Genomic DNA, 244,278 nt, shown 5'->3' on the forward strand with positions numbered 1-244,278 from the left:
GGGGAAAGGCTTACACTGCCCCTTGGTGGCTGAAGGAAAGCCTTGCAACATTTAGGAAACACACAGGATTTTGCAGAGGGGAACCCCAAGCTGTAGGCCCTGCTCATTTTCCCTGCAAGGCACATCAGCACAGGTTCCCCTTCCCTTGAGGTTTCTATTTTTAAAGCTGAAATAGCACAGGCACCCATGGCAAATGGAAAGGGCTGTAGTGTTGCTGCCTGCAAGCTAAAGTTCCCAGGTTCAATTCCTGGACAGATTTTCACCCACATTTGTGGGAACCTCTAGATCAGTGTTTCCCAAACTTGCGTCTCCAGCTGCTTTGGAACTAAAACTCCCATAATCCCCAGCCAGCAGGACCGGTGGTCAGGGATGGTGGTAACTGCAGTCTTCACAACATAGTTGCTCCATCCCCATGATCATTTTGGTTGCTCTTTTCTGAAACTTTCTCAACTGGTGAGGCAACCAGAACTGAGCAGTGGCGTAGCGTGGGGGGTGCAGGGGAGGCCGGCCGCACCGGGCGCAACATCTGGGGGGGGGGGGCGCTCGCACTCGCAGCTCTCTGCCCCTACCTGGCTCACTCACTCTCTCTCACTGCAGTGCTGGCTGTGCGAATCTGATCCGAGCCGCCGGGTCGCCGCCCACTGTGGAGGGGAGGGTGCCAGGCGTGCGGTGCGGTGCAGAGAGACAGCGAGGGACTACCTGGAGGAGGGACAGTGCAGCAGGGGGGGGGGCGCAAATTACTTGCCTTGCCCTGGGTTAGGGGGTGCAAATTACTTGCCTTGCCCCGGGTGCTGACAACCCACGCTACGCCACTGGAAATGAGCACAGCATTCCAAATGAGGCTGCACCACTGATTCGTATAATGGCATTATGATGTCAAGAGTTTTATTTTCAACTCCTTTCCTAAGGATCCCTAGCATGGAATTTGCCTTTTTCATGGCTGCCGAACACTGGGTCGACACCTTCATTGAGGTATTATGCACCTAGGTCTCATTCCTGGTCTGTCACTGCCAGTTCAGAGCCCATGGAAGTATATGTGAATTTCAGGAGTGGTGCCCCAAAATTCATCACTTTACCCTTGTTTACACTGAACTGCATTTGTCATTTTACCACTCATTCACTCAGTGTGAGGAAGTCCTTTTGGAGCTCTGAAATCTCTTTAACAACTCTGAACAAGTTAGTGTCATTAGCAAAGTTGACCACCTCACTGCTCACTCCTAACTTTAGATCGTTTATGAACAAGTTTAAAAAAGGACAGGGCCCAATACTAATCCTTGGGGGGACTCCACTTTCTGGTCCTTTTCAACTCTACAATTCCGATTCAATACTTCTCTCCATTTGGAGAACTGCTCATTTATTTCTACCCTTTTGCTTCCTGAAACTTAACACCTCGCCACTTCCCTAATCGCATCAAAACCCAGAAAAATCCCAGAGTGCCAGATGATTGTTGGACAGAGAAACCGGAGAGTGCTTTCTGTGTAAAAATGATTTATTCGCTAATACTTATTACAATACCTTAAAATAAAACAAAAAAGGTAAAACACACTTTAGCTTCAGCTGCAGTTAAAAAAAATAAATGTGGGGGGCGGTGAAGAGCCTCGGCATACCACAACCAATTCCAAACCTAAAAAATAAAATTATCTGCAAAATTAATTGCCTGGGGAGAGGGAGAAACATAGCCACCAATTCATTGTAAAACTGGTAACGGCTGGGCAGGGCGTTCAGGTGCAAGGAGCTGCAGAATCAACTTGTGGCAAAAAGGGGGGGGGGGAGAGATGAGGTATTCTGATCAGCTTCTGAGTGCTCAAGGAATAGAAGGGATGTGGGTTTGAAAACCAAAGGCCCACCCCTCCCCAAGATGAAGAGAGCACTGAAGCAAAGCCCACTTTTAAAAAGAAGAACATGGACCATGTTCTTATATACCCTTCCCAATTCCCCTTCCCTCAAACCAACAGATCTAACCTGAGCATAAAATCTCCATAATGCAACACTGCTTTAAAAAAAAAATCCCCCGCAAAAAAAGCTACTTTGAACCCACCCCAACAGACAAAAGACTGCAATAAAAAATAATTAGTCCAAACAAGCCATTTTGGTGTTTATTCGGGTTGTGAGTTTTAAGACACGGGTGTGATGCTTTGAACGAGGACATGCCCCCATCTGGGGTCGGGACAGCAACTCCCCCCAACGCAAGGTTTGCCCACCCCACCCCCCTTCATCAACAGGCCGCCTCTACCTGTTCCCTCCTACCCAATCCCAACCAGCTATGGGAGAGAAATCAAGTGCAAGGTTAAAGAAACCAAAATGGCTTCCCTGTGTGGGGTTGCGGCCCCCAAGGGGATCCAGGGCTGTAAGTGCACAATGACTCCACCTCTCTTGACATCCCTTATAGACTCAATGGGGAGTCTGTGGACCTTTTTAATCCTGAAAGCCTCTAGTCCACAGGGCATAGCGAATGAGGGCAGGGGTGGGTGGGTGAAAGCTTCCATTTTGGTTCCCAAAGTGCCTCTTTCCCCTTCCAAATACAGCCCCACTAAGACCCACCTTAGCTAGCGGGGTAGTGAGAACAAAGGCAAGGATGGCACCCTTGCTGCGGTTTGGCTGGGAGTGTGGAGTCCGACTCCCAGCAGCTCCGGCAGCCGGCAAGGCCAGCGGGTCAAGAGATGATGATGGGTGCCATAGCCTTAGGGAAAGGTGAGGCAAGAGGCTGCAGTGCCCAGTCACAGGGTGGATGTTAACTCGGTGAGGCAAGCTATTCTAAAAAGAAGCAGCCCCCTCTGCTTTGCCAGCCCCCCTGAGACTTCATGTATTGCCTCTGCAAAGATGTGGGCAGAGAAGGGCTGGATGCATTTTGGGGGAGTGCAAGAGGATGTATGACTGGGGCAAGGGGCTTTGGAGGTAGGTATGAAGTCAATTTTTAGAAAAAACAGGCACATCATTAGTATATTACACAGAACCCTATTCCAGAGAAAAACACCTCTCCTCCCCAAATGGGGTGCCATACAAAGGGGGTTAGGGGGAAGACAGGTGGAAATTTCCAAGGAAGGTTTTCAAAATGTCACTTCTTATTAAGGACCGGTTCCTCCAGAGAGTGGGGGTGGGGAGGTGAAGAAGGCAACCGAGGGGGAAGGCAGGATGGATGCAGAAGAGAGCTTCCGTTCTTGGAAAGGGAGGAGGCTTCTGCATGCCAGCTTGTTCTCCTTGGAGAGCAGCCCAAAGGTATAAGGGCTCGCCCTCCACCTGCAGACACGCACACAGAGAATGTGGGAAATCAGGACTCAGCAAATAGGCATCAAGTGAGGCTAGGGAAAGAAAAAAAAGAAGTGGCCCGCACAGGCAACCCCAGAGATCTGTGGCCAACGTCCCCAGAGAGGCACGCAGCACAGCGGGGAGACCAGGGTCAACTCCTGCCAACAAGCCCTGCTCCAGGGAAGAAAGGGCTGCCCGCCCTCCATTCATCCACCTCCGAGCAACTCGCATATTTCTGTAGAGGGCCATATAGTGGGAGGATGATACAAGGGGAAATGTAAAATGGTGCCAGGACTGGAAACATTCCCTCGAGAATTAAAAACATATTAAAACCCACCATGGGACAGAAATGCTGCTTGGGGGGGGGGGCTGTAGTCAACATCCCATGTGTTAAGGGCTTGCTAAAGAGAGGTGGGGGAAAGTGCTGGAACCCTCTCTCTGCTCCCCCAATTCCCCCAGCCCAACACAACCCCCCGTTAAAAGTATATATATATAGCCTTGTGTGTGTGAAAACAAGGAAGGAGGCAATGGTGCTTTGTGTTAACAACGGGAGGGTTCTTTGGGTCAGGATCCAGCCTCCATCAGGACAAGGGGAAGCCTCAAAAGATCTTCCCTGACTGAGGTAAACGAAGTCACTTTGTTTTCACACCTGCCTAAGCCAAGTCCTGGTCCACTGTTGAAGGCCAAAGGTAGGTTTTCCACTGGACAATGCCTTCCCAGAGTTCTCTCGGGTCTAGGAGGCTGCTCCAGACCAGAACCGGATCCATTTGTAATTATATAAGGGACAAAACCACTTTCTTATGGAGAGGGAGGAACAGGTGGTCAAGGGCTGGAAGGGAGCCTATAAGCCCTGTGGGTAGTATCAAGAGTGCTCGTGGTGGTTTTGTGTTTTAAAAAAAAGTTTTTAAAATTGCTGGCTCTGCTTTTGGAGACATAGAAGCCTGCAGATCAGCTGTTGATTCAATAGCACAATGTTAGTGAGATGAGAAGGAGTCGCCTCCTCCCAGCAAGCCCAGTTCGGTCGGAATATATTTCTATATATATATATATATTTGTCCTTGAGTATTAAGGCCGTAGATATGATGATCTGTTTGGTGCTTCTCAGCCAGCCTGGAGGCAAGTGAGGAAAGGGCATGGAGAATCCTCCCTCCCAGGAGAGCAGGGAGAGAGAGAAAGAAGGAGAAGTTCTAAACCCAAAAACCGCTGCGCAGAGGACAACGGAGAGAGCTGGCAGGGGCTGGATCCGACTGGTGAAGGAGACACTGACCAAGAGTGGGAGGCAGCATAGGAAAAAGACTAAACCAAGAAAGGGAAAAAGAGCCCTGCAAGGTAGTGGACAGCTGGCGGTTCCTCTTTCAAGCTCCCTTTCTTCTCTGCTGCCCCAGCGCCCATCAGGAGGAGTTCTGGTTCTGATAGATGGAGGCTTTCTCCTTCAGCAAATCCAGACACAGGTGACAGCTCCAGCTTCCTGTAACAGAAAAGAGGGCAGGGGGAGGGATAAGACACCTATTGCAGCAGTGGCAGAACCAGTGGCTCTCTGGGGGACGTTGGACATGAACTCCCAACAACCCCAACCAGCATGGCCAATAATTATGATGAACTGCAGTTGTAGCCCAGCAACATCTGGGAGGTGCCAGGTTACCCATCTTTGAGCTGCTGTTAAATTTGGGTGAGGGATGCTGCACAAGCAAGTCTTGTTCACTCCAAAAGTGATACCCTTTCTTCAAAAGTTCACTCAATGATACTCTGAGAAGGGCCCCTCTCCCTGATCGTAAACTACGGGACATACTGAGAAAGGGTCTCCATTAAGTACTTGGTTATTTTAGCGTAATATCGAATTTATTCTATGCTTATTGAATTGCTGGTTTTGTCCTTTTTGAATTTAATATAAACATAATGGTATGTTTTGAAACACAAAGTTGTTTCAAATGTTGCATGTTCTGATAATAAGTTAATGTTTATTGTGAGCCACCAAGGTCAAAGTGGAAAAGCGACTTATAAGCAAACTAAATTTAAGCACAGCAGACAGCGGTGCACACAGAGTGTCATTTTGTCCACCTCCTTGTTTACAGGTATGTGACTTGTCTTCTATGGAGTGTGTGGGATGCATTATAGCTACACTAGACACACACTGTACACCAGCAGAACTTGACGCCACAGCAGGGGTGTCAGGGATGAGAACCAGAATCTACCATGTGTGAAATGTTTGCTCCGTCCCAAACCTACAGCCCCTTCTACTGGTCTTACAGTAGACAGGCAGTCTGTGGGCCTTGACTGGAAGCCCTTTCCAACTAGGCCTCGGAAAAGCCTGAGCTGTGACCTGTGACTCAAAAGAAGTGGTGTAAAGATTAAACAGGTGATTTAAGATTAACACAGGCTACCTTTGGCTGTGGGCCTGTTGCTGGAAGCGTCTTTTCAAAATACCAAGTAAGCGCCTGCTCAGGAAATGAGTCAGCAAACTGCCTGCTACAAGTCACCAGCGTTTTGCCATGTCATGCTACATGCAAACTTTCTTCTTTTATATAATTGGCACGCTAAGGCAGGTTTAAAATCCCAAAGCATTTAAAAAAGAAAAAGAAAAATCCTATTTGATTTGTTAAGTAGAATGAGGCCCAGAAGGAACTTCTTTTCTTCTTCTTTTACTCAATTTAAATTGCAGGCCAGTTAATTACAAAACAGGTGAGCAAGCTGTGCAGAGCAGCCTTTTATTCTATGCCCCCAAATAGGATGCCGCCTTATACAGAGTCGGAACCTTGGTCCACCGAGCTCAGCAATGTCTACACTGATCGGCGGCAGCTTTCCAGGGTTTCAGGCAGGGGTCTCTCTCTCCCAGCCCTACCTGGAGACACCAGAAATTGAACCAGGGCTTTTTGTCTACAAAGCAGTCACTCTTTATCACTGAACTATGGCTTCCGGAATTCCCTATGCAAAAACCAGGAGAAACCCAAAATCGCACAAAGGTGGGAAGATGCAAACGGGGAAGCAGAGAAGCACTCACCTTCCGGTGGTTCTGACATGGGAGGAGTGAGGCAGTACATATGGTAGCCACGGTCACAATCGTCACAGAAGAGCAGCTGGTCCTAAGCAGGATGGGGAGGGAGGAAAAGCCAGAACAAAGGAGAATGCAAATTATTCCACTTCTTTTCAGAAAGGGAGAAAATCTGTCCTCTGCACCCCTAAAAATCAAGGTGTTGCAGTTTAATCTATCCAACTTATATCCCACCTTTGCTTCAAGGAGCTTAGAGAGGAATGCAAGCTGCTGCCCCCCTTCAGCCTCACAAAAACCAGTGGGAACTAGAGATGGGGAACTATAGGCCTGGGGAATGGATGTGGCCCTCCAGATCGTACTATCTGGCCCTCAGAACTCCCCCCCAGACCAAGCCCCTAATTGACTTTGCTTTGCACTATCCTTGCGATCTTTTTCCTGGCTGGGAGGTAGCCTTGACCTCTGATAAACACTTGTCACTTGCCTAGAAGGAGGATGGAATGAGGGGTGCGTGAGGAAAGCGGTCTACTGTAAAAAAAAAAAAAAATGGGTTGAAATTTACATTGTTTGCTCCAACCACTTTGGCCTATGACCCTGCCTGCCACCAGGCTTTTAATGAGTGGATTTTGTTCTACTGGAAGTGTGCTTCCTGGGGCTGTAACTGGGGGCAGTGGGGGGTGTCGATGAGAATGTTACAGTTTTGCATGAATTGGTGTAATGCATTTAAATTTCCAGATGCAAATTGTTGAGACCTTTTAGGCATATAATATAAAGAGGGACATTCATGATGAAAGGACACAGGGAGAAGGGATTCAGTCATGCAAAGGGCAGGGACAGGGGAGAGAAAGGGTACTCACATCGTTCTCAGAGGTGCCACAGATGTTACAGCACTTGCACTCAATACACTGCCAGCGGTAGGTCTTCACCGCCGCCATCATAACTGGTGTGAACTGCAGGCATGAAGGGTGCCCTGGTGGGGAGAGACAGTGGGGCAGGCATTAAGACAGGAAGGTTGTGTGGGCACCTCAGCAAGCGGATAAACAAACAAAGACGTTGCACCTCTTCGTCACATTTGCTGCTCATCTTTTCTCCAAGGAAAACCAGGTTGGCAAGCATTTTGACAGGAAGAGGGAAAGCGCTACTGAATTTTATTCTCACAATGTTCACATAAGAACAAACAACAGAATATTGTAATTACTTTTGGAATGGCATACAAAGGGTGAAGAGGTTAAGGCAGTTATTATGATACACTGGGCTAGAGACTTTGGATATAATATTCAAATGTCATATTGGGGAAAATTATGGAAGGAAGAAATTAAATTTACTGCATGCTACTTGTTAAAAGAAAATATTATGAAAATGATGTATCGCTGGTATTTGACGCCAAGTAAAATTGCAAAAATGTATAAAACTAGCTCAAATTTATGTTGGAAATGTAAGGGAATAGAGGGTACCTTTTACCATATGTGGTGGTTATGTGATAAAGTAAAAGACTTATGGGATATGATTTACAATGAGTTAAAGAAAATATTTAAGAATTAAAAAAACAACAACCAGAAGCCTTTTTATTAGGTATTATGGGTAAAGAGATACTGAGAGAAGATAAGCGATTATTTCTGTATGCAACAACAGCAGTGAGAGTACTACTAGCCCAGAAATGGAAGCAAAAGGAAGTGCCGGAATGGCAGGCAAAACTGATGGACTATGTGGAGATGGCAAAATTGACAGGAAATTTCCAAAACCAGGAAGAATAAGTATTTGAAAAGGACTGGAATAAATTCTTACTTTATTTAAAAGATCACTGTAAAATTTTAAAGTCACTGACAGGAATGTGAAGATACTTTAATGTGAAATTTTACTGCATTTTACTTGTGATTTATGTAATTATTTGGAAAACATAAAAGATGCAGTTAATTATGGGACAAGGAGAGAACCCATTGAGGGAAGTCAGAGAGGTCAAAAGAACCTAATAAATAGAGATGAAAAATGATTATTGTAAAGACGTTAAAAATGTGGAAAATCAGTAAAAAAAATTATTATAAAAAAAACCCCAAAACCAACAGAATATCCCACCCCATGCCACTATCCGTGTATCGGACAACCCCAGTTTTTTAACGTGATTTTTGAGACAAAAAAACCTCATCCAATACATTGAAAAATGCTGTAGTTCTGGTTTTGGTCCAACACAAAAAGGCTAATGGCCACTGGCAGGTCTCTCCAGCTTCATGACTGTGCCCAACCCCCTTTTAACAAGGGGATTCAGGAGTGGCTAAGCCAAGCTTCCAACACTTCAGTCTATGTTAGTCTTATATGTCTGTGTGCAACTCAAGAGTTAACCCATGGAAATGATTACTTTTAGTCATAACTCATGATCATTGATTCCAAGGGCTCTACCCTGCATAGGACTTAGCTGGATACAACCCTTGGTAGCTGTCTTAATCCAGGAAGAAGATGTACTCCCCCTAGCAGCAGAAGGGGGCCAAAGGAGCCAACGAGGGGCAGCCAAAGCCAACTTCTACCACCACAGGCCTCTGTTGGGGCACTGACACATGGGAAACGCACAAGCTCCTTGACAAAGATGCCAGTCTTGAAGCTTCAGAAACTGGTGTTAGGCTTAACATTGATTGGTACACCATTGGTACACCAATGTGGTCAATAGCGTTGGCTGAGAAATTAACATGCCAAAGGGCTAACACAATCCCTATTTATTTTATAACGTATGGCAAATGTTCATTGAATACATAAACTGTTCAGATTGCAGCAGGAATCAGTTCCAACACTCATGGGAAAATGTGGTTTGAGCTTTAGAGTAATCAAATGAAACTTCATTACACAGCATGACAAAAGTCTGTAATTTTATCTGGACAAGTTGTTTGTTTACTGTTGCAACAACTGTTTTCTCAAAATATATCTTCTGTACCATTAAAAAAAAATTAAATTGTTTTGTTTTTTTCAAAAAAATATTGCAGCTTCAGGAGGCAGCTGTAAGAACATGCCTCCTGAGCCTACTTCATTTCACTTGTTTAGATTCTTTTTGAAAAAGGTTGTTCTTAGGACCAAAACCAACAAGCATGGGAAGGTGCGGGTGGGAAGGATCAGGAGTGGGATGCCAAGAAAACCCATAAAACTTACGTAGGATACCCAAGCTCTTGGCAGGATCTGGCCCCACTGCTCCCCACAGTTCATATACCTGATCGTCCACAGTCAGAACATGAAACCAGCTCTTCAGGTTGCCCTGTTTTCTTATTGATCTTGGAGTCTCCAAGGCAGAAGTCGCAGTAATTGTTGGGCAAGGCCAAGCCATCCGGACCTTTCTTGGCTATTGGAAAAAGGTGTTTCAATCAATGACAAGACAGAGTCAAAACAGAGCCTCATCCCACCCCACATACTCCACCTAGACCTAGGGGGAGTTTATTATTTTTAAACTGCAGCCGAGCTTCTCTCAAAGGGAAGGGGTGACCACAAAAGAAAAGCTTATTGTGTGCATTCTCAGCAGCACTGTCCCATTGCCACTACAGGATCCTGGCTATAGCATCTCATCCTGCTGATCATTTTATGCTCACCCTGTATTCACAGCCTACTTAAAGAGAACAGCTGGCTCTGACCTATGGCTCGGACATACGTAGGTCCAGCCCAGGGGTAGGCAACCGAAGGCCCGTGGGCCAGATGCGGCCCAATCACCTTCTCAATCCAGCCCACATCCGGGAATCCGCATGTTTTTACATGAGTAGAATGTGTGCTTTTATTTAAAATGCATCTCTGGGTTATTTGTGGGGCATAGGAATTTGTTCATTTTTTTCTTCAAAATATAGTCCTGCCCACCACATGATCTGAGGGATGGTGGACCGGACCATGACTGAAAAAGGTTGCTGACCCCTGGCCCAGCCCTTCAGTCCTGGTTGTGATGGTTCTAAATGCAGCTGCTCAAAGCACGGTAGGCTTGGTCACTTGCTAGCACATGCCACCATTCTTGCTGAAATTGACTCCCTTAGTCCTTCAATTGGCTCATAGAAATCCCGACATCACAACACGACATTTAAGTGTGGGACTCGCACTAGGTCTATCCCTTTTTCCAGGACAAATCTTGAGATCCAATTTAAGCTGGGGTAGAGGAGAACTTACATAAAGAGATCTTAAAGTTTAGAAAAGCCCCAGAAGGAGGAGGAAGACACTTACATTTCTGCTCCTCAGATCTCTGTGATACAGGCGTGGGGGGCTGCGAGTCTTCCTTGTCTTCCCCCTCTTCCTCAGCCAGGTGGGAGTGCGCATAGTGGTAACTCAGCCCAGGACGGTTCTTGTAACGCTTCCCACAGACTGAACAGGAAGAAAATTTTAAGGCAGACAAGACACAGGTTTGAGCTTCCCATCCCCAGAGGAGCTGCTTTCCTCCCCCTTCCCTTCGCAATGAAATGATCCCATTCTCAGCCAATCTTTATCCCCTTCTCCCCCCACTCCAAAAAGCACACACTGCCCATCCCCTCAATGTGCTACTGCATCAACCTGTTACAAAAACAGAAACTGCACAAATCTCAAAACAAGGGTGGGGAAAATATTTCCTGCTGCTCAGCACCAGAACCAGATTTCTAAACACAGTGGTAAGTTCATGTCGTAGCACCCTTTGCGACCTGCACTCAGAATGCTCTCAAAGCATCTCCACACACACACACACACCAACCAAACAGTAATGAACGAAGGGGATAGTACACAATTGTGTATGTCTGGCACTCCAAGTAATCGAAGACTCTTAACACGCACAGCACATGTTTCTGGGCCTCGTGAAAGAACGACCTGAAACCTTGTTTGTCTGGTTTCAGAAAGGGAAAAGCTAAGAGCAGATTTCTAGTGGCCAGCTTTTAGTTGCCCTGCACAGCTCTTCAGCCTTGCTGCAAGTCCACTCTTCCCCAATTGCCACCCCACCATTCCTCTACCTTCCATCCTCAAGTCCTTGGCAAAGAGAAAAGAGCAATTTGTATGAAGATCTGGCTCTGATTCAGAATTGCATTATGGATATCTAAAGGAGAGCAGGGATTAATACCCACAGCTCAACAGGCCTAGGCTGAACCACCGAAACAGCATTCTCCAGATTTGGAAGTAGCTAAGACACAGAAACAAGGAAGTGAGCCATATCTAGCGAGGAACACTGCTTGGGGAAAAAACCCCGCTGGGGCTGGAGAACATACACAAACACACAATCTCCCATAAACACTCCAGGTCTAATCAAGTTCTGATTTCGGGGAGGGAGACAAATGTTTTCTAAAGCACATTAAGTCCAGCAAGTCTTTTGCACAGCGACTGGAAAGCCAATTTGCAGGGGGAAAGTAATGGCTCTCTTAAGGGCTGTGTAAACACAGCTGATTAAGTAGGGAGCCTATGCTGGCAGGCTCCCTCCAAAGAGGCAGTGGTTGCTACAAGCTGCTTCCAAGGAGGCTCAACATAGCTTACAAAAAAAAAAGCCCACTTTGGAGCAGATGCAGGAGGAGAAAAAACAACCTCCGTCCTCTTTCCTTGGGCTGTGGTTCCAAAGCAGCTCTCTCTCCCCCCACCCCTCTCTCTCTCTCTCTCACACACAGTGCAATGGGACCTTGTTCATGAAATACTGAGTTGTATCCAGTATCAGTCATGCTCAACAGTAGCTGAGCCATTAATTTCCAATTGCGTCTACTCCAAGGAGAACTTAGACGGATACAATCCATTGCGTGCTACTGGGCAGAAGAAGAGCGCTTTTCTCTCACCAACAGTCCAGAGCCACGTATCTGGGATTAAGGGTCAGGATACTTGAGACAATTCTCAGTTAAAAATAAATAAGTCCTATGTTCATTCCTGCAGCCCACTTGCTCATGGCACCAGAAAATGGAGGCAAAGCTGAATATACTCTGCAAATTTGCTTCATTCTGATGTTTTCCTTTGCAGAACCAACTCCCGGTTTTCGTTAATAAAAACAATAAAATTAAAATAAATTAGTTCTTCAGACTTGCATAGATGTAAGAAGGTAAGAACCTGGCGAGAGGCCAAAGGCCCATTCAGGCCAACAGGGACCAGCCAGATCCCTAGGGGAAGCCTTTAAGCAGGGCCTGACTGCACCCGTGTTCTCCTCGCGATTCCCAGCAAATGGGATTTAAAGGCATACACTGCCTCTAACAGAGGAGGGATAACATATTCATGTTGAGAATTTCCATTCCACCTTAAGGAGCAGACACGGGATTGTTACGTGTCACATGTCTGTTTACGTTCCAGCACAGTATGCTGGGAACTTCCATTTGTATATAGCTTTTGCTTTTCACTGTCTCTCTGAGGAGAAGAAAGGGAGACGACATGTTTTCTTTGTCCTGATTTATGCTTAATAAATCTTTAGCTGTTAGTATGTTTCCAAAAGCCTCACGCCTGTTCTGTTTGCACAGTATGCTCTGCTAATATAGCGTGCTCAGGCTTTTGAAGTCTGAGTCGCTGATTTACGTCGCACCAGAGATCAGGGGATCGTCACGGCTGGAAGGGCATGATCCAGCTAGGGGCTAGCCAGCTTGCATCTCGACCCCCGAAGGATGCTGACAATTCATTGTGGCTAATAGCCACTAGTAGTCTGACCTTCCATGAATTTCTCTAATCCTCTCATAATGTCATATAAGTTGGTGGCCCTCACTGCCTCTGGTGGGAGCAAATTCTGTAGTTCAACTATGTGTGTGAAGGACTTCCTTTGTCTGGCCTTAAACTTCAAATATTCGGCTTCATTGGATGCTCCTGAGTTTCAGCACGTTTAAGAAAAAGAAATGTCTCTCTATAGGATTCAAATGAAGGGCTGGGCAGGATTGCCAGGGGACAGGGGTTACCCTTGTGGGTTTCTTTTCTGCTCAGAGTTGTGAGCAAACATTCCCAGAATAGCACAATCCTGCCATTCCACAACTTCTTCAGCAAGCTCAGAAGGCTTTGCCACATGAGGGCTGTGCCTGAGGTTAGCAGTTTGAGCTGCCGCCCTGCCTTTGCCCAGCACCCTTTCCTCCTCTAGTTGGCTAATTCCACGGGATGGGAGGGGTAAAATCAGGCTGCTCTGCTTGACAAATCAAAGGCAAGCAAATGTAAGAGCTTTCCCATCAGCCCCAGCAAGGATGACCTATGACCATGGATGATGGGGGGGGGGGCGTAGTTCAGGAACATCAAACCAATGGATTTAAATGACAAGGAGATTCTGACTAAAAATTAGGAAGAACTTTCTGGCAATAAAAGCTGTTTGAGAGGGGAACAGACTCCCTTGGAAGGTGGTGAAAACCCCTTGGGGTCCCTTCCCACTCTACAATTCTATGAGAACAGTTACAGGTCCCAGTATTATTATTATTAATGATGATGATGATGATGGTGATTTCTATACTGCCCTTAATCTAAGGATCACAGGGATGGAAGGAGTAATAGTCAAACAGCACCTAGAGACCCAAAGCTGAAGAAGAATGACATAGAAGATCATGCAAGTTTTTGTGTATTTGCACTGTGTCAAAATACAACTAGAGGAAAAATGATGGCATGAAGCTGATTATTGGGTACAGGCTTCTTTAATACCACAAAAATTACTCTAGATTTATTTTGGGAGCTAAAAAAGCAATAAATCAAGGCAAAATATAAATATAAATTCATTCTCAGAAGCCTGCAACAATACTCGAGGTACCTTTCCCCATGATGCTTAAATACTTTTAAAACCAGAATGAAACATTAAACTGAAACATAACTGGTTGAGGTTGTGGCCAAAGGTGGCATTGGCCCTTGGTTCAGGTGGCTATAAGAAGGAGCAAGAGTCCAAAGGGCAGAGAAAACTGAAGACTCAGGGCTTAGCCTATCATTAACAGAGCTTATAAAATTCCAAGGCCTTTTGGACCCTGGGACTGTGTTAATACATTATCTAGCTCTGGAAGGAACAACTTGGCTGCCTAGCACATCTAGTTAGGTAGGGTGGGGGATAATAGTCAACAGCTATCCAGGATGGGAAGAATTCAGCCTATGTGCCAGGGATAGGGGAACCTGACAGGGCTTCCAGATGTTGCTGGACTCCAACTCCCATCATCCCTGACCACTGACCATGCTGGCTGGGGCAGATGGGAGCTGGAGTCCAGCACATATTGAGGACCAGAGGTTCCTCATCCCTGCTATACACCAAAGCCCTTGCAGATCAACCAAAGAGTGCTGCAAGCAAAGACCACAAAAAGGTGGTCTGCAGTTCCAAAATCACCAAGTGACTCATGCAAGCGAGTCAAACTAGAAGTCACAGGAGAAAGCAAAAATACACAACAGTTTCACTAGCTACCATCCATTCCCCCAAGCAAAATCCAGCATCTTCTCAAGGAAACTAGATATTAGACACAACTCTGCAGCACTCAACATCCTGCAGTGCAAAGTTGTAAATAGCCTGGTCACCCAGGGCAAATTAGAACATGCCAAGTTTACAAAAAAGGCTCTTATTTCTACCCACCTACCCTTTCAGGCCAGAAATAACAGCCATGGGCATGTGTGGGGATGTGGAAGTATTTGTGAGCTACTAATTTTTGTGGCCTTTAAGGCTATACTCCTGGTGTGGCAGATCCTGTTGCCCTGGGAGTAACAGGAAGCAAGCACTCAAAGTCACATAATCAAAGTGGGGGGACGGACACCTCTCTTTCTGACCTCAGTGGGTCAGAACCAAAGGACAAATTTCTGTGACTGCAGGAGTGAAGAGGAGGCCACTCTAGCCTCTGTCACTAGCCAGAGATCAAGGCCATGTGGAAGTCTCCCCCCACTTTTCCAAGGGGATCAGACAAAGAGAAGATCCACCAGAGAAGCAGCAGTTTCAAGACACTTGCTTCCCTCCTCCAAACATCTGGAATGACTACAAGGGCCAAGACGAAGGACATCCTGGCCCATCACCAGCCTAAGGGCTACTAGATAACTGCATCACTTCCTTTTCAGTAAAAATACCAGGCAGGGAACATCATCCCAGTCCCACAAGAATTTAAATGCCTGGTAGCAACTCACCACTTCATTCTGGGTCAGGCAAATCCATTTCCCTTCTACCCATTTCCCCCTGTGTCTCTTGTCCTTTCAGGCACAATCCTAACCCTACTTCTCTAAGAGGAAGTCGTAATGAATTCAACTGGTCTTGCTTCTAAGTAGACATAGATAGGATTGTGCTATTAAATAAGCCTGACTGCAAAGACAGATTTATTTTTGTTCATGTATGCCAGGGGTGAGCAGACAGGCTTGAGGAATATACTTGGTGATGGTTGTGGTGGTTTTACTAGGTCCACCAATCAAGAGTACCTGCACAGTAGCTGGGCAGGCACTCTCTCAAGATTTAAAGAACAGGGTGCCGCTTATGAGCACATGATGAGTCCAGGAATGTGTGGTCAGTAGCACAGCAAAGCTCACAAGACCATTGATATAAAAATCTGCTCCCCATTTCTTTTTCAGCAACCTAATTTGGGGCTGGAGGGGAGGGGAAAGCTTTTCCATTTGTTACTGCTAGACAATAGGGAGTCAGAATCCCTTGCCAATCTACAGCAAAACATCCTGATGTACTTTCTTCCCAACTCAATGCTCAGCACCTTACAATAACAATGCTTATTGAATTTTAATTGCTAGGAGCCACTGAGGGAGATATGTATTTATCCAAATTTCCAGACAAAAATTTATCACCTTTCCCACAGCAACTTGGAGAGAATTGGGCCAAAAAGCTGGGTGCTAACCCTATTAGGCCACACACACTAAATAAAAACCTGAACTGCATTATCATATGAGGGAAGGGGTTTTTTTGTGCCCTGCATCAAAAGACCTGCTTTTTAAAAAAGAAGAGTTTTTAAAACTAACATTTCAGAAGAACAAAGTCAGGAGGAAATAAATAGCAAGACAGAGAGAATGGACTACCTCGGTCAGGAGGTTTCGAGGTATGCTTTTGTTTGTAACTATCTGAAATACAGAAAGAGAATAATGAGAGAAAAGGTGAAAACACTCTATAGGTCACACACATAGCATGCACACAGTAAAGCTATATACAACGATTAAAAGGGAGAAAAGAAAAATGCTTACTGGTGTTATTTTAAAGTAAAAAGGGGGAGTATAAAATTCTTACAGGACAGTAAAAGGAGAAGAGAAAGAAAAGTAATTTCAAAAACTCATTGCTTGCAATTTTGAAAATTCTGGCCAATTGCCCCCCACCTTTTACGTTAATAACCAGGTTTGCATGGGCGTTCATTTCCAGATTGGCACACAGGGAGCAGCTCTAAAGAACAGAAAAGTCATGCAATATGGAACTGGCAAAGGCAGCCACACGCAGCAGGGCTGGTCACATAGCTTGGGTGTCTGCACACAAACACAGCCCCCAATGGACTGGTAAAGCGATACCAAGATACACGTCTTGGGATCTGCCAGAGGAAGGCAGGGCTGGAGCACTGTGGCTGAGCACCTGCTTTGCATCCATGAAGCCCTGGCTCAATCCCCAATGTCTCCATTTTAGAGGACCAATGGTGGCAGGGCTAAGACCCTGCATGGACAAGACTGGGTTAGTCTGCCAAGTCTGCCCCAAAGGAGATGAGAACATTAGTAAAGTTATCTCCTATTGGGCCGACTTGAGCTGGTGCAGAAGTATGTAATTTTGTGCACTTTCACAGAACTCTTCACCAGCCAGAATAAACGGCTCTGTGAAACAGGAAAATTGGCACACCGGGCAAATAAAAGGCACCATTTTATCAGCCTAAGATCTCATCGAAGCAACTGCCCATACCCACAGGAGACTCCAGATAGTGCCAGACCTCCAATGCTCCCAAACTAGACAAGTAATGTTATAGCCTCCAAGAAGCTCAATTTAAAAAGCAAGGGACCAAGGACAAGTAGCTCACGCAGCCCTTCTTTCAAAGAAGTTTTGACCTCTGCATCCTCCGTTCCCCCACCCTCCCCACCACACCGTCCTCCTAGCTAGGAAAAGCAAAGGTGTTCTGCTCACGACAGCTGTGTCCCACAGCACGGCTCGCCTTCTTACTCACTGTCACAGGCATACGGTTTGTCTCGGTCTTCCAAAATGGCTGCATCCAGCTTTTTCCGGGCGCTCCCAACTCCTTTGCCCTAGGAGGCCAGAGAGGAGGATGTCATGAGCAAGGGGAAAAATGCCTCACCCAACAACCCCTCACCGAAAGAACCTTGAGGTGACATAACGTGGGAGCCGAAACAAATAAAGTAGCTGTTAAGGAGGCCTGCAGGAAAGTTAAGCAGATTCAGTGCCACAGGGTGAGGCAAGGGGAATAAACAAATTCATGGCAAATGAGCTGCTATTCATAAAAGGATCTGAGTAATGCCAGTTGCTGGGGTTGGAGGAGAGAGAGAGAGAGAGAGAGAGAGAGATGCCTGGCCACACTGGGAGACATGATACAGGCTAGGTAGTCTATGCCAGACTTTCCCAACCTAGCACCCTTCAGACCACATATCCTGGACTGAAACTCCCAATGGGTGTTAGGAGTTGTAGTCTACAACATCTAGAGAGTGTACGTTGGGGGAATGCTGGGTGTGATAGAAAATATAGTCCAGAATATCTGGAGGGCACCACGCTGCAGGAAGACCAATGAACATATAATCTAGCAAGGAATAATAACAACTACTAATACTCCTGCTGGACAGTTCTTGTGGGTCCAAGGAATTCAAAAACACTTTCAAGCCCTTTACGAGACTATTAAATTAGCTGATTTATCCATGGCTAAGAACAGTATTATAGTATGATCTGAAGACAGTGACCCCACCATTATTTAGATCTATGAGACAGGAGATAATCACAGGTGCCACACTGAACTCTTCCCCCACCCCCAACAGCGCAACTGTTAGATCCGTCATAAGGAAAACTTATGTGGTTCCCACCACGATGGCTAAATGTTTTCTCTAGACTGCAGCCATGATGTGCACCATGCATTTATGTGATGCACCATTATTTACATATAATGACCTTCAGAGGAGAAAAAAAATCACACCTATTCTCTTTCTCAAGTAACACAGCCATCACCAAGATGCTTTAAGGGAACATTTGCAATTGTCATTTTCAGGGCTGAAGTCTTAACTTTTAAAACTGTTTTGTTTGTCTTTCAGTATGTTTTCACCACTAGAATAGGGTAGGACAGTTACTTCAGTAAATCAAAAGCCAAGCAGAGGGAGTCATACTAATGAAGTGCTGCAGAGTCGATGAGCTCAGCTGGCAATATTTTAAAAGGCAATCCACTACTGCCCCACAGTGGCACATGCTTTGAATGATTTTTTTCAAATTTCTTCTTCCATTTCATTATTATTCATATGACAACCAATATTGTGCCAAGCAATTATAGCCCCAGAATCCCTCCCCCATCCCCCGCAAGGATAAATAATCCCTTTCCTTTAGTACTTACAATTACCTTGTGTTTATGGTGTTATATCAATTTCAACCTTTTAGCCTTGGGGCATGGGGGCAGGAGAGAGTGTCCATGCATGTTTTCCCCAGGGACAACAAGGTTTTTAAAACTACAGAAAGGCAGACTGAGAAATACTTGGACAGGGAAGCCTCCCAGATGTTGCTGGATTTCAGTTTCCATCAGCCACAGAAAGGCTGGGATGATGGATACCGTAGTACAAAGACAACTGGAAGACCACATGTTTTCCCCATCCCATTCTCACTAGTCTCTACAACCATAGAGTGTTCATTCCTTTCCAGCACCCAACATATTTTGGGACCTCCATAGAATTTCCTTGCCTGCCACTGCCATAGAGCCCCAGTGCTCCTTTCCACTCCATGAGGACTCAAAGAGCACACTGACTCAAGACTGAGCAAGCGTTACTGAGCCCCAATATGTGAGCTATACCTTGGCCTTGCCTTTGCCTCGGCGTTTTGGCGTGTCTTCTTCATAGTCCTCATCATCTAGATCATCCAAGAAATCGTCAGGTTCCAGGATCCGCTAGAACAGAGAAGCAAGACTACTGTAGATTCAAAAAGACAAGGAGGAGGACAGAAGACTTGGAAGTCTGGCTAAGAAGCACCCCCTCAAATGCATTCTAGTTAGACCAATGGCAATGACCACCTAATAGTTTCATTTTCACTGCAGAGCTTTCAGGTAACATTAAAAACTGTTGTAAGGACATAAGAGAAGCCCTGTTGGATCAGAGCAAAAGTCTATTCCCACATGTGAGGATCCTCTGGCCCTCCAGATGTTGCTGAACTACAGCTCTCATCATCCCCGCAATTTCAGCAACATCTGGAGGGCCAAAGGTTCACCTGTGCCCTATGTAGTCCAGCACATTGTTTCAACCAGATACCTATGGGGAACTGAGAAGCTGGGCATGGACTCTTACTGTTGTTCCCACACACGATACTCAAGAGGCATGGTACCTCTGAGCCTAACCAGTGACTGAAAACCTGTGGTCCTTCAAATGTCACTGGACTCCAACTCAGATGAGCCTCGAACAAGAAGGATTATGGGAGCTGTAGTCCAACAACAGCTGTAGGGCCACAGCTTCTCCCTTCATCATCTAGACATACCACCATCGTGACAAGTAGTTACTGACAGCCTCATCTTTTAGTAATTTGTTGAATCGCCTAAACTATCCATTTAGGGCCACCTACGCATCTTGCAGAGGCAGATTTCATAGGCTTTCTGTAAAGAAATACTTCCTGCTCTCTGTCCTGAATCTTCCAGTTGGTTAGAGCATGGAGCTGATAACACCAAGATTGCAGGTTCGATCCCCGTATGCAGCTGCTGTATGCTCCTGCACTGCAGGGGGTTGGACTAGATGATCCATCAGGGTCCCTTCCAACTCTATAGTTCTACCTTTAAGCTTTATCAGATGACCCTGGGTCATGGTATTAACAAGAGAAAGTCTTCTATATCTTCACGTCATATATAATTTCATGCTTTCTTCACATCATATATAATTTTATTTGTCGCTACATTTATATCCTACCTCTCTATCAGAGATTCTTTAGCTGTGATTCCTGCACTGCATGGGGTTGGACTAGATGATCCTTGGGGGTCCCTTCCAATTCTACAGTTCTTTGATTCTATGAAAACGCATGGGCTCAAAAAAGCGCATTTCATGCCCACATTTCAAAATCAGCAAGTGCTCTTTCTCTCTTTTCTCTATTGCTCTCTCTCACACACACATCCTGTCTTCCTGGATGCTGGAAGACAAGCTACAGCATTCCGTCTTCGGCTGCCTTACTAGGCTATTAGAGTTGATCCTGGGAAGCAGCCAGTGTGTATTATGACATTCAGTATCTCACCAAGCCAAAAAACTTGATGAAAACCAGAAAGTGTCATTGCACCACCACCTCCTCCCTGTTCGCTTCACCCCCACCCCCATCCCAGCAGGGCTTTTGCAAAATAGACTGGCTTTCATTTCACACTAAATTCCACTCTGGTTCATTTAAAAAAAAAAAATTAAAGGAAGCTCTTGCAATCCAAACCAATAGTTTGTAGTAAAAGGGTGGAATTGGGAACAAATAAAGCTAAAGAAACTGGAGCAGGGGAACCACAGAAGAGACCTTGGGCTGGGCTGAGAGAAGCATGCCTAGCACCACAGTGGAACAAAACACTGGTCCGTGAAATGATTTTTCTGGCAACAAGGATCTTTGAGACAGAAGCAGTCTGACAAGCTGAAAGGACACTACCAGCAGGGGTGCGGCTGTGCACTCCTCAGCTACTACACAGATGCAAAAAAAAGAGGCTCTCAGCTCTCTCCCTCTTCTGCATTTGAAGCAGGTTTTGAGCCTTTATGTCTGAGGGGAGAAGCTGGTGAAACAGCAAGGGGTGGTGGGATCAGCAGTACTTCCAGAAGTCATGGGCTAGGAGCCTAAAGCTCCACACAGCTCCTTATTCTGGTGTAAACTGGATTTAAGTGCTCAAACCTCGGCTACCGTTTGTGCACTTGTTAAAAATCTGAACAATTTATTCATGTAGCAAACTTCTGTTTTTGTGGGTACAAAAACTAGGTCTCCGTGGTGCAAGATTTCTATCCATCCTGTAGTTAAAGGCAAGGACAGCAGAGGAGAGGTAGGAAGAAGCTGCGAGGAGCCATTCATATGTTACCATGGAGCCCCCTTTCGAAACAGAGTCAATGCTACCCTCTGCCTGCCATTACCTTCCGCGCGCGACTATTGGCAACAGGAAACTCGCCGAGGCTGTCTTCGTCAGTACGAGGATCGGGCAGACTGCGCTTCTCAAGAGAGTCCGTCCTCAAAAGGGCCTCCAGGCTGCTGCCATCCTGAGAGATCAAACCCTCTTTCTTTAGGGTCTGCTCAGTGTCTACAGAAGTAACATCCAGAGGGTTGGCTGTGTAATTTTTTGGTTATGTACTTAAATTTGTATCCTGCCCCTCCTCCCAGAAAAGCCCAGGGTGATAAACACCAAATGTTTAAACTATACTATTTAAAATAAAAGAACATGTTTAAAACAATTTTAAAACATCTAAAAACATTTTAAAGCAATCACCATATGCTCACAGTCACTAATTTCAAGGTTGCCATGGTCAGTATCTGTCAGCCATCAAATGCTTGGGTAAACAGGAACGACTTTAAATTTCTCCGGGAAGTCAGACACTCTCGATCTCACCAGGTAGGGAATTCTCCAAACCAAGAGCCAACCAAGGGCCTCTGCTGGCCGTTGCTAAAACTGCCACCCACATCACCAAAGAAAAGGACTGGAGGCTCCAATACATGGTGGAAGGAAAGAACGCACTGGAGGAAGGATTGTGAACCTCAGTTAAGGAAGCAGAGCCCATTGCGGAACAAAGCCTTTCAAACACCTCCCCTGTGAGGAAAGCTTGCAACATTTCCGGCTCTTTAGTTGACCAACAAGGTGAATAAGAAGCAACATGGTAGAAAAATATAAAATTATGCATGGCAGGGAGAAAGTGGATACAGAGGGGTTTTTTAAGGCAACTAAGAGAAAGAATAACAAGCAAAAGGCAGAGAGATGAAAGAACACATTTGGGTGAAGGCAGGGCCTGAAACTGAAAGAGAAATCCAAAGGGAGGATGCTACAGCAAACAATATAGTCACATGCCGTTGCTATCACCACCCCTTAGGCAAATGAGAGGACACAACTCACTATGTGGATGGCTCACATAGAATCAGGCTATGTGATTGGTGTGTCTTTTCATAAAGATCAAAGGGTATAGTATTAAGGTTGTTACCAAGTGATCCCATTGGGGCAGGGTGTGTTGGGAGTGTTGGGCTCTGCTGCTCAAAGGCACTCTGTGCACTTTTGAAAAGTGGCCGCCAAATGCTCAGTCTCTCATCCCATCCCCAACAACCTCAGACCAGCTTTTGGTGGGGTGGGCAGGGGTAGCAGCAACTACAATTTCTGGCTCGGCCAGCAAGGCCAGACAAAAACCATGATTCATGCATGTAAAGGCCCTCCTATTTCATCTATCCCTGGCTACAAGATACTTGGCCCAAGCAGAACCCTTAACAGCCAATACAAACAACTGTTATCACCTGTGGCCCTCCAGATGTGGAATCTTGGAACCAGCCACAGCAGAAGAAAGGAAAGGGGGGAAATTCCCAAGCTGGAGGGGCTCCATTGCTCTGCCTTCCAGCTTAGGAAAAATTCCTCTTCCCCTGTGTTTTGCCAAAATGTAAGCATTCCTGGAGAAACCTAAAATCCAATGTAAATGTGCTACAACGTGTGAATCTCATGAAAAGTCAGCATGTCAGGTGTGTAATTGCAATTCTTATTTCTGACCCATTAAAAAAACTTTAAGGTTTCCCTTGATTTGGGATGTGGAACTTGTGGCCCTTCAGGTGTTCCCGAACTGTAATTCCCATCACCCCTGACCACTGGCTATGCTGAATGCAGCTGAGAAATGTTGGAGTCCAACAACAGAATGCAAGTCAAACAGTTCATCAAACTAGTATATCAAGACTTTAATAAGTTCTCATGCGGTAATAGAACAGCGATGGGTACCCTGTGGTCCCCCAGATGTCACTGAACTACAGCTTCCATCATCTGTGGCCACTGGCCATGCTGACTGGGACTGATAAAAGGTTTAGTTCCACAAGCTCTGGTGGGCCACTCGTTAGCCACCCCTGCATTAGAGATGTGATGAGATAAATGGGGAAAGGGGTAGCCTTTGAATAATATAGGGCTCAAAGACTTCCAAGGGTTACTAAAATCAAAACAGGAATTTACCTGGAAGGTTAGAGATGCTGATAATGATGCTCCTGAAAGCACAGTTGTGTCGGTGATGCAACTCACCCTGGCAGAAGAGGTCCTCTCTAATCAATTTGCTATGATGTACAAACCCATCCCCAATCCCTAGGAAAAACTAATTTGATCCCAAGTGAAGTCCCAGCAGCAGCTCAGAGAGAAAGGAAAATATGTACCTGGTTTAATGGAAGGGAAGGAAAGCCTTGGATCCTCAGGAGGGTGAGCGCGACGTTTTTTCCGCCAGCGCCGAGCCGGGTAGGAATAGAGCTGGCCAGATGCCAAACCTTCCAATAAAAAAAGCAAACCAGGACAGAAAAGGAAGAAAAAGAGTAAGATTATCAGGTCAATGCAGCCTTTTCAGAGCTCTAGCCTTGAGCACTTCCCCAACAACTCTCACTTCAGGAATTAACACATCCACTCCTTACAATCCATCCTAGGTAAAGGGACCCCTGACCTTTAGGTCTAGCCACGGACGACTCTGGGGTTGCGATGCTCATCTCGCTTTATTGGCCGAAGGAGCCGGCGTACAGCTTCCGGGTCATGTGGCTAGCATGACTAAGCTGCTTCTAGCGAATCAGAGCAGCGCACGGAAACGCCATTTATTTTCCCGCTGGAGCGGTACCTATTTATCTACTTGCACTTTGACGTGCTTTCGAACTGCTAGGTTGGCAGGAGTAGGGACCAAGCAACGGGAGCTCACCCCGTCGCAGGGATTCAAACCGCTGACCTTCTGATCGGCAAGCCCTAGGCTCTGTGGTTTAGCCCACAGCGCCACCCACGTCCATCCTAATTTGCCACTAATCCGCACAGTTGATATGGACCAATAAATAAAGGACAATAAATGCAGTGTATGCAGATAGGCTCCCTAAAATGAGTAAAGAAATTTCCATGAAGGAAAAAGAAGAGACCTACCTCTCCTCACCCACCCACTTCTCAGGTGAGCTGTCAAAGAACAGGTGCAGTGCCTTATCAAAAACAAGCAAATCTGCTGCCAGACCCCAAAGTGTTACAAACTACAGCCCAAATAAGAAAACCACAGTGCCCCTAAACTTCAAGTTTTCACAACATCCTATGTGTATCCAACCTGGTCCCCTGTGCCGCTTCTCCATCCAGATGTAGCAGTTACTCTGCGCCACTCCAGTCTGCGAGTCCAGAAATGGCAATCGGACACTTCTCTCAGCACACAGTCGGGCATTGTAGTTGTGGCACTGCTCCATCGCGTCCTTATAATATTGTTCGCCAAGGCTGGTGGGAGGCAAAAGCAAGCATGCGTTAGAACATAGGTGTGTCAACTTGATAAATCCACTTTGCTCTTAAAGGACCTCAGGATGCACAAACCAGCCATTTGCAATTAAGAAGCAAGGTGCCTCTTGAACATAATATGCTCAGCCCATAAATTTGCTTTCAGGACCAGAACTGATCCACTCCTGGGCGAATTTAAAAGAGGATAAAACTGGTAAGAGGAACATAAGTAAAAACACTGTTTTCCAATGAAGCTGAATGTGGTAAGACTCAAGACAGATGCAAGGCAGTACTTCTTTGCACAGCACTTAGCTAACCTATGGAATTTGGTGACTGCTACTAATATGAATGACTTTACAAAATTAGACCAATTTATGGAATATAAGGCTATCAGCAGTAACTAACCATGATGGCTATGTTCTTCTTCCACTGTCAGAGGCGTTCTACCTCTGAATACTCAGCTTGCCGGCTTCCCATATGCATCTGGTTTGCAGCTGTGAGAAGACGATGCTGGACTAGATGGGCCTTTAGTGTGATCCAGCATCCAAGCTACTTTTATGTTGTTATGGTTTTCACTCAAGCTTTCTTCATGTCCTCAATCTAATTGTGGGGAAACTTTTTTGCATTGCTATTGCTAAATCATTGGGCGTCAGAAACACTTGCCTCAAGATCTACCAGTGCAGATCACCTCAAGATCTACCAGTGCATCAAACTATACCTTCTGCCTACTCCTGTTTTAGAAGAAGTTTTTCCCAACTACAGTAGATAGTTCACCAAGAGTCTAGGTTCACAGAACTATAGAATTGTAGAATTGGAAGCAACCCCAGGGGTCATCTAGCCCAGCCCCTTGCAATGCAGGAATCTTTTGCCCAAGGTGGGGCTCGGACGCACAACCCTGAGATTAAGAGTCTCATGCTCTACCAACTGATTGACCACACCACACAAATAGAAATCTAGAAAGCTGGACCTTCCCACAGCTAATATTTGCAACAATGTTGAACTGGGGTGCAGAAAGTACAGTGGTACCTCGGGTTAAGAACTTAATTCGTTCCGGAGGTTCGTTCTTAACCTGAAACTGTTCTTAACCTGAAGCACCACTTTAGCTGATGGGACCTCCCGCCGCCACCGTGCGATTTCTGTTCTCATCCTGAAGCAAAGTTCTTAACCCGAGGTACTATTTCTGGGTTTGCGGAGTCTGTAACCTGAAGCATATGTAACCCGAGGTACCACTGCACTTTAATTTTAAGGTGTCAGGATCAAAATTCTGATTACAAAGCTGGTTTTAAGCTTCCCTTCTTGGAACAAAAAAGAGAGGCATCTGTAGAGCTAGCTTTTTATATTACCACATATCATTTTCAATCTATTACAATTACAGAAGAAGGAAAATGCCCAATTCTATTCAATAATCCCATTAGTGAAGACTCAGATGGAGAGTTCTCAGAGCGAAGCGGAAAGGGAGGGAAAAAATACATCGCTTGCATTTATATTCTTGTTCTTTAAAAATCTGTGGTGTGGCAGCAATGAAGTTTCCTTAATTGAGCAGCCTATAATTACAGTAATTTTAGTGTTTCAATCTCGCCACATAAAGTAGCTGAGGGAAGGGAATAGAAACTGGTGGGCATCAGCTTGCTTTGGGGGAAAAGAATTTAATATCTTTGCTGCCGGAGGAAAAAAAGCTTGTTGGGGGGAGTGGAGGGATGAAAGAGAAAATTAGGTAATTAAATTGCAAGTCCACCTTGTTTACAATGTTTTATAATCCTCTTGGCGCTCTATCATCAGTTGAAGCAGCTATGTGAAATTTAGAGGATGCAAATCAGGACAGAAAATTGCCACAACCCGAGAAACAGCTTCGACTGACCAGCTGAACTATGTGAGGGTAGCCGATGGGAACGTCCCCTGCATGCGAAGACAGGCTCTGGCGGATTGAGTCAACAAGACCAATAGTGGGCCCAATGGTCAAGAAGGTGGTTTCTGCAGGAGCTGTAGAGGTAAGTGAGGAGCAGTTGTTGCTCATCAACCTGGAAAGGTAGCCCACCTAGGAGAAGGACAACTCTGATCCAAAACCACCACTGCCTTGCGGGATATCTTCAGGAGAAGAAAAGGCTAAGGAGTAAACCCTACACAAATCCAGAGTGGAGTCCCTAAGACTGTTGGAGGGCACTTTCTATGCCTCCTTCCAGCAGCTCCTGCAGCCAAGCTGGTGCCAAAAAAATTGCTCTGCTTTCCTTTGGACCACATCAGTGAGGCCAAGGAGGAGGGAGGATTGTCATCTGGGCAGCCCAGGACCTCCATACACACTGCCCAGGATAGTGCCGAGAGAGATAACTTTGGTGCTGCCAATGCAGCAGTCTGACTTTACTCTCAGAGGCGCACTCCTTTGTTTCTCAAGATAGATGGATGCCAACAACAACATAATCGCAAGAATGTATCATATAGGACCTTCAGGTACCAACATACCATATGCCAGGGGTTGCCAACATGGTGCCCCTCTGGGGACAATTCCTACCATCCCTGACCATTGGCTATGCTGGCTGGGGCTGGTGAGAGCTGGAGTCCAGAGCAACATCCAGAAGGCACCACACCTGGAACCTGGGTCCACCCTACATCCATTACTTCTTGATATCCAATACCAGCCACGTACTGTATAGCCAAAGTTGCCATCTTAAAATTCTACACCAGCTCAGAAGCTTAGCTTTTCTTATGCGGAAAGCAGGCCCATCACTTTTTCTCCATTCGAGAGCAATGGAGCAATGACCCATCGATTTGCACTTCTGCCCACCTCCCATTAGCAGTCCTGACCATTATGGGTCATGGTTCCTCTTTCCATCCTGCCTCTTTGGGGCAGGAATTCAAATCATTTTCTCCCCTACCTGAAAACTTATTTTAAACTCTTGCAAGAAGGTGAGTCTTTGTGCTCTTCACTCCAGCCTCTCCTCCTACTGGGCAAGCAACTTTCATCTCTTCACTTGTTATTCCAACCCCTGGAACTTGCCCCTGACATTGCGAGGGGGTGGAATCTGTTTTTCTCTAGCACAAGGACACAGTACCTTTTGCCCTCCAAGCATGGTCCAGCCAAGCATGGTCAGGGATGATGGGAGTCGTCGTCCATCAGGGTCACAGGTTGCCCATCCCTGCCCTAGCTTCTCTAGCCACCCTACCTCTTTGCTAGCCAGAATCTCTTGCCACCCTTCATCTCCCATATAAAGAAGAGGAAGAGAAGGTGGCTGTGTTGTTTTAACTGTGCCCCCATCACATTTTTTTTCTGGAGATCTGAATTGAGTGGGTGGTAGATCTATATATTATGTTCTCGTCTGAAATCCATTTCACTCCCCCGCCTCAATTTTCTTCTGGGTTCTGATAGAAAGTGGGGAGAAACTCATTCTTACCCCCATGACTGGAATCCTACTTTTCAAGAGTGATTTTTTTTCCTGCCCCCCCCCCACTCCATTTAAAAGGCTTTTTTTTAAGGGTATGAGATAGTCTCTTTTGACACACACTCCTCTTAAAAATCCACTCCACCTCCACCCTACACACACTTTTTTGAGGAACCACCTGGTGTATTCCCCTCTCAAGACACAAATTGTATCTCTGTTTCCCTGAATGGGTATTCCCCCCCCCCCTTTCCCCACACCCCGTTTATCTTTCACAATTACTGTTTCAAGGGAAGGAGGCTGTCTTCCTCCCGGCCTCTTTCAGAGCTCCACGGCGGGGCATGAGGTAGAAGGACCATTTTTCTCATCATTCCCCATTTTCTTTTGGGACTTTATGGAAAGTGGGGGGGGGGTCCTGTTCTTTTCTCCTCCCCCCTGGGGGCTCTACTTCGCCGCCCTCTGTTTTTTTTTATTTTTTGAGCAGCCTTTTATTTTTCTCATTCCAATCCCCCGTCTCAAAATTTGGGATATTTCAAGGCGAGATGTCCTCTTTTCCATCCACTTTTAAAACTCTGAGACGAAGGCACTCTCCCCTCTCCTCATCCGGCCTCCACCCATAGAAAGGGAGTTTAATTTTTTATTTATAAAAACTTCAGCCCTGAACAATAAAAAGAGCCAACAGCTGCCCCCTCGCCTCCTATTCCGCCCCCAAGTCCACCCCGATAACAGAATGGTCTCTCCTACGACCCTCCTGCGAGCATTTATCGGAGATTCGGGCTGTACCATTAGAACCAAACAGGGGAGGGGAAGGGGGGGGAAGAACGAGAGTTGCACTCACAGCTTCACCACATTCTGTACCACCGCCGCCATCTTCCCCTCTGCCGCCTGGGGCCGCGGAGTACTTAAGTGCGCATGCACCACCGGCCGTTCGAGCTCACCAGGGCGACTTCCATAAGCATCTCACTCAGTTCCACGGCATGGCGCATGCGCCCCGCTACCACAATCCTTAGCGCATGCGTAATTTAAAAAAAACCTGAATCCTCCCACGCTCTTCCCGCCGGCCCTGCTGTCAAATATCATGAAGGCGCACGCGTAGAGAAGACAAGAAAGACTTGCTAGTGACGCCACCAACGGTGACTATTTATCTATATTGCGCAGGCGCAACGGGAAAATCCTCCCTCATAGGGGAAATAAATTTCGCGGTCAAAGAGTCAGCCGCCGAGGACGCATGCGTGAATCTGGAAATATTTGGCGGGAAAACCATGTTGGTTGATGAGGGAACTAAAATAAACAATTCAACTAAAATGCAAGATAGTAGCTGTCTTGGGCCAAATATTAATCTGTACAATTATATTTAATGATTTGTTCATATCATATTTATCAAATTTCTTTACGGCCTTTCATCAGAGGATTACAGCGTGATATACTGTATTTAAAATATATAAACTCATAAATGCATAACATAGCAACAAACGAAAACAATAAATCCCACCTTGGCATAAGGGTCAATTTGTTAAAATTATGTGTTGATGCATTAACACTTGTTAATAATATTTTAAAAGAGAGAGAGACATGTTGACCAGGATTCCTTTATTAATAAGGTATTTATTTAATAATATTTCAGTCTGCAAAACAGTCCCCTACAACATCATAAATACGTAACAAAACAGCAAAAAAAATGGGTTGGATCAAGCTCAAGTTCACATCCACACAATACAGGGCTTATTACAAAGGACCCCATGAACTTGAAGCTGCTAAGGGACTGGGAAGTGTGGTTCTATGAAGGGGAAACTATGGTTCCCATATTTTTTAGAGGAAACTGGGGGCTTTGAATGTGCCTGCAACATTGCAATATGTGAGGCAATCCTACCACAGCTTGCAGAAGCCTTCTTTGCAGAAACTAGAGGGAAGGGTCTTTTTGGTGATGGCACCCATGCTATGGAATCACCTCACTGAAAACAGGCAAGTGCCAATGGTGATGTGCTTCCTCCGCTTGCTGAAAACTTTTTTAGTCATGAAGGCCTTTGAGGCCTATTAGTACCCATTGTTGCATGTTTAGTTGCATTATTAGTTTACTTCAGGGATAGCCAACATGGTGCCCTCCATATATTTTTGGACTACACCTCCCAGAACCCCAGCAACCATGGATGGTGGTCAGGGATGGTGGGAGCTGTTGTCCATCAATATTTGGGAGCACCATGTCGGCTACCCCCCATTTTACTGCATTGATTTTAATGAATGTATTTTAGATAGCTGTAAGTTGTCTTGATATTTTGGAATGTTTACCCTTTTCCCAGGCTTTGGAATGACTAGGATGAAAACAGACGCTTTTTGTTGCTGTTATTGAGGGTTGCAGTTTTTATGAACGACATGTGTTTTTGTGTAAATGTGATTTTATTATGATGCATTTTTACGTATACTTCTGCTGTTAAATATGTTGCAAGTCTCCGAGAGATCTTGGGTTGTATTCAATGTTAGTCATACTTGGAGTAGATCCACGGCAATCAAGGGATTTCAGTTAGTCATGCCCCTTAATTTCAAAAGGATACAATCCCTTTAATGTAACAAGCAACTAATAATAATAATAATAATAATAATAATAATAATAAATTAATAAATAATATTGTTTATCTGCTAACTAAAGGAAAGGAAACAAAGTGCATAATCAGTGCATAATCAGTGCATAATTCAGAAAGGAAACAAAGTGCATAATCTAGCACTTAATGTTTCCTGAGACATGTCTGTTGGGTAAAAACAACATTCTTTTGGTACGAGTGGATTCCTCCAGTAGGGATATATTTCGTGCCATGGGCTTTCTGCTGGCCAGCTGCATGTAGACACTTTCTTGGCATATTTCATAGGAAAAGAATGAGAAATCAACATTCCCCCCTCCTCTGACATTCTGCTTTGTTTTTCTTATAAACTTCCTTTAGACATAATCAAGCCGTTGTCACTGCAAATAACTTAAGAGCCCTGCTAGGAAAGCTTCATCTAGTTTAGTCCCAGCCCCTTGTCTCCAGTTCAAATTTGGAGGTAGACTGGTTCTGAACTGGAAGTTGCATTCAGCTATTAGGATCAACCATTGCTGCCAAATCTACTATTAATTTATCTATATGGGTGGGGAATCTCAGGCCTGGGGGCCAAATGTGACTGTCCAGGTCTCTATATCTGGTTCTCAAAACTCTCCCCAGAGTTGGGCCCTGCCCAACACCCTTATTTATTGTTTTTGATGGCTGGAATGAGCCCTTGGACTCTGATAATGCTTCTTGCTTGACTGGATAGAGGACAGAGAGGGGTGTGTGGGTGTAGAAACTAGCCTACTGCACTAAGGTGGACGTTAACATTCATTGCTCTGCCCTCTTTTGCCAGCATGTGGCTGCCAGGAAGTTACCCGGAAAGAAATGCAGCCCTCAAGACTGAAAAAGAAAACTTCCCCCATATGCTTCCAATATGCATTTTCAATTAATGCACATGAGCCCAGTTGCCAGCAAGTAAAAGGTCTTGATAGGCACAGTGGTCTGGCACTTTCGTCTTGAGCAGACACATCTGGGATCAAGCTGTAGAAAAACAAACATCTAGAGATGAGTGAAGAAATGAAGGAAGTTGCCAGTGATGAAACAGATGCAGCTGGGACATCTCGGCTGTGGAACTCTCCTTGTAACTGCCCCTTTCCAGCAATAATTCTTGCAAAACTTTAGCGGGTCAAAATGCGAGGGAGAAGATTCAAAAGGGACTAGACCCCAGCTGATGGGAGTTGTAGTCCAACAACATCAGGAGGGAGCCGGGCTGGCGAATGCTGCTCTGGAGCTTACTGGATAAAGTCACATCGCTTCCAAGTGATCCCAAGAGAGGCTTGACAGGTCCCACAGCTTAATCTGAAGTTTCAGGATTTTAGCATCAGGGTCTTAAGGAAAAGGAGTGACATCTCAGGATATGGCCTAGAATAGGAATGGGGAACCTGATTTCTGTCCCTCCAGATGTGGTCAGACTCCAACTCCCATCATCCCTGATTCTGACCCAGGAGAAAACGTATTAGTTGTTCCAACCCCATGGGCTGTAAAAGTTTCCACGGCCCTGGACTGGATGACCTCCCTTCCAACTTTCTGTCGTCCCCCACAACTCACCCGTTGCTGCTGACCCTTGCTCCACCCCATGAAGCAATGTCTCTCGCCACCACCCCCATTGTGTGTGTATGGACACAGTTCCTTCTTTCGCAACAGCTTGGAGGGTTGGAAATCGTGCTTTTGCATTTTGAGAAAGTTTAAGGACACCGCAGGCAGACACTGCTGATTTTGCAAGGGAATGCAGAGAGAGAGAGGAGTAAGGGCCGGAAGGGAGGGGCTCTGAGACAGGGCCATGGGGTTGTCAAGGAGTCAGAACCAAACAAAGGAAGCCCTAGCAAGCTGCTGGGAGAACATCTGAACCCGGGACAAGGGCCTGGTCCACAACTCTGCCAATGAGTCACTCCTGCCCCTGGACAATGGGGAAAGAGGAAGGAAGAGGGTGAGAAGATGCAAAGGAAAGAAGAGTCACTTGCAAACTAGACTTCTTCCAAAGGAGATTCTTCTAGTACTGAAAGGCTCAGGAGGACGGCTTCAACCCAAGTCTTTCCATCTTGTAGCAGAACCCTTTCCACAAGGACTTTCCCTTTCCCAGATGGGACCATATACACATATATGTGTCTGGGGAGGGGAACACTTTGCATATTGCAAATGACTTGGGGGCACCCTTGGGTGCAGTGTTGAAGAGCAAGGGTGGGGAACCTAAGGCGTGGGAGCTGGATGTGGTGCCCCAGGCTTGCCTGTATGCATAGGAGAAATCTCCTAGGGGGATGAGGTCCCTTTGCACCCCCAAAATAAAGTATTTCAGGGGGCCGGGGGGGCAAAATTAATGGGCATTGCCATTCAAATAGTGTGTGTGCACCACATCAAGTGATCGATTGTGTGGGGCGGGGCTTACCTGCCACCCAATATTGTTTTCCAAGTTGGCACCCCTGTCTGTATGGAAGATAGTGAGGGGCATGTAAAAACTAGCCTACCATACGAGAGGTAAAATAGGTACATTTGCTCCACCCCCATTTGCCTCTGCCTTGTTGTTGTTGTTTAGTCGTTTAGTCGTGTCCGACTCTTCGTGACCCCCTGGACCAGAGCACGCCAGGCACTTCTGTCTTCCACTGCCTCCCGCAGTTTGGTCAAACTCATGTTTGTAGCTTCAAAAACACTGTCCAACCATCTCGTCCTCTGTCGTCCCCTTCTCCTTGTGCCCTCCATCTTTCCCAACATCAGGGTGTTTTCCAGTGAGTCTTCTCTTCTCATGTGGTGGCCAAAGTATTAGAGCCTCAGCTTCACGATCTGTCCTTCCAGTGAGCACTCAGGGCTGATTTCCTTCAGAATGGAGAGGTTTGATCTTCTTGCAGTCCATGGGACTCTCAAGAGTCTCCTCCAGCACCATAATTCAAAAGCATCAATTCTTCGGTGATCAGGCTTCTTTATGGTCCAGCTCTCACTTCCATACATCACTACTGGGAAAACCATAGCTTTTACTACACAGACCTTTGTTGGCAAGGTGATGTCTCTACTTTGCCTCTGCCTTAGATTAGGGCAAATGATTTGTCCACCTAGCCCTGTATTGTGTGAGGTGGAGAGATGGTTTTCAGCTCATGTGCCAGTGGTGGGTGTGGCCTGACATGCCCCGCCTCCAACCCATGCAGGCAAGCAAGAGATATCAGCACACTTCAAGAACATGTCAGCCTGGATAGCGCAGTTGGTTAGAGTGTGATGCTGTTAATGCCAGGGTTCTAGGTTTGATCCCTGTATGGGACAGCTGCATATTCCTGCATTGCAGGGGGTTGGACTTAGGAGATCCTCAGGGTCCCTTCCAACTCTTACGTTTCTATCCCAGGCAGGTTAGAGCTGGTGAGGGGTGTGTGGCTTGGATAGTCCTGAGGTCTGGATAGAGATATCTGGAGGACCACATTCCCACCTACTGTACTGCCTTGTCTACCTGATTCTTGCTTAAATCAGGATGCTTAACAAGCATCTGGCTGACAGCTGTGAGAGCAAGATGCTGGACCACATGGACTGTTGGCTTGGACCAGCTGGGCTTTTCTAATGGTCTTATTCCTGGGATTGAAGTTGGGGCCTTCTGCATGCAAGGTAGGTGTTCTGCCACAGTGATCCACTGATCTACTAGAGAAGTGGTAGAAGATGAACACAAGCTGTTGTTTTAGACTAGGTTGAACAATTGGTCCATTGCAATCCAGTTTTTGGCTGCCCTAGTTGCTCTTCAGGATAAGGTAAAGGTACCCCTGCCCGTACAGGCTAGTCTTGACAGACTCTAGGGTTGTGCACTCATCTCACTCTATAGGCCAGGAGCCAGCACTGTCCGAAGACACTTCCAGGTCATGTGGCCAGCGTGACAAGCTGCATCTGGCGAACCAGCGCAGCACACGGAACGCCGTTTACCTTCCCGCTGGTAAGCGGTCCCTATTTATCTACTTGCACCCGGGGGTGCTTTCGAACTGCTAGGTTGGCAGGCACTGGGACCAAACGACGGGAGCGCACCCTGCCGCGGGGATTCGAACCGCCGACCATGTGATCGGCAAGTCCTAGGCGCTGAGGTTTTACCCACAGCGCCACCCGCGTCCCTCGCTCTTCAGGATATTAGAGACAAAAGGGGCCTTTCAAGAAACTTCATTCACCATTAGGGATGGGCAAACCTACCAATTTCAGTTGCATTTGTTTCTCATTTTTCCAACCTTAACTTTAGTTCTCCACATCCATTTGCGATTCCCCCCCCCCCAAGTCGTCATGAAATTTCATCAGCACTGTTGCACAAATTTCTGCTTACATGAATTTTTGTTTGCAATTTTGAGCAATAAACACATTTTTGCAAAGCAATTTCCCCACGCACAATACATTATTATGCCGTTTTCACTGAGATATGCATTTATGTGCACACTTTAGGATATGCATTTGTGCACACGTTACTGGGGCTGAAGAATCGCATTGCAAAATTCAGAACTGTGCAAATTTTGAAGGATGGCTTCATTTCTGACCAAGTTAGGTAGATCGACCATCAAAAGCAAAATGAACCAAATTTCTCTGCCATATTCCTTCATCATCAGTGCTAAAGAGTCCCCTGTCTGTGCCCACTCTCCTGCTACTGCAAAAACCCTCAATTTACTGCATTCAGATAATATACTGAGAAACTGGAGGAGGCGAGGAGAATGGCAGGTCCGGGGTTCACCTCGGGTTCAAATCCATTTGTGCGCTTGACTGTGGTGAGGGGGGAACCCATGGCAACGAGGCACTGGTCCGTCATGACTGCTTTGCCATCTCCATGGCCACGGAGACCATAGAAGGGTTACGGAAAGGGAAAGAGGGAGAAAGCAACAGATGCTGCCTGGTTGTAACAGGCTGGCTTTTGCACACAAGGCAGTCTTGCTGGTTCCAGAAATTTACCTCCCATTTGTTCTCGCGAACAATCGGCTTGCAGGCCGTTTGGGGGGGGGGGTGGCAAACAAAAAGCTTGCAAAAAGGGAATCGGAAAGCGTGAGAGGCAGTAATTTTGCAAAAAGAAAAAGAGAAAAGGTGGGGGCTTCACTCTGGGAGCTGGAGAGAGGGGTGTGGATATAATGAATAGAATCAAAGCTGCAAAGAACTGCTGTCTCCAGTCTCCCCAGTTAGAGAATGTTCTGCTTTCAGGGTAGAAAACAAAACACTACACTTGGGTTATATTTGGCAAACAAGCCATGTTTGCAATGTTTCCATCACCACCAAGGCATACACATTACTTCACTTCTTCAAAGCCCAATTTTTCTGTGAACCCCACCCCCTCAACACACACACACACACACACACACACACAGAGAGAGAGAGAGAGAGAGAGAGAGAGAGAGAGAGAGTCAAATAATCCACAATGGGCTTTCATGCTATTTTTAAATAAGTTTAATACCTGTTGCAGGGGAGCCCAAATATGATCAGGACTGCAGTGATGGCAGAGGAGGCGTTAACTCTCATCCCTGTGGCGATTTTCTCCCACATATTGGTACCTATGCTTTTTCATTAAAGCTGCAAAGAGCTACTTCAAGAGAGCCATTTGCAATGGGAAATGGAAGCTCCCCAAACCCCAGAATTGTGCTTCCCAAGGGTTTCTCCCTCCCACTGTAAAACTCAAAAAAACCCCAAAAAAACAAAAAAACCCAACCTGGATCTCCCATAGCACATCCTAAAGCATAAGAGCAGCCTTATAGATCAGTCCAAAGGCCCGTCTAGTCCAGCATCCTGCTCTCACAGAAGCCAGCCAGATACTGGTGGGAAGCTGCCAAACAGGACCCGAGTGCAGTAGCACTCTCCCTACCTGTGATTCATAGAATTGTAGAGTTGGAAGGGACCACAGGGGTCATCTAGTCCAACCACCTGCTATGCAAGAATCTTTTGCCCAATTCCCGACAACTAGAAATTCAGAAGCACACTGCCTCTAACAGTGGAGGCGGAACACAGCCATTGTGGCTAGAAGCCATTGATCTCATGATGAATTGGTCCAGTCCTCCTAAGTTACTCGTGATGGTCACCATCACTGTCTCCTGTGGGAGTGAGTTCCATAGTTTAACTATGCACTGCATAAAGAAGTAACATCTTTTGTCTGTCCTGAATCCTCCAATATTCATTGGAAAGTAGCCACTAAGCACACATGTGCTTGCCCATCAGCCTTGCCTCTCCCCTGTGGATAGCTCAGTTGTCATCGGTAAAATCAGGGTCATGGTTTCAAGCTCCACATTGGGTGAAAGATTGCAAGGGGTTGGTCTGGATGACCCTTGTGGTCCCTTCCAACTCTACAGTTCTAGGATTCACTCCTCCTTTCATGCTGTTTGTCTCCCCACCACCAACATCCACCTGCTTCCTTCTTTTTAACAGTTCATACACAGCACAGATGGGGAAACTTATTTCAGCCTGAGGGCCAAATTCCCTTCTGGGCAGCCTTCCAGGGGCCACGTGCGTGAGGTGTGCAGGGCCAGAAGCAAAAGTGGCCAGAGCAACTAATTGAAATGTTACCTTTGCAGTTTCTACACCACGTTCTCTGGCTAGGCAAGCAGGAAGCATCAACAGTGTTCGAAGACACACTTCAGTCAAGCAAAAACAGAGGAAATGTGCGAAGCAGCACCAGTCCTGGGAAGGCCCTGAGGGCCAGACAGAGAACTCTGAGGGCCACATTTGGCCCCTGGGCCCAAGGCTCCCCACCCCTCCCTGATATAAGTTGCTGGTGCTGTATCATAAATAGCTTGGGGGGGACATAAAAATAAAGATTTGCAATATTCGAATTCAGGGCCCCTTTTGAATTTGTCTAAATCCAACATAGCTTTCTAGTGAATTTTGGAGAACCCACAGTGAAACACCACAGATTGGAGTATCCAATTCTTGGAACAAACCCAGTACACATCTGGCAAGGAGTCAGTCCTCGAGGAAGCCATGCTATCAAGGAGAGATTTTTAAACTTGGCTTAAGGCCAAAGATGCTCCAAAGAAGCTGCAGCAGCCGTCTCTGCCCAAAAGTCGCTTGGGACGCTGAAAATGGCTTTCTTGGCGAAGCCTGCCCCTATTCGAGAGTCACCTTTCGTCATGTGCCGTGGGACTGACAGCATCCTAGCATCCTGATGGGGTCCCCTTGCGAAGCGGCCTTTGCAGCGACAGATGGGCCGGATGAGAAACGGCTGCCAAACAGCCAGTTGCCTGGGGACAATGCCAGGCCACGGTTTGTTAGTTTAACAAGCCTCTATTTATTCTTCCCCTGAAGATGCTGAAATGGGGCTTTGTCTGTTATGCTGGACAGCCGACTACAGATGCGGCCAGGATGGTGCAGGAAAAACCAAGCACAGGAACGGCCAAAAGAGGAGAGCTGCAGCCACGAGAGCAACCCTCTCTTCTGAACAATATAACCATATACTGTAACAGGAATTCAGGAAGCTGCCTTATACCATTGGTCCATCTCACTATTATCCACATTGACAAGCAGTAACTTTCTTGAAATTCAGGCAATGGTCTCTCTCCTGTGCTACCCAGAGATGCCAGGGATTGATTGAACCAAGGATCTTTTGCTTGCAGAGTATGTGCTCTGCCACTGACCTGCAGCTCTTCTGCTAAAAAGAAAGTAAGATTCCAGTCCTCATGGTTCTGAATAAAGAGTGGATTCCAAAAGGGACACAGGGAGCTGTCTTCTCCTAAATCAAAACATGGGTTTAACTAGCTCACTGATGGGCAGTTTCAAACAGAGGTCCTTCCCATGCCTACCTGGAGATGCCAGGTGTTGAACCTGGGACTTCTGCATGCAAAACAGGTGCTCCACAGCTAAACCACAGTCCTCTCTATGCTATTGGCTGCTAGGTCACCAATGAGGAGTGTTGGCCGGTAAATAAACCAATTTAACATCCCATCTTTCTTCCATCAGAGAAGGAGAAACACACACAGGGGAAATGGAAATAGTATTAACTATGGACTAAGGTTCAGATCTTGGTGTTTCTAGTTAAAAGGATCAGGTAGCAAGTGATGGGAAAGGCACCTTCTCTGCTTAGGACCCTGCCATCAGTCAGAGCAGATGATCCTGATCTAGATAAATAAACAGTGTGATGTGTTATAAGGCAGCTCCCTAAACTGCGCCAGCCACAGCCAACCTGTATGACTCAGAATCTTTTCCCATGAAATTCCAGCACAGGAATGCCTCCCTATTCATTAGCATGACCATATTACCAGCTTAAGAACTTAAATGAGACATCCTGACTCGTTTGCATTCCAAGGCTAGAAACACGGCTTCCTCCTCCCTCCAGCACGGGACAATCTCTGACAACTGCTCAGAGCGCCGTGCCGCCCTTCCCATCAATGAGCAGCGCAACATCGTCCCCGCCACTCCCGCTACAAAGAATGTACAACAACACACACCTCTTCACTGTTGAGGTTTTCTTCCCCAACCATCAATTAACCATCAGCTTTTCAGGATCCACACCCATAACATTTCTTCACGAGGGTAACTTAACAGATGCTTATTAATTTATTGCTTTGCTTCCAATACAGGTTTCAGTAGAAGGGTGTGTTTTTATGTGTGTAGAGCCTGCCAAGAGCACACAAGACAGGGACCCATCTCAGCTTTTGTCGAAACGGAGTGCTGCATTGTAAGGAGGAAAGCCTGCATTCTGCAAGATGCTCTTTGAAAGCTGGGAGGAATTATATTACTAGTGAAGCTGCACCAAAGGATCTCACACAGGTGTGCACAGACATCCATGCCTGCACACGCACCCCCAGTCACCCAATTTAACAGCAAAACACTCTCTTATGTACAAAAAGGCTGCGCTTTCAAAGTCACAGGTCCCCCTCCGCCGGCCGCCTTTCTCATTACGTCAGGATTTCCTGTCTGCCGGAATCCTGCAATGGAGCACCCACATCTGCCGTTTGGTGCTTCTCCATCACCTGCAGGACGTCATCCAAAATGGACGGCCCCAAGTCCACGTGAAGGGAGAGCAGGGAGCCTGCGTGGGACATGAAAGCCTTGTCTTTGTTTTCTTCCCCTGAGAACCCATTCACAGAGGCCGGGCACTTGCCGTTGGCGGTGCCAAGGGGTTCCGAAGTCCTAGCAGACACAGTGCAGGGAGGACTCAGCGAAAGGTCATTCGTCTGGGGAGCGGCTTGGGCTTTGTCGTCGAGGTGCAGGCGCGGCGGTTTGGGCGGGGCTTGAGCAGAAGGCAAGGTCAGCGCCTGCAAGCCACCGATGACCGGCAGGGAGATGGCGTTTTTGAGGAGTGGGGAGGGGATGTCCAAAGGCGGCGGCTCATAACCGGAGATGGTAGCGGTCCTCGAGAACTCGAAGGGCACCATGTACTGGCTGGTGCCCCCTGGACTCACGTTGCCCTCTGTCCTGGGCAGGAGGTGGAACTTCCCTTGGAGAAATGAGATGTCACCAAACATGTCGTTCTCCCCACCGCTGCCGATATGAATCGTGTGCCGGAAGTCCCCTAGCGGTGGGCTGATCATGTCTGAAGAGAGGATATCTCGCAGTTTCTCCTTCTTGCCCCTCCTGCTTCCTCTTTTCAGGTAGATGGGCACTTTGGTGGTGGACATCTTTCTCGACTGCTGTAAAGGAGGGGAGGGGGGAAGAAGAAGGGCCGTTCAGTGCTGGCGCTTCAGATTCAAAACAATCATCATCAAGTCAAAACCAGGCCGGTTAAAAGGTGAAGAGTCCTTGCAAGACAGGAGGTTATCAGCCACAACGGGATCGGCTTTCAGTTGGGCATGAGCCACTAACAAATTACCTAGAGGTAAGTTGATTCTGCTGGTAGGACGTGATCTAACGAAGGATTCCCCGGCAGCTGTGCACCTGAGAAGTTCTCCAACGCAGAGGCCAAGCCACGGGAGATTCCAGCAGAACTTCAAGAAGTCAATACAAGAGGGAAACCCCAGAGCCACCTCAGGCTGGATAAATTCCTTCCTTCATAACCAGAATCTGTGTGCAGTTCTGCTAAGGAAGAAGAAAAGAGTGATTGAAATTAAGTTAAGAATTCTGTTTTAACAATCGTCCAGTTGTAATTTAAGCCCAACCATAGAGGGATGGACTACATCTCAAGGGTAGAGCATCTGCTTTGCATGCAGAAGGTCCTAGGTTCAATCCCTGATGGGGAATCCTATTCACCCAGAGGACCACATTCCCTTCTGAGAACCCTATTTCTGTGGTGGGCGGGGCCAGAAGCAAAAGTGGGCGGAGCAATGAGCACACATTTTACCTTTGTGCAGCAGGCTAGTTTCTACACCAGGTGTTGGGAATCTTTGGCCCTCCAGGTATTGCTGAGCTGCTATTCCCATCAGCCATCGCAAGCATGGCCAATGGCCAAGGATGATGGGAGTTGTAGTTTAGGAGTTTCTGTAGGGCTGAAGGTTCCCCCCACATATTCTACACTCAACCCCTCTCTATCCTCCCTCCAGGCAAGCATTATCAGACTACACTCAGCCCAAGCAAAAACACGGCTGGTGAGGAGCATGGCCGGGGGAGAGTCCCGAGGACCACATAGGGAGGCTTGGAGGGCCACATCCATTCTCTAGGCCTGTGGTTCCTCGTCCCTGAACTAAGAGCTCTCTTTGCTCACCTCATAAGGGCCAAATCTGAAACCTGTGTTGTTTGGGATTGGAAGTACCGTATTTTTCGCTCTATAAGACGCACCAGACCACAAGACGCACCTAGTTTTTGGAGGAGGAAAACAAGAAAAAAAATATTCTGAATCTCAGAAGCCAGAACAGCAAGAGGGATCGCTGCGCAGTGAAAGCAGCAATCCCTCTTGCTGTTCTGGCTTCTACGATAGCTGCGCAGCCTGCATTTGCTCCATAAGATGCACACACATTTCCCCTTACTTTTCAGGAGGGAAAAAGTGAGTCTTATAGAGCAAAAAATACGGTACTTCTTGCTGCCTTGGGCCCGTCCAAGTCATCTCCCTCTCCCTCCCAGAATGCCTTCAGTAAGGGCTGGAGTGACCAGGCAGGAGACACTTCCTATTCATCTGACCCCCTCCCCAGGCATAGAGTGAGGAAAAGGAGCAGCAATGTCCCCATGAAGAGCCTGTCTGCTGGATCAGACCAAAGGCCAACAACAACAACAATATACACCATTAGGCACCAGGCCTTTGCCTGATTAACACATTATACCCCTTTTAGATGTTTGTGGAAGGGGGTCCATCATCCCATTCTTACAGTGGCCAGCCAGCTGCCCATTGAGAGCCCCACTACACAGGACCTGAGGGCCAACAGCACTCTCCCAGTTTTGAATTCCCAGTAACTGATATTCAGAGCAATACTTTTGCTGCTCATTTTAAAACAGATTTTCTCTTCACTGTGTTTGTTCAGTTTTTCGAGCACCACTTAGAGGCAGAGGTGGCAATTAAGCAGCATACAGTGGTACCTCGGGTTAAGTACTTAATTCGTTCCGGAGGTCCGTTCTTAACCTGAAACTGTTCTTAACCTGAAGCACCACTTTAACTAACCTCCTGCTGCCGCCGCGATGCTGAAGCACGATTTCTGTTCTCATCCTGAAGCAAAGTTCTTAACCTGAAGCACTATTTCTGGGTTAGTGGAGTCTGTAACCTGAAGCGTATGTAACCTGAGGTACCACTGTACCTGTTTTTGAAATAAATAACTACTAAAACGGCTGATCGCAGCGCCATTTGGCAGGAGCTCTGCTCCCTGAGGCATTAAAAAGCAAGGACACCCCAGTCCATGTGGCCTGGCCGGGTCTGAACAAGCGAGAGCATTCTGCGGCCGACTCGAAACAGGTGGCTGCTCTGTCAGGGGTGGGCTGATGGATAAAGCGGCCTTTTGTCTGAGCGCCTGGCAGGGCGCTGGTGCACACCAAAGCCTCAAGAGCATTGGCTCGGCGCACTGCTGACAGAGCAGGTTATCACGAGCAACTGTTTAACGGACGAGCCAGGAAGGGAAGGATTTAAAAGGGGAAACGGGCCTCATTTGCAACAACCGCAGAAAAGCAATCCAGGCAGCTTTCTCTCTCTCTCTCTTTGCAAGCGGAGGGTACACAACAGAGAACAATACGCCAGCGGCTGAAAGAAGCTGGGCCCACAGCTCCGATGCGCTGCTTTGGACAATCGCCACTTGTTCTCTTGCCCCGCCAAATGCCACACACAAACAGCCATGTCTCTGGGCTCAAAAGCACCTCCGCCGAGGTCACCAACCCAGAAAAAGCAGCACAACTTGAAGCAACAGCAGCGGCAGATTTGAGGTTTTCCTCCAGACTTCCTCCAAAGAGGTTAGACGGATCAGAGTTCATTGGTTAGAGCACCTGCTTTGCAGGCAGAAGGTATCGGGTTCAATTCCTGGTATCTCCAGGTAAGGTAAAGGTAAAGGGACCCCTGACTATTAGGTCCAATCGTGGTCGACTCTGGGGTTGCGGTGCTGATCTCGCTTTATTGGCCGAGGGAGCCGGCGTACAGCTTCCGGGTCATGTGGCCAGCATGACGAAGCCGCTTCTGGCGAACCAGAGCAGCGCACGGAAACGCCATTTACCTTCCCGCCAGAGCGGTACCTATTTATCTAATTGCACTTTGACGTGCTTTCGAACTGCTAGGTTGGCAGGAGCAGTCCCGACTCAAATCCAGGAGAGCTGCTGGCAGTTGGCATGGACCAGGCTTCTCCAACCAGAAGCCCACTGGGCGCTTTGGACTACAAGGCCTACCAGCCCCAATCAGCGACTGTCAAGAATGATGGGAGATGTAGACCAACATTATCTGAGGAGCACCAGGTTGGGAAAGGCCAGTGCAGGGCTTGGTATCAAGCGATTTTCTACATACCTAGGGCTTCATCTGCATCATAGATTTAAAGTGTACGATACCACTTGAAACAGCCATGGCTTCTGCAAAAGAACCTTGGGAACTGTAGTTTCTTGAAGATGCCGAAAGTTGGTAGGAGACTCTCCACACAGAGCTATAATTCCCAGAGTCCCCTGTGAAGAGGGATTAATTGTTAAACCACTCTAGGAATTGTAGCTCTGTGAGGGGAATAGCGGGCCTCATACGGCAGCTCCCTTGACAAACTGCAACTCCCAGGATTCTCTGAGGGGAAAGTCCTGGCTGGTTTTTTTGGGGGGGACGCCATGATTCATCCTTAAATGTATAGTGCAGATGGGGCCTAGGTCAGGCAGAGGATGTGAACATCCACCTTTAAAAAGCCAAAAATTGCCCAACTGAAAAACAACAAAGCCCCGGGCATAGACTACATTCCAGCAGAGCTCATGAAGAACAATACCAGTTGGTGGGCTCCTATAATGGCGTCAATATTTACATACATCGATTCAACAGGCATAATCTCTGGTTGCTGGACAGTGGCAGTAATCATCCCAATCTATAAAAAGGGTCCTATGGCAGACCCAGCAAGCTATAGACCCATTAGCCTCCTTCCTATCCCCAGCAAATTGTATGCCAAACACCTCCACATCAAACTAATTGACTGGATGGAAACTGAGGCAGTTCTGGCAGAGGAGCAAGCCGGCTTCAGACAGGGCAGAACAACAATAGACCATTGCTATCCAGGGACTAACAAGGTTTCCCATTTATCCTGCCCCCCCCCTCCCGCCCCCCACTCGATTTAAATTTTGCAAACCCACAAAAAGAGTGTATGGGGAATTTGCAAGACATTTCTAAAGGGTTCTCTGCCTGTGCAACCGACCCCACGTTCTTCCAAGATTCCACTAGGTGGCTGTGTAAGTCCAGGTAAGTCACATTTCTCAAAGGAGCAACTCTGGCTCCTCTCAAGAGCAACCACAAACCGCCAACCAATTCTTTAAACCAGAGATAAGGAACCTGTGGCTCTCCCAATGCTGTTGGGCTTCCAATTTCCTTGATCTTTGCCCATGTTGTCTAGGGCAGAGACCATGAGACAAGGAACAAATTCCAGTTCACATTTGTCCCTTTAGAAAACGGACCATTTCAGGTTTACAGTTCAATTCAAGTTCGTCCCAATCATCCTCGGCAATTTTCTCCATGGCATTCATAATGCTACAAGTTGCTGAGCTAAAGTGCAAAAAGGACTAAGGAAACGTCTGTGTAGCGGAAATGTGAATCGTTTCACTTATTTTATTTATTTATTTATTGCTAGCAGTTATGCCCTTTCAGCTTAAAGGCTGAAGAGACTAAAACCTGAAAAAACACAATAAGAGAATGAGCTTGAACTAGAAATTGCCCCAAGTTCTACTGCAAAAAGAAGAACTTAATTCATGCTTAGTTCACCTGGCAATTGTGGGAACTTTCAGGTGTATTTCAGAGATTTTAAAAAAAACAACAGCAAACTTCGTTAGACCAAACTAGTTCATCCCAAGCACCGAGTACACCTATATCCCACCCTCGTCTCCAAAGATATCAGGGCAGGGTACTGGCTAACTTATCTGCCTCTTATCTTTGCAACAACCATAGGTGAGGATGAAAGAGACAGGTCAATTTGAACCTGGGTCTTCCAAATCCTATTCAGACACACTCTAACCCCCAGGCCACACTGGTTTGCAATCAGCTTAGCTGGCACTGCTTCCTAAGGTTCTCTGTGCAAACTGAATCGCTATCAAGTTGCAGTTCTCTGACCAAAGACTAACTTCTGATTAGACATGCACAAGACTGGGACACTGAACCGCTATTAAGACAGTGGTGCAGTCGTGGCTTCCCATTCCAAGCTACTTGGGCACTGCACTCACCAAGGATGCTGCTTCCAGGTGGCTTTCAATTGTATACTGCCAAATTCAGGTTGCACAAGTCGATTTGGAGCTCTTGCACAACCAACACAGTGGCCATCCCCATGCCACAGAAATCCAACTTTTTGCAGAGAAAATGCATCAACCCTTGCTTGATGAAACGTCATCTAAACTCCCCCAAAATCTGAACGAATGCTCAGGAAACAGGTCGCACGCCATATAACCACCCTGCAAACAGATTGGGATGAACGTTCCACATTTTCACCAAAAAGGACATGCACTTTCATCCCTTGTAACCTTTGGCCTCCCCCATCCTTCCCTCCTTTGGTTCTCTCCCCATCAATGAATTTTAGATTGTGATATCAGCCAATCTAAAATTGCCCATGGGGTATCACCTCCAGCCAAGGCACAACAGATAACAGCAACAATCAGGGGAAAGAAAGACACAACATCTTGCAAGGACAGGAAGAAATACCAAGGACAATATAATTGCCACCCACAAGAAGAACAAGGATATAGTTTGAGTTCCTCACTTGAAGTTTTATAAATCATTTAATGTGTCGACATAAATAGAAGTTATTAATATTGCAGTGGTTGAATAAGGGATTATTATTATGACCGGAATGTAATGAAATCTAATAAGATTTTGGAATGCAGAAATAAAGAAAACCATCAAATCTAGAATGTGGGGGCCCTCACTCTAACTAAATTATATAATTCGCTAATTGAATGATTGGTATTAATGATTGTAGTATAAATTTGTATTGTTATAATGAGGCTACTATTGGACTGTAATTGAAAACTAATAAAAATTTATTACAAAAAATTATAATATTGGAACGGGGTGCCAGATTGAATAAAATATGGGGGGAGGAGGTAAACTGCACGCTACATAATCAACCGCATGACGCAGTGCACAGACACCTTTTTAATGGCAACACTCATCAACTTATGGGGAGGGCGAAGGGACCTCAAGCCCTAGGAGTCAGCTCCTATGGATTGGAAACAGCTCAGGGCAGGGACCCGGCCTTTGCTGCTTATGTTACAGTGAGCTGTGCACCAATTAATGGTGCTGAATAAATGCAGTACAAAGGAAGCGAGAGCAGGTGGCAACAGCAGCAGCAACAAAGCCTTGCAAGTGATCATGAAAGCACTTTTCGAGCAGTTTGAAGATGCACCTCGAGGTGTCAGAGCAGCTGCACAGAGGAAGAACAAGAATGAGATGGGCAGACACTTGCTACAGGGTTGTTTTAGCCTGGAGAAACGCCAGCCTGACGTTCTTCAAAGACCAGAAAGGCTGCCATATAAAAAGAAGGCAAAGACTTCTTCCCCAGGGTGCAGCAGGACTAGATTTAAAATGGACTGAAGTTAGAAAGGAGATTTTGGTTGAACTTTGGGGGCAGGGCTCTGCTTTTTACTGTGCATTAGTGATTGTTTGCGCTCACGATGGAAGTTACCTGCGATTTCACTTTCAGGACAATTTGCACCCGCCAAAGTTGCAGAGCAGCTTTCCAACGGGGGAATGTCCCATAACTTCCTGCTGAAATTCTGCAACTTTTAGTACCGCAAATTGGTACAGGGGGCCCATTGTCCCGCTTTGGGGCTGGTCCACACTTCTGCTCGGTCCATGACTAGAAAGCACAAGTCCAAGCTGTTTCATGCTTGACCCACCCTTTCTAGTCATAGGTCTGAATGGTTTTCCCCCTGCCCCACTCCTTAGGGAAAACCTGCTCTTCAGTGCTAAACCAGAGCAAACTCGAATTGCTGTTTGCTCTGACTGAGCACTAAAGAGCACTTTCCCCCAGGATGAAAACAGCAGGACGAGAGGCAGTGTGGATGAGCCCCTTGCTGCACTATAGCTCAAAGTGCGCCCTTGCAGACAACAGTGGAATGATGTGGCCTGTATAAATCCACTATCATTGCACCAATGAAATGTTGCACAATGCACTCGTAAAGGGCGGTCAGAATACTCTTTATTACTGATCCTTTATTACTATGTTATTGAATTAGCATTTTAGATATTTTTAATTATACAGTATTTTTTAAAAATTCTGGTTTTAGTTTTTTCATTTGCTGTATCAAGATGTCATCAGATGTCAAGGAGATAAAGAACTACACAGCTTCTAGAAGACATCTAAAGGCAGCCCTGTATCGGGAAGTTTTTAATGTTTGACACTTTACTATGTTTTTATATGTGCTGTAAACTGCCTAGAGTGGCTGGGGAAACCCAGCCAGATGGGCAGGGTATAAATAATAAAATTATATTAGGTTTTTTTGAAGGTAAAAAGCCACTGACAAATAAATAATAATAATAATAATAATAATAATATGGTAGCTTCCTAGTCCTACCACTAACTGCCTAGAAATCTGCCAGGAAATCCATATCTACTTTCTGTGTGCTATGTCTTCCAGCAGAGGCTTGACCATGCTCTCATGGGGTGACCTTCGCCTGGATTTCCTGCCTCAAGCAGCGGAATGGGCTGTATGAGGCCTCCTTCAACTTTAGGGTCCTGTGAATCAGTGTTAGAAACTCAGATACATGGCTCCTTAAACCGGGGTTTAAGGCTACATCCACCAAAACGGAATGTCTAGTTGCCATTTTGGGACCAGACAGCTCAAAAGTCATATTTTTTAATACGACTTTTTGATTTCTGAAATTCGCTCCGATAAAATATCACGGGTAGAATTTTACAGGTTGTGTTGTTAGTGTGTGAAAACAGGCAAGAACCAAGGACCCCCAGGCATGATGGTGAAGACATCAGGCGCCATCCTGGCACCCAGGTATTTTCACTTGGATGCTGCTGTCTGTGAAAAGCAATATTGGGAGGCTGTGAAACTGCAGCAAAATGTGCTCAACTCCTTCCCTGCAGACTGTATCTTTCTGATCCAAGCCGCCTTTCCGCTTGCTAGCACTCATGACAGTTAAATAAACCCCCACATGGTCAGAGGCTTTATACTGCTGACCAACAGAGGATGAGGGACACATGAACGGCAGAAGGCTACTGTCTCCATGCTCTGCTTAGATGGATTTCCTGGAGGCATTTGGCCAACCAGGGGTTAGAAACAGGATACTGGACATCTAAGAGAATTGGGTGACCTATTCCAATAGGAATTATCAAAGAGAACCTCCATACTCAGATGCAGTCCATCTCCAAGAACCCAGGTGTTAGGGAGATGAACAACAGAGGGTGGCTAAAGCAGTCTGAACACTTGCAAGCAGAACACAAATGTTAAAAACCACCATCAAATCACAGCTCACCTCCATTTGCACAGGTGTGTTCTCCTGCAATTTGTTTTCCTTCCCCCCATGAAAAAAACAACCCTGAAGTTTCATGAGGACCAGCACCTTAAACCAACCTGGTCTGTGATTTTTACTGTGCAGCAAAAACTTTGTTTTTTTTAGGAGATCCCAAGTAAAAATTCTAGAGACTCCGTTTTCATTTTACCACATCTGATGTTTATCCAGCTCCCTTGGGAAAGTGACGGGGGTGGGGGGTGTTTGTCTGTCAGCAGGTAAGGAGATGGGGAGAGCAGGGCGCACTGCCTCCAAATGTGCCCACAGGTCCAAACATGCCAACCACCCATGTTTCCTGCTTTTACCACTGTCCCCATTCGAAGCACAGGAGGACTCCCATATGAGTACATAAAGACATATGCACAGGGAGAGAAGCATGGAAACCCATGGGAATTTTCCCCTGGCAAGCATGCAGGCAGAGCAAAACACTGAATGAAGAGAGCGGGCTAACACCTCACAAAACCAACGAGAATTGTTCCCGGACATTTGCCTAGCGACTGAAAACGCTTACGAAGAGAAGGCTTCCATCCAGCCCCCCTCCCCCGGCACTATGTCATTTATGTGCCGTGCCCAGTTAGCCTACCCACCGACCCCTCTGTATCCATTTCAGACTTCCCACAGCCCAAGTAGCATCCAAAGATAGCTCCAGCAGAGGGGAGCGGGTTTCTAAAGTTACAAAGCAGCTCCCCGCCCTCCGCCAAGGTATTGTCCAATCTAAGACCCTGATGCAAGTTTCACGTGTGCTCACCTGTTCTGTGAAATCAATGCCATTCAATTTGGATGGGTCTTTAATAGCTGGGCAGCAAGGGAAAGGGCTATATATTGGGGGCAACTTGGGGAGGGAGGTGAAAGAAGGGTGGACACTTGCAGAGGGCTTTATATAGCCCAGAAGATGAATCTCTGGGGGGGGTCTGGTGGTGGGGAGAGAGAAAGAGAGAAAGCACTACAATGACGCCAGCTTCTAAACCCGAGAGTTTATAGTTACTCTGCCAGGCCTGGAAGCTCAGAGACGCCCTCCTGACCACCACACCCCTGTTGTAAAAGGTCCAAGATTTATTTCACACACAGACACACACACACACACAAATGTAGCTGCCAGGTTCCATTCCTTAAATACAGAGAGGTGTGGAAAGCCGGGCCAAGATAGATGGGAACAGACATGTCTGCTTGCCATCTGGCCAGTTTTTAATTTATATTTAAGAGAGAGAGAGAGACTGGTTGTTGTTTTTCACTTTTTTTTTTTTTAAAGAGATCTGTCTTCTGCCCCTGTATTATTCCAGAATTATCACAGTTAAAACAAAACAGCTGTCATTACATGATCAAGTGTTCCTTTCTAAAACGCAAAGTGCCAGGGTTTCCAACGTACCCAGCAAAGCCCAGCCTGAGCTGTTCTTATGCCTTCTACTTACTTCATTTGCTTCCCAGAATAAATATCCCCTGGGCTACTTGCAAACAAGGCAATGGGCTGCATCCAATGCTATTCCTACTCAGAGGAGACCCACTGAAGTTAATGGGGATGAGTAACTTAGGCCCATTCGATTCTCTGGGAAGACCTTAGCTGAACACAACCCAAAATTAAAAACAGTACACTATTGTAAAAAAACAATAAAAGAAAGCAAGCAGTCAAGGATAGGAAGAAGAGGAGGGGAAATTGTTCACATGAGCTGGATGAGCATCTAAGTGCAGGTAAGGGTGAACAAGATGAAAAAATGGGGTTGGCACACTAGGGATACAAGGAACAGCTAAAGCAGCTTTTGTCAGCCTGATGCCACCCAGATGGTTTGGACCAGTAAAAAACATCTGGAGGGCACACAGTTGACAAAGGTTGGACTAAAGCATTTTTGACAGAGGCAGAGAAACTTTTTTTCTAATGAGGGCAACGTTCTGGGCAAGGAGAAAACTTGACAGGGGCACATGAGGGTGGAGTTGGCAGCAAGAAAAATGGGAAGGATAGCCCATTCTCTCTTTTTCCACCATCTCTTTTCCTCTCTCCCTTTTACCATCCCATCCATCCAATTTCCCCCCACTGCCACCTGCATGAAATTAGACCGAGGGCCAAATGTGGCCCTCAGGCTGCCTCCACCCTCAATTTAGTGCTGTGTAGCTTAGAAAGAGACAACAGGAAGAGGGGAGAGATATATCTTGGGTCACCTAATAAAGTTTGACAGGCAGCACATTGAGAATGAGACACTTCTTTGCACAGCATGTTTAACTTAGGAGAAACTCTGGCCACAAGATGTTGCAATGGCAGGGACCACTGCCCAAAATGGCTGGGGTGTGGGGAAGAGGCAATAAATTCCGGGTTGGGGGGGGGGTTATCAGAGGCTATGAGTCAGGATTGTTAAATAGAACCTCCCCGTCTGCTAAAAGAGAACTAGCAAAAAATAAATAAAGCGGGAAAGGGCTGTTGAATTTGCATCCTGTTATCAGGATTACCAGGGAGATCTGAGCAGCATCTGTCAGAAATAAGACTGGGGTCGTCCTCACGTAAAAATAAGGCCCACTGGACTCAAAGGGTCTTCCTTCCGGATAGATATGTACAGGATTGTATCACTGGTGGACCTTTTTACAGACCTTTTTCTGTGACCCTCCTTAGATCCAGTTGCTTCTGCTGCTGCGGCTATAGACACAGGAGCAGAGGCTGGTAAAGGTTGTTGGCAAAAAGTTGCCGGATGCGAAGTGAAGTTCTCTGCCTCGCACCCCCACCCCTGGTTGCTCAGGGAGGGGCTACGAAGTAAGCAAACCCCACCAGCCGCTCTCCGCACTCCTTCCAGTAAACTCTCGTTATTATGGCACACGCTGAATGTTGGATCCCCGGAGGGGAAGCTGGGAGAACCCGGAGCCAAGCTCTGTACCCCGCGGCCGCCCCGCCGCGTGGCTCCCTAACCATTGCGCGCAGCGCCCGCCGCAAAACACACACACAAACACATCCCGTTCTAATTAATCTAGAATGATCTCAAACCCGCCAACTCTTGACATCTCCAAGGGGTAAGAAGCAGGGAAGTTGAAGGCACCTCTAACGACTCAGGAGCAGCTAACCCAAAACAGCACCCCACCCCAAAAAACTTTCCACCCCGCCCAGTATATATCTTTTAAAAAACGGTGCTCATACTTCGCGACTGGGTCTGTGCTGTAGAATGTGGAACGATCAACGCGGAAGAAGGGTCGGGGGTGAACAGAGTCGGGTAGAAGGAAAAGAGAGATCCCCCGGTTAGATTTTTACCAGGTAGGAACTGCAACCCTTGAGCCTCTGAACATGTGCAGAGTGCCTTCCCCAAACACTGCAAATCCCCCTCTCCCTACAACACCAGCAGCATAAGTTGGGCAAACCCTGAAGCCCGGCATCTCTTCAGGGCGTTGTCAATGGGATGGATCCCTACCCAAGAGCCCACAATGATCTGGATCCCCACAATAAATACAGAGCCCCCCTAAAGATGTTGCGGGTCAGGGACGCAGCTTTTAACCAGGTCTCCCTTCCACCCTCAACACTCCGTATTTTTGAAGGCAGTTTCCTCGTTCTCCTCTCCCAATGCGAAGCCGTTTACTCACCCCGGGCTCGCAGCTGGGCGGCGCCGGCTGCTCCTTTTCCTGCGGCAACTGACGAGCAAAGAAAGAGCGAGCTCCACTACCCTGCAATTGCCACCCACCACAAAGCCCCGCCTCCCCGAGGCCACCAGCCAATCCAAGGCGGCTGCTCTGAGCCGCAAGCCCCGCCCTTCTCTCAGACTCCTCCCCTCGTCGCTTTTCTGCTTTTTTGCTTTTTTAAATTGCATATTGCAACAGTTTTAAGCAAGCGAAACCCTTGGGCTTGTTGTGACTCAAGAGCCCCTGAGCGTGTGCAGAGGAACTCTGATTTTCACTGCAGCCGAAGAAAGGCTACTTACAATCCCAGACTTTCCTCCAGGGGAAAGGACGATAGTTCAGCGCTGACGGCAGGGGCTTTTTGGGTTGCAGAAAAACCCAAATTCAATCTCAGGAATCTCATATAGAAAATTATCAAGCAGCCTGTGATGGGAAAGACCCGTCTCTGTGATCCTGGATAGCTGCAGCCAGAAAGAGTGGAAAATCCTGAGCTATATAGCTTCCTGTGTGTCCTGTAGAAATACCAGCAGCATGGAAATTCAAGAGGAGGTATTTATTTTCCTGCTTTCCTGGGGTTTTAAGTTGCCTTCTTCAGCTGTAGTCAAAGTTCCTCTGCACATGCTCAGGGGCTGTGATATGTTAAGCAGTAACAACCAAAACCAGATCCTTGAAAAAGCGTGGCACACCCCCAAGTAATCACATCCTGGGTTGTTGGTTTGAGCTCCACGTTGGGCAAAAGATTCCTGCATTGTAGGGGGTTGAACCCTCGCGGTCCCTTCCAACTCTACAATTCTATGAACTCCCACAAACATGAAATTCGGAGTCCGATCAGAATTCTGGGTAGATGACATCCCTGATACTGCTCTTTCTAATTGTTCCCTTAACACAGGTGCCCTGCACCAGACACCTACTGCCTGTCCAGGAAAGAAAGAGAGCTCTGAAAACCCAAAAGCAGATACAGTGGTACCTTGGCTTACATACGCTTCAGGTTACAGGCGCTTCAGGCCTGTACAGACTCGGCTAACCCAGAAATAGTACCTCGGGTTAAGAACTTTGCTTCAGGATGAGAACAGAAATTGTGCTCCAGCAGCGTGGCAGCAGCAGGAGGTCCCATTAGCTAAAGTGGTGCTTCAGGCTAAGAACAGTTTCAGGTTAAGAACGGACCTCCAGAACGAATTAAGTACTTAACCTGAGGTACCACTGTACAAGGAGGCAGCCTCACCCATGTTAAGTCAGGTTCAGACCATGGGCCCTTCTCCACTTCTCCTATGATTTCACGTGATGTCAAGTTACAGGTCTGTCCTAGAGGGTTTGGGGATTTTTTGTTTGTTTTGTCCCATTGCTTTTGCCAGGAAAACCCGTTGTTTACTGCTGAATTGGAACAAATGCCAATCTGCAGAAAACCCGATGTACATTTGTTCCAATTCGGCAGTAAACAGCGGGCTTTCCTGGGGAAAGTGGTGGGACCAAAAAAAATAACCCTCTCAGACCCATGACTTGAAATCATGCTGGGGTAGCTCAATTGGTAGAGCATGAGAGTCTTAATCTCAGAGTTGTCGGTTTGAGTCCCACGTTGGGCGAAAGATTCCTGCATTGCAGAGGGTTGGACTAGATGACCCTCAGGATCCCTTCCAACTCTACAATTCTATGATTCTATGACAAATGGATGCGTAGATGGGCCCTGAGTCATGCAACCTGTGCTCTAGCCGCTGACCCTGTTTCATCACACGGCAGGTTACTGGAACACCAAGGTGATCTGCATCAACGGCTCACAGCTCACCATTCATTCGACAGTGACACAAGTGCCTCGGCAGAAGTGCCAGCTATGTCTGCCGGAAAATCCCCCGGAGCATTCAGGAATCCATCAGGTTCCATCAGTCAATGGGTCCCCTTGTCCTTGCAGAATTGGAGTAGCTACATTCAGCACAAATGTCCTCAACAGGGAACGGCGACAGACTCACAGGAGCCTCCTGATCAGCAGAGTATTACCATTCCACTCAAGAGTTAAGAATATGCCCAGCTAGGTTTGTTGGACCACTGATGTACTGAGAGAGCCCCATGGTTGACATGGAAGCCAGGAAGTCCCACTCTAGCCCGCTTGAGGCAGCCTTGGGGCACCCATTAACTACGAACCCCTAAATCTGGGATCTGCTCTAAACCTGTGCCAGAGTTTTGCAAGCGTTTTGCAGCAAAAACCCCCCACATTTTGCTGGGTCACCCCAAAACAGCTGGGTCACCATAAAGCCACCCAACCCACCTGCCCAGGTATATCCTCCTCCCATTGTCAGAGGCACAGGTACAGAAGCACCTTGAACTTTTGCAGAAGGGGGGGAATTAAACTGGAGTTCCTGGATTCAGTACAGTACTGTGTTATTATCAGTTTAAGCCCCAATGCTATAGAACTGTATTGGATTCAGAAGTGGTAAACTCACATTCAGATCCTCATAGTTATGCAACTCAATGGGTGGCCTTTGGGGGAAAGTCCGTTTCTGGGCTAGACCACCCTCACAGGGCTGTTGTGAAGATAAAATGCAATTAAGGGATATGTTTTTAAAGCCCTCAGGATATTGGGTGTGGAAAGATTGTCTCCGTAAATAATATTTGGGTGTGCCTGAAGTTGCAGCTTTGTGGATCTAGAGTTGGTAACTTATAATCTTTCAAGTTAAGAATGGACAGGGTGGAAAATTACTGCATAGTGGAATCTAAGAGGCCGAGTCTGCAATTCTACACACACTTACATGGGAGTAAATCCCATTGAACGCCACGGGACTCACGTCTAAGTAAACATGCAAAGCACACAACAGTGGTGCTTTTTCAACCTCTATTTATTCATATGTAGTTAAAAGCATTCATAAACCATTTAATATTTTTTAGAATCCAAACCTCTCCACTTTCATTTTTAAAATTGTTTTTACTAACAACTTCTAATAATATATATATATATATATACATACATATATAAAGAAGGGATATAATAATAATACAATCTATTGCTTAAATTCACAATCAGTGCTTATGAACAAAAAAAAAATAAACATTGAGTAATTACTAATAATTAATTTGCAAACTTATTATAATACTATCTCTACAAAATTCCTAATAGACTATTTGGTTCAACGTCTTGTATTTTGTTCCACTAGTACATAATAAAGATATTCCATTTTTAAATGTTTTTATCATGTTGTCTTCCTTTTCTCTGATTAAATTTGTCAGCTTTATAATTTGAACAACCTCCCATGCCCCAGCTGTTGGGGGGGACTGGGTCCCCCCCCCAGTTATAACTAATTACCATGTTAATAGATGTGAAACCAGTCTTACAATAAAAACAAATCCTTAACAACAAAAAGGAAAGCTAATGGGTTAACTACACAGGAGGATGCTTGAAACTAAATATGGAATAGGCATTCCCATAAAACTGTATCTACCAATGTCAGGGAGCTAACTTTAAAACTATTGCACAAGTGATACAACACCACCCTGAGGAAACTGTTCTTTATGTGTCTTAGAACATTTTCTTCTTTTTTGGAGGGGGTGCCAACTTACTGGTACATATGTGGTGGGAATGCTCTTGTGTACCAACATCTGGGGTGAGAGTGGTCCAGGAAATATGCTCCATCACTCTTCACAGGGAGCACTGGAAAGATTTTCATAGGGTGGCATAAGATCCATAGCATCAGAGAATAGGGCAAGCTGCTGTTTTGGGGGGCATGGGGTGGGGAATAATGCCAAAGTTGAGGGTGGCCTGTAGGCAGAAAAGGACACTTTCGAATCAGTTTGGTTTCTGTTTATTAACTTTGGTAATGTAGTGGAACACAGTTGCTGTCAAAAGCATATGCTACCCTATTTTTCCTCCCTTACCCTAAAAACACAAGAGCTCTGCTGGATGAGGCCAAAGGCCCATCTAGTCCATCACCGTGTTCTCACCAAATGCCAGCCAGATGCCCCTGGGAAGCCTGCAAGCTGGAGATGGGGAAACACCTGTGATTCGCCCACCTGCAATTCCCAACAACCAGCATTCAGAAGCCTCTGATAGTAGAGGTAGAGCATTGCTGTCATGGCTAGTAGCCATGCATGGACCTCTGAGACTTCTAGACTAAACCTCTGAACCTCTAAGCCACCAGAAAGCTACCTCATCTCAGATCAGATCGCTGGTTCATCTACTATAATTTTGCCTGCTCCAGGGGTAGCCAACATGGTCTCTTCCAGATATTGTGGGCTATAACTCTCATCAGCTCCAGCCAGCATGGCTAATGGCCAGGGATGAGATCTCTATGCACGCAAAAGGGAGAAAAACAGAAATGGTCCAATAATGTGTGTGTGTGTGTATGTGTGTACATAGCTGTACATAGTCTTAAGTTGACTGTGCTCCTACTTTTCACCTCCAGACAACTTACTTGCATTGTCTGTATGCTTTTGTACACAGATATAGTAAAGCAGTGATGTCTGGTTTTGTTTTGTTTTTGGTTAACCAGGGGAGCAGAATTTAGTTTTCTTTCTTGTTTTCGTTCTGCTTGAGTTTGTAAAGGTAAAGGTACCCCTGCCCGTACTCTAGGGTTGTGCGCTCATCTCACTCTATAGGCCGGGAGCCAGCGCTGTCCGCAGACACTTCCGGGTCACTTGGCCAGCGTGACAAGCTGCATCTGGCGAGCCAGCACAGCACACGGAAACGCCGTTTACCTTCCCGCTAGTAAGTGGTCCCTATTTATCTACTTGCACCCGGGAGTGCTTTCGAACTGCTAGGTTGGCAGGCGCTGGGACCGAACAACGGGATTCGAACCGCCAACCTGACGAACGGCAAGTCCTAGGCTCTGTGGTTTAACCCACAGTGCCACCCGCGTCCACTGCTTGAGTTTAGTCATACAATATTTATTTAAAAATCCAATTAAAAATTTAAAATCGGCAGAATATATACCCTGTAACCCTCCTCCATTTCTCAAACGACTGTCATTCAGATGGTTCTTATTTTTAGGCAGAACCAAAATACATGTTCAGCATCCCAGTGCAGATCCCTGAGCACCTCATTCATGTCAATGGGGCAACTGCTCAGTGGATTGGGCCCCTAATCTTTGCATATTTCCCACACTGTTTACCCAGATGGTGGGAGGAGGGAAGGTGGAATTAAAATTGCTTTTTGCCTGCTTAATCAGCCACCTGAAACCGATTAAGAGGCTGTTAATGCACATATTCACAGGGAGTAAAGGAGAAAGTGAGAGAGTTGTAATTAAAATGCCTCACGTTTTAAACCTGTGGTTAATGCATTGACCTGCTGCTGGTTCGCTGCCATCTCCTCTTCTTGGTGTGTCAGTACAATAGAGGGAGTCAATGTGAATGTTGACAAACAGGCCCGGCCATGAGCAATAGGTGGATTTCCACTAGATTGCCTGCTCTCTGTGGTTTCTCCTGCTGTCTTCCTTTTCAGCAGGGAGGGTCAATGTTTAATTGCATTTCAAAATTTCCCTTCCTCATTACAATTTCCTAAACTACCTAAAATGACCCCGTTGGGTCAGGCTCACGCTCCGTCTAGCTCAGCAACTACACACACTGGATGAGACGTAGCAGGGCAGGATGGCGATATCCTATTGACTAACTCAGTCCTCTAAGCATGGGTCCTTCTGCAGAATCAGGACAGACAAAAGAAAGTTATTCTTCACACAACTGTGGAATTTGCTCCCACGGTTAAAGAGAGGCTCTGTCTAACAGGGAGGTGTGGTTTGCTAATCATGTTTGTGTTTTTCCTTCTATTTATGATGGAACTTGGGAATCTGCTCCCACCAGAGGCAGTGATGGCCATCAATTGAGTGGCTTTAAAAGATGATTAGACAAATTCAAGGTGGATATTAGGCGATCAGTGGCTATTAGCCCCAATGGTTATGTTTTCCCTCCACTGTAAGAATGGGGATCATAAGTGGGAAGAGTGCCGCTTCTGGGCTTCCTATATGGGGCATCTAATTGGCCACTATGAGAACAGGATGCTGGAGTAGATGGGCCTTTGGCATGATCCAGCAACACCCTTTTTATGTAGCCAAAATGGAAGTTCCCATTCATAAGAGGAAAGTAACAGCAGGCTAGGGGAAATCCCACAGTTGTAGTACATTTTTTGTTAAAGGAGGGGAGGGGAACCACCCTAAAGTGGGGCAGGGGACCCCAAATGATGACTAAGCATGCTCAGTGAGAGCATATTTGGGGGGGGGGTGCATGGATAGAATACAGGAGAGGAGAGGGGATGGAATGGAGCAGCATGTAAAGAGGCATGGGAAACTGGCTGGCTGCAACTCTGAACAAAGGGACTCCACTCTGCAACATTTTGTTGCAGTTCCGAAATGTCCATCTTTGATTATTAATCCCCAGGGGCAGGAGTATGAACACTATCTATCATGGTCACTGAAAGACCCAGCGCACAATCAAATTCCATTTCATTTCAATGTTTGCACTCAAGCTTAACCTTCCAAAAGGGAGCCCAGACCAGCGAACAATAACAGACGAAAACACAGAGAATATCGTGAGTCACCAGACAATATGATACTATTTAAGTTTTAATTCAGTACCTACGGGGAAGGAGGAAATATCAATTTGCAATTAAATCCTTTGCATGCTTACTCAGAACGTCTCCTTGTCTTAAATGGAGCCTGCACTCGTGTAAGTGTGTATATTAATTGAAGCCACTGCTTAAATTAATTTCTGTCCCTGCATAATTCTTCTGACTGATCCAGATAATGAGCTTCTCCTCTTCTCTGTATCTTTTTCCCCCAAGGGAAAAGAGAAAAATTATATTGGTGCTTCTGCCCAAACCACCTGAAGAGGAAACTTAAGCAACCTGGATGGAAGCTGGCTGAAATAGCTTAGCAGCATGAACTAGCATAATAAAATACTGGCATTTTGGACAACGCACTTTAAACCTCTGCTCTTTGAGTCGGGATGGGCAAATATGTCAGTTTCGGTTTCCACTCTTAAGTTCAATACTCCACAATTCCACAACATATACAGTATATGTTTTTTAAGCTCTCATAAAAAATCCTCAGCAGCTGGGTTCAAATTTCTCCTAATATACACATTTTTTGTATGCAGTGTTGCGTAATGCACACATTTCTGCAAAGCAGTTTATCCCAATATGATACGTTTTTGTACATTATCTTCACTTATATGTGCAATGTCAACTCATAGAAAACCTGTCTGATGTTTGCTCCGATTCAGCTGTAAAGAGCAGGTTTTTTGTGGGTGAAAGCAGCTGGACAAGCGGAAGCATGCGTGAGCCCTGAGTCCAGCCATTGGTCCATTTAGCTCAGTGCTGTATACACCAGGGGTCAGCAAACTTTTTCAGCAAGGGGCCAGTCCACTGTCCCTCAGAGCTTGTTGGGGGCTGACTATATGGGGGGGGGGAGGAATGAACGAATTCTTATGCCCCACAAACAACCCAGAGATGCATCTTAAATAAAAGGGCACATTCTACTCATGTAAAAACACCCTGATTCCCAGACTGTCCACGGGCCAGACTGAGAAGGCGATTGGGCCAGATCTGGCCCCCAGGCCTTAGTTTGCCTACCCATGGTCTACACTGACCGGTAGTGTAGAGACTCTGTAAGTTTACAGAGAGAGTGTCTTTCCCAGCTCTACCAAAAGATGCTAGTGACTCACCCTGGGATCTTCCACAAGCTGGTGGCTTTGCATCTGTGTTACACCCTTCCCCTATGTTACCCCTCCCCCTCATTTTGCAATCTCAGATAAGTGTAGGAAAACAAGTTTATAGAGGCACTGGCAGGACACCATACATAGCTAGTAGGCTGCACTTAGCTTAGTGTTTTGCAGGACTGTTCAATATGAAACGTTGCCTGCTTTTCCATGCCTGCTGTTGAGGAAATCTGCCGTCTGATAGCTTCCACGCTCTTGCATCAAACCCTAAACTGTTCAAGTGAAATATGTAATTTCACCATCTGTTCCGTTTATTTCATGGATCATTTATAATTTGCTTTCTGCTTTTACCCAGGAGGACTTTAAATAACAAACCATTTATCCTGAGCAGAGATGGAGAGCTTAGTTGCAATTTAAGGGTGCAACAAGGGGAGCCCCCGGCCTCCATTTCCGCTTCCACAGGATAGGCCATCAGAACTTGCAAACTGAATCCATACTTGCTCTGAACTTTCCTCTCCCTAAAAGCAAGCCAAGCCTATAATTTTTAATAATCTGTCAACGTGGAATCCTTCAGACTCGGGAGAAGATTAACGTCTTCTGCAAAGCACTGCATCTCAAGGCGAAACAGACTGTTATTCGGAGCTGGAGGAATGTGACAAAGATTCCTTTTCTGACACAAGTCAGATGCAACATGCCTCGAGGTGGGGCAGATTTTTATCAGTTCTGCTTGGGAAGGGTGGGAAATGAAAGGCCAATTAGAAAGCAAAGGTGGCCTTTGGTTTTTCTCTTTTTCTCGAGGAGAGCAAGACAGCGGTAAGAAAAGTTACTAGGCTTAGGCAAGAAAACTCATCCAGGTGTAGACAGAGGCAGGAAAAGTAAAATATTTGTGCCACTCAGCTGCAGGGAGTTGCAGACACTTCGGGATCAGAGCACTGGGGGACCATGGGCTGGTCACTCTCTCTTAGCCTAACCTACCTCACAGGGTTGCTGAGAGGATAAAATGGTTTTGGGGGGAAGAGAACCACGTAGATCACCTTGAGATCCTTGGAGAATAAAGGCGACATATAAATATAATAAATGAATAAATAATAAAACCGATAGAGCAACAATACTTGATGTGACGGCCATACACTAGCCACTTAGATGGCTTTAGAAGGGTATAAGACAAATTCAGGAAGGATGAGCCTAATGATAGAATATATGCAACTATCTTAACCACTGAGTCAGGCGATTGGTCTATCTAGATCAGTTTTGTCTACTTTGACTGGAAGTAGCTCTCTGGGGTTTCAGGCATGGGGCATTCTCAGGGGTGACAAGGATGGAGCCTGTGTCCTTAGAATCACAGAATTGTAGAGTTGGGGGAACCATGGGTCATCTAGTCCAACCCCCGGCAATGCAGGAATCATTTGCCCTGCATGGGGCACAAACCCATGACTCTGAGATTAAAAGTCTCATGCTCTACTAACTTTCTGCGTGCGTAGCTAATGCTTTCTACCACTGAGCTGAGGTCCTTTCTCCATAGGTGGGGCGGGGATTGGGGAATCAACAGAACAGAAACAAGGAAGCGACGGAACGGAAAGAAGCAGCTTAAGTGAACTAGAAATAAAGTGACAAAAAAAGAGAGGAGTAAATCTTCCCTTGAACGTTGTCCAAATCTTGGATTTTCAGACCACCTGACGAGAAACAACAAACTGGATTAGAGGAAAGTTGCAAAACAAAGAGGTGGTGTGGCCAGTCTTGGGAGGTAAGAGGCACGGCGAGGCCTTGTGGATTAGCCCAGGAAGAGAAGGGAGCGCCTTCCAAGATCCATTGCACTTCCGTATGCATTTGGCGTTGGCAAGTACCTTTTCCACCAAGGACACACCCTGTGACTGTGGGGAAGCTGTTCCAGGGCCTGCATGGTGGGTGCTGCGAGAAAGGGAGCTCACTTTGGCCTGTAAAGTTTAGGGGCTGGAATGAGAGGCTTGGGATAAACCGCCTGACGTGAAGGAACGAGAGGCAGTTCAAGCTCATGGCGGCTGCTCGTCCATTAGGGCAAAGCAGGCCCTGCCCCAACAATCTCTGTTCACGCCTGCCTGTCTCATTCATACCCTCCAACATTTCTCCGATGAAAATAGGGACGTCCTATTCCATGATGATGATGATAATATTTTTATTATTTACACCCCGCCCATCTGACTGGGTTGCCCCAGCCACTATGGGCAGCTTTCAACATATCTGAAACATAATAAAAAATTATATATTAAAAAACTTCCCTATACAGGGCTGCCTTCAGATGCAACTGCCTTCACTTACTTATCTCGTTGGCTTGGGAATCATATAACTCCATACCCTCCAACATTTCTCTGATGAAAATAAGAACGTCCTAAGGAAAAGCAGGACAATCTGGGATCAAATCAGACCCATAGGAGCCAACTGCTAGGGGCTGAGGCCCCTTCGTGCCCCCCACAACCTGGGATGTCCTGTTTTTTCTGCAATACTTGGGGTATGATAGGATAGCAGGCCGCTTTATATTGAGTGACCATTTGGTCCATTTAGCTCAGTATTGTCTACAGCTGCTCTTCAGGCTCCTCAAGTGCTGGGGCTCAAAGATTATAATATCCCTCTACTTTTCCCTACAACAGCTGGTTTGAATTTCCAGCCATTGGGGGGGGGGGGACATACATACAGGTGCGCACTTGCACAGGAGTAACAATAGGTTGCAGCCCATGTTAATCCTACTCAGAACAGACTAACTCAGGTGAGGGAATCTATTTTGAGTACAATTTAGCTGGAAAGAACCCATTGTCCAAAGATGGAAACTCAACACCAAAGGAACAATGTGTTTATTTTATATTTATTATTTAAAAGTATAAAATTGTGGAGTTGGAAAGGATCACAAGGGTCATCTAGTCCAACCCCCTGCAATGCAGGAATGTGGGGCTCAAACCCACGACCCTGAGATTAAGAGTCTTATGCTTTACTGACTGAGCTATCGCACTTACGGTATTTGTATTCCCTCTGCTTTCCTCCAAGGCGGTGTGCAAGGTTCTCTCCCCACCTCACTCCATTTTATCCTCACAACAACCCTGTGAGGCAGATTAGGCTGAGGTCACAGGCTTGAAAAACTTTATGGTTTAGTGGGGATTTGAACCCCAGTCTCCCTGGCCCTAGTCCTACAGCCTTTCCAAGAAACCACCCACCCACTTCCAGAAAAAGGACCCAGGAAATCTAAGTATTTTCTGGTTGATGGGGAACGTCACACAGGAAGAGGGAGGGCCTACTCCGTATCTTTACACACATAAACTCTCTTTTCCCATGCGTGATTCATTCCGCGAAGAAATAAATAAATGTCATCAGCTCTGCTATCTGGCGGGCGGCCAGAGGCTGAGTTTTCCCTATTGTGAAATGCATTTCAGCTGAAATCTAAAGCAAATATCCCCGTAACAAAGGACAGCCTGCCCCCCCCCCCCGCAACCCGACCCCCACACCCTGCAGCAACATTTCTGGAGAAATGCAATCAGTTTTGTTTTGCTTTTAAAAAAACCAAACACAATTGGCAGCAAAAATGTGGAGAATATTTCCTCCTTTCCCTTTACTAGCTGTGGCTGGGACTGGAAATTTTATCCCAGGGATTGCTAGGGAGTGAGGGGTGAAGCATTCAGATTGGCCTAGGCCAAAGGTCAGCTCTAACAGATTAAGTCTGGGCTGAGCTTCTGCCATTGCTGATATTACCTCAGGTTATCAGCATTTATGACAGGGAAATGTTCCCTTTGGAGGCACGTCTTCAGTGACAGTCACAAACTGTATTGCATGCATATCAACGCACACGTCAACAGAGAGGCCAAATGCTCAGTGAGATGAGCTATCGCTGACTGAACTTTTTCTTGCCTCAAGCGGAAAATCCACAATGGCCCTCTCAATTTCCCTCTTATAAATGTATTTATTCCATTTGTGTCCCGCCTTTTCTCCAAGGAACTCAAGTTGCCATACAAGATTCTCTCCCTCTACAAGAGGAGTGGAGACCCCCCAGCCCACAGGCTAAGTTTGACCCTCCAGTCCTCCGCATTTGGGCCACAAAGCCAATTTGGGAAAGCCACAAACACCCATCTTCAATGCATCCAACACAACGTCGCACAGGGTGCTGATGGAATTTGAGACCCCAATATCTGCCAATATCACCATCAAAGGAAGAGTCCACCTTCTGAGGGAGTCCATTCTACTGCGGAATGGCTCTTACCCATCAGAAAAGCTCTTCCAAAGGTTTAGACGGAATATCCTTTCTTGTAATTTGAAGCCCTCTGGAGCCGCAGAAAATGAGTTTGCTCCCTCTTCCATGTGACAGCCCATCAGGGATTTGAAGATGGTTACCATATCGCCTCCAAGTCTCTCCTCTTCTCTGGGCTAAACATCCCCAACTCCCTCAACTGTTCCTCATAAGACTTGGTATCCAGGCTATTGAGCATCTTGGTTGCCCTTTTCTGCACATGTTCCAACTTGCCAATGGGCCGGTCCACAGTTAACTTCCCCCCACCAATGCTTTCTAGGCACGGATCTGCACTTTAAAGTGCCATATCTAAGCTTTTTTTCATTTTCACCGCCCCACCCCCCCATGCTGAATCGGAACAGCAGTTTCTGAGCAATGCCTTGAAAGTATGTTGTAGAACATGAGTGTTTTTTTAACCTTATTTTGTCTGTATAGTTTTATCTCAAAGCATCTTCTTCTGTGAACAGATGCCAATTTTGTGTTTTGATTCATATATTCCTGTCTTCTCTGTATGCCAATAAAGGTTGATTGAATTGAAACAGCAATTCAGGTTTTCTGCAGATTGCTGTTTCTTGTGATTCAGCAGTAAAACATCGGGTATGGGGGGAGCACTCGGATAAGGCACGCGAAAGTGCAGACCTGGATGAATCCAATACCCTTCTTAAAGTGTGGTGCCCAGAACTGGACACAGGACTCCAGGTGGGGTCTGACGAAGTCAGCAGTTCTATTACTTTACTTGATCTGAAACACTAGACTTCAGTTGACGCAGTCTAGAATTGAATTAGCTCTTTTTACTGCTGCATCACAGTTGAATCATATTAAGCTTGCGGTCTCCCCCATTTTTTTAGCTGGAGAAACAACCTGGGTTGACGCTGAGAACTTTTGCATGCAAAATGGATGGCTTGGCCATGAGACCTGTTCCTCACAAGCACCCCACACAAAACTGAGATTTGTCTGGGGGGGAGGGCGTTTTCCCTGACCAGAAAACATGCAGATCTTTCCGCTTCGGCAATAGAGCTCCTACTTTCAGAACTCAATCCTATTTCCCAAAACTCGGAAGTAAAATAATGCAAAGCAGCCCTGGCTTAAAAGGGGAGAATGACTTTCTTAGAAAGGAATTCAAGGCGGTTGGCTTCAGAGACAGCAGGCAAGAGAATCCCCAGAAGGGAGGGAGGGGAAGGAAGAGGAGGAAAGGTGAGGATCTTGAGGAAACGGGGGCAGCACAGTATTGTCTCTTTGGGTGCAAGACTTCTTGTACACTCAAAATGCTGGCTCCTTAGCTGAACCTCTCCCCCTTCCACAAAAGACTCCAGATTTCTAGCTTTGGGGTTTTTTGGGGGGGGGGCACAGAAAAGGAGAAAGAAAAGAGCAGCTAAGTGAGGAAAGCAGTTGTACACCCCAGTGGAAACTTTCAGAGGAAGCCACCTATTGCTTTCAGTCAAGGATGGTCACATCTGTCAATTCTGGTCTAAGTTTCTCAGTCTTAAGGTCAATTCTCCACATTCTCACATCAGCTTGAGAATTTTTTAAAGGAAAGGTTCACATGGAAATCCACCAGCATTTTAATGCAAATGTAAACTGCCCCGTGATCCTCGGATGAAAGGAGGTATCTTGAGGCACTGAATTCCACCCATCCATTGGGGGGGGGGGGGAGGCTCGTCATGTGACATCACACGGGCAACATACACATGATGTCACACATGTTGGGAGGAAGCCGCAACGCCCGGCGAGGCCCTCCACCACCGCGAGGCCAGGTGGGGCCTGACCCCTCAAGACTGGGGGAGGGCTCAATCCCATCCCCTCATACTTGTGGTGGGCTTATTTCAAAAAGTCTGAATGGGTTGGGCATAGGCGCCAACTCCATGGGGCCCTGGCACCCACAAGATATCTGCTGTCGCTGCCCGGCCTCCACCACTGCTGCTGCTCACCACCACATCTGTCAATTTGGGATGTGCCGGTTAAATTGGGACACTTGAGGAGTATGCAGTCACTCAACAATCCAAATGTTCCCACAGGCCTAAAAAAGGTTGGCAGCCCTTGACATGGATATTTCTGAGCTAGAAGGGTCAATGGTACAGCTGAGTATAAGGCAGCTTCCTAGGAGCATAATTTTATCACAAGGCGATTTGTGGGGTCATTTAAAGCACTGGTAACAATTGGGGGTGCACTGCCAGCAGAGGAGGGCAGACAAAATGCTGCTGAGAACCAGCCATGGCGCTGGGGGGTGGGTGGCAGCAGGTGGTCATTCCTGAACGAAGCGATCATGATAGGCTTGGGGTGGGGGGGAAGCGGAGCCAGCCTCAAGTCTGAGGTATGCATGACTGAAGGCATGGGGAGTATCATATGTTATATACAGCATTTTGGACTGAACCTCGAGCGGCTAAATAAGAATAGATTGCGGTGGCCTTCCCCAACCTGGGGCCTTAGGCTGCAACTCGTCCCATCAGCTCCCAGGACAGGACAGTCAATGATCGGGGAGGATTCGAACTGACAGCAAGTCAGATGTTCTGAGCGACACATGGTGTCACAGTGGAGGGGTTTCTACCGCCTGAGGCAGCGGCCTCACCCCACCTAATGGCTGTGCTAGGACAGCACAGGAGTGTTTGGAGGATTCAAATGGGGAGAGAACCATGCACACCACCTTAATATCCTTGAAGGAAAAGGTGATATGCAAATAAAAAGAAAGAAATAGAAGTCATCATCCCCCCGCCAACAACCTATTCATATAGAAACACCTTGAATTATCGCCTTCCAATCTCTTCCTTCAAATGCCTTCTCAGAATCATTGCCCTCCTTACCCCAGAAAGTATTGGCTTGACCCTCTCCCCACAAATGGAACAAAACCAACTTTAAAGCCTTCATGAAAGTTGTTGCGGGTGCTATTTCTAGTTACTGCAGTAGCCTAACCAGCTAACCTAGCAAGTGAATTAGAAGAGACACTCAGCTACAAACACACTCCACGCCCTTCGGCAGGTTCAGTCGCTCACACCAAGACGTAGGATGGGCAAGAGAGAATAATTACAGGGTTGTCTCAATGAGAAGCCCTTAAAACACTGTCAAGACCAGGAATGGGCGACCTGCGACCCTCCAGAACTGGGGTGGGGAACCCTTTTCAGCCTGAGGGCTGCACACCCAATGAGGCAACCTTCCGGGTGCCACATGCCGGGGGTGGGTGGGCCAGAGGCAAATAATGTCAATTTCATCTTTGCACGGTGAGGTGGATTCTGTACATTACCCCTATCTATCCTGCACCCAGGCAAGCAAAGAGGCAGCCTCAACGGTTAAGAGCACATTTCAGCCAGGAGGGTATAAAGCAGGTTCGCCAAGGGGGCTGTGGCCTGGGGAAAGGTCCCTCCATTCTCCCCCCAACCCACTCGCTGCCCAATAATGCAAAGCGAACTACATAGAACCAACCAACACACATAGCAAGAGCCAAAAGGCAAAGTTTACTTCCAGAAGAAGCACTGATCTATGGCTGGGGGCGGGAGGAGGAGGCTGGGTTGCCAAGACCAAGTGCTCTAAGCTCTAGATCTAAGTATTATCACATTTCTTTTATTAGCTGCTCTGCACTTTGCTTTTATGGAGCAGTGTGGTTTTATAGGCGGCTGATACTGGGTCATTAGCACAGAAGGCAGTGTTCCTCCCCCCCCCTCCCGTTTTCCCAAGAATGTGTGTGTTAATAGGTTTAACGAAACACATCACAGGTTCAGTGCAAAGCAGGAGGAATACTTAGCTTATATCTTTCTTAAGCTCTTTGTCGGTCTGCCTTATTGCAAAAACGAAAACACCATAGTTCAATTGGTTAGAACAGGCTTCCTCAACCTCGGCCCTCCAGATGTTCTGAGACTACAATTCCCAGCATCCCTGACCACTGGTCCTGCTAGCTAGGGATCATGGGAGTTGTAGGCCAAAAAAACATCTGGAGGGCCGAGGTTGAGGAAGCCTGGGTTGGAGCGTAGTGCTGAGAACACCAAGGTTGCAGGTTCGATCCCCTTATAGGACAGCTGCATATTCCTGCATTGAGGGGTTAGACTAGATGATTCTCAGGGTCCCTTCCAACGCTGCAATTCTACGATTCTTTGATCTCCTTAATGGACACAGAAGCATAGAATTATAGAGTTGGAAGGGACCACTAGGGTCATCTAGTCTAATCCCCTGCAATGTAGGAATATTTTGCCCTGTGTGGGACTTGAACCCACAACCCTGAAATTCAGAATCTCATGCTCTACCGACTGAGCTATCTCCTAGGTGCCACAGCCACCCATCAATCAGGGCCCACCTGCGTCAGGAACACCAAAGCATCCATTTATAAATACTGTTTGAAGAACAATGGAGCTACGTTATGAAAATATTGTCATGGGAACATAAGAGCACTGTTGGAATCCAGAGATATACTGCCTCCGACATAGTGGCTAGTAGCCACTTCATACGCTTATCCTCCAGAACTCCTTTCAAAGCTATCACAAGCTGATGGCCATCACTTCATCAAGGGGGAGCAACTTCCACAATCCAACTCAGCACTGTGTGAAGATGCATTTTATTTTGTCTGTCAAAAATCTTCTAACATTCAGCTACATTGGAAGGCACCCGCTGGGTCCCTGTGTTATGAGAGATGGCATCCGTAGTGTGCTCTGGAGCTCAAGTTCATAACACCCTATATGCATATCGCACTCAGGAACCCTTTCAAAATAAGCCTCTGAAGTAGATCACTTATGACCCCTCACACATTGCAGGCAGGGCCAAAGCTAAGCCTAAGGCAACCTGAGAGGAACCAGGGACTCATAATTCAATCTCTTTGCCCCACCTCTCAGGCTGGTGCACCTTGTACAACTCAGCAAAGAAGAATGGGGACAAAAGCAGTGCTAGATGGTTCAGCCTGTCCCTGGCCTCTCTACTTTCCACCACACTGGTCCCAATGGGCAAAAGCAACCACTGAATATATCCAAGGCTAGATAATAAGAAACTGCAGGAGAATTGTGTTTTTTTGTTTTAAATGTCTGCACCCCAGCTGCACGCAAGACCTGAACTTTCAGTTTTCCAAACTAGAGGTCAGTTTCCCCACCGACTTTGCAGGATTGGAGTGTTTGAGAGGAGTGGGGGAGGGAGTTAAGACACCTCAAAGGATATCAACTTTGAAGCACAGAGGGAGACATGTTGCTCCCCCCACCACCCAAAAAAATGCTACACACCAATGAATATAGCTAACTTTTTATCTGTCTTCTCAAAGTAGAAAGTGTTTTGTCAAAAGGACATTAGCGTAGGCAAATCCATTCTTCCCCGCCCAAACTTGGGGAAATTGCAACAGAAGAGATGCTCTCCAGCTGTGTTGGCAGCAAAGGTGGAAGGCAGATTCCCAAACAGCTGCAGCCCTGAGAGACTCCTAGACATTGGAGGAGAAACCCGCTCTGTCTCTTCAGTCTCGTCCCTAAACTGTGTTTTGGTCCCGTTCCAGCAAAACCTCTGCAGTCCTCTCTGCTGGTGGGTTGAGGAGATGGATGCAAGTTAGATTCTCACGACCTGAGCAGCGATGCAAGGGCTCTTCCGCTCCTCCTGGTCCTTGGAGACCTTCTGCTGGATGCACAAACGCCCATAGGTGCCCCCTACCTGGCCTTTTGTTAGCCGGCCTGGGTTCACACAGACACACCCAAGGACATCCTAGGGATGGGCAGGAAACAAAGGGAGGGGGGAAGAGACATTAAAAACAAGAAACAGGCTCTCTAGTCAGATGGGAAGGTATCATTAGGACATACTGATTTTAATCTCCCTAATATGGGTGTAGGAACTGTCTTGCCAGATCAGAAAAATCTGTCTAGTGCAGCATCCCAGTTCCAAAAAATGGGGGCAGCCAGATGTTTCTCAGCACTCACTAGCTGGGTATGGCAGCAATGACCACCCTTTATTGATCTTAAAGGGCGTCTCTCTCAGTATCAACCATTCTGGGACCTACGATCAGCAAAGGAGGCCATGTTGGTGGTGCCTGATTAGTGGCAACCCGAACAGGGCCTTTTTGGTGGTGGTTCTGTTTGTGGGGTGCCCTCCTTGCTGAAGCGGGACTGCTCCACTCATTAATGTTGCTATCCAACTGAGAGTATGTGGCTGAAAGGTTTTCAGTGTTTTTCTTAATGTAATTGCCCCCCACCCAACATTTTGTTGTTTGCTGTCCATGGGAGGGCAGGATAAGTAAGCAGTTTGCCCTCTAAAATAGACTGCCTCTGAACATGAATGGTATAATAGTGTTTTATCAATGGGTCTTCAGTGAACTCATCTGTATTTCTCCCCCTCTAAGCCTTACTCTGCCATCTATTCTCCACCCCAACTCCTGCTCAACAGGGCAGCAAGCAGAGATCCTTGCAGTGAAGTGGTGTGGCTGTGTTCAAGAACCTGTGGACCGGAGGTCGAATCCCAATGCCGGAATTAGAGGGAAGGGCGGTGGCAGAGCATTCGCTTTGATTGCAGGTTCTGGCATTTCCAAGGAAGACTCGGAATATCGCCTGAGTAAAATCCTAAGGAGCTGTTGCCAATCAGTGCAGGCAATAATGAGCTAGACCCAGTCCCCTATGTTTCTATATAAATCAGTCTTTTATTGAGTTCCATGAGGACTGGAATCTTACTTTATTTTTAGAGCTGTAGCTCAGTGGTTAGATCAATTGCTTGGCATGAAGATCCCTGGCAGAGCTGGGGAATACTCTCTTGCTCAAAACTCCTGGACAGCCACTGCCAATTTGTGTGGACAACACTGAGCTAATGTGCGTAAGACAGCTTGGAATGTGTCCCCTCCCTCCATCGCCCTGCGCCCAGACAGCTTCATTTCCCCCCAACCTTGATAAAGTATCTCAGTTCCGACGGAGTAATCAGTACGTCCGGCGTGACAGGCAGGGCTGCGTATTGGTAGAAATGTTCATAATCAATGTTCATCTCTTCCGCGGGAGGGTAGAGTGGATAGTAACTGCTCAGGAATTAAAGAGAGAAGGAAAGATCGCGTTACCCCTCCCATTCCGCAACTCGCTCCCTCGCATACATTGACACGGCCAGCAGCTGTTCCTCTCCCCCTTGGGTACCAACAGGATGCCAAGCTGCGCTTTTCAACACTGCTGCCAATTTCAGTTTGCATGTGTGTGTTTCTGCAGTCTCTAAATTCAGCACCTTAAAGGCACCGTGTTCCAAGGGGTGTTATCTCCATGTTTCCAAAGTGTTGCGAAGGGGAGGAAAATAAAGGGAGTTTGCCAAATATCATAGAATCACAGAGCTGTAGAGTTGAAAACCACCAAGGAAGGAGAGTCCACCACCTCTCGTGGGAGTCTCTTCCCCTGTTGAACAGCTCTTACTGCCAGAAAGTTCTTCCTGATGTTTAGTCCTGACCTTTGGACTTGGCGTGCATGGCTTGACCCCCCAGACTCTGGACTTGCCGCCAAGTAGGCCAGGGGTTCAGGACACATACAGCTTGGAAGGACAAAATACAAATGGCAATAATGTCGAGCCTGGAAGGATCCCAGCCAACTCGCTACCCCAGCCTCTGGTTTTTCCCTTCCTCTCATCTCCACGGCTACAGATGTTGCGCTTCTTTACAATACTACACGTAATCATGCAATGCACCAACTTTATTTTAAAGGGCAAGGCCATAGCTCAGTGGCAGAGGCCCTGCTTTGCAAGCAGAAAGTCCCGGGTTCAATCCCCACCAGCTTTTCCTGGTAGGGCTGGGAAAGACTCTGCCTGAAACCCTGGAGAGCGGCTGCCAATCGGTGCAGACAATACTGAACTAGATAATAATAATAATAATAATAATAATAATAATAATATCTTTATTGTCATTGCCCCCTTCGGGGACAACGAAATTACTTGGCTGCTCCTTAAAAACACTAATTAAAAAAATATAGTAAAATACAGCAAAGGAGATTTGATGACCTGGGAGTGGGGAGGGTTTGTTTTGCTGCAACAAAAGAAGCTTACCTCCTCTGAGTCAGGATGTGCTTCAGAGTTCGGGAAAAACGGTCCAAGACACTGGAAGAACTGGGACAGAAAGAAAAGAGAGAGGAAGGTGGCAAAATTAAAAAGAGGGTGTGAAAATATTTATTAAAAATAGAACCAGTACCGAGCCCCCCTCCCAGATCTGCTTCTCTAAAACAGACTCCCTTTCAGCCTAAAATAAGTCCTGAGTTGTCATGAGGATAAAATGGGTGGGGGAGATGGAAGATTTAATAATAGGACTGCTTAGTTGCATACCTTAATTATTTGTATTTTAATTTCTGTGTTGATGGGTTTTCATATTTTGTAAAACTGCTTAGAAGCCTATTTTGCCAGGTGGGATTAATTATCATCATCTTCTTAGAAATGACTGGCTGATGTAAAGATTTCATCCTTAAATGGCTTCAACACATTAAACCTTAATTAAAACTAAAAGGTTTAAACCTGACCCTCTTAAATCCAACCCAGACACGTACGCATACCAGGCAGCATCAAGTCAGCCACCCGCAGGAAATTCAGGCTGCTACATACAACAGCAAGGGTGTGGAACCTTTGCCCCCCCGCCCATGTTGCTGAACTACAACTCCCATCAGCCCCAGCAAGCATGGCCAATGGACCAGGGATGATGGGAGTTGTAGTTTGGCAGCATCTGGAAGCCAAAGACTCCCTTTGCACCCGATGTACAGGATAATAAATCTCAGTCATTACACACACACACACACACACACACACACTCTCACTCACTCCCCAAAATACAACACAAGTCAGTTCCCTGGCATTTTAGAAACATCGGCAGGCTTGTTCCCAATAGAAGCTGCTTCTGTTCAGGAATATTCCCACCCGTCCCCTCTTGGGAAAATACTTACTTGTTCCATAAAATTCATATACTGCATGAGTGTAAAAACAAAAAACAGACAGACAGACAGACAGACAGACAAACAAACAAACAAAAACAACATCTGCAGAATTTAACAAAGATGTATTATTATTTATCTGCAGTGTTAGGCACCCCAGCCTTTTCACCAAAAAGTGTTTCAGAGTAGCTTGTAAGAAAATCCCTGCCTTCAGGATAACAAACAAGATACGGCATATGAGGAAAAAGGAACAGGAGGGAGGAGGGACGCTCAAGCGAAACATGCCCAGTAAGGGATGTGGCTTTGGGAAGAGGGGCTGCAGCTTGGAGGGTCTGTTGTCCGAGGGTCAGCTAGAGGCTGCTCTCCCTAGCTCTGCCCCAGCCTGAATATGCAAAGGCTCCAGGCTTCCTATTCTCAGGAGACAGATTCAAGGATCTTGAGATTAAGCCAGAGAAGGGAAGGTCTACATTCTTTTTTGCTATTTTTTTGGCGTGTTTATCTGCCAGTTCAGCTATTCCAAGCAGGATTTTTAAACAGTTTTTTAAAAAATCAGCTAAAATAGGCTTTAGCAAATTTTCTATAAGCCGCCATTAGTATTTATATAGCTAAAAGGTGGGCTATAAAAATGCTTTCATAAATACATCAGGCACTGCCCTATGGACTCCCGCCACAATTTATCAGGGAAAGAAACTTGAGATTGGTTTAGGCTTGTGGTTCTGAACAGAAGCATTTTTAAAGATGCCAAATCAATCTTTCAATTGACTGGCCAGCCACATAAACAAACAAACAAACCCTTCCCCAGCCACTCTGGGCAGCTTCCAACAAAAGATTAAAAATACATTAAAATGTGTATTCTGCTCTCTGTTGTCATCATCATCATTATAATATTTCTACCTCACCCATCTGAGTGGGTTGCCCCAGGCACTCTGGGCAATTTCCAACATAATAAAAAAAACCAGCAAAACATCAAACATTAAAAGCTGAAGAGTTCAAGGAGCTGTATGTGGAGGTTCCCTACCCCCCAGTTATTTTTACAAACACCCCGTGAGGTAGGCCAAGCTGAAGAAAAGGTGGCTGGCTGGCTGGCTGGCTCAAGATCACCCAGTGGAGCTTCATGGCTGAGCAAGCCCAACTCTCCTAAGATACTGCAGGGATAGGAAGGATGGGGAAACACATGAGGCCCTCCAGAGGTTATTGGACTACAATTCCCATCAGCTACACTGGCTGGGGCTGATGGGATTTAGAGTCCAACAACATCTGGAGGTTCCCCCTCTCCCTGAGATGAAGGACACACATACGGCGAGTGGATTTTATAACTGGCAAAGCAGGAAAAAAACAACAGAAAAGAGGCCTCTGCGTTCAAATTTTACCCTGCTGGTGTGGTCCATGTATGTGTGCAAGGGAAAGACTCATGTGCTTTCATTACATTATGTCAGAGCTGGCCCTCTGCCAGCCTATTGTAATATTCGAAACTCTGCTGCAGTTGAGAGGGTTTTTTGGCAGTCGCTGTTAAATCACCCACAAAACCAGCTTAACGCATCATGTTTTTGTACCCTCCCCCCCTCCTCCCATGGAGTCTCAGCTAATACTCATAAATTAAAAGCTCTCTGTTGTCTGAAGGCACGGCGACTCACCAAAACACAGAAACCTTGACATAAGGGAGTGTGAAAGTCAGGCATGAAACACACACACAGAGACACAAACAACAACACGTCATCCGTGTTTTGTATGCAACGGGCAAAAGAAAAACAAAGGCAATCCAACAAGTCCCTCCCCGATATAATAAGGGAGAGAGCTGGGTGGAAGAACAACAGGACAGGAGCAAACGCCTTCCTTGGCAGGTGAGAGATTGCTCACGGCACCTTTCATTTTGCTGGTTTCTAGTCCACGTGATCCCAAAAATACAGGGCAAGGTGAAAAGGCAATAAAGTATGACCTTATATTAATAGCTTTTCATCCAACTCCCATAATTTCTGACCACTGCCCATGTGAGCTGTGTCTTCATCTGCCCCACAGCTGACGCCAGGTGTAGGGAAGGTGGGTGTGGTATGGGAGAAAATGCACTAGTGGGCCAAATTAGGGACCATTTGGCAGGCCCAGCTAAGGGTCCAGAGGTCCTCCACCTTTTCTCTAATAGTTGTGCAGAAGTGGGGGGGTATTTCAGCAGCATGACATGTCATAAATCTGTGGGGGCAGAGAGGAACTTGCTCCAGCCACAAAATCACTCTTCTGTGCAGTAGCTGAGAAGCCCCCCTGCCCTTCTCTGTACCAACTCACTGTGAGAATATAGATATTACTTTCATTTCACAAGATTTATATACCGCCTAATTAAACAAGAAAAAAGACCTCTAAGGGACTTACAAAAGACAATCTAAAGTTTTCTTCAAAATATACCAATGAAAGCAAACATTACAAATTTTAAACTTCTTTAAAAATCAGCAATTTAAAAATTATACTTATCAAAACCACATATTGAAATTGCATGACAAAATTACACATCTGGGTAGGCTTGCCTAAACAATTTTTTGGGGGGCAGGCACTGAAAACAATACAGCAAAGATAACTGCTAATATCAAGGGGCAGGGAGTTCCAGAGATTAGGTGCTGCCACACTGAAGGATTGATTTCTTGCAGATGTGGAACGAACACAATGTGGCACTTGTAAAAGTGCTATTTCAGCAGACGGAAGCAGGTTGGGTGGGCACAGATGAGGTGAGGCGATCCTTCAATATTATTGAATTGTTAGATCCTAATATTCATCAGGGGAAGGGGAGGCATGGGGTGGAAAGAGAGAGGAGAGAAATGCAGCCCCCCCCCCTAGAGATACAACATTGCTTTCCTGCCTTTATTCTGGAGAAGAGCAATCCTCTTTCCCCCAAAATGAACAGTCCCTGGAGATCTAAAAATAATAAAGTCAGCCCTGAGAAGACAGTTATAAGAGCCAACTGCCGGTTTTCCTGGTATTTCAGGGCAAGTTTAAGGAATTGGTTTCCCTGTTATGGGAAGTGGAGGGAAGGCAGCAGAATTGGAAGCTCCCAAGAGACAGTCTAACTGGACTAATTCAATTAAGATATTTTTGGCATGTTTTGGCCTTCCTCCTCCAGTGAGGGAAGTGTTTGAGGTAGTTTCCTTTGAAGGAGGAAGTGTGAGGTGGTGTCTATTTGCCCCTTCCCTCTCTACAACATGGGACAGGGAGACAAACTCCTACAAACTCCCCCACCCCAATCTCCACTCTGCATTTAAAGTGGTGTGACATCACTTTAAAGAGTTACGGTTTCCACACACCCCACCCAAAGAATCCTGGGAACTGTAGTTTATTAAAGCAGCTGAGAATCGCCAGGAGACCCTTATTCCCCTCACAGAGCTACAGTTCTGAGAGTGGCTTCACAATCACCCTCTCTTTCCCAGGATATTATTATTATTAATTCAATTTATATAGCGCCCTTTATCAAAGAGATCCCTGGGTGGTGTACAATGTTTAAAGCAAATTACAGAACACCAGCGATAAAAATAATAATAAAAAGCATACAGACCGACAGCCTAATAAAATAGTCATCAAAATAACAGTCCTCTCTTCCACAGGTCATATATTATTTAATAGCCATAAAGAGGAATGTAATAGCCTGGGTAAAGAGGAATGTTATGGCCTGACGCCTAAAGATATTGCAATGGTGGCGCCAGGGGGAGAGCGTTCCACACTAGGGGAACCACCACAGAAAAGGCCTCTCCTCTTGTTATAAAGTAACATGACAGAAGATGACACTGTGAAGGAGAGAAGGCCTGGGCTGCAGAAAGAGAGAGATTAAAAAATTTTAACCCACTATACTTCCAGAGGACATCTAACTAGTGTACAGAAATAGAATATTAGAAAATACAGGTCATGAACAGTATTGAAGCATAAAAACCCAGAAGTTAAAAACTTCAGGAAACAAAAGAACAGGCCACTTTGGGAGAAATGAATGGAAGGATCCTAGCTGCAGGATCAGGCCCACCTGGTGCCTTATCCTGTTCTCATAGTGACAAACCAGAAATCCCAGTGGGAAGACCAAAAACAGGGCATGAGTACACCATGCTCTCCCCGCTTGTGATTCCTTACAACTAGTGTTCAGAGGCATATCAAGGTAGAACATAAACTTATCCACCATTAATTTGTCTAATCCTCTTTTAAATTCCAAGTGCAGTTGCACCGCAGGTTTGCATTAATCGCGTGATATAGAGGGTTTTAGTTTCAGCCCCTTTCTTAATTATCCCTAGCATGGAATCTGCTTCTTTCACACCGGAAAGACACCTTTGTCGAGTTATCCACTACACCTGAAGGTCTCCTTCCTGGTCAGTCACCACCGGTTCAGACCTCATATGAAATAAAGATTTTCAGTGACCGTCAGAATCATAATGTCGGGGCTTGTTTCCCTCCTGAGGGAAGAGAATTCCGGAGAACTGGTGCCACAAGGCTAAAAACATGACTTCGAGTCGCAGCACGCTTTTTGCTCAGATGTGTGACGCCATCAACAGATGACGATGGCGCTGAGAAACGGGGAGCTGTCTCCCCATAAAAGAGGAAGAAAAGAAGAAAAACACATGGTGAAGGGAAAAGAGAGGATGTGACACAAACCCTCAAGGCAGAGGATGACTGCGATGCTTGATTTACTTAATGACAGGCCATGGGCTGCTGGCACCAGCCGACATCTGAGGCACGCCACTTGTCAAGAGATTTTCTCAGGAACTTCACTTTGAAGTGAGACTTTCTTTCTTTCTTTCTTTCTTTCTTTCTTTCTTTCTTTCTGATCTTATCTGGAGATCAACCCATCCAGATGATTGATTCATTGGCTAAGACAGAAGGAACTCTGCATACACTCAGGAGCACCATATTTGGGATGTAGGGAGCCAGACCATTGCTCCCTCGGTATTGCCTATACAGTGGTACCTCGGGTTACATACGCTTCAGGTTACAGACTCCGCTAACCCAGAAATAGTACCTCGGGTTAAGAACTTTGCTTCAGGATGAGAACAGAAATTGTGCTCCGGCGGTGCGGCAGCAGCAGGAGGCTCCATTAGTTAAAGTGGTGCTTCAGGTTAAGAACAGTTTCAGGTTAAAAACAGACCTCCGGAACGAATTAAGTACTTAACCCGAGGTACCACTGTACTGCTCTCCAGATTTTCAGGCAGGGGACCTCTCCAGCTCTTCACCTGCCACCTAAAAGGTTTGCCAGCCAAACCTCCCTGGGGAGAGCATTCCACAAATGGGGAGCCACTGCAGAGAAGGCCTGTTCTTGCGTTGCCTCCCTCCAAACTGCTCCTGGAGGAGGCACATGAAGAAGGGCCTCACAGAATGATCTCAGGATCTGAGTAGGTTCATATGGGGAGAGGCAGTCCTTGAGGTATTGTGGTCCTCAACCGTTTAAGGTTTTATAGGTCAAAACCAGCAGCAATTTGAAGTGGACCCGGAAACTAATTAGCAGCCAGTGCATTTGGGCCAGAATTGGTGAAATGTGCTCAAATTGTCTTGTCCCAGCGAGCAGCCTGGCTGCCAAATTCCATGCCAGCTGAATTTTCCAGACTGTCTTCAGGGGCAGCCCTACATGTAACGCACTGCAATAATCTCACCTTGAGGTTACCAGAACATAAACAGCAGCAGTTATCTGGACAGGGGCAGCCTAAGGGCCGTGGCTGGACCACCAGCCACAACTGATGGAAGGCACTCTGTGCCACTGAGGCCACCTGAGCCTCAAGTGGCTTACAGAAAATAGTACTATATTTAGAGGACAGAGAACTCAATGTCTGTCTGTCTGTTTCTTTCTTTGTTTTCTTGTTTTCTCTTTTTTCTTCTGCTTCTTTTTAGATTATATTTTTAAAGCATTTCTTTTACAGTGGTACCTCGGGTTACATACACTTCAGGTTACATATGCTTCGGGTTACAGATTCCGCTAACCCAGAAATAGTGCTTCAGATTAAGAACTTTGCTTCAGGATGAGAACAGAAATCGTGCTCCGGCAGCACAGCAGCAGCAGGAGGCCCCATTAGCTAAAGTGGTGCTTCAAGTTAAGAACAGTTTCAGGTTAAGAACGGACCTCTGGAACGAATTACGTACTTAACCCGAGGTACCACTGTATTTTGATGTATTATATTTATCTTTTGATAAGTATCCATAAATATATTTAATGTAAATACAAAAAGCTCATCCCGTACAGAAGTTACACGCAGCCTGTAGCGCTATCAAAATAACACAGTTTCACTGTAATGTAAGCATGTGCATGCGCGTGCACACACACACACACACACACACACACACACACACACACACACACTCCAAAGGGTTTACAGCAGAAATGTGGACTGCACTTTGAAAGGCATTAGCAACTTAAGAGGGAATTTTGTGTGACATCAAGCCATGTGATTCCACAGCTCAGGGCTGACATTTCTTTCGCTCACAGACCGATGACACTTTTTGGATTCTGAATCACGCCTGATTCATGCTGTGTCATTTCCCCCAACCCCCCTTCCATTATCACATCTTCCACGCTCACAGCTGTCTGAAGATCAGCAGATATCCTTTTAAAAAGCCGAAAATTGCTCAAGGAACAATGACCACACCAAGGAGCTAAATCCAGCACCAAACCACAGTACCTCCCAGAATGAACGCAATCTCAGCCAGCAAATGGATGTGTTTTTGGGGGTGATTAATAATCCTTTCACTTTAATGTTGGAGATTTAAGGTTTTAGAACGGGGGTGGGAAGACTTATGCCTGGGGGGTGACTGCGGGCCTCTCTCAGTCCCCTTAGGACTCTCCCCACGGCCTCACTGGGCCTGCTCCACACCCTCCTTGAGGGTTTTGGCCTCGCTGGAATGTGTCCATGAGCTATGGCAGTGCCTTTTATCTGTACAGATGGGGGATAGAAAAGGGAGTGTAAAATTCACATTTTTTTTGCTCAATCCACTTTTGCCTCTGGCACCACCCAGCACTGTCGTGTGGCCCCCTGGAAGGTTGGCCAAGATGCAATGCGGCCCTCAGGCTGGGGGGGGGGAATACACCCACCTCATGGTTTTAGAGTTTAAGAGCATCCTGCATTGCAAGGGGTTGGACTAGATGTCCCCTGGTGTCCCCTACTACTCTACAGTTCTGCGAATCTACACCCCTGCTTTGAACATACCTGCTAATTTCTTCGGAGCCCATGTGAAAGACCAGGTCCACAGAAGTCAAGCCAAAAACCACACCGTTGACCTCCAAGGTGCAGGGGTCAGAAACGAAGAGGACTCTCTAGAATTGGAGAAAAGGGAAGAGAGGGTTTGTGCGGGTTGACCAAACAGCTCCCCAATTGGGCATTCAAGTAGAAAGCACGGCAGATTTTATTTTTATTTTTAAAGCAGGATAAGAGTCAGGGCCTAAAGATATGAGGCAGTTACAAAGCTCTTTCCTCACTACTTTGAGGGGGGCACAGAGAGAAGAGACTCAGCACAGCCCAGGGATTCTCAGAGTTTGAATACCAGGCCAGAATCATACATTTTCAGGTAGCCTCAAGAGAATTGTTTTCATGGCTTTGGTCCACTTCCCACCCACCCCCCACACACTAAAAATCTGTAAAATGGGACCAACGTAGACTCTACCTTATAGATCGCTACAAGTGTTTTGCTATTGACTCCCCTCAGTTACCATATTTACTCGAATGTAATGCGGCATCGAATCTAACACGCACCTCAATTTTCAAAATCTTGAAAAAGTATTTGTTGGTGTAAATGCACCATCAAACCTTATGCGTGCCCTAATTTTCACGCATACATTCACACATTACATTTGGGTAAATACAGTATTTCTTCATCTGCCACATCAGTATCCAGTACCACCAAGGGGGAAGAAATGGGGATAATCCTGGGTTATCCACTGTGGTGTAGTGGTTATAATGTCAGACAAAGGCTGGGGAAGACCTGGGTAGAAATTCCCATTAGGTCATGAAATTTCCTTGTTGGACTTGGGCCAACAACGTTCTCTCTGCCTAGTCTCACAAGGCTGTTTTGAAAATAGTGTGTGTTAGAAGCCTACACACACTGCCCTATGTGTGTGACAAGGGTTAAGATACAACTCTCATAGAGGGCTTATTTTCTTCTTCCTCCTCCCCCTTTTCTAATTTTTCTCTTTGCTTCCCACCCTTCCTTCCTTTTCCGCTTTGTTTCCTGCTTTCTCTTTTATTTTTATTTAGATTAGTTTGGTTTTTATTGTATCCTAGATTGAAAAGTTTCAGTTTTAAAAATGTATTTTATTTTTTTAAAGGAGGATTCATGGAGGATAAGGCTCTCTGTGGCAATGTTCAACTTCCACTGCTGGCGACAGCATGCCCTGAAGTATCTGACTGCTGAGAATCACAAGCGGGCAGTTCCTGCTTGGGCGCTTTTTCCAGAGGCATCTGATAGGCTGCTATAAGAACAGGATGCTGGGACTATAGTGGGCCTTTGGCCTCATCCTGCTGCAGCGCACTTCAGACGCTCTTATGCCAAGAGTAGGGGGGGAAATCCTTCAATAAGCAAATAAGGCAAGTAAGGAGGTGTGTAAGGAAGGGACGCGGGTGGCGCTGTGGGTTAAAGCCTCAGCGCCTAGGGCTTGCCGATCGAAAGGTCGGCGGTTCGAATCCCCGTGGCGGGGTGCGCTCCCTTTGCTCGGTCCCAGCGCCTGCCAACCTAGCAGTTCGAAAGCACCCTCGGGTGCAAGTAGATAAATAGGGACCGCTTATTAGCGGGAAGGTAAACGGCGTTTCCGTGTGCGGCTCTGGCTCGCCAGAGCAGCGATGTCACGCTGGCCACGTGACCCGGAAGTGTCTCCGGACAGCGCTGGCCCCCGGCCACTTGAGTGAGATGGGCGCACAACCCTAGAGTCTGTCAAGACTGGCCTGTACGGGCAGGGGTACCTTTACCTTTACCTTTAAGGAAGGGACACATTCAGAAAGCCCACAGACAAATTTGGTTCCTGGTGGAAAAAGCTTAAGCTGCTCCAGGGAAACCCCCCATATTTCTGCTGCAGAGTAAATGACGCAGGACTTCCTGCCAAGGGGCTCCAATTGGGAATGCACTCTATGCTTCCTCGGAAAGCGCTATAACCAAAACACACACGCAGCTGGACTCTGGGATAGCTGAGAAGCCCTTTGCTGCAAAGATTCTCCATCTCTATCCAGAGCCTTAGAACATAAGCCTATTCTCACAGTGGCCAACCAGGTGCCTGAACACAGGAGCTGAGTGCAGCACAACTCTCAACACACACACACACCCCGCTTGCAATTCTCAGCAGCTGGATTTTCAGAGGCAACCTGCCTCCATGAGAGAAGGGAGAACCACAGCCTTGCCTCGCCCTTCAGCTACACCCTGTTTCTCTTCTTTCTCCAAGCTCAGGGAAGGAGTCCGAGGGCCCTTGTGGGAGGGAAGAGTAAGGCCCTTAGATTCTGGTTTGAGTACACAATACTGGGCTGGATGGGCAAAGATTGGGAAGGGCGGTAGATCAGTGGCAGAGCATCTGCCTTGCATTCAGAGGGTCCCAGGTTCAATCCCTAGCATCTCCCCAGTTAGTACAGGGAATGCCCCCTGTCTGAAACCCCAGAGAAGGCCAATCATACTGCAATGAATGGACCCGTGTCAATTGATCTCAGTGGGTCAGCATAAAACTACATAATTACATGGTAGAGCATAAAACTACATAATTGATTGCAAATCACCTTTACCTATCATTGCCAGGTAGGTGATGGTGGGAATCGTAGACCAAAAACAGCTGGAGACCCAAGAACTGGTCTAAACAGAAGACTTTTTAGAGCACAGCAAAGAGCTCATCAGCTCCGATGAACACACTTTTTTCTTTGTGGCGAAAAGCCGTACGGGCTTCCAGGTCTCCCCACTACCCCATACCAAACCTGAGAGTTCACTAAAAGCACCTCCAAACTCCCTTCAGAAGCAAGAGGAAAACACCAGGCTTTGCCCAGAAGAGCACAGCAAACAGCAGTGCAAACACGGTGCCTTTTCTTCAGCTGGGAGCTCCCCCTTCTGGAAGATGGAGCTTTTACACGGGATCCAGCTAAATGCTGCACATGCAGAATGCACCCACACAAGGAGCGTTAAAAGGAGGGGAAAAAATCCCTCATGTGTTTAGTGAAGGGAGGGGCGTGGTCAGCAGGAACACCCTTGCTAGCCCCCCCCCCCATTAACTGAACATACGAGGGGACTCATTTGAAGCGGGAAAGTTCTTAGTTTAGTGCCAGAGCATCAGCTTTGCCTAGCTTCTCCAGGTAAGGCTGGGGAAGATTCGCTGCCTGAAACTCTGGAGCGCTGCTGCCAGTCAGTGTAGAAAATATGGAGCTAGACTAAGTACCAGGTTCCTATGTAGACCTCTCAGGTAAAGGTGTAAGGCAGGCTTCCTCAACCTCAGCCCTCCAGATGTTTTTGGCCTACAACTCCCATGATCCCTAGCTAGCAGGACCAGTGGTCAGGGATGCTGGGAATTGTAGTCTCAAAACATCTGGAGGGCCAAGGTTGAGGAAGCCTGGTGTAAGGTATACCCTACTGCCTTAAGCACATGTAACTGAGTTAATCACAGGTTCTTCCCCTGTTTGTCTCTGTTTCATTCTCCTTCCTCTGTGCTATGTTTATTTTCAGACTGAGTCCCTTGGGGCAGAGACCTGCAGCATCACCATCATCAAAATCAAAATACAGAACAAAATCAAAATATAAAAACCACAAAATCCATTAATAAAAATAAAAACAACAACCCAATAACCCCCCCAACCCCACATTTTAAACGGGCATAGGATGCCAATCAAATCAACCAAAGGCCTGGTTAAGAAGGAACGTTTTCACCTGGCGCCTAAAGGTGTATAATGAAGGTGCCAGGCGAATTTCCCTGAGGAGAGGATTCCATTGACAGGGAGCCACTGCAGAGAAGGCCCGTTCTTGTGCTGCCACCCTTTGGACCTCTCAAGGAGGAGGCACACGAAGGGCCTCAGAAGATGATCTCAGGGTCCGGGTAGGTTCATATGTAAGAGGTGGTCCTTGAGGCATTGTGGTCCTGAGCCGTTTAAGGCTTTATAGGCCAAAACCAGCACTTTGAATTGGGCCCAGAAGCTAACTGGTAGCCAGTGCAGTCATACCAGGATCAGTGTAATATGCTCAAACTGTCTTGCTCCGGTGAGCAACCTGGCCGCTGAATTCTGCACCAGCTGAAGTTTCTGAACCATCTTCAGAGGCAGCTCTACATATAATGCATTGCAGTACTCTACCATTGAGGTGACCAGAGCACAGACAACAGTAGTTAAGCTATCCCTGTCCAGAGAGGGGCGTAGCTGAGCCACCAGCTGATGGAAGGCACTCCGGCTAAAGTTGATGTCTTCAGATGGACAAGGCTGATTTCTGGCCTCACAGAGCATCTGAGAAACTTCAGGGTTCCTACCAGGCTTTGAAAGCCACCAACCTCCACCCGACAAGCCAAAATACAGATATTCCAGCTGTGCACACACAGACACAAAAACTTGAAACAAAGGCACTGCCTTTGGATTGTAGGAAGCACCTGTTTGTCTTCTTTCGAGAGCTCGCAAGTCAAAGGCGGCTGGGGATAGATGCAGTGATGGTGGACGTCTCTCAGCGAAGGAACGATGACAAGGTGCGATCCAGCACTGTCGGGAAACAGAAGAGCTAAGGCCCCCTCTGCTTTACACTTAAAATGCTCTTATACAGTGGTACCTTGGGTTAAGTACTTAATTCATTCCGGAGGTCTGCTCTTAACCTGAAACTGTTCTTAACCTGAAGCACCACTTTACCACTAATGGGGCCTCCTGCTGCTGCCACGCTGCTGGAGCACAATTTCTGATGACAGCAACGGAGTTCAAATTGCAAACATCGAAGGAACGATAATAAACATTAGTGACATTTGAACTGAATCCTTAAAACCTTAAAAGTCGAAACCTGGTCATAAACATAAGTACCAATTTTGTGATTCGGCCATATCTCCACTATTATCTGTAGTACAATAGTACTTATATTGCCATATTTTATTTTATAAATCGCTTGCTGGTCATTGACCGTATTAAAGATATTTGATTCCTTTGATTTGTTCTTAACCTGAAGCACCACTTTAGCTAATGGGGCCTCCTGCTGCCACCAGAGCACGATTTCTGTTCTCATCCTGAAGCAAAGTTCTTAACCCAAGGTACTATTTCTGGGTTAGCGGAGTCTGTAACCTGAAGCGTATGTAACCTGAAGCGTATGTAACCCCAGGTACCACTGTACTGCTTTAACGGCTTCCCCCAAAGACTCCTGGGAGCTGTCAGCTGACAAGTTGCTTCAGGGAAGCCCGCAAGGGACGCCCGAAGGCAACAGCTCTCACTGCCTCCGAACCACTTGGTTTCTGTGGCCAAGAGATGGCGATGGGTCCCTGGTGCCACCATTCTTCCAGGTCTTACCCCTCTACTGAAGCTAGGGGCCATCTTAAATCTAGTGGCAGTGAGTTCCAGAAGATAATTATTTACAGTGTGAACCATTCCTTTCCCACCGGACCCTGCTTCTTACTATTAGCCATGGGGGCTATGTCCCATAACCGCTGTCGGAGGCAGTCTCTCGCAGCATGCCAGCTGCTTTGAGCCACAAGTGAGGAGAGCGCTATTGCGTTTTGTCCTGCATCTGATGAGCCCCTGCAAGATACAGGAGGCTGAGCCACATGGGCTACGGGCTCTTCTCATGTTCTTGTTCTCACCTCCTTGTCCCTTCGACTATCATCTTCATGCACCTCTTGAAGATGTCTTCAAACGAGGCAGTGAGCTGAGAGTCCTTGGGAGAGAAGAAAAAGCAGAGGAAGAACAGAAACTCAGTGGCAGAGCATTCGCTTCACATGCAGAACGTCCCAAGTTCAATCCCCGGTGTTACCAGTTAAGGAGGATCCAACCACAGACGGGAAGAACTTTTCATGCCAGAGACCCCAGATCGGCAAGATCCACAGAGGAGAACGAGTTCACGGTTAGACCTCAAATATCTGAAAGACCACCGCTATCCTTACAGTCTCCCATTTTGGGTGATCAGAGGGATGGGCCCTCTTGTTAGTTTCCAACACCCTCAGAAGTGCAGAGAATGGAGGCTCAAGACAGGGCTTTCTCTGTGGCAGCCCCCAATGGTGGGACTCCCTGTCTACAGAGGTGTGTCTGGCACCTTCATTGCATAGTTTCTTACCCTGGCCCTGGACAGTTAAGAGATTTCCCACCCCCACCTCTCCTTAGAACCCTGCTTCATTTGTTTAATCTACACTATTCTGTTTGGAACTGCTTTACTTGGCATATATATATACAGTGGTGCCCCGCAAGACGAATGCCTCGCAAGACGGAAAACCCGCAAGACGAAAGGGTTTTCCGTTTGCAGAGGCGCTTCGCAAGACGAATTTCCCTATGGGCTTGCTTCGAAAATTGACGAAAATTGACGAAAATTTTTGAGGGGTTTTTTCGCTCCAAAACCCCTTTTTCTGAAGCGCTAAGCTGCTAAAAGCCTTTTAGCAGCAAAACCGCTAATCCCTTAAGCCTTAAAAAGCCTTTTTTAGCCCTTAAACTGCCAATAGTGCTAATAGCGCTAATACGCTAATGGGCTTGCTTCGCAAGACGAAAAAACCGCAAGACGAAAAGACTCGCGGAACGGATTCTTTTCGTCTTGCGAGGCACCACTGTGTACATATATATATATATATATATATATATATATAGTATGATGATCCCATTGTTATAAAGCTTGCCAGAGACCTTATGGCAAAAGGTGGCTAAGAAATTAATTAAATGTTAGTAGGGAAGATCAAATTAATTCTAAAAATACAGTGGTATTTTGGTTCTCAAACTTAATCCATTCCAGGAGTCCGTTCGACTTCCAAAACTTCGAAAATCAAGGCATGGCTTCCAATTGGCTGCAGGAACATCCTGCACTCAAGCAGAAGCCGCGTCAGACGTTCGGCTTCCAAAAAAGTTTGCAAACCGGAACACTCACTTCTGGGTTTGCGGCGTTTGGGAGCCAAAACATTCTTCGGGAACCAAGGTACCACTGTACAATTAACCTTGCATTTCTTTGTTTTCTTTTATTGGTTTTCACAATATTATAAACAAACGAACAAACACGCAAGACAAACAAACATAAATCATAGCCTTATTGAAAATTACACTTATTAACTTTGTTAAGTGACTTCCTCGCTTCCCCTTAGTTGAATTTCATTGCATGTCCTATTAACGGTTTTCCAAATCCCAATTCTTATGAAATTTCTTTGTTTTCTAGAGACTTGGGAAAGAGTACTGGCTGCATATTTTTATTATTATTACCACTGCTACCTTTAAAATCCACCTTCCCTCCAAGGAGCCTCAGGAAAGTGGACATGGTTTTCCCTGTCTACATCTTATCCTCACAAGAACCTTGTGAGGTAGACCAGGCTGAGAGACAGAGATTGGCCAAGCAGGCTTTTGTGGCTGAGTGGGAAATCTGAACCCTGGTGTCTCTCCCAGGCCCTAGTGTGGCGCTCTAACCACTACACCACAGCTGACCTCTTTTATGCCCCTGCGAATTCTAGATTTCTAGAATTCTAGATTGCTGCTTTTTAAATGAAATCTGAAAATTAAATGAGAAGCTGGGAAGTTCCTCAAGAGAAACCTTTCTCCTGCAAGTCCTGTTTTCCAAACTGTGGCCCTGGATGTCTCCCAAATAAATGAAAAAACTCTCCCTTGGATATCTCTGGAGTAGATCCATGCAGTTTGTGAACAAAATGTGCATCCAATTTTAATCTAAGGAAAAGGTAATGTGTACACACACGCACGCACGCACGCACACGCGCGCACACACACACAAATACTATTTGTCATGTTAGGAAAATACTGTGTTAAGGACTAGATGTTTGCTTTAAGAATCAGGGACCCCCCCATACACAACTGCTTTCCAAAAAGGAAAGTGTGGGACGCACAGTCAGCAGGGTTTCTAAAGAAAAAGGAAAAAGAAGGGGGGGGGGAGAAGACATGAACTTTCAAATCCATTCCCCATTTACTGAACTTACCTCAACTTGCTTGTGTTTTGCATCAAGGAAAGGCCCGAGCTGCAAAACAATCAAAGGAAATGAAGGTCATCAAAGAGCGGACGACAAAGCCCTAATTAAGCGCCACCAACATTTCTGAAAAACCTATCAAGGTCCCTTAAGAGCCCCGTCAATTAATAAAAAGGTAGCAGGACAAGGATGGAGTCACAGGAAAACTTCCTTCCTCCCCCCCCAAAATTCTAACATTTACCAGATGCGATAAGCATGACATTGGCTTCCCATGCATCAATGACTTTCATTATTCTGCCTTCCCCCTCCATCATTAGAACAGTATCACAACCAGCAACCATTGTTTCTTGCTATTTCATTTATTTCAACCACTCATCCTTGGCTACTGAGGACGACACAGACAGGCAACTAGCCACTTACTGATAACCTATATATAGTAGAGGTTAGGGCCCAGGAGCCAACCCCCCCCCGCCTCTTCATTTGGCCCTCAGGACGCTTCTCGAGGCCACATCCTCCTCGAGTGTTTTGCTTGGCTGAAATGTAACCTTAAGAGCTTCACCCACTGCTCTGCCCAATTTTTGCCACCAGATTCTCAAACCCTTATTGGCATATTTACAAGATTCCAGTAGGGTTTAATACAAAAAAGAAAGAAAAATAAAACCCTGCATCTAACACTTAAGTTAGTGTCGTATAGCATTCATGAATCCTCATTGCATGTTGCAGAAACCTAGCTACTATCTCCATCTTAGCCCCATCCTGAGTAAACATAAGGAAGGCTAACTTGCGTTCGCTTGAATGCCTCTCCCTGCTAACAACCGATTAATGAACTTAGATCAAATTGTCTGATACCAGGGGCAGTTCGAAAGAACATGTGCAACTGATTCTACAGTGGTGCCTCGCAAGACGAAAATAATTCGTTCTGCGAGTTTTTTCGTCTTGTGAATTTTTCGTCTTGCGAAGCACGGTTTCCCATAGGAATGCATTGACGGTTTTAAGAAAAAGGCGCAATACGTTTTCGTCTTGCGAAGCAAGCCCATAGGGAAATTCGTCTTGCGAAGCAACTCAAAAAACACAAAACTCTTTCGTCTTGCGAGGCATTCGTCTTGCAAGGTACCACTGTATTTGTGTCTGTCCATAGGGGCAGAGTCTCTCTACGAGTGGAGTTTTCTAGAATCTCCCCTATAGCACTGCCAAGGGCAAAACATTTCGTCTCGCCAGCATGTAGGCCCTATGTTGATTCAGGCTGGTCAAATGGGAGAGAAACGACGCCATTGGCTGTCCACCTTGCCCACCCCTTGGCTACTATTGGTATGTGGCTCCTGGAAGTTTGCCCACAAGCGAATCAAACCCTCAGGCTGAAAATGGGTCCCCCGCCCTTCTATAAAGCAACCACAGACGCTCCGCCCTTACCAGAATGCAAACATCTGGCTTGTCTCTATTAATAACGTCTATCAGGTCCAACATGGGGTCGTAGGTGATGCTGTCTGAGGTGGTATAAGGACCACAAGCAACGAGGACCATCTGCAGCTCTGGACCTGAAAGGGTTAATGGGCTTTGAAAACAGGAACTTCGCTTCCATTACGAACCAACCAAGTACCTACAGTGAACAGATCCTGAGCTATGAATTCCACACAAGAGCAGAACCAGGTACTGGGTACAAAGTTTTATCTTCCATTTGTGGGAGAGGGGGGCAAATTAAATTGCAAGTTTCTAGTCCTTAGGGTTGCGTGCAAGAAGGTGGGCGGGAGGGAGGATGAAAGGCTGGTTATAATCTCAGGAGTCAAATGCAATAAGCCAACGAGAATTTCAGCGAGGTACTCTAACTGGATAGGCATATACCTATCCAGTTCATAAAGAGAAGTGAAACTGTTCCCCTAGCCTTTTTGGGGATGCTGTGCACTTGAAGCCGAATGTTGGAGGATACAGGACTGTCGTGGAGGTGTCAGAGAAAGGGAACAGACCCTGAGGCGGAGTGGCATTTTTCCACCTGGCCCAGGAGGGCGGGGCCCAGACTGACTCCAGCTACAGAAGCTGAGGTTGCTGAACAGACTCTCAGGCTGGCGTATCATTAGGAGATTTTTTTGGTATATTTTTAGATCTTATTGTTGTGTACTTTTTGGTGTGTTTTATTCTTGGTTTATGACATTTTCATGCTGTAAACTGCCTTGCGCATGGTTTTAACTATGGAAAGGCCGCATACAAATAAAATGGTGAGGGTGATGAATTTGGGGAGTTAGAGCTGGAGGACTGTGACGAGGGTCTCCGTGGGAAGGGGATAGCAGATTCTGAACCCCAAGAGATCCCTGATCCCTGGGAGGGTCCCAGCAGGCTAGAGGGCAGAGACCTGCCCTCTGAAGGAGGCTCAAGGTAGCTCTCAGATACACCTCCTGTTACTTCCCTGCCTCTTCAACTTTTCCAGTTGAGAAGCTGCTTCTGGAGCCTGCTTCTGGTTGTAAGTATCACGTGGGGACTGGCTGCTGGCATGACCATGAGGCAATGTGGCCCTCAGGTTGAAAAGCTTTCCCACCCCTGTTTTGGGCAAGGTTGAGGGCAAGGCCCTCTCTTTGAAGCACTGGGTCTAACTCACCTTCCACTTGATCCACAGGCTGATAAAAAGGAAGCGGTATGCCCTGGGGGGGGGGGAGAGGGAAAAAGGGGGCGTTAAATGTGCTTCCATCTTCCTTTAAAAAGAGAGAAAAGATCCATATCTCCATGATGCTTGCAACTCTCCCCCCCCCCCCCCGTACCAAGCCTCTGCAAATAATGTGGTTGTGAGAACAGAATAACCTGACTTCAGGGTCATGAAATGTGGTAGGGAAATGCACTGAAAAATAAAAAATACAATTATCACCTCATACAGCTTGGACGCAACCAGCCTCTCCCCAGTACTGTTCATGCCTTCCATAACCACAACCTGGAAGATGTAAGGGGGAAATAAGACAGGCAATCAATGGCAACTTTTGCTTATTTTCACAGCAAGAAATGCGTTCACAATTTATTTACTTTTCTCAAGGCAGGCAAGTCTTCCGAAAGACAAATTGATGGGCGATAAGGCTTTGAATGGCTACTAGCCACAATGGCTACATTTCAGCTCCACTGTCATCTTGGCTGTGAGTCCTGGAAAATCTGCTCCCTGCCTTGCAGGCCTGTTCCCACCTAGCCTGGCAGGGAAGGGCCCTGACTGACTCCAGCTACAAAAACTGAGGCGGCTGAACAAACTCTTGTGCTGGGTATTGTTTAGGGTGTTTTGTTGGCTGGGGTGGGGGGTTAGTTGCTGTTATTGACATAGATATTTGGTATCTTTGTTTCAGATCGAATTATAATTTGGGTGGAAATTGTTCAGCTTGGCTGTGTACTTTTTCTGTTTTACTTATTATGACTGCTTTTGTTCTCTGTGGAAAGGTGGTTCATAAATTAATAAATTATCATGAACACCCCCCGCTTCCCAAATGCCTCACCTGTCCTGGGAAGAGCGAGTACTCCTGGAGTTCAGATACATCCACAGGTACCAGGCCTCCGGAGGAGTGCTCCTGATCCCCTTCCAAGATGACGGACTTGGCGTTCAGCTTCCCGTTGGAATCGCAGCCGATTTGGCCCAGGACAGTGACTGGCTCCTTTCCCAGCATCATTCAAAAACAAACAAATGAAGGAACATTTTTTTTAAAGCACTAAAATCCTGAGCACAGCATATCTCTATGCTACCAAGCGGTTGCCTTAGAGTCCATCAGATCTAGCCAACACTATACAGTGGTGCCCCGCAAGACGAATGCCTCGCAAGATGGAAAACCCGCTAGACAAAAGGGGTTTCCGTTTTTCAATGCGCTTCGCAGGACGAATTTCCCTATGGGCTTGCTTCGCAAGACGAAAATGTCTTGCGAGTCTTGATATTTTTTTTCGCTCCCCACCCCCTTTTTCTAAGCCGCTAAACCGCTAATAGCCTTTTAGTAGCTAATCCGCTAATCCGCTAAGCCTTTAATAGCCGCTAATAGCCGCTAAACCGCTAATAGCACTAATCCGCTAATAGGGTTGCTTCGCAAGACGAAAAAACCGCTAGACGAAGAGACTCACGGAATGAATTAATTTCGTCTTGCGAGGCACCACTGTAGGGCTGTTGTGAATGGAGAGGGGGAAAGTGGGGTACCTTATGGGCCTACATCATGCATAGGCAAACTAAGTCCTGGGGGCCGGATCCAGCCCAATTGCCTTCTCAATCCAGCCCACGGATAGTCCGGGAATCAGCGTGCTTTTACATGAGTAGAATGTGTCCTTTTATTTAAAATGCATCTCTGGGTTATTTGTGGGGCTTGCCTGATGTTTTTACATGCGTAGAACGTGTGCTTTTATTTAAAATGCATCTCTGGGTTATTTGTAGGGCACAGGAATTCGTTCATTTTTATTTTATTTTTTCAAAATACATTCCGGGCCCCCACAATGTCTGAGGGACAGTGGACAGGCCCCCTGCTGAAAAAGTTTGCTGGCCCCTGGGCTACATTAAGGAGAAATTAGTTTGATATAACCCAGTAAAGTCTAATCTGATTCACAAATTGGAAGGATTGCAATCCTTTCCTCCCCAAACAGGACCAGCATGGTAACGATAAGCTAACTGATGGCACTTTTGCAAAGCACTGAGTGGGGCTTGGAAGGGGCCAGCGATCAGGAAAGCCACGGTGTTCACAAACTCCCGTTCGGCCCAGCCACATCTTTACCTGCCCCACAACAGACATCAAATGTAGAGTGTTAAGGGCATGGGCTTGGCAGAAATAGCCTCACTAGTCAAGTGGAGAGGCCTGGCAGTGACATGGAGGCTTGGAAACCTGAGATTCTCATCTGCTAATTTAAAGCAACTGTTTCTCTGAGCATGTGCAGAATGCTCAGAAACCCCACTGGATAACTTTAGATATACTCACCCGTGTAAATAATTAAGTTCTAGCACCCGTAAGATATTAGCACAGGTTACCTGCACAGGGATGATCAAAGAAGAAAATTCTTCTATTTTGTAGTGTTCCTTCAGTGCCGCACCAAGGTCTTCCATCTTGCAGGAAAGCACTTATTTCATTTTTAGAGGGAAAGAGGCAGATAAATATTGATTGAGGGCAGGATATAAATAAAATTTTATTTTTTATTATCTTTTATTATTTGTATTATTATTATTGAAACATTTTTATTACTATTTCACTTTATATTGTATATAAAACAGAGAGAACAATTGTAACAACACGCAAAAATTAAAAGATGAAAACAAAAATAAATAGAACAACAAAAGAGATCTATTCCAAAAGGGAAAGTATTTTGTTTGAGAAAATAATTAAAAGATGAAAACTGTAAAGTAGGCATGCAGAAGGAGTAGCTCAACATGAATTAAAATAACAAAGTCCAAGTAAAAACTATCAACATTATTAGATCATCAAGTCTAGTTCCAGACTACACCTTAAACTGGCCTGGTGACATGCAGGCAGTTAGCACAGATCCTAAAAAAAACAGGAGTTCTGCAAATACCTGTCAGTGCACCAGCAATCACATTCTGTACTAGCTGGATCATGTCCAGTGGATTTTCCATATACAGGTAGAAACAGATAGAGGGTTTTCTAAAAATTACCTTCACGGTTATCCACAAGTTCCTGGAACATGAATTTGTAGGGCTTGGTGAGGGAATCTTGGGGGGAATGAAAGAGGTTCACAGAGGTGGCCAAGCCGCCATTTCCCCTCCAGGAGGTTCCCTGCACAGAGCCGAAGGAGGTGACAACCTCTCCGCGGTTGCTTCGAGAACCATACTTCTGTGAAGGGGTGGCCCTTGAGGGGAGGCAAGCAAGGGGAAGAAGAGAAACAATTTTTAAAAATTCAGGAAAACCTGGTCACTTCCTTGATTTCAACATCAATATTTTACAAGTATTGCCCAGTGTTAAATAGTTTTATCCAATTGCAACTGGGTCTTTAATCTGGTAAAAGGTAAAGGGACCCCTGACCATTAGGTCCAGTCGTGGTCGACTCTGGGGTTGCGGCGCTCATCTCGCTTTATTGGCCGAGGGAGCCGGCATACAGCTTCCGGGTCATGACTAAGCTGCTTCTGGCGAACCAGAGCAGCGCACGGAAACGTCGTTTACCTTCCCGCTGGAGCGGTACCTATTTATCTACTTGCACTTTGACGTGCTTTCAAACTGCTAGGTTGGCAGGAGCAGGGACCGAGCAACGGGATTCAAACCGCCGCCCTTCTGATCGGCAAGTGCTAGGCTCTGTTGTTTAACCCACAGTGCCACCCACGTCCCCCTGAGTAATCAACAAAAACCTTAGTAGGGGTATGAGATGTGAGGCATTTTTTTCCTCTGGTAGGTTACTGCAGAAAAGGAATGGAACAAAAAGTAGAAGGGGAAATCTGTCTTTAACAGCAGCTAAACAGTATTTAAGTGTCTAAATAGATGCACCATGGTTTGTGATTGACGAACAGGCCAAGACCAGGAGCTATGGTTTGAGTTTGTGCCAACTAGAACTTAGTCTGAAGGGACAAACCACTGTTCTGTCTCTGAAGGCCGCAGCACCTGAAGCGTTAAAGTAGGTGGCAAATAACACACAGAAAAGCAGACAAGCTCAAAGCCATTGTTTCCTCAGTCTGTTGTTGGAAGCTCTGAGCCATGGTTTGGGGCAAGCTCTCTGAAATGAGCAGAGGAGTAATAAGCAATACGGTTGCGGCCAATTAAGTCATGCTCAGAGTGGTCCTATTGAAATCGATGGACTTTAAAATTATTCAGGTTTTATCTTCATTTAAGAGAAGCACTGTTCAGGTGCCCAGCCTAATCAAAATGTGACTGGAAGTGCGCGAACCAACTCCCCCTGCACGCTAGACACAGCCACTCCAACTTTTAAACGTTTTCGGAATGAAAGTCAAGGCGCAACCAGTACAGAGAAGATATTGGGGGTGTGGCTCCCATGCATGCACCCTGCCCCCCTACACACATTAAGCCTCCACCCAGCGACATTTCCCAGTGATTTTTGCAGCAGAGATATGGGCTCTTAATCCTGTTTAATGCCTGTGATGCAGATATGCTGCTAGGGTTTTACGGCTGCAGCTAGGATTAGGGTTAAGATTGCCCTTTTATTCACACGCAATACTAAAAACTAGTTTAGAAAACACAGATTTTTTTTCTAGGCTTTCCCTGTACAGTGGTACTTCAGGTTAAATACTTAATTCATTCCGGAGGTCCGTTCTTAACCTGAAACTGTTCTTAACCTGAAGCACCACTTTAGCTAATGGGGCCTCCTGCTGCCGGAGCACGATTTCTGTTCTCATCCTGAAGCAAAGTTCTTAACCTGAGGTAGTATTTCTCGGTTAGCGGAGTCTGTAACCTGAAGCGTATGTAACCTGAAGTGTATGTAACCTGAGGTACCACTGTAATAAATCCAGCATCTAAAACAAAAACAAAAAAACCCAATTCACCCAACCAAGTTGGCACACCAAGAAGACCTCTGACAAATTCAGCGCCACCACAGCTATACATGCATCATGCTCAACTGGCAAAGTGAAAGCAGCAGTTACTGAGCTACTGTACCAAGACTTGGTTTGCTGCACCTCAAAGCTCCACGAGAAATGGGTCCATTTTCAGCTACAATGCATTTGTGCAGCAGCCGGAATGGGCTCTCTTCTTTAAGGACACTTTGACATCTCTGAACAAGAGGCAGGTTCCGAGTCCTTCGGAGAAGCAACACTGGCTAATCAAAGAAAGAGGTGGGCCACACATTTACGGGCTGCGTCAAGGCATACCTGGGCGAGAAGCTGCTGGGGGAGAAGGCCAGGCGGGGACTGCAATTGGAGAGAGTCCGCTTGGAACGCGGGTTTTCCGGTGTGGTTATCACCCGCTTCTGAGATCCCTGCAAGACAGTAAAGGGTAGAGCAGCTCAGCCTCACAGAGAGCCTTGTTGGAAGCACAGGAGTTAGAACATTGGTCCATGTAGCCTAGTACTGTCTACACTGGCTGGCAGAAGCACTGCAGTGTTTTAGATGGGGGATAATTTACAAGTCTACCTGCTTTCTGTCCTGAATCTCCCATCATCCAGCATCATTGGGTTCTAGTGTTATATGAGAGAGGGAGAAAAACTGGCTCTACACTGTACATCGTTTGTGTTTTCTCACCTTCCTTGCCTTTATTTTTTTTAAAAAAGACTAAACTAAAAACATCTGGACGGCTGTTTTCTGCTCTGATTGGCAGTGGCTCACCAGGATCTCAGACGGAGGTGTCTCCCAGTCCCAGATAAAGAAAATTCAGGACACACAACAGAAGTCCTTTGCACAGCACACAAACTAGGAAATTTGCTCCAGTGAAAGGCAGCAAGGGCCAAAAGAGGGGTATACAAATTATTGAGTCGGTATAGCTCAGGTTGGTAAAGCATGAGACTCTTAATTTCAGGGTTGTGGGTTCAAGCCCCACGTTGGGCAAAAGATTCCTGCACTGCAGAAGTTGATCCCTTCCAACTCTGCAATTTTGTGATTCTATGCAGCTAATCAGTGGCTACTAGTCACAATAGCTAATCCAAGTTCTCCTTCCACAGTCAGAGGCAGTATGTCTTTTGCTACCAATTGTTGGTGCTGTTGCACTCAGGTCCTGCTTGCTATAGATATCCAGTTGGCCACTGTGAGAGAAGTTTGCACCCCATGTTAGCTCTACTCAGAGGACACCCAATGAAATTAATGAGCACAACAAACTTGAGCCCATTAATTTCATTGGGTCTACTCTAAGTAGAAATTAGTTGGATACAGCCCTGGGTGCTGGATTTCTAGATGTGCCCTTGCCTTGCCCCAATAGTGCTCTTATTGATACAAATCAATATAAAATGCAAATACAAATATACCATACAAAAATTGCCCCAGCACAAAAGCAGGTCTCTGCCTGACAGCTTAGAGAGTTGACACAAGCCAGAGAGGATAAACATTGGACTAGATAGATAAATACAGTGGTGCCCCGCAAGACGAATGCCTCGCAAGACGGAAAACCCGCTAGACGAAAGGGTTTTCCGTTTTGGAGGTGCTTCGCAAAACGAATTTGCTATGGGCTTGCTTCGCAAGACGAAAATGTATTGCGAGTTCCTGCGGGGGTTTTCTCCTCCCCCCTTTTTCCCAAGCCGCTAAGCTGCTTAACAGCTGATCGCTAAGCCGCTTATCAGCTGATCCATTAAGCCCGCTAAACCGCTAATAGCCTTTTAGCAGCTAATCCGCTAATCCCTTAAGCCTTTAATAGCCGCTAATAGCCGCTAAACCGCTAATCCACTAATGGGCTTGCTTCGCAAGACGAAAAAAACCGCAAGACGAAGAGACTCGCGGAATGGATTCTTTTCGTCTTGCGAGGCACCACTGTAGTCTGATGTGATTTAAAGGTAGCACAGAGGCAAGGCACCTTCTTTGAATGCAGGAGGTCACAGGTACACGCAGCTTTCTAAGTTGCAATGTTCCTGCATCAGCCTACGTGTGCAAGATGCGTTGTGAGCTCGTTCCTATGCATGTTCTTCAGAACTTACTTCCTTCCACATACTTACTTTTGATGGCGACGTGTAGGTATCGAGAAGGTTTTCTTCCTCCTCCTCTACATCGAGACTAAGAAGAGTCAAGGGAGCCAAACACACACAGAAAATGCACGAGCTAAAATTACATGAGCCATCGTCGCTCACTGGTTGTCCGACCCCCATTGGTCCCACCCAGGAACAGCCAGTGGCAAAGCATGATGGCAGATGTGGTCCACGACCCATGGGGTGCTATTGCACAAGGTGGAGAAGACTACATGGGTGTGGAACATAGGTTATGCTGGTGAAATGCACTTTGCACATGTTTAGATGCTTCTCCTCTTCAGTATTAGTGTGGCTATTTCAAGGCAGAGCACAGAAATCAGTCAAGGGCTGAACCCCATAATAGCAGCCACCACAAAAAGGGAAAATTGCTCCAATTCACCCCATTTTTAAAATTAGATTTTTTCCTCTCACCCAAACATTAGAAGACAACAGTGGGGTAACAGAGATACAAAGCTTGCATTTGATTAGTTTTACCACTAGGGCGGTTTGCTGCCATGTTCAAAAGGGCCTCTCCATTTGAGTCACGCTCAGCTGTTTGGGAGGATACAGTTCTTGGATGCTGTTGACATCTCTGATTTTAGGGTAATGGCTCTCCTTCCTCTTCTGAGGTTTCGTGGCTCGCTTGTGCAGCACCTGAAAGAAGAGCACGAGCAGTCGAAACCCCAGGGAAGCCAACACCTCCCAGCATCACAATACTTTTGGCTTAGCCGGCACCAACAGGGCAGACATGGGCACTGCTATGTGCATCAGTACCTGCTATGGCACCCGTAAATATCAGCAATGAAGAAAAGGCTGCTTGCTCCTCCTGCAAGTCCCATTAAACATGCCCACATTTCATTGGATGACACCCTCCCTTCTGTTCTGAACAGAGAAGAAATGGAAAGAGCATCTCTCTATGAGCAAGCACCTTTTCCCCATGCACCTGGACCTGGCAAATTTCGAACGCTGACCCTGACTCAAGGGACTGGATCCATAGGCTGGCTAGCACTGCTACTGGTCATTCCCCGCCCCCCCCCCCGGCCAGCTTAAGGATCCACTGCTTTTGCCACTGCTTCCTAGCAGATCCTGGCTCCCTTCATCCTTCCTGTGCTGTGATGACTCTTCTTCCTAATCAACCATGGGGCAGTGACAGCATGAGATGGTCCAAGCCTTTTGTAGTCTTACCTGCCTTTCTGCTCTGCAGTAAGGGGGGTGGGTAGGCGAGCAAAGTGGGCAGGGGCGGGTGGGTAGGTGGGGGTGGGTAGGCGAGCAAAGTGGGCAGGGGCGGGTGGGTAGGTGGGGGTGGGTAGGCGAGCAAAGTGGGCAGGGGCGGCAACCTCTAGCAAAACAGTCATAACATGAAACGTTAAAAACAAATTGGCATGAAATGTATCAAAATGTAAGTAAAATCTGCTGTTTTAAAATGAACATACACGGTTCAATTGCATGCAAGATGGCATTCTAAAAGTTTTTAGCCAGTGCCAAAAAACAGTACAGCCCAGGAGACTGCCTAACATCATTAGGCAGGGAGTTCCAGAGGCTAGGGGCTGCTGCCTATGCTCCATATAACGTTATGCTCCACTGAATGCACCATAGCGGAACTGCCTTTATAGTGGATCTACCTCAAATAGGCAAATCAAAACATCTATCTCCCGCAATTCCTTCCAAAAGGTCACTTACTTCATGTTCAAAGATGTGCAGGGACTCTGCCGTAAGCTTAATGAATTGCTTCGTTATAGCAAAAGCAATTATTTCATCTGCAATCTCATTTTCTTTCAACCTGTACAATGTGCAAAGTTCCACCACTACAAGAGAGAAAGAGAGAGAGGAGTTATTAAACAGCGGTAGTTTATCAGTTCCTCAAGGACATCCCTCTAACAGACGGCGAGATCCACCTCAGTGAAGTGCGATGAAAAATTTTCACCATTAGATTTTTCTGCAGAAAACTTTCCAGTTTTTGAAATTGTCTCATGTAATCAATGAACAGAATACACACAATCCAGTCCAAAATGGGCAACAGAAACCATACTAGTGAAATCTAAAATCAAAGTTTTAAAATGTATTTATAACTTTTAGCACCTTTGTTGATTTTCTTAAAATGTAAATAATTGAAGTCTTTTACATTGTATTCCGTTGAAATGTCAAAAAAACAGTTACAAGTATTACAATAAAAATAATTTCCTGGCAAATTTCCTGGATTTGTTTGAATGTAAGATTTAAAGCACATTAACAGTTCAACCCTAATTCCCCTCGTCTGATTCAGAAAGGCAACCCTTCACCATAAGACCCCAGGGCTGGGTTACAACGATGTTAAAGTCAGCCAAAAACAATTTATTAAGGGGCAGCATTTCAAACAGGCAAAGCTCACAGCTACATTCTCCTATAAACAGCAGCTACGAGTCACACTGAGCCTCCACATTCAGGGACAGTCTACCTTTGAAGACCAGGTAGAGGGAACAACCAACCGTTTCCTTTAGACGGATCTTCTGGCTCGATCCAGACAAGTCTCATTTTTAAAACTGCCCATCTCTCTGAATCCGCCTCCCTCTTTTCCCCATATCTTCTTTCCCCACTTTCTCTCCACGCTTCTTCCATCCCCCAGAAATCCCAAGTCCACCGCTCTTCCCGACATAGGCAACCGCCTGCTTATCCCAAATTAAGCCTCCTCCAAATAAAAACCTCAATGAGAACTAGCGCCCTTCCTAGTAAATACCACGCGCCCCCCCCCCCCAATTTATCGCCTTCGCCGTTCTATACGCGGCTCACATTTGTCGGTAAGGGCAGCCCCGTCTTCACCCTCCTCCAAGTCCAGCCCGAAGAGCCTCAGCTCAGCCAACACGTCCTCAACTACCAGCGCCGCCATCGCAGACCTCCTTTCCCGCCACTTTTCTTGGCGGGGTAGGCGGGGAGCGCGCAGCTCTTCGGTTATTTACGGCGCCACTTTCCTCGCCTGCAAGAAGAGGGAAAGAGCAGGAAAGAGCGGGAGGGGGCGGAGCTTCAATTCCTGAATGGGCGCATGCCTGTTCTACATTAATGGGAGGAGGTTGCAGAGGAGCATAGAGATGTGTCGTTGCCGCTGCTGTTGCTTGAAACTCCTAGAGTGGCTAAGAACGCCGGGATACCCTTCTACGCTTTGCGGAGTGAAAAAAGGACGGCTGCTTTATAAAGAAGGGTTCTTTTGCATGGCTTTGATTGGCCTGCGCCGTGTAATTCCCTCCCTCGCCCCGCCCCTTCTGCGCCAGGATAAACAGATCTCCTGCTCTTTATAAACGCAAGTATTTTTATTCCCCGCCAAATTAAATAACAGGTCATCATCGGTATCATTCTGATACCTCCCATTACTTTGAGATGGTAAAGCCTTCTCTGTCTTTAATGCTATATTTTGACTTAATCAATTAATGAATGGTGGCTGATGAGGGACGTTGCCGATTGGGCTGAGGCTGTGAGTGTGGTCCACAACAACCCTGAAATGTAGTACGGTGGGATTAGTGGTGCAGTTGGGTAATTAAGAATCTTGTCCTTAATGGACTTCTAGACTGCGGAGAGTGCTATTTAGATGGTCATGTGTATTATTTCATTTACTTCTGAATGAGGTGAATTGCCCACTCTCCTTTTTGGAGCCCTCCTGCTCAGTCTGTTATGGGGGCCGTGGACCTCTTTCCCAAAGTCTGACCTGCATGGCACCACAGGGCTTTATTTTTGACACAGTGTTTCTTCTTAAAGTGTTTGGGTACAACAATTCCAACACATCACACACTTTTTGTTGGTTAGGAAAGTGTTGAGGGAGATGCACTAAAAAGTTTGGGCTAAAGCTGTATAGTCTCCACCCCAAACAAATCAATAAAGAGTGCGGGTCATATAACCTTTCTGCAGGTTTTTAAATCTAATTTGATGTCTGCGTTTACAAACAAAAAAGTTCTTGAGTCTCACACGGGGGAAGCTCCCAGCTAAGGAACATTTCAATGAACAAGTGAATCCCACAAATTAAGTGGAGTATAAAGAAGTCATTTAATTTTGGATTAACTGAATCTTACACCAGACTTTCCCATCATCATCATTACATTTATATCCCACCAGAGGGGGTGGTCCCAAGCTTTCACTCAAAAATCTAACTGTGCCCACAGTTCTAAAAAAGTTGGCGATCCCTGAACTACGTAAGTATCAGCCTCCCGTTTCTCCAGTCTTCTCTCAAAGGAAGATGCTTGGTTTTAATGCTACCCTTTTCCAGTTCTTGAGTCACTTTTTCCAGAAATGTGTGGTTTGTCAAGGGCTTCTTTCTCAGAGAGAGAGAGAGAGAGAGAGAGAGAGAGAGAGCGCTATTGCTGTGCTAAACAGATTCTTTGAAAAGAGATCTCTCTGCTTGCTGGAGGCAAATTTCTTCTACTGTTTCCATCGAGGATACATTTCTAGACCTAAAGGAACACAAACACCAGAATACTGATTAGCGCCATGATAATTTTCATGCTATGGACAGTGTGCTATTAATTAATTCATTAATTAATTATCTGTCCTTCACCACAACAGCAGGTTACTGAAACCACCCTACTGTATAAAGGTGAAATTTGCATCCATTGCTCTGCTCACTTTTTCCTTTGGCCTTGCCAACTGCTGACAGGTGCCCCCCCCCCAAAAAAAATAGGTTGATCATAGAAGAATGTGGTGCTCAAACTGAAAATGGTCTCCCCCTCCTCCATACATGCTAAATAGCATGAAAATACTCTTTGGGTCAGAGTCTCATCCTAATCGTTTTTCAACTCCTATTAGGGATGGGAAAGAAAACTTACCTGCGTTCCATCTCTGCGATGGTTTCCAGGAGGGGTAAATGTCTCGTCTCCATCAGGAAGCAGGCAGAGACCCCCGCAAGGAGGGGAGCAGCTCCAAATATAATTGGTGGCAGGACAGGAAAGGAATCCCTAAGCACGTAGACCAGGGGCGCAACCATGGCTCCGAGACGAGCTTGCATGGACACAAATCCCATGCCTGTTTGCCTGGCAAGAAGAAACGCTGGTGTTTATAAGACTCTAAACACCAGCTGCTTGAACCCTGTGGCTGTTTATCTGGCAGAAATCATAGAATCATAGAGTTGGAAGAGACCACAAGGGCCATCGAGTCCAACCCCCTGCCAAGCAGGAAACACCATCAGAGCACTCCTGACATATGGTTGTCAAGCCTCTGCTTAAAGACCTCCAAAGAAGGAGACTCCACCACACTCCTTGGCAGCAAATCATCCCTGACCACTGGTTCTGCAGATGATGGGAGTTGTAGTCCAAAAACAGCTGGAGACCCAAGTTTGGGAAACCCTGGTTTAGATGATACTAACTGCTCACCTGATCTCTGTTGGGTAGAGCTCCCCAGAATACAGATATGCACCAATAAAGGAACTGGCGAGGCACCCTTTCCCTAGTGCTGCCTGCACTGTACGCAACGTTTGCAGTTCTGCAGGAAGGAGAAATATATAGAATGAACGAAACCTTGTTGTTTACAGCCATAGGCCGTCACAATATAAATACAACAGTCCTTTTGACCTATCGAACAGGCACTCACACACACACACCCCTCATGTACTCACACAAAAGAAAACAGAAAAATAATACTCCCCCCCCCACCAGTGTAAATCACATATTGCTCCTTTACAACAAACTATAAAGCTATTAAAATTCATTCGGCTAGTCCTGTTCAGAGCAGACCCACTAATGTTAGTGAACCTGACTACCTTAGCGGCATTCATTTCAGTAGGTCTGCTCTGAGTAAAACTAGCACTGGAAGGACACACAACCACCTCCCTTTGCCTGGCTGGGATGTGACCTTGGGCTCTGATAATGCTTCTTATTTTCCTGGATGGAGAGAGAGGTGTGTGGTTGAAGAAGCTAGCAAACCTACTGTACAAGGGCAAATTTCTCAGTGACTGCTCCAACCACTTTGGGCTCTGGCCCTGTCCATCACTAGTACAGTGGTGCCCCGCAAGACGAATGCCTCGCAAGACGGAAAACCCGCTAGACGAAAGGGTTTTCCGTTTTGGAGGTGCTTCGCAGGACGAATTTCTCTATGGGCTTGCTTCGCAAGACGAAAATGTCTTGCGATTCCTGGGGGGTTTTTTTTCGCTCCCCACCCCCTTTTTCTAAGGCACTAAGCTGCTAATAGCCTTTTAGCAGCTAATCCGCTAATCCCTTAAGCCTTTAATAGCCGCTAATAGCCGCTAAACCGCTAATAGCGCTAATCCGCTAATGGGCTTGCTTTGCAAGACGAAAAAACCGCAAGACGAAGAGACTCACGGAACGGAATCTTTTCGTCTTGCGAGGCACCACTGTATATAGCTCCACAAGAGGATGCTCAGAAGAGACTGTGTTCCTACGTCTGAAAATGTTTCTGTACCCCTGAGCTAGATGGACCAATGGCCTGGGCTCAGTCTGAGGAATCTTCCTATCTTACTACAGTATATGCTGCCTTTCCTCCAAGGAACTCAATTAAAGCCCCCCACCCCCACCCATTTTAACTTCACAATAGCCATGTCGGGTAGGTTAGATTGAGGGTGTGTAGCCTGAGGTCACACAGTAAGCGAGAGGGGTGGTCTAGGACTGAAAAGAGCTTGGTTCCCCCTTCAGCCGCGGTGCACCCTGGGAGTCTGTGGGCATATTTGCCACCCTGAGAGACTACTCTGGGCACCACAAGCACACCCACACACCCACAAACAAGCAGACACTGCAACCTGTTTTATAGGCTACCATGGAAGGGTCTTTCAAGCCTAATTTCAGCAGGGGGCAGGGACCCTATGGGACCAAGGAAGAGCTCTACAGATGCATGTGTGCCTAATGAAACTGGGTTGGCGGCCCCTGCTCAAGCCGCAACACTGCATGGCTGATACCAAGGGTGACAGCAGTACAGCTCACAGGTTGATAGGATGGACTGAGCACAATATTCATGCAAAAACAGATTAGACAAATTCCTGGAGGCTATCGGTGGCTACTAGCCATAGCTGTGTTTTACCTCCAGCGTTGGAGGCTGTGTGCATCAGAATGTGGATCACATGTAGAAGAGAAAAAGAGTTTGGATTTGATATCCGCTTTATCACTACCCGAAGGAGTCTCAAAGCAGCTAACAATCTTCTTTCCCTTCCTCTCCCACAACAAACACTCTGTGAGGTGAGTGAGGCTGAAAGACTTCAGAGAAGTGTGACTAATCCAAGGTCACCCAGCAGTTGCATGTGGAGGAGCGGGGAATTTAACCTGGTTCACCAGATTACGAGTCTACCACTCTTAACGACTACACCACACTGGCTCTCGGTGAGGTTTTGCTACTTTGGGGCTTCCCTTAGGCATCTGGTTGGCTACTGTGAGAACAGGAGGTTGGCTTTGATAAGCCACTGGCCTGACCCAGCAGCCAGACTCTTTCTGATGTTTTGATGAGAACTCATAGCATGGAACATCAGTGACCCAAGCAGATGCAGGTCAAAAACCCATAAAGCAACTTGCCGTCTGGCACAAACATGTTGACAAACACCAGGAGCCCAGCAAGGGATAGGAAGCCGGCCATGGTAAGGCGGCGCCCGATGAAGACCATGGCAAGGGTGGACAGCAGCACAACGGGAAGGTCGATTGCCCCAAACAACACCTGCACCACAAAGATGTTCAGGCCAAATTTTTGCACGTCCATCGCCAAGCCGTAATAAGAAAAGGAACTGGAAAACCTAGGAAGAGTGGGAAGCAAGCCTGAGTTGCAAATTTAAAGGCTGGATTTCTGCAATGATGAATAATAACTTCTTCTTCTTCCTCTTCTTCTTCTTCTTCTTCTTCTTCTTCTTCTTCTTCTTCTTCTTCTTTATATCCCACCCATCTGGCTGGGTGTCGGCAATGTATATTATGCACAAACTATTATCATTACTACTGCTACTAATGAGTGATCATTGCTGCTGCTGCTACAACTCCACTTAAAAAGCACCTAAGCTGTTCTAAATGTGGCCCTTTAAAAAACAACAACTCCACAGCCTCTGCCTGCTTATTACAATGTAATAGGCACAATACAAAATTACTATGATTAGTAGTATTTAACGCATAAACCACCTCATATGTTCTTGAGTTGCCATCATACTTCCGTGTTCTGAGAAGAGGCTCAAAGCATAAGAGGAAAGAAAGGGCAATCCTTGACTTGTCTCCCCTATTCAATTACCGTTTCCCTCTTCAGATAAAAACAACAGAGGTCCTCTTGCACTCACCAAACAACCATGAGGCAGCAGGTGACCCTCCGCAAGACTGGACTGCGAAACAGGTCGAAGACAGTGCGCCGGGATTTCAGACTTGCAGCTTCCATCTGCATGTGGGAATGCAATACCTGTGCAAGAGAAGGGGAAATGAGTAGAAGGAATGTGGCAGGCTTGGGGAGGGGCCTTAATCCAGAAGAAAGAGTGCAGATTGAGGTTTGGTGGTCTCAAGTTGAACCCCAGCATACCTGTCACCTTCTGTCCTAGCCTAATACTACTACAATAATAACAACAACAACACCCTGTCCATCTGGCTGGGTTTTCCCAGCCACTCTGGGCAGCTTCCAGCAAAATATAAAAACATAATGAAATGTCAGACATTAAGAACTTCCCTCTAAGCAATGCCAGGCCTCCATTTTAATTTCCCAGAATGCTCTGGCTTGTGACCCTCTGTGGCACTGTGGGGGGAAATAGCTAAACCCAGCTGTCTAGAGCCTCTACGGCTCCCTCTTGCCCAGGGGGCGTTGCTAAGGGTCGGTCTATGAGAAGTGAGCCTCAGTTTGCTACACTCGCACAGTGGCGTAGCGTGGGTTGTCAGCACCCAGGGCAAGGCAAGTAATTTGCGCCCCCCCCCCCGCTGCACTGTCCCTCCCCCAGATAGTCCCTCGCTCTCTCTCCGCACTGCACCGCACGCCTGGCACCCTCCCCTCCACAGTGGGCGGCGACCCGGCGGCTCGGATCGGATTCCCACAGCCAGCACTGCAGTGAGAGAGAGTGAGTGAGCCAGGTAGGGGCAGAGAGCTGCGAGTGCGAGCGCCCCCCCCCCAGATGTTGCGCCCGGTGCGGCCGGCCCCCCTGCACCCCCCACGCTACACCACTGCACTGGCAACTGCCACTTTACATCAAATTACACTGATTATATAAAACACCTGAGTCACCCTTCAGGGAAAGCCCTCTGAAAAAGATACGTTTTCAACATCTGCCTTAAAGCAAAAATACCAGGTGCCTGTTGCTGGGACCTTCCCCTGAGTTGGACCCCTGCAACTCTCCAATCTGCCCCCACTCTTCCTCATTTGACCAGCCTCTCCACAAAGTCTTCATGGGACTTGTGGCACCTAGGGCTTTAAATACTAACAGCAAAACTATTATTACATTATTATATCATATTTGCTAATCTCCTATTATAGAAATTATTATTATTACAAAAAAAACCAAAGCATTGGTCGATCTCATGGCTAACCTCTTTGTTAATTTTCTCCCCCTCCTTGCTTTTGCTGTTTATTGCTGCAACTTTCCTCAGGTTCTGGACTGCTACCTGTGCCTTGTTATGAAGCAGGAGCCAGCGTGGTGATTCTGGAAGTTTCCTGACAAGAGATAGATGTTATTAACAAGGGGGATGATTAAAAGAAAAAGAAAAAATGTTTGTGTAATGGAGTGTTGTTCACATTTCTAGCCACTCCGTTCCATCCTTTTCCTAGGTGAAACATCTATTTCCTCTCTTCCAAAATGCACTCTGCATTCCATGGCCTCACTGGCCTGTTTTGGTGGTTCTCCCCCTGCTTCCCAGCACACATACATACACACACTGTATTCTTTGTTTTGTTTTTCTGCTGTCATAAGAGAATCAGGGTCAGACAGGGGAATAAAGGAAGAAGAAGAAGAGTTTGGATTTGATATCCCGCCTTTCACTCCCTTTAAGGAGTCTCAAAGCGGCTAACATTCTCCTTTCCCTTCCTCCCCCACAACAAACACTCTGTGAGGTGAGTGGGGCTGAGAGACTTCAGAGAAGTGTGACTGGCCCAAGGTCACCCAGCAGCTGCATGTGGAGGAGCAGAGACGCGAACCCGGTTCACCAGATTACGAGTCCACTGCTCTTAACCACTACACCACACTGGCTCTCCCAGTGTGGAAAAATGATCCTAATGATATAATCCTACCCCAAAGTCCCACAACAATAATAAACTGTGCCTTAAAGAACGCATTGTTGGGAATATGCCATCTTACTGTGTCTTTTCACGTATCATTGAATGTAATATAATGTGTGCCTTTTTAATGCATCATCTTAACGTAACGTGCCTGTTGCCATTCCCGTGTACCTCTTTCTCCATGAAGCTATCCTTTTAAAATGTATTCGTGGATGTATCTTTAATGAAATGCCATACTATGCTGTACTTTTCTGAATGTATCCAAAATGTAGTTTTTAAAGAATGTAACAATCTAAATATTTCAAAATGTATATACTTGACTCCATATTGTATCCAAAAGGCTGCCAAAACTCAATCCACCACACCGCCTCCTACTGGGTCTGCAAACCATACCATTAATACACACAGATATGAGCTCAAAATAAAGCAGTCTTATTTTCCAAAAAGTATGCAAACATCAGGCTATCACACCCGAATTGATAGCAATGCAGAATAGGATTTCACATTAACATTTAAGTCATTTCCTGAGCATCTTCTCAAACATCCACCCTCACATCTGCATGCTGTTTATCAGCAGTTGCGGAGGTTTTCCTGTAGATAAAGGAAAAGCCATTTTACTGCCAACCAAGTCTGTTGACACATCCTCCTAGGTGTGGATGGTGCCATTTTCTCTACATAAGGCACAGCACACACTGCCTGAACATCAGACATGGCAGCCATAGGGTCTTGGCCTAACACAAAATGGCTGCCACATCTACAAGAGTGGAAAAGAGAGACACACCGAAGCCATACCACAGTCGTATTTGGCGCTATCACCCCCTACCATGAACAGACAAAAATGATGAAAAATGGTGCCGAGACGGAGAGTTGGAGCCAGCGCCAGTTTCTGACTCCGTATGCAACTCCTGCCAAGACGATCTGCCCAAAGGTGACAAAATAACCTAAGAGGGCACCTGCCACTGTCCGGCCCTTGTTGGGCATCCACTCCAGAACTAGGAGAGAAGCAAGAGAAACTGTTAAAAGGACTTGCAGTAAAAACCAGGATGAACAATTTTTTAAATGGGCAACACATCACATGCAACCGTTTGGCTTCCATGCAGAAAACCCCAGGCACCATAGACTGACTGCTGATATAAAGCTGAAAGGACATTCATATTTATAGTGCCTTGTATGAGGCTTATCCACACTTCTCTACACATTCCAAGCATAGGCCTAGTGGCGCAGCAAGGTCAGGTGGTACCCAGTGTGGAAAATTTATTGTCAGCCCCCCCCCACACACATTGAAATCTAGTTGGTCTCCCCAGAAGACGGCGATCTACTCACAGTATAAAAAGACTGCCTGTGATCTACCCATTGTCATTGCCAAGAGTTGTTGAGCTTTCCCTGCAAAATCCACTCTTTAAAGTTGAATTGGAGCAAACCAAACTACTTACTCAAGGACAGAGAATTTAGCATGATTCCTGAAAACGTCATGCCAGCCAGGAAGCGGAAGGCGCAGTAGCTGCTGAAGCTGGGCAGGAATGCTGTGATGGTGCCAGCGATGGCGATTTGCAGATATGACCAGATCAGAGGTTTGCGCCGGCCAAACCTGAGTCCCCACCCCCAAAAAAGGAGAAGTAGGATGCATGAATTAATATATTGGCTGGTGGTGAGTTATGGGGACAGGCTCTAGCTGGGTCTTCGTTTCCTTGGGCCTCCAGCTGTTTTTGGACTACAATCCCCATCCCCTCATCCGGAGACTTCAGGTCAAACCTGGAGGTCTGGCAACCCTACTCTCCTAACACTCATCGCAACAACCACCCACCTGTCCGATAAGACTCCAAACACACCAGCCCCAACCAGCACACCAGCCATGTAGAGTGACTGGGCTACATCTCTCAGGTTCTGTAAGTCACACACCAAATTCCACTGGAAGGGAGAGAGAGGATAACTGTGTAAATTTTCTCTCTGTGGCTGCAATACACACACAAACATTTGACTTAGCATCATGTGAGTCTTATTCCTTTAATCTTCCTTCTGCAAAGGAATAATCAATGCTAGCTGCATAAAATCTGTATTTTTAAAGATTGATATCTTTTAATATTAAAAACTCAAAGCACAAGGCTGCATGCATGCCATCTTGTACCTATTCATTCCACAATACAGTATAACAAACTCCATTTTAAAATAAATCAGTTATCTTCCTGATGACCCTTCTCAACAGCCATGTGTTAATTTCACCATCCAAACCACATCCCAAGCTATCCATTGCAAAACAGAGACTGTGTAGGTTAGAGTAATGGAGCAGGATCTGGGAGACCAGGGTTCAAATCCTGACTCCATCCAATATCACTCAGCATAATTTACCCCACAGGATTATTGTGGGAATTAAACAGAGCAGAGAATTCTGACCAGTTGCCATCTCTCAGCCTAACCTACCTCACAGGGTTGTTGTGAAGATAAAACGGGACCCCCATTGCCTTGAGCCCCTTTGAGGAAAAGCAGAATGCGAACATAACAAACGCATTAGAAACAAGAGGCCCTTTCCAGATCTTATTGTAAAATGGCAGGGTTTACCGTAAATAGCCAAAAGGTACTACTGCAGGGTCTAATACTAATTCTTCCCCATTTAGACATAATCTTAATATGATAAGGTAAGGTAAAGGTACCCCTGCCCGTACGGGCCAGTCTTGACAGACACTAGGGTTGTGCGCCCATCTCACTCAAGAGGCCGGGGGCCAGCGCTGTCCGGAAACACTTCCGGGTCACATGGCCAGCGTGACAAAGCCGCATCTGGCGAGCCAGCGCAGCACACGGAAACGCCGTTTACCTTCCCAACAGTAAGCGGTCCCTATTTATCTACTTGCACCCGGGGGTGCTTTCGAACTGCTAGGTTGGCAGGCACTGGGACCGAGCAACGGGAGCGCACCCCGCCGTAGGGATTTGAACCGCCGACCTTTTGATCGGCAAGCCCTAGGTGCTGAGGCTTTTACCCACAGTGCCACCCGCGTCCCTCTTAATATGATAAATACTGTATATTCTCTTTTAAAAATTAAATCTAAGCCAAACAACCCCAAACGAGTTACTTCACTTGTTATTGGAATGTTTAATTTATATCCCTGCCACTCTGTGTTTTAAAACTGCCTTCCCATCTTTCATTTCTTGTTGATGATGAAGAAAGCTCACCTCCGTCACAATGGTAGACTCGAACACACTCACATCATAGACCCATCCACCTGTGCAGAGTTCGGTGTGCACCTGTGTGGGAGAGTCCCCAACCTCCACAGTCGCATTTGGGCTCAATAGACGCCACCAACTCATGGCAAACTGGAGACACTTCTCCGGCTTCCAATTCTGGTCTATGGGAACAGGTGCCTTCAGCAAGACCCCTTCTGCTGTGCTTTGGGTGTAGCTAGAGGGCAAGGTCTGGTTGGTGGGCAGCACAGGCTTGCAATGGTGGTCTGGAATGGCAGCAGTGAAGTTCTGCAGGAAGTTGTGGCAACCAATGAGGCAGACGGAGATCAGCAAGAAGGTGATTTGCAAGAGCTGGAAGCGGCCAACTCCTCCGATAGACTCCAAGACATCATTGAATGCCATAACAAAAGTTGAGGATCACTGTGCAATTGGATACAACAGGCGAAGTTACCTACTTTTCTGGATTTCTCTCCACATAGGCCAACTTATGGGAAAGCCCTTTGGAGTCAAAGCTTACCCAAGACAAGCAGTTAGCTGTTTTGAAGTTTCCAAGCAGTTTTGAACGCTAAAGCCTTGTAATTGAATCTGAAACAAAACAATAATCTCAATATTTAAAAAACCCAACCTATTATTTTTTTCCCAGAAATCTAAACACTGAATAACCCAACAACTCCCGCTTGTTTTTTCAGACAGAGGAAAACAACCTGCCACTTCTAGTGGTCATTTTAGTCTCCCCTCCCATTACTATTTCTTGCATATTCATCCAGATATGCCTGCACAAAGCTTGTGTTAAGGTCCAATAAGATCCTGTCTTTATCAAGTTCTGATTTTGTTCTGATTTGATTGCAGGGAGGTTCTATTTGTGCAGAAGTTATATGTCTTTTTCTGAATTCCACACTTTTTAGTGTATTTTCCCATCAGATTCCTAACTCCCCTTCCCAAAAATTGTTGTTTATTAAAAAAATTTATCCACTTGAGTTGCATAAACTAAGGGCTCATTCACACTTTTGCTTGCTCTGTATTTTGATGGGATTTTATGCCACTAAATTCCCCAGGTGTATGAGAGCTCCTTTTGTTGTTCCATGGCTATGCCTTTGGAAAATCTGATCTTACCCACTGAATCAGAAGCTTGCTAAGCAAAATCTCTCTTTGGATTTTCCGTACATCTGATAAGATCCAATTCAGCAAGAAAGAGTGGATTTTTGCCGCAGAACAAGGAGAAAAGCTTTCAGATCCAAGGGAATTAATCGGTGCACGATATGATCAAAATTTCCCTTCTGGGCAGGTAAAAGCAGTGCTGGTATAGGGGGCAACTGGGGGAAAAAAAGACTTACCAGGCAAAGATGGGACAGGCTTTCTAATAAGAAAGAGGCTTTCTGGATTGCAGGAATCCTTTAATTCATCCCTGTGATGCCCTAAGATGCAACAGATTTTGAGGGAGCTTGAAGAAATTGCAGCATCCCAAATTGCAAAAGAGGCCTGAATCTGTTTATTGTGTGTTGACTGACTATATATGCATCTACACACACACACAATGTCTACGCACAAAAACATCCACACAGCTACTCTTTAATTTCTCCTGGGCCTCTGCTCTTTTCACAGGCTCCTAAAAAGAGCAAGGGATTACGTAAGGGGCAGGTGTTTGGCTACCGTGGGAAAGCTTTATTTACATGGTTGTTATTGGAAAAGAAACCACTAATTAAAAAGACAATTACTTCGGGATTGGTGTTTTGGTTGACAATAAGAATCGATTACAATCAAAGGGCCAATGCAGTGTATGCAAAGGAAAGCACCCATGGGGGCAGAAACATATTAATTACACAGATACTTCTACATCCCCTCCAACATTTCTCCGATGAAAATAGGGACATCCCATTCCATTATGATAATTTTACTATTCATAGCCCACACATCTTATGGGGTCACTCCAGCACTGTGGGCAGCTTCCAACATATATAAAAACATAACTAAACATTAAACATTAAAAAAACTTCCCTATACAGGATTGCCTTCTGACGGCTCAGGGGGTTGGATAACTCCATACCCTCCAATATTTATTCAGTGAAAATAGGGGCATCCTAAACTAAGGAAAAGCAGGACATTCTGGGATCAAATCAGAAATGTCCCGCTTTTCCTTAGGACTTCCCTATTTTCATTGGAGACGTGTTGGAGGATAACATCTGAAGGTGGCCCTGTACAAGGAAGTTTTTTTTAAGTAGTTAAAATGTTTTATTATGTTTTTATATATGTTGGAAGCCACCCAGAATGGCTGGGGCAAACCAGTCAGATCGGCGAGGTATGAATAATAAAGTTTATGTTTATTAAATAATATTTCCCTATTTTTATTAGAGAAATGTTGGAGGGTATGCTCATGGGCAGTGCTTTCTTTCTAGAAAAATAGGTGCCGGTACTCAGTAACTGCCACACTTTTTAACAACAGAAAAGAGGTGCCCTTGAGGACCTCCTGAAAAAAGGCACAGCTCATGGGTGAGGCTGGTCTGCAAACTGATTCAAATCTCTCCCCCATTCCTGGCCAGGCTAAAGGGTACTCTTGGGAAAGGGCTCTTTCTGTTGACTTCGCCAGGACTACACCCAGAGGACTGCACACAAGAGCAGCCTGAGCCTTTCCAGTTGTGAGGATTCACTTCCGCCTCTGGTGCCTCTCGCAAGATGGCGTCTTTAGTGCCCTCGGCGCCGGCGCCCGCTGCAGCTTCAAGATGGCGCACTTCCGCCCGACCTTATCCCGCAGCGCCTTTCTCAAGAGGGCAGCGCTCCCGGAGGAGCAGCTGCAAGCGGGCGCCGTCGCGGAGCTCCGGTTCCTTAGGTACCGTAGAGCATGTGCAGAGGGCGCCACACACACACCAACGGGGGAATCTCCTAAGCAGCACACTCCAAACCGGCCACCCCCTCCCTCTCCCAGAGTCTCTCTTTTGGAAGGGCTGCTTGGAGCCTCCATGGCTCAGCGCAGTCTGCCTGCAGGCGATGGCAGGACTTCAAGAGCGGGCGGACCCAAATCTCCCTAAGTCTCCCGCTCCATGAGCACACTGCATCTGACCAGAGGCAGCCCCCATGTGCTGCAGCAGTCTACCCCACCGCCTCCATTGAGTGAGACAGGGGAGTGGGATATTTTTATTTTTAAGGCAGAATCGGCGCCTGTTTCTTATTACACCTCGAGCGCCCTTCTCGGGAGATCTCAGTGAGTGCCCTCGGGGACGTCGTAAACCCCCGAGTGAGAGGAGAGGACTCGAGGAGGGCTCGGGTGAGACAACTCTGTTCCCGGAGAATGAGGTGGGCACCCTTGCCAGAGGTGGGAAGAGGGATGGGAGACACCGACATCCTTCTTCACCGCCTCTATCCTATTCTTGGAGGGCAGGGGAAGAACCAGGTGAGGAACAACTCGTTTACTGAGAGGTAGAAAGCCTCTGGATGTGGAGGCTCCACTAAGCTTGTGTAGCTTATGCCTGTGGACAAACTTTGCTGTGCTTAGGGATACGAGTGGCATCCTCTGGCTTCTAGCACCGTGAAGGCTTGCTATAATAAACAATAAAACATGACACTATGTTCAGAAGGCATATATTTCTCTCTCTCTCCAGTATATTAATTAAAAACCCAGCCTTTAACTGATTTTGATTTAATTTTAATATGCTTGTGTTGATAAATTTATTTACATTAAAGTCAGATTTCCTTTCCAAACAATTATGTATATTTACGAGAAGCACAGCAGAAAAGAAACAAAAGCAATCTTAAGTGCTCCACACATGCTTATCAGATTGCTGCCCAGTATTGTTTTTCGTCGCATAGTTTGCCGGTTCTGTGCACATCTGAGGGATGAAAATAAAAGAAAAATACTCCACCAAGATTTCCACAATAGAAAATTAAAATTAAGTTGTCACTTAATTTTAGTTTAAATCCTGTTATCCCGAATTGTACCTTCCCCAAGAAGGCATTATTTTGAGCCATCATTCTTTTGATCAAAGAGGTGGGAAAATGTTGAAGATGAATGGTAAACCCATATGACCTGTTTAGAATTCTAGTTGCTTATACATTTTCTAGTTCATAGGCTTCAAAAGCTAACAACCACCCAGCGAAAACCCACAAGAACAGTGCTGGCCTGATACAATGCTTACAGGTAAAAGCCTGGTTAGAAAATTAGATCACTCTTTGCCATACTAAGCCCTTACGGCAGAGCTTTCTAAACTGTGTGTAGTGACATATAAGCATTTCAGCTGCAGTGTGTAGATGTGTCACATGAATGCGTTCATTTAACCTCCAGTTTGCTAGTACAGTGGTAGCTCAGATTACAAACATTTCGGGTTACAAACTCCGCTAACTCGAAAGTAGTACCTTGGGTTGAGAACTTTGCCCCAGGATGAGAATGGAAATTGCACGCCAGTGGTGTGGCAGTGGGAAGCCCCGTGAGGTTAAGAACAGTTTCAGGTTAAGAACAGACCTCTGGAATGAATTAAGTTCGTTACCCGAGGTATCATTGTAAAGCTGAATTACTGTGTCGCGAAATGATGCATGTCTAAAAAGAGTGTCACCAACATGAAAAGTTTGGAAAGCTCTGCCTTCCGGGAATTATCTTTAAACAAAAACAACACACACTTCTGAATGCAAATAGTGAATTGTCCTTTAGGTGACTGCTTCTCATGTGTCTGAACTTCAGTGTGACGTGCTTCACGCTGTAAATAAAGTTGCGCCCCATTTGTTACGAAAGAAGAAGCACATCATCAGATTTCCTCTTCACTAAAATAAAACTTTCCAAACTACAAGACAGAGATTTAATATAAGCTAGCTGCTGCTGATGCTTTTTAAATCAAAACGGGGATTGAATTACAACCAAAAGTTACACCTGGAGGAGAGGTGGGAAAGGGGCTGGCCAAGGTTCCCATGGGGTCCAGGAGCTTAGCTCAGGCCCTGGTTCAGGCCCTGATTCATATGAAGATAAGCCTAAAGGAGAAAGTTCATCTGAGTCACGTGCAGAGTGCTTTTTCTTCACCACTGAGTAAGGAAAGACAGTCCCGTGGATTGCAGGGGGTGGGAAGTATGGCATGGCTAAGGGAGCAGCTTCTTTTCATCCCATCTCAGAGGGATGTAGAATCTTGCGCAGCATCGCTGCCCTCTAGCCCCACCACTGCCCCCTTGGTGCCCAGGGGGCATGGGTAGCTCTTTCCCTCCTCAGGACTCGGGAACTCTTGGTAGTAACGGATCCTATGTTGCTGGTGCTGCTGCTGGTAGTAGTGAGGGAGGCCCCGGCCTGCTCCGTTCCCCTCTGTGGCACCAGCTAAGCGGAAGCCTTCCAACCTGCCCGCTTTGGGTGGTTCATTCCCCCGGCGGCTCTTCTGCAGCAACCCGTCAAGCATTTTTTGGGCCGACTGGTAATCCAGGTGGGGTCCTCCTGATGTCTTCTCCACCAAGCCAGGGCTCCAGGAGACCTCGCCATCCTCAGAGCTCTCAGAGCTGCTCATTTCTGGCACCATCTCCTCAAGCTTCCCACTGGGCGGCGGGTTGGTGGGGGAAGGCAGGTGGGCTGCTTCAAAGACCTCTGGCTGCAGTGTGGGCAAGGCTGGGAAATGGCTGCTGGGCCCCGGCGGGGCCACCAGGGCCTCCTGCCTCAAATATAGGAAGCGCGGGGCTGGGAGGGGGCAAAGCGGGGCTGCTTCCTCCTCCCCGCTGCACTCGCTTTCTGTCGAATTCGTGTCTTGCGTTGAGAACGTGGTGGACTTCTGCTTCCAGGGGATGAAGGCTGTGGCCCGGGTATGGCTCTTGCTGTGTCTCTTTAGCCCTTCTGGGGACGGTGCCACCAGGGCCGCCTCGTACTTCAGCAGGAGGCTCCTCTCCTCGCTAGGCCCGGCTGCTGTGTCCGATTCGGAGCTGCAGCCCAGCTTGCTGGTTTCAGTGGCTGAGTCGGACTGGTTCGGGGTGGTTTGCGTATCAGAGGCGCCATCCATGAAAGCAGGAGGGGGCGCGACATCCAGAATGTGCAGAGAGCAGAGGCTGTCGGAGGGAGACTCATCCTTCCCACTGCGCCGCTGCTTTTCCAGGCTGGGCTTTGCCAGCAGCCCTGAGATCTGTGAGTGGAGAGAGAGCAAAGACCATTCGGACCATTTAGGACCCAAAAAAACCCCAGCAGCTCTTGTAGCTTGAGGATATGCTATAAATATGTTTGCCCCTGTAAAGTGGAACAGATTTGGAGGAGAGCGGTTTATGCACATTCAAGATGTGTACAACCGTGTATAAACGCATCACGCTGAATCCTGAAGTCACTGAAATATCACTAAAAGGGTGGGATAGGGATGGAGTGGTTTGTTTGTGGGGTTTTTCAATGGGTTTCAATTATATGTGATTTCACAGATGTGTGTAGTGCCTTGGAACGTAAGGCCTGCATAAACAGGGAGCTGCCTGTATGGAAAATGAGGAAAAGTTGAAGCAACTGGATAAGAGAAGACTGGGGCAACAATAGCAATGGCAAATATTGGAAGGGCTCTTGCCAGCAGCGCCATCACACACAGCAGTGGGGAAAGGCTGCTTCTTTTCTCCGCTGCCCCAGAGAGAGGGCAGGACTAGATCTAAGGAGGTTTCAAAAGAGGAGCAAGAGGGCAGTAGGAGAAACCTCTTGATGGATAAGTGAGATCAACCTAACCTGGGGGGTGCTGGGCTCTCCTCCTTTAGAGGTCTTGAAGTAGAATTTCAAGAGCCTTTTGCTAGGAATGGTCTTGCACTCTGAATTTCCCCCCTTGAGTAGTGGGGCAGAGGAAATTGGAGCTCCCGTGATTCAAGTTCTCCTCCATTATTCTGTTGTTATACCTTTCTCTCCTCACCCCCCCCCCCAAAAAAAGTATGTTGATCAAAGTACTCACGTTAATTTTCTCCAAGGTGCAAATTGTGTTTTGGGCACTGATCAGCCTCTCCAGCAACTCATTGATCCTCTGGTTCAAAGTTTGCTTTTCTTCAGCCATGCTCTGAGCCTGTTGTGAGGAAAGCATGGGGCGGGGAGGCAAGTCAGCAAAGGAGGCCAGAAAGAGAGAGAGACAGAGAGAGCAGCAGGGCATAATAATACAAGTAGAATACACTCTAACTGGTGTTGCAAAGTGTAACTTAATTAAATAAGTACGGTAATTTAAGTACGTTTCTTGCGACAAGCCTAGGGGCCAGTTACTGTATGCAGAGGGATGCAGAGGGAATAAAATATAATAATAAAAAAGCAAAAACAGCTATGTATTTAAACATATTGGGGTGGATCCATCTAGAATAGACCCACAAAGATAAATGGGCCTAAGTGAGTCTTGCTGTGCATCTACTTCAGTGGGGCTCAATGTTGTCTTCTCTTTTTACAACCTTATTCATAGGGCACCGGGTTGTGCTCTGAACTTACTGGTTCCAGAATAAGAAGAAAAAAAGCTCCGCTTTTCAGATCCATTAGTTTGACCATATAACTCGTCTCCCATACTTTTAGGAGCTGCTACTCTAAAGAGGCAGGGTGGTGAGAATCTTTTTCTCACTAACAGCTGGACGTGTGGCTGCTAAAAAAGGACCATCATCTTGATAACTTCATGCATGTTTTGACATAGCACAGCGGTATAGTTCCCAGCGGCGATGTATTTTTGCTTTTTGCCAGTATGTATAATATAATGGCGAGAACCAAATTTATTCATTCGGTTTTTTAACGTTTCCCTTACAATAATCTGAAGTCTGTCTTCCAGCAGCTGGTTCGTGAGGCGTGTGTTGGAATAGTCTTCCTGAAGCCTGAAAGGAAGGAAATACAGTCATGACAGCAAAAACTCTGAGCCAAAGTCCTGCACAAAATTACTCTACATATTAATATATCAATTGGTTGCATTAATCCAATTGAAGCATCTTTTGCTCCTCCCCCAAAGGGCGGGGCTTTGAGAGCAAACTCCTCCCCGCCACATGCAGGTTGGCCTGGAAAAAGCTCTTCCACAAATCCTGAATACAGGATGAGCCCTGACCGCCGTGCTTTTGACACGTCACCTGCTGAATTTTTCTTTTAGAGCGTCCAGCTCGTCCCAGGTTTTCTGCAGGTCTCGCTGAGCTGTTCTGGGTTTGGCATCTGCTTCCTCCTTCTGCGCTGGGGATGCTGGCTCCTGCTCCTGTGAGGGCCTGTAATGACAGTAGGGAGTGTGTACATGAGATGGAGAAGCAATTCTAGCAAACAGCAGCAGAGGATCAAAATCTCTGCAGGTGGTAGGTGGTTTGTTACCTGTAGCTGCAGTGTCTTAGGCAAGCAGCAGCAGCAGCAGCAGCAGCAAGAAAGGGAGCAGCAGCCAGGGCAACCGCAAAGCAGGTAGAACTTTTACCACTGGCTCCCTGCTTTGCTACTGCTGCCCCATGAAGGGAGAGGATAGGTGCTGGAAGATGGTCCCTGGAGGAAGACCCTGGGTCAACTAACTGCTGATTTGCATACTCACACAGGTTGTTCTGCCTCTGCCAGCAGCTCCTGGAGATAAAAAAATAAATAAAATTAATCTCCATACTTTCATTTTTAAATTATTCTTTAAAGCAAAGATACTACCACTTAAGATTGTGACAACAGGTTTAAACACACACACCTACCAACTCCAGAAACATTTTCCTATGCATTAGAGGAGAAATAGGATTGCATCTTCCCAACTTGGACAAGCCCTGCCCCAAATCTGGGAACTCTGGGACCAATGAGCCAACGTTATAGAGTGGTTATCCAATACAGCTACATGCAGAATACTGATTGCTTCACATCAAAAAGGATATTGCAGAGACCTTTATGATTTTTAAAGTCTCCATCATGTTCCCCTATCTGTAGTCTTCTCTTCCTCATCCCCCACCCAAAAAATTAGCCTTTCACAAATGGGTCTTCCTGAAACCCCCTAATCATTTTAGTCACCCATTTCTGCACCTTCCCAAGTATTCATTTTGGGATGCGATGGCTAGACCTGGGCACCATATTCCAAGTGCGGCCTCCCCATAGGTTTATGAAAAGGGATCAGAACATAGCCGGGTAAGGCCACGTGCCATTAAAGGTTTGTGCTCTCTAGTTAGCCAAATGAAAAACATAGTGTGTGGCCTTTGAAAATGCACAGGAAATACAAGTTCAAGTCCCTCCTAAATTGTGCGGCTCGACCTCAGGTTATCAGACCCTGTGGCCTGACTGAACATGTACAGAGTGCTTTTCCATCATTGAGATTTAATGGGCCGCCTAGAAGGTGTGAGCCTTTGGCATCTCACCTGGGTTTTATTAATGGTGTGGGGCAGCAGGTTGGCAGGGAAAGGCACTCCGAAGAGGAAACCCCACAGGCCCCTGCCAGGCCCCCATACCTTGCTGTTGTGCATCCTCTTCTTCGCGGCTACCCCCTCGTGCTCTTCCAGGAGGTTGGCTTTCTCGGCTGTCCCTCCTCCGGTGGGAAGGCCCTTCTCTGCTTTCTTGAGGGGCTGTTCCAGCCTCTTGGCCTCCTGCCCGTGTCCACCTTTGGCCTCGCTGGGCTTCTTCGGCCGCTTGGCTGCCTCTCCTGGCAGCTTAGGCAAACTCCCCAGCTTAGCTGGCAAGTGAGCGAAGGGCGCCAGTTCCGGACTGGTACTGGCCTCATCTGTGGCCCTGCCAAAGGCCAGGCTGGCTTGGGGTCGGCTGTGGGGGCTGGGAAGGGCGTCCGCCTTGGCCTCGGCCTGCCCCGTCCTCCTCCTTGCCGCTGCCTCTGCTTTCGCCTCAGCCATCTCCAGCAAGGACCCTGGGGAGCTGCCTTTGCTGCTGGAGCCTTTCGAGTCTGACCCGTCGGTGCTGGGGGCCTTGCTGGCCAGGGAGGGCTCTGGGGGCTTCCAGCCCAGCGAACTGAGGCTGGAGGGGCTCATCACCTGCTGGGTGATCTCGTTCAGGAACTCTGAGAAGCGGAGCTTCTCCTCCACCAGCTTCATCCTTTCCGTGACGGGGGGCTTTTTGGGGGCGCTCAGATCCAAGCTGTTTGGGGGCTGCTTCTCCCTCTGGAGAGGCCTAGCAGGCCCGGGGGCAGACGGAGGCTCCTTCCCTACGGACCGCACAGTGATGGTTTCAATGGACTTGGCCTTCCGCAGCCAGTCACCACCAGCCACCGCCCCGTTTTTCAAGATGCCTTTGCTTGGCGCTGCAGCCCCGGTGTAGTGGGGCTGTCGCGGGGCCAGGATTTCCGCCTGCTCGCTGAAGGCGAGGCTGCGCTCCAGGCTGGCGGCCTTGTAGAGGTGTCTGTCCACTCCGTCGGGTTGGCCAGGCTGCGACTGCAGGCCGTGGCGGTTGCCCAGCCAGTCAGCACTCTTGCTCTGTCCTTTCCTCAAGCGGCTGAAGGAGCCGGGAGCTTCCTCCTCCTCGAACTCCGCCATTTCTTCTTCCCGACTGCGGCGGAAGGCCCTGGCTTCTCCTGAAAGGTCCACGCAGGACTGCGAGTGCTGGGGGTGGTAGCGTGAGCTGGTCAGCAAGAAGGCCTCTTTGTCCAGGCTGGCTTCAGAGGACCACGAGGCCGAGCTGGAGGCTGAGGAGGAGGCCGAGGTGGAAGAGGCCGAGGATGACGAGAGCGTGGAGAAGTGGCCGCTCCGGCTCTCGGCCCACTGCTGGTGGCAGCTGCTGCAGTCCCTGAGCCCCAAGTCGGTGGAGGAAGAGGAGGAGGCCCTCTTGTTCTCCTTGGTCTGCTGGACAGGTGTGAAGAACTTTTCCATGACCTGCAGCTTCCCAGCCGGAACGTCTCCGTTGCTGCCCTTGTCGCCCTCCCAGTGGACTGGGGAGAACAGCCCGGCTTCCTCTTGGGCTCTCTTGTAGGACTTTCGGCGGATGGCTGAGGCGCTCATCCTGGAGAACTGGGCTCCGCTGGGCTCACTCTGTTGCACCAACTGCCAAGTCTCTCCCTGCCTGATATGATTATTTAACCACCCTGCCTAGCTCAGTGGAGCAGAAGTGGGAAATGTCAATATGATGGGCACTGGAGCATCTCATCAAGCAGAGAAGCAGGCTGAGCTGTTGTGACATATGCTTTGCCTCACCCCTCTCCCGCCCTGCTCATAGATTCATGGAATCATAGCTAAACAAGATTATTACCTACCACATAAGACAGACCTTCCAAATGTCCCTATTTTCCAGGGACAGTCCCAGATTTACAGAAGCTGTCCGTTTCTGATTTGATCCCAGAATGTCCCACTTTGCCTTTGAGAAATATTGGAGGGTATAAGGGGCCTTGGGTGGGTACAGGGCCTGCCAGAAATGCACGTGCTGGGGTGGCCTTTCTCTGTTGGCCAGCTATGGTAACTACTTCCAGTTCCTATCCACTGGCCTGGGAGAACGAGACATTGGCCAGCACTCTGGCTGCCCCACAGCAGGATCCTGGGCCCCATATGCCACCCCAACATTATGTCTGTAAATAACCTTATGGTCTTGTTTTACTAATCTCTGCTTCTGTGTGTCATCTTTGGCACTTGGTCGCTGAGGAATAGATTTTGGAGCCAATGCCTTAAGTCCAGCTCATCATAGGCAAGGATGAGCAACAAGGATGTTCAGCTGCTGTGAAACCACTGCGCCGGCTTTCTGTATCTCAGCTGAAGTTTGCACAAGGCTTAGCCTGTAACAGCACACACCAGCACACAGACTGGCCATTTAGACACAGAAAATCAACAGTGATTATTTATTTTTTTTAAAGCAACCAGTGGCACCCATTCCTGCACACTATTGTTGTGAGAGGGGATTATGGTACACGTGAGAGACTGCCGGAGGAACGATCTAGGCTCAGCCAAGCCAACGAAGCACCCAAAAGCACCAGTACATAAATATGTGTATACCCGAGAGCGCTTTTCCTGGCCTCTAAGCTACTGTATTAATACAATATTGATGCATTGCGGCATGTGAGGAGGGAGTACAATCCCGTAATTAAATGTTGGAGTTATTTGATGCCACATTTATGTATCACCCTTAGACATTTACAGAGCAAACTTTCTGCAGTCTTGGTTGAGACATTTGCCATCAGCATGACTTTCAGGTCTTCTCCAAGGGTTAAGACTGCCTCCTGCAATAACCCCCTGGAGGCAACTCGGAAAGCTTTAAGCCAAGCAGGAGCTCCCCCCCGCCTCTTGTCGCCAGCAATAAGCAAAGATCGATAGTGCGGCTCTTCTGCCCTCGAGCAGTGACACTGGCAAGGTCACACGTGGCCTTGCTATGTGGTTGCTCCTCTGTGACTGGCAGGAACTCAATGGGTAGCAAAGACGCAGAGCAGGTTAAAGCCAAAGAGAAATTACTGTAATCTGTACGGCAGCACCCAATGGCCAGAGCTCTCCCTTTCCCCTAACTGCTCCATCCATTGAAACAGCACCGTTTGCAGGATTTATCAATTAGTATGACAAATCCAACATCCAGGAGAGGAAGCTCTCTCAGGTCCTGTTTGGCAATTTTAGACATTTCACAAAAATGCTTCTCACAACTTAGTCAACAGCTAAGCCCACCCTATGTAGATGCCAGGATCTTGATCCACCCCTTGTCTATTGGTGGGGCAACAGGGGAAGCATTTATAGGTAGCTGCTCTCCAGTATCTCAGATTTATCATGATTTAAAAGTCATTTATTATGGACACATCAATATAAACACTCTGGACAAGACCAGCCAGCAGAACTACAAAGGAAAACCAGGAAAGGATGAACATGAAAGTATTTTTTTTTTATTAAACATATTATTGCTATAAAATGTTTTGAACCCAAACACGGCACGCTTCCCTCACTGCCCAACCCTCCCAGTAATTTGTGCTTTCTTTCTGCTAGCTTATACAACACACTGCGTCACCATGAAGAAACTCTCCAAACCAACCAATGGAGCAGGTGTACATGGGGGAGTTCTTTTTCCAACAGGGAAATGTCAGCATGAAGTGAGGGGATGCCCATTAATCCTTCTGTACTTACTCTTGAACAAGTGCACTGAGAAACAGAAACACAGCCAGAGAAAACCAGTGAAAGAGCCTCAGGCAACCACCCCGCCTCACCATTAACAAGTACATGATAAGAATTACCAACCATGGATTAATGTCACTTTGTTGGTGACATTTCACTGCAAAAAAAATAGTAATAAAATGTATCGCCCCTAAAAATCAAGAAGAGTTGGTATTTCACTCTATGCTCCAAAGTAGGAATTACAAATATCTAGAGTCTAGAAAGCCAACACAGAATATATATGTTTTTTAGAAAAACCCACTGAATTTAAAAATACAGCAATGTTCTGGTGGTGCAATGATACCTTAGCACATTTTGAATAGTCCAAGTAATTATTATTTACCTGCCAACCTATGAAGAAAAGGATAAACAGCCTTTTAAAATACAGAATGAAAACAGAATGAACATAGGCAGATCATGCAGATGTGATGTTTCAAATGCACAAGACAGGCTATTTTGCAAGCATTACATGGGATGCAGCCAAAAGCTGTCGCCCTTGCCTCTGCCAGTGTCAGAACTCAAGGGAAAGCCATCACCCAGCAGCTGGACCTGTACAACATCATTATCCAGTTTGCAATTTGCCACCAAGTCCACCTGGCAGCAAAGAGATGTACTGCTTTCTGGGTTTGGAGAACCGGAAGAGCTCCACAGGACAAGCCCAAAATCTGTGAACAAAGAGCACTCAAGGAGCAGACAGGCAGCGCTCCAGTGAAAGAGGAGCCTTTATTCCACAAGGAGGTCGAATCTCTCTGCTTCTTCAAACTCCGCGTTCATCTGGGCTGCCCATTCATCCAGCTGTGATACCTGAAAAGGAACAGAGAGGCTTCAGCTAAAAGGGTGGCTCCACTTTGGTGATCCTACAAAATAAGAGTCAGTGGTGTCCAAACTTTTTTCAAAGAGGGCCAGATTTGATGAAGTGAAGGGCCGTGAGGGCTTGAAGTTGTTGAGCTTTTTTTAGGGTTGGAATTGTTGATCCTTTTTTTTATGATTGAAGCTGTTGAGATTTTTAAAGGATTTTACCCCAGGAAATAAACTGCCACACGGGCCGGATATTAGGTCCCTGAAACAGACTTTGGACATGCCTGGTCTTGGGGCAGCAAAATGCCAGAAAGGCCAACAGTTTAGCAGCACAAAAGCGCTAAAGGGAGAAATGAGATTCTGCGCTCTAGAGAGTTAAGCGTATTTGAAATGTATCCCTTAATGTATGAACTGTGTGTGGTTAAAAAAAAGATTCAAATATTATAAAAATTAAGCAAACCTATGTTATTGTTTATGCATATTATAGGGCCCTGTGGAACTGTGCTTGTCACCCTTTTTTGAAAATAGGAAGCTGTACTTGTTAAAATCCCAAAATTCCCTGCCAAGGTGACCCAAGTTCTGAGACAAGTAAGACTGAACTCTACCACTGGAAGGGCTCTGCAAATTAAGAACATGAGCCTACAATTATTCTGTTAGATATGGGGATGGGAAAACATCTAAGCAGGGTGCTAACCATTGGGCAATGCTGCTCAGTAGAAGCAGCTTTCAAGGCCTTAGCAAATATGGCCAACCGTTTCCTGTCTCCACACACGTGCCCTTCAGGCAATGTTTGAAATTCCCCAGGTGTTTTGCGACTGGCATGTGTCCAATTGCAACGGTGGAAATCTCAGGATGCCAGGTTGGCGACTGACATCTCCCATCAGGATGGCTCTTCAGCTTTCTTAAGCAGGTAAGCAGAAGAGCTTTTTTTATTGCATTTACACTCCACCTTTCCCCCTGAAGGAGTACAAGGTTCACCCACCCCTAGTGAATTCCTACAATGACCTTGTGATGTAGATTAAGAAGCTATGACTGGTCCAAGGTCACCTAGTGAGCTTCATGACTGAGTGGGGATTTGAACCCTGACCTCCCAGGTCCTAGTCTGACACTCTAACCACTACACTACCATGGCTTCCTACAGCACTTTTGCTCTGGGGCAGCTATATAAATTAAGTCAGTGAATAAATATGGGGAAAACAAAATGTCACTCAGAGAAGGATCTGAAATATTTTCCTTGAAACTTGAATTTGTTTTATTCTTGATTTTTTATTTGGTATTTTAGTGCGTTGTAAACTGCTGAGGTTTTTTCTTTGAAATATAAAGCAGTATAGAAATGAATAATAACAAATTTCACTGGGGTGGGAGGGAAAGATGCCTAGACATTCCACTGTGGCAACTATAACCTAGATTTAAGGTGCCATTTAGGGATTAGCTTATATATCTGAGTTTCTAACATTGCTTCCTGGATTGTCAGGATGTGGCCATTTCTAGCCCTCCATGGTGCAACTTCAATAGCAAATAACTAGATATAGCACTTTAAAGTGCTCGATAAGGCTTCCTGTGCATTATTTAGTTGAGATCCTTACAACAAGACCATGTTACACTTTTCACAGGTGTAGGGAAATATTTTTCAGCCACAGGGCCAGATCTTTATCTCTCCAATCCTTGGGAAGCCCAATTTGACAGATGGTTGGGGACCCCCACATGTCCATCACTTGACACTGCAGTGATGTTAGGTGACTCTTTTCTTTTCAGCAGTGGAGCCCCAGGAACCCAGTTGGTGCAGACTTTAATGTCCATGTTTATGTCCCCCTTTCATGCTTCCCACACTCCGTCTGAAATGTTATACTTACATCAAATTGTGGCATCTTCTTCTTCCTTCGTTTTTCCCTGACAAATGAGATACCTGGGATGTCTGTGTCTCTCTCATTGATGGCTCCAGGTTCTGCCACTGTTGACTTCTGGGGAACAGCTGTGTTCACAGGAGAGATGTTGGCGAGCTCACCTGGAACCAGAAGCTTATCAAAGCCAAAAAGTGTTTGCCGCTTGAATGGGCCATGGGTAGGTGTGGAAGTGTCCGACAGGCCGGAGCTGGGAGACTCTTGTCGCCTCCCCAGGAAACTGTGGCTTAAGGGGTTCTCCAGGCGGCTGTAAGACCGGCGTACTCTTTTTGGCCTGGCCAGTTCTTGCTCGTCATCAGCACTGACTGGGGGCAGGAGGTCAGTCCCTGCCGGTAAGGCCTTGGCCTCAGGATGCAAAGAGCTGTGCAGGGGAGAAGGCTTCAGTTCCACCTTGGCATTACTTTCAACCTCTGTAGTTCTCAGAGGAATGTTTTCAACCTCTGTGGCTCTCAGAGGAATGTTTTCCTTGTCTTCTTTTAAGGAATTCTGTAAGAGACGATGCAAGCTTAACCTTCAATAGGAAAGGCTTCTGCAGGTGACAGACTTAGCACTCTATTCTGAATAATGCTGGAAAGAGTACTCCAGCAAGAATGCCAAATGATTCACTAATTTCAGCTGATTAACTACCTGCCTTGGAACAAATTAAGGCTATTTGCATATAGCCAAAGTAACAATGTTATGCACCTTTCAGATATCAAATACAGTATATCCATATTCATTTGTAAATTAACAACCCATCACATTGCAAGTTGGGATCATCTTTAAATAGCTCTTTTTTCATTTCCTTGTGCAGCGACACACCAGAATCAAAGAGGCTTAAAATAATAATTATAATAGGAACAAGTGTGTCCGTCATTTACAGCATCCCTGCTCCAACATTGGCAAGTTAAAGTTCACAGCCCTGATGGAAAGGCATGGCCTTTCTGTTAACCACAGAACCTGGTGCTTGAGACTTACCCTTGGACTCCGACGAGGAATTAAGGCTGTTTCTTTTATCTGGTTTGGAAAAAGGAAAAGAAAACCCAAATGAAAATGCATTCTGCTGCCAGAACTGCTGCTCCTGTGGATCATGCCGTCTGAAGTGGTTGCCTCCCTGCTTCAGAGGGAGAGCAATCTCATCCAGAACAGGTAACAGAACTATTTCTTAGACATGGAACCATTCCTCCACGGTGCATCTTTCTTGCCAGGATTCAGATTCAGTTAACTGGCCCAGACCAACACTGCATTCAGGGTTTGATCCAGGGTCTGTATGACCCCTCCTGATCTTCAAATTAAGGTGGATGCACTATAGCATTAAAATTTTGCCAGTATTTGGATTTACTTGTTCTTTAAGAGCAAAGTGTAGATGAAAAGAAGAAGTGGTGAGCAGGTGTGAAGGGCAGAGTATCACACAACTACAAGCAGCAGGGAAATTTTTTGGTGGTAGCAGCTTTTCCAACCTCCATCAGAAGCTCCAGATGTCTTCTTTCAGTACAATTCTTCAAAAGATGTTGAGTTAGAGTCCAATTCTTAGAGCAACCAGTTAACTACTAAGAAAATTTGTGAATTTCAAAACAGGAAACTTGATTTAACTATCTTTGCATCTGGTCACCCTAAAGAGTGGCATGTAAGCACAAAAAATTAATCTGAAGGGGATATGTTGCAGTTTGGGCTCTAAACTGGGTCCTGGGTGCAAAGAGGCTAAAGGTCAGGGTGGAGAGAGAAAATCCATGGATGGCTCTCTCTGCACTAGTGGAAAATGGCAAAAGGCCTCTGAAACTCTACGTACCTGCCGATTTCGTGGCATGATCTTTTTCACAGTGACCGGCCGCATTGCAAATGGTCCAGATGTCTGTGGAGAAGACAAGTAACAATTGGCGTGAGTGTTGAAAGGGAACCTTAGTAGAAAGTGTTATGCTCCTTCTGTCCAAAAGAACCCCAACACAAGCCTTTTGCTAACAATTCCCTAGGCACATCAGATGTCAAAAAAGCACATTGGTAGCAGAAGCAGTCAAAGTTCAAGCAGGAGGAGCGCACCCAGGGAAAACACACAGGCTGAGGCGTTTCCTGCCCTGATCGCAGCCTGGGCAGGAAAACAGGAGAAACGTTTCCACCCACCAGTTTGCCGCCTGGCACTTTGCTCGCCCCCGGGCTCGGCTTCCCCTGCGACACGGGCTGAGCTGAGGGCGACGCGATCCTCTCCGACCGGCGCCGCCGCGAGGGAGATGCAGCATCAGCATTAACAGCACCTGCGAGAAAGGGACCGAGAGAGAGGGGCGCTCAGCAGGGGGATCCGCCAAGATCTCCCGCGATCCCCCTGGGCAGCCGCTCTGGATGTTGCTCGTTCCCGCCGCCGCACCAGCAGCGGCCACCCCAGGCGGGCTGGGCTCGGGCAAGACAGACGCACGTCCTGGGGGCAGGATCCCAGGCGGGGCCCCTTCGTGCGCAGCCAGGCCGCCAGCCAACGAGACCCCTCAGCCGAGGGGGCCTGAAGGTCGCCGCAAAGGGAGGGAAGAGCGGGGCTTGGGGCGCTGAAGGAGAGACGGAAACGGCCTGACCGACTGCCGCCCCCCACAAAACGATCCTCCGCCAAATGGGCGCCTCTTCCTCTCTTTGCCCCCACCGCCCCTGCTGATAACGGCCCTCTGGTAACGTGACCTCTCCCCGCTCACCTGCCCGGGCCTCCCCAGCGGAGCGAGCCCTCCTGGGCCCTGCGCGGCCTCCTCCCGCCATTGCGGCCTGCGGGCGGCTTCGCTTCAAGATCCTCTTCGCCGTTGAATTCGCCCGCCACCGCTTCGGCGGAAGTAGCGTAAGGGAAGAGGCGCGGCAAGGGAAACGAGTCGCCGCTCTAGCGCCATCTTGGGAGAGACCGCCGCGGCCGCCCCTCGCAGAGCTCTCGCGAGGTTAGCGCCGCTCGCGTGACGCTAGGGATGATGCCATCAGAGCGCGTCCTCCCCGGAAGAGACGTGGCAACAGGGCCAACAGGCGAAGGCATCGTCGTCCCCCCTCCCTCCTCCTCCTCCTCCCTTTCCGTCATGGCCACGCCTATTCACCGGAATCTGTGAGGGGAATCCGTGAGTATCGGTGGATCTTCGCGCGGGGCCGGTAAATAAGGGCTAGGGCGCCTAGGGATCGCGTCACTCGGGCGCCTGGGTTCCTTTCCTGGTGGAGGGCAGGACTCCTGGGTTCCTGGCAGGGCGGGGCTGCAGAGCAGGGCGCCCGGATCCCCTTCTGAAAGAGGAGCGGCAGTGGGGCGATCACTGCTCCTGGGTTCTTCGAAGGGCGTGAGCGTCGCTGGATCCGGGCGGGGCGGCGGCTGGGATGCTTGGCTGGAAGAGATGACGATTGGCATGTGGGTGGGGGGAGAGAAAAGCTTCTGTGATTTTTAAACATCACAGTCTTGAGGGTGCTTTCGTAGAGATATCTCCAGTGCGCCTGGGACTAACTTGGGTAGTACAGTACTTTATTTGTGTGGGCAGAGTATTGCTCTCTCCGTGGGCTGATTCTGGTATAGCTCCTCCATAGAGCAGTAACAGTTGCCTGAAAGATCAGGAAAATCAACAGGTCTAGCCTTCTCTGCTTTTGCAGCGCCATGCTCCTCAGTGTTACCTGCTGTGTTTTGGGGTGGGAGATGGAGGGGAGAGTGCAAATGTTGTGGGAGCATTCAGATGAGGGCAGTGTAGATTCTGGACTCTGCTAGTGAGGAACGTGCAGGAATTGGAGCTAATGATGAAGACTTGGGTGGAGTTTGTGTTTTGCTAATCTGGTATCTAGGTTGGGTTGGAAAGCCTTCATCCAGGCAAGGCAGTAATCCCTCTTTCTTTCCTTGCCTAGCTTTCTTTGGTCCTGAGTTGGCACTGTATTTGCCATCATGGGGCTTTGTAAATGCCCCAAGAGGAAAGTCACCAATCTGTTCTGTTTTGAGCACCGGGTGAACGTCTGTGAGAACTGCATTGTTGCTAATCATGCCAAGGTAAATGGGGCCACTGGATTAAGGGTGCAGGGTTGAGACTGGGCTAGAGAGTTACCTTTTGCCAGGAGGCAATGTAACCTTGGAAAAGGGGGAAATGGGGATTTTAGGTTCTCATCTTTCTCCCTTTTCCTGCTCTTGTTAGAAACACGAAAGCAGAATGTTGAAAAGTATTTGCCTTTGTGATGGGGTGTGAGAGGAACCTGCATCATTCAAGATTTTGGGCTATAACTCCCACCAGGGCATAGCTGTCAATCGTCCTTTATTTGGGGGCAAACTCCCTTATCCCAGTGCCGTGTCCAGCTGCTGTCCCTTACTGATGATGTCCCTTAAATTTCCCAGGTTTCAAAGGAAGCAGCTCCTCTCCCTCCCTCCCTGCCGGCCAGGGAGGAGGGAGGCTCCAACTGTGTTGCTTGGCTGCCTGGCCTGCCCCCCTCCGGCCTCCTCTCACCAGCCTCGGCCCCCGGGAGCCCCTCCCCACCAGGACTGAGGAGCCTTGAGAGGAGAGTGAGGGCAATCATAGAGAAAGCAGTTCAGAGAGAGGAGGCGGAGGCGCGGGCAGGTGTTCCAAGGGCTAACCATAGAGGAGGAAAGCGGAGGAAGGACCGCAAGCGCTTCTCCCATAGATTTGTAGTGGTAGATTAGCATAGATACTCTGATCTGTGGGTTTACTTTGGGCACTATTCCCCCCCCCCTTCCTCCCGCCCCGCCTGATGGAACTGAGAACTACAGATGGAGCATGAGAGAAAAGAACTGCAGCACCATCTTTGTAGCTTGGACTTCGTTTTGCGCGAAAAGTGGTTGCTGCTTGTAGTTATTTAATTGCAGTGTTTCATCAGCTGGTGTCTTGAGCAGCAACCTCTGGAAACGAAGGGCTAAAAACCGGTGCTGCTCTCCAAAATTATCAGGTCCCTTTTAACTTTGTATTTCAGCTGGTTGACTAAAATCTCTTTATTTTGGCTGCTGATCCTTTATTTTCAAGGCTGCTGGTCCCTTATTTTCAAATCTGTACGTTGACAGCTATGCACCAGGGGCACACAGGGATGGTGGGAGTTGTAGCTCGAGGGCCACGGCACCATCTCCCCTTCCCTCAATTGTTGCTTTGTGCTACCTTTTCAGAAGTGTGATGAAGTGCCTCCTGGGCATTGATTTCTATGCTGTTCAAACATCTGATGCAGAAGGGTGGCTTTTTGTTGCCCTTAACATCAGACTTCATTGGCTTTTTTTACTGGAGCTTGGAAAGTTGCTAGAGGGAAGAACATAGAACCACCTCTGTATCAACAGCTACTAGGGCCAAAAGAGCCAGTCATATGATCTCGGTTTTTCCCCAGCTCTCCTGCCCCCTTTTATTTTTTTAACTTTTTGTCAATCTGTGTAAAGCTGCAGTTGCACAAATGATATCACCATATGTGATTTACCTGTACATAATAAAGAAATAGGGTTGGTTCTGATTCAGTTATGCGACTGTCTCCTTCCTTCAGTTCGACAATTTCCTAAGCACCCTCTTAGTAACACCTACTCTGCGCCAAGTTCAGACCTCTCAGACACACAAAAGTAGGCTGTGCTTTCCTTTGGGGATCTTACTAGACCTGAGCATCTTTAGAGATCTTTGTTATTGTTATTGTTATCGTTGTTACCAATATCCTAAAACTCTGGTGCAACCACACTTACCCTGAGCCTAATTCCCTCTTGCCAAGCACTTGCCTCTCTTTCTCTTCTTCTAGTGCATTGTCCAGTCATACCTGCAGTGGCTTCAGGACAGTGATTACAATCCCAACTGTCGGCTGTGCAATACACTTCTCTCCACTGAAGAGACAGTCCGGCTGGTCTGCTATGGTCAGTAAAAGTTCTCTATGCTCTCAGGTGTGACATCCATCCATGAAGCTAGGTCTAGGCTCTGCAAGCAGTAACTCTGCTAAACCTAGCAAATCGTCTTCCTGAGGCCATCCAGAAAATGCCCCCTTTCCCTGGACCTTGAAATGCCACTGCAGCAACTTTAAAGTTGGCTTCATGCAAATAGAGAGGCAGGAAAATGTTGATTGTGGAAAGAGGGTGGGGCGTTTGTGGGAGATGCATCCTACTCCAAGTCTGCCAGAAACCTGTAGTTGGTTAAGGCTACTGGGAGGGGGAAAACTACAGTTCTCAGTATTCTTTGTGGGAAGTCATGTGCTTTCGCTGTATGGTGTGGTTCTGCCCTGTCTGTCCCCATGTGAAGGTTTGCCCTAACAGATCCCCCACCCCCATTCCTGTAGATCTCTTTCACTGGTCTTGCCTCAACGAGATGGCCAACCAGCTGCCGAAGAATACTGCCCCAGCCGGCTACCAGTGTCCCAACTGTCAGGGCCCCGTCTTTCCACCGGCCAACCTTGTCAGTCCAGTAGCATCAGTACTGCGAGAGAAGCTGTCAATGGTGAATTGGGCTCGGGCTGGCCTTGGGCTCCCGCTGGTAAGAGGCAATTCCAGCATTTTTGGTTTTTGCTTTATTCTAAGGAGGGCTAATTGGAGGCATAAGAAAAGCTGGGTTGGATTAGGCCAGTGGCCCATATGCTCCAGTATCTGTCACCGAGGCCAATAGAGCATAGCTATGATTTGCCTAGAGCCTGCTGCCAGGTAGAGAGGTTCTTGCTGTTTTTAGCTTCTGGGTTTGTCTTGTGAGGAAGAAAGAAAGTGATGCACTAGTCAGCAAAACACCCTTGATGGGGAGGGGGAATCTGCAGTGGGCTCCTCATCAAGCAGATTCCCAGATGGCAGTTCCCTTTTTCCTTTCCCCTCTCGGGGACTGGACTAGGGATCCAGTTCTGTGTTTCAGCATGTGCAAACGGTTGCCACTTGGGTAAATCCAGGGTGTTTGTATCCTTGGACAGACAGACGTATCCATGGAAGTGAAGGGTCAGCTTCAGGGCATCTCTGCAAGCTGGAAGATGAACCTTAGCCAGGCCTGCTGGACTGAAGGCACAGATTCCAGGGCCAGAGGACTTTCTGCACCCACCTGCGTGTTTCTTCTGCCTGCTGTGGATTTTCCTAATTAGCCTTACACCTGACTTTTGCTTTCATTCTGCTCAGATTGATGAAATGGAGACAGTCCAGGAAGCGGAGCCTCACGACACCGCAGACTACACGGATTGGTCCAGCTTCACCGGTGAGTATTGCCAGAGTAGGAGGAGCCAGGCACCGTGACAGCTGTTCTGTCTCTTGGCTGCTGGTCCCACCCCTCTCACCCCCTCTGGCAGGGTCTCCTGGCATGATAACACAACTCCTTTTCTCTGGAGGCTTTGTGAGCGCAGAGCATTCAAGGTGCCCCACTCAGGGAGACAACTGTGTTTAGGAACTAACTGGGGAGGGGGCTGCATTTCGCAATTCCATTCCCATTGGGAGATTTCCTACCCCTCTCTCCCATGAGCACTGCAAACAGGAAAGTTGGGGAGGGGGGTTACCCTCATAGCAGCCAGAATCTCTGTATTTGGTGGTAAGGAATTGCCATGGCCTCACACTGAAGACCTTGCCCCTTGAGGGAAGGGGCATGGCCCTGGTGACCCTGGGTCTCTGGCCTAAACTTGTGAAGAAGTGTCTCAAGCGCATGAACCAAGCCTTGCCTCAGTGACCTCTCCTCTCTTTCTCGCCCCATATCCAGCCCTCAACTCAGAGGAGGCTGTGCAGCAGAGCCCCCATTCGGCCTTCTCTTACAGTCCAAGCGCAAGCTTCCCCTCCTCCCAACAACAGCAAAGCATGAACAACGGGGCAGTGCAGGAGCATCAGCACACGGTCATCAGCATGAATGCTTTGTCCAATGACCCCGTCACCATTAACGCAGGTAGGCACACAGGTGGGGGGCCTTTTATCCAGGGAAGGCTGCCTGGGGGGGAACAATACTATCTCCCCCATGATGGAACGTGGGCTGAGGAAGAGAATGGGACCTCATGCCTTTTTGCTTTCTGACTTGCTGCCTGTGGCCCATTCCTCTCAGATGTGAAGCTGGCAAATGAAATGAAATTGGCAAATGGGGCAAATTGGATTGTGGGAAGCAGGGAAAGGAGAGTTCTCCCAACCTACTGATGCTGCCAGTTGGTGGGCAGATATTTAAGATGGACAAAAGGAAGAACTTTGTACAGAACAGACCACACATAGTTGGATACACACCCGCCTTCTTCAGGGGTCTCCCTGCTGCTGCTGCTCTTTTGTTGAGCTTCTCCTTGTCTCCTTGGGAGTCAGGAGGGCAACCTCACCCCAGTAGCGCCCCTTGATCAGTGGCAGGAGCCAGAGGGTGCTGCTCTTCAGTTCTGCAGTCCCCAGGCAAGTGGCAAGTTGGAGCCAAACTGTTTTCTGGCATGGAGGGCAACACAAGCAACAAGGAGGAGAGTGATGCCCATGCCTGGCATGCAGGAGGTCCAGGGTTCAATCCCTGCTGGCATCTCCATTTAAAAAGAGAATCAGGGAGCTGCAGTAGCAGCAAGAGGTGTTGGGAAGGCCATGCCTGCCTGGTAGGTCGGTTCTGCTGATCAGTGTGTGCAGAGGCAGCAACCTTTGACTCAATGAGAGTCTGAGCTGGGACAGGGCAGCTTCTGGGATGCCCCCTGGGCCATCCTCATGCTGCTAATAATAATAATAATAATAATAATACCTTTATTGTCATTGTACAACCTGTGTACAATGAAATTAAACGAGCCTCCCTCCCCCCCCCAACACTCAATCTCTTATCGAACCATCTTGCAAGTCAATTTCGCTATGTTATTTTCTGTTCAGCAGCCTAAGAGCCCACAGATAGAAGTTATTTTTTAGCCTGTTGGTACGGCTGATTATACTTCTATATCTCCTGCCCGAGGGTAGAAGATTAAAGAGGTGAGGGCCGGGGGTGTGAGTCATCCCTGAGAATTTTCTCGCTCTTCTAATGCAACGATCCCTTGCGATGTCATCTAGTGGACTCAAGGGACAGCCCGTGATATCATGTGCTGTATTCACCACCCTCTGTAGAGACTTTCTGTCCATGGCAAATCAGGGTTTGTAAAGTGGGTTAGGCCTTTTTCGTGGGGGTGGGTGGCCTTTTCCAACCCATTTTCTCTATGCTATTATCGGCTCCTTTTCTGGCAGCCTCCTCGCCACGGAAAGTGTATGACACCCGGGAAGGCGGGGGCAGCAGGGCTTCCGAGGCTCACGTGGACTTTGACGAAGACAAGTACCGGCGGCGGCCAGCGCTTGGCTGGCTTGCCCAGCTGCTCAAGTAAGTTTGGAAGAAGCTGCAGCCATTCAGAGTGGGGCTGGCCAGAGACACGGGGGCCTCCTGTTCCCATGGGGCTGATGTGGCATGTGGAAGGCTTCTATACAGGCTGGCATGAGAATGGTAGAGACCCCAGATACAGGAAGAGTCTGGGCTTATACTGAAGGAAGGCCGGGAAGCCGAAGTCCCAGTAGGGAGGGGCAGGAAGCTGGGCTGTGGTGTGTATGCAAATGTGGGCACATACACACTCTTCTTTTTGTTTGTTTCTACCTTCAGAGAAGTACTGCCTTCACATTTTCAAACACATCATTTGGGCAATGATGTTGTGCAGGAAGCCAAATTGAGCCTCATAGACTGAGCTCTGTTTAGCCTTGATTCCAAATATTTCTCTCTGTCTCATCATCCCTGTTCTGAATTGACTCCTCCTTGTAAAGTGGAGAGGGCTGACATCCACCTAGCAGGCTGGGAGGCACGAGGTCTGTCTCTTGCCCCAAACTTTCCAAGCTTCCCTCCTTTACCTTTTTATTTGAGCTTATTAAATGTTTAAATCGAAATATGTTCAACCTTCCAATTGCTTTCCCCCCACCTTGGATTGTGCTGCTGAAAGCAGGCACTTACTTCTTTAGCCTACTTATTAAGGAACTCCTTTCAGAAAATGCCTTGTTCCTTACTATACTGTCCCTAAGGCTTTCTTTCTCAGCTGTGTCCTCACAGCAGCTCAGCTAATGTCTAGAAGGAGCTCACAGTTCACCAGTTTGGATTTCGCCTCTTCCCTGCTTGGAAGGAGCTCTTGCTAACACTTTCTCTCCTTCCTCTTGCTGTCAGGAACCGCTTCAGCTCTAGGAAGCAGCCCCGCTCCATGATGCAGAGGTTCGTCATCCTCCTCCTAATTGGTGGAATTGGTTTCCTCACCCTTGTCATCATCATGATGAAGGTGGGACGGGCCTCTGCCGACCACGACCCCAACTTGGACCCCAAGTTCAACCCACACATCCGGGTTGGGCAGGAGTGAGTGGGGGGGGGCAGCCTCTTCCCTGCTGGGCTCCCTTCTCTGTTCTGGGCTCCCCTGCCCGCTCCTGGAGAAAGTTGGACTGAGGAGAGTCCTGGTTGCGATCTCAGCCCCTCCCAGGAAGAAGCAGGTGACCACGGCCATTCCTGACAGCTTGGACAAAGAGACTTTGGTGAAGGAGTCGCCCTCTTCCTTCTGTCTTCTGCAAACTCAAGCTGGAGCTGGGAACTCTTTTTGCATTTTGGGGGGCCCACCCCACCCCTTTCCTGCTGCATCCAAATGCCGGGATGGTCACAGGCGGGAGAGGGTCGCTTTTCCTGGGCATCTCCCTGTGACACTACAGAGAGGAATAACAGTTCAGTGGTCTGCATCTGCTTTTTCTGACTACCACTCAATGGAGTACCCCCAGTCTTCCTCCGTTCACTGATGTGAAATGACAGCTGCTGAGTCAGCAGAGGAGCTCTCTCGGCCCCCACCCCCTGTCACACACACACACACACACCCCCCAACCCCCAAAGTTTCATTGGCTTTCTTTTTACCGAAGTGAAAAGCCCAACCTCTTCGCTCAGCTTTTACTAGCAGCTGAGATACTCTCTTTTGTTTTTCTCAGCTTTGATGTTCATAAAGGAACTATGGAAACCAAGCACTCCCCACGCACCCCTGCTCCCTCCCAGTGCCCTGTAACAGTGTCGGTAAAAGAGTGGGACCAAGTGGGGGTGGGGAGGAGTTTCCTCCCTTTGCCCAATTTGGGGTGGGAGGGGGTTTCAGTAATAGGGCTTCTGCTGCTTCAGACCCGCCTCGGTCCTTTGCTGTGGGCTACCTGAATTCCATGAACATAGGGAAGCCCTACTTGGATCTCCTTTTGGTCCTGGCAGGGCTGGTGCGTGGGGGCCCAAGCACTTTACCAAAGGCAGTTGTTTTTCCAGCACAAGGGTCTGCACCATCCCCGATAGCTTTCCTTAGCACAGCTGTAGCCCCAAGGAGCAGGTGCCTGCTTCTTGCACAGCCCATCTTTGCCCTGCCAAGTGTGCACCTCTCAACAGGGCGTTTGCAGCTGGGGAGAGCACTAGGGAGGAGGGAGCAGAATCCCCCTTACCACAATACTCTGGCAGTAATGGAGACATGGATAAATGGCTCATTGTCAGCTCAGCAGAACGCTGAAATAGCAGAAATCTAACTGAAAGCTGGCAGCACAAGTGGGGTTTGTTTTTCCTGCTTTAACAGTGCAGTGGCTGGGATCTTGGGTTCCATGTTAAGTTTATTGTGGCAAATGTGATGCCTGTGTACCATTATATAAAGGACTGAGTTGGCCTTGCAATCCCAAGCACCATCTCTCTCTGCTCATCCACCCCCCCCCCCCCAGATCTCATGCTGCAGGGCTGGTAGCAGCTGGGTGATCCTCAGACCCTGCTCTTCAGCTGAGAGGTGCTGGCCCCATTCATAGCAGTTTGGAAAGGGAGTGGGGCACACAAGCCTTCCCATGATCCCTTGCAGCAAGGAACGGTTATTTGGAGGTGTCTGACTGGCATTGCCCCAGCAACGTGACTGTGTGGCTCACTGACCACCTCAATTCTCTCTTGGTGAAAATACAAGACTTTATTACACCTGAAGCAATAGACCTGTTTGTTTGTTGGTGTTCCATTAAACTCTCTTGGTTAACCCGAAACTGTATTTGCTCCCTCCCTTCTTCCTTGGAGGCAAACGGGAACAAGCCTGGGGAGTGCCCCCCCCCCTTTTGAGAATCGCTGCTTAGTACTGTTCCTCTCTGTAATCAATGGTGGCATAGTCCATGCTGAAGCGGGCAAGGAAGGCGGCAAAGTTCAGGGCTGGGCAGAAAGGAGAGGAAGGCATCAGTAATCATTTCAAGTACAAACACTGCTTTTTCCCAATTGAAAGATGGACATCTGAAGTCTGACATCCTCCACACAACCTAGGCCGATGAGTTCTTTCACAGTTCCTTGTGTGCTACAGACATGCAGGCCCATTGGGAATGTAGCGCTAAACCATGGTTTAGCTCTATGGTAATAAGCCATGGGCTTGCATATTTCCCCTTTCCCGCTCTGCTGGCATGGCTCCCATGAAGAAATTCGAAGTACCCACTTTCAAACTATTTAGAATTCCTTGCTGCTTCTCAGTTTGGCAGAACTCTGGTTAGCTTAAACTATAACCTGAGAAGCTGCCGCAGAGTTAGGCCATTGATCCAGCCAGCTGAGTACTGTCCCCAATCCATTGATTTGTAATAGCTCTCCAGGGTTTCAGATGAGGGACTTTCCCAGCCCTACACAGAGATGCTTCCGAGGACTGAACCTGTAACCTTCTGCATGCGAGGCAGGTGCCCTGACACTGAGCTGAAGCCCTTCCTCTGGTTTGTTAATAAGCCAGGACCACAAACCAACAACTTGATCGTGGCAGCACCATAAACCATGGCTTTGATCCTACATTTCAAAGCAAAAGCAGAAGCTTCCAGTCTCTTCGCTGCTTTGGCAGAGGAGACTCATTCACAAACTGCTAACATCATGTGGAAAAGTACGTTGTGGCAGGAGAGCTGAAAGCGCTGATGGAAAAAAGTGACTCTACTTCTCCAACACACAATGGGGGTGGGAGGGACCCACTGCTTTGAAGCAAGCAAGTTTATGCATTTCTGGGTATGACAAAATGTAGAATGGCTGGCAGCAGCCTGGGAGGTCAGGGGAAGCCCTCACAGAAGTTGAGCCATTCAGTAGGGTGTTTGGGCTAGAGGACTGGGCCTTATGTCTGGGAAGCATCAGGGAAAACCTTGCTACCCCAGGGCCAGAGTTGGCTTCGGCTGTGACATGAGGCGGCACCTTCTCCTTTGCAGCAAATGTGACATTCCTAACTGGGCCCACCTCTTTCCACCACTGATAATCCCAGCTGAAGACCCATCCCTCTTAGCTCTAGCCACATTCCTCCTCCTCTCAGGGTTGGGTTCTTTTGGAGGTGGCTCTTCTGCCTTGGAGATGGGGACACTGTGAGTGGATTCCTTTTGTCCTGGTTCAGTGGCTAGAGCTGGGGCAGGTTTTCCAGTGTGCATTTTTCTATGAGCTCTGTCTCATGAGCTTATTAGTAGAAATCAACAGATGCCAGTAAGTATTAAGCACCCGTGGACGATTTTAGTGTTTTTTTGCTTTGTTTACTAAATAAAAGCAAAATAAACCTGCTAAGTTATATCACTTTTTAGAGCCTCATAAAACATTATGATGGCAAAATAATAAAAACCCTGCTCTATGGAAATTGCCCTAATTTGCACAAAAGATTCCAATTCAATCTTTCCCAGAAAGCTGACATCACTGGGCTTGAAGGGAGCCCCAGAATATGTGGTGGGTCCCCAACCCCCCAGTTCCCCAACTTGCCTTACCGAAAGATGTCATGGCAATGTACATCAGCACATCGTCGTCTGCTTGTAAAGTGTAGATCGCTGCCAGCAGTGCCCAGTAGAAGCTGGTTGTATGTGAGGACTGCAGAAACCAAACAGAAGGAGCAGAAGTGATTTGTCTTCAATGATGGAAAAGTGGGAGAGGGGAATCATCTCTATATTCTGATGCACTTCTCTCTGGGGGATTAAGATGGAAGGGGGCAAATGGGACACTTTTCTAGATACTTATTGCAAACCCCCACTACATTTGTGGAAAAGTTAGCTTAGAATCCTAGACCACATACCCCAAATCTCTCCACATCCATTTAATCTGGAGTGAGTCTCAGCATGCTGGTCATATTCAAGAATTTTTTTCATTGATTTAGAGTCAAGGTTAACCTTCCTGGTTTTCTATTTGCAATGCTGAATGCAGATTCAGCAGTGCATAAAATTAAGTGCACCCATGACCACCAAGTCAGGATGTTTGAAACAGAGACAGGTAGAAGGAAGGGCGAGACCTACACTGGGTGACTGGCAATATTTTATGCATTTATTTTCTTAGCACTATTTTTATAGACTGCCCAATAACAATAGAAACATTTAAGATATAAATAGTAAGGGCAAGAATATATAATGAAGAGTAACAAAATGCCACCAACAGAATTAAAAACATCAACCTCAAACTCAAGTAACACAAAGAATATTTTAAAACAGTTTTCAGGATTTAATTTTTGAAAGAAAGAGTTGATGGTGCTGGAAATACGACAAAGGAGCTTGTCTGTTTTGGCAGAGCAGTCTACAACTGAAGTGCTATCACTTCTAACTGACCATCTTATCCTCCTTGAATTTGTCTTGTCCCCTTTTAAAACTGCCCAGGTGTGTGCCATCACCTACATCTTACGGTAGTTAATTCTCTCATTCACCCGTAACATGAGAGCCAGTGTGGTGTACTGGCTAGAGTGCTGGACTAGAACCCTGGAGGCCAGGATTCAAATCCCCCCTCAGCCAGTCACTTCCTCTCAGTCTAATCTACCTCACAAGGTTGTTATGGGGGTTAAATGGCAAGAAGGAGAAGTGTGGGTACCACCCTGAGCTCCTGGGCTTCTCTTATTCAGTCTTCACTGGATGATCCCACTGGGTTCTTGTATTGCAGGAGAGAGAAACTCCACTGTCCACTTTCTCTACATCATGTACAATTTGACACACCTCTATCATGTCCCTCTTCAGTGCTTTTAAACCTAAACTAAAAAGACTCAAGTGTAGTGACCTTTCCTTCTAGGGGAGTTGCTGCATGCCCTTGATCATTTAAGTTGCCCTACTCCATCTCTACCCTGGGATGCAGGTGGCACTGTGGGTTAAACCACAGAGCCTAGGACTTGCCAATCAGAAGGTCGGCGGTTCGAATCCCCGCGACAGGGTGAGCTCCTGTTGCTCAGTCCCTGCTCTTGCCAACCTAGCAGTTCGAAAGCACGTCAAAGTGCAAGTAGATAAATAGGCGGGAAGGTGAACGGCGTTTCCGTGCGCTGCTCTGGTTTGCCAGAAGCGGCTTAGTCATGCTGGCCACATGCTGGCCGCTGTATGCCGGCTCCCTCGGCCAGTAAAGCAAGATGAGCGCCGCAACCCCAGAGTCGGTCACGACTGGACCTAATGGTCAGGGGTCCCTTTACCTTTACTCCACCTCTACAACCACCTTTTTGATAAACAGTGACTTTTGAGATTTGAAAACACAAATTAATGCCAATTATTTATGAAGAGACAGTGTGTCAATGTCCATCTTGATGGGTTTGGTACTTATGCACCAGAACTCATCCATTTTCTACAGTCGCAAGCACCACCAGGGAGTTTTTCTTGTGTAAGCCTCTTTGAAATGACTGCCTGCAAAATAGAGGAAATGTGAGAGAGAGACAGGGAGAGAGATAGAGCTTTTTACCAATAGCACTACGGTAAAATGGAAGCTCATGAGGTCCCCCCTTTGGGAGACGAAGAAGTGATACAGATCACCAATGAGAACACCTGTGTGAATGATGAGCATAAGGATAGAGCCAATGGTGTAGATGACTTTGCTTGGGAAGGTGATAGTTATGAATGGATCCTTCCAGCTCATCCTCTCTATGCCCCTCTGCAGTTGGCTGCTTCATTGATTTAGAACCCTGAGGAAGGCAAAGCACATTCAGACAGCCCAGCCTCTGACAGATGCAGATCCTGGCCTGCTGAAGTCATAGAGACCCAGAGGTTCCAGAACTCTTGGCCTGGGAAAAGGCAGCCACGGGCAAGAGAGTGCTGGGGTGCAGCAAGCCAAGTTGGAAAGCCAAGTTGATGAAGAATAAGGAAGAGGGGGTGGGCAACCTTGCAAAGTCCCAGGAAGCTGGAATCCTTGACCCCCAGCAAACTCTCAGCATGCCAGGCTGCTTTCCTCAAGCCTCACTTTCCAGAAGACGGGCAGAACCTTCCTCCAGATTATACAATGCGGGGTGGGTCTCTGGCACTAGGGCAGCCTGACCCCTAACCCTTTTGTGACCAGGCAGCACCTCCTCTTCCCCTCCCTCCACAGAAGCCGAGATCTGACTTCAATGTACCTGCCTCAGTGCCCTGGGGGAGGTTAGTTCCCTTGGGGGAGAGTGAAGAGTATGTTCCTTAAGGAGGGGGACCCCGAGACCCTGCCAGTCCCCCCTTCTGAGTCTTGTTCAGTGGAGGGGGGCCTCCCGGGGGGCGAGAGAAGCGTTTTCAAGGGGTTGTCCTTGTGCTGCTAGGCTGGGCGCTCCCTGTGTGCCTCAGGGGGTGTGGGGTTTTTTTTTGGGGGGAAGGCTCCCTCCTCTTTTCCACGGGCCGGTCTGGGAAGCCGCCGAGCGCTGACAACGTCGTCAGGCAGCGGCAGGATTGCTTTCTCCTTTAAGCAGGTGCACCAGCTGGAGGAAGAGCCGGAAGCGGAAGTGCTTCAACAAAGCTTTATTGAGCGTCTGGTCTCCATAGAGACGGGAAGCCCTTCCCTGGGCCCGGTCGCAACAAAACTTTATTGTTCCCGGAAGTGGAAGTTGTTGCCGTTGACCGGTGCCGCCCTTCCCTCTCCGGTCTCCCCATCCTCCCCCCTACCCCCACCCCACGGCCAAACACGCACTCATACGCAGCGGGTCATGTCGGCGCCTCAGGCGGAGCGGGGCCCCGAGGGCGCGGGCGGCAAGCGGAGGCCGCACGGGATGCTGAAGCTCTACTACGGGCTGCCGGACCCGTCTGGGGAGGCGTTGGCGGGACCGGCCAGGGGGGATCTCGGGGGCCCCACCGACATCAACGGCCCCCACTTCGACCCGGAAGTCTTCCTCACCAAGGTGAGGGGGGGCACAGACGGGCAGATACACTCTCCGCGCCTAGCAACACCCTGCCTAGTGGCGAGGTCTCCATGGCAACCCTCCCTGGGCTGGCTCCACCGTCCAGTCTCGAGCTGGCCCGTCCCAAAACTCACTTGTTCCGGGAAATACTGCTTTGCTTTCCCAAAATGCTGAGCACCTTGAGCTGAGTGTCTCTGGGCATGAGCAGAGTGCCTTTTGCCTCGAAGGGTTAGCATGTTCACAGATCCAGATTTCACTCCGCGCAAAAGATCGCAGGTTTCCTCATGGTGAAGAAGGCAGTCTGCTATTACTGAAGCATTGGACCTGAGAACAGAGTGCCTCTGGTAATCTGCAGAGTGCCATCTCCAAAGGATGCCAGACCTATGAATCAGCAAATCCATAAGAGGTTAAGGAGAGCATAAGGCCACTGGCCCATCTAGTCCTATTCTCACAGTGGCCAACCAAAGGGAAGCCCCCAAGCAGGTTCTGGGCTGATAGGCTTATCCTCCCCTGTTTTGGCTCTCACTTCCACCCTGAATCCACTATGAGCCCGGTTTTTGAACCGGGAAGGGCAGGGTATAAATAAAAAGTTTATTATTATTATTTATTATTATGTGTTCCTTGGTGTTGGCAAGCCACCCCCTCAGCCTCTGTCTCACCAACTGCAATATTGGGGAGTAAAAAAAATAATCTCCTTTTAAAAAAATGAATAACCCAAACAAGCATGCATAATGGTAGTGTGTTGCATTTCACTTGCAGCAGTTCAGTCACCTATTGACCTGCCTTATCCAGAAGTCAGACTCTTGCTCTGTTTAGCCCAGATCTTAGCGCTGCAGCCGGTGATCCTTTTGAACCTAAGGCCTTCTGTACACAAAGCAAGGGCTCAATGATTAAACGGGGGCGGGGGGCGGAGGAGTGTTCACAAGGATAGCCAGAGGAGCATTGGCCTCTGTTCAGTTTGCTGCTGACAGCACGCATCTGTTCAGTTTGCTGCTGACAGCACGCATCTCTGTTGTATGTGACAGCTGCGAAAAGAATGCCCCCTGGCCCAGCTGATGGACTGCGAGACAGACATGGTGAAGCAGATCCGATCCTTGGACAGTGACATGCAGACTCTAGTCTATGAAAATTACAACAAATTCATCTCGGCAACAGGTAACTGGAAGGCTTGGCAGGGGGGGGAAGGTCCTGGAAAAGTTATATTTGTGGTTCACCTCCCTCTTCCAGTTTATTATTATTTAGATCAGGTGTGGGAAACCTGCAGCCCACAGAACTTCCCCACTGAGCCCTCAGTTTCCTCCCCACCTCAGCCCCACCCTCTGCACAGCCAATCAGCTTAAACAGACAGCTTCTGTTAGTGCCAATGGAAGAAAATGCTTTTGAAGCAGACTCTTCCTAACATTCTCACGTTCCATTCTTCAGACACAATCCGTAAGATGAAGAATGACTTCAAGAAGATGGAGGATGAGATGGACTGCTTGGCAGCAAACATGGCCGTCATCACGGAGTTCAGTGCAAGCATCAGCAGCACCTTGCAGGATCAACATGAGCAGATCACCAAACTATCTGGTGCGATACCACTTCTCTGATTGCTGCTGGTGTCAGGAGGTGTCAGGACAAGGGTGTCAGGAGCCCATTGGAGCTGATGCAAAGATGGCTGGGGAGGGGGCACCAGTTCAGTGGCAGAACATCCACTTTGCATGTCGGAGGCTACCTGTTTAATCCCTAGCATCTCCAGGAGGAGCTTGTTGAGTGCTGGAAGGTGGGGTGGCACCAGTTGGGGTTTGGGGCTGCAAAGCAGCTTGCCTGCCCTGCTCTGACTTCCTCCCTCTCTCTTGACCCCAGGTGTTCATGCGCTCCTACGCAAGCTGCAGTTCCTGTTTGAGCTGCCGGCCCGCCTGACCAAATGTGTGGAGATGGAGGCCTACGGGCAGGCTGTGCGATACTACAGCAAGGCCCGCTCCATCCTCCACCAGTACCAACATATGCCTTCCTTCCGGGGCATCCAGGATGACTGCCAGAAGATCATGGCTGACCTCGCTCAGAAGCTGCGCGAGAAATTCAGGTAGGCAACAGAAGACATCAGGGGAGCTGTTGCACTTGACTGTTTGCTACAAATGGGGCTGTGTTTGGGGAGGTCTTGGGGACTGAAGCAGTAGAGGCTGTGAGCCAGAAGTTTCGGCAAAGAATGGTGGCTGCTCTGTGATTCTGCTGTGCATATTTAGATTAGCTTAACTGACATGGTTTCCTTTCGAGGAATCCTGAGGTTGGAGAGGATTCCCCAGAGCCCTACAGTTCCCTGGGGGGAAGAGAATGGCTGCAGGGAGCCAATGTGGTGCCATAATTGGAGTGCCTAATGAGGAGCTGGGGTTCAGGTACACCACCACCCTGCTCAATGCAGCCCTGAAGCATGCTGGGCATACTGGCCCCCCTCACTATCTCTCAGCCTAACCTACCTTGTAGGATCATTGTGCATTTATGAAATTTCTGGGGGGAAATCTTCTGTGTCACCCAGGACTCCTGGGATGAAGGGTGGAATGAGAATGTCACTTAAGAGGAGGAGCCAGTTTAAAATCTGCAGCTTAGCCCTCAGAGCCTTCCTTCCTGCCTCCTCAGGGATGGGGGCTCTTGCGCCAAGGACTTAGCGGAGTGTGTGGAGCTGCTGCTGCAGCTGGGCGAGCCCGCCGAGGAGCTGTGCGACGAGTTCCTCTCTCATGCCTGCTGCCGCCTGGAAGCTGAGCTGCGAGCCCTGGAGGCGGAGCTGGGCGAGGGGCAGCTGGCCACCCCGGCCACCGACATCCTGGAGTTCACCGACCGTGGCTGCAACAACTTTGTCAGCAACTTGTGCCTGGTGATTGCCTCATACCAAGAGCTGTTTGTCAGCCGGGAGGGGGCCCGTGAGATTGCCAGCATGGCCCATGACAAGCTGGTGGCCTTTGTGGACGGCCTGATGGAGCGCTACTTTGCCCTGGTGGAGAGGCGCATCCAGCTGGAGCGGGGCGTGGGCGATAACTCCCTGCTGGTGCGGGCCCTGGACCGCTTCCACCGCCGCTTGCAGGCTTTGGTCAAGCTCTTGCCCGCCTCACGGTCAGCGGCGGAGGGCACAGAAATCGTGGTGCGGGCAGCCAAGGAGCGCATCCGCCAGTACCTACAGGCCCTGCAGAGCTTCTACCTGGACTGCTTGACAGACGTGCGCCAGTCCTTGGCCGCTCCTCGGCTCATGGGGAAGGACAGCCCCAACCTGGCAGAGCTGCTGGGCACCATCTCAGCCTCCATCCTCAACCAGATCAAGTCTGTGCTCACCTACGTCCACCTCTTCACTGCCAAGGACATCACTTTCTCTAACAAGCCTTATTTCAAGGTAAGGGTAGAGAGAAAGAGATTTTGTTAGACTTTTCAGAGAGAAAGTTGCTTGCTGGAGCCTGGAGACTTGATACATCACAATAAATAAAAATGCCTGGGTGCGCATATGTAGAATTACATAAGGTAACTCATGGCGACACAAATTGTATGAGAGCCAAACCCTCTGTAGGCTTCACGACAAGAACCTTCCACTGCCACCAGAAACCCCATAAGAAACTCCTCCTTGGGTCCTGCTTTTGTAGGATGGACCTCTCTGATTGTGGGAGAAGCACCCCAGGATATCTCCCTTCCAGGGGTTAAGGCAGAGATGGGTGTATTCAGCCTCTGTCTCTTTAGTTTACATTTTGGGATATGCAGCTGCCAGCCTGAAGCCTCTGCATGCTTCACGATGGGGCCCCATAGCTGCTAGTCCTCATGAATCCCTTCTCATTATGCCCCTCAGCCACTTGCGTCTCTGAAAGATCCCTGCATTGCTGGGAGTTGGACTAATGACCTTTGGGGTCCCTTCCAGCCATACAATTCTATGAAATGTCTGAAATGAGGTACGGGCCCCTTAACCCTTCTTCCCCAATGTGAACAGCTGTAGTGGCTCCCTGACAGTTCAGCGGCTGGTGGCCCCGTACTTGAACTGCCCCACATAGCTCCAGTCCTGCTATGTGATTTCTCTCTTAAGAAAAGCAAAGGCTCAAAGCTTTCTCACCGCCTATGAGCAATGGGCTTTGCCAACATCCTCCAATTCAGGCATCCCTCCCGTTTGTCAGTGTCTTGGCTGACCCAGTGAGTCGTTGAGGGACCCGAGGGCCAAACTCAGGCAGAGCCTCCGTCCCTGTTCTTGCCAGAAAAGGAAGGGTTAAAGAGCCCCTTGGTTCCACCAACTCCCTGCAGTGCTGGCCCTGGAATCAAACTGTGGCTCATGTCAAGGCTGGGTGGCTGAGACTTTTTGCTGCGATGCCTCTAACTTTCCCCCGTGCCTCTCCTTGCTTTTTCCTAGGGGGAATTCTGCAGCCAGGGTGTCCGCGAAGGCCTCATTGTCAGCTTCATCAAGTCCATCTGCCAGACAGCCCGGCAGTTCTGTGAGAGCACGGGCGATAAGGGGGGCTCCACGCCCCCCACCCTGCTGCTACTCCTCTCCCGCCTCTGCCTGGACTACGAGACCTCCACCATCAGCTACATCCTCACGTTGACAGATGAACAGTTTCTGGTGCAGGTGTGTCACACGTGGGAAGAGAGGATGCTGGGAGTCATTTCAGGCTTGGGAGACTTAAATGGCCAGGGTGGGGGGCAGAAGGGGGCTGTGTTTCCTTTCCTCTGCTCAGAACCGAGTTCATTGAGATCTGAATAAGGCCTCAGCTGTGCCATTATTCCACACAACTATGAAACAAACATAGGGCTTTGTTCCCTCTTTATATATACAAAGAAGCACATTTTAGACCTGCCAGTTTTCTTTTAGAAGCCAACTACCAAACAAGAAGGGGGGGGAAAGCATTACGCAAGCTCCGTAAACAGGTCTTAAAAAAAAACATTTATAACATAATATATAACGAAATAGCGGAAGCCAGAACTGTACATACTGTCCCATTTGCATCATCTCTGTGTGTGTGTAGCAGAGCTCGCTGGTTTCCTTATTGCAGAATAAGGATTGCAGTATGTGTGACTCATGGAACTTTCTCAGCCAGGGGGCAGCCCCAAAGGAAAAATCCTGGCTAGCTTGCTTCTGGCTTTTGGAGGGGTCCTTCCCTGTTGAGTATGTTGCTTGGTGTATTCAGGTGTGGGGTGGGTCCCCCCCCCCCCATATCACAGGGCCAGAGTCTCTTTCAAGGGAGTTAATCCTATGCAGAGTAAATACTATTTATTAGAAATGCATTAGAATTGGATTTTGTCACTTTGGAAGAAGCTTGAAATGTAAGTATTGTGACCCCTGCATTCCACATGCGTTGGCTGAGAATGAAATGTGTAAACTCCATTTATGGCTCTGGTCCTCAGTGCCGCTTCTTTGATGACTGTGTCAATTAGCTTTCCAGTCACTCCTCAGTCTTTCAGTCACTGCATAGGGCGCACCTGCTGCTTCCCCACCACCCCAGGAAACCCCTACATTTCTTGCCTCCCATAAAACATGTACCGTATTTCATTTCTCCAGATGCGGTTCAGAAAGATGTAAATCTCAAACCATTCAGAAATAAGCAAAGCCTATCCAAATATAGCCTGTTTAGTATTGGTATGGTGTAGCAGTTAACAGCGCGAGCTTTGAGCCAGAAAGTCCCTGATTCAAATCCTGCCTCTGCTGGGAGCCTGTTGGATGACATTGGGCAAGCTAGTCCCTCTTAGCTTTTCCCACCCTCCACCTCCAGTTTTGTTCTTAGCGGACTGGTTCTTGTGGTAAGGCCTCCTTACGTATCTAAAAGCTCCTTGAGTTTTCCAAAGCCCCACATCAAGCTACCAAGTGCCACCCTTTTCATCCTTCTCCTGCTCTGCCTTGTCTCTGGACCAGGACCACTCTCCCGTCACCCCTGTCACTGGCTTGTGTGCTGAAGCCCGGGAAGCCGCCCAGAAGCTGCTGAACCACTACGTGAAGGTGCAAGGCCTGGTCATCTCTCAGATGCTGCGCAAAAGCGTCGAGACGCGGGATTGGATCACCACCATTGAACCACGCAATGTCCGTGCCGTCATGAAGCGTGTGGTGGAGGATGCCACCTCCATTGATGTTCAAGTGAGCGGGGCGGAGGGGAAAGGGGGGGGGAGGGATTTCAGAAAATCACCCGGTTCCAGCTTCTTACCTTGCCTGTAAATGGAAAAGTCAGCTATGGTATAAGAGAGGGCACCATATGAGGAAGAGGGGGGTTGGAATTTGGGTTTTCCCTCCTCTTTATCTATTTGTTTATTTATAACGATACCATGAAAATAACAGTTTCCAATGTATCTATACGGAAAGCACATTAAAATTTAAAATCAGCTAATCATCATGGAAAAATGTATTCTTAACAGGCTACATAAGTTTGGCAGAATAGAAAAGTTTTCAGCAAGCATTGGCACAGAAGGCACCTGCTGAATCTCTAGTGACGGAGCATTCCACAGGCCCTTTTTGTTGTTGATGTCAAATGAGCCTCACCAACTCGGGGAACGACCAGCGACACTCCTGCGGACGTTCTCAGTGATCGAGCTGAAATAGAAGAGCTTTGTCAGTCCCTGAGGCACCCTGGACCAAAGTTGTTCAGGGCTCTGTAAATTAATATAAATAGTAAATGGGCAGCCAGTGCACCTGTTTTGACAGTGGTTTCATATGCTGCTTGTTACAGGGTAAGCGTGGGGTGCCAGGGGTCTCATTTGGAAGAGGGTGTTGTCTAGAAGTGAACAGGCCAAGTTCCCCAAAGAGAAGGGCGCTGGGGCTTCTATCTCCTTGGAATCCTAGACCCAGATGGGCAGAAGCAGGCTGTAGTCACTCAGTGGTACCCCCTGACTCTTCCAATCTTCCTTTATTTCCCATGAGCTCACAATGGAAAAAAGAACTATAATGCTATTATGTTTCTCTCTGCCAAAAGTGCCCCAGCTGGAAACATGATTTGTAATGGGCATATTTTACGCAGGAAACAGAACCTGCTGTGGTTTGGCCTTCATCTCCCCTAGCCTTCCGCCCCCAGCTGTCAGGGTGAACCTGTGCAGAGGCTCCCTCTCCATTTGAGTAACTGCCTCACACGTTAATCTCCCCACACAGGTTGGTCTTCTCTATGAGGAAGGTGTGCGCAAAGCCCAGAGCAGTGATTCCAGCAAAAGGACCTTCTCTGTCTACAGCAGCTCCCGGCAGCAGAGCCGCTACGCGCCCAGTTACACGCCCAGGTGAGCTGGGGAGGCAGGACAGGGAGTTTAAATCATCCCTAAGTCTTAAAGGAGCAGGCAGGGCACTGTGTGTGTCTAATGCAACCTTGCAAATTGGCCCCTAATCTGGTCCGCAAGAATTGATGCTGGCTTGCCTGCCATGGATACCTCGCATAGTTATTGTGTGCCACATCAAAGACCAAAAGAACCCAAAAGTGGATCTGTCAGCTTCCCAGCTTGGGCTGCAGTCCTAATACCTGCTGATGACGTGGCCCAGCCAGCGCTGCATACCCATCCCTGCTGCTTGCACTGGCCAGGACGGAAGCAGGGTGGGATGGAGGAAAGAATAGCCCTCCTCCCTTGCCTGTGCCAAGGCTGGTGCCACGAAGAGGCCCAGATCAGGCTCACAGCTGCCCCCTGATGGCAGTAGGGATCCAGCAGACTCAGAACCACCCCACCTGCAGAAGGGTTCCTGCTGGCTCCTGTTCACTGGGTGGGTACGTTGGTGTGATGTTTCCCTTCTGATGGCAGAGCTCTCTCCCCACAGCAGAGGCTGGTGGAACTCTGCAGGCCTGGGCGGAGGGAAAGAGATGTCCATCCAAACCCCTCTCCAGCAAGGCAGCTCAGGGGCTGGGGGATAGTGTGCTAGTCTCCTGGGCACGGCCCTTAGCCCCACAAGCGGTCAGCCACTCCGTATGAACCTCATCTCATTCTCTTCTTTCCCCAAGCGCTCCCATGGATACCAACCTGCTGAGCAATATCCAGAAGCTTTTCTCAGAGCGCATCGACATCTTCAGCCCTGCGGAATTCAACAAGGTGAGGAGCCTGCAGTGGCGTGCTCTGTTGTGCTTCCTCCAGCCAAAGCACGTGAGGTTGGTGGCCTCTCTACAGGGGTGCCTGGATCTGCCTCTTGGGGAGATGTGCATGCACCCCACAGGGAGAGAGGAGCCATTGCCCTTGCCAACAGAGGATGGGAGTGATCCCTAGAAAGGGTAGCAGGTTCCTTTTCTTTGGTTATTGCTCTATCTATCTATCTATCTATCTATTTATCTATCTTTCACTAGGGCTGCAGTTGCAGCCTGAACGTCATTCGATTACACCACTCAGATCAGGAGAGAACCGTCATTTTCACAATATGTAGGGGAGGCGTCCGTTTGGGTTCTCCCTCTCAGTGTTAAAAGTCTAATAGTTCATGGAGCTCCAATCTGCTTATCCCCTCCCAAATTGCCTGATTCTCAGTGGAGCCCAGAATCGGAGCTTGTGGTCATCTTGGCACCTTTGCTGAATGAATCTCCCATCCTCTTACAGTTTCTGAGCAGCGTTTGGCTGCCACCAGGACAGAGGTGAATCAAGCCTTTATTAAGAAGCTTATGATGAACATCCATGATGAAGGTCCTTAGTAAGACCTGACCAGGATGGATGGTTAAGCTTGGCTGGTAAGAGCAGCCACATAAGTGCCTTTACTCTTGGGTCTTAGGTGTACCTCTCTCTATTAGTTTTTCTGTTTGTAATCTTCAAAATTGACACAGCAATGTGTGATTGGGGCAGGAGGGCGAAGCCACAGGCAATGGCATTTGCCTGTTTTGTTGTCACTCCTAGGCCAGGTAGGTTGCAGAACATTACCAATAAAGCAAGTGCAATTTAAATGAAAATCCTAGAATAAAAACACAAAACGGCCATGCAAGGGGAAGGGAGGCACCCATTGACTTAACCAAAGGCCTGGCTGAAGAGAGGCAGACTGAGCAGTTGTCCAAAACCATACAATGATTTCAATGAACACCCCCCGGGGAAAGTATCAGGAAAACATCCATTTGGGGGGCAGGGCGAGCAGATTTTTGGATCTTCAGTCTGCTGTCCATTTTTTAATCCTCTTCATCCTCTTCTTCCACTCAGGTCTCTGTGCTTACCGGCATAATCAAGATCAGCCTGAAGACGTTCCTGGAGTGTGTCCGCCTGCGAACTTTTGGCCGCTTTGGCCTGCAGCAGATCCAGGTGGACTGTTACTACCTGCAACTCTATCTGTGGCGCTTTGTCTCTGATGAGAACCTGGTGCACTTCTTGCTGGACGAGATTGTGGGCAGCACAGCCCACCGCTGCCTTGACCCCGTGCCCATGGAGCAGAGTGTCATTGAGGTCATCTGTGAGCGCGGCTAGGGCACGAGGAGGGGGCTGGACCCGGGGGGGAGGCAGCTCTTGTTCCCTGCCAGGTAGGGGGAGAACGGGAATGTCTGGCAGGTGAGACCTCAAAATATGTCAATGTGGTTGTGATAAATAAAGAATAACTTAAACCGTGTTTACTGGTGAAGGCTATTTTGTTTCTGCAGCAGCCAGGAAACTGTAGCTCTGGATAAATGAAACCGTGTCAGTTGCTCCTTTTTGCATGATTTCATGAGAGCATGAGAAAGGTCCTGCAGCAGCAGCTGGGACAGGCCAAAGGCTCATCCAGTCCAGCATCCTGTCTCTGTGGCCAACCAGATTTGTTCATTATTGTTATTCCATTTATATCCCACTTCCTCCTTCCAAGGAGCTCAAGGTGGTATGTGTGGGTCTCTCCCTTCCTCTGGATTTTGACCAAACTAAGCCTCCTAGAACAAAATATACATCAGTAGACTTAGTTTAGTCAGAATCAGGTATACACTTCCAGAGTTAATGCTAAATACATTATTCAGTGGTACCTCAGGTTACATACGCTTCAGGTTACATACTCTTCAGGTTACAGACTCTTCAGGTTACAGACTCCGCTAACCCAGAAATAGTACCTCGGGTTAAGAACTTTGCTTCAGGATGAGAACAGAAATCGTGCTCTGGTGGCGTGGTGGCAGCAGGAGGCCCCATTAGCTAAAGTGGTGCTTCAGGTTAAGAACAGTTTCAGGTTAAGAACAGACCTCCGGAATGAATTAAGTTCTTAATTCGAGGTACCACTGTACTGTATCTGGTAAATGAGTCACCATAGCCACTAGAGGGCTGTGAAAATTTGCGTCCCAGGCTTTTTAGACTCGTCTACCCATGTACTAACTGAAGCCCAAGGGGCACATGGGTTGCCAGATGTGAAATATATTGGCAATATTTTCGGCTCTCCTATGCCACTGCTTTTCCAAACTGCTGAACTCAGTTCTGGGCTGAGTTCAGGGATTTCATACGGAGGACTACAGTCCTACATTACATGCATGTGACATGCACAAGCTGAAAGGGACACGCAACGTTGAAAGCTTAGGCCCTTCATTTCCCCCTTTCTTGAAACATGTTGCTCTCCCTGCCCGCCCTGCCTTGCAAATGCAACTGTGAATAATTTTTTAAACCACCCCTTCTCAAAAAGTTGGTAGGGAAACGGGCAGCTGGGTGAAATTGCTTTCAGGGGCGTATGTGGCACAGAAGGCAGAGAGTTCGCCACTCTGGCTTTAAATGCAAGATGACAAAACTGCAAATGGAAATGATTCGCTGCTCTGGAGAGGACATTCCCGCAGGGCGACAAGGTACCTTGCCTGAAATTTCCACTTTCACCCAATGATACAAAGTGCAGGAAGCCTGCCTGCAGTTATTCTTGGATAGACTTGGTTTTAGCAATCTTCAAGGATCTGTGCACCTAGGAAATGTTGCACTTGAGCTAGCATGGCGGAGGGTGGCGGCGGGGGGTGGGAACAGTAATATCTGCTGAAGGGCCCTCAGGGAATTTCCCCAGTATTTCCCCATTATGCATCTTTCCAAATCACATTTGAGTCAACACAGGCTGTTGACGTGGGGCCCAGAAAGGGAACTGCTCGGGTGGTGTATATATGGGGCAAGGACTGTGCCAACCCATAAGCAGCAGCAGCAGAGAGAGAGAGAGAGTCTCATTTTGCACCAGCTTCAACACAATGCCGAGATTTCACCAAAGTGGCCCACTTTGGAGGGCTCCAAAAGGTGAGTGACGGAAGATAAAGTGGGGTTTGAGTCCCTCAATATGACCGGTCCTCTTTCTAGCAATTCAATAATTCTCCCCTGCCAGGTGAGTCATCAACCTTCAGGTTAGTGAAGAGCTTTAAGATGGGGAAGGCCCATTACTCCGTGGCATTTGTGGGATGCAAAACTTTTTCCACACTGGTCCTGAAAGACCTACATTGACTCCCAGTACATTTCCGAGCACAATTCAAAGTGTTGGTGCTGACCTTTAAAGCCCTAAACTGCCTCGGCCCAGTATACCTGAAGGAGCGTCTCCACCCCCATTGTTCAGTTCACTCAGGTTCAGTTCTGAGGGTCTTCTGGTGGCCTTCTGGCAAGAAGTGAAGTTAGAGGGAACCAGGCAGAGGGCCTTCTCAGTAGTGGTGCCCACCCTGTGGAAAGCCCTCCCATCAGATGTCAAGGAAATAAACAACTATCTGATTTTTATAAGACATCTGAAGGCAGCCCTGTATAAGGACTTTTTAAAGGTTTTATTATATTTTTATATATGATGGAAGCCACCCGGAGTGGCTGGGGAAACCCAGTCAGATGGGTGGGGAACAATTATTATTGCCGTTGTTGTTGTTGTTGTTGTTGTTGTTGTTGTTGTTGTTGTTGTTACTATTCACAAGGCCAACAGCTTGAACTGCAGACATCAGCAGATGGCCATGACTTATCTCTTTACTGTGTGGGAGGAGGGAACCTTTATTGCAGTTTTCTGCACATCAAGAGGGTGTTAAAAGGTGGCTAAAAGATGGCCTGTCATTTTGCTGGTCAGTCCGCAACTCTATTGCTAGATCCTGTGCTTTGCATGCCCAAGATTCTTCAGTTTGGGATATTGTGAAGCCAGTTTGGTGCAGTGGCTGTTGGGCTAGTGTCTGTGAGTCCAGGGTTCAAATCCCCACTCAGCCATGGAACATATTTGGTGATCTTGGGCCACTTGGGGTGTTGCAGGGAAGAAATGAGAAAGGGGAGAACCATGACTGCTGCCTTGAGCTCCTTAAGAGGAAAGGCAGAATATACCTGAAAATAAATTATAAAATCCTCACATTTCCAGTTAAAAGGTTCTCAGACAAGCAATGCTGGGAGAGGCCTCAGCACAGGAACACCCTAAGGGCTCTTGCTGCTGCCCATCAAATGAGACAATATTGGACCACTCTGTGTGTTTGTTGCAGAGGTGGATTTAAACCTGGGACTATTAGCAGCCAAATTATGCCATCTCTCGGATCAGTCAACTGTCAAAGCTTCTTCTTGCCCCATTAAACTTTAGGAAAGTTAGTTTTACAGGACAAGCTGGGCTAGGAAAATGAACAGGGAACTAACAAATGTCCCCTTTCTTCTCTCTTAATTGCCAGCTCCTTTTAGTAGGATCATCTTCTTGCTGGTTTTGGGGTCCACTGTTGACAGCCAGCCCCGCTGCTACCATACCAAAGTGAATTCTCTGCTGGTGGCCAATTGCCAAGCTCAAAGACACAAGGAAGTCCCTGAAACGGACAGCTCCCTTCAGGTCCTCTTGCTGAACTTCAACTTTTTATCCAACATCTCGGATTCCTCCTTCTCCCAAATGCCATCCCTGAGGATGCTGTCTCTTGGGAAGCAACTGGGAGGATCCCTCTATGTCGGAGAAAAGGCGTTTCAGAATGTGCCCAGTGTCAGGATCCTGGATCTTGGTGGCAACAAGAACTTGACCTTGCACCCAGCTGCTTTCCGCGGCCTCACCCAGCTTGAGGTGTTGCTCTTGGATTTCAATGGTTTTGACGAAGAAGTACTGGAAAGAGGTTATTTCCAGGATTTGGTATCGCTGAAGAGGCTGGATCTTTCCGGAAACCGCATCCATAGGCTGAGGCCTGATCCAACTTTCCAGGGCCTGAGGAAGCTGAGCGTCCTTCAGCTGAAGCTCAACCAAATTGGGGAGATCTGTGGGGAAGACCTACAGCACCTCAGGGGCCACCATTTGGCCTTGCTTGACCTCTCATCCAACCGACTGCTTAATCCCAATGCCTGCACCAACCCTTTCTTCAGCATCGTGCTGGGAACTCTGGACGTCTCTTCGAACTCATGGACCGCGATGGAAGCTCAGAAGTTCATCACACGACTAAATGGCACTCGAATCCATAACCTCAAGATGCAGCACTCAGCCGCCCTCGGCAGCGGGTTTGGTTTCCGTAACCTCAAGGGCATCTCGCCTAGTACCTTTCTTGGCCTCCGTGGCAGCGGAGTTTACTCCTTTGACATGTCCAATGGCTTCCTCAGGGAATTGGGCCCATCTGTCTTCTCGGGGCTCCCAGACCTCAACATCCTGCTGTTGAGATCCAACCAGATTACTGAGATCAAGGACGGGGCCTTTTCTGGGCTGAGCCAATTGCGTATTCTCGACCTGTCCCACAATCTGCTTGGGGAGCTGTACACAGAAGCCCTTCGACCCCTGAGGTCATCCCCACTCCAGCACCTCATCCTGAAGTCAAACCACCTTGGGATTGTTCAACACGATGCTCTGGTGGGGCTGAACTCCTTGCAAACCCTTGACCTCCAGGACAATGCTCTCGTGAGGGTCCCAGCGGGGAAACTCCCATCCCTTCGGCGCCTGATGCTGGGGCAAAACAGGATTGGGGATGCCTGGGGTCTTGAACGTCTTAGCAGCAACCTGACCCACCTCGACTTCTCCTCCAACCGCCTGAGTGACCTAGGGAGTCTCTGGGGTCAACTAGGGGAAAACCCCACCTTGCGTTTCCTGAATCTCTCAGGCAATCAGCTGGCAAAGTGCTTCAGGGCTGAGAGAGGCCCCAGGCAGCTCAGAGAACTAGATATTTCCCATAACGACCTGGGAAACATCTGGAAAACAGAGAACTGTGTGGACATCTTCCAGCATTTGGAGAACCTTAGAGTCCTGAATCTCAGCTCCAATGGCCTTCGGGCCCTTCCTGAGGGACTTCTCCAGGGTCTGGTGTCTCTCCAGACTCTGAATCTCTCTGACAACCTCCTGCCCATCATTCCTGAGGAGGCATTCCTCAGCTTGAAATCCTTGCACAGCCTTAGCCTCCATGGGAACCCCATAGTGACCCTCTCCCACTCTACATTTCAGCCACTGGTGCAGCTGCAGTCATTGGACCTGAGTGAGTTGTCCTTGCTGTGCGACTGTGGGCTTTCTGACTTCCAGAGTCTGATGCAGGACAAAGACTCAAGGCTGAGTGGAGCTGTGGCCAATCTCCTGTGCATTCAGACCAGCCCTGATTTCCTGCATCTCTCCTTGTCCTGGTTCCTCCAGAGCAAGTGTGCCCAATAACATGTTATGACCAGTGGCGTAGCGTGGGTTGTCAGCACCCGGGGCAAGGCAAGTAATTTGCGCCCCCTAACCCGTGGATTTGCGCCCCCTAACCCGTGGATTTGCGTCCCCTAACCCTAACCCCCAGATGTTGCGCCCGGTGCGGCCGGCCCCCCCTGCACCCCCCACGCTACGCCACTGGTTATGACCCAATATGGGGATTGGGATGGAGGATGCGGGATGCCATCAAGCTGCACAGCAGCGCCAAAATCTGTGTTCCCGTTATTTAAAAAATGCCTCATTGTTGTCCTTTTCGCATGTGTGGGAACATCCATTTGGTAGGCCCATAATCTCTGTGTATTCAAGTAGCAAAGGCCAAATTGCTGACGTTTTGTAACTCACACCCCCAAGCTGGCTTTTTTTTTTTTTTTTGCTTCTGGCATGTGTAAGCAAAACAATCCAAACACACACAGAGAGAGGCAAATGCTGAGTGATTGCAGACCCTCCAAATGTCCCGATTTTCCAGGGACAGTCCTGGAAATGAGTCTACTCCCTGCTGTCAAAACTGCCCATTCCAATTCCCTCTCCCTTTGGTTCCTAAGCCCTAAACGACTTAGGTTCAAAGTATGTGAGAGACATCCTTTCCTAGAGATCCTACCTATCAGTTCTTAGTACAGTGGTACCTCGGGTTACAGACGCTTCAGGTTACAGACTCCGCTAACCCAGAAATAGTACCTCAGGTTAAGAACTTTACTTCAGGATGAGAACAGAAATCACGGGGTGGCAGCAGGAGGCCCCATTAGCTAAAATGGTACCTCAGGTTAAGAACAGTTTCAGGTTAAGAATGGACCTCCAGGGATACCTAAGAGACCAAAAGTTTACAGAAAACTGGGGGAAATTTGTTAAATATCTGGAGAATATAAGTGATGGTCAAATAACGCTAGAAGGTTTTAAAAGAGCACTGTGAATATGCGAGAGACATTGTTAAAAGGAATGAGAGGGAAAAAAAGATATAATTAATGACAATGGTAAAAAAGGAAATGCGGAAATTAACAGTGACTACGAAAGATTTACGGAAAAGCTGAAGGAAGTCCAAAAACAAAGACTTGGAAATTGAAATGTGAAATGTGAAAATAATGTATGTTTTGTTTTGTTGTAAATTAATAAAAATTATTTATTAAAAAAAAAGAATGGACCTCCAGAACGAATTAAGTTCTTAATCCGAGGTACCACTGTAGTTCCTCCACCCTCAGTAGTTTGGGGTGTGGGTGTGTGATGATTAAAATGCATTTTGTATCTTTAAACATGGTTTTAGTAAGTTGATAACCCTAAGAAGCAGAGGTTTTAGAACCAACTTGTGGATTTGGCAACCTAGCAAGTTAAGTAATCTACTGTTTGTTTGTTTGTTTGTTTGTTTATTTATTTTATTTACCTATTAAATTTATATACCGCCCTTCATCTGAGGATCACAGGGTGGCTTACAGTATAAAAGCACAAAAATACATAACATAGTAAGTACGGTTTGAGCAAGGTTTTTTTAAGAGGTGTATACATTTAATGAAATAAATAACATTTGTTAGAGATACTTATGCTAATGATGCATTCATACATCATGCTTTTAAAACATCTCTCCTTTCATTATCAGTAAAAAAACTGTGTCCTTAATCCAGTTAGATTGATCATTAGCTTTGCCGAGTAATTCAGCCTTGAAACCAATCCAAGGTGACCTGGCAACCTGAACAGAACAGTTAACACGTATATGTGTGCGTTTGCAAGTGATCGGGTTTTGCTTACAGAGAACTAAGAAGCAAAGAAGCAGGGTTGGCCCTAACTTTGAACCTACGCAAATGGAAGTTCCAGAGCATGTGATAAGGACAAATATTGAGACAATCATGGATAATTTGGGCAAAGGGAAAATGCCTGCTTCCGCAGCTCAGCACCATTTTCTACATCCTGTGGGGTGGAATTTCCTTTGCCATGTGTCTATGAAGGCAGTTCTGTTAGAGTGCCAACACCAGGAAGGCAATTTGGGGCAGAGAAGACCGAGTGGGAGAAGGCAACTGGGGAAAATATTACAATGTGAAGAAAGGATTATAATTCAGAAAAGACTTAAACAGCAGGCCTCACTTTCCCCCTATTTTTGGTTGTTACAAAACCTTTACTCAGGTTCCTTGGTGTGTGTACTCTTGAGTGTGTATGAATTTCATAGCTGTCAACTTTTCCCTATTCTCTATTCGGAATAAGGGAATTTCCCTTAAAAAAAGGGAAAACGTTTACAGCTATGATTAGGGCTTATGTGCTGCTAGGTAGGGTAATAGCTTCATTCCAGCTTCTCTCTCCCTTTTCCCCAGTCAATCTCCAACAAGGGAGAAAACACCTCACTTTTTAAATATTTTGCTAGGTAATAAAGTCTTGAACTTTCATTTTTGGTCTGGATTTCCCCCCCATACATTCCCTTGCAAAGGAAGACACCCCCCCCCCGGTTGTCTCCTTGCATTTCCTTTGCAAAACAAAGGTTCTTGTGTGTCTCAGGCCTGATCAACTTGATACACACAGCACCCTCTCACAAACTGGCTGTACTGAGAATAATGGACACATGGTCTATGTGGGTCTTCCATAAAGATCTCCTAATATTTCTCCCTGCAGCTACTTTGAATGGAGATTGCCTTGCGATGGCACACTGCTTTGGGCTTGATTGCAGAAGCTTGGTACTCACGGATATGGTCTATATCCCTATCCGAAAAACCGACTTGCCAAACCTGAGCAGCCAAAGGGAAAACAAACCCACACCTTTTCTATAACACACGGCATTCACACACCATTTGAATGACAATGCGCATCAAATGGGGGAGGGGCGGCCCCCTCAATTATTATTATTTTGGGGAGGGGGGGGGTCGAAGGGACTTCGGTTACAAGGAGTTGGTGCCTATGAGGCCAGCGAAGGAGATAATACGATGGTTATGCTGCAGCGCCCCCGGGTAAGCAAACAGCCACAGCCACCATCACATCAATGTGAATGAGCTGGTTTTGCAGAAAGCAGGTGTTATTGAGATGCCAGACTCCAAGCAGCGCCTTAATTAAAAGGCCACTTACAACAGAAGAGCAGAGTCATGCCTCGCGTAAAAAAGGTGGGATATAAATAAATAAAATTTCTGTGGCTTAACGGAGACTTGAAGGCAGCATTTATTTTATTTTTCATTTTAGAAACAACAGGCGAGATTTAAAAGCCATCTCGACGCGTCCTGGTGTTTATTTCCGTTTTGGTCTGCCCACCCCACCCCCAGTTGTACATTTCTCCACTGAACTCCAATGCATTAGAGCGGGAGGCGTTTTGCACTCTGCGTATGCTCAGGCACTCTCTTTTCCTTCTCATTGGTTCCACCACCAAGGGAACCCAGGACGGCGAAAGCGGAGGCCTGGGACACCACCGTCCCCACCCCCACCCCCTCTTCTGTCCTCTCCCTTTTCACCACCACGATTTCATTTCTTTCCTGCGGGCGCCTGGATGCACGAACAGGGCTGGACTGGACGGGATGAGCAGTGAGGCGGGCCCGCCTCCTCTCGCCTGATAGGCTCCGCGCCCTCCTCCCTCGGGCGCGATTGGCTGCTCCGGGGTAGGGACAGGATGGGCAGAGGGTGGCGCCGCTGATGCCGGGCTGATGCGAGCGGGCAGGTGGCCGGGACAGGTGAGCGCCTCCCGCATCCAGGCGCCTCCAGGTAAGCCTTCCTCCGGTGTGTCCCCTCTCTCATGCCAGAGGATGCCGCCGCTGTTGCTGGGGGGATCGGGAGGGCCGGTGGGTGGGGCAGACATACGCGGGTCCCTCTCGGGATGCACCCAAGCCAGGCAGGGGACTGTGGTCCCCGCGGGGGAGGGTGGCTTTAGGGACCTTCCCGAAAGGGCCAGCCCAACCTGAGATTGGCACCCTCGCCAGCAACGCTTCGGCCGGGCTGGGAAAGGCTCAGCCCCGTCAGTGGATGCGGAGCTTAGGCGCAGCAAGGACCGGCGGAGAATGAGGCAGCTGCCTTTTCTACAGAAAATACGAATTTTCTACAGAAACATGAGGACTGGGACCTTGCTCCTTTCTTTTAGGGGAAAGGTGGCGGTAGCTCAAATGGGAGGGCGCATGTTTTGCACGGAAAGGGTGCCCCGCACCCACCCCGGCCAGGTTCCATCTCTCTGTCTCTCTTTTTCACACACATTTCTCTAGGCAATGTTGAGGGGCTGGGCAGGCAAGATGGGGACTGATCCAGTATGGCAGCTTCCTATAAGGGTTGGATCCTGCATCCAGACCTGCAAGGCATCTGACATCTCCCTCTTTCTAAATGTATTGAGTTTAGCAGCAGAACTGTCCTCCTCAGAAGCCCCACAAATTCTGACTCCTGAAGTACCTTGAATTACCTCATATTGTTGTTGGCCTCAGTCTGTTTCAGGAGACAATGGGAGTGTGTGCCTTTTTTTGGGGGGGGGGGTAAGTGAAGCTGTTGGAAGGTTATGGTACCTGCTGTGGCTGTATTTGGGGGTGATGCAAATGTCACAGATTTCAAGCATGCACCTTGTCAGGTGGTTTAATAGTTCTTGAAGATACATACAAAAGCCATGTATTTCAAAGGTTGGCAGTTCTCTCGCTTATGAGGACAAATCTGCCACAGGCTGTTGGATCCGGAAGATTCTTTGTTGGAGGGTTGCTTTCTCTGCTGGAGACAGGGAACTGGGCTGAGAATTTGAGACAGAGACAACAATATCAAGATGAAAAAAAACAACAAAACAAAGCAGTTAGCATGTTCTTAATGCTAAATTACAAAACTGACAGGACTCTAAAGGAGAGGAGGAGAAAGACCGATTCCTTTTGGAAGCAGTAAATCAACAATTTCACAGGGATGAGGCTTCAGTTGAGAACCAGTGTGTTGTAAGGCATTTAAATACATCTCAACTAAGCCTGGAAATTGTAATTTGTTAAGGGTGCTGGGAATTGTAGCTCTGTGAGGGGCAAACTGCAGTTTCCAGGATCCTTGGACAGGGATGCTTTAAATGTGTGGTGTGCTGGCAAACCTAGACCACGAAGGCCTAAATTCAAATCCCTACTTGGCCATGAAACTCTCTGGGTGACCTTGGGCCAGTCACACACACAAAAATACCACAGTGGACTCCTAGGAGGAAAGGTGAGGAATAGGATGGGTGTGTGTGTGCTGGGGTTCACGTTTCCCTTGTCCTAACAATGTCCACCAGATGTGTCTGGAGGGCTTAGTGGTGAGAGAGCAAACACTCCCAATATGCTCAGAGGCACTCGATCGTAACTTTGAGAGGTGTGCTTTGGTACTAGAAATGGGTGCTGAGGCTCAACCATGGCAAGCACCAACTCCAATTTTGTGCAGCAGGAGACTAATTGAGGAGTTTGACACACTCTTGGGCTCATGACCCCAAGAGGTGGGGTAGGGGGTACACTTTGCACCTGCTGTTTGAAATAATTGCACCCAAATATTTATCCTGAGTTGCAGATTTCTGGGAAAGGGGAGGTGGACTTGCCAAGCACTAGTTTTGCATACGAAACATATTTCCTGGTTATGATGGTTGCCTGGGAAAGAGTCTGGAGAGATGCTGCCAGCCAGTGGAGGCAATACTGAACTCAATGGGACAACGGCCTGTCTCTGCCAAAGGCAGCATCCTGTATTCCTATGAGAGGTGCTCACAAACTAGTAGCACTTTGTATCGACTGGAGGTCTGTTCCAAAGGGTTCAAAATGCTGCGCATACCTTACAACAGCCCTGTGAGGTAGTCTAGTGGCAGATGTCTAACGGGACAGACATGACAGTCTGACAAGCATGCCCTTCCTCTGGAATCCCAGCCTCCAGCTGGCTGGCTTTTGTTGGCTGTGCCCTCCTGGTGATTAATTTCTAAAAAAAGAAGGGGACCTGGGCGGAATTACTCCATGGCCAGGCGTGTAAGGCACAGTCAGTCAGAAAGAATGTGGCTTCTGTTAACAGGCCTTCCAAATCAGCTCGACCATCAAAACACACATGGGAGGGATACTCAGAGCAGTGGCGTAGCGTGGGGGGTGCAGGGGGGGCCGGCCGCACCGGGCACAACATCTGGGGGGGGGGCGCTCACACTCGCAGCTCTCTGCCCCTACCTGGCTCACTCACTCTCTCTCACTGCAGTGCTGGCTGTGCGAATCCGAGCCGCCGGGTCGCCGCCCACTGTGGAGGGGAGGGTGCCAGGCGTGCGGTGCGGTGCGGAGCGGAGAGAGAGCGAGGGACTATCTGGGGGAGGGACAGCGAGGGACTATCTGGGGGAGGGACAGTGCAGCGGGGGGGGGGCGCAAATTACTTGCCTTGCCCCGGGTTAGGGGGCGCAAATTACTTGCCTTGCCCCGGGTGCTGACAACCCACGCTACGCCACTGACTCAGAGGCTTGTCTCAAGGGGCTCCATTTGGTCTTCATGGATTCTTTCTCTAGGTCTGTGTGTGGTTGCTGAAGACCTGGGAAACTTGCAAGAGGAGGTTTCTGGCCCAGGACCTGCTCAAGAGGACAATGGATCGACTGAAGGTCCCCCGTACCAGAGAGCTGGAATTTGGGGGCGTCCTAGGTGAGGGGGAAAGGCTGAGCTCGGGGGGGGGGGGGTGTTTGCAGGCAGAAGAATACTGTTATAGATTGGGTGCGGGGGCTAAACCTTAGAAATAAGTAAATGGTAGGATTTTTATTATTTGGGGATGAGATACAGTCTGCGAAGGAATTCCTGAGCTATCCTATGCCAAATGACCTGGCCAAGCTTTGGGCCGTTAAGAAACAATACAGGGTCATTGAGGGCCATTGTCAATGCAAGAGAACTGTCCTTCTCTCCGCCCCTTGCCCTGAGGTGTGAACAGAGACTGGGAGTTCGGAAGGTTGCAAGGATAACTTGGTGTTGTATGACAAGAAAAGATGATTTTTAGCAAGGTGTGCTGGGATGAAGAAGGGGAGAGAAGAAAGACTGGGATCCATCTTGGGCAGGCTGGCTGAAGGCTGGCTGGGAGAGATGCCTTGGACTCCAGGGCTGCCCTGCTGTGGGGGACAAACCCCTCTTGAGATGACCATGCTTTAAGATCTGGACTCCCTCCATGCTGACTGAAGGTGTAAATAGATGAATAAACCATATTTCTTAAAGCTACAACAGTCTCCAAAGGGAGCCTGGGTGATGCCTGGAATCCCATGGACTCTGGCTACCGCTCGGCAGAGAGATGGGGAGGCACTCAACTTTTGTAACAATACCTTTCTCTCATCCCTCCCCAGGAATCCTCTATTAGGGAGGCTTGGGAATGGTGTGAGCAGGGGATGCAGGACTCCTGGGTTCTGTCTCTTCCCCTTTCTGACCGCTCCATCTTTTTTTCATCACAGGGGCTGCCCTCCTTATCGTCCTGATGCCCACCACTGTCTTCTACCTCCTGTTGACTTGCAGAACGGAGCAGGCCAGCCTGTTGAACATCCCCTATCCTTTGCCCACCCTCCGCTCCTTGTGGGACCCCCGGGACTTTGCCCTAGTCTTGGCCTGGGTTGGATTGCAAGCTTTCTTATATATGCTCCCGATGGGGAAGGTAAGGAGACCTCCACACTCTCAAGGGATTTTCCCTGGCTTCTGCCACGGACTCCTTCTTGCCTGCGCTGCAGTAAGGTTCTGCAGCCTGGCCTCAGTTTTCCTCATCTGAGCAATGGGGAGAAAGGCTAGCTGGTCCTACTAGTAAAATGGCAGAAATGGGGAAGTGACATCACAAAACAGCGGCTGCCCTTGGCGACAGAGGGACCCTTGAGTCGTGGGGAAAGGCCAAAGCAGCCCTCTGTCTTTTTATTTTCCCAAAGCGCATTTTGAGCATTCCTCTCCCACCAGAGAGGCTTCCTCCTGGCTCCATATAAAGCAGAGTTTCCCAAATGTGGGTCTCCAGCTGTTGTCAGACTACAACTCCCATCATCCCTAGCTGGCAGGACCAGTGGCCAGGGATGCTGGGAATTGTAGTCTGAACTGTTGGGAATCTGTGTACGTGCAGCTACTCACAAAGAGTCAGTTAAGGTTAGGTAGACAGCCAGAAGGCAATCTGAAGGAGTAAGTCTGCCTGGTGATAACAGAGACATGGGGAGAGCTCCCTGATTGGTCAAGCTCTTTGTAGGGAGTGATAATTAATGGTTTATTAACTGGAATGTGTTAGTTCAGTATTCAGAGCTCAGTGTTCAGAGCTCTGTGTGTCAGTGTAGCAGTTGTGAGTCGTGTAATAGAGAGCTAGCAAAAGATCTGTGTTCTGATCCTGTAAATAGTCCACAGCATATAATAAACACCTAACTACAAGTTCCTGGTTCCTGCTTCATCTATCCTGTCTGCAGCCAAGTTGCCAATTGCTTCCGTGGATTCTGTGTGTACTCTGCTAGGTCTGGCTAAGGTCCTGCAACTAGTCAGAAAGATAGGTAAAGGACCCCTGACCATTGGTCCAGTTGTGGCCGACTCTGGGGTTGCGGCGCTCATCTTGCTTTATTGGCCGAGGGAGCCGGCGTACAGCAGGACTAAGCCGCTTCTGGCGAACCAGAGCAGCGCACGGAAACGCCGTTTACCTTCCCGCCGGAGCGGCACCTATTTATCTACTTGCACTTGGACGTGCTTTCAAACTGCTAGGTTGGCAGGAGCAGGGACCGACAACGAACTGCCGACCTTCTGATCGGCAAGTCCTAGGCTCTGTGGTTTAACCCACAGCGCCACCCGCGTCCCAAGTCAGAAAGTTGCGAAATACCAAATAGGTTTTGCCAATATTAATAACAGCTGGAGACCCAAGTTTGGGAAACCCTGATATAAAGAAAGCACCCCGCTTTCAGGCAGCCCTGGCAACATAGACCCCACCACAGCTTTCTGCGTCTGTGTGTGTTTTCAACAGGTCACAGAAGGGACCCCCCTGCGAGACAAGACCCGGCTCCAGTACCGGATTAATGGTAAGTGCCCCCCACCCTTTAGGAAAGGTCCCCCAGAGGTGAGAGAGCCGCCAGGGGTGCTGCTGGTGGCTCTCAGCAATGGGGAGGGGTGTGGTGCTGAGTGGCTTTTCAGCGTATCCCAGTGTTTCAAGACTGAGAACATTTTATTAAACGCCACCTTGTGATTCTCCCCAAGCTTAGCCATATCGGTATCGGCTTAGGAAGGCCGGGGGGGGGGGGGAGGCAGGAGGGATGATAAATTGATGTCTGGTCGTTGTTTGTTTGCCCCACCCTCTTTCTCCCCCTGCCCCACATTTCTCAGGGTGCCATGCCATGGTGGTCACAGCGCTGGTGGTTGGAGCCGGCCTGGCGGCTGGACTGCGCCTCAGCTACCTCCACGACCATTTCCTGCAGTTGGCCTTCTCTGCCTCCCTCGTGGCCTTTGGGCTCAGCGCCCTCCTGTACCTCAAGGCCTTGCTTGCCCCAGAGGCAGCCCTGGCCCCAGGCGGGAACTCAGGTGAGGTGCGAACCCTGACACTGGGCTCCTCCTGGCCTCCTTTGCCAACTCCACCTCGGCAGGGACTAGCGACTTGATGGGCATGGCCAAAACCCATCAAATGTCCCATGTCTGGTGCAAGCTGGTGGTGGGGTGGCAGGAAGGAAAAGGAAGGGGGGAAAGACTGAAGCTGTTATCGCCTCACGTGAATTGGCTCGCAAAATCGGATAAGGACTGTCTCCCGGGGATCATAGAATCATAGAGTTGGAATAGTCCACAAGGGCCATCGAGTCCAACCCCCTGCCAAGCAGGAAACACCATCAGAGCACTCCTGACATATGGTTGTCAAGCCTCTGCTTAAAGACCTCCAAAGAAGGAGATTCCACCACACTCCTTGGCAGCAAATTCCACTGTCAAACAGCTCTTACTGTCAGGAAGTTCTTCCTAATGTTTAGGTGGAATCTTCTTTCTTGTAGTTTGGATCCATTGCTCCGTGTCCGCTTCTCTGGAGCAGCAGAAAACAACCTTTCTCCCTCCTCTATGTGACATCCTTTTATATATTTGAACATGGCTATCATATCACCCCTTAACCTCCTCTTCTCCAGGATGATACGTCATTTAGCAAAAATAACAGAGAGGCCTGCAGTCCTTTTAAGGCTCATTCATTTCTAGAGGCAGGAGTTTTTGCGGAAAAACGTCCACCACATATGTAGCATTATTCTTGCTGGTATTATTATTATACGGCAACGGTATAAAAATCGCTACGTGTAAAAAATGATAAAATACCCAGGGGACGCAAATTGTTATTCCCAGTTGGCAATTACCTCTTTGTACATGTAATTTGCATCATTATGAACACACGGGAAAATGCGAATAGGCCGGAAAGGTCTTTGGGAATGCAAAGGGCTAAGATCACCCAGGGAGCTTCATGGCTGAGTGGAGATTTGAACCCTGGTCTCTCAGGTCCTAGCCTGGCTCTTTTACATTGAGACGTGGTGACTAAAAGATCAGCTGCAGAGCATTCTGGGAGGCTGTGTGTTCTTCCTCTGGTTTCTGAGCGTATACAGTGGTACCTCAGGTTACAGACTCCGCTAACCCAAAAACAGTACCTCAGGTTAAGAACTTTGCTTCAGGATCAGAACAGAAATCACACGGCGGCAGCAGGAGGCCCCATTAGCTAAGTGGTACCTCAGGTTAAGAACAGTTTCAGGTTAAGAATGGACCTCCAGAACGAATTAAGTTCTTAACCCGAGGTACCACTGTATGCTGAAAATTTGGGCACAATGTTCTGCCAACACTTCCCTGCTTCACGGGGGTGCAGCTGCCTAGAGGGGTGTGTCAGAACCACCTCCTCAAAGTGTTTTTGACGGCAATTTCTCCTGCTTGCCTCTTCCCCCATCCCACAGGAAACCCCATTTACGACTTCTTCATGGGACACGAATTGAACCCACGGATCAATACCTTTGACCTGAAGTTCTTCTGTGAGCTGCGCCCGGGTCTCCTTGGATGGGTAGGCATCCCTGCGTTGGTAGCAGAAGGCAGGGTTGGGGAGCGACCCCTTTGTGTTGGTGTGGCAACACCAAGGAGTTCCCCTCCCCCCATACTGGAGGGTCCGGATCGCTGAGGATCAGGCAGCTGACACAACTGGGATCCAGTATGATGTTGGGGTTGGAGTGCTGGGTGAGGACTGTGGAGATGCAGGTTCAAACCAGCCTGTAGAGCAGCTGTGGGGAACCATTGACCCTCCAGATGCTGCTGAACTACAACTCCCATCAGCCCCAGCAATGGCCAATGATGACAGGAGTTGTAGTTCAGCAATATCTAGAGGGCTGAAGGTTGCGCACCCCTGCCATAGAGCTGGCAGCAACCTCCCCTAACCGGGTGGCTTTCATGTCTTTTGGGGCCATGCTCTTGCAGGAGCCAAAATGGGGCATCCCAGAAGCCAATCGGAAGCCAGAATTACAGAATTCTGGGATGTCCTGCTTAAAACAGGACAGTTGAGGGGTACCGTATGCCACAAGCTGTAGCTTTTGCTACTACTAATGGTGATGAGGATAATACTGCTTTTTCCCCTCTGCCACCCGCTGCTTCCCTGCTCTCTCATAGGCCCTGATTAACATGGCCATGTTGGTGAAGGAGACGGAGCTGAGAGGAAGCCCTTCCTTGGCGATGATCCTCGTTAATGGCTTCCAGCTTCTCTACGTGGTGGATGCCTTATGGCACGAGGCAAGTCTGGCAGAGGGTGGGATCTCAACCGGCCGGCCTGCCAGCCTGAATTTTGCAGGGAGCCTTAATTCCTCAGTTTCTGCCACGGAGATGCATCACAGGAACTGCCAGGCAGGGCTGAGTTTACAAATGACACTGCACTTCCTTCCATAAGGACTAGAAACTTGCTTTTGTCTTTTAAAAAAGGAACAGAAGCAAAAGCAGGGATTTCCAAACTGCTCCCCTTCCCTAGTGCCTATTTCAGTCAAGCCTCCCAGGGGCTCAATAAACCTTATTTTGCCTATTTGGCTGTAAACAAAGAACACAAAAAGAGAAACTGACACAATGTGTGCCTGTTGGGCTGTTTTCGTCTTAGTGGACCTTGATTCTGCTCATGTTTCTCCTTCTGAATTTGGGGTGCGCCCCTGGGGGAGAGGACGGCTTACCTTTCCTCCCTAGTACCTGCTTCCTCAAATCACCTGAACCTGTTTGCTCTGCTGGCACTTCTCTGAAATGCACCCGCTCCCCAGTGTGTGGCTCACAGTGTGTTTATTTAGTGGGGACTGAGAGCTGGTGGATTTTCCTGGGCCAGATTAAAAAAGGCAAGTTTTCTTCCTTCCCAAAGGAGGCTGTTCTCACCACGATGGACATCGTCCACGACGGTTTCGGCTTCATGTTGGCTTTCGGGGACTTGACGTGGGTTCCCTTTTTGTACACCCTCCAGTCGTATTTCCTCGTCACCCACCCACAGAAGCTGAGCCTGCCCATGGCTGGGGGCATCACCCTGCTAAACGGTGAGTTGGGTGGCAAACAGGGCCTCTGAGCATGCACAGAATATATTTTCTTCCCCTCCAAGCTTCAGCAACTTTCTTTTCTTTTCGTGGCAGGGGTCTAATAATGTAACCAACTTGCTCTTAACTAAGCTTCCAGAATGGTAAGGGATATAAAGCCTTAATCAATTGATAGTAAACAGTGGGGACTTTGTACATTTAAAAACAAACAGGCAATATCCAAAATTTCCACTGTGTCAAAGATACTTTGCAGAGTGCCCCTACCCAGTGCCTAAGCTGAGGTGTGGATGATGCCTGCTACCCAGAAACAATTATTTCCTGAGTTTGGGAGGGCCAAGGGAGAGGCTGTGCGTAGAGTGCTAAGAGAAAGAAAAGCAAAATTAATGTGGCTTGAAACATATCTATGGAAATGTGCATGTGTTAATTATTTTTCTTCATAGCCCTGTCCCTTCAGTCACCCCAGAGCTCAAACTCTCTGTCTGTCCACCCACTCTTCCTCTCTAGCGTGCTCTGCCCATTCATGCCATCTCACTCTCCCCCCACCCCCTTCTCAACCCTGCAGGCCTGGGCTACTCCATTTTCCGTGGTGCCAACTCCCAGAAGAATGCCTTTCGCCGGAATCCTGCCGACCCCAAAGTTGCTGGTTTGTCCTCCTTTGTGGCTTGTGGCCTGTTTGGACCCTGCTGGGAGACACACAAGCTGTGCCCCGCGCCTTCACAACCTTTGGCCTCTAATGTTCCTTTTCTTAAAATGTATAGCTGCGGCTCACGCGGGCATGTGCCTCAGAGAAGCGCCTGCATTTAAAATCCAAACGCCATCGCTTCTGAAGAGGAGTGGGTGCATGGGCGTCATCTTTGCCTGTGGGAGGGAGGTGGAAAATTGGGCACCCCTGTTTTCCTCCCTGTTGCGAAAACAGAGCATGGCTGGCCTGCTTTTGCAGGACCTGCATGCCTTGTGAACCTCTTGTGAACCCCTTTGTTCTCACAAGAGAAATGTTATTTCCTTTCAGGGCTGCGAACCATCCCCACGGCCACAGGACGGCGCCTGCTGGTGTCCGGCTGGTGGGGCTTTGTGCGGCACCCCAACTACTTAGGAGACCTCATCATGGCTTTTGCGTGGTCCTTGCCCTGCGGTAAGCGGGAGCCTCTCTCCCCCTCTGTCAGTATCCAGACCACACTCTGTAGGAAGAGAATCTCAGTGCCCGGCCCACTCACCAGGGTCACACAACACCATTGCAAGCAATTACATGACCTTGCACATAGTGTGTGCCAAGTTGCCAAAGACACAGAAAGGAGAACAGGGAGACAGCATCCCCTCAGATAGACAGAGCTGCTGTGCTTGTTTAAAGAAAGAACGAACCTATACATGTCAACGCAAATTCTGAGGGTGCAGAGTTAAGCAGTGCCCGTTTTCCAATGTTCATGACTCTCATGGCCTTTTGAGTAACCACTGGGAGGCTCTCAAACTCCTCACTTTGGAGAGAAACAAGCAAAACACGAAGAAAATTAAATATACCCCTTATAATTTCATGTTATGCCCTGCTAAATCCCAGAAAGAGCTTTCCCATCATCTTCCAGCCTTTCAAGGCTTAACCCAGGGAGCGGGAGCCTGCAGTTGGGCTCCCACATCCTCATTCCTGACCATTGGCCATGCTGGCTGCTGCCGGGGCAGATGTGAGTTGTAGTCCAGCGGTGCCCGGTGGGGACCCCTGCACTGGCCCCCATTCCTCACAGTAACCCACCAGGCAAAGAATGGCATTTCATTAGAAACACTATATGTATGTTACACAGGAGTTAAAGGTAAAGCATTAAGATCCAGCAATTAAGATTACAGCAATACCTCTGTTAGGTAAAGGGACCCCTGACCATTAGGTCGAGTTGTGACCGACTCTGGGGTTCGGTGCTGGCGTACAGCTTCCGGGTCATGTGGCCAGCATGACTAAGCCACTTCTGGCGAACCAGAGCAACGCATGGAAACGCCGTTTACCTTCCCGCCGGAGCGGTACCTATTTATCTACTTGCACTTTTACGTGCTTTCGAACTGCTAGGTTGGCAGGAGCAGGGACTGAGCAACGGGAGCTCACCCCGTTGCAGGGATTCGAACCGCCGACCTTCTGATCGGCAAGTCCTAGGCTCTGTGGTTTAACCCGCAGCGCCACCTCTGTTAGGCCAGCCTAAATGTTACAAAATAGTTTGGAAGCTTTCAGGGTTTCCCTGCCCAAACTGATCAGGCTGGATCTTAGAAGCTGGGTTTGGGGCGAGGGGGAAAGAGAGAGAAAATCTGAAGTGGTTCCTCTGTGTCCCAATAGCCCACCCTCCCCAATGGTTTCCCCATTCTGTTTCCTCTCCTCAGGCCTGACCCACATCCTGCCTTACTTCTATGTCCTCTACTTCACCATGCTTCTGATTCACCGGGAAGCCCGGGACGAGCACCAGTGCCTGAGGAAGTATGGCCTCGCTTGGCAGGAGTATTGCCGCCGCGTCCCTTACCGGATCTTCCCCTACCTCTACTGAGCAATCGATTGACAACTCAGCTCTCGCCCTGCTCACCACAACAGAAACCCACCGTTTCTGCCTGCCTGGAGAAGCCCATGCCCACACAGTCTCAACCAAGAAGAGGAATAGGTGCCGTGGTTGTCACTGTGGGGTCACAACACCCCTCCCCACCTCCAGGAGCTGTGGGGAGGGGGGTCCCTCAGCCTGCTGCAGCTTTGTTTCCAAGACCCACTCAGACAACATGGCCTGCTTCTTTCAGGAAATGAGAGGCTCTCTTGCTTCCTATCTATTGCCCGTCAGGACATTTCGATCTAGAAATCGCTTTCTTTTGTCAAGTCTGAATTTGCAAAAATTTAACCCACAAAGATCATGTGGGCAAACTCTGTATTGCTGGTTTTGGTGGTTTTTAAAAAATCCTTTTTCTGTGCAGACAGCAAGAGCCCAGATTACACGACTGGAATTACTTTGTCGATCTTCACATATTTATTCTGTTTCTGCAATGCAGCAGACCATCGAGCTACATCAAAGACATTTGGCAAGCTGCAACCAACTGGAAGTGCTGCTCTGGCCTCTGAGATTCCACCGCAACTCGTTTTGGAGCAATAAGGACTAGAAGCATTTTCAGTTAATTAAGGATTTTAAAAAAAAAAAAAATCTGAGATCTTTGGCATGCACAATTTCTGTGACCAGTGCTACTAACCTGTGGAAAAGGCAGATTCCTGTTTATAGGAATTTAAGGAAGCTGTACTGAGAAACCTGACATATTAAACAGAACTGAATTTATTTTGGGATGGGGAAAAATAGCTAACTCCACTTTTTGACTATGGATGTCACTAGACATTCAGAAAGTGACATAAAAACTCTCAATCTGGATTTGGAATGATTTCTAATCAAGCTTGGATTTTGGGGACTAGATTTTAGTAAGCACTGATTTTGGTAACACAGCAGAGGTTCAGGTTTATTAAAGTAGCTTTTGAAAGTCAAATGTTTCTTGAACAGCAAATTAACACCAGGGAACTTTTTTGTCAGGTTTAACCATTTTGGCTAGGCTAGGGGAATGTTTGCAGTCAAGTGTGCAGAATTTCAAATTTGTGCAGAATCTTAATTTAGGTCTAGTTGGGCGCTTCATGTGTGCATGGAACAGAGAGTAACCTTTTTTCTCTGTCGTTTACACACACACACACACACACACACCCACACACCATTTGCTAAAGAGTCAATGGAAGCATAACAGGGCAGTAGAAGGAATTGGAGCACACCAAAGTTGTCTGTAGATGCTGGTGGGTTAAGGATTAAACTGGATTTCCCTGGCTGGGTGGGAAATTAGGGGGGTTATTTCCTTCATTTTTGAAAGGGGTGGGAGAAATGAGCAAATGTAACTTATTTTAATAAATAATATATTCAAACCTCTGCGGGGTTTGGAATGTAATTTTGGCAAAGCTGCTGCTCCACACTTCTTTGAGGACATCAACAGTGAATGCAGAGTCCACACAGATATTAGCAAGAGGGTATTTTCTCCGTATCACGGTTGGATACAAGAAAGTTGCCAAAATGCTGTAATTTCAGTAATGACAGTGACGGACGGTTAATTTCCCTCAAATCAACAGATCACATGTTCACTCATTATTTTACAACACGGAACACACCTTTGTGTTTTAATATGCTGACTCCAGATTATTAAACTCTAAACCCGTTGGCTGTTAATACTTCTGCTAGGTGTGCCTTAATCCTAAAGCATGTTCTTAGAAGTAAGGCTCGCTGAGTTCAATATCCATTCACACTTTGTAAGATTCTTCAATCAGGGCAGTCTGGAGGGTGGCTACTCAATGTATTTACTAGGATGTAAGCTCTACTAGATACAGTGGGACCGTCCTTATCCCAACTAACCACACATAGGATTGGGCCACTGATTAAAAAATGGAACAAAAGCAGCAAGAAAGTTCACCAATTTATTACACAAGCAGCCCCCACAAGTGCCTCTTGAAACCCAAGCCTCACTCCATTTCAAGGTGTTAACGTGAAGTGAGACAGAAAAGGGGCTAATCTTGTCTAATCCAATATGTGATCCAGTTTACAGAGTATTCAATTTCCTGCTCCAAAGCCTAATCTGGTTTCAGCAGGAGGACTCTCCCCCCAACTCCCTCCCAGGCCAGCTGGTGAGCATCTGACAGCTGTCAAAGTTCCTGAATTCAATCCAGTTCTTCTATCAGGGGCTTCTTAGGAGGAGGCACTTTGGCCCCCCACATCCGCTCCAGTTCCTGGCTGACAGCCCCCACCTCCTTGACCATGTCTAGGTGGGCTTGGTATTCCTGCTGCACCTCCAAGGCCAGGAGGCTCAGAGCCACCTCATTCTCATTCACCCAGGAGAGCAAGAACTCACACTTCTTCTGGGCCCCAGAGATTCTGGCTCGGTCCTGGGCAGGCAGCCGCCTCTTCCCTTTGCTCAGCAGTCGGGCCATGTGGGCGAGGGCAGCCAAGCTGAACCCCTTTTGCTGGGCCTGGCACTCCCCCATTAAAATCTGGGCCACGGCCACCATCACCTTGGCATTGCCCAGCAGGCATTCCGGGTATTGCCCCATTGCCAGGGCCTGGAGGGCGGCTTGTAGGGCCTCGGCTGTAGAATGGAAAACCTGCTTGGCCCCTAGAGCCCCAGAAACGTCAAGGACCGTCTCGCAAAACTCAGGGAGCATCTCTGCCTCGTCTGCCTCTCCATTGTACAGCGCCAAGGCGTAGGCATAGGCATAGAGAACATTGGGCAGCTGGAAGCGGACCAGAGGTGAGGTAGGAGTACGAGTCAGGGAGGCCAGCGGAGGGATAGAGGATGGCAACGTGGGTACTGCTTGCTGTCGAAGGCTCCGGGTGCAGGTGGGAGAAGCCTCTTCTGTGTGGGTGGGAAGTGGTGGCTGTTGCAAAGAAGCCTCCGGGTGCTGGTGGGGCTCCAGCTCCTGAGCATCCCCGGAGTCCCCCTGGAGCTCCTGGATCAGGGCAGTGCCATCGCATCTCCTGCCCCTCAGCCACCAGGGCTCCCAGGCGGGCAGGAGTCCCGAGATCTGTCCACTGCTCAGCAGCTGCTGGAAGTGCTTCCTCTGGCCGGGGCTCAGCTGCTCCCACAGCGCCTCCTCTTGCTCCACGTCGGGGTTGAGGCCTAGCGAAAGGTCCTCATCCCCGGGTTCGCGTAGCTCCTGCAGCCGGAGGAGGGCCTCTCTCAGGCGGCGCTGGGAAGCCTTGTCCCCCCGAAGGCCCCGGAGGCTTAACTCCAGCTCGCGGCTCTGGAAGTCCTGGGCGCAGGAGCCGTGGTCCCGGTAGCAAGGCACGGAGCAGAAGCGGAGGTGGCACCGCGGGCAAGTGTAAGGGGCTCGCCCGGCCTGGCAGTGCCCGCAGGGAAGGTCTGGCGCGGGACTCGAACCCGCGGAATCCATGCCGGAGAAGAGGCAGCCGAGGAACGCCGAGCGCGTTCGGGAATTTCCGGCAGCAGCCTGTGTAAAAGGTTTCCGCGTTAATACCTTACTGCGAATCGGTAGTTTCCGTTCATTCTCGGGCCGGAGAGCGCCGAGCCCCAGAAGGCTGTGCGCGCGTTCCTTGAAAACTGGTTTCCGCGCAGACGCACTCACGTATGTAAATCCAGCCACAACAGTGCATTGTGGGAGGAAAACCGGAGAAAAGACCGGGGACTTTAGGGAACTTGGAGACATAAATCTACCGATATTGGATATGGAAGCATTGCTGTTCTATCAGAGCGGTTTATTGCACCTACTTTGAAGAGTTCACCATATCTTGTATAGCAGAGCCAAAGAGTGCCCAGGAGGTGCTTGAGCGCTTTCAACTCATACTTACCTGGCAGGGGAGACACCATGATCATGAAGGTGGTTTTCCCAGGGTGAGGCTCATCCATTGCACTGCGGGTGTGCTGACCCCTGCGATTTCCCCAAATGCGGGAAACTCGACTGCATAATTTGTGGTAGTGGGGGACTGCGTTCGCGCTTTCCCCTGATTTTCGGTATTAAAAATAGATTTAGTGTATCGTGCCGCTTTTAAGCTTAGAAGTGATTCCGAGCGCAGAGGCTGTGTGATATCCATTTAATGTATTTATAGCGCTCATATCCAGAATGGTTGGCGTTTAGTTGGCGCTGTGCTACGCTGCTTTGAAATGCGAGAAGTTAGCCACGCTGGTTTGAGATATAAGCATACCTGATTTGTTAAGTGGGTCGTATAATGGTGGAGGCTGGTTCATAACGCGAGTGGCATGTTGCCCCACCAAGCAGAACGTTCAGTATGCCCCATCTACTTAACTGCCTTCTGATTTACAACCAGGGTAAGGAGGGGATCACTTATCAATTTCCTCCTCCTTAATGGGACTGTTGCTCCTTGTAGTAGATCTCTGCTGCAGGGAGGATGGGGGCAGGGGACACAAAACCTGCACCTGCAGTTTGGTCTCCCTGCCTTCTCCAATACCCAACAGGTATTGTGCAGGTGTGTGCCAAAATCCTGAGCTAGTTACAATATGCGAAGAGCAATTTTCACAGGGTCCAAAAATGTGAGCTGGGAGCAGGGGCTGGGCAAGCTCTTGTGGGGCGTGGCAGCTCCTTTGGCTCTTTGAACAATATAGAATAAAAATAATTGTGCACCAGTTAATTTGTTGTCAACAGTTCAGCTTAATGTTGCACTTGAATGTTTATGCCTGCAGACATGGAGCAGGAAGCAGAAGAATGTAACTTCCAGAGACCTCAAAGGAATGGGGGGTAAAGTGTGGTAGTGAAGAATCAACACTGTAGAAATTTACAGAGAGAAATAGGCAACACCAGTGGGTGGGCAACAGGGACAACTGGAGCAATTCGGAGAGGGAGGAGCAGCTGGCAGCATTTCCAGGTCCAGCTTGAGCTTAATTGGCAACATGCGTTTCCTTGCAATTTATGAACCCACCGACTCAAGCCCATCTTAAATAGCTAAACACATGCCATCAAGCAGAGGTAGTAGAGCAGGTAATGCATCCCCCTTCTTCTTCAAGAGCAGCATTTTTAGCACTACCATGCTACTACAGTGGTCAACCTGTGGCTGTCCACTTTGGACCTTGGCCAGGTTCCTGTCTCCCCTCCAGTAAAACATCCCTTGGCAGGAAAAAAAAGCATGGCAAGAACAAGCCAGAATCCTTCTCCATGATACTTGTGTTGGAAATATTTTCTGTATGAAAGCAGTCCATCCTGTGAGCCCTCTCCAATGACCGACTTAAAAATACATCAAACTAAATGAGCACTGTGTTGGCCATTGGCCCTCCCCCTCCGTTACTTTCTTGCTTTGTGAGCTCCTAGTGGAAGTGATTTGTCAAATAGTAGAGGCTAATGCGCTACATATAAAAACTAGCCATGGAAATATGCCATCATGGAGGGGCAATGGAGAGCTTGCCCATTTTAAATGCATATATGCTTACTTCTTATTTTTATGAAGGTGGCTGGTGACAGTATTTCCCTCTAAAAACTCTGACCCTGAAAAAGGAACTTCCCTCTCCCAAGACTGATTTAGTAATCCCCGAGTGATCGGAAAGAGGACATTGAGCACTTTTCTACTTGCTTCGCAGTCCTCTCCACTCAGCTGTGCTGTGATGGGTGGGTTCTTGAATGTTTTTCAAGTGGGTAGACCACAATCTTGAACCTGATATACAAAATTTAAAAATAGCTAAACGGAGGCTTAGTTTGGTCAGAATGGAGTATATTTTTAGAGTTAACACTAAATACAATACCACTGGCTGAAAATTTGTGTCCTGAGATTTTTAGACTCATCTACCCATGTACTAGGGGACGCGGGTGGTGCTGTGGTCTAAACCACAGAGCCTAGGGCTTGCCAATCAGATGATGAGCTCCCGTTGCTTGGTCCCTGCTCCTGCCAACCTAGCAGTTCGAAAGTATGTCAAAGTGCAAGTAGATAAATAGGTACCACTCTGGCAGGAAGGTAAATGGCGTTTCTGGGTGCTGCTCTGGTTCGCCAGAAGCGGATTAGTTGTGCTGGCCACATGACCAGGAAGCTGTACAAGATGAGCGCTACAACTGCAGAGTAGTCCATGACTGGACCTAATGGTCATGGGTCCCTTTACCTTTACCTATGTACTATCTGCAACCAAAGGGGCACATGGGTTGCCAGATGTGAAATACACTGGCATTATTTTCAGTTCTCCTACACCACTTTGCAACTTTGATTGCCCCACCTTCTCTGAATCAACTGCAGTCCTCGGGCTCAAGTGAAACAAAGCCCCTGTTCCCAATAAGCAAGAAAAACACCCACCAACACCAGGTCCAAGCTAAGATCAGATTTATTAGGTAACTGGGTGCTGTTTAGGAGTTGGCATTGGGGCCCTTCTTCTTGCCAAAGCCTGGCACAATGTTGACAAAGCGGCGGTTGTATTGCATGCGCCTCTTGGCACGGCCAGTCTTCTTCTTCTTCTTCTCTTGCTTAGCAACCTGGGAGAACAAAACCAAACAGGCATCAGTAAAAGATCCACTTGAATTTCAGCAAGGAATTCAGCCCACCGCCATTCACCCTGCCCTGCAGCCTCAATTTCTACTATGCAAAGTCTAGCCCCTGATACGTAACTCCCAGAACCACAACCTGAAACCGGGCAGTTGACAGCTCTCCACCCAGCCCAATCCTGCCTGAAGACATTTGGGCACTTAAGTTATGGACTGGGCCAAATTCAGTAGCTGCTAGCTCAAGAGCATGCCGGGGTAAACTACACTTCATGGATTTCTGCCTGGACTGCAGTCCAGGCACTCTTATGCTGATGGGGCTTTGCGGCTCCGAGTCCTCCCACACAGCAGAAAACAACAACAGGACTTACCTTTGGGGTCTGGCCTCTCACTTTGCCAGCACGAGCCAGGGAGCCATGGACCTTACCTGAAGAGGAGAGAAACACAAAAAGATATCAGGGAGGCCACTGGAGGCACCACCACAGCTGACAGAAGTGACCAGAGGCGTGTGGGTAAAGAAAATCTTGTCAACCAGGACCTTTGTTGATGAGATTATATTTGGGTCCAGGGAGAAGAAGCTGGCACAGCCCTTCACAGGAGGGCTAAAACCCACCCGCTGGCTAGGCTATTGTTTGAAAGTTTACTCTCCACATTCTTTACGCAGGGCAGAATCCTGACTTCTGATCACCTGCGGCAATGCAGTTGCTGGCCTTCTAGCAACCCAACAAGCCTCAACCCAACTGCCATCACTTTGGTACCTGCCCCCCCCCCCGCCAAATAGTTCTGGGGGCTCCATACTTACCACCCAGCATGCGTGCAGCAACCTCCAGTGTTGTGAGGTCACTGATGCCACACTGCCCAATGACCGCATCATCTTCCAGGGGGGTTCCACCAAGGAGGATCACCTGATCCTCAGGCACAATGCCCTCCAAGGACTCGATGTGGGCCTGGGGAGGGGAAGGGAGAGATGAGTCACCGAAACACCCCACCGCTCTAACTGCAACAGCAGGGAGGATGACACAAAGGCCACGGACAAGGAAAACGGAATTGAGCTGGAAGGACCCATCGACAGCCAACTCCTCAGTAGCCCTTGGGTGTGAACTTTCCACTCCCTCAAGGAAAAGGCAGCAGAGATGGGGCAGGGTGTGTGCCCAACCCTCCCCTAAGAAAGCCCTGGTGAATTTTTGTAAGGGCATGTCTGAAACGAAGCAAGGGAAAAATAGCAGTAGAAAAAAGCAGCAGGGAGGGGAAGGGTTAAGCACCACCATCACTCTGCTTCATGTCTACCAACACTCCCAGCTGTATCAAGGTTCCGTTGAATGTGTTTGCAGGGGCCATGCTTTTTATTTGTTAGATAACGAAGGACAGTCTCTAGGCAGCTTACAACCAACTATTAAAAGTATACAAAATGATTTAAAATGTCCACCAAAATGTAACATTGATTATGGGGGGCGGGGAGAGTAACAATAAAGCCCTGCTTGTCTCAGCCTCTTTCCCAAGCTGCAAGGAAGAGAAGCCACTACACACTGTGCCATCTGTGTCTTCAATGGACCTCAAGGTGTTCTCTCATCCAGGCACTGACCAGACCCAGATAGGCCTCACTCACTCAGCCTAGGGTTGCTGCCTTCAGACCACAGACCTGGTCCTAAGGCCACCCAAGCCTCGAATGAGCTGGAGGGACCTGAAAGCCTGACCCAAAATATCCCCTTCACCACCCCCAGCAACTGGTAACACAAGCAGATGGCTGCTGGGCCGCTAAGAAATAGCCAAAGCTCCAAGTGACTTCTGCAAACAAAGTTAAGCTGTAATGAAAGGTGGCAAAACTATAGATACAAGTGTTAAGAGCCTCAGACCAATCTATACAGGGGGGGTAATCCCTTCCCAACTCCAAATACAGCGACTAGAGAATAGCAGAAGCAACACTCACTATCGCTATGCAACAAACCAAGTACAGTGAACCTGGTGAGGTACAGCACTCTTCGCAAAGGCTGCTAAGGGGGGGGGGGGAGGTCTTTTCTTCTCCAGTAATAGGAAATTAGCCAGATTTTCTTCATATTTTTTTGAATATTGCTATAAGCTGCCTTGAACACCAATAGGTGGGAAAGTGGGAAAATAATTTAGTAAATAGACAAGTAGTTAACTGTTCCTTACCTTAAGGTGAGCTACTGTTTCCTGCCCGGACACCTCAAGGGTGTGCAGATTCTGAGCACGAATAAAGAGTTGCATGGTTCCACCTGTGCTGAGGAGAACAGCAATCAGATTAGGGCGCAAAAGTATAGCATTTCCTCCTGAGGATTAGACAATTTCATGAAAAAGAGGTCTATTGATGGCCACAAGCCACAACGGCTATGCTCTGCCCTCCACAGTTGGAGGCAGCAATGCTTCTGAATACCAGTTGCTGGAAACCACAGAAGAGGAGACGGCTCTTGTGCTCAAATCCTGCTTGCTCATTATCTGGTGGGCCACAGAAAGAACAGGGTGCTGGACCAGATGAGTTATTGGCCGGATCCAGCAGGCTCTTCTTCCTTCTTAAGCTAGTACCACTGGCATTTCCCCACCTATCTTTTAGACTAGGAAACTCTCTCTCCATTCTGTGGAGGTAATGCTGCTGTTCAAGAACAAACTCAGAACGTGAGATGTGGCTCACAAGCCTCTCCATTCAGCCTGCTATTGGTGCTCATCCTGGCAACAACTTAGCTTCCATCAGGCTACTGCTGGAAGGCCCCTAAATTCTTTGTTTCAGGGACTCACAAAATTGTCTGTGTGTATCCTTCCAAACATGGTGCAGGGAACAGAGTCCACTAGGAAATGCCAACCTGAACACAGTTCCTCTCAAAGGTTATCGCCGCCCCCCATTTGAACAACACACAGTGCCATCTGCTGGGCCACAAACAGCTCCACACACAGAAACAGAGATGTCTTGACCTACCCATTGCAAAGTGAGAAGGTAGCCGTCCCTAATTCTCTTTCAGAGAATCCTGGTCTCTCTCTCTCTCTCTCACACACACACACACAAACACACCATACACACACAAGGCACAGCATTGCCACGTTAACAGCCATGCCTCCCCCTCTAAAGTCCTGGGAACTGCAGTATATTAACAGGAACTGTAATTCTACCGTTCCCATGTTTATTTGTGGGGAGCCATGTCTGTTAACGTGGCATAAATGTGCTTTAAATGTATAGCGGGGATGTGACCAAATACTACAGTTCTGAAATCATCTCTCTTGTATTCCTTCCCACACATTAGCAACCAGGCTTAACAATATGAATACCAGCATCCTGACCTACTCCCCACCCACCCTTCTCCCTACAATTCCTATCTGCTTTCTACCTTATTAAGCGCTTCCATCTCTTCCCCACACCCTGCTACCCCTCCATTTATCTTTCTATCTTAAAACAGGACCCAGGAAGTTCAGACTCTTAATCCCATTCCTCCACTGCATTCTCCAGGAATAGCCAGGAGTTCATTTAGACAGTGTGTTCCCCCAGTCACATAAAAAGCACTCAGGAGTCCTGGCTCTTATCACTCCCTTACAAAAATAATAATACAAAAAACCCCAAGTACTGTATTTAATTACCCACGCTCAATTGTTATGTCCTTAACCTCACTTACACGTACCCCAACCCCACTCTACCTCCACGAGAAGAGGGATTACAACCGGTTATGCACTGCCTATGTTTTAGTTGTTTCTATTTTGTCTGTAAGATGCCTTGAGTCCCCTGTCAGGGGGGAGAGGCAGAATATAAATAAATATAATGCCCAGGGAACGTTGATTATGAGGCAACAGCAAAATCTGGTCACTGCATAAATAAAGGTCTCCTGCGATGCCTCTGTACAGCAACCTTCCTTATCTCCTTAAAGCCTCCGGCAAAACTCATCTGGATCATTCCTAGTCCCTACTTTTTACTTCAGGCAAAGGATGTGCCATTCAAGCAACCTTCTCTCCTCGCTTCCATTCCCTCACTCCGTTTTTGCCTCGGTGACCTGTCATGCCCCTTCTTTAGGAAGCAGAATTCACACATAGGGGGTGATACAAGAATGGCAACAAGGCAACCCCACCCCCAGCTTCGTTTGCTCCTCAGACTTTTAAAATTGGCCCCATGGCCTTTGCCTGCCTGCGCAGCCGGTCGCCTCTCAGTCTTAGCGTGAGAAGAGCGTTGCTGGCCGCGTTTTCCGTACGGACTGCCACGGGGTGTTTCTCTACGGCCCCCGCGGAAGCCGAGGCTACGCTGGAACAAGCGTCCCGCTCCATCTCCACGTGCTTCACGGGGCCCTGCGAGCCGCGTGCAGCCAGGGCCAGTCCTGCTCCGAGTAGGCCCATTGGGCCAAGGGCCAGAAGTCAGCCGCGCTCATTCACTTCATGGAGTCTACTTCCGAGTAGGCCGCATGCCGGCTCCACTCCCTGTCCTTCCCCAATTCCCCCCTCTCCAAATAGGAGGCCTGGAATTGAGGGCCGTCTCAAGGGGACCCAGGAGTCCGGAGGACCCCACCCCCACCATTTTCCTTTTGATTACCCTCCCTTCCCGTCTCACCCTCAGTCGCCGATCCAAGATGGAGCCGGGAGAGCCGAAGAGTCGCCGCCGCTCCGCGCACGCAGACGAGGGAAAAGGAAAGAGGCAGGAAATGGGGCGGGACTACCAAGGCGCAGGCGCAGTGGGGTCGGGTGGGGGGTCGGTATGGGCGTTGGCGTCTCTATGGTTGGTTCGGCTTGGTGTTCTCGCGCGGCCGGGCTGGCACCGTCATTTTGTCTCTATGGTGGCGCCGTGCCCTCTCTATGGTAGAGTCGCGTTGACGCCATCAATCCGCGCTTCTCCTCCTCCTCTCAGGATGGCGACTTTGGCTTTCGCCTTGGCCAGAGTTGGGCTGCGGAAGGAGCCGTTGCTGGGAGGATGGCGGCAGCGACTCTTGGCGGCGGCTCACACGGTAAGGGGACTCGAGCACAACTTGAGGGAGGGAGGGGGCGGGGGGCCATGGAAGGAAGCGGCTAGGGATTGGGTTGCGAGACGGGCGCCGCCGCCGCCGCCGCTGCTTCAGGGCACGGACAGAAATACAGCGGGTAGAGCTTCCTCTACAAAAGAAAAGGGCATTTTCGGGCTTTGCAAATCCGTGTTTGTTCTGTATTGTGTAAAAAATGAGCGGTGAGGGTGAGGGTAGTGGTTTTTATTTTATTTGACATCATCTGGGGTACTGAGTAGGGTCTTCGCAGTGGGAGCCCTGCTCTCCTCAGTCCCAAATAGCTTGGCTATTAGAATGGACTAATGGGAATTGTAAGCCAGCAACATCTGGTGGGGTGTAGGCTCCTGGCCAATACTTCATAGGCTATTATCCTTATTTGTTTACTCTACAAGGAGGTCAGGATGGTAGACGTGGGCATCTTCCTATCTCTTCCTTGCCTCATTTTTTATTCTTCTGGGGTGCTTGTTAGGCAGAGTGGCTCAAGTTGAATTTTGTGATTGAATAAGTATTTGAACTCAGGTCAGTTGCATTTAGCAGAGTGACTGTGGAACCATTGGAAGTTTTTAAAATAATATGCTTCAAATGTATATAGTGATGGAGAGAAATAGCAAACACTAGCAGTACTTGCCCCCAGACAGAATCCATGCATGGCCCTACATCATGTAAATTTGGAGTGTGCTGGGCTGATTCTCCCAAACCAGCTTCTAATTGACTGTTCCAAAATTAACCTTGTTTTTCCAGTCTCCATCTGCAGTGAGTGGCTGTAGCAATGTAAACTACCGGTATTGCCTAGAGGAGGGTCAGGTTTTGTTCAGCCAAGGGCAGGGTTCTTTCTGGATCTGGAGCCAATAAGCACGCCAGTGGATGAAGAATAAGCAATGCTTTATTTGCATACGGTTAACAGATAGCAGCAGGCATACAAGACACAAATTATAGCATACCAGACAGGAGTCACACACAATCTCCCCTTCAGCTGCCCAGAACTCCAGGTAGAGCAGCAAGAGAGACCCCGGCCGACACACTCACAGCATCTCGTACCTCAATCTGTGAAGAAGCTCACTGAGCCCCTTCAGCCTACACCTTTTTTAGCCAACTTTGATTTGATTGATTGCACCTGGTTAGCAGGCATCACTCATGACCAGCCCGGGACACCGGGTGTGACTAATGTGGAGCAGCTGAGAGTCTCCAACTCAATTCACTGCAACTGGGTATCCTCCCCACTAGCCAATCAGCACTTAGAACACAGGGGACCCAGGAAACTCCTGACACAGGTGTGTGAAAAACAAATTATACTATCATGAATCAGCAAACCTTAAACTGGGGATGTAAAAGGGAAGGAGACATGTCATCTAACTCCTCAAAATTACAATGGTCTTCTGCATTTCCCCTACAGGGTGGGTGCTTCCTTGCTGAAGGTCTTCAAACAGAGGCTAGGAAGCCATTTTTTAGGGCAAGCTGTTGAGTGATGTTCTAGCTCTGGATTTCCCCATCAAGCAGGGGGTTGAATTAGGTGGCCTTGCAAGATCTCCTTCAAACATTGTGCCTATTCTGTCTGGTCAAAATGGTTCAATAAGACTTATAAAAAATGTTTTAGGAGCATTTAGTTTTAGTTCCCCCTGTTAGCATATGATTCTCCTTCTCTGTAGCTGAAGTGATTTCTCTCTGACAAATTTCTCTCTGCCATTATTATAGCAGAAAAATAGTAACGATATTCCCAAGCAAAATTCTTGTAAGTTGACTAACGTTTTTCTGTTTCAGAGGCAAACTTCAGCAGAAACCAGCTCTACAGAACAGAAATATCCAGGGATTATTGAATCTACTAACGAATATAGGTTTGTGGAGAGACTTATACCTCCCTCTCGAGTACCAGTACCCCCAAAACACGACAGTTATCCCACCCCTTCTGGATGGAGCCCACCTCAAGGTAAAATACAGGGGAAGGGGTAATTTGATTGCTCTAAATAGTTCAGAGTCTTAGGTAAGGGCCCAATTAGACTCACGAGACCATTTTGGCCCAACCAGGTCCAACTGCCCTGTCCCTGGCATCATTTATGGCATCATGTGTGGGGTTGGTGAAGACCTGGCTAAGCTGAACGAGGGTTTGCAGGCACCACAGATCAGGCTGTTTGGTCTGGTTTGCAAAGGTCTCAGCAAGAACCGTGTGGTCAAAAGTCATCTTGATATCAGAGAAAGGGTCATAGCTCACTGGTAGAGCATCTTCTTTAACTGCAGATGGTTCAAGGTTCAATTCCCGGTGGTATCTCCAGGTAGGCCTGGGAGAGTTCTTACTGAAATCCCGGAGAGCAACTCAGTGTAGACAGTAGTGAACAAGATGGACTGACTTCATATACAGCTGCATCCACCTGCCAAACCTGACCTGTGATAGGTGAGGGAGATAGCGAGATGCAGTTGCCCACCCTTAGCTTTTGAAGGGAAGGGGTCCCTGAAAGAGTTTGTACATGTAGTATCCTTTCGGCACCCTAGGAAGTAAAGTTTGAACTAGATACAGAAGGCAGCAGAAAGCACATCACATCATTCTGTCACTGGAGATAAGCAAGTCTGGCAGTAGTAGGTGCCTGTACGTGACAGATCATTTATTGCACAAGGTATAAACCTTTTAAGTCAGTACTTCTACCTGCTTCTGATTCACATCACCCCTTTCCCTTATTCTCTTGCTAGAACCTCAAGATGTTTTGTGGCTTTAATTAATTACACAAATTAGGAATGTTCATAAAATTAGTGGAGGGTTGGAGGAGGAAGGGGGGGCAAGTATACCCAGCTTTGTGCTTTGATTTAGTTACAGAAATGTGACCATCTGTAGATCCACACATTTTGCTTTCTCCTACACTAGACCCACCTCCTGACCTTCCTTATTTTGTAAGGAGGTCGCGAATGCACAATATCCCAGTTTACACAGATACTACCTTCAGAGGGTGCAGGAAGATGACGGTAATCAGAAAGATTGAAGGCGATATTTGGGTAGGTGTTATTCACATTGCATACTGCACCCCGTTGGTTTTTCTTATACTAGGATGACAAAATAAGTGGATTATCTATGGATAAAAAGGTAAAGGGACCCCTGACCGTTAGGTCCAGTTATGGCCGACTCTTGGGGTTGCGGCGCTCATCTCGCTTTATTGGCTGAGAGAGCTGGCGTACAGCTTCTGGGTCATGTGGCCAGCAGCACTCGGCCGCTTCTGGTGAACCAGAGCAGCGCACAGAAACACCATTTACCTTCCCGCTGGAGTGGTACCTATTTATCTACTTGCACTTTGACGTGCTTTCGAACTGCCAGGTTGGCAGGAGCAGGGACCGAGCAACGGGAGCTCACCCCATCGCGGGGATTCAAACTGCCGACCTTCTGATCAGCAGATCCTAGGCTCTGTGGTTTAACCCACAGCGCCACCCGCGTCCCTATCTATGGATAGTTCCAGGTTAATCTGGAGCAAGTGGCTGTGATATTATTGGTAGCATAGAGTTGAGGATTATTTAACAACTACAACAGTGGTGGCTGTACTGTTCTTAGCCAGTGATTAGGAAATTGAGGTGGGTTAATCATGCTACTTTCTGACCTTTTTTTCATTCCCCCCCCAGGCCCTTGAAAATGAAGTGAAGGAATTCATCACACAGCTGTCTGGGCGGACAGCAGTCACCCAAGTGAATGAAGTTTCCTGCATGATTCGCGTCAAGGGATTTTTTGAGCAGGAATTAAAAAAGTGGCTGTTGGACAAAGGCTTTTAAATAAATGAGAGATATTCTCACTAGTTTTTTACCTTCTTGTAAGGTCCACTTTTCTAATAATGTTGATCAGGGTGGGAATAATGAGCGGGGGGGGGGGGATTATTTAGGCCTAGAGGTTTGCATTTGTACTGCAGGAAACAATCAGCATAGCCTAAACATTTTCTACTTTCGGCCAAGTGGAACTTCTAGATGCCTGCCATAGAGTTCCTTGTTAGGGAAGAGCACTTTTGCTAAAGAACCTGATTTTGCTGGATTGTTCTGCCTGGCTTTATTCTTCTAAGGTGAGCAAGTAGGTTTTAGAACCAATTGTCAAACTTAGTCTTCTTCCAGAGCAAATGATCCTTTGTACACGATTCCTGTTCCAAGGGGGGTTGTTGAATAAACAGTTCTAGCCCATCTAGTTGCAGAGTTGAGTTTGAATGAGAAGACTGCGGCAATCATTGCCTGTTCCTACACTGTTAAATAAAGTAACCGGGCGAGCAGAACTTGTATTACAAGTAGAAATAAAAGAAAAGCCACAAATTTGGCTAAGCACTATGCCCACCCATACTAGAATAACCCCCTGAGGACTCCCCTCTCGCAGGAAAATGGAGGATGGTAAAGACATGGTAATGAATTCCTGTTTATGTACAGTTAACAACACATGAAATGTACAGGAGAAAAAGTTTACAAAAAAAGGACTCATTTTAACAGACACCAATTCTGCCTCGTAAAGCCTGCTAAGAGAATCCTGCGGCAGACAAGACGTAGTCCTTGGTCACTCCATCACCCAAAGGGTCTCCAAGGAGGACTGTGGCAACCTCCCTTGTGTGGTAAACAACAACAGCTCTGCATGGAATATGTGATTTCAGATCCTCCACATCTAAGAAGTGTCAACATATTCCCCTGAATCGTGGAAACACGAAAATTGTGGCTCGTAATAGGTGGTGGGGCAGCTCAGTACATACAAAGCTTTTGTGGGGAGGGAGAATCAGTTTTTCAGATGGAGACAGTTAAGTTTCTCTACAGCTGCTCAGAGAGGAGGAGGCAGCAGCAGCAGCTACAGGTCATGCCTGGACTTCATGTTGCTTCTATCTGTGGGCCAAGAAGCTGCAGCTGCCACTCAGTCTCACAGATGCTGTGGGCATCTTGGGCCAATCAGTTTCAGGTCTGTTGGTAATACTGATTGTAGTTCCATGTGTTCTGGTACCCGTAGCCACTATAGTTCTGCAAACAGAGTAGATAAAAAATGAAGCAAATAAATTTATTTCAATTTCGCCAAGCGGCTTTAAATAAATTACATTATTTATTTTGTGGACAGCCTTCCTTCCGCCCCAACAGCAAAAAGTTCCATGGAAGGCTTGTTCACACAGAATGCTTGGCTCAACAGGCCTAAAATTAACTCAAACTGGCCCAAATTAACTCTGTTCAACTGGGTTGTGCAAACCACCTAGCTGGCTCAAATCAAAAAGCTACCTCAGTAATGTGTGTATTACCTGTCAAGCTAACTAGGAACTGGTCCCAAGAGTCTGTTTCAGCCACCTCTGCTATGTCTATAAACTCATTCTAGAAGTCTCTTGCAACTCACCTGGTACCAAGTGTTATAGTTATAAGCTCCTGTTGTGCTGCTGTTGCTCACATCTGCTGCCATCAAAGGGGTGATGCCTGTTGTTGCAACTGCAAGGCTGCCGCCTCCTGCAGCTGCAGCAGCATCCTCAAGTCTCATCCTTTTTTCATCGGCCTCCTCAGCACTGCATGGAAGTTTTAAAAAGGGCAGTCAGCATCCTGGAAGGGAGTGGGCATCTCTGGCTGCCCTAGAGGCCTGGCTTAGCAGTGGCAGTCAGGAATGTAATACGTGCATTAGGGGACTGGTGTTCAGCTGGTATTTCAGGACCTCATGCTGGGTCACAGCAACATAACACTAATGTCTATGATGCCACAGACACCCTCCCCCTAAGATCTTAAGGGGGGGGGGAGAGAAATAACCAATGGCTTTTAAGACTGTAAAGAAGGTGCACAGAGAGATGTCTCAGCCAGGAAACATCACTAAATCCACTCGTTATGAGGGAGGGGCCCAAGTCTATAGAAAACCTTGGCGTGCCTTAAAGCAGTGGGAAGAAACCTTGAACAGTTAAGAAGAAGAAGAGTTTGGATTTGATATCCTGCCTTTCACTCCCTTTAAGGAGTCTCAAAGCGGCTAACATTCTCCTTTCCCTTCCTCCCCCACAACAAACACTCTGTGAGGTGAGTGGGGCTGAGAGACTTCGGAGAAGTGTGACTGGCCCAAGGTCACCCAGCAGCTGCATGTGGAGGAGCGGAGACGCGAACCCGGTTCCCCAGATTACGAGACTACCACTCTTAACCACTACACCACACTGGCTCTCACGGACAGTACAAAGCTCACACAATGGTGAGCTTCTATAAAGCCTGGGTTTTTATTTTGCAGAAGAGCAAGAAGGAAGTTTGAGGGAACAGAATTGGCAAATAAAGCTAAGTGGGGTGGGCCTGTGACAAAAACACAAATAAGATAAGGTGCACAATCTCCACCCTGATCTCCTTCAACACTGCAGGGTTTTTTGCATGACTGGGTCAGGTTGTTGTTTTTTAAAGTTAACCATTTTAAAAAGGAAATAAACCCTGAACCCCTGAGTGAGGGAAAGTGTCATGTAGGGAAAACACAGTACTTCTGAACCATTTAAATTATATGAATTATCGGCACAACAGAGCTCTAGGAGAGACCAGTACTGTTATCCGCATACTGCAAGTGAGGGAACCGAGGCAGAGAACTGGTTGGCCTTAGGTCATCTTGTGAGTTCAAGGCAGAGGTGAGATTGGAAGCAGGGTCCTGTGCCAGACTAGCTTTCACAGTAGACATGCAGCCCAAACTTAATCCATCGTACGAAGTACATTGTACCGATTTCAACAAAAGTCCCCCTAAGTACACGCACAGAGGTCCACAGCCTCAGTGAGGAAGACTGTGTTGGTCACCTCCTCCTCCTAAACAGACAACAGAGGCCAAACAAAGGCCAAGGACCTCAGTGGCCAAGGAGTTCCTCACCCATTCTCCAGGAGCCTCTTCCTCATCACTTGCTGGTTCAGGAGTTTCTGATGCTCATCGTACGATGTCAGTAAGCTGCCAATGCAAAAAGGAGAAGAAATATTGGGAGAGAAAAAAGCTGTTGGCACATGGCTGTCATGAACTGGACAGACAAAAGCCTGCAAGTCTGGCCCCCTTTCACTGTACTCCTCTCTTTGTTACCTGTTGATGCTGGACCCAAAGTCCTCAAGAAACTCCACCCTCCGCTGGGAGAATATAATCTTGGTCTCCAGAGGGAGACCGCTGGTCAGGGCTCGGTCGAAGCTACTCATGGTGTTGCCCTCATTTTGCCGGACGTCAGCACTGAACTCCATTTCTAACAGATTGGCGTAGAGCTTGGCATTGTCCTGCATCAAAGGAAAATGCAGCAGAAAACATCACTCAGAAAAGCTGGGGACAATGCTTGGAAGGAAAGAATCCAGACCATCTCTGTCTTTGTGTTCAGCGCAAAGGAAAACCTGCAGCTCAAAATAAAGGGTTGGCAAAAATTGGCCAGCATTAAGTCTACCTAGGTGGTCCCAAGGGAAAAATTTGGGATCCTGTAGAAAATGCTCTTTTATTGCTCTTTTAAGACAGCCAGGATGGGCAAAGGCAAGCAGAACTGAGCTTTGCTTTGACCTTGAATTAATGTCAACTAAGGGACTGACTCTTCTGGATAGAATCCAGAAGAGACCTGCAATTAGAAACACCACGTTTTCCCCTTGGTATCCGCTCTTGAGAACAGAGCATTTTAGAGCTAGCTATCTAACCAAACTCTCACCAGCTTCCTTAAGAAATGCCTTTATTGAGCTGCGTTTCCAAGTAATGCCTCCTGTAGGATGCAAGCAGTTCACTGCTGTTCAAAGGGATTGCTTTATTTCACACTTGAATGATGCAAGGAGGAAGCTATGAAGCTCCAGAACTTTGTGCATGACTGAGTGGGCTGAAACTTTTAACATTTTCAAGAAAGATGAGATACATTCAGGGCTGATCTGCACTTCCCACCTCAAAGAGGAATAATTGCAGGAAGAGGCAGCTGTTTACACATACAGCAATGGCAGACATGCGGTAATAAGCCCCACCACACTTCTCTTGGTGGCTCTAGGAGGTGCCAGGGACCCCCAAGGAGGGTGCGCACACATGACCATGCGCAACACTGACAACCAGACTTCTAGAAAGCCACACTCAAATCTATCTCAAATCTCTGAAATGCTGTGCAAAGTGGCATCAGAGAAGTTGAAAACTATACCGGTCCCTGACTTTTGGATGCCGACCTTCAAGGTCCCCATCTCCCTACTCCCCCTTAGCAAACTCCCAGTATTTCTTACCGGATCCTTCTCCAGTGCCTCCAAGAGTATCTTCCGGGCTTTGATCAGGTTCTTCTGCACTTTCAGAACCTGCCGGGCTAGTTTGACAGAATAGAAGGAAGAGACAGGCATCCCCTCGTTCTCCCGGATGGCTTCCATCAGGAGGGCCTCCGCCGCTTCCATGTTCCCCAGTCGGCGCTCCAGGCTCACCCGCCGCAAGCGCACCATGGCCAGCCCAGGCACACAGTCCTCAAAAGACTTCAAGATGCGCCGGGCTTCCTCCACCTCTCCTGCATGGGATGGGGTGGGGGGCAGAGAGAAAACATTTGCATTTGCTGTGCTAAGAGCTTAGAAGAGCCGAGTTCAAATTATTATCCTCCAAGAATCCGTGACAACTTCAGCAAGGACAACGAGCAGGCATCCTCCTGGCCATTGGGAGATCTGCCCTGGTCCCTCTTGGCCCAGTTCCCCTGGAGCTGAAGGGAGCGAACTATGTGCCATTCACCCCCCACCCCTGCCTATGTCAGCTGCCTCTGGGAATCTCAACAAATAACCTACAATGGGTTGCATCCAAAGCAGTGTCCCACCAGCACAAAGATTTCCGCTTGTGCAACAGGACTTCTCCCCATACCCCTTCCTTCTGTTCCAGGGGTTCCCCCAACTGCCTAGAGCAGATTTTGAGGGGCACATGTGTGGGAGGAGTCCTGTTGTGCAAGTGGAAATGTTTACACTTACAATGTCTCTTTCATGGCACACCATCTGGACATTGACAAAAAATTAATATTTCAATCTTTTCAAGTTCAGTAGAAATGTTTGGCTGGTGAAGAATTCTGTGAACCCTGAAAGGCAACCCCTGGCGTAGGCAGCTTACGGCTGATCAACAGAAGATTTTAGCAGCCTGGGACGAGCAGCTCCTTGGGCTAGAAAACTGAGGGGGCTGGCAAGGTGGTGCACCTTATTCTCCTCACCTTGTTTCTCCTCAAAGGCTGCCCAGAGGAGGTGGATGTTGGGCTTCCGAGGGAGGTGATAGCAGCAAGCTCGCTGGAAGACGTTCCTGGCCCCAGCCACACTGTGGTTCTCGAGGTACCTTGTGTACTGGATGGAGGGGAAAAGGGAACAGAAGAAGCAGAGGGTGGTATGAAGATCAGCTTGGATGCACACCTGCAATGGCAGCTCTGGTCAGAAGGAGCTTAACCCAAAGAGATCACGTTCTGTCACTGTGTTTCTGAAAAAGCCAGTGCTAATTTTTTGCCCCATCATGGCAAAGCTGCTACTGTTGCTTGCCTCCTCCTCCTGTGTGGGGACCATTCTGTAATTTGGGCAGACACCAATATTTTAACGATCTAACTAGAGCCCACCATGGGGACACCCACAGCGAGACAATATGCACTTTCTGGAGGAGGAGGCCTAACGAAACAAGAGGCTGTTCATAAAGGGAGGAGTTTAAACCACAGCCTCTGGGACTGCCTGAAGGGCAGAGGAGGAGCCGCTCCCCTCCTCTGCATGGGGCAGTCCGGGGGCATTCAGGGGAGGAAGCACATCTTGCCAACACACACCTTGATCCAGAACTCCTCGTACAGGGCGCAGGCAATGACGCAGCGCTCAAAGAGCACGATGGTGCGCTCGTGCGAGCCGCTGGCAATCTCAAAGTCCAGGTAGTCCCGCCAGTTCCGCAGCTGGGCTCTCTCCAGAGGCTTTACGTGGAAGTAGGGCCTCTTGATCTAAAACAAAAGGAGGGGAGGGGGAAGGAGCTCAACGGGAGAGGCAAAAGGAAAGCAGGGAGATAAATTCCCCAATCCTGCTGGGGCTGAGGTCCAGAGAAAGGGGGACCTCGCACACTTTTTCTGGCTGACCCAAGACAGGCAAGAATGGAGAGCACTGGCATCGGTGCACATCAGCACTTCAGCCTCAAAGTAAAAGCTCTATGTCACACTGGCAGGGCACAGGATCCATCCCCCAGCTCTGCCATATGCAGCCTATTTGGCAATTCAGGCCTACAGAAGCACTCTGCCATCTGTCACCCCTTTTGGCTTTGCATGAGCCCTGGACAACTTTTCCAAGCATAAACCTCACAAGGCAGGGGGAGGAGCCTCACAGTGTCTGGCTGTCAAGCAAGTGAACCCCAAGCCAACAGGAGAAAGGCCCAAGGAGGCAACACAGGCAGGCCTGGCTTTTGAAGCTTCTCAGGCTCATTCCGTAGCCTTAAAGGCAAGAGGCCAAGTGGCTTGTTTTTTAGAAGCAGGGAAGAACTGAGCAGAGCTGCTTCTCCCACAAAACCACAGCAGCGAGACTGACAGCTGCTAGCCAGGTTCTTAGAAAAAGTTAAAACCCTAAATAGAAAACAGTGGTTCAGCTATACAAACCCCTTCTTCAAAATTCCAGCGCTTGCTGACTTCGCTCTCATTCTGGGTGTAGATATGCTGGCGAATAGAAATCACAAGCTCCCGGATCCTGTCCTGGTCCAGAGGTCCCTGAAATCCAAGAGCACAGCTCAGCCACTGGTCGCGCAAGGCATGGAAGCATTCAAGAAAGAGCCTTAAGAGAGCCTAAATGCACATGGGAAGCTCACGAACAAGCCGCGAGACGTGAACCACAGCAGCCATTTTGTTCCCATCACCAGACACTTAAATGGTATACTGCCTCTAAGGATGGAAGCTCTCTTTCTACCCACTCTTTCTCTTTCATTGTGGAACAGTGTAATCAGTGTGCAGAGCCCAGGAAGCCCCGCCCCCCAAGTACCAGAGAAAGCAGAACAGCCAGCCACACTGGTACCCACCAGCACTTGGCTCCCTTCCACCATCTCCTGCTTGGCTTCTGTCTTCAGTGGGACGTCCTCTCCAGGCGGAGCCTCCTCGGCCTCCATTTCGGTGGCCTTGGCCACTGTCTCGGAGGCCATCTTCGACTGCAGCCACAGCAGCTCCTCCGTGGAGAGAATCTCTCTGGGGGGATGGCTGGTCACGTGCTCCTTGAACCTGCGTTAAGGGAAGAGAAAGACAACCCTGTTCTTTGAGATAAAGGTGGAGCAGGCAAGGCGCCCACTCTGGAGCAAAGGGGGAGTTTGGATGCTGCAGAGAACTGGGGAGGGGACAGTGGTCTGGTACTGTGCCAACAACAGAATGGTGCCCCACAGCAGCTAATAATACTAAGCACTGATTCAAGACATTAAGTTGATGATGCCATAGATGTTATCTCAGTAAAACCTTTACCACAAGACTGTTAAGGGAAGTCAGAAGGATTAGACCCCTAAGGCAGCGTTGGAAGGGGGAAGAGTGGGGAAGGGAAACAGAGCAACATATCTAAGCCCATCACGTGAATTACATTTTCAATATTTACAGCACAGCAGGAAACTTCCCTTACAAAATATCAGATATCCAATCACATCCACAAATATCTAGTCTCTAAAGGACAGTCACGTCTGCAAGTCTTTTCACAACCTTTAACTGAATTTTGGGTGCACCCACTGCAGATAACACCACTTTATAAGCCAGCACCTTCATAGCTTTGCTCAGGAAAAAGCAGAGCCTGCAGATCATTCTCTCAGGCGTTCCTGGCTGAGGGACTTCCTTATTCCCCCCACCTCGGTTACATGAGCTCTCTCAGGAGATGGGACCTGGGAGGCAGGAAGTGTCTGGGTGGCCTCTCGCCCTCCACCCCATTCCCTAATCTGTATTATGGGTATATTTTGGCAGTGCCAGCTGTGCACGTGGAAGACACACTCAGCCAATGAAGCTGAATGGGTGTGGCCACTGAGAAATCATTTCGCGGCACAACACAGCCTACCTCACAGGGCTACTGTGAAGACAGAGAATGAAAGTGCCATGTTGCATCGAAATTCCTAAGGTGCTTTCCGATTCCATGACTTCAAATGCTGATAAAAGTTTGAAACACATCCATCTTGACGGACAGGTTGAGTTGTGCAAACTGTGAAGCGCCCACTTGGTGCAGTAGAGAGGGCTGGTACCAAGAGCGGTGAAAACCTGATTCAAATTCCTCAAAAGCCTCACAGGGTGACTTGGAGCCAGTTGCTCTCTCCCACGGCCTAGCCTACCTCATAGGGTTGTTCTGAGGATAAAAGTGGGCAGAGAGAACCATGTCTGCTACTCTCAGCAAATTGAAAAGAAGAAGGACAAAAGTACAAATCAAGGATGACTGTATCAATAGCAAAACATGGACAGGGTTCCTTCTTTGGAATTTCTCTCCTTGGGGTGTTATGCAGGTGGGCTGGGTGCATCGCTACATCCAGGACTCCCCATCCTCAAGTGCTGCAGCTGCCCCTGCCTCCCGTGGGCATGTTTAGCCACTTTCCTTCTCACACAAACCAACACCTCACTTGGGAGCCTGAAGCTCTGACGCTCACACTGCAGCTCTTGAACAAAGTGTGGAAGCCCCCCCCCCCCCCGGTAGCCCCCCGCAAGACTTACTTTTCCCAGTGGTGGCTGTACAGCTGGGTGGGGGTGGCCAGCACTCGGTCATAGATGGCGGTGATGGCCTTCAGGTCCCCTTGCTCCCTCTGCCACTCCACGTACATCTCCCAAAGTTTGTCCGAACGGAAATCTACCCCTGCGGCCGCCACTGCCGACTCAAAGGTGCTGCGAGGACCAGAGCACAGGCACAGGGAGATGTGATCAGTTTTTGCAAATAGGAGCCATGACAGAATATTGCAGAGTCGTCCTCTAGGAAACCCCATTCCACCCCCACCCATATTCTACTTTTCCAGCTAACAGAATATCATGAGTACCTTGCCTGTTCAGTTATGCTGGCCCTGGAGGTGCTCCTGGAACTCAGCATACACACACGGTAAGGAGGCAAGGACACAATTTGTCTGGCCAGTAAGATTTGGAGACCTGCTTGCTATGTATTTCTCAATATTGCACAAAAGGGGCCATGGCACTCAGCATCCTGAGTCTTGTAGGGAGAATCAGGCTTCCAAATTACCACTTCTCTCTCTCTCTTTCACACACTGGGTTACAATAGGAAGTCCCTTCCTCCCGCTGACACGACCTACCCGCAGATTTTCTGAGCTGAATCTGGAAGGTTCATATCCAAGCTGGACTGCAGAAAGGAGATGTAATGGATCCACAGGTCCATGCTGAGGGGAATGGACTGCAGGCCTCGCTGGAACACCTGAGGAGCAACAACAGTAGCAGAGAAATGATTTGTAAATACTTATTCATTTGTAGAGAACTGGGGGAGAAGAGGCCAGGAAGAGTTTTTATTCCCTCCTCCCCATCAACCCCTTGCCCCCAATCCTTCACCCTTAAGAGCTTGGATTCCCTCCTTTCCTCTGAAGCACTAGGGGCTGACAAAACCAGGAACATCATTGAGGTAGGAGCTTTTGTCCTTCTGGAGAGAGTGAATGCAAAGCTTAACTCACCCCACCTACCCCAATTGAAGCTAAGAAGACACCAGACACGCAGGCTTTTTGCCTTATCCTGTTGTGTGAGGTGGCTTGGCTCTCTTGCAGGAGATACCTGGAGCCTGCCTACTCTGCAGCACCTTTAAGGAGCGTGCGGCTCCCCTATGTCTGGCTAGCGGTGGTCTGAACTGGGTGCGTCCCAGGGACACACACACACAAAAGGACCAGAGGGGGGGCAGAGGTGCGGAATCCCCTCCTCACCTCCTCGGTCTCCTTGATGAAGTCAAAGCGCCGCTCCATGTCTGCGTATTTCTTCCAGTAGCCGTAGCAATAAGGGTACCGCAGGAAGAAGCTGTCAAAGGCTTTGCGGGCTGCATAGATGTGATTCTGCCCAAGTGGGAAAGAGGAAAGAGGTGAAGCTAGGCACACAAAACACAGCAGAGTACTGTAAATGTGAAGGAAAAGGAGGCACCTGCCTTATTAAAGCTGTTATCTTTCATCGGGTAAGCCTCACTCCAATTAGGGACAATTAACTTGCGCTTCAACAGTTAACCACACAATTCAATCCAAGCTTGCAGGTGGACCCCTCAGCTTACCTCTTGCTCTACATACTGCAGCAGCTCAGTCCATGCAGTGAAGTCTAGAGGGTTCTCTTGTGCCGCTCTCCAGTACCGCTCAAACTCCAGCGGATATGTGATGGAGAGCTCCTCCATGGGGGGGTTGATTGCCATGTGCATGACCACGTCGGGAGCAGAGGGCTGAGGGGCTTCCTCCTTGGCAGGCTCAGGTCGCAGGGCCAGAGCAGTGGATTCTACACTGACCCCGTTGCACTCTTGCGCTGGCGTTGCCTCATCTGGGTTTGGGGCCCCGTTACTCGCTGGCTTAGGAAGCACATCTTGGTCAGGACCTACAACAAAAGGTAATGAGAATTCTTCCAGTTCTCTCTGAAACCTAGTTCTGTTGCCCCTCGCTTAACAAAGCCTAACTGTGCTGTTCTGAAGATGGGCCATGGGAAGGGCAAGGAATGCCCCAACCACCCTGGCATTTCCTGGCTAAGCAACAAACCTCCTGCCTTGATTCTGCAAGCAGCACTTTGCTCTCTCTGCTGTGCACATTAATTCTCTCTCCCTGCCAAATATTTCCAACAAATGCATATATGAATGGAAAATGCATTCTCCAATAGCCACTCCAACAGTTCCCTTTTGGCCTTTTCTTCACTCAGGCTTGAAAATGAACAATTTTGCCTGTGGTAAGTCGCCTCTAACCAAGAGACAGGGAAAAGCTTTTCTGTTCAGGGGAGAATCCAGAGCAGGGCGCCCCAGTCTCAGTCCTGAAGATAAAGAAGGTCGCTGGGTAGGTGGGCCAGGAGAAACTTCCCCCAAAACATTCAAGAGCCACTGCCTGCTAGTAGCGGACAATTCTAGGGCAGACAGACCAAAAGTCTGACTTGGCAGATGGCAGCAGGACATCTTATAGAAAGCAAATTGGGCTCCATTATTACATTCCTCCCCTAAAAGGATCTCATGTATCTCTCTATGCCCACGTGCGGTGGCTGCCAGGTTCACTCTCGCATGTCAGCCACGAACGAAGCCTCCATGGACAGAGGCAGTGTACCTGCGAGGGGCAGCACACGCCATGTCGTGCATAGTGAACTTCCCAGGGGGAAACCCGAGTGTCCCCCGTTGGAAACTGAGCGCTGGGGTAGAGAGGCACTTGGGGACAAAGGATTTTGTGCGCGTGTTGGGTTTGGGGGTCTAGTACGTAGTCTCGACCCCCTCTCCGTCCACGCTTTGGAGCCCCGTTCCCCCCCCCCCCACTCCCGGCCGTGACCAACGCAGGCGTGACCAACGGGCACCTCTCCGACCCGCCCCCCTCCAGCCTCTTCTCACCAGCCTCGGCCCCCGGGAGCCCTTCCCCGCCGGGACTGGCGGGAGCCTCGGGTCCTTCCGCCGCCATCCTCCCCGCGGCCGCCGAACTGAGCGTCTCTGCCTAGGGCCTCCCCTCTGCCCGTCGCCGCCGCTACTCCTGCCAATAGGCCGTACTGCGTCTGCGCTGCCGAAGGACCCGGATGAAATGGGCGCCTGGCGCGGCCTATGAATAGCTGAGGAGCCTTGAAAGGAGAGCGAGGGCAACCATAGAGAAAGCAGTTCAGAGAGGAGAGGAGGAGGAGGAGGAGGCGGTTCCAAGGGCTAACCATAGAGGGGGAAAGCGGAGGAAGGACCGCAAGCGCTTCTCCCATAGATTTGTAGTGGTAGACTAGCATAGGTGGTCTGATCTGCGGGTTTACTTCGGGCGCTATTTCCGCCCTCTCTTCCTCCCGCTCCGCCCGATGGAACGGAGAGCTGCAGATGGAGCACGAGAGAAAAGATACAGAACTGCAGCTTCGTTTTGCGCGAAAAGTGGTTGCTGCTTGTGGTTATTTAATTGCAGTGTTTCATCAGCTGGTGTCTTGAGCAACATCGTCTGGAGACGAAGGGCTAAAAACCGGCGCTGCTCTCCAAAATTATCTGGCCCCTTTTAACTTCGTATTTCAGTGGCGTTGTGCACTCACACACTGTTGAACGAACCCAAACCTTGCCTGCATTTTTTGATTGGCCCATGCCAAGGTTATTCTTTACTGTCGTACAGCTAAGACAAGTTTTGTAAGTTTTTCCTCTCTCTCTTGCACGTAGCTGTTCCATCTCTCTCGCAGGTAGCGGTAAATTATCCTTGATATTGGATAGTTAGTTGAAAGGAAAGTGTATTTTTTAAAAAAGCAGAAAAACTTCCCCTCCTCAGTTTCATCAGTATCACTAGTATTTTTAAAAAAATTGTTTAATTGTGTTTTGCCCCGATCTTCATTTTTCTGATAATTGAATTGTTATTGTTCCTGCTGCTTTTACTTGTGGATGGTTTGTTTTTTACGTCTCTACACAGCTTTGAATGCTATTTTCGTACAAAATTGTCATATACTGTACTGGTTTTTGTTTTTAGAAAAAAATGGCTCAATCTCTAGTGCTCCTCAACTCTGTCTTACCTGACACTGCCATCTTCTGGGTATTTCGTGATACTGCCCCACAGTAGCCACTTCCTGCCCACAGCCAATTTTGGACTTTTAAACCAGACAGACAGAAACCCAACAGATCTAGTTTTCTATGCCCAACGCAGTATGAAGACTGCAGCAGGTCATTGCTGGGGCATTTTCTGCCTCTCGGCATCTAAGCAAAGATAAATGCAAGCCTTGTCTTACCAAAAACATCCTCCAATTTATAATTGGCCAAATAACCCCAGTTAACTGGCATGGGTGCACTTTGGTAATATGGCGCCTTGAGGTCAAAATTTGCCCTCCCTCCCATTTCTTATTTTCACATTACCAGAGCATAAATAACTCTAGCCAGAGGCAGATTTACAGCAGTGCGACCGGTTTCCCCACAATGGAGGCTGAGCCAAAGGGGGTGCCGCAGGACGTCACAACTACCACAGAACGGAAGGCAAGAGGCGGAGGGTGTGTGTGTGAATTTTGGCCTTGCACAGGGTGCCGCTGAAAATTGAAAGACCAAACTCTGTCCCTGCTCTGGCCTCTTGTGTGTGCTTCCTTATGAAAGCCCAGGGCTGGCACAGCAGCCCAAGCTGGTAAAATGCAAGGCATATGGGGATCACTTAGCCATCAGCCACCCATGCAGGTGGATCTAGACCATGGGTAGGCAAACTAAGACCTGGGGGGGGGGGGCGGATCCGGCCCAATTGCCTTCTAAATCCAACCCGCGGATGGTCCGGGTTGGATTTAGAAGGCAATTGGGCCGGAGTAGTTTTTAAATGAGTAGAATGTGTGCTTTTATTTAAAATGCATCTTTGGGTTATTTGCGGAGCATAGGAATTCATTCTTTTTTTAATTTTCAAAATATAGTCTGGCCCCCCACTGAGGGACAGTGGACTGACCCCCTGCTGAAAAAGTATGCTGACCCCTGATCTAGTTGCAAACCCATACTACCATCCTGATCTTTGATGTGGGAGGCAACCCTGCCCAGAACAGGCTGAGTTCCCAGTTTGTCAGAAGAGCTGCAGATGGAAAGTGCTTGCTTGGAAGAGGACGCACCACGAAGAGATCTGAGTCTGTGGGCTGGCATCTTCACCATACAGAGCAGACCATGAGGAGGAGTCCATCTGTCACTGCTTCTGGAGGAAAGAGCCTGGAGTTTGGGCGGCCTGTGTCATCAACTGCTAGGGGCAAGAAAGGAGTGCCATAAACGCCTTTACATAGCTCCCTATGCCAGGAGCTGGAACCAGGCCTCTGAACACCCCCATTTTTCAAAAGGAATGGTCCAGCGCATAGAGAAACATGAAGTCTGGACAGCTGGACCTGCTAGAGCGACCCCTGAATCCTTCCACTATGTGTTTGCCCTGAACAGGGCTGGGCGATATCTGGTTTTCAACATTTCCATATATCACCAGCTCAGTGGCGTAGCGTGGGTTGTCAGCACCCGGGGCAAGGCAAGTAATTTGCACCCCCTAACCCGTGGATTTGCGCCCCCTAACCCTAACCTCCAGATGTTGTGCCCGGTGCGGCCGGCCCCCCCTGCACCCCCCACGCTACGCCACTGCACCAGCTAAATACTGCTATATAGATCACGATGTCTGAAATAAGAACAGAGATGTGCAGAGGCATTGCCTGGCTTCATGTTTTCCCCGACATTGTGATTTTTGCATAGCACACACCCCATGGTTTGCAATATATTGCCAGGTCAAAATTTATGAAACTGATATCACAATATGGACTTCAAACGGGTTTTGGATGATATATCAATATATCACCGAGCCGTAGTTGCTGCTATTCAGTGTTCTCATTACAATGCAGGAGAATAGAACAAGGGGCGAGACCTTGGGGTTGTGATAGTTAGCTTCATGAAGATGCCAACCTTGAGTGCGGTGGCAGTGAGAAAGGCAGATTCCATGCAAGGGATTATTAGGAAAGGAATTGAAAATAAAATTCTGGGGATCATAATGGCCTTATACAAATCTATGGTTCAGCTGCATTTGAGATACTGCGCACTACAAGGAAATTGTAGTGTTGGAAAATGTTCAGAACCCAAACGATCAAAGGGGTGCAGCACCTGCCCTATGAGGAAAGGTTGCAGCATTTGACACCTTTTGGTTTAGAGGAAAGGCGGTAACATGATAAGAGGTTTATAAAATTATGCTTGCTTCGTTTTTCCTGTCAAAGCTATCTTAATTCATATGCAAATGAATGATAATTCCCCTGATGGATTGATTAAGCAGTCATAATTCATATGATCAGTTGGGCAAGATTTCCTTAAACAGGTGCCTCCAGCCGGAGAGGCTCCGCTGAGGCCCTGAAGGTCTATGTGCGCGCGGGTGTGTATTTACGGTATATAGTATAGCCTTTGCCAACTTGGCGCCCTTCAGAGGTTTCGGGCTCCCACCAGCAGCAACCTGTTGGCGAAGAGTGGTCTACAGTTTTGTTTTGTTTTGCTGAGGTGGCGCTCTGCACATGCCCCGAGGCGCCCGAGTCCGGGAGCGAGGGCGCCCCCTTGCCGCGACTCTGGGAAACGTCGTCGCTGGGGAAGCGGGTGGCGCCTCCTTCCTGCCCTCCCCAGAGGCCGCTTCTTCGCCCCGCCCCAAAGGCGGTGCCTTCTCCTCCTCCTGCTCCGCTGCCGCCCGGGCAGCTCCTGCTCCCGCTGCTGCTGCTGCTGCTGTTCCGCGCCGGCCCTGGCTCGGGCTCCGGCGGCCGGGCAGGGAGGGCGGGAGGATGAGCGGCGCCTTGCGCGACGTCTCCTTGCAGGACCCGCGCCGGCGCTACGAGCTGGTCCAGCGCATCGGCTCCGGCACCTACGGCGATGTCTACAAGGTGCGCCAGGCGGGGAAGGGGGAGGGGAGGAACCGGACGCCTGGGTTCCTTGGGAGGGAGAAAGCGCGCAGGGGTGCGCGGCGCCCGGGGCGGGGGGAGGCACCGGGACGCCTGGGTCGTCCTTCTCTCCCTGAGGGGGAGACTCCACCCCCAGCGTTGGGGACTTCTGGCCCGGGTGGGGGCCGCGGGACCCGGACGCCTGGGTTCCTGTCTGGGTGTCCCCCTCCAAACCCCCGGGAGTGGGGTAAGCCCTTTTAGTGGGAGACTCGGCGTGCGGGGTTGACTTGGGGGTCGAGGTCCGGTGTTCATGTCAGGTTCGTGGGTCGGAAGCCTGTAGGTGCGTCTTGGGTAGGATGTCGGGGGGGGGGCGCTCCCTGTCGGGACGCCCCCCTCCCTTTGGAGGTCCTGCTGCATCTCCACCACCATCCTCAACCCCCCCCCCCTTTTGGCCGTTGCGGGACGCTGGCTTGACTGGACTGCCACCCAGCTGATGGCCTTGGGGTCCCAGAGGACCAAGCGGGCTGCTATTGGCTGGCAGGGAGACTGGCAAGATCGAGACGGAGAGATCAAGCTGGGTGCTCTTGGAGTAGAGAGTGAGCCTACCTTCCAAGGATGCTGTTGCTCCCCGGAGACACAGTCCCCTTCTAGATGCCGGCTCACCCAGTCGCCCCCTGTAAGGACAGGGAGCAGGAGCAAGCCTCCTGGGAGTTTTGGTGGCTCTTGCTGAGTGAGGCCCATCCAGGCCGGGTGTCTGTCCTCCTGCGTCTTTTGCACAGCACCCTTCAGCCAGGAGAGTGGGAGCTGGGCACCTCCTTCCACCTAGTAGAATATTTCTTCCACTGCACATAACTGAGCGATGGGATTTCCCCCCATCGCCACTTCTGTGAGCTTTAAAAGGAAGGGACTTGGCCTAATCAGTGCTGATGGCAGAGGCACGTGCCTGGTGCTGGCTGCTGCTCAGGATTGGTGCTGCCCTGGCAGGAGATGGCTTGCTTGTTCCACTTCCCAGAGGGAGTTGGGGTGCTGGATTTGAGGTGCCCCCTTCAGTCTGATCCAGCACCCAGGCTTTTACTCCCTGCATGTCATCTGACTGTGAGCATCTCTTTGCATTCTGTACCCTTCCCATTTGTACAATGGTTATAATTCAGTTTTTGTTGCAGTACAAATTGCTTTGGGATGGGGGGGGGAATGTTTCTCCTCCAGGTTGGTGGCTGTGTTGCAGCTGGCAGAGATTTGCTGCCTTCAATGGTGGCATTGGGGCTGTCGCATGTCCAGCAATCCAGCAGACTGGAGAGACCTGCTTAAAACTGGGCTGCTCATGGACAGAAACCTTGCCAATAAGCTCCCACAGGTTGCTAGTCCTCAAACCCTTTAGCTCTCATACTTTCTTGTTTAATTCCTATTAGTTATTTGAGATATATAGATAGATAGATAGATATAGATAGATAGATAGATATCAGATTGTGTACAGTTTCTTTGCATAGCATCATGGAAGAGGTTATTGGACACTGCAAGGAGGACGGTGGGCTTCACTTCTGAGCTCCTGTGGGGCCCTCAAGGGATTGTTGGACTCCCATCACCCCAGATTGTTGGGCATGCAGGCTGATGGGAGTTGTAGTCCATAAAACATCTAGGGGGCGTCACGTTGACTTGCCCGTGTTTTGGCAGTCCATAGTATGCCCTAGCAGTCATAACAAAAATATTCTTTGGTGATGAGTTGGCTGCTGTTTTTAATGGCTGGTTGTTTTAGCTGTTGTTTATCTTGTTGTAAAGTTGGCTGTTGGTCTGCCTTTTGTGTGTGTGTCATGCTGATTTTATGTGAGCTGCCTTCTGTTCATTTACAAAATATTGAGTAGGATGATGAGGATGACATTATCAGTACAGTCATACCTCGAGTTGAATGCGCTTCGGGTTGAGCGCGTTACTTCCGGGTTTCGCCGCTCGCACATGCGCAGACACTCAAAATGACACCATGCACATGCGCGGTAGCGGCAGATATTACCACTGTAGTACAGTGGTACCTCAGGTTACATACGCTTCAGGTTACATACGCTTCAGGTTACAGACTCCGCTAACCCAGAAATAGTGCTTCAGGTTAAGAACTTTGCTTCAGGATGAGAACAGAAATTGTGCTCCGGCGGCGCGGCGGCAGCAGGAGGCCCCCAGCTAAAGTGGTGCTTCAGGTTAAGAACAGTTTCAGGTTAAGTACGGACCTCCGGAACGAATTAAGTACTTAACCCGAGGTCCCACTGTATTAACAAAAATTATCAGGACGTTGGGATGCCTCCTTCAAGCTCCTCACAGGTATTTGGGACAACAGGCCCTGACTGACCTGATGGTCTCCAGCTGTTTTGGACTACAACTCCCATCCCTGCTTGCTGGGGCTGATGGGGGGGTATAACTCCAAAACATCTGGAGTGGTGCCAGTTGTGTGAAGGCTGCCTTCCCCCCTCTCCCCACATGATGCCCTTCTTGTCCGGACATCCCATTGGATAATGTTGTGATCCCTTAATGGAGGTGGTGAGGGAGCCAGGGGTCATCTAGCTCAACCCCTTGCTGAGTGGCAGCATTGTTCGTCCACCTACTTACCCTTCTATGGCAACCAAGTCAGATAGATCTGGGTGGCAGCTGTAGAAAGGGTTTGTGGGACCAGACAGCTGTGGGTTACCACATGTCAAACCACATTCTAAACTCTGCAGAAATACTCCCCCCCCCCTTGATATGTATTGATGTGCCTATTACCATCATTGTTAATAAATTTGCATATCGCCCTATACCTGTAGATCTCTGGGAGGTTTGCAACATGAAATTACAATATAAAAAAGATAGAATACATAATAAAAATAAGAACAAGGACAGCCCAATAACCCCCTCTTCCACAACACATTTTAAAAGGGCATTGGATGTCAATCAGCCCAAGGCCTGGTTGAAGAGGAACGTTTTCTCCTGGCGCCTGAAGGTGTACAATGAAGGTGCCAGGCGAACCTCCCTGGGGAGAGCATTCCACAAACGGGGGGCCACTGCAGAAAAGGCCCGTTCTCATGTTGCCACCCTCCAAACTGCTTGTGAAGGAGGCACATGAAAAGGGCCTCAGATGATGATCTCAGGTAGGTTCATGTGGAGAGAGCCAGTACTTGAGGTATTGCTCCAGTAGCTCCAGTCAGTACAGGATTCTTCCTTCCCCTGCTCCCTTCTTTTAATTTCCACAGCCCTGCTCTAAGGTAGGATAAAAGATAGTGACTCGCCTGGGTGAGCATGGCTGTTGAGGTGGGACTTGAACCAGGACCTTTAGGAATCATACAATCGTAGTGTTAGAAGAGGGAGCCAAGGGTCATCTAGTCCAACCCCCTACAATGCAGGAATCTAAGACGGTGCAACACTGGCTGTCCTCCTGCCGCAAACTCAGTTACCTTGGGCTGCAAGGGAGGGGGATGCCTGATCCTGAATGGGCCTGAGCCATTGTCCTAGGTTTGGTATTGCTGCACCCAGAGTCCCATTTCTGACCTTCCCACTGGATTCCTGGTAGCCTGCCTCAGAAGCTGCTGTGGGCGGGAGGTGGGGTGTCTTTCCATTCCTGAAGGCCCCCAGGAGCCTGGAAAGAAGCAGCGCTCCTGCTACACTTCCCCTCCTGCCAAATTCAAGCCCTGCCTTGATCCAGCAGCCTGCCTTGCGCCCTGGAGTCAGGCACATTGTTTTGACCCCAGCATGGCATTTCCTGAGATAAGAATGGCTTCCAGCTGGGAGCCAGGACTTCTTGGTTCTGTTTACAGCTCGGAGGTGGGCTGTAGGAACAGGCTAGGAGCCCTGGTGGGGATGCCTGAGCCCCATCCACAACTCTAATGCAACAAGGGGTCCTCTGAATGGTGTCCTGGAGAGATGGAAAGAAGGGTGGGAGTGGGCAGATTAGGAGAGGGAGAAGTAACCAGTGGTCAGGGATGATGGGAATTGTAGTCCACAAGCAGCTGGAGACCCAAGTTTGGGAAACCTTGCGACAGAGCCTGAGTTGTGGGTTCAAGCCCCACATGGGGCAAAAAATTCCTGCATTGGACTAGATGACCCTTGTGGCCCCAGTTGCGGCGATCCTTGGTGGCAAAGGCGCTCTGCGCATGCACAGAGGATGCTGCGACTCTTAGTCTTTGTGTTTCGGGGCTGAGTTCAGGTGTGGCCTCAGTGGTTCACGAGGGCAAGGCTGGCCAGCCCTACCATTGGGCAAAGCGGGGCAGAGTGAGACAACCAGCTCTGGCAGAGGACGCCAAGTTACACCCCAGCAATGTCCCCTGCCTTGTCTCACCTCTGTTTGTCAAGACCAGGCTGGCTTCTCTCTCAATGGTAGTTTTGTTTCAAAACTAAACAGACTAGGCAGAGGATGTGGAAATCCCAAAGAGCCTTTTAAGATCACGAGGGTCCCTTTAGAAACATGGCTTCCCGCCTCTCTTCCCAGTGGCTGATGGCTTTTTTTTTGGGCCACCTGTTTTGTGAGGAGGAAGCCGCCTTTGTCCAAGAGAGAGGGGGTCGCCCTGTCTCTTTCCTCCCCGGCTTGTCACGAGGATTTTTGACGTGCGCCACTCCCTTTCTGCTAGGGGAGCCCAGCTCGGCCAGGATGGCAGGAAGTTGCCTCACTGCCAACAGGATGATTAAAAGGACTGAGCTCCTTCCGAAAGAGGGGGCTCTGGTGGGCATGCTCTTCTTGCCCTTTGACCTCCAGCCCATGACTCCTTAAATGGCTGTGGTTATTCAGTGTCAAGACATATGCACTCTACACGTGGTCAGGGACCAGCAGGGCCTTGCTAGGAGTCTTAATAGAATTCTGTAATCATTCTAGCAGGGGCTTTAAAAGCTGATATTGTAACGATTAAAGGAACCTTGTAAAAATACACGGACTGGTTATATCTTCTGCAAATCGAAAGATCAGTCCGAGTGTCAGAAACAAGAGATGGGGCCTTCCATACAGGTGTCATCCTGGCCTAATTTCTTTCGCTCCCACCAGTAAAGGTATCCTTAAAAGGTTTATAGCCCCGTTGGTGTGTCCTGTTCTAGGTAATTACGGAGTGTGGCTGGGGTGCTGTTTTCAATGGTGATCCTTCTTGGAACACACTATTATATTTTATTATTGTTTTACGCACGCAGATCTCCAACCAGCCCTCACTTTTGGGCGTCATGACCATGACAATGGGAATTTGGAAAACTGAGGTGGGCGGGGGGGGGGGGAGGATTTCCTGTGAATTCTGTGTGGAAGAACAAAGCTGTTTGCGGGGTGGGGTGTCCCGCTTGTTCACACCAGGAGGTGCGCTAGCTGTGACATGTTTGTGTGTCAGGCCACTAACTAGTGCAGCAGTTGGCGGGTGGCTCAGGAATCCTAAGGCTGTGGGCAAGGGCGGGTTCAGACCCCTCTTGGCGAATGGCGCTTTTTGACTGATTATCCCCCCTCCTCTCCTTGCCCCCTGCAGGCCCGTGACACGGAGACTGGGGAACTGGCGGCCATTAAGATAGTGAAGCTTGATCCAGGTAAGCTGGGGTGAGGTGGGCTGGCTGCTTCTTCAGCAAGGTGGACTTCACAAGTCTTCTTTCAGAACTTGTTGAATGGTTTGGAAAATGTGCTGGGTCAGAGGCAGTGTGCAAGACTTATAGAAAAGATTGGGGTTGGCATTTAAGCGCCACTCTCTGTCAAGAGTCTCTGTGTCCCGTGTATCCATTATTGGTCACAGAAGAATGGATGGCAGCAGGATCCATTTTTCCTGTTGCAGCAGAAGTCCCTCCCTGTTTTGTTAGGAGGTGACGCCCCAGAAAAAAGGTGTGCGAGAACTTTTGAAGACTTTAGAAATTGCCCAGCCCCTTAGCCAAGGACCACCCAAAAGCATCATACAGGTGTCGCAGAAAGAGGTGGTCTACAACAGAAATTTGGGGGATGTGGCATGTCTCCCGTCTGTCAACATACCTGATAATGTTTTACCCCAGCCCACAAATACAAATACAGTGGTACCTCAGGTTACATACGCTTCAGGTTACATACGCTTCAAGTTACAGACTCCACTAACCCAGAAATATTACTTCAGGTTAAGAACTTTGCTTCAGGATAAGAACAGAAATCATGCTCCGGCAGCAGCGGGAGGTCCCATTAGCTAAAGTGGTGCTTCAGGTTAAGAACAGACCTCCAGAACGAATTAAGTACTTAACCCGAGGTACCACTGTACAGGTACAAGATCCAAATTAACGTATAACATTTAAAAACAATTCAAAACAACTACACCCACCAGGTAAAGCAAGTACAAGAACCATTAAACACATCCAGCAGTACGTCTAATTGTGCTACAGCAGGATGCTTATTAAAAAAGACATTTAATATACCTGCCATTAAAAAAAAGTGTTAAAATTACACCTTAACATGCTTTTATTCATTTATTTTAAAATCTGACGTTACCTACCTGTAATGTCTGAAACAGAGGTACTGGGAGCCAGCTCCCCAGGTGTGTCACACACATTACGTGGATTTTTAGAACACTTTGGAATTTGATACTGTCAGATAAAGGGCGGTAGTGACAGAGAGGCCCTTCTGGAGCAAAACAGTTTGTCCTGCTTCTTCTCCTCCTCAGGGGATGACATCGGATCCATCCAGCAGGAGATCACCACGCTCCGGGATTGCCGCCACCCCAACGTGGTGGCCTATTTCGGCAGCTACCTCAGGTGAGAGGCTCGGACGCTTTGGAAAAAGGAGTGGAATCAGGAGGGTAGGGCCATTGAGGTGTAGTGATATGGTTGCGAAAGCGTAGTCAGAATTGTGGAGTGGCAGGTTTGATGCTTGACATTTGGTCCCTGGTATTTGGCATGGATGGAGTCAGACTTGGTGGGATGGAATTGCCTTCTTTCCAAATGAAGAATGCCCCTGTGGAGGACTTTATTTTCCTATCTAGGGCTGTCAGAGGCAGTAAAATCAACCACGCATTTTATAGGATATGCTTGAGTTGAAATTAAGCAGGAGGCGGCCCTCAGAGTGTAGAAACTGAACTCATCCAGAATTCCTTGCCCAAAGAGAAATATTTCAGGCCTTGTGGATGGAATTAGCTGGCTCTGTGGTGACGTTTACCATATTTTTCGCTCTACAAGACGCACCAGACCATAAGACGCACCTAGTTTTTGGAGGAGGAAAACAAGAAAAAAATATTCTGAATCTCAGAAGCCAGAACAACAAGAGGGATCGCTGCGCAGTGAAAGCAGTGATCCCTCTTGCTGTTCTGGCTTCTGGGATAGCTGTGCAGCCTGCATTCACTCCATAAGACGCACACACATTTCCCCTTACTTTTTAGGAGGGAAAAAGTGAGTCTTATAGAGCAAAAAATATGGTAATTTTTGTGTGTGTCTTGGGAATGAATGCTTATGGGATCTGAGTGGAATATTCCAGGGGAGCCCTTCAGGAGATCAGTTTTCTTGTTGCCTCAGGGCAAGATATTCCTTTGGGCGCCCCTTCAAAGGGTGGCAGGTGGGAGAAAGAGGGGCCGCTTTGGGAGCTGAGGAAGGGGGCCATTACCACAAGCTTCTTTCTTCTCCCTTTAGGAATGAGCGCCTGTGGATCTGTATGGAATACTGTGGAGGGGGATCCCTTCAGGAGATCTACCACAGTGAGTTTCTACCTGTTTTGCTCCATTGTCCTCCTCTGAACTGGAGATGCCAGCAAGGCTTAAACTTGGGACCTTCTGTATGCAGAGTAGATGTTCTTGCCGCTGATACCTGGCCCCTCCCAGACTTGCATTGCCTTGCAGAACTGGAGATGGGCTGAAGGAAGGAAGGACATTGGCGAGGCACATGAACTGGGCATTTTGTCTTTATCTTTTCCACACTTAGATGGCCTTTCCTTCGGACTCTCCCCCTCCCCCAACTTTTATTGTGTTCTTTGAAAGAGAGAGTTGAGCACCAATCCCAGGGTCTAGGAGAAGGGTCCTTGCTCAGTGACTGAGCACCAGCTTTGCTCACAAAATGCCCCAGGATGAATCCCCAGCAGCATCTCTAGGGAGGGCTGGCAAAGTAGCTCGGGCTCAGCCAGACTGTAGCCCCAGGGATGGAGAAAATGCCAGTCTGTGGGCTGTACATCAACCATTCCCTCTCTTGAATGGTGCCCCTCCCTGGCCACACCCCCTTGCTCCCCCCTTCCTGGGTGGCTTTGGAGGCAGGGGAGTGTGTTCATGTGGCCCCTGGAAGGCTGCTTAGGCGGGAATGTGGCCCTCAGGGTGAAAAAGGCTCCCTGCACCTGGTGTGGACAATATTGTGCTCACAGTGTGGGTGTATTCCTGGAGCTTCACCGTTGGGAAAAATGGGTTGCATCCACACAGTTCTACTCAGAGCAGACATGTTGAAATGGACAGACCCAAGTTGGTCATTCGTTTCAACAGATCTACTCTGAGCAGAGCTGACGTTGGATCCAGCCCACCGTTTTTGCACAACTCTCTGGCTGGGCATGAGGACGCAAGTCGAGCAGAGGCTCAGGGTGTCCCTTGGCACTCCTCTTCTTTCATTGTCCCCCCCAAAAAACCAACCCACCCCTGTGTCTTCCCCTGCTCCTCTCCCCTTGATAAAAATCAGCCCCCCTGCCATGAGGTCCAGAAGGAGAACTCCTGGAGGTGTTGGTGTCTGCATTAGGGTCCAGTTTGTCCCTCGGAAACCGGTCTCCTCTCCCCTTCCCCCCTGCTTTCTATTCTGCCTGCCTTTGTTGTCGTCGCAGACATGAGGAGAACACACACACACCCCTTGACAAAATAGGAAACCATCCTGCCGCCGGTCTGTCGTAACCGGTACTTTGCTTCTGGTGGGTTTTACTTCCCCTTTTGGCTCCCTGCAGTTAGTTTACTTACAAGGCAGAGAGCAGCCTCTGCTCAGCCTCCCGTCTCCACGTCCAGCAGAATTTTTAAGAGATGGCATAAAGTGTGGAAAGAAGCTCCTGGTGGCTGATGTGAAGCGCAACGGCTCTGCCAGGCCTTCCAGGGAGGTTTGGCCTGAGGAGATTCTGAGAGGAAGTGGGGCCTAGGAAAACAATTAACGCGGTGGGGGGAGTAGACGAACAGACAGACACAATAGCACCTGCTTCCTCCCCTCTCGGAGGAGGGCACTGTGGACTGTTTATTTCGCAGGGTTGGCACCTGGCATTCTTACCCTTCATCCTGCAAGAGTTTAAACCAAAGATGCCAACCCCACCCCCCCACACTCTGGGGTCCAACCACTAACCAGACCCCTCCCAGGTCCTGAAGGCAGAGAGTGGTGAGCCCTGCAGGGCCATCGCTTGAGACGGCTCATGAAAGGAAGCCAAGCCACGTGTTTCAGAGGCAGAAGCCCAAACAGACAAGGCCATAAGCCCATCTCTCCTAAGCAGGGCTGTGTAATTGAGGAGCACCCCTGCGCCGCCCCCCCCCATTCAAAACAGCCATCTCCCTCATTCCCAGACACAATTCTCTCTCCTAGCTTTAAATTTCACCTTAATAAGCAAAGCCCGCCTCCAGAGTTTTGCTCGGGGAAACCCAATTGCCAAGTCTACATAGGCAAAAACCTGCTTTTATTAGCGTTGGGGTGGCAGGCGACATGAGATGCAATTGACCCACCTTTTTTGCTTCTCGCCTCCAGCCACTGGTCCCCTCTCGGAGAAGCAGATTGCCTACGTCTGCCGGGAGACCCTCCAGGTGAGTGGGTGGGCGGGGCTGAGCTTGCAGCACGTTCAAACCCGTGCCAGGTGGGTGTGGGCAGCCTGTTTTCTTTTTATTCAGTGCCAACAAAAGCCAGAGTGAGCAGGTGTGTGTGAAGTGTCAGAGTGCCCCGTGTCTGCACCCGGGGCAGGAGTCAGTCTCTGCCTGGTTATTCCGTCTCCCCTCCCAGCTCAGGTGTGGTTGCAAAAATGTAGGGTTGTCAAGAGAGGCGCCTTCAGAGCTTAATTGGAACTTGGTGCTAGGTTTGGATCTGCAGCATAAGAAACACGCATGGTGTAAGACATGGGTAGGCAAATTAAGGCCCGGGGGCCGGATCTGGCCCAATCGCCTTCTAAATCCGGCCTGCGGACGGTCTGGGAATCAGTGTGTTTTTACATGAGTAGAAGGTGTCCTTTTATTTAAAATGCATCTCTGGGTTATTTGTGGGGCATAGGAATTTGTTCTTTTTTCCCCTTCAAAATATAGTCTGGCCCCCCACAAGGTCTGAGGACAGTGGATCGGCCCCCTGCTGAAAAAGTTTGCTAACCCCTGATTTAAGAGGTCCCTTGAGCATGTACGGAGTGGTTTTGTGTGTGTGTGTCCCCCATTTCTTCACTGTGTACACCACAGCTGGCTTTTCAGCAATCCAGGATTAGGAAGAGGCTTTCTGGGAAAGATCCCCCTCACAGGCTTTCCACTTCTCTTTATCCAAACCAAGCCCCGTGGCTTCTGCCCTCATTTCCCTCCTTCTCTGTGACTCTGCGGCATCATACAGACGGACGCTCCACACCTTTGACAGGAAGCCCCATTTTCCCGCTGGCCGCTCTGTTCTTTTCCTGCCTTCCTGCAGCTGAGAGAAACTGCTACAATGGCAGGGAGTGGAATGTAGGTCACTAGCTCTGTGTGTGTGTGTGTGTGTGTGTGTGTGTGTGGACTGAATCTCTACAACGAAAGGCTTCAACGTCTGGGGAGTTTTTAGTTTGGAAGAAAGAAGATGGGTGCAAAACATACAACTGAGATTTACCAAATTATGCGTGTACCTGCCAACACTAATCCAATGAAAATAGGGATGTCCTATGGCGTAATGATAGGAATTTTATTATTTATACCCCGCCCATCTGACTGGGTTGCCCCAGACACTCTGGGTGGGCGGCTTCCAACATACTGTATATAAAAACATAACAAAACATTTAAAAACTTCCCTATACAGGGCTGCCTTCAGATTTCCTCTAAAGGTTGCATCGTTACTTATCTTCTTGGCTCAGGGGTTGCATAACTCCATACCCTCCAACATTTCTCCAATGAAAACAAGGGCATCCTAAGGAAAAGTGGGATATTCCGGGATCAAATCAGAAACCAGGGGAGTTCTTCTGTAAATCTGGGACTGTCCCTGGGAAACAGGGACACTTGGAGGGTCTGGCACGGTCAGTGGCGTAGCGTGGGGGGTGCAGGGGGGGCCGGCCACACCGGGCGCAACATCTGGGGGTTAGGGTTAGGGGGCGCAAATTACTTGACTTGCCCCGGGTGCTGACAACCCACGCTACGCCACTGGGCACGGTGCAGGGGCAGATTTTGGTACCCCCAAATGGACCTCCTCCATTAGGGATCTTCTCAATTTGGCGCCCCTGGGCTCAGCACCCTGTGCAGGGGAACTACCCACACTGCCCTAAATCCTGCGCTGAATGGTGTGAAGGTGGATAGAGAGAAGTCCCCCCCACTCCTTCTCTCGAAATGTGAGAACCCAGCTTCCTCCAGTAGGCAGGGTACCCTCTGCCCGCCCAGTGTAAATCTGAGCTTGCAGTTGGCTAACAACAACACTTAGATCTTGCTTCGCCTGCAGCACAGCCAGGCCTAGCTTGACGCTTCTCTTTGCTGCCTCTTTTCAGGGCCTTCACCACCTGCACACCAAAGGGAAGATGCACAGGGACATAAAGGTATGATTTCCCTGCAGAATCCAGGGCTTGGCTAACCTAGGCTCAGTCACCTGGGCTCAGTCGCCCTTTGGAGTTGCTTTTGTCAGCCTCGGAGGAGGAAGGCAAGGCTGGGTGGGAAGGGAGGGGAGCAGTCTGTCTCCCCGCCCCCACCCCATTCTGCTTTGGCAACAATAGCTGCTCTTCTCTTTCCTTTCTTCTGTCTCTTTTCCAGGGGGCCAACATCCTGCTTACGGCCAACGGAGACGTGAAACTCGGTCAGTTCCTCTTCTCGGCTTGCTTTCTTGTGGCAAGCCTTTCCTACTTCCAGCTGCCACTCCCAAAATCTTCCTCTAAATATCTTCATCTGTGGGTTTCCCTTCTCTAGACCATCCATAGTGACCATGCCTTGACTGGGTGTGCCCCAGGTTTCTGCACTTAGCGGGGACCTCCAGATTGGGGACTGCAGGGGTGGCTTTGGTCTACCTGTTCACATCCCTCTGGCTTTGCTCCAGATCCATTTACCGTATTTTTTGCTCTATAAGAGCAAAAAGTAAGGGGAAATGTGTGTGCGTCCTATGGAGTGAATGCAGGCTGCACAGCTATCCCATAAGCCAGAACAGCAAGAGGGATTGCTGCTTTCACTGCGCAGTGATCCCTCTTGCTGTTCTGGCTTCTGAGATTCAGAATATTTTTTTTTCTTGTTTTCCTCCTCGAAAAACTAGGTGCGTCTTGTGGTCTGGTGCGTCTTATAGAGCGAAAAATACGGTTCCTTATTTTTCTCTGTATAAGATGCCCCCATGTAGAAGATGCCCCCTACTTTTGGGGACCCCAAATTTAGAAAATGGGCATATGCGCTATCCGTGTATAAGACACCCCCAGATTTTTATCCTTATTTCAAAGTGAAAAAGCCCCTTCGTCTTATACATGGAAAAGTACTGTATTTATTTAAAACAGGGACTCTGGCTGTATCTCGCCATCTTTTCTAGGGGTGTGGCAGTGGCTCAGGAGCAGAGCTGGGGTGTGGCATGCCAGCTTCAACCCCCCCCCAGTTTGGCATTTGTTAATAGTGTATTTTGTTCGTTTGGTTTCTGTGAGATACCTGGAGAACGTAGGCTGCCATGCAGCCTTACAAATGTAGGCCATAAATTAATAAATGAAAATATTCTGGGTGGGTTGAGGGCTGTGGGCTCAGGGACATTTGAAGGGTTTTATTGTGGGGTGGGGTGGGGTGTAGGGCCTGGCCCACAACCCTCCTCCTGTGGAGCCTGGATTGCTCTGGCCCCCCACCTGAGTAAGAAATGTTTGCCCTTCGCCTTTCTCAAACCACCTCCTTCCTTCCCACAGCGGATTTTGGGGTCTCTGCAGAGTTGACGGCATCTGTGGCGAAGCGGAACTCCTTCATTGGGACCCCCTATTGGTAATGTGGGTGGGGGGCAGCGCTCTGTTCCTTCCTCTGCACCCTCTCTGTCTGGAGGGTGAGCTGTGGGGGCCATGAAGCCCCCAATTTGGCCACAAACGTACCCAGTGGCCTTGAACATTCGCTGCCTCAGTCCTTCGGCCTGCAGCATGGGATGCTGGTTCTGACCATCCCTGCAGGGTTGGTGTATGTGAAGCACCTTCGTAGCCTTGGCTGGCGGAGGGGAGGTGTTGCCTAGTGGGCAGAGCTCTCCTCACAGGTCGGCAGTTGCAGGGAGGACCAGGGGAAGACGGGCCCTTTTCTCCTTGGGCAGCCGCAGCTTCAGGTCCGTGCAGGCCGCCCTTTCCCAGGGTGGCTGTTTGGCTCAGCTGTGCCCCTTCTCGTCCTCCCAGGATGGCGCCAGAGGTGGCTGCGGTGGAGAAGAAAGGCGGCTACAACCACCTGTGCGATATCTGGGCCCTCGGCATCACGGCCATTGAGCTGGCGGAACTGCAGCCACCCCTCTTCGACCTGCACCCCATGAGGTGAGCTCAAAAGTTAAGCCTCAGTTGAATGTGTGTAAATTGCCTGTATTTACTGAAATCTTTCTATATGGCCGCATCATAAAATATCAGGGCGGCCAACAACAATAAGAGCCTTTTGACAGTGGAACGGACTCCCTTGGAAAGTGGTGGACTCACCTTCCTCTGAGGTTTTTAAACAGAGGTTGGATGGCCACCTGTCAGGGATTCTTTAGCTGTTATCCCTGCATTGCCACAAGGCTGGACTAAATGACTCTTGGAGGACCCTCCCAATTGTACAGTATTGTGTTTGTGTGAATAGGTATACAGTCGTACCTCGGAAGTTGAACGGAATCCATTCCGGAAGTCCATTCGACTTCCAAAATGTTCAGAAACCAAGGCACGGCTTCCGATTGGCTGCAGGAAGCTCCTGCAGCCAATCAGAAGCTGCGGAACTTGCGTCGGATATTTCCTGCTTGGCAGGGGGTTGGACTCGATGGCCCTTGTGGTCTCTTCCAACTCTATGATTCTATGATTCTATGATTCTATGATTCGGGTTCCAAAGAACGTTCGCAAACAGTGGTTCTTCGGGTTACATACGCTTCAGGTTACATACGCTTCAGGTTACAGACTCCGCTAACCCAGAAATAATACCTCGGGTTAAGAACTTTGCTTCAGGATGAGAACAGAAATCGTGCTCTGGTGGCGCGGCAGCAGCAAGAGGCCCCATTAGCTAAAGCGGTGCTTCAGGTTAAGAACAGTTTCAGCTTAAGAACGGACCTCTGGAACGAATTAAGTACTTAACCTGAGGTACCACTGTACTCACTTCCAGGTTTGCGGTGTTCGGGAGCCAAAACGTTTGACTCGCAAGGCGTTAAACTTCCGAGGTACAACTGTACAATGAAATAGAAATCACCTTTAGAAATGGCACAAAGGGATATTTAAAATGGCTGGCCCATGAGCTGCAGAGGTCTGTCTACATGAAAAGGTATTCAGGAGGATCCATTGAAGTCAAAAGCGAGAGGGTGCCTGCCACATCTCTGCTCGAGCATTCCATAACGCAGCACTAAAAGCCCTTCTCCCAGTGAGGACCGGCTGAGGCTCTGGCTAGCAGTGCACCTCTGGATGATCTCAGTGATGGAGCTGGGATGCAGGGGTTCAGGTAGTCCTTATGGTACCCTGGGCCCAAGTTGCTCAGGGCTTTGTTACATCAAAAGAAGAGCCTCAAGCCTCACCTGGCTGCAACAGGAGCAGCCAGTGCAGGGGTTTTAGCGGAGGTTTCCCATGCTACCAAGCCGTCTGCCCCCATCAGCAGTTTAGTTTCTGGCCAAGGGGCAGCCCCAGGTAGAGTGGCTTGCAGTAGTCCAGCCTCAAGGTTCCCAGGGCATGGACTCCAGCAGCCAAGTTATCCTAACCCTGACCCAACTGCCTCCCTGGCATCCAGCCTGGTGCCAGAGGAACAGATGGCACGTTGGCATTGAAGAGAATCTGGCAGCGCCATCTGTTCACGAGGGCCCTTTTCCTCAGCCGCTGCTCGTATCCTGCCTTTAACACTGTCAAGGAGAAGCAGAATCTGCCGATCAAGCCACCGTGGATGCTGTTTTCAGGAAAGCATGTGTGCAAGCAAATCCCTTGAAGTAGTCCTTTCTTTAAAAAACAAAAAACGTGGGTGCAAAAACAGTTACCCTTGCGGGAAACACTGCAAGAATTGTGGTGTTGGAAAGGAGCCTCGAGGGGGTCATCTGGTCCAGCCCCCTGCAATGCAGGAATCTCAACCAGATTATGCATAACAGAGGGCCACCCAACCTCTGCTTAGAAACCTCTAAAGGAAGGAGCATCCACCACATTTAGTAGGAGTCCGTTCCACTGTCGATTAGCTCTTACTGTCAGAAAGTTCTTCCTGATGTTGATTCGGAATCTCCTTTCTTGTAGCTTGAATCCATTTGGGTCCTAGAACCCAGAGCAGAAGGAAAAGCTTGCTCCATGTGAAGATGGCAATCCTATCTCCTCTGTGTCTCCTTTAAACATACCCACTTCCCACGGCCGTTCCTCAGTCTTAAGGCTTGGTTTCCAGACCTTTTATCGTCTTGGTCGCCATCCTCTGCACATGTTCCAGCTTGTCAGTATTTTTATTTATAGAGATGAAGCGGGTGGAAATAACATAAAAATAGCAAAGGAAATAATTAGGTACCTGGCTGACTGCCTTCGGCTGCAGAGGGGGTTGCAGCCGGTGACTTGAGTCCTTTTCCTGGCCGTCCAAGAGGGTGGTGGCTCCACATAGCTTCGAGGCCCCACACCCACCTGAAGCAGCTTTAGGCAAGTGTGGGGAGGGAAAGGGGAGCTGTCCCCACTGTCTCCTGTGAGGTCCCAGCCTCGGGCACAACCACCCAGCTCCAGGTTTCTGGGAGAAGCGTGAATGGTGTCGCTAACCACACCTCTGCTAAGAAACAGCCTGCATGTGGATCTTGTGAGGACAGGCGCTCAAAGCGCGCGCACACACAAACACACAGGCTTCTGGTGGGCGGGAGGATTAAGCAACAGGAAATGCCACACGGAGGCCTCTCCAGTAAGACTGGCTTTGCCTGCTCTCAGAGCGGTGTGTGTTTTGTGTGACGTGCCGGCTGTCTGTTGACTTTGGTGCCCCACTAATAACAATCTCAGACCCGACCTACTCAGCAGAGTAAGTTTGCGTGCAGGAGAGAAGCATGGTCTGAACCTGTATGTAGTAGCCCCTTTCTTTTTCAAAGGCAACTGTTTGGGGGACTGGGGTAACTGGACCCACAACGGTGCAGAAAACCAGGCCCAGATTTCTTGAGTGACCCTCCTAGCGGTTAGCACAGGGGTCAGCAAACTTTTTCAGCGGGGGGCCAGTCCACTGTACCTCAGACCTTGTGGGGGGCGGACGGACTATATTTTGGGAAAAAATATGAACGAATTCCTATGCCCCACAAAGAACCCAGAGATGCATTTTAAATAAAAGCACACATTCTATTCCTGTAAAAACACCAGGCAGGCCCCACAAATAACCCAGAGATGCATTTTAAATAAAAGGACACATTCTACTCATGTAAAAACACGCTGATTCCCAGACTGTCTGCGGCCCGGATTTAGAAGGCGATTGGGCTGGATCCGGCCCCTGGGCCTTAGTTTGCTTACCCATGGGTTAGCATGTTTGAACATCAGGCATAATCAGCAAATTTGGGGGGGGGGGGTGAGGTGGGGACAAATTTGGGACAACAGAGGCAGGTATTGTGCCTTTTTTAAAACACGCAGGAGGATTGAAGCAGGAAAGATGACCCTTGTTTTGTCTTTCCCTTCAGGGCCTTGATGCTGATGTCGAAAAGCAGTTTCCAGCCCCCCAAGCTAAAAGACAAGGCCTGCTGGTGAGTGACTGAGCAGCAGGGCTGTGCAGGAGGGCAGACCTGCTCCCTCTCCTGGGTTTCGGTTGTGTGTAAAGAAGGCTGGATCTGACCACCTTATGCCAATGAAATGCAGTGTCACAATGGACAGGTCGGTGGACTGGGTTCAGATTCCTGCTTGGCTACAAATCTGTATTCTCGAACCACTTGTTTTTTCTCTTAGCCTCCCTTCTCAGTGTTATTGAGAAGGTACAGTGGGTGGAGGACTAGAAGAAGCTGCCTCTCACAGAGTCAAGCTATTTCTCCATCCATCCAACTCTGACTGGCAGGTTGACTTCTCTGGTTGGCTGCTGGTTGTCCTCAGCAGTGGCGGAGGAAGGGGGGTGCGGCAGGTGCGGTCTGCCCCGGGTGTCACCACTGAGGGGGGTGACAAAATGCCGGGCGGCACTCACTGCAGGGCCTGCAGCACGTTCGAGCCGTGTGTCTCTCCTGGGCAGGTGCTGCCTTGCCCAAATGGTCCTTCCACTGCCTCCCCCCCAGCTGTAGGGCGGCTGAGTGGGAGGAGGCAGGCAGGCTCTGGAGGCCCCACGGTGCGCGCCATCCCTATGGACAGCGCCCCCACCTCTGGGCATGCCGCCCTAGGCGCCTGAGCGGCTTCCTCCACCACTGGTCCTCAGTTAGGGGTGGGAGGGGGGCGGCTGCACCTGAATGACAGATGCTGGAACTCTTAAGGGTGGAGAGTTCTGTGGCTGTTGTGCTTTATCCAGCTGGAGGGCTTCTTTGATCATCTGGCTACTGTGAGAAAGTAACCAGTAGTAACCAGTAGTGATGGTTTCAGGCTGTGATGGAGTTTGCTGTTGAATACCAGCTGCTGGGGGCATTGCTGGGATAGGGCTGCTGTTGTTCTCACTCCCTGCCTTCTGGTTATTCAGTTAGACACTCGACTTTTTAGCTTGTCTTGCCTTCCCTTTCTCCCTTCCAGGTCGGCAGATTTCCACCATTTCCTCAAACTCTCCTTAACCAAGAACCCCAAAAAGCGTCCCGTGGCAGAAAAACTCCTGCAGGTGACTCAAGATTGGAAGTTGGGGTGGGTGGGCTTGGAGAGGGCGGAGAACGACAACTCCATCCTTAGAGATTCCTTCCAGAGAATTACAGGAGTGTCTTTTTAAAAAATGCCCAAATTGTGCTTTTTTAAAGCGAAATCTCCAAACAAAATTCTTATTTTTACCTGTGTTTTTTTTAAAGGAAAATTGCCAAAAATCAACACTTCTGATATGGGCAGCCATGCGCCCGACTTTCCCCAGACATTTTATCCCGAATCCTGGCTATGTCCTGGAAATTCCGGACGTATGGCAGCCCTACTGTTGCACTCGGGTCCTGTTTGGCAGCTTCCGACTGTGGCATGTGCTTGGCCACTGTGGGAACAGAATGCTGGACTAGCTGCTCCCCCTCCTGGTGGCCTGATCCAGCTGCTGCAGGGCTCTTCTGTTGTCCTTATGGCAGACACTTTAGTTGCTGTGAGAGCCACCGTTTTAATTTAATTTCCCACAGTGCCCTGGTGCTGTCCTGCTCTGGGGCATTGTGGGAATTAAAATCTGGATCCAGCTGCCCAGAGGAGGTGCCAGGATGGGCTGCAGCAGCTGCCCAAGAATGCCGCCTGCCAGCCCTGTGCCTGGCGGGCATTTGGGGGAACCTTGAATCCTCTTCTCCTCTCACCTTGTCTTCCTCTCCACCAGCATCCTTTCGTTAGCCAGCCATTGGCTCGCGTCTTAGTCATTGAGCTACTGGATAAAGCCACGAACCCGGATTTGGCAGCGGCTGCCCTGGTGGATGATGGAGACTTAGAGGTATGGTCCCCAAAAGCGGTGGCAGAAGGGAGTGGGGAATCTGCCATAGACCCAAGCCATTGACTGAGCAGATTTGTTCTCTCCCAAGAGTCAAAGAGTAGAAGCTGCCAAGAAGCTTATTTTGGCTAAATAGGAAGAGAAACCTCCTAAGAGTGAGAGCTCTTCCACGGTGGAGTCACAGGCTGCCTTTTGGGGGTGGGGGTGGGGGCTCCCCTTTGCTAGGAGGTTGCTCAGCAAAGGCCCAGCAGGAACATTGATAGAGTTGCAACAGTCTGCACTGCAGATCCTGTCGAAGGGGGACCTCCCAGAGATTTTCCAACTCCTACCTCCAATTTTTTTCATGCAATGCATATAATTAACTTGCGGGACTCACTGCCACAGTATATGCTGCTGAACAAAATAACTCAACACGATGGCCAAAAACAATGGCACTAAACACTATTTAGAAACTAATATAAATGACCAGAAATTACAACTAAAGTCTCTAAATCTTCTTCACCAGTCACGGTAGAATAATTCAAAAGTTCGGTATATACATAATCTGTCACCAAATCGCTGGAACAGAGCTTCCGGATAACCAATCTGTTTTGTTCAATGCTTCACCAGCCAATCTTGATCAATTCTTCATCAGCCAGACCTGTAAGAATTAATATGAGAAGGATGCAGTTCAATTTCTTAACAAGGTGAAATTACAATATACATGCGATGAAACCTGCGTCTGTATAAAATTAGAAAAGAAGGGTCCTAGAATTCCAGACAATTTATCGAAATCACAACATGACTGTCTCAAAGAGCTCTCTAATGAAGCTAACATCATTATGAAACCAGCAGATAAAGGAGGTGGCAAGAGTTACCACCCCATGGGCAGAGTGCGGGCAATTGGGGGCTACCATGAGGCCAGAGCTGTTATCTTTTATGTTCTGGTCCTAAACACCTCTGTTGAGAAAGAGAGACATGGGAATCTTCTTCCCACTGCATCACACCAAACTGGCCTGTCTAGCCCAGTGTTCCCAGCCCTGCCTGGCAGTGGCTCTCTCTGGGGTCTTTTCCCAGCCCTTCCTGGAGGTGGCAGCAGGGATTGAACCAGGGACCTCTGCATGTGGAGCACATGCTCTCCCATGCATTGGCTGAGGCTGATGGGAATTGTAGTCCAAAGCATACAGAAAGCACCAGATGGGTGAAAGATGCCCTGGAGGCTCTTTGTTCCGACTGAGTTCTTAGGCATGGTTGACTTTCTCTCTTTAAACTACTCAGGCTTATGAAGTTTTTCCTGACAAAATCCGTTCCCATCGGCCACACGGGCCAGTCGAAGGGACCCTTGCAGAGATCCAGTGTAAGTTCCTCCTCTCCCCCGGCTCCCCCTGCCCACCCGTTTGGACCCTGATTTCTCTCTCCGGTGGGGCTTTAAATCAGCCTGATTTCTCTCCAGACTCTCCCATGGCATGGGAAGCCCCCTAGTGGAAGTGGAAAGCTGTTTGGGGCAGGCGATGTTGGTGAAAGTCCCTTCTGGAGATGGTGGGTGAAAGGTGTACCAGGAGCTTAGGATGATGTGGAACTGAGCAGAAGTGTTTACCTGACCTCATTGGAGCAGGACGAAGAGGTGGCAGTCAGGTTGGGATGGTGCAAACTCTCCATGGCAGGGCCAGTCTGGTGTTTCTGCTGGTGTGTTTGCACTGTGCCACCCTCACGGCCACCTCTCCTTCCCAGTAAGCATCAGCAGCCTGCCTTCCAGCAGGTCCGGAAAGTGCCTCTGCCCCCCCCCCCCGAAGTCCTGAGCTCCTGTGGGGTATCCTGCAGGGACACCCCCTCTTTGCCCTCCAGTGGCCGGGTAGGGTATAGGGAGTGTTTTCTTGGGTGAATAGCATGAAGCCATTTGGGCCTTGGTGGTGGTGGGGAAGTCCTGCTTCTGAGCAAAATGCCTGATGTTTGTTCTTTTGCAGTTAATCAGGTCAAATTCGGGCCCCCACTGAGGAAAGAAACAGAGCCTTGGTGCAGTCTGGTAAGGGTGTGTATGTGTGTATATGTTTCGGAGGGGCAAAAGAGTGAATGGATTGCTTGCTTTGGTCCCAGGGTGCGCTGACGGGGGGTGGGGGTGGCAAAATTCATCCATCAAATCATAGAGCTGGAAGGCACCACAAGGGTCACCTAGTCCAACCCCCACAAATGCAGGAATATTTTACCCAACCTGGGGCTTGAACTCACAACCCTGAGATTATGAGTCTCATTCTCTACCAGCTGAGCTATCCCAGCTGGGTGATTGCCCCACCTTGCCTGATATTGCCTACTCTTGACTGTTGGTGACTTTCCAGGCCCTCAGGAAGGTAAGATGCTTCTTGCCACCCACCCACCGCCGCCATTGCTCACTCCCTGCTCCTTCTTTCACTGGGTATTTTGGGGGAGTGTGTGTGCGTCAAATTATTCTAGCCTTAAGATTTAACGGTAATTTTTGTGTGTTTTGCAGAAGGAGGAGGAAGAGGAGAACTGGATGGTCTTAGGAGATGGAGAGTAAGGAGCCTGGGAGACGGGTAGGGTGATGGGAGGTGGGTGGGAGCCCCTGTTTCTCATCCCTCCCCACCTTTGTGAAACAGGATGGCCACCTTTTCCTTCCTGCTGGGAGGAAGAGCTTAAGAGCGGCCGCTTTTTCTCCCCCAGCAGAGATGGGGAAAGCAGGGCCTGTTGAATTCTGCCTGCTTTGCTGCTATTAAGGGGACAAACAGAAAAAGGGCCGTCTTCCTACAAGGAAGGGGGTGGAATTTAGGGAGTTAGAAATGAGGTTAACATATTTGGGGCAGGGGAGGAGAAGGAAGGAGGGAGGACTGCTGCACAGGTGTGAGATTTCCTGATGGTACTTTTGGTGCTGTTTTTCTCCTCTTTAGGAGCCTCCTTCAGTCGGTGGAAGAAGCACTAGAGGAGAGGTATGCTGATGCTTGGGTGGAGGAGGAGAACTTTGGGAGCTGCTGCCTTTCTATGACTTCAGGCTCTTTGTACGCCTCTGGCCCTCTTATTGTCTCAGCTCCGGCAGGCAGAGACAGTAGAGGTGGAGCTGCCCTTCCAGCCAGGCCCCATCCTGCGGCTCTGGCACTCCAGCTCCAGACAGGCAAACTCAGCCCCCTCTCTACTGTGAAGTTTTTAACTCCCCCTGCCCTGACTTCCAATGCATTTAGGCTGGCAACTGAAGAACGAGTCTCTCTGCACATGCGCGGGCACTCTGTTCTTTGCTTACTGTGGAGCTTTGGCAGTTAGGTTCTGGAGCCAAGTCCGGGTCTGTGTGGGCTCAAACTGAGCCCCAAATATTCCCCTTTCAAGGCAATATCCCCCCCTTCTGTTTTGATAAGTCCTTTGTCTCCTGCAGGAGCCTCACCATTCGCCCAGCAGGCACCACAGAGAAGGTACTGTTCTTCATTGCATCTATCCCATTACCCCCCCAACCTCCCCACCCTCAGTCTCCCCCACTAAGAAGCCCTTTCCCTTGCTTTATTCAGGTCCATGAGGAACAGCGGCCCAGCAGCACTGGGGAGGGGGACATGAGCACCATCAAGAGGGGGCCCCTGTGGGATTTTCTCAACCTGGAGCTGGCCTATAAGGCTCCCTGGGAGCTTGAGGAGGGCCTCGACTTCCCAGCCCCCGAGTGTCAGAGAACCCAGAGCCTGCCAGGTGAGGAAGAAGTGGAGCCACGTGGGTTGCGGTGAACGCAGACTTCAAATGGGTTTGGAGTCTTTACCCTTCCAGGAGAAGGGATTTGTGTTCTGGAAGCGGAAATCCACAGAAAAGAGCTGTGAGAAAGCATGCTGGGGAGTGGGGGGGGGGGGCGGATGGAGACGGCACAAGCGCTGGCCAATAGGCCCTGTGCACAGAACCGGCTTCTGGTGCAAGCTGGTTTCTTCTGAGCTCAGTTGGTTCTTCACTATCTAGTTTATCCTGTTTTCTGATGCCCGGAGCCCAAATTTGCCCAAAGCGGCTCAGGTTTTGCACCGAGGAAACCAAGGTCTGTGACGCGTATAAATGGTGGAAATGGAGCCACTTCTCCTCATTCTACATGATTCATTCCAGGTTTTGCCAGTGCTGGAAAGGGGAAGCTGCACCTCTTCCTCACTGGATATCTTATTCAGCCCCTTGTGATATTTCACCAGGAATTGCCCACATGCTGTCAAGCATATATTAGGCACCTTGAGCAGAAACTTGTTCCCGGCTTTTTCACCTCCTTGAAAGCTGGGATCCTTCCAGGTGCTGAATTTTCACACCATCTTGAATTATGCTCTGTTTGAATTCAGCCTTTTCAAGACCAGCTGTGAAGCAGGGTTTAATCTGGGGCTCTGAAGGCTCAGGTGACAATAACTTAGGGTGGCAATAAGGATTAAACCCTGCTTCGTCACATCCTCCTAAGATCAAATAGGCTGCAATCCTATGAATGCTTGATTACTCCTGGTGGAACTTACTTGTCTGTAAACATGTGTAGGATTGCTTTGTTAGATGCCACAGCTAGACTCCCTCTCCCCCCCCCCCACTTGTTTTTCTGCTATAGTAAATAAAGCCACTAAAGGTAGTTATTAACCAGGGACTTTTAAAAAAATAATAATACCAGACTGCTCATTCTGTCATCTGCAGCGAACATGGAAAAACAGGCTACTAGCTTCTGAGCTAGAGATGTGAAGGCCTGGGGTGCGGGGGAATGAAAAACTGGGAAAGGGGGAAACATTTTGCCACACATTTTTTTTAAAGGAATGGGGGGGGACTGAGGGAAATTGGGGGGGACACACACCGGGTTTCCCTCCCGATGCTTCCACTTTCCCGCAGGCTTTCACAGCTCTTCTCTTACCAACTTCCCTTCTACCAGGTGGGCTGGTGGAGAAGGGGAGGAGGAGATGGGTTGGGGGGGCCTTCTGCTCCTCTTCTATGGCCAGAATGGGAGCCAAGTGGGGAAGAAGCTTCCTATCACCCTTTGCCTGCCCACTTCTTCCTTGCCCACCTCCAGGGAGTTCCATGACACCCACGGCAGGATGTTAAACACAGACCCGGATTTCAGCTTCCTATTTTGCTTCTGCATTCCGGCGCATCACACACCCAAATGTTTTGGGTGTGTTTTTTAATTAAAAGCAGCCTCCAGAAGCCATAATTCTGAGAGGAGGAGGAGAGGCAGTGAATGTATGGTTTTTTTGGGGGGGGGCAATAGTAGTGTTTAACTCTTTCCCTACCACCCTTTTAAAAATGCATTGTTTTCTGCGGCTGCTCCCCTCACCCTTTTACAGGATTCCTAAAGGATGCTTAGCAGGATGTTGCTGTTGGGGGGGGGGTCAAAGCTGGGGGCTTCATTGCATGTATGTTTTAAAATGGATTTATATCCTACTTTTTTAAAACAACAACAACAACAACACAAGGCTTCATGGCAGCTGAGAATCAAATCTGATAAACCAATAAATTACATACAGTAAAAAGATAAAACCATGCAATAAAACGGCATAGTAGAAAGAAAGCAAATCTGGCAGCAGGGAGCGGAATAGATAAAATGAAATGGTTGGCAATTAAAACCAAGCCGGTACAGAAACGGAGTAGTGGGAGGGGGCTCGGCAGGGAAAGGGTTAAGCAGCCGGATGGCATCTGTGCAGTTGGGTGGGCTAGTGGAATGCAGCAGAGAGGGGCTCCATTTCTGACCCCTTCTTAAATCTTTTAATTTGCGCCGGTGTGACGGCGGTGCTTTCTTTCCCCCACAGACAACGCAGATCTGAGCGATCCTTCAGATACCTCACGGACAGGCTCCCCCAAGCCTGTGGACTCTCTCCTCTCCACAGAGTGGGCTACCATGAAGAGGAAGGAAGAGGCCACTGTAAGTGGGGGCGGGTGGGGACAGAAGCACTCCAAAATCTCCAAGCAAGGAAGCCTGGGATCAGGGCAGATAAATCAACTGTTAAAGCCTGTTTCTGGTGGAGGAAACAGTGGTCTTACGGAACGTGGCTGTGAGGGTTCTAGGGGTTGCTCGTGCGTAAGCCGGTGCTTATCTCCCCGGCTGGGTGCAAACACCTGGCTGGGTTGCCTGAGTGAACCTTTTCTGTTCGGACAGCCACTCACCCGTGGCTGTCTCAATCGCTGGCAGAATCCGTCAGTGGGCGTTTCTTAAACTTCTTCCAGCAAAGAAGCTCTTTGACGCCTAGTCTTCTCCTACTCTCTCTGCGCGAAAACCTTCTGCGCAAGGAGGGCGTAGGCAGCGGAGGACCCCTACTCTCCCCGCTGGTCCCCGGCAAGGAGTCATGGGACCGCCTCACCGCTTCCCCCATCTGCCCCCCTTCTCCACTGGTGCTACGCTGATTCTCTTCCCCAGAAGATGGGCTGCCTCTCCCAATCCCGGGACGCTCTCTGGAATCCCTCTGGCTTTTGCTCTCTCCCTCCAGCACTGATGGCAGTTCCCTGACAGTGACCTAGCTGGCTAAAACCTTCGGAGAGAGGGCCAGCAGGATAGGCCGCTGGGTTTCCCCCTCCAAATACGGTGTTACCTCGGGTTACGTACTTAATTCGTTCCAGAGGTCTGTTCTTAACCTGAAACTGTTCTTAACCTGAAGCACCACTTTAGCTAATGGGGTATCCTGCTGCTGCTGCGCTGCCGCGCGATTTCTGTTCTCATCCTGAAGGAAGGTTCTTAACCCAAGGTAATATTTCTGAGTTAGCGGAGTCTGTAACCTGAAGCGTATGTAACCTGAAGCATATGTAACCCGAGGTACCACTGTATAGGCATTTTGTGGGGTGCGGTAAGAGGGAAAGGTGGGGCTTGGGGAGTAGCAGGACATGTCTGGAATGGCTCTTTGACACTCTTGTGAAAAAGCCCCCAACGCTCCTGTTTCTCATGAGGAGTGCCCTGCCCCACCTGCTACTGGTACGGGGTTGAAGGTTGCAATCCTATTGAGGGGAAGGGGTCTGGAGTTAACCCTATATGTTGGCATCTTCAAATGATGACACCTTTTCTTTCTTTCTTTCTTTCTTTCTTTCTTTCTTTCTTTCTTTCTTGTGACTTCTCCCACCTCTTCTTCACCCCTCCTCTCTTGCAGAGGCTGCTGTGTCATGGGTTGCCTCCCACTCCAAAAGTCCACGTAAGTCCTCTTCACTGGGCAGGGGAGGGTGGCATCAGCAAACTGGAGCCAGGAGAGTGGGGTGGGGCAGGGGGTTCACAGCCAAGGAATTTTGTAGGTCTCGGTATAGGAGCCCTGGAAGTGTGTGTCCAGCTCCCCTCTCCGCTCCCCTCTCCAGCTTTCTGTGTCTTCTCTTTTCCAAGATGGGGGCCTGTTTCTCCAAAGTCTTTAACGGCTGTCCGCTGAAAATCAACTCGGCTACGACGTGGATCCACCCAGAAACACGAGGTAGAACCCACACATGTTTCCTGTGGAACCTTGGCACCAGTGATTGGCAGCTGGTGATCTGACCTCCCCCTCTTCTTCCCCAACGTAGATCTCTACCTAGTGGTGGGAGCTGAAGAAGGCATCTACACTCTCAATCTCCATGAGCTCCATGAGGACACGATGGAGAAGGTGAGGACCCTGGAGAGGGAGAAGCTGGGATGGAGGGTTCTGGACACCATGGGAAGCAGGGGCGGATCCTTGTTTCCACACACCCCGTGGGACAACGTTTGGGCTTGCCCACCTGTCTTATCATCTAACATTAAAATGATGCCAAATTACCCAGTTAGAAATTGAGCGGCGCCAGCAAAAAAACAACTCTGCTCAGCACCAATGCTCAGTGGAAGGCATTGGTCAAGGGGCTGCTGACTGAGGCAACATGGATGCAGGGCCTCAGCTGCCGTGGTGCTGTCCGTGGTCCTGAATCGCAGCTGTCTTGATCTCCGTCCTAAGGGCCAAGTGCTACCTTCCATCTGCACTTTTCAGGCATGACCCATGCTTCACAGCTTTGTTTCCAAATGCTCTTATTTTTGCTCCAGAGCTTCCCCCACAAAGAACCTGCTCTTTACCGCTGAGTTGGAGCAAACAGCAATCCATGGAAAACCCAAGTTGCTGTTTGTTGTGGTTCAGGTTTAAAGAGCGGGTTTTTGTGAGGAAAGCTCTGGGGTGAAAGAAAGAGAACTCGGACAAGGAGCTTCAGAATGTGGAGTGGCAGGTCTGGGGCAAAGCTAAGCCCTCACTTGACCCTTGCCCTGCCTGCCAGGAGAACTAGGAACTTCTGGCCTCTCCTTGCTTAGGCCTTTACCATGACCACCACCAGAGGTGGACATCCCCCGTGGATCGCAACAGGAAGGGCAGGTGGGTGGGTGCGTTTGGTGGCAGTCAACTCAGGAGGCCCTTTCATTCATCGCTCAGAGATGCCCACGGGAGTGTCTGTCAAGATGCTGAGGTTTCTTATCCCTACAGGCTCTTTTCTTACGATCATTGAAATTTTTTATAGTTTTTGGGTGGCTCCTTTAAAATATCTCTATATATAAACCCTATTCGATCTTCATTAAGTTCCTTGTATCTAACTTGGACACACTCGTTTCATGCCACGAAAATGCAGCAATGGCTCAACAAGCGACTGATTTCTCTCTCGCCACTTCTCCCTCTCTCTCTCCTGCTTTGTGCCATTCATCCTGCCCCCCCCCCCGCCCCCGCCTGCTCCCCTCCCCCAGCTCCTTCCACACAGGTGTTCTTGGCTCTACTGTATGAACAATGTGCTACTGACCTTAGCTGGTGAGTGTCCAGAGACAGAGCTAGAACCAACCCCCTCATTTCCCCTCTTTTTGCCTTGCCCATCAGGTATCAGGGTCGATTTAAGGGGACTGGGGGTGAGCTTCACATGTTGGGTTTAGAGGGGCAATCGGGTGCGTGGCTATAGGATTGAAGAGTCCAGAAGGTCTCTGTATACAGTGGTACCTCAGGTTACATACGCTTCAGGTTACACACTCCACTAAGCCAGAAATAGTGCTTCAGGTTAAGAAGTTTGCTTCAGGATAAGAACAGAAATCGGGCTCCGACGGCACGGCAGCAGCCGGAGGCCCTATTAGCTAAAGTGGTGCTTTAAGAACAGTTTCAGGTTAAGTACGGACCTCCGGAACGAATTAAGTACTTAACACTAGGTACCACTGTACAGTGGTGCCCCGCAAGACGAATGCCTCGCAAGACGGAAAACCCGCTAGACGAAAGGGTTTTCCGTTTTGGAGGTGCTTCGCAAAACGAATTTGCTATGGGCTTGCTTTGCAAGACGAAAATGTCTTGCGATTCCTGGGGTTTTTTTTCCGCTCCTCACCCCCTTTTTCTAAGGCACTAAGCTGCTAATAGCCTTTTAGCAGCTAAGCCGCTAATCCCTTAAGCCTTTAATAGCCGCTAATAGCCGCTGAACCGCTAATAGTGCTAATCCACTAATCCGCTAATGGGCTTGCTTCGCAAGACGAAAAAACCGCTAGACGAAGAGACTCACGGAACGGATTCTTTTCGTCTTGCGAGGCACCACTGTATATATAAAGGCACCTGCTTAAACTTCCATTTTGCTCCGGCAAATGATCCTCCCGATTTTCCCGCTTCTGCCTTTGCAGGGAAGTCCTCCCAGCTCTCTTCCCACAACCTTGTGGGTCTCTTTGAGCAGCGGCGCCAGCTGCAGAAGCGGCAGGTCCCCCTCTCCATCGCCACCAACCGGCTGACAGAGCGGATCATCCCCAGGTGGGGAGAGGCGGGGAGGGAGGGACCCCCCCGCCCCCATTTCAAAGAGAGGAGAGTAGTAAATTCTCTTCTCTGCCCCCCCCCCCCATATCCGATCCTAGTGTTGGAGGTATGGCTGATTTCTCCAAGCTGCTTCCCAGGGAGCTTCTTGCGACTGGAACTGAAGCTGGGAAGGGTTGGCTGTGGGGTCCTGGGAAAGATGTTGGGCAGGCAGAGGGCCCATGGGAGCAAGGAGCTGTGCAGAGCCCCAGATCTCCACCCTGTGGTTTTTGGATGCCCCTGGACTTAAGAGGCGGCCTGTACATTCCTAAGCCAGCCTATGTGATGCCCAAAATGCCCTCCCTGGTGACTTCAGGTGACTCCCAACTGAAAGCGCCCCCCCCAAGGGCCACAACCAGGCAATGCCAGTGGTATTGAGGCTGGTGGACCCAGTGGGCTTGATTTCCTATACAAGCAGCTTCCTGAGTTCCCGCTTAATGATTCCTTTATTGGGCCTCATGAGGACTGGAGTCTTACTTCGTTTTGGGGGGGAGGGAGGACTATAGCTCTGCTTTGCAAACAGAAGAGGGTCCCTTTTCAGTCTCAGACAGACTTTTCAGTTAAGGACGGACTTGGCGGGGAGGACCCTCTCCTCTTTGCCTCTGACCTGGTGAAATTCTCCCCCCACCACCCACCCACCCAGGCCTAAAGCTGTTTCTTTCTCTTGACAGGAAGTTTGCCCTCTCAGCCAAGATAGCTGACACCAAAGGATGCTTGAAGTGCCGTGTAGGTGAGTTTCCTGGAGTGGGGCAGGCCTGCTGGGAAATGACAGTTGGTGGCTGTGTGAGGGAAAGAGGAGTTTTGGGGACGTGGAGGTTGGAGGAGATGAGGGGGAGAGGGAGTTTTTATATCCCATCTTTCCTCCAAGGCGCTCATGAAGTCATATGTATTATTATTATTATTATTATTATTATTATTATTATTATTATTACCCTGCCACCCTGGGCGGCTTCCAACAGAATATTAAAATACAATAGTCCATTAAACATTAAAAGCTTCCCTAAACAGGGCTGCCTTCAGATGTCTTCTAAAAGTCTGGTAGTTGTTTTTCTCTTTGACATCTGGTAGGAGGGTGTTCCACAGGGTGGGCGCCACTACCGAGAAGGCCCTCTGCCTGGTTCCCTGTAACTTGGCTTCTCACAGTGAGGGAACCGCCAGAAGGCCCTTGGCACTGGACCTCAGTGTAATTTTCTTCTTTCCCGTTCTCCCCTCACAACAACCCTGTGCTGTTCAGTGGAGAATTGGATATTCAAAATTTGACTGATATTTGGGTCACACCAGTATTCTGCACCCCAAAGCCAAAAAGGGAGCAGCTTTTCAACTCTGGTCTTATGGTGGAGGCGACGTTGTAGCCCTGTGTTATGCCAGCCTTCTGGAGTGTTGTGCTTTTTCGAGAAATGCAGTTGGGTGGAATTGGAGTAAGCCGCATTGAAAGGGGGAAGTGGGTGATTAATGGCTTCCTCATCCATTGGAAAAAGAAAACGGGGTGACTCTTGTGGGTGTGTGGAATTTGATGAGAAACACGGCATGATGAGAAAATAGTAACCAATGCCTCCCCCAGAAGCCCTTTAGCAGTCAAATTTGCAGTTCTCCCCAGCACTCACTTGCATTTCCCTAAAAAACAAGCCAAGTGAAAAGCCCAAGGCCATATGTGATTGAAATTCGGCTAAATTATGCCCTGGAGGAATTGTGGGATCTTGTGCCTTCCAGATTCAGGGCAGCATTGTTGCAGGCCCAGCAACAGTCACATGCAACCAGCTGCAATTTTGCAGCCTTTTGGAGCCTGTGTGAACATGGAGAGCCCTTCACACAACATGTTAAACCGGAAGGCTTTTTGTTCGCTGAACTTAATAACGCAAGCGGGGTAGTGTTTTAGCGCAAATTAAAATGCAGCTGTTTTATTTTGAAAGATAAACACACTGCTAAAATGGCCCTGCCCAAGTGCCCAAGTGTAGAGGGCATGACAACAGGCCCAACCCACAACATGGCACAGCAACTTCCTTGCCGGCAGCCCTGTCTCTGAGCTGCTCAACTACTCCATGCTCTGCTGCATTTCTTCTTGAAAGGACAGAGAATTGCACTCTGAATTAGTTTTTCTCAAGAGACAGGGAGAGGCGCAAACCCCTTTTTTGCTGTCAGCTGCTGCTGGCCAGGAGGCCTTGACCAAAGAGGCATCAGGAGGCTCTTCAGGGGGAAAGGGGGACTTTGGGGAGGTTGACACCCCCCCCCGGGATCTTCTGTATTTCAGTGCGAAATCCTTACTCCGGTAGTACCTTCCTCTGTGCTGCACTCCCCTCCAGCCTGGCCCTCCTGCAGTGGTACGAGCCTTTGCAGAAGTTCATGCTGCTGAAGGTAAGTGGGTGCAGGGCCAGGAATGGGGGTGCAGGATGGGAGGAGGGACCCTCCTCCTCTGGCATTCCAAAGAGCACCCAAGGGAGCAGGCAGGGAGGGCATGGTTGGGCAGTGTCAGACCTGCTTCCTGCATCCTCCCTCTCCTCTCCAGCACGTCTCTGTGGCGCTGCCCGTCCCCCTGACCCTCTTTGAGCTGCTGGTTGTGGAGACGGAGGAATACCCGCAAGTGTGCTTGGGGGTGACCGGCACCGACCAGCCAGGGGCGGAGCTGCATTTCAGCACCCTCTCCCTCAGCACTGGCCTCAGCACCTCAAGCCCTTCAGGTAAGAGAGAGGGAAACCGGCATGGAGTCAGGGAGGGGTGGGGCACGGCCCCTTTAAGAGCTGCTGCTTAATACTGTTAGGCCTCCCCCCTCTGCTCCCCTTATCAGGGAACCCACAGGAGGGCAGACGGCTCTTGGGCTCAATCCTGCTTGTGTGTTTCCCAATACAGTCATACCTCAGGTTACAGACGCTTAAGGTTGCGTTTTTCAGGTTGCAGACCGCCGAAACCCGGAAGTACCGGAACGGGTTACTTTTGGGGTTTTTTTTAATAATCTTTTTTATTAGAATTTTTACATAGAAAAAAAGAAAAGAAAAATACAAAAATACAAAAACAACAAGAAAAAACAAATAAAAACAATTCCATTTTCATAATATTCTTTGCATTTACTTATTTCCCAGACTTCCCCACACCTCCCCTCACTGTATTCCAGTTCATCTATTAGGTCAGCAAATCCCTTCCCTCTATCTTAACTTAATCTTGATCTTAAATTCTTAATGTATCTTAATCTTTTCTTAATATCTTAATATGTTAAACCTTTAATTTTACACCTTTTAACCTTCAAATTGTTGCTAATAACCTTTTAACCTCAATCCGATGTCATTCTAACATTCATTAATCTTATAATATTTCTGTAAATAGTCTTTAAATTTCTTCCAATCTTCCTCCACCGTCTCTTCTCCCTGGTCTCTGATTCTGCCAGTCATTTTTGCCAGTTCCATGTAGTCCATCACCTACACGGGTTACTTTTGGGTTTTGGTGGTCCCACATGCGCCGAATCGCAACCTGCGCAGATGCGGGTTGTGAATGCTGCAGGTTGCTAACGTGCATCCCACACAGATCATGTTCGCAACCCGAGCGTCCACTATACAGGTGTCTGGTTGGCTGCTGTTAGAAAAGGATGCTAGACTAGATGCGGCCCCCATTGGCCGGATCCTACAGGGCTCTTCTTACATATTTTTTTTCTTAAGGAAGGGCGAAGGACAAAAGCCAGGTGTGCAGGAATAAATAAACACATAATAAAATAAAATAATCTCTGCCACAGATGCACCCCATAGGCCTGAGTTGTTTGTTGTTACAATGGACCCAACCCCAAATGTTGGAGGATATCCTGGCTCCTCTAACGGGACTGATCCTGTTTAAGGTTCCAGCCACTAGGTTTCCAGGGCAGTCTCCTTCGTGGAGAAGATGTTGGAGTCTCAAGCAGGCCTAATGCCCCCCCAACACCAACTTTTCCATTTCTAACACACATTCAGCATTTAATGGCTCCTGGAAACCATTGACTACGCTCAGGGCTGTATGGGGTTTGCCCCCTCTGGCCTTTTAAAAAGTTGTTTTGTACTTCTGTATATGCCTCAGCGTTCATCCGAGCATGGTGACCCTGTTGGCACCTGCCTAACTAAGTTTGCGAGTAGAATTTTTGTGTGTGTTGAATAAAATTATGTTTTTAATCTTGACTTTCCACTAAAGAGCTCAGCGCAGCAGACATGGTTCCCCTTCCAACCGTTTTATCCTCACAACAACCCTGTGAGGTGGGTTAGGCTGAGAGATGATGACAGGCCCAGGATCATCCAGGATGCATGTGAAGAGTTCGGTTCTGTGGGGCAGATTTGACAATAGGTGGTCAAAGGCAAAGTAACCAGACGGCAGCTGGCTGGACTGGTGCCAGAGATTGCATTGCCTGGCAGCTGCCAAGGCCCATGGCTCAGGAGGTGACCCAGCTGCCAGCAAAAGCTGCCATATAAAGAGAATCTTCCATCTGGCTCAGAATTGCCTGCAGTGACTATAGCAGGAGCCGTCCAAGGTTTTAGGCCGTACAAGGAGATGCCAGCAGGGACTGAGCCTTGGGGGCTTCTGCATGCAAAGCAGATGCTCTACTATTGAGCTGGTCTGCCCTTTCCCTAAAAATAAAATAAGATTCTAGTCCTCAAGCTTCTGAACAAGGGACTGAACTGAATAGGAAAGCAGTCTTCCACTTAGGACCAGTCAAATGTTGAGTTATGGAAAATAGCAGGAGAGATTGATTTTGATGGGGGGGATATTACTGATTTAAAAGTAAGGATTTGTGGGCTGACAAAGTGAAGAGTAATTCTTCTTGACATTAGGGAATATGTTATAGTTAAGCAAAAGTCTAGCAGGAACCAGAAATGAACAGCCGATGGGTAATAAAGAGGAAGAAAATTGAAAGGGGGGGGGGAATCAAAGATAAAATGCTAAAGTATCATTTTTGAAATGGAATTTGGAAACATATTTAATATTGAGCAGCTAACGAGGGTGGGAAGTGAACCATCAAGATGGCAGGGTGGGAAGTCACTTTTAAATTTGTATTGAATTTGAATTAATGTGATGTTAAATTCATTAAATTTTTTGAAAAGCAATCAAAAATAATTGGCAAAAAAAAAAAAAAAAGGAACGTAGGAAACCGCCTTATGCTGAGAAACCCATTGCTCCATCTGGCTCAGTACTGACTGCACGGACTAGCAGGGGCTCTTCATGGTTTCATGCAGGGGACATTCCCTGTCCTGTAAGGAGAGGTCGCCGGAGACTGAGCCTGGGGCAGTCTGCATGCCAACCACCTCCTCTTTTCCCACTGACATCTCGCCCCTCTTGCTCCTCCTCCCATTCCTCTGAATGTGGCCCCCAGCTTCCCCCGCCCCTGCTGCGAGGGCCAGCCCTAGACTAGCCTCCCATGCCTCTCTCCTTGCAGGTCGGCCCTTGGTCATGGCCAGCCACGTGACGCAGATGGACCGAGACACTGTCCTGGTGTGTTTTGAGCGTAAGTCTTTCCCCGTTTGACCTGCTCCCTTGGCCTTGGTCTCCCCGCGGTCTGCCTGCCCCTCCCCTCGCTTGCCTCTTTGCCCTTTGGCCAACGCTGCCCCTCCTTCTCTCGTTCCCTCAGGTTGTGTGAGGGTGGTGAACCTCCACGGCGCCCCTCAGGGAGCCCTTCCTCCAGAACTCACGTTCCACTTCCCTATCGAGACCATTGGTAGGTGAGGGTCCCTGGACGGGGTGTGTCGGGTGGGGTTTGAGGCCTCCCAAACGGGTCGTGGATCCTCGAGTGCCTTCCCTCTGGCAGTACAGTCATACCTCATGTTACGTTTGCTTTAGGTTGAGCGTTTTCAGGTTGCGTCCCACGGCGACCCAGAAGTACCGGAAAGGGTTACTTCTGGGTTCCGCCGCTCGTGCATGCAGACATGCAAAATGACATCACACGCATGCGCAGAAGTGGCGAATCGCAACCCGCGCACGTGCAGACGTGGGTTGCGTTCCTTTCGGGTTGTGAATGGGCCTCCGGAACAGATCCCGTTTGCAACCAGAGGTACCACTGTATTGGATTTGGGAGGTGGGGTTCCTGATTCCTGAGTTAAGAGGCTCTTGCTGTGACAGCTAACCTCTGAGGGGGGCCTGTTTGCTCACTTGTGGTCTCCCCATTCTTGCAGTGTGCCTTCAGGACAGTGTCCTGGCCTTCTGGAAACACGGCATGCAAGGCCGAAGCCTGGAATCCAGTGAGGTGAGTCCGGCCAGCCTGGGGCAGAGGGGCCTGTGGGCATCGAACCACCAGCCTGACAACAGGACCATCAGAGAAAACACGGGTTAAGCTCCGTTAGGCGGTGGTGAGGTGCTATTTTTCCTGGACTGTGTCCCTTCCGTCTGTGACATTTGACGTACAGAGGATAGCTCAGCTGGTAGAGCATCAGACTCTTAATCTCAGGGTTGTGGGTTTGAGCACCACATGGGACCAAAGATTCCTGCATTGCAGGGGGTTGCACTAGATGATCCTTGTGGTCCCTTCCAATTCTACAATTCTATGTATACCCTGTTGGAAACACGCCCGGGAAGGCTGCCAACTTCCCAAGACGCCGGGGTGTCTCTCTGGTGGTCCTCCCTGGTTGTAAATTACCCTCAGTCCAGAGAGACTGGTGATAAGCAACCCCTCCCTCCTGAGAGGAGCACGCTCGTCTTCTGGCATGTCGTTGCAGAAGAAAGAGTCAATCGTAGTTCTAAAATTATTTTATTTTACAGTCTATATGTACAGAGAATCCATCAGCATGTCTGCGCTCTTTGAGCACCAGTACAGAACAGCAACACTTTCAGAAGTGAAACTAACTTCCAACAGTACTCAGACTTCCTGTCTCACGCTCTCTCAGACACTCAAATGATGCATACAAAACACATGACATCAGTACCACTCGCTGGAGCAGCTCGGATAGATAAAAATCCTATATGCACCCATTCAGGAGGGTCCTTAGCTCAGTGGCAGAGCATTTCCTTTGCATGCAACACATCCCAGGTCAAACCCTGGAATGCTGCCAGTGTGGGACCAGACTGAGTTAAATGGACTAACAGTCTGACGCAGTATAAGGCATCTTCCTATCTCTGACCTCCACCTTTCATGGTTTAAGTGGTGCCTTTCTGCTGCATGGCTTAGTGGTTTGTTGGACTAGAGATGGGCAGGCCTGGGTTCGAATCCTCACTCGGCCATGAAACCCACTTGGATGGCTTTGAGTTCTCATAGGAGGTGGTTGTGAGGATAAAGTGGTGGGTTGGGGATTATGTGCAGCAACCCTGAGCTCCTTGGAAGATGGGTGGGATATAAATATAGTTAATTTTAATCATCATCATTAATAGAGTAGAAAATGTGAGGTAATTAATAGGAGCAGTGGGTTAATTCTTTTTCCTTTTTTAAGAAGTTAAAGGGTATTATGGGTTTGATAAATGTGGCACCTGACATGGGGATTTCCCACTCAGTTGTCCCTTCCTTCTGTAACAGGTGACGCAGGAGGTGACGGATGAGTCCAGAGTGTTCCGGGTCTTGGGAGCTCACAGGTGAGGAAATGCCTCTGAGGAGGAAACCTCAACATTTCTCCATTTCCCAACTTCCTGTTGCCATGTCACATGGAATTCAGTGTCCCCTCCAATCCACATATGTTGCTTTTTGGCTGAGTGGGTGTGTTCACAAGCCACACCAAACTGCAGTCCGGTGCTCTGTAGAGGAGCTGGAATAGCCTTTCTCCGCCTCTCCCTTCCTCCTCCTGGTGCAGCCAAGACGCCAGCAGAGTTTAGTTTTGCCGCCTTTCGTTCTGTTTGAGCCGCAGGTTGTGGTTGGAAACAAGCTCTGGTTTCGTCAAACAACGCATGGTTGGTCTTGGCTTGTTTTGACCATGGCTGGCGTTTGCTTTTATCCACAATCTCTGCTGTTTAACCCACAGCGCCACCCGTGTACTTCTTGCCAATGCCCTGGCTGTGCCAGCCCTTCCATTGCCTGCCTGGCACATGCCTGTACATGCGCTGTGCTGCTCATTCTTCTTGCCTCCTCTCTCTCCTCCCTGCCAGAGACATCATCCTGGAGAGCATCCCTACAGACAACCCCACAACGCAGAGCAACCTCTACATCCTGACGGGTCACGAGAGCAGCTACTGATGACCTCCTTCCAAAGCCTCCAGCCTCTGGGAGGTGGTCAGCTCAGCCCTGTGGGGATGCACTATTGTTGGAGACACAGGGCTGCAAGCCATGCCTGCTGATGGCAGAGATGATTGCCAGCATGTGTGTGTGGCAAAGACGGGTTGGAAATCAGAAGAGCCCCCACTCTGCTGCCGCATACACTGGACGCAACCTCAGTTTGGCTCCAGAAATGCTCTTTGCCCGTCGTCCTCGTCTTCCTGAGAACCTGCTGTGTACAAGGATGGGAGGAGCTCTTTCCTCCTGACTTGGGCCAGCATCTCCTGAGAAACTTTTGCAATAATTTGACCACTAGCCATTTGGAAGAATTTGCAATCTTTCCTGGCTGACACCTTGTGCCTGCTTGACTGCTTCCCTCCTTCCCTTTAGGAGTTGCGCTCCCGTGATGCTGCGGAGGGGTGCCAAAATCTGCTGCCGTGTGAAGACAATCGTTTGTTGGGTGGGGGAGCCTACCCCCCTTCCTTTAGCACTTGAGCTTTAATTTAAAGGTCTTTCAGGGCACTTTGAGATTCTGGCCTGTCCCCATTGACTGGGGGGGGTCGGGCAACATTTGTTTTGTGGCTGGACAGCTGAGTGGACAGATGCTGAAGATGAGCAGGGCTGAGTGATGATGATGAAAGAGGTGGGGTGTATATGGGCGTTTGGCGTGTGTGTGTGTGGTTGGGTGTCATGCTTGTTGATTGACTAGGTAGGGAGAGTAACTGCCTCCCTGCATGGATGGTTGTTGTTTTGGGTGAGACAGTGGTGGCTTAGGTGGCACCTGAGCTCATCGCCCAACAGAGCCTCTCAGGTGCTCCAGGCCAGTTCTGTCCATCACTGTAATTAATCCCCATGGAGGACTGTGAAAGGGGCTGTGGAATCTCTAGTGGAATCCACACCTTTGCAACAAACTACAGTTCCCAGGGGCTTTTAGAGAGAATGCAATGCAAGCCAGTTTTGAGAAAGTTTACACTATGGGGGCCCAAACCAGACAGTATGATAAATGTCTGCTTCTTGCATTGCTTGATGGCTTGTTTTTTTTTTATAGGGGGTGTAATCAAACACATTAAATGCAAACTTGCATGTCATGTTATGTGGGGTGTCTTTCGTCCAGCATGTCATGGCCTTACCTATAGTTGCTATCTGGAATGCAAGGAGGAGGAGGAGGCCTGAATCTTTTCCCCATGAACCACAGCCCTGATGAAAATGGCCCCCAGCCACTTCTTGGGGGAATAGCAGCTTCTCTCACAGGGTAAATAGCTGCCTGCAGGATGGTGTGGCAGGATGGCTGGGGAAAAGGATCCTGATCCTCAGCTGTTCACTTTAAAGTGAAGTCACACATTTAATGTACTGTCTGGGGTTTTGGCCTCCTTTTAGTAGCATGGATGCTCACTCTGAGGCAGGTGGTGAAGCCCCAGCTGGGCCACGTGTTATGGGTGTCCTGCCCTGGCGGTAGGTTGGCTGAATGACTACTGAGTGCTGCTGCTGTGGTCCTCCTGCCAGGCATGCTGATTCAGCTTGCCTTGGCAGCAGAGGAAGGCTGCACGAGTCACTTCAAGGGAGGTTTGTGTGTGTTTTGGGGGCCCTTCTTTGCTGCCTTTGAAGCCCAGAAGAGACTCCCCATCGGAATCACAACTGTGGATCATCAGGGCTGACCGCAACTCCACTTTAACTTGGATGCCAAGAACTTCCCTTCCCAGGATGCCAATATCTCTGTGGTTTTTAATTGCTAAAGCTGGAATTTATTGTCTGAGAACAGAGGGGAGAAAACCCAAACTTGAAAAGAAAATTGCTATTTAACGTAAGGGTTTGATATTAAATTGTGGTATTTTACTCCCCAGTGGATGTGTGGAATTAATGGATCTGACTTTGTTAAATTTTGAATTGGGAGTCTTTGCTGTGGTGTTTTAGGCCAATCTAGACCCAGAAAAACTCTGTGGACAAACGTCGGCTCCTTTGGCCAGTAAAGCGAGATGAGTGCCGCAACTCCAGAGTTGTTCGCAACTGGACTTAACTGTCAGGGGTCCTTTACCTTTACCTTTTTAATTCACTGAAAGAACAGGGACTTCTTTCTGTGATGCTGATGCAGTTGGTTAAGAGGTTGGGAGGGCTAAAAAAGAAGACATGACTTCTCTCTGTGTGTTTCTTAGTAGGGGATTGGTATTGTAATCTGTCATAAGCACCCTGTTATGTGGGGAAAGGTAAGATATAAGCCAACAAATAATTTAAAAAGTTTAAAAAGAACTCGGTTCCCTCCCTTTTCATTTGCTATGAGTTTGCAGAGCTTGATTAGCTGGGGACTGGCACTAGGCGTAGGGGAACGCCAGTTTTAACTTACTCTGATGTTGGGGGTGATTCCCTCACCTGTGAACTTGCTTGATCTGCTGCCATAGGTCCAGGGGTGGAGGCTGAAGGACACAAGTGACAAATCAGAGCCACGGCAGAGAACACTTGGAGATTCCCAGTGCAAATTCCCACATGTGTATCCCCCAGAGGAGGAGGAGGAATGTGGCTCAATGTCCCCCCACCCCCTGGTTCCGGCTCCCATTCCTTGCACACGCTACAGCAGAGGGGTGAAGCTAGAATCAGCACCCAGGCACCCACTGCTCCCTCCATCTACCCGTCCATGCACATATGTGCATCCACACAAACACACATCCACATTGCTTGCAAACAAAGAGGCAGACTGTATTCTCTCTAAGGGGGGGCACCCTCTTTCCATCTGAGGGGGCAGAAAAGTTGAGCAGCTGGGCAAGCCCCTCCTGGCACTCTCTCTTCCACCCCCCACCACAGGCCCACCTCGCCCCCCCTTTCCCCCCCTACTTTAGTTACAGGAAGTCACGGCATCAAGATCAAGTCAAAAGTTATTGCAGTGCTAGGCACCAAATCTTATCTTCCTGGTGCAGACATTGCCTCTGGTTGTTTCCTCTTGTCGCTGTCTTCCCTCCCATGACACAGAGGTGCTGGAAGGCACAGGGACAGCCAGCCAAGCACTCATACACACACATTTACACTTCCAGCTGGCAACACACACCACAAGGACTCAGCAGCAAGAACACACACACTCCTCCAAAAAAACAACAACAACACCCCAGTCTTCCTCACTGGTGCATGGAATAACTCAGTCAGCAGCATGATCCCAAGGGAATGGAGTGATCAGAACCGTCACCTGGAATTAAGTTTGGGGTACCGTTCTTAATTTCTACAGCCATGGGGTAGCATTCCCACCCCCACTGCAAAAGCCCTTCTTCCCAATCCCAGCTGTGTCTTGGCTAGAAGTGACTCTTCAGTGGCCATGGATAGTGGCCCATCATTCGCACTTGTCATAGTTAACCCATGGGTTGGGAGAGGGGTCTGCTTCATCAGCTTGTTTCCTGCAATAAATGTGCCAGTGAAGGAGCTCCCAGCAGGACTGAACCATACCCCTTGGCTGTCCCATCAGTGATGTCTGATGATTGACAGGTGGTTTGGGAGGGACAGGCCTCACTGGCCAAATTGGACCCCCTGATGGATCGAGACTAGCCCACAGAATGGAAGTTCTCCACCACCTAATTTGGGGAGGACCCAAGTGTAAAAGGCTGAGAAACACTTTCCTGAACAAACCCTGCACACTGATTATGACATTTTAAAAAACCTGCCAGAAACCCCCACAGGGGTAATGAACATGCAGGTCTGCCAGCCTAGGGGTGGCCATGATACCACCCCCACACCATCTGAGTGTGTTGCCAAAAAATGACAGGTCCTCAGTCAAGAGGCAGCCCCTGCTCAGGTGATCAGTAGTAAGGCTGGCACAGGACACATAACAATTTTATCATTTATACCCTGCCTATCTGGCTGGGTTTCCCCAGCCACTCTGGGCGGCTTACATGTAAATCACATCCCAGAGATTTAGGAGATCCCTTACGATTGGCTGCTGCCATTTGCATATCACTGACCCATTGGCACAGATGGGGGGCCTTTATCTGCATACTATCAGTTCATGTCTGAGTTGGTAAGTCTCATCTGCCAACAATAAGAAATGGCCCAATACTGTGGAATTCTCTGCCAACAGAGATTCAGCAGACATCTGTTTCAAGTTCTGAATGCCTGCTTTTTTGTGTCGTCAGGTTTATGCAGGCAATTAAGAATACACCTTTGCATAAGTTAGTGGATTTCTAACTTTAACTTTTTAAATATGGTTTTTATTGTGTGGTTTCATGTGCCATTGTTGTAAAATGCTCTTTTTTAAATGAACAGCAGTGTATAAATAGGATTATAAATAAAATGGCCATATGATTGACAGGTGGGTCTTCCCCCACCCACCTGTCAAACCTCCCAGCCCCATCCTTTGCAAACCTCCCCATGTGAACAGTAAAAAACTGTTCCCATCAAATGGGAACCAGTTTCCCCTCCTGGAGCCAGATGCGCTCCCTTCTTGCAAGCACTGGGAGCAACTGGGAACACAGTTTAAAGCTCCCAATTCTTCCTTTGAAGCACTGTCCTTTCCCACATGGGCATGTATGACATCATGGAAGGCATGAATGACGTGAGGTGCAGGGCAGTTGGGTGTCCCCAAAACAGCCTAGTGGGCCCCGTGGGGCTCTTGGACTAGAAGTTCCCACTCCTGCAATAAATACAAATACAGACATATCATAGGCCACTGAATGAAGGTGGGTTTTTTAAAATCAAGCCACGACCATACTTTCCCCTCTAGCCCCGCCCACTACTCGAATGT

General features: G+C 48.5%; 16 protein-coding genes and 2 long non-coding RNA genes across 36 annotated transcripts; 6 read left to right on the top strand and 12 right to left on the bottom strand.

Annotated features, from left to right (window-relative positions):
• Positions 1-1,471: 1,471 nt before the first annotated feature.
• On the bottom strand, positions 1,472-29,080 carry DPF2 (double PHD fingers 2). 3 transcript variants are annotated; one of them, XM_083417098.1, is made up of 12 exons: positions 28,846-29,014; positions 24,479-24,639; positions 23,571-23,678; positions 21,326-21,489; positions 19,054-19,146; positions 17,224-17,302; positions 16,109-16,150; positions 10,409-10,546; positions 9,423-9,551; positions 7,090-7,202; positions 6,245-6,326; positions 1,472-4,714 (listed from the first exon to the last, which is right to left on the bottom strand). In XM_083417098.1, exons 1-12 carry the CDS (start codon positions 28,875-28,877, stop codon positions 4,638-4,640), a joined length of 1,218 nt encoding a protein of 405 aa, XP_083273224.1. In that variant the 5' UTR covers positions 28,878-29,014; the 3' UTR covers positions 1,472-4,637. The 3 variants fall into 3 exon arrangements, with proteins under 3 accessions (XP_083273224.1, XP_083273226.1, XP_083273225.1); XM_083417100.1 differs by lacking the exon at positions 28,846-29,014 and adding an exon at positions 26,495-26,657; XM_083417099.1 differs by lacking the exon at positions 16,109-16,150 and having other exon boundaries at positions 28,846-29,080.
• Positions 29,081-35,941: 6,861 nt separating this feature from the next.
• CDC42EP2 (CDC42 effector protein 2) lies at positions 35,942-52,169 on the bottom strand. 3 transcript variants are annotated; one of them, XM_083417122.1, is made up of 3 exons: positions 52,068-52,169; positions 40,305-40,507; positions 35,942-40,125 (listed from the first exon to the last, which is right to left on the bottom strand). In XM_083417122.1, exon 3 carries the CDS (start codon positions 40,111-40,113, stop codon positions 39,391-39,393), a length of 723 nt encoding a protein of 240 aa, XP_083273248.1. In that variant the 5' UTR covers positions 40,114-40,125; positions 40,305-40,507; positions 52,068-52,169; the 3' UTR covers positions 35,942-39,390. The 3 variants fall into 3 exon arrangements, with proteins under 3 accessions (XP_083273248.1, XP_083273249.1, XP_083273247.1); XM_083417123.1 differs by having other exon boundaries at positions 40,305-40,510; positions 52,068-52,132; XM_083417121.1 differs by having other exon boundaries at positions 35,942-40,507.
• Positions 52,170-69,168: 16,999 nt separating this feature from the next.
• On the bottom strand, positions 69,169-100,313 carry POLA2 (DNA polymerase alpha 2, accessory subunit). The gene is made up of 18 exons (XM_083417072.1): positions 100,096-100,313; positions 99,010-99,134; positions 97,898-97,983; positions 97,321-97,378; positions 95,555-95,661; positions 93,398-93,591; positions 92,759-92,847; positions 91,260-91,415; positions 90,653-90,715; positions 90,389-90,431; positions 89,212-89,336; positions 87,814-87,852; positions 85,501-85,574; positions 84,319-84,424; positions 79,937-80,043; positions 71,920-71,979; positions 70,792-70,918; positions 69,169-69,627 (listed from the first exon to the last, which is right to left on the bottom strand). The coding sequence occupies exons 1-18, from the start codon at positions 100,190-100,192 to the stop codon at positions 69,475-69,477; spliced, it is 1,809 nt and encodes a 602-aa protein (XP_083273198.1). The 5' UTR covers positions 100,193-100,313; the 3' UTR covers positions 69,169-69,474.
• A 1,007-nt stretch (positions 100,314-101,320) lies between these two features.
• LOC310666369 (solute carrier family 22 member 20-like) lies at positions 101,321-111,493 on the bottom strand. Of its 5 annotated transcripts, XM_083417077.1 has the most exons (11): positions 111,140-111,491; positions 110,614-111,042; positions 109,253-109,356; positions 108,882-109,036; positions 108,272-108,440; positions 106,764-106,887; positions 105,539-105,654; positions 104,799-105,013; positions 102,657-102,765; positions 102,114-102,317; positions 101,321-101,741 (listed from the first exon to the last, which is right to left on the bottom strand). In XM_083417077.1, exons 2-11 carry the CDS (start codon positions 111,022-111,024, stop codon positions 101,657-101,659), a joined length of 1,692 nt encoding a protein of 563 aa, XP_083273203.1. In that variant the 5' UTR covers positions 111,025-111,042; positions 111,140-111,491; the 3' UTR covers positions 101,321-101,656. The 5 variants fall into 5 exon arrangements, 4 of the variants coding, with proteins under 4 accessions (XP_083273203.1, XP_083273202.1, XP_083273205.1 ...); XM_083417076.1 differs by having other exon boundaries at positions 110,614-111,491; XM_083417079.1 differs by lacking the exons at positions 110,614-111,042; positions 111,140-111,491 and adding an exon at positions 109,899-110,046 and having other exon boundaries at positions 109,253-109,393.
• A 2,750-nt stretch (positions 111,494-114,243) lies between these two features.
• Positions 114,244-121,425, bottom strand: LOC310667166 (uncharacterized protein; the record flags this gene model as incomplete). Its single annotated transcript, XM_083418890.1, has 6 exons — positions 114,244-116,693; positions 117,483-117,590; positions 118,302-118,368; positions 118,615-118,743; positions 119,052-119,080; positions 119,935-121,425. The coding sequence occupies 6 exons, from the start codon at positions 121,423-121,425 to the stop codon at positions 115,707-115,709; spliced, it is 2,811 nt and encodes a 936-aa protein (XP_083275016.1). The 3' UTR covers positions 114,244-115,706.
• Positions 121,426-123,253: 1,828 nt separating this feature from the next.
• CDCA5 (cell division cycle associated 5) lies at positions 123,254-129,122 on the bottom strand. The gene is made up of 6 exons (XM_083416966.1): positions 128,891-129,122; positions 128,337-128,467; positions 128,008-128,070; positions 127,197-127,235; positions 126,192-126,725; positions 123,254-124,344 (listed from the first exon to the last, which is right to left on the bottom strand). Exons 1-6 carry the CDS (start codon positions 128,949-128,951, stop codon positions 124,264-124,266), a joined length of 909 nt encoding a protein of 302 aa, XP_083273092.1. The 5' UTR covers positions 128,952-129,122; the 3' UTR covers positions 123,254-124,263.
• Positions 129,123-129,155: 33 nt separating this feature from the next.
• On the top strand, positions 129,156-138,075 carry ZFPL1 (zinc finger protein like 1). 5 transcript variants are annotated; one of them, XM_083416961.1, is made up of 8 exons: positions 129,156-129,292; positions 130,053-130,191; positions 131,913-132,024; positions 132,441-132,634; positions 133,252-133,327; positions 133,820-133,999; positions 135,274-135,403; positions 136,226-138,075. In XM_083416961.1, exons 2-8 carry the CDS (start codon positions 130,090-130,092, stop codon positions 136,410-136,412), a joined length of 981 nt encoding a protein of 326 aa, XP_083273087.1. In that variant the 5' UTR covers positions 129,156-129,292; positions 130,053-130,089; the 3' UTR covers positions 136,413-138,075. The 5 variants fall into 5 exon arrangements, with proteins under 5 accessions (XP_083273087.1, XP_083273089.1, XP_083273088.1 ...); XM_083416963.1 differs by having other exon boundaries at positions 129,179-129,279; XM_083416962.1 differs by having other exon boundaries at positions 129,184-129,323.
• On the bottom strand, positions 137,980-143,706 carry TMEM262 (transmembrane protein 262; the record flags this gene model as incomplete). 2 transcript variants are annotated; one of them, XM_083416967.1, is made up of 3 exons in its annotated part: positions 137,980-138,235; positions 139,786-139,885; positions 143,240-143,706. In XM_083416967.1, 3 exons carry the CDS (start codon positions 143,504-143,506, stop codon positions 138,159-138,161), a joined length of 444 nt encoding a protein of 147 aa, XP_083273093.1. In that variant the 3' UTR covers positions 137,980-138,158. The 2 variants fall into 2 exon arrangements, with proteins under 2 accessions (XP_083273093.1, XP_083273094.1); XM_083416968.1 differs by lacking the exon at positions 143,240-143,706 and adding an exon at positions 141,713-141,886.
• Positions 140,520-141,706, bottom strand: LOC310666321. The gene is made up of 2 exons (XR_014505878.1): positions 141,461-141,706; positions 140,520-141,106 (listed from the first exon to the last, which is right to left on the bottom strand). It is a non-coding gene; the product is annotated as an uncharacterized lncRNA (long non-coding RNA).
• Positions 142,071-152,570, top strand: VPS51 (VPS51 subunit of GARP complex). Of its 3 annotated transcripts, none has more exons than XM_083416959.1 (10): positions 142,071-142,253; positions 144,131-144,260; positions 144,528-144,674; positions 144,951-145,170; positions 145,722-146,466; positions 147,460-147,675; positions 148,957-149,175; positions 150,178-150,299; positions 151,007-151,094; positions 152,172-152,570. In XM_083416959.1, the coding sequence occupies exons 2-10, from the start codon at positions 144,161-144,163 to the stop codon at positions 152,430-152,432; spliced, it is 2,118 nt and encodes a 705-aa protein (XP_083273085.1). In that variant the 5' UTR covers positions 142,071-142,253; positions 144,131-144,160; the 3' UTR covers positions 152,433-152,570. The 3 variants fall into 3 exon arrangements, with proteins under 3 accessions (XP_083273085.1, XP_083273084.1, XP_083273086.1); XM_083416958.1 differs by lacking the exon at positions 142,071-142,253 and adding an exon at positions 142,757-143,105; XM_083416960.1 differs by lacking the exon at positions 142,071-142,253 and adding an exon at positions 143,951-144,061 and having other exon boundaries at positions 144,092-144,260.
• A 1,493-nt stretch (positions 152,571-154,063) lies between these two features.
• LOC310665936 (toll-like receptor 5) lies at positions 154,064-157,504 on the top strand. Its single transcript, XM_083416320.1, has 2 exons — positions 154,064-154,178; positions 155,552-157,504. Exons 1-2 carry the CDS (start codon positions 154,133-154,135, stop codon positions 157,477-157,479), a joined length of 1,974 nt encoding a protein of 657 aa, XP_083272446.1. The 5' UTR covers positions 154,064-154,132; the 3' UTR covers positions 157,480-157,504.
• A 3,436-nt stretch (positions 157,505-160,940) lies between these two features.
• TM7SF2 (transmembrane 7 superfamily member 2) lies at positions 160,941-173,778 on the top strand. 2 transcript variants are annotated; one of them, XM_083417097.1, is made up of 11 exons: positions 160,941-161,175; positions 163,913-164,042; positions 164,831-165,027; positions 166,348-166,402; positions 166,704-166,898; positions 168,284-168,387; positions 168,984-169,103; positions 169,708-169,876; positions 170,436-170,516; positions 170,883-171,005; positions 172,226-173,778. In XM_083417097.1, the coding sequence occupies exons 2-11, from the start codon at positions 163,988-163,990 to the stop codon at positions 172,384-172,386; spliced, it is 1,260 nt and encodes a 419-aa protein (XP_083273223.1). In that variant the 5' UTR covers positions 160,941-161,175; positions 163,913-163,987; the 3' UTR covers positions 172,387-173,778. The 2 variants fall into 2 exon arrangements, with proteins under 2 accessions (XP_083273223.1, XP_083273222.1); XM_083417096.1 differs by lacking the exon at positions 163,913-164,042 and having other exon boundaries at positions 161,070-161,175.
• Positions 173,779-174,303: 525 nt separating this feature from the next.
• Positions 174,304-175,951, bottom strand: ZNHIT2 (zinc finger HIT-type containing 2). The gene has a single exon (XM_083417088.1). It carries the CDS (start codon positions 175,785-175,787, stop codon positions 174,558-174,560), a length of 1,230 nt encoding a protein of 409 aa, XP_083273214.1. The 5' UTR covers positions 175,788-175,951; the 3' UTR covers positions 174,304-174,557.
• A 2,700-nt stretch (positions 175,952-178,651) lies between these two features.
• FAU (FAU ubiquitin like and ribosomal protein S30 fusion) lies at positions 178,652-183,489 on the bottom strand. 3 transcript variants are annotated; one of them, XM_083417128.1, is made up of 5 exons: positions 183,361-183,489; positions 180,975-181,057; positions 179,626-179,770; positions 179,195-179,250; positions 178,652-178,817 (listed from the first exon to the last, which is right to left on the bottom strand). In XM_083417128.1, exons 2-5 carry the CDS (start codon positions 181,047-181,049, stop codon positions 178,692-178,694), a joined length of 402 nt encoding a protein of 133 aa, XP_083273254.1. In that variant the 5' UTR covers positions 181,050-181,057; positions 183,361-183,489; the 3' UTR covers positions 178,652-178,691. The 3 variants fall into 3 exon arrangements, with proteins under 3 accessions (XP_083273254.1, XP_083273255.1, XP_083273256.1); XM_083417129.1 differs by having other exon boundaries at positions 180,975-181,062; positions 183,361-183,449; XM_083417130.1 differs by lacking the exon at positions 183,361-183,489 and adding an exon at positions 181,575-181,611.
• Positions 183,490-183,604: 115 nt separating this feature from the next.
• On the top strand, positions 183,605-187,556 carry MRPL49 (mitochondrial ribosomal protein L49). The gene is made up of 4 exons (XM_083417119.1): positions 183,605-183,751; positions 185,543-185,708; positions 186,636-186,763; positions 187,379-187,556. Exons 1-4 carry the CDS (start codon positions 183,656-183,658, stop codon positions 187,523-187,525), a joined length of 537 nt encoding a protein of 178 aa, XP_083273245.1. The 5' UTR covers positions 183,605-183,655; the 3' UTR covers positions 187,526-187,556.
• A 575-nt stretch (positions 187,557-188,131) lies between these two features.
• Positions 188,132-199,396, bottom strand: LOC310666363 (pre-mRNA-processing factor 39-like). The gene is made up of 14 exons (XM_083417063.1): positions 199,133-199,396; positions 197,840-198,150; positions 197,505-197,630; positions 196,893-197,011; positions 196,309-196,476; positions 194,664-194,859; positions 194,251-194,358; positions 193,444-193,608; positions 192,856-192,982; positions 191,909-192,177; positions 190,764-190,948; positions 190,563-190,637; positions 189,093-189,255; positions 188,132-188,731 (listed from the first exon to the last, which is right to left on the bottom strand). The coding sequence occupies exons 1-14, from the start codon at positions 199,197-199,199 to the stop codon at positions 188,669-188,671; spliced, it is 2,142 nt and encodes a 713-aa protein (XP_083273189.1). The 5' UTR covers positions 199,200-199,396; the 3' UTR covers positions 188,132-188,668.
• A 3,335-nt stretch (positions 199,397-202,731) lies between these two features.
• On the top strand, positions 202,732-241,397 carry MAP4K2 (mitogen-activated protein kinase kinase kinase kinase 2; the record flags this gene model as incomplete). The annotated part of the gene is made up of 32 exons (XM_083417045.1): positions 202,732-203,088; positions 208,536-208,593; positions 209,679-209,769; positions 210,637-210,701; positions 212,692-212,747; positions 214,637-214,684; positions 214,896-214,938; positions 216,008-216,080; positions 216,473-216,604; positions 219,901-219,963; positions 220,922-221,003; positions 221,676-221,786; positions 223,041-223,119; positions 223,727-223,785; positions 224,248-224,291; positions 224,663-224,701; positions 225,139-225,175; positions 225,269-225,440; positions 227,495-227,607; positions 228,821-228,862; positions 229,045-229,129; positions 229,218-229,297; positions 230,386-230,446; positions 231,289-231,412; positions 232,123-232,181; positions 233,700-233,803; positions 233,955-234,126; positions 236,832-236,900; positions 237,024-237,110; positions 237,565-237,635; positions 238,896-238,951; positions 239,459-241,397. 32 exons carry the CDS (start codon positions 202,732-202,734, stop codon positions 239,544-239,546), a joined length of 2,820 nt encoding a protein of 939 aa, XP_083273171.1. The 3' UTR covers positions 239,547-241,397.
• LOC310666399 lies at positions 213,336-214,551 on the bottom strand. Its single transcript, XR_014505898.1, has 2 exons — positions 214,300-214,551; positions 213,336-214,166 (listed from the first exon to the last, which is right to left on the bottom strand). It is a non-coding gene; the product is annotated as an uncharacterized lncRNA (long non-coding RNA).
• Positions 241,398-244,278: the final 2,881 nt, after the last annotated feature.

Source organism: Podarcis tiliguerta, assembly GCF_965153285.1.
Source record: "Podarcis tiliguerta genome assembly, chromosome: 16".
Classification (NCBI taxonomy): Eukaryota; Metazoa; Chordata; class Lepidosauria; order Squamata; family Lacertidae; genus Podarcis; species Podarcis tiliguerta.

What these genes read in the sequence shown, in the direction of transcription:
- DPF2 (XM_083417098.1), bottom strand. Translation starts at nt 28,877, where the DNA reads ATGGCGGCGGTGGTACAGAATGTGGTGAAGCT. An exon ending in GAGGCAAAGGCAAGGCCAAG is followed by an intron (nt 17,303 to 19,053) that starts GTATAGCTCACA and finishes CTGGCCTCCTAG; the next exon opens with GGCAAAGGAGTTGGGAGCGC. An exon ending in CATGTCAGAACCACCGGAAG is followed by an intron (nt 4,715 to 6,244) that starts GTGAGTGCTTCT and finishes TTTCTGTTACAG; the next exon opens with GAAGCTGGAGCTGTCACCTG.
- CDC42EP2 (XM_083417122.1), bottom strand. Translation starts at nt 40,113, where the DNA reads ATGTCCACCACCAAAGTGCCCATCTACCTGAAAAGAGGAAGCAGGAGG.
- POLA2 (XM_083417072.1), bottom strand. Translation starts at nt 100,192, where the DNA reads ATGGCGGCGCTGGTAGTTGAGGACGTGTTGGCTGAGCTGAGGCTCTTC. An exon ending in ACTTGTGGATAACCGTGAAG is followed by an intron (nt 92,848 to 93,397) that starts GTAATTTTTAGA and finishes AAATGAAATAAG; the next exon opens with TGCTTTCCTGCAAGATGGAA. An exon ending in GGCTCCGAAGAAATTAGCAG is followed by an intron (nt 71,980 to 79,936) that starts GTATGTTCAAAG and finishes TTTCTGTCCCAG; the next exon opens with TTCTTCCAGTGTCTTGGACC.
- LOC310666369 (XM_083417077.1), bottom strand. Translation starts at nt 111,024, where the DNA reads ATGGCATTCAATGATGTCTTGGAGTCTATCGGAGGAGTTGGCCGCTTC. An exon ending in ATCATTTTTGTCTGTTCATG is followed by an intron (nt 106,888 to 108,271) that starts GTAGGGGGTGAT and finishes ATCTCTTGTCAG; the next exon opens with GAAACTTCCAGAATCACCAC. An exon ending in GGGAGAAAATTAACAAAGAG is followed by an intron (nt 105,655 to 106,763) that starts GTTAGCCATGAG and finishes TCTCTTGCACAG; the next exon opens with GTATTGCATTCCCACATGCA.
- CDCA5 (XM_083416966.1), bottom strand. Translation starts at nt 128,951, where the DNA reads ATGGCGGGAGGAGGCCGCGCAGGGCCCAGGAGGGCTCGCTCCGCTGGG. An exon ending in AAGTGCCAGGCGGCAAACTG is followed by an intron (nt 128,071 to 128,336) that starts GTGGGTGGAAAC and finishes TCTTCTCCACAG; the next exon opens with ACATCTGGACCATTTGCAAT. An exon ending in TCATGCCACGAAATCGGCAG is followed by an intron (nt 127,236 to 128,007) that starts GTACGTAGAGTT and finishes TTTCCAAACCAG; the next exon opens with ATAAAAGAAACAGCCTTAAT.
- ZFPL1 (XM_083416961.1), top strand. Translation starts at nt 130,090, where the DNA reads ATGGGGCTTTGTAAATGCCCCAAGAGGAAAGTCACCAATCTGTTCTGT. An exon ending in TTGTTGCTAATCATGCCAAG is followed by an intron (nt 130,192 to 131,912) that starts GTAAATGGGGCC and finishes CTCTTCTTCTAG; the next exon opens with TGCATTGTCCAGTCATACCT. An exon ending in AGTCCGGCTGGTCTGCTATG is followed by an intron (nt 132,025 to 132,440) that starts GTCAGTAAAAGT and finishes CCATTCCTGTAG; the next exon opens with ATCTCTTTCACTGGTCTTGC.
- VPS51 (XM_083416958.1), top strand. Translation starts at nt 142,914, where the DNA reads ATGTCGGCGCCTCAGGCGGAGCGGGGCCCCGAGGGCGCGGGCGGCAAG. An exon ending in ATGAACAGTTTCTGGTGCAG is followed by an intron (nt 147,676 to 148,956) that starts GTGTGTCACACG and finishes TCTCTGGACCAG; the next exon opens with GACCACTCTCCCGTCACCCC. An exon ending in GCCCTGCGGAATTCAACAAG is followed by an intron (nt 151,095 to 152,171) that starts GTGAGGAGCCTG and finishes TCTTCCACTCAG; the next exon opens with GTCTCTGTGCTTACCGGCAT.
- LOC310665936 (XM_083416320.1), top strand. Translation starts at nt 154,133, where the DNA reads ATGCCGAGATTTCACCAAAGTGGCCCACTTTGGAGGGCTCCAAAAG. An exon ending in ACTTTGGAGGGCTCCAAAAG is followed by an intron (nt 154,179 to 155,551) that starts GTGAGTGACGGA and finishes CTTAATTGCCAG; the next exon opens with CTCCTTTTAGTAGGATCATC.
- TM7SF2 (XM_083417096.1), top strand. Translation starts at nt 161,118, where the DNA reads ATGCGAGCGGGCAGGTGGCCGGGACAGGTGAGCGCCTCCCGCATCCAG. An exon ending in CCGCATCCAGGCGCCTCCAG is followed by an intron (nt 161,176 to 164,830) that starts GTAAGCCTTCCT and finishes TTTTCATCACAG; the next exon opens with GGGCTGCCCTCCTTATCGTC. An exon ending in TGCCGACCCCAAAGTTGCTG is followed by an intron (nt 170,517 to 170,882) that starts GTTTGTCCTCCT and finishes ATTTCCTTTCAG; the next exon opens with GGCTGCGAACCATCCCCACG.
- ZNHIT2 (XM_083417088.1), bottom strand. Translation starts at nt 175,787, where the DNA reads ATGGATTCCGCGGGTTCGAGTCCCGCGCCAGACCTTCCCTGCGGGCAC.
- FAU (XM_083417128.1), bottom strand. Translation starts at nt 181,049, where the DNA reads ATGCAACTCTTTATTCGTGCTCAGAATCTGCACACCCTTGAGGTGTCC. An exon ending in AAACAGTAGCTCACCTTAAG is followed by an intron (nt 179,771 to 180,974) that starts GTAAGGAACAGT and finishes TCCCCTCCCCAG; the next exon opens with GCCCACATCGAGTCCTTGGA. An exon ending in TGAGAGGCCAGACCCCAAAG is followed by an intron (nt 178,818 to 179,194) that starts GTAAGTCCTGTT and finishes TTGTTCTCCCAG; the next exon opens with GTTGCTAAGCAAGAGAAGAA.
- MRPL49 (XM_083417119.1), top strand. Translation starts at nt 183,656, where the DNA reads ATGGCGACTTTGGCTTTCGCCTTGGCCAGAGTTGGGCTGCGGAAGGAG. An exon ending in TGGATGGAGCCCACCTCAAG is followed by an intron (nt 185,709 to 186,635) that starts GTAAAATACAGG and finishes CTCCTACACTAG; the next exon opens with ACCCACCTCCTGACCTTCCT. An exon ending in AGATTGAAGGCGATATTTGG is followed by an intron (nt 186,764 to 187,378) that starts GTAGGTGTTATT and finishes TTCCCCCCCCAG; the next exon opens with GCCCTTGAAAATGAAGTGAA.
- LOC310666363 (XM_083417063.1), bottom strand. Translation starts at nt 199,199, where the DNA reads ATGGCGGCGGAAGGACCCGAGGCTCCCGCCAGTCCCGGCGGGGAAGGG. An exon ending in TGGAAGGGAGCCAAGTGCTG is followed by an intron (nt 194,359 to 194,663) that starts GTGGGTACCAGT and finishes CTTGGATTTCAG; the next exon opens with GGACCTCTGGACCAGGACAG. An exon ending in GCTGGAATTTTGAAGAAGGG is followed by an intron (nt 193,609 to 194,250) that starts GTTTGTATAGCT and finishes CTTTTGTTTTAG; the next exon opens with ATCAAGAGGCCCTACTTCCA.